General features: G+C 50.8%; 91 protein-coding genes and 1 non-coding gene across 92 annotated transcripts; 35 read left to right on the forward strand and 57 right to left on the reverse strand.

Moving 5' to 3' along the window:
• Positions 1-15,361: 15,361 nt before the first annotated feature.
• N0V89_005958 (uncharacterized protein) lies at positions 15,362-15,967 on the forward strand (the record flags this gene model as incomplete). Its single annotated transcript, XM_056214731.1, has 1 exon — positions 15,362-15,967. One exon carries the CDS (start codon positions 15,362-15,364, stop codon positions 15,965-15,967), a length of 606 nt encoding a protein of 201 aa, XP_056071998.1.
• A 1,595-nt stretch (positions 15,968-17,562) lies between these two features.
• On the reverse strand, positions 17,563-19,296 carry ELP3 (Elongator subunit; the record flags this gene model as incomplete). The annotated part of the gene is made up of 1 exon (XM_056214732.1): positions 17,563-19,296. One exon carries the CDS (start codon positions 19,294-19,296, stop codon positions 17,563-17,565), a length of 1,734 nt encoding a protein of 577 aa, XP_056071999.1.
• An 830-nt stretch (positions 19,297-20,126) lies between these two features.
• LSC1 (ligase of succinyl-coa) lies at positions 20,127-21,432 on the forward strand (the record flags this gene model as incomplete). The annotated part of the gene is made up of 7 exons (XM_056214733.1): positions 20,127-20,284; positions 20,337-20,365; positions 20,433-20,559; positions 20,611-20,673; positions 20,725-20,750; positions 20,800-20,882; positions 20,932-21,432. 7 exons carry the CDS (start codon positions 20,127-20,129, stop codon positions 21,430-21,432), a joined length of 987 nt encoding a protein of 328 aa, XP_056072000.1.
• A 296-nt stretch (positions 21,433-21,728) lies between these two features.
• Positions 21,729-22,553, forward strand: N0V89_005961 (uncharacterized protein; the record flags this gene model as incomplete). The annotated part of the gene is made up of 1 exon (XM_056214734.1): positions 21,729-22,553. The coding sequence occupies one exon, from the start codon at positions 21,729-21,731 to the stop codon at positions 22,551-22,553; it is 825 nt and encodes a 274-aa protein (XP_056072001.1).
• A 1,056-nt stretch (positions 22,554-23,609) lies between these two features.
• On the reverse strand, positions 23,610-24,626 carry FYV10 (GID complex subunit containing RING finger motif; the record flags this gene model as incomplete). The annotated part of the gene is made up of 3 exons (XM_056214735.1): positions 23,610-23,663; positions 23,714-24,523; positions 24,576-24,626. 3 exons carry the CDS (start codon positions 24,624-24,626, stop codon positions 23,610-23,612), a joined length of 915 nt encoding a protein of 304 aa, XP_056072002.1.
• A 539-nt stretch (positions 24,627-25,165) lies between these two features.
• ARB1 (ABC transporter ATP-binding protein arb1) lies at positions 25,166-27,128 on the reverse strand (the record flags this gene model as incomplete). Its single annotated transcript, XM_056214736.1, has 3 exons — positions 25,166-25,295; positions 25,349-26,490; positions 26,541-27,128. The coding sequence occupies 3 exons, from the start codon at positions 27,126-27,128 to the stop codon at positions 25,166-25,168; spliced, it is 1,860 nt and encodes a 619-aa protein (XP_056072003.1).
• Positions 27,129-27,824: 696 nt separating this feature from the next.
• On the reverse strand, positions 27,825-28,532 carry N0V89_005964 (uncharacterized protein; the record flags this gene model as incomplete). Its single annotated transcript, XM_056214737.1, has 1 exon — positions 27,825-28,532. One exon carries the CDS (start codon positions 28,530-28,532, stop codon positions 27,825-27,827), a length of 708 nt encoding a protein of 235 aa, XP_056072004.1.
• Positions 28,533-30,066: 1,534 nt separating this feature from the next.
• Positions 30,067-33,261, reverse strand: RAD16 (DNA repair protein rad16; the record flags this gene model as incomplete). The annotated part of the gene is made up of 3 exons (XM_056214738.1): positions 30,067-30,295; positions 30,345-33,105; positions 33,168-33,261. 3 exons carry the CDS (start codon positions 33,259-33,261, stop codon positions 30,067-30,069), a joined length of 3,084 nt encoding a protein of 1,027 aa, XP_056072005.1.
• Positions 33,262-34,184: 923 nt separating this feature from the next.
• PHO88 (phosphate transporter (Pho88)) lies at positions 34,185-34,890 on the forward strand (the record flags this gene model as incomplete). The annotated part of the gene is made up of 3 exons (XM_056214739.1): positions 34,185-34,204; positions 34,264-34,424; positions 34,496-34,890. The coding sequence occupies 3 exons, from the start codon at positions 34,185-34,187 to the stop codon at positions 34,888-34,890; spliced, it is 576 nt and encodes a 191-aa protein (XP_056072006.1).
• A 512-nt stretch (positions 34,891-35,402) lies between these two features.
• Positions 35,403-36,353, reverse strand: N0V89_005967 (uncharacterized protein; the record flags this gene model as incomplete). The annotated part of the gene is made up of 1 exon (XM_056214740.1): positions 35,403-36,353. The coding sequence occupies one exon, from the start codon at positions 36,351-36,353 to the stop codon at positions 35,403-35,405; it is 951 nt and encodes a 316-aa protein (XP_056072007.1).
• Positions 36,354-38,744: 2,391 nt separating this feature from the next.
• Positions 38,745-39,446, forward strand: N0V89_005968 (uncharacterized protein; the record flags this gene model as incomplete). Its single annotated transcript, XM_056214741.1, has 1 exon — positions 38,745-39,446. The coding sequence occupies one exon, from the start codon at positions 38,745-38,747 to the stop codon at positions 39,444-39,446; it is 702 nt and encodes a 233-aa protein (XP_056072008.1).
• A 505-nt stretch (positions 39,447-39,951) lies between these two features.
• On the reverse strand, positions 39,952-41,554 carry N0V89_005969 (uncharacterized protein; the record flags this gene model as incomplete). Its single annotated transcript, XM_056214742.1, has 2 exons — positions 39,952-40,227; positions 40,286-41,554. 2 exons carry the CDS (start codon positions 41,552-41,554, stop codon positions 39,952-39,954), a joined length of 1,545 nt encoding a protein of 514 aa, XP_056072009.1.
• Positions 41,555-43,644: 2,090 nt separating this feature from the next.
• Positions 43,645-44,574, forward strand: N0V89_005970 (uncharacterized protein; the record flags this gene model as incomplete). The annotated part of the gene is made up of 1 exon (XM_056214743.1): positions 43,645-44,574. One exon carries the CDS (start codon positions 43,645-43,647, stop codon positions 44,572-44,574), a length of 930 nt encoding a protein of 309 aa, XP_056072010.1.
• A 225-nt stretch (positions 44,575-44,799) lies between these two features.
• On the reverse strand, positions 44,800-45,655 carry N0V89_005971 (uncharacterized protein; the record flags this gene model as incomplete). The annotated part of the gene is made up of 3 exons (XM_056214744.1): positions 44,800-45,011; positions 45,075-45,362; positions 45,412-45,655. The coding sequence occupies 3 exons, from the start codon at positions 45,653-45,655 to the stop codon at positions 44,800-44,802; spliced, it is 744 nt and encodes a 247-aa protein (XP_056072011.1).
• A 1,083-nt stretch (positions 45,656-46,738) lies between these two features.
• N0V89_005972 (uncharacterized protein) lies at positions 46,739-47,224 on the forward strand (the record flags this gene model as incomplete). The annotated part of the gene is made up of 2 exons (XM_056214745.1): positions 46,739-46,746; positions 46,792-47,224. The coding sequence occupies 2 exons, from the start codon at positions 46,739-46,741 to the stop codon at positions 47,222-47,224; spliced, it is 441 nt and encodes a 146-aa protein (XP_056072012.1).
• Positions 47,225-47,613: 389 nt separating this feature from the next.
• On the reverse strand, positions 47,614-48,834 carry ERG6_1 (Delta(24)-sterol C-methyltransferase; the record flags this gene model as incomplete). Its single annotated transcript, XM_056214746.1, has 3 exons — positions 47,614-48,189; positions 48,279-48,603; positions 48,653-48,834. 3 exons carry the CDS (start codon positions 48,832-48,834, stop codon positions 47,614-47,616), a joined length of 1,083 nt encoding a protein of 360 aa, XP_056072013.1.
• A 399-nt stretch (positions 48,835-49,233) lies between these two features.
• On the reverse strand, positions 49,234-50,661 carry N0V89_005974 (uncharacterized protein; the record flags this gene model as incomplete). The annotated part of the gene is made up of 4 exons (XM_056214747.1): positions 49,234-49,880; positions 49,929-50,018; positions 50,068-50,521; positions 50,575-50,661. 4 exons carry the CDS (start codon positions 50,659-50,661, stop codon positions 49,234-49,236), a joined length of 1,278 nt encoding a protein of 425 aa, XP_056072014.1.
• Positions 50,662-52,138: 1,477 nt separating this feature from the next.
• Positions 52,139-52,750, reverse strand: N0V89_005975 (uncharacterized protein; the record flags this gene model as incomplete). The annotated part of the gene is made up of 1 exon (XM_056214748.1): positions 52,139-52,750. The coding sequence occupies one exon, from the start codon at positions 52,748-52,750 to the stop codon at positions 52,139-52,141; it is 612 nt and encodes a 203-aa protein (XP_056072015.1).
• Positions 52,751-54,979: 2,229 nt separating this feature from the next.
• On the forward strand, positions 54,980-55,876 carry N0V89_005976 (uncharacterized protein; the record flags this gene model as incomplete). Its single annotated transcript, XM_056214749.1, has 1 exon — positions 54,980-55,876. One exon carries the CDS (start codon positions 54,980-54,982, stop codon positions 55,874-55,876), a length of 897 nt encoding a protein of 298 aa, XP_056072016.1.
• A 1,619-nt stretch (positions 55,877-57,495) lies between these two features.
• N0V89_005977 (uncharacterized protein) lies at positions 57,496-58,047 on the forward strand (the record flags this gene model as incomplete). Its single annotated transcript, XM_056214750.1, has 2 exons — positions 57,496-57,785; positions 57,930-58,047. The coding sequence occupies 2 exons, from the start codon at positions 57,496-57,498 to the stop codon at positions 58,045-58,047; spliced, it is 408 nt and encodes a 135-aa protein (XP_056072017.1).
• A 457-nt stretch (positions 58,048-58,504) lies between these two features.
• On the reverse strand, positions 58,505-59,632 carry N0V89_005978 (uncharacterized protein; the record flags this gene model as incomplete). Its single annotated transcript, XM_056214751.1, has 1 exon — positions 58,505-59,632. The coding sequence occupies one exon, from the start codon at positions 59,630-59,632 to the stop codon at positions 58,505-58,507; it is 1,128 nt and encodes a 375-aa protein (XP_056072018.1).
• A 1,919-nt stretch (positions 59,633-61,551) lies between these two features.
• On the reverse strand, positions 61,552-63,357 carry N0V89_005979 (uncharacterized protein; the record flags this gene model as incomplete). Its single annotated transcript, XM_056214752.1, has 1 exon — positions 61,552-63,357. The coding sequence occupies one exon, from the start codon at positions 63,355-63,357 to the stop codon at positions 61,552-61,554; it is 1,806 nt and encodes a 601-aa protein (XP_056072019.1).
• Positions 63,358-64,022: 665 nt separating this feature from the next.
• On the reverse strand, positions 64,023-67,037 carry PEP3 (tethering complex subunit; the record flags this gene model as incomplete). Its single annotated transcript, XM_056214753.1, has 3 exons — positions 64,023-64,107; positions 64,158-66,765; positions 66,818-67,037. 3 exons carry the CDS (start codon positions 67,035-67,037, stop codon positions 64,023-64,025), a joined length of 2,913 nt encoding a protein of 970 aa, XP_056072020.1.
• A 1,408-nt stretch (positions 67,038-68,445) lies between these two features.
• N0V89_005981 (uncharacterized protein) lies at positions 68,446-72,689 on the reverse strand (the record flags this gene model as incomplete). The annotated part of the gene is made up of 4 exons (XM_056214754.1): positions 68,446-68,499; positions 68,550-71,268; positions 71,455-72,152; positions 72,315-72,689. 4 exons carry the CDS (start codon positions 72,687-72,689, stop codon positions 68,446-68,448), a joined length of 3,846 nt encoding a protein of 1,281 aa, XP_056072021.1.
• A 1,089-nt stretch (positions 72,690-73,778) lies between these two features.
• On the reverse strand, positions 73,779-75,036 carry DYS1 (Deoxyhypusine synthase; the record flags this gene model as incomplete). Its single annotated transcript, XM_056214755.1, has 2 exons — positions 73,779-74,642; positions 74,806-75,036. The coding sequence occupies 2 exons, from the start codon at positions 75,034-75,036 to the stop codon at positions 73,779-73,781; spliced, it is 1,095 nt and encodes a 364-aa protein (XP_056072022.1).
• Positions 75,037-78,288: 3,252 nt separating this feature from the next.
• On the forward strand, positions 78,289-83,100 carry N0V89_005983 (uncharacterized protein; the record flags this gene model as incomplete). The annotated part of the gene is made up of 1 exon (XM_056214756.1): positions 78,289-83,100. The coding sequence occupies one exon, from the start codon at positions 78,289-78,291 to the stop codon at positions 83,098-83,100; it is 4,812 nt and encodes a 1,603-aa protein (XP_056072023.1).
• A 1,085-nt stretch (positions 83,101-84,185) lies between these two features.
• On the reverse strand, positions 84,186-86,377 carry N0V89_005984 (uncharacterized protein; the record flags this gene model as incomplete). The annotated part of the gene is made up of 4 exons (XM_056214757.1): positions 84,186-85,213; positions 85,275-85,797; positions 85,844-86,275; positions 86,327-86,377. 4 exons carry the CDS (start codon positions 86,375-86,377, stop codon positions 84,186-84,188), a joined length of 2,034 nt encoding a protein of 677 aa, XP_056072024.1.
• A 1,550-nt stretch (positions 86,378-87,927) lies between these two features.
• On the reverse strand, positions 87,928-88,998 carry N0V89_005985 (uncharacterized protein; the record flags this gene model as incomplete). Its single annotated transcript, XM_056214758.1, has 4 exons — positions 87,928-88,202; positions 88,278-88,799; positions 88,850-88,901; positions 88,945-88,998. 4 exons carry the CDS (start codon positions 88,996-88,998, stop codon positions 87,928-87,930), a joined length of 903 nt encoding a protein of 300 aa, XP_056072025.1.
• Positions 88,999-89,285: 287 nt separating this feature from the next.
• On the reverse strand, positions 89,286-92,368 carry GPH1 (Non-essential glycogen phosphorylase; the record flags this gene model as incomplete). Its single annotated transcript, XM_056214759.1, has 8 exons — positions 89,286-89,705; positions 89,758-90,347; positions 90,406-90,645; positions 90,692-91,032; positions 91,080-91,245; positions 91,292-91,663; positions 91,712-91,991; positions 92,165-92,368. The coding sequence occupies 8 exons, from the start codon at positions 92,366-92,368 to the stop codon at positions 89,286-89,288; spliced, it is 2,613 nt and encodes an 870-aa protein (XP_056072026.1).
• A 1,255-nt stretch (positions 92,369-93,623) lies between these two features.
• Positions 93,624-94,674, reverse strand: N0V89_005987 (uncharacterized protein; the record flags this gene model as incomplete). Its single annotated transcript, XM_056214760.1, has 2 exons — positions 93,624-94,231; positions 94,461-94,674. 2 exons carry the CDS (start codon positions 94,672-94,674, stop codon positions 93,624-93,626), a joined length of 822 nt encoding a protein of 273 aa, XP_056072027.1.
• Positions 94,675-96,849: 2,175 nt separating this feature from the next.
• Positions 96,850-97,535, reverse strand: POM33 (Transmembrane nucleoporin; the record flags this gene model as incomplete). Its single annotated transcript, XM_056214761.1, has 2 exons — positions 96,850-97,322; positions 97,529-97,535. The coding sequence occupies 2 exons, from the start codon at positions 97,533-97,535 to the stop codon at positions 96,850-96,852; spliced, it is 480 nt and encodes a 159-aa protein (XP_056072028.1).
• Positions 97,536-98,914: 1,379 nt separating this feature from the next.
• CDC3 (Cell division control protein 3) lies at positions 98,915-100,602 on the reverse strand (the record flags this gene model as incomplete). The annotated part of the gene is made up of 4 exons (XM_056214762.1): positions 98,915-99,550; positions 99,597-100,060; positions 100,117-100,404; positions 100,599-100,602. 4 exons carry the CDS (start codon positions 100,600-100,602, stop codon positions 98,915-98,917), a joined length of 1,392 nt encoding a protein of 463 aa, XP_056072029.1.
• A 937-nt stretch (positions 100,603-101,539) lies between these two features.
• On the reverse strand, positions 101,540-103,575 carry EXO70 (exocyst complex component exo70; the record flags this gene model as incomplete). The annotated part of the gene is made up of 4 exons (XM_056214763.1): positions 101,540-102,927; positions 102,974-103,194; positions 103,243-103,327; positions 103,377-103,575. The coding sequence occupies 4 exons, from the start codon at positions 103,573-103,575 to the stop codon at positions 101,540-101,542; spliced, it is 1,893 nt and encodes a 630-aa protein (XP_056072030.1).
• Positions 103,576-104,777: 1,202 nt separating this feature from the next.
• On the reverse strand, positions 104,778-108,032 carry SEC5 (Exocyst complex component S5; the record flags this gene model as incomplete). Its single annotated transcript, XM_056214764.1, has 3 exons — positions 104,778-105,458; positions 105,526-107,636; positions 107,693-108,032. The coding sequence occupies 3 exons, from the start codon at positions 108,030-108,032 to the stop codon at positions 104,778-104,780; spliced, it is 3,132 nt and encodes a 1,043-aa protein (XP_056072031.1).
• Positions 108,033-108,743: 711 nt separating this feature from the next.
• Positions 108,744-109,724, reverse strand: N0V89_005992 (uncharacterized protein; the record flags this gene model as incomplete). The annotated part of the gene is made up of 1 exon (XM_056214765.1): positions 108,744-109,724. The coding sequence occupies one exon, from the start codon at positions 109,722-109,724 to the stop codon at positions 108,744-108,746; it is 981 nt and encodes a 326-aa protein (XP_056072032.1).
• A 640-nt stretch (positions 109,725-110,364) lies between these two features.
• N0V89_005993 (uncharacterized protein) lies at positions 110,365-112,921 on the reverse strand (the record flags this gene model as incomplete). Its single annotated transcript, XM_056214766.1, has 3 exons — positions 110,365-111,502; positions 111,550-112,812; positions 112,863-112,921. 3 exons carry the CDS (start codon positions 112,919-112,921, stop codon positions 110,365-110,367), a joined length of 2,460 nt encoding a protein of 819 aa, XP_056072033.1.
• A 1,043-nt stretch (positions 112,922-113,964) lies between these two features.
• On the forward strand, positions 113,965-114,534 carry N0V89_005994 (uncharacterized protein; the record flags this gene model as incomplete). The annotated part of the gene is made up of 1 exon (XM_056214767.1): positions 113,965-114,534. The coding sequence occupies one exon, from the start codon at positions 113,965-113,967 to the stop codon at positions 114,532-114,534; it is 570 nt and encodes a 189-aa protein (XP_056072034.1).
• Positions 114,535-116,400: 1,866 nt separating this feature from the next.
• N0V89_005995 (uncharacterized protein) lies at positions 116,401-117,072 on the forward strand (the record flags this gene model as incomplete). The annotated part of the gene is made up of 1 exon (XM_056214768.1): positions 116,401-117,072. The coding sequence occupies one exon, from the start codon at positions 116,401-116,403 to the stop codon at positions 117,070-117,072; it is 672 nt and encodes a 223-aa protein (XP_056072035.1).
• Positions 117,073-117,525: 453 nt separating this feature from the next.
• On the reverse strand, positions 117,526-117,888 carry N0V89_005996 (uncharacterized protein; the record flags this gene model as incomplete). Its single annotated transcript, XM_056214769.1, has 1 exon — positions 117,526-117,888. One exon carries the CDS (start codon positions 117,886-117,888, stop codon positions 117,526-117,528), a length of 363 nt encoding a protein of 120 aa, XP_056072036.1.
• Positions 117,889-118,564: 676 nt separating this feature from the next.
• On the forward strand, positions 118,565-119,482 carry N0V89_005997 (uncharacterized protein; the record flags this gene model as incomplete). The annotated part of the gene is made up of 3 exons (XM_056214770.1): positions 118,565-118,793; positions 118,847-118,966; positions 119,076-119,482. 3 exons carry the CDS (start codon positions 118,565-118,567, stop codon positions 119,480-119,482), a joined length of 756 nt encoding a protein of 251 aa, XP_056072037.1.
• Positions 119,483-120,137: 655 nt separating this feature from the next.
• Positions 120,138-123,827, reverse strand: NMD2 (mRNA decay protein; the record flags this gene model as incomplete). Its single annotated transcript, XM_056214771.1, has 4 exons — positions 120,138-120,815; positions 120,867-123,670; positions 123,717-123,761; positions 123,809-123,827. The coding sequence occupies 4 exons, from the start codon at positions 123,825-123,827 to the stop codon at positions 120,138-120,140; spliced, it is 3,546 nt and encodes a 1,181-aa protein (XP_056072038.1).
• A 3,094-nt stretch (positions 123,828-126,921) lies between these two features.
• Positions 126,922-129,591, forward strand: N0V89_005999 (uncharacterized protein; the record flags this gene model as incomplete). Its single annotated transcript, XM_056214772.1, has 3 exons — positions 126,922-127,005; positions 127,058-127,224; positions 127,272-129,591. The coding sequence occupies 3 exons, from the start codon at positions 126,922-126,924 to the stop codon at positions 129,589-129,591; spliced, it is 2,571 nt and encodes an 856-aa protein (XP_056072039.1).
• A 1,166-nt stretch (positions 129,592-130,757) lies between these two features.
• On the forward strand, positions 130,758-131,789 carry N0V89_006000 (uncharacterized protein; the record flags this gene model as incomplete). Its single annotated transcript, XM_056214773.1, has 1 exon — positions 130,758-131,789. One exon carries the CDS (start codon positions 130,758-130,760, stop codon positions 131,787-131,789), a length of 1,032 nt encoding a protein of 343 aa, XP_056072040.1.
• A 3,459-nt stretch (positions 131,790-135,248) lies between these two features.
• N0V89_006001 (uncharacterized protein) lies at positions 135,249-136,463 on the reverse strand (the record flags this gene model as incomplete). Its single annotated transcript, XM_056214774.1, has 1 exon — positions 135,249-136,463. One exon carries the CDS (start codon positions 136,461-136,463, stop codon positions 135,249-135,251), a length of 1,215 nt encoding a protein of 404 aa, XP_056072041.1.
• A 2,692-nt stretch (positions 136,464-139,155) lies between these two features.
• N0V89_006002 (uncharacterized protein) lies at positions 139,156-139,633 on the forward strand (the record flags this gene model as incomplete). The annotated part of the gene is made up of 2 exons (XM_056214775.1): positions 139,156-139,407; positions 139,496-139,633. 2 exons carry the CDS (start codon positions 139,156-139,158, stop codon positions 139,631-139,633), a joined length of 390 nt encoding a protein of 129 aa, XP_056072042.1.
• A 2,569-nt stretch (positions 139,634-142,202) lies between these two features.
• On the forward strand, positions 142,203-143,246 carry N0V89_006003 (uncharacterized protein; the record flags this gene model as incomplete). Its single annotated transcript, XM_056214776.1, has 3 exons — positions 142,203-142,464; positions 142,613-142,670; positions 142,721-143,246. The coding sequence occupies 3 exons, from the start codon at positions 142,203-142,205 to the stop codon at positions 143,244-143,246; spliced, it is 846 nt and encodes a 281-aa protein (XP_056072043.1).
• A 270-nt stretch (positions 143,247-143,516) lies between these two features.
• N0V89_006004 (uncharacterized protein) lies at positions 143,517-145,821 on the reverse strand (the record flags this gene model as incomplete). The annotated part of the gene is made up of 3 exons (XM_056214777.1): positions 143,517-144,362; positions 144,440-144,848; positions 145,799-145,821. 3 exons carry the CDS (start codon positions 145,819-145,821, stop codon positions 143,517-143,519), a joined length of 1,278 nt encoding a protein of 425 aa, XP_056072044.1.
• A 192-nt stretch (positions 145,822-146,013) lies between these two features.
• Positions 146,014-149,274, reverse strand: N0V89_006005 (uncharacterized protein; the record flags this gene model as incomplete). Its single annotated transcript, XM_056214778.1, has 5 exons — positions 146,014-146,172; positions 146,232-147,212; positions 147,278-147,765; positions 147,814-148,683; positions 148,761-149,274. The coding sequence occupies 5 exons, from the start codon at positions 149,272-149,274 to the stop codon at positions 146,014-146,016; spliced, it is 3,012 nt and encodes a 1,003-aa protein (XP_056072045.1).
• A 1,452-nt stretch (positions 149,275-150,726) lies between these two features.
• TEP1 (Telomerase protein component 1) lies at positions 150,727-152,604 on the reverse strand (the record flags this gene model as incomplete). The annotated part of the gene is made up of 3 exons (XM_056214779.1): positions 150,727-152,408; positions 152,462-152,546; positions 152,602-152,604. The coding sequence occupies 3 exons, from the start codon at positions 152,602-152,604 to the stop codon at positions 150,727-150,729; spliced, it is 1,770 nt and encodes a 589-aa protein (XP_056072046.1).
• Positions 152,605-154,469: 1,865 nt separating this feature from the next.
• Positions 154,470-156,193, forward strand: N0V89_006007 (uncharacterized protein; the record flags this gene model as incomplete). Its single annotated transcript, XM_056214780.1, has 2 exons — positions 154,470-154,513; positions 154,579-156,193. The coding sequence occupies 2 exons, from the start codon at positions 154,470-154,472 to the stop codon at positions 156,191-156,193; spliced, it is 1,659 nt and encodes a 552-aa protein (XP_056072047.1).
• Positions 156,194-158,719: 2,526 nt separating this feature from the next.
• N0V89_006008 (uncharacterized protein) lies at positions 158,720-160,919 on the forward strand (the record flags this gene model as incomplete). Its single annotated transcript, XM_056214781.1, has 5 exons — positions 158,720-158,845; positions 158,949-159,040; positions 159,092-159,182; positions 159,293-160,648; positions 160,710-160,919. 5 exons carry the CDS (start codon positions 158,720-158,722, stop codon positions 160,917-160,919), a joined length of 1,875 nt encoding a protein of 624 aa, XP_056072048.1.
• An 8,133-nt stretch (positions 160,920-169,052) lies between these two features.
• Positions 169,053-170,459, forward strand: N0V89_006009 (uncharacterized protein; the record flags this gene model as incomplete). Its single annotated transcript, XM_056214782.1, has 1 exon — positions 169,053-170,459. The coding sequence occupies one exon, from the start codon at positions 169,053-169,055 to the stop codon at positions 170,457-170,459; it is 1,407 nt and encodes a 468-aa protein (XP_056072049.1).
• A 222-nt stretch (positions 170,460-170,681) lies between these two features.
• N0V89_006010 (uncharacterized protein) lies at positions 170,682-172,269 on the reverse strand (the record flags this gene model as incomplete). The annotated part of the gene is made up of 4 exons (XM_056214783.1): positions 170,682-170,994; positions 171,063-171,403; positions 171,454-172,022; positions 172,131-172,269. The coding sequence occupies 4 exons, from the start codon at positions 172,267-172,269 to the stop codon at positions 170,682-170,684; spliced, it is 1,362 nt and encodes a 453-aa protein (XP_056072050.1).
• An 810-nt stretch (positions 172,270-173,079) lies between these two features.
• Positions 173,080-174,606, reverse strand: N0V89_006011 (uncharacterized protein; the record flags this gene model as incomplete). The annotated part of the gene is made up of 1 exon (XM_056214784.1): positions 173,080-174,606. The coding sequence occupies one exon, from the start codon at positions 174,604-174,606 to the stop codon at positions 173,080-173,082; it is 1,527 nt and encodes a 508-aa protein (XP_056072051.1).
• Positions 174,607-175,085: 479 nt separating this feature from the next.
• Positions 175,086-176,380, reverse strand: N0V89_006012 (uncharacterized protein; the record flags this gene model as incomplete). The annotated part of the gene is made up of 2 exons (XM_056214785.1): positions 175,086-175,727; positions 175,781-176,380. The coding sequence occupies 2 exons, from the start codon at positions 176,378-176,380 to the stop codon at positions 175,086-175,088; spliced, it is 1,242 nt and encodes a 413-aa protein (XP_056072052.1).
• A 3,447-nt stretch (positions 176,381-179,827) lies between these two features.
• On the reverse strand, positions 179,828-181,486 carry JEN1 (Carboxylic acid transporter; the record flags this gene model as incomplete). The annotated part of the gene is made up of 4 exons (XM_056214786.1): positions 179,828-180,676; positions 180,728-180,861; positions 180,927-181,144; positions 181,194-181,486. The coding sequence occupies 4 exons, from the start codon at positions 181,484-181,486 to the stop codon at positions 179,828-179,830; spliced, it is 1,494 nt and encodes a 497-aa protein (XP_056072053.1).
• Positions 181,487-182,823: 1,337 nt separating this feature from the next.
• Positions 182,824-184,695, reverse strand: N0V89_006014 (uncharacterized protein; the record flags this gene model as incomplete). Its single annotated transcript, XM_056214787.1, has 2 exons — positions 182,824-184,108; positions 184,157-184,695. The coding sequence occupies 2 exons, from the start codon at positions 184,693-184,695 to the stop codon at positions 182,824-182,826; spliced, it is 1,824 nt and encodes a 607-aa protein (XP_056072054.1).
• Positions 184,696-184,828: 133 nt separating this feature from the next.
• Positions 184,829-185,286, reverse strand: N0V89_006015 (uncharacterized protein; the record flags this gene model as incomplete). Its single annotated transcript, XM_056214788.1, is given in 2 exon segments — positions 184,829-185,261; positions 185,279-185,286. The coding sequence occupies 2 exon segments, from the start codon at positions 185,284-185,286 to the stop codon at positions 184,829-184,831; spliced, it is 441 nt and encodes a 146-aa protein (XP_056072055.1).
• A 690-nt stretch (positions 185,287-185,976) lies between these two features.
• LYS1 (Saccharopine dehydrogenase) lies at positions 185,977-187,187 on the forward strand (the record flags this gene model as incomplete). The annotated part of the gene is made up of 2 exons (XM_056214789.1): positions 185,977-186,435; positions 186,483-187,187. The coding sequence occupies 2 exons, from the start codon at positions 185,977-185,979 to the stop codon at positions 187,185-187,187; spliced, it is 1,164 nt and encodes a 387-aa protein (XP_056072056.1).
• Positions 187,188-187,906: 719 nt separating this feature from the next.
• Positions 187,907-189,190, forward strand: N0V89_006017 (uncharacterized protein; the record flags this gene model as incomplete). Its single annotated transcript, XM_056214790.1, has 1 exon — positions 187,907-189,190. One exon carries the CDS (start codon positions 187,907-187,909, stop codon positions 189,188-189,190), a length of 1,284 nt encoding a protein of 427 aa, XP_056072057.1.
• A 108-nt stretch (positions 189,191-189,298) lies between these two features.
• N0V89_006018 (uncharacterized protein) lies at positions 189,299-191,122 on the reverse strand (the record flags this gene model as incomplete). The annotated part of the gene is made up of 4 exons (XM_056214791.1): positions 189,299-189,628; positions 189,690-190,456; positions 190,531-190,779; positions 190,846-191,122. 4 exons carry the CDS (start codon positions 191,120-191,122, stop codon positions 189,299-189,301), a joined length of 1,623 nt encoding a protein of 540 aa, XP_056072058.1.
• Positions 191,123-191,751: 629 nt separating this feature from the next.
• Positions 191,752-193,026, reverse strand: N0V89_006019 (uncharacterized protein; the record flags this gene model as incomplete). Its single annotated transcript, XM_056214792.1, has 3 exons — positions 191,752-191,974; positions 192,046-192,737; positions 192,790-193,026. 3 exons carry the CDS (start codon positions 193,024-193,026, stop codon positions 191,752-191,754), a joined length of 1,152 nt encoding a protein of 383 aa, XP_056072059.1.
• A 314-nt stretch (positions 193,027-193,340) lies between these two features.
• On the reverse strand, positions 193,341-195,931 carry N0V89_006020 (uncharacterized protein; the record flags this gene model as incomplete). Its single annotated transcript, XM_056214793.1, has 2 exons — positions 193,341-195,504; positions 195,558-195,931. 2 exons carry the CDS (start codon positions 195,929-195,931, stop codon positions 193,341-193,343), a joined length of 2,538 nt encoding a protein of 845 aa, XP_056072060.1.
• A 2,384-nt stretch (positions 195,932-198,315) lies between these two features.
• Positions 198,316-198,693, forward strand: N0V89_006021 (uncharacterized protein; the record flags this gene model as incomplete). The annotated part of the gene is made up of 1 exon (XM_056214794.1): positions 198,316-198,693. One exon carries the CDS (start codon positions 198,316-198,318, stop codon positions 198,691-198,693), a length of 378 nt encoding a protein of 125 aa, XP_056072061.1.
• Positions 198,694-200,411: 1,718 nt separating this feature from the next.
• N0V89_006022 (uncharacterized protein) lies at positions 200,412-201,610 on the reverse strand (the record flags this gene model as incomplete). The annotated part of the gene is made up of 2 exons (XM_056214795.1): positions 200,412-201,042; positions 201,606-201,610. The coding sequence occupies 2 exons, from the start codon at positions 201,608-201,610 to the stop codon at positions 200,412-200,414; spliced, it is 636 nt and encodes a 211-aa protein (XP_056072062.1).
• Positions 201,611-206,634: 5,024 nt separating this feature from the next.
• Positions 206,635-207,954, reverse strand: GPA2_2 (Guanine nucleotide-binding protein alpha-2 subunit; the record flags this gene model as incomplete). The annotated part of the gene is made up of 6 exons (XM_056214796.1): positions 206,635-206,734; positions 206,781-207,019; positions 207,066-207,195; positions 207,251-207,379; positions 207,429-207,774; positions 207,828-207,954. 6 exons carry the CDS (start codon positions 207,952-207,954, stop codon positions 206,635-206,637), a joined length of 1,071 nt encoding a protein of 356 aa, XP_056072063.1.
• Positions 207,955-210,697: 2,743 nt separating this feature from the next.
• On the forward strand, positions 210,698-212,150 carry HOG1 (MAPK protein hog1; the record flags this gene model as incomplete). The annotated part of the gene is made up of 9 exons (XM_056214797.1): positions 210,698-210,753; positions 210,807-210,854; positions 210,903-211,032; positions 211,078-211,121; positions 211,167-211,266; positions 211,313-211,669; positions 211,718-211,796; positions 211,850-212,033; positions 212,084-212,150. 9 exons carry the CDS (start codon positions 210,698-210,700, stop codon positions 212,148-212,150), a joined length of 1,065 nt encoding a protein of 354 aa, XP_056072064.1.
• An 848-nt stretch (positions 212,151-212,998) lies between these two features.
• N0V89_006025 (uncharacterized protein) lies at positions 212,999-215,285 on the forward strand (the record flags this gene model as incomplete). Its single annotated transcript, XM_056214798.1, has 6 exons — positions 212,999-213,045; positions 213,101-213,211; positions 213,275-213,689; positions 213,736-213,907; positions 213,954-214,581; positions 214,712-215,285. The coding sequence occupies 6 exons, from the start codon at positions 212,999-213,001 to the stop codon at positions 215,283-215,285; spliced, it is 1,947 nt and encodes a 648-aa protein (XP_056072065.1).
• Positions 215,286-215,523: 238 nt separating this feature from the next.
• Positions 215,524-216,421, reverse strand: N0V89_006026 (uncharacterized protein; the record flags this gene model as incomplete). Its single annotated transcript, XM_056214799.1, has 3 exons — positions 215,524-215,791; positions 215,876-216,134; positions 216,208-216,421. The coding sequence occupies 3 exons, from the start codon at positions 216,419-216,421 to the stop codon at positions 215,524-215,526; spliced, it is 741 nt and encodes a 246-aa protein (XP_056072066.1).
• Positions 216,422-217,167: 746 nt separating this feature from the next.
• On the reverse strand, positions 217,168-218,807 carry N0V89_006027 (uncharacterized protein; the record flags this gene model as incomplete). Its single annotated transcript, XM_056214800.1, has 4 exons — positions 217,168-217,663; positions 217,733-218,129; positions 218,176-218,659; positions 218,709-218,807. 4 exons carry the CDS (start codon positions 218,805-218,807, stop codon positions 217,168-217,170), a joined length of 1,476 nt encoding a protein of 491 aa, XP_056072067.1.
• A 1,059-nt stretch (positions 218,808-219,866) lies between these two features.
• On the forward strand, positions 219,867-220,621 carry N0V89_006028 (uncharacterized protein; the record flags this gene model as incomplete). Its single annotated transcript, XM_056214801.1, has 2 exons — positions 219,867-220,280; positions 220,427-220,621. 2 exons carry the CDS (start codon positions 219,867-219,869, stop codon positions 220,619-220,621), a joined length of 609 nt encoding a protein of 202 aa, XP_056072068.1.
• A 187-nt stretch (positions 220,622-220,808) lies between these two features.
• On the reverse strand, positions 220,809-222,615 carry N0V89_006029 (uncharacterized protein; the record flags this gene model as incomplete). The annotated part of the gene is made up of 2 exons (XM_056214802.1): positions 220,809-222,460; positions 222,510-222,615. 2 exons carry the CDS (start codon positions 222,613-222,615, stop codon positions 220,809-220,811), a joined length of 1,758 nt encoding a protein of 585 aa, XP_056072069.1.
• Positions 222,616-223,194: 579 nt separating this feature from the next.
• On the reverse strand, positions 223,195-224,748 carry N0V89_006030 (uncharacterized protein; the record flags this gene model as incomplete). Its single annotated transcript, XM_056214803.1, has 1 exon — positions 223,195-224,748. One exon carries the CDS (start codon positions 224,746-224,748, stop codon positions 223,195-223,197), a length of 1,554 nt encoding a protein of 517 aa, XP_056072070.1.
• Positions 224,749-225,533: 785 nt separating this feature from the next.
• N0V89_006031 (uncharacterized protein) lies at positions 225,534-225,844 on the forward strand (the record flags this gene model as incomplete). The annotated part of the gene is made up of 2 exons (XM_056214804.1): positions 225,534-225,539; positions 225,572-225,844. 2 exons carry the CDS (start codon positions 225,534-225,536, stop codon positions 225,842-225,844), a joined length of 279 nt encoding a protein of 92 aa, XP_056072071.1.
• A 551-nt stretch (positions 225,845-226,395) lies between these two features.
• On the forward strand, positions 226,396-226,818 carry N0V89_006032 (uncharacterized protein; the record flags this gene model as incomplete). Its single annotated transcript, XM_056214805.1, has 1 exon — positions 226,396-226,818. The coding sequence occupies one exon, from the start codon at positions 226,396-226,398 to the stop codon at positions 226,816-226,818; it is 423 nt and encodes a 140-aa protein (XP_056072072.1).
• A 739-nt stretch (positions 226,819-227,557) lies between these two features.
• Positions 227,558-229,718, reverse strand: ACH1 (acetyl-CoA hydrolase; the record flags this gene model as incomplete). Its single annotated transcript, XM_056214806.1, has 5 exons — positions 227,558-228,310; positions 228,384-228,424; positions 228,473-228,915; positions 229,005-229,247; positions 229,576-229,718. 5 exons carry the CDS (start codon positions 229,716-229,718, stop codon positions 227,558-227,560), a joined length of 1,623 nt encoding a protein of 540 aa, XP_056072073.1.
• An 880-nt stretch (positions 229,719-230,598) lies between these two features.
• Positions 230,599-231,723, reverse strand: N0V89_006034 (uncharacterized protein; the record flags this gene model as incomplete). Its single annotated transcript, XM_056214807.1, has 2 exons — positions 230,599-231,567; positions 231,670-231,723. 2 exons carry the CDS (start codon positions 231,721-231,723, stop codon positions 230,599-230,601), a joined length of 1,023 nt encoding a protein of 340 aa, XP_056072074.1.
• Positions 231,724-232,606: 883 nt separating this feature from the next.
• On the forward strand, positions 232,607-233,716 carry N0V89_006035 (uncharacterized protein; the record flags this gene model as incomplete). Its single annotated transcript, XM_056214808.1, has 1 exon — positions 232,607-233,716. One exon carries the CDS (start codon positions 232,607-232,609, stop codon positions 233,714-233,716), a length of 1,110 nt encoding a protein of 369 aa, XP_056072075.1.
• A 92-nt stretch (positions 233,717-233,808) lies between these two features.
• Positions 233,809-235,897, reverse strand: VPS52 (Vacuolar protein sorting-associated protein 52; the record flags this gene model as incomplete). Its single annotated transcript, XM_056214809.1, has 2 exons — positions 233,809-235,364; positions 235,414-235,897. 2 exons carry the CDS (start codon positions 235,895-235,897, stop codon positions 233,809-233,811), a joined length of 2,040 nt encoding a protein of 679 aa, XP_056072076.1.
• A 312-nt stretch (positions 235,898-236,209) lies between these two features.
• ANB1 (translation initiation factor eIF5A) lies at positions 236,210-236,946 on the forward strand (the record flags this gene model as incomplete). The annotated part of the gene is made up of 4 exons (XM_056214810.1): positions 236,210-236,227; positions 236,375-236,641; positions 236,691-236,823; positions 236,876-236,946. The coding sequence occupies 4 exons, from the start codon at positions 236,210-236,212 to the stop codon at positions 236,944-236,946; spliced, it is 489 nt and encodes a 162-aa protein (XP_056072077.1).
• A 560-nt stretch (positions 236,947-237,506) lies between these two features.
• On the forward strand, positions 237,507-239,204 carry N0V89_006038 (uncharacterized protein; the record flags this gene model as incomplete). The annotated part of the gene is made up of 2 exons (XM_056214811.1): positions 237,507-237,627; positions 237,814-239,204. The coding sequence occupies 2 exons, from the start codon at positions 237,507-237,509 to the stop codon at positions 239,202-239,204; spliced, it is 1,512 nt and encodes a 503-aa protein (XP_056072078.1).
• Positions 239,205-241,381: 2,177 nt separating this feature from the next.
• TOS4 (target of SBF) lies at positions 241,382-242,994 on the reverse strand (the record flags this gene model as incomplete). The annotated part of the gene is made up of 2 exons (XM_056214812.1): positions 241,382-241,411; positions 241,459-242,994. The coding sequence occupies 2 exons, from the start codon at positions 242,992-242,994 to the stop codon at positions 241,382-241,384; spliced, it is 1,566 nt and encodes a 521-aa protein (XP_056072079.1).
• Positions 242,995-244,539: 1,545 nt separating this feature from the next.
• Positions 244,540-245,770, forward strand: CIC1 (proteasome-interacting protein cic1; the record flags this gene model as incomplete). The annotated part of the gene is made up of 2 exons (XM_056214813.1): positions 244,540-244,826; positions 244,876-245,770. The coding sequence occupies 2 exons, from the start codon at positions 244,540-244,542 to the stop codon at positions 245,768-245,770; spliced, it is 1,182 nt and encodes a 393-aa protein (XP_056072080.1).
• Positions 245,771-246,026: 256 nt separating this feature from the next.
• Positions 246,027-247,010, reverse strand: N0V89_006041 (uncharacterized protein; the record flags this gene model as incomplete). Its single annotated transcript, XM_056214814.1, has 1 exon — positions 246,027-247,010. One exon carries the CDS (start codon positions 247,008-247,010, stop codon positions 246,027-246,029), a length of 984 nt encoding a protein of 327 aa, XP_056072081.1.
• A 305-nt stretch (positions 247,011-247,315) lies between these two features.
• N0V89_006042 (uncharacterized protein) lies at positions 247,316-248,247 on the reverse strand (the record flags this gene model as incomplete). The annotated part of the gene is made up of 3 exons (XM_056214815.1): positions 247,316-247,639; positions 247,689-248,020; positions 248,052-248,247. 3 exons carry the CDS (start codon positions 248,245-248,247, stop codon positions 247,316-247,318), a joined length of 852 nt encoding a protein of 283 aa, XP_056072082.1.
• A 1,091-nt stretch (positions 248,248-249,338) lies between these two features.
• On the reverse strand, positions 249,339-251,000 carry N0V89_006043 (uncharacterized protein; the record flags this gene model as incomplete). Its single annotated transcript, XM_056214816.1, has 1 exon — positions 249,339-251,000. The coding sequence occupies one exon, from the start codon at positions 250,998-251,000 to the stop codon at positions 249,339-249,341; it is 1,662 nt and encodes a 553-aa protein (XP_056072083.1).
• A 906-nt stretch (positions 251,001-251,906) lies between these two features.
• On the reverse strand, positions 251,907-252,460 carry N0V89_006044 (uncharacterized protein; the record flags this gene model as incomplete). The annotated part of the gene is made up of 2 exons (XM_056214817.1): positions 251,907-252,239; positions 252,290-252,460. The coding sequence occupies 2 exons, from the start codon at positions 252,458-252,460 to the stop codon at positions 251,907-251,909; spliced, it is 504 nt and encodes a 167-aa protein (XP_056072084.1).
• Positions 252,461-253,243: 783 nt separating this feature from the next.
• Positions 253,244-255,007, reverse strand: ARH1 (NADPH-adrenodoxin reductase; the record flags this gene model as incomplete). The annotated part of the gene is made up of 2 exons (XM_056214818.1): positions 253,244-254,149; positions 254,198-255,007. 2 exons carry the CDS (start codon positions 255,005-255,007, stop codon positions 253,244-253,246), a joined length of 1,716 nt encoding a protein of 571 aa, XP_056072085.1.
• Positions 255,008-255,592: 585 nt separating this feature from the next.
• On the forward strand, positions 255,593-257,696 carry N0V89_006046 (uncharacterized protein; the record flags this gene model as incomplete). The annotated part of the gene is made up of 2 exons (XM_056214819.1): positions 255,593-255,940; positions 255,987-257,696. The coding sequence occupies 2 exons, from the start codon at positions 255,593-255,595 to the stop codon at positions 257,694-257,696; spliced, it is 2,058 nt and encodes a 685-aa protein (XP_056072086.1).
• Positions 257,697-259,581: 1,885 nt separating this feature from the next.
• N0V89_006047 (uncharacterized protein) lies at positions 259,582-261,000 on the forward strand (the record flags this gene model as incomplete). Its single annotated transcript, XM_056214820.1, has 3 exons — positions 259,582-260,037; positions 260,176-260,461; positions 260,516-261,000. The coding sequence occupies 3 exons, from the start codon at positions 259,582-259,584 to the stop codon at positions 260,998-261,000; spliced, it is 1,227 nt and encodes a 408-aa protein (XP_056072087.1).
• A 1,309-nt stretch (positions 261,001-262,309) lies between these two features.
• N0V89_006048 (uncharacterized protein) lies at positions 262,310-264,430 on the forward strand (the record flags this gene model as incomplete). The annotated part of the gene is made up of 4 exons (XM_056214821.1): positions 262,310-262,511; positions 262,613-263,062; positions 263,245-263,486; positions 263,633-264,430. The coding sequence occupies 4 exons, from the start codon at positions 262,310-262,312 to the stop codon at positions 264,428-264,430; spliced, it is 1,692 nt and encodes a 563-aa protein (XP_056072088.1).
• A 4,110-nt stretch (positions 264,431-268,540) lies between these two features.
• On the reverse strand, positions 268,541-268,627 carry N0V89_006049. The gene has a single exon. It is a non-coding gene; the product is annotated as a tRNA-Met (tRNA).
• Between the last annotated feature and the right edge of the window lie 790 nt (positions 268,628-269,417).

The following is a 269,417-nucleotide window of genomic DNA, read 5'->3' on the forward strand; positions in this document are numbered from 1 at the left end:
GCTTAACCTACTTACTAAGATCTAGTAGCTTTAATAGAGGAATACCTTTAGAGTAAAGTATATTATAGACTTAAAAAATAGAAAAAGTACCTAAAGCTATAGTAAAGTATAAGTTTAGTACTTAGATAAGAATAAAGTCCTAAGGTATAATAGGAAAGTCTATATTCTAGATAAACCTATACTTAGGTAAGAAATTCTAATATAGAATTATAATATATATATAGTAGGCTACTTTAGTATATATAGAATACTTAAGCTTACTATAAGAACCTATTACTAGCTTTATATAGATAAGGATATTTAGAATTATATAAAAATATATATAGTATACTAAAGGAGTAAAGCTCTAAGGTATATAATATATAGTAAACTTTTACTATTACCTATACTAGGGGATATCTTTAAAGAAGTCTTATTAGACTTTATTACTAAGTTACCCCCTACTAAAAATTACTTAGGCTATATCTTTAATATAATCTTTATAATCCTATACTACTTTTCTAAAATAGCTATCTATATCCTAGTACTAAAGACCTAGAATATAAAGTAATTTACTAAGGTATATTTTAATAATATAATTCTAAAATTTAGAATATAAAAGGGTATTATATTAGATAGAGGTTTAATTTTTACCTCTACCTTTTAGTCTAAAATTTATTATTAGCTAAAGATAAAGTATAGGTTAAGTACTACTTTTTATTTCTAAACTAATAGGTAAACTAAATACTAGAATTAGACCCTAGAATAATACCTTTAAATATTTATAATAACATTATAAAATAACTAGGTCTAACTTCTTCTCCTAGCCTAGTTTATATATAATAACTTAATCTATAACTTTATAAAGATAACTCTATTCTTTACTATCTTTAGAAAATATTTAATACTTACTAAACCTCCTATAGATATAAGGTAAGAAAGGGAGGTACTAGATATAGTTAATAAAATTTAATACCTATATAGTATATATAGCGCTTATTAAATACCTATAAAATATATATAAATACTAAACTAGGTATTATAATAAAAAGTATAAGCCTAAATTTTTTAATAAGAGAGATCTTATTCTTCTTAGTATAAAGAACTTAAACTTAACCTACTAACTAAGTAAGAAACTCTTTAGTAAGTTTATTAGGCCCTTTAGAGTATAAGATATAATAAAATTATAGGTATACTACCTAGTTTTATTAGCTAGCTATTATATTTATAATATATTCTATATCTCCCTTCTAGAGAGATAGAAGTCTAGGTTAGGTAGAGAAATAGGTAGGAAAGAGAATACTTAGCCCCTAAAAATTATACTTAAAAGAGAAAAGGTTTAGGAGGTTAAAAGAATTCTAAGTAAAAGAACTAGAAAAGAATAAGTCTAGTTTCTACTTTACTAAAAGGGTTATAATAAATCCTAGAATTCCTAGACTCTAGAATTAGACTTAGAAAAGATAGATAAATTAATTTAAAAGTTTAAATAAAGACTAAGCTCTAAGTATTAGAAAGGTAAGATAAAAGTATAGTAGGTATAGGTAAATTATATATAAGAAGTACTATAAAAAAAAGACTTTATTATTAGTAAACTCTACTAAGAGATTATAAGGGTATTACCTAACTAGGTTAGTAAACTAACTATATACTACCTACGCTATTACTACCTACCTCTACTAGATAGTAGTATTTTTATTATTATCCTTATTATTATCCTTATTATTATTATTATCCTTAGTAGTAAGGGTAGCTATAGTAGCCTAAGTAATAAAATAGTTAGCCTAATAGTAATTAATATACGCTAAATTTACATTTTAAATATAAATATACTATAACTTAAAGGAGAGGCACTATGCCCTTAAGGGTAGATATAATATAGTGCTACTTAGTAAGAATAAAACCTAAGTACTAAGGAGAAGTAGTAGGGACCTAAGTAGCTATACCTATTAGAGTACTATTATAAGCTACGCTATACCTATAGTTAAATAGCTCTAAGTTAAAGGCCTTTTATACTCTTATAAACTTTAAGCCTCTACGCTAGATATTAATATTAGCCTTATATATAATAGCTCCTATAGGTCTATTAGCTACTGCTATATTATGTAGAATATAATAGTAGTATAAGTAATTAAGGTATTTATTTAGTATAGTAGGCACCTATAACTATTAGCTAAAGTATACTTAATATATATAAATTAGGGAAACCTTACTAGGGTATATTAGTCTTAATTACTAGAGATATAGTAGCTATAGTAGTAATTAGTAGGGTAGTTATAGTTATTAAGAAGCTTAACTAGGCCTTATATATACTATAGGTAGATTATAACTAGAGCGTTATAGTCTATATACTTATTATTATTACTAAACATATATTTATTGGCCTAGTAAAGATAAGCCCTAGTAATATACTTTAGAACTAGGTAGTAAACTATTATAATAGAAAAAGAATATACGCTTAATAAGAGATATTATTATTATAGAGGTGTAATAAGAGGTTAAGGTATAGTAAGTAATAGGTTAAAAATAATTTAGTAACTATCTATTTACTACTAAGGCTATAGAAAAGGTAGGTATATATATATTATATATAAATACTATAATATATATAGCGTATACTACTATAGCGCCTATAATATATATTTAATAGTAAGTATACTATATAAACACTCTTTTCTTATCCCTTTAGGTAAGGTTTTTATTAAGGCTACTAGTGGCTAGTAGGAACTATAGCCTAGAGGGGGAGGTTCTATAATAAGTAGATTATAATTCTTAGTATAGTATTATATTCTTTCTAAGCTAGAGCCCTTTAGGTATTAGCCTAGTAGCTAAGTAAGCTATGTAAAACCTACGCTAAACGTAAGCTTTAGGGGCAATAAGTATTATTTAGTTAATATACCTAAGTTATCCTTTTACTATTATACCTAGTGTGAAGCAAATACTATTACCTAAAGCTAGACCTTACACTAAAATAACTAGTATAGTCTAATCTCTACTTAGTAATCTCTAAAGCTAGGTAGAAATTAGAATTACTAATAAACTTTCTAGAACTAATTATTACTACACTTATTAGCCTAGAGGGGTTTAAAAGAAGCTTAAGGGTATATAATACTTTCTAATTACTTTACTCCCTATTAGTAAGTATAATAATTAATAGTATAACTATAGTATACTTTATAAATAGTTATAAACTACTTATTCTAGGCTTCTTTAAGAAAGTAAGCCCTAATTAAATAGTGTAGGTAGGAATATAATTACTCCTAGTTTTAGAAATAGAAGATTATATAATTAAAAATACGCTTAATAGAGCCTCTAGAAAGAATACTATAAAGTTTACTCTTAAAGAGGTAAACGTAGTTAAGAGTTTCTATATAAATATTATTTTAGAAGCTTATTTATTAAATATAGAAATCTAGTATTTTAGTTTAGATTATACGCTAAGAATAGGGTTATTATTAAGGAAAATAAGCTTAGTAAATAAGCTAATTAATTAGAATTACTATATAGGAGATTATACTAGATTAGTAGTATATATAAGTACTTATAACCTAAAATAGTCTAGACCCAGATCTAGGCCTATAGGACTATATAGGACACTTATAATAAGAGAGAACCTTCTATTCCTTTTTATACCTTTTCTATACTAACGCAGTACTAACTAGTAGTAAATTAAATACTAATATACCTTCTTAATATCCTTATAGTATACCTAGCACTTTCTAATAGTAACTTAATCTCTCTAGGTAGACTAATAATATCTCCTATACTTTCTATTCTTACCTATTAATACCTTATAACCTAAGTAATATACTATAGTACTCTTAACTATATCTACTATATTATTATTAATAGCCACCTATATAGATTATTTATACTAATACCCTTAATAGGGCCTCTATATTAATAAGCCACTTTAGCTTTATAGCCTTATATACTATTACCTATACTATAAAGCTAGTATAGCCTCTTATCTAGTTCTTAAGAAATGCTATAATCTCCCTTTATTAGTTAGTAATAAATTCCTTATTCTTAGCTATTTACTATAGAGGCTTACCTATATAAGTAGTTAGTAATATATTATATAATAATAGTATACTTAACTTACTAATAAGCTTTATAAAAGCATTCTCTAAGACTATAAGCTTTAGTATTCTTTTACTAAGCATAAGGGGTTATTAGAGTTAGAGTTAAAAGCTATATATAATACTTATAAGCTATATATATAGGTAGGGCTTTATTAGATCTATATTATTAATAGAAATAAACTCTTTACTAGTATAGACTAGGTTAAAGCCTTTACCCTTAATTATTTATCTAATTACTATATTTAGAATATTTATAGATAGAATAAAATATCTATTACTACTTAAAGTATTATATACCTTTTCTACTTAGTTATCTTATAAGTTACTTTCTAATAACTAGATATTACTACTACTAAAGTACTTAATAGATATAGTAGGAGCCTCTCTATTATCTCCTTTTACTAATTTTAATATTATAACACCTCTATGCAAATATATACTTAGTATTAGCCTAACTAAAAAGTATATTATACTACTTATTATAGCTTTCTAGAGGTATAGAGCTATAACTTAGTTAGACCTTCTAGTAGTAGTAGAGAAACTATTAAGCTAGTAAGCCTTAGTATTTAGGTTAGTTAGCTTTAGTAATCTACCTTAGTAAGCTAGAACCTTATAAACTATACCTTTCTTATTTCTTATCTCTTTTCTTATCTTATTATGTATAGAATATAATAGAGAGCTGTTTATAGTTAATATATAGTACTAACTAGCTATTTCTTTACTATTAGGTAGTTATAATAGCAGCTTTACTCTAAAAAAAAAAAAAAAAAAAAGTATATAGAGGCTATTAATAATAATATAGTAGATATAGTTAAGAGTACTAGAGTATATTACTTAGGTTATAAGGTATTAGTAGGTAAGAATAAAAGGTATAGGAGATACTTTTAGTCTACCTAGAGAGATTAAGTTACTATTAGAAAGTGCTAGGTATACTATAAGGTATTAAGGAGGTATATTAGTATTTAATTTACTATTAGTTAGTGCTATATTAGTATAAAAAAGGTATAAAAGGGAATAAAAAATGTATAAAAAGGAATAGAAAAAGGTTTTCTCTTATTATAAGTGTCCTATGTAGTCCTATAGGCCTAGATCTAGGTCTAGACCTGTATAAGTAGTTACTTAATATATAGATATTTCTTTTATTATTACTAATTATATTACTACTTTAATTACTAAAGGAGTTTCCTATTAATAAAAATATCTTATAAATTAGTAAGCTAAGGTAAAGATCTCTACTAAGGTAGAAATAACTATTTTATACTTACCTAATAGCTATAAGCTCTCTATTACTAAGTACTTAGCTACTAAAAAGCTTTTTACTCTATTTTCTAAAGAAATTAAGGCTTTATTAGTTTACTTTATCCCTACTAATCTTACTTATTTTATTTAGAAAGTAACTATCTCTAAGGCCTCTATAAAATCTAAGTTATCTAAACTACTATATAATTAACCTAACTATTTTATTAATACTTATAAAGATTAAGAGCTCCTAAACTCTATTAAATAACTCTAGCTAAGAGTACTAATTATAGATCTTTTATTCTTTTAATAAAAACTATTTCTTTAAATACTTAAGCCCTTAGTATTACTATAATCTAGTAATCTAGTTATTTATTAATCTCTACCTAGGGTATATATACTCTTTTTCGCTATTTTCTTTTTAATTTCTATATACCTATCTTTAACTAACCTTTTAATAATATATACTTATCTATTACTTAAGCTCCTAGAGTAGTAACTTATAAAACTAATAGTAGGCTAATAGGCAGTTTTAGAAAGGTATTTCTAGAGTAAGTAAAAAAGGCTAAGATAAAAGCTAATTAATTTAATTTAGCTAGTAATTTTCTAATCTAGAAGTAAGCTCTAGTATATAATTAGTTTAAAAGTAAAATTAAGACTTATATAAAGTCTACTAGTACTTCTTTATTAGCTATAAAAATTCTTACTATTATTCCCCCTTAGCTCCTCTTATTAATATTAAAGTAAAGGTCTAATTAAGCTCTATATAGGGGTAGTATCTAAAATAGATAAGACTACTACTTTAAGAAGTACTTAAGCTCTAGTTAATATTTTTTTAGGCCTAATAAGTATTTCTTCTAAACTATTTTAGTTTACTTAAATCTTTTATACTAACCCTAATTACCCTTACTCTAGGATAGGTAAAAAGTAATATAAAACTAAATTTAAAGAAATATTTTAGTAGATTACTACTAGTTTTATAATTATACTTAATTTAGTTACTAACCTTATTTACTATAAGGTAGCTAATACTTATAATTAAGTATAATTTATTTATTAGGTAGATCTCCTTTAAAGCTATTAGTATTACTTAGCTATTACTATAGCTATTTTAGAGTAAGAAAAGTAGAGTAAAAAGAAAACTAAAGATAAAAAGCTTTATACTAATAATTAAAATATTAATAAGGGTAGAAATTAATTAAAATAGTAATTAAGTTACCTACTTAGATCTTTAAATAATTTCTTAGTATTATTAGTTTTCTTATATCTACTTTTAGGGCTTTAGTTTATATAAAATAGTTTAGTTAATTAAGTAGAGTAGCCTATTACTTCTTCCCTTAAGTTTAATTTACTTCTACTTCTTATTAGGAGCTTAGAAGACTATATAGGTCTATCTTCTTAATAATTCTTTCTTAATTTTTATTTTTAATCTATTTTTTTACCTCTATAAGATTAAGGAGCTCCTTAAACCTAGTAAACTATTACTAAGTAAGTATTTTTATAAGCCTATTAGTAGGTATTTTACTTATTAGAAGATATATAACTTTAAAAGATCTTTTCTATATTTTTACCTTAGCTATATATTTTATATATCTATATATCTAAGCCTTATTATAATTCTTTTATTCTTTCTAATTACTAGCCTTATTATTTACTAATTATTATAATAGATTCTCTAGAGCTCTCTAAGATTAAGAGTAAGCTCTATAAAGAATTTCTTTAGTACTATAGCTTCTTTACTTATATACTCTAAGGCTAGGAGTTTAGCTTTAGTTATAGAGGTAGTTATAATACTTTAATAAGTAGCTTTCTAGATAATTACTCTTCTATATAGTAAAATTATATATCTATATAATAATTTTCTTATCTCTTAGTTATCTATAAAAGAGGCGTCTCTATAGATTAATAAATTAGGGCTATTATAGCCTCTAAATTAGATTACTTACTAATAAGTTTTCTAAAGATATATAATTACTTATTTAATAGTAGCTATATATTTAGGGCCTAGATTTATTAGAAAATAGAAGAGCTTTAAAACTATATATATAATATTAGGTCTTAGTATAATTACTATATAAAGTACTAATTCTATATATTCTTAGTATTCTTTAATCTCTTATAAGGTTATTTCTTTCTTATTTTTTATAAGCTCTTCTAAAGGTAGAAGTATTTCTAGAAAACTTTCTAATTCTTTAAAATTAAATTTTTTTATAATCTTATTAATATATATATTATAGATAAGTATAATAGTTTAATTCTTTTAATTTCTAATTACTCTTACTCTAAGAAACTATTTAACTAGCCCTTAATACTTAATTTTATATTTCTATTTAATCTTTATCTAGAACTCTTAAACCTGTTATTTATACTCTCTATAGTAGAGTAGTAGAATATTATTAATATAAAAAAGAATAAAGATTTTTAATTCTTTATTAAAGAAGAGGTATAGCTCTTCTTCTAAAATAGTAAGCCCCTAAGCTCTTAGTAATTCTAAAAACTCTTTATATTTAAGTCTCTAAGTTTATATAAAACTTATTTTAGCTTTATATACTTCTAATTCTTCTTAAATCTATCTAGTATTTTATAGACTACTAGGTTATTTATTATAATTTTTATATTTAAAAATACTCTAACTATATTATATTAGATAATCTTTATATTAAATTCTACTATAATTACTATTACTAATATAAAAGATTAAGCTACTAATATTACTATATATATTAAATTTATTATATCTTTCTCTTAGATATTACCCCTTATAACTATTTAAGCTTTATAATTTTTAAATTACCTATTTTAATTAGATTTATATATAAATACCTATTTTAGTAGGAGTAGTTATTTTTAACTTTTAATTAATTAATCTTAGTCTAAGTTTTTTTCTTTTATAAAGTTTTAATCTCCTTATAAGTAGTAAGGATAAAGAGCTATCTATATAGATAAGTATAGAGCTATTTTTATAATATAGGCTCTAGTAGAAGGTTATTCCTATAGATTTAATTAGAAAGTTTTACTTTCTATTCTTTCTTAAGTATTACTACTATAAAAATAGTATTAACTATAATATATAGGTATTACTTATTCTATACTTTTCCTACTCTAGTAGGAAGGTATACTTAAAGTTTTTTTATAGATTATTCTTTTATATTAAATCTATAATTAGTATATATACCCTAGTATTTTACCCCCTAGCTAATTATCTAGATCTACGTTTCTCCTTAGTCTTTATTTAGGTAGGTATATACTAGTTAGAAGATCTCTTTCTAGCACTTCTCCTTATATCTATCTACTTATTCTTAATTATAGAGCTTACGCTTACTATTACTTTTAGTAAATTAGTAGTAGGCCTACTTTATTTAGCTTAGTTAAGTTAACGTAGTTAGTATAAAAGGTAGGGACTAAGCTCTAAGAGCTCTAGAATATTATATTTCTAGAATTTAACTAGCTAGCTTTTCTAGACTATAGCTCTTCCTAGTAGCTATTAAAATCCCTATAATCTCTTAATTAATTATACCCTAAAGTAACTAGCTAAGGTGTTATTTTAGGGGTTATAAGTCTAGTAATTTCTTCCTAATTTATATAACTTCTTAGCTACTTACTAGACTAGCTAGTAGCTTATATATTAGTAGAATTATTAGTTTCTTAAATACTTAGTAGTCTATCTAAGCTTTTAGGTTACCTTAATTTATTACCCTAAGATTTTTATTAGGGTTTAATTAGTAATTCTAGTTTACTTACTTATTAAGTTTAGGGAGAAGATTAAGAATACCTTTATATACTTCCCTAGATTATTAATTTCTTCTTTATAGAGTATTTTAATAATTTTTATAGCTTTTTCCTAAAAAATACCCTAATTAGCCTTTCCTTTATAGAAGTGTAACTTATTAAAAGTTATATTTTATATAGTAATTACTTAATTAAGTATTAGAACCTATATTCTATAGATATTAGAGGTAATATAGCCTACTAAATATCTAATATAACCTTTAGAATTTATTTTAAATTCTTATCTATTATATCTAGCTACTTAATCCCTATCTAATAGGTATACTTAATAGCTATATATAAATACTCTACTCTAATCTAGCCTAAGATCTACTATAGTTACCTAATCTTTACTAGTTAGTAGTACTTAAAGTACTATTAGAACTAGTTATTAAGGACTTTATTTAGTAATTAAAAACTATAAACTATACTTAGACTTATACTATAAAGCTATACTATAGTATTTATAATCTCTAGCTAGAGCTTATTTAGTAGATTTACTCCTATCCATATTTTTATAACTTTAGTAATTAGTTTCTAGCTAGCTTATTCTACTTCTCTATTTAGCTTATAAGTATAGAATAGAGGAGATATAAGCTTTATTTTATACTTTTCTACCTATTCTTAATATTTTAATCTTCTATACTATAGTAGTATTACTTAATTATTATCTTAGTAGATTACTAAGATTATAAGTTTATATTTATTATTTATAAATATTCTTAAGTTCTTAATAACTCTTATAATCTCTAACTATAATTTTATAAGAAGATTATAATTATAGAGCTTTCTACTAAATTCTTCTTTTATAATTAGTATCTATCTTTTAAGTATTTAGCTTATAGGTATATTAAATAGATTCTAGGTTATTTTAAAAAATAGTCTAAGTGCTTATTTTCTTAGGTATCTAGAAATAACTTAAAAGGTATATATAAGTAAGTAATACTTATAGTCTTTTTTTTCTAATTCTAGAGATCTATATATTTTTTATATATAGAACTAGTACTTTAAGGGCTCTCTTTTCTAGGTAACCTAATTACTAGTACTAGAGCTCTTTACTATCTTTCCTAAGGTAATTAAATCTTAAGAATTTTTAGTTTTTATTTATTATACTTATAATAATAGAATAAGAGTAAATAGGCTTAAATTTAAGAAAAGTAAGGTTATACTTAAGTATAAGTTCTATAAGTACTATATTTATAACGGGGCCCCTAGGACACTATTACTAGCCGTAGCCCTATTAGGGTTGTGGTAAGAGATAAGTAGCGTATAGGGTTATATAGATTACGTAGGGTGTAAATCTTAATTAATTACTACTATAAGAATATGTTACTAAAGACTTAATAGTAATCTTCTATAAGGAAACTAGATATAGAGGACTATATTATAGATTAATAATAAAGGCTTTACCTAGTAGTAATCTATTATCTCTATATACTACTATCTAATAATGGCTCTATAGGCTCTACTTATAGATTCTATAGATTTAGGCTCTATAGCTCTGTCTAATAGATCTATAGATCTAATTACATAACTTTCTTACGTATCTATATTATGTTTAGCATCTAACCTATAATTGTATTCTTCCCCCTACATAATCTAATTAGTCGCTGCTGTTATTAATGTAAGTCCCATAATTCTATTACAGCGTAGTAGCTATAATAATATTATTCTTTAAAGTTCTAATATATAATATATAATCTAAACTAAAATACTAAATTCTAGCTTTTACTAAATAAGCTTCTAAGATAATATTTATATAAAAACCTTTAATAACTTTAATATCTTTAAGTAATAGATTCTTAGTATTTTTCCCTTTATTACTATTAAGTACTCTCTTAATTAGTCTATCTCCTATTCTAGTAATTAGAAAAGCCTATATTTTAATATATACTAAGTTATTAGTAGTTAACTTTCTAAATAATTTAAGAATAAGCTAGTTTTAATTATTAATAAGATAAACTATAGTAGCATTATTAACTATAGTACTTTTAAAGAGAGGGTAAGAAGTATTATAAGTATAGTATACTAGGTAATTCTTATTAATTATACTTAGGAGATCTTCTAGGTTAATTAAGGTAGTAACTACTAATCTAGGAAACTAAGATTTCTTAAAAGTAGTAATTATTATAGCTAGTATTCCAGTTTTCTAGCCTATTAAATTATATTTGAGTATAGGCTATTCTATTTAGATAGCTTAAAATACTTAAGAATCTTAGTATACTTATTCTTAGTTAGTATAATTAGTAGAAATCCTTTAGAATATACTCTAGTAATTACTATTTAGAGCCTTTAGTAAGTAATTAGCTTCTAATAGTAATTCTAAGTTTTATAAGGGTAAGAATAGCCTTTCTTTAAATTATTTAGCTTCTTTTTTAAGGTATTTTTCTTCTTATTACTATTTAATTCCTAGCTACCTAGTATTATAAATACTCTAAAGCTCCTTCTATTAATAATAGTTATTTTATATACCTATAGGAGTATTAAAAATACCCTACTAATTTCTTCTAAGAAGTTAATTTTTTATCTAAGGGTTTTTTACTTAATTACTTCCTACTTTTTAGCTTTACCCTAGTTAGGAGTAATCTTTATAGTAATTATATTAAGAAAATTATATATTATAAGTATTCCTTTAATATTTTTAATTCTATAAGTAAGTACTTTATAATAAAGAATCTACTAAGTAGTAAACTACTTAGAAATATTACTATTTTACTAATAAGCTTTTTTAAGGTAGTTCTAATATTTAGATCTAATAAAAGTTATTATACTTATATTTATTAAAGCTAGGTCCTATTTAAGCTTTTAAATTAAGCTTTAAAGCATTAGTTACTCTATTTTAAGAAAGGTATTTATTACTACTTCTATAAAATTAAGTAAAATAGTCTTATTTACCTAGTTCTAGAGATTTATAATTTTTATACTTTTAGTCTACTAGTCTAAGAACACTACTTAATATTCTATAATCTTAATTCTATAGTTTTCTCTATACTTTTTATAGTTTTTATAGATTAATTATACTCCTCCTATTTCTAAATAGTTAATAGCTCTAGTTATATAAGTAACTTAGAATTAGGAAGAGGTATAGGTTACTTTAGTTTTATTTAATTAATTAATTTTATATTAGAAGTATTAGAATTAACTTTACCCTAGATTTCTTTAGTACTAGTAATAATTTTAAAATAGTTATACTAGTAAGGCTAGTTAAATAATCCCTTAAGTAGGTATTACTCTAGCTAGACTTCTACTATTATAATAGAGTAATTAATTTTTAAATTAATCTTTAGATAGGTAGAGTGGTTTTACTAAGTATTTTTAAAGAAAAGTATATAGGGAGAAGTATCTTATTTAACTTTTTAAAGTACTAGGCTTATAATTATTAAGGAAAATAAGCTTAGTAAATAAGCTAATTAATTAGAATTACTATATAGGGATTATACTAGATTAGTAGTATATATAAGCACTTATAACCTAAAATAGGCCCTTACTTATACTAAGGATTCTTATATAATTAATTTAATTAATTATATATATACTACCTTAGCTAGCCTTTATCCTATAATTACTTAAGTAAGGCTTAGTTATCTCTAAGGCTCTTACTTTAATAGTAGGAGCTTTAGGTAGGGTCTAAGGAGCTTTAGTAACTATAGTAGCCTTATACTTTACTTTAATCTAAGCTTAAGTAAATATCTTACTTACTAAAATTATATTTATAGTAGTAAAAGCCTAGGAGAAGGGAGAAGTTAATTATAAGGTAGCTTAAAGTATAGTAAGCTATTATAAGTCTTTAGCTTCTTATTAGTTATATTTAAAGAGCTTATTAAAGATACTAAAAGCTCCTATTAATAGAAAGATATTAAGAGATTAAGAAAAGAAAATAAGGTAACTAAAAAACTACCTTATTATAATAAGTTATAAGAGTATTTACGCTCCTACCTTTACTTTACTACTTATTACTAGGTAATAGAAGCTTACTTACTTTAGCTAATTAGAGCGTATACTTAAATTAGAGATAAATAATACTCTATTACCTAAGTAAGAATTATAATCTTAAGCTAAGTAAGGGAGTAATTAAGCTATAAAAGGGTATATAAAGCTAGAAATACAGAGTAAGGAGCTTCTTATAAAGGTATAAAAGATTAGTTTAATCTTAAAAAGTACTTACTATACTTCTATAAAGATTATTCTTTTAGGAAAAGAGTATCTTTTACTAAGATAGGTAATTAAAACTATATATAGGTAAATAATAATTATTACTTACCTAGAGGATATGTTAAAGAAGTAATAGCTATACTATTTAATTATATAAGATGTGCTATTTAATTATATAGTAATTATATATAGAAACTAGAAGATCTCCTTCTAAGATTATATATATATTTGGCTAAACTAGCCGTCCTTTCTTATATAGTAATTCTAATTAATTTGCTTATAAACTAAGCTCTTTTCTATAATACTAAGAATTCTAATAATAGAGAGTAGCCTAGAGACCTTAACTATAACTATAACTATAACCTTAGAAATAGTTATTAAGAGAAAGTATTAGAGGGGCTCTATTAGAAGAAAATAAGTATTTATAGATAAATTATAGCTATTTATAATACTTTCTCTTCTATTATTCTATAATACTTTTTCTTTTATTATTCTACCTTACTTTCTCTCTTATCCTTTAATCTATTACTTATTAAAGCCTTTAATTATAATATATTCTAACTAAAGTAAAGGTACTTAATATACCTAATTTTAGTATACTATAGTCTATTCTTTTAATAGTATTACTTATAGATCTAGGCTTACTAATATATTAGATCTATATTAAGATTAACCTAACTATTAGTAATAAGCTAACTATTAATAATAAGCTACTATAGGTAGTGTAGCCTACTATCTATAGCACTAGTAAAAGGGCTATATAGAATTAGAAGGAAGCTAAGTAGTAATTCTATAGAATCTAGTTAACTATAGTAGTATTTAGAAATAGTAGAGAGATTAAGTAAGTTAAGAACTAGTTAAAAATATAGTAAGAGATATATATAGGTATTATTAAGATACTCTAGTTATATAAGATAGAGTAAATAGTAGTAAAAGCTTTAAAAATAAATAGTAACTTTAAATACTTTTTAAAGTATAAGTTAAAACTCTAGAGTATTTATAGCTACTATATCTATAACTACTATAAGGTAAAAGAGCTAACTAAAAAGAATAAAAGGTTTATTATAGAAGTAATAGGTAGGCTAAGTATTCTCTAAATATAAGAAATTCTACTTAGTATAAAACTATAAATATAGCTATACCTAGAGTTATTTTAAGTATAGAGCCTATAGTAGGTAATATAAGAATATAAGAATATAAGGATAATAAAATAGAAGTTCTATAATATTAGATTATTTAGTAGTAGTAGGAGTTTATAGAAGTTTAGGTATATAAAAGGCTAAGTAAGTAATAGTAATAGTAATTATAATAGTAATAGTAAAAGTAATAATAATAATAAAGAAAACTTAGTATTATATTAGTAGTAAAGCTAAATATATTATAATATAAAATAAACTAGTATCTAGCTATATATTAGTAAGTTTTTAGTAGAGGTCTAGCTCTAATATAAATAAGGTTTAAGTAAACTTAGTAAATCTATATAAAAGAAAAAGGGTAACTAGTAAGTTATAAAGTAAATAAAACGCTAGCCTATATTATATTAGTAGTAGAGCTAGATATATTATAATATAAAATAAATTAGTATTTAGCTATATATTAATAAGCCTTTAGTAGAGGTCTAGCTCTAATATAAATAAAATTTAAGTAAACTTAGTAAATCTATATATATAAAAGGGTAAATAGTAAGTTATAAAGTAAATAAAACGCTAGCCCTAGGCCTATAGGTAGTAATATATCTAAAACTTCTATTAAGTAATATATACTTCTATATACCTCTAACTACTTCTAGACCCTATATAGATAGTTATTTTACCTAAGCTAATATAAAGATATATATTTAAACTACGTATAGTATAGAGTCTTATATTAATATTATATCTATCTTTAATAGCGTCTATTAGAAATCCTCTATAGTTGCTTTTCCAAGTCCTAGAGCACAGGCCGTAGCTGCACGTGACGTCAAAGCCCCGGGGCCGATTCAGGCAGGGTACACTGGCCTTATCGATAGCGCCCGGGCAGCTCTTCGGAAATGTTTCGTGTCCACAACCGACTGTACACTACAAAGCACAACCACATAACCACGCCTCTTTTTTCTGGAAAGCGTTGATCGAGGTTGCCTCACACCCACCTGGAGTTTCAAAATGGAATCAGCCGACACATTCACGCTTCTCCCGCTGGTGATGGACCCAGCCACCAAAGCTATCAGCGCGAACCCCGCCAATGCCGCGTTGAAGAACGAACTGGAGGCTCTCAACGCGCTGCACCGCGGTCTCCTCAGCGTGGGCACACCAACAGGCACACCACCTCCGCCTGTCCCCGTCAACCCCACCCGTAGCGCTCAAATCGGCAAGCTCCGCGAATCTGGCAATAACGAGTTCCGCAAAGGCAACCATGCACAAGCCGTCAAGCTGTACGGCCTCGCAATCGACATGGCGCTCGGCCGGCCGCACTGGGAGCCATCAGGCCTGGTGCGCGAAGAAGTCAGCGGTTTGCTGAGCAACCGTGCGCAGGCGAATATGGCGCAGCAGAACTGGGCCGAGGGCGCTGTGGATGCAGAGGCGAGCGTGGAGATGAAGAAGGCAGACAACGCAAAGGGATGGTGGAGGCGGGGCAAGTGCTTGGTGGAAATGGGTCGATTGGAGGAGGCGGAAACGTGGGTGAGGCAGGGGCTCGAGTTTGGCGCGAATGAGCCGGACTTGGTGCAGTTAAAGCAAGACATCGAGAAGAGGAAGGCTGGGAGCGTTTAGAGGAGTCGAACTAGGTTCGTGAGCTAGGGGTCTTATGCGAAGAGCTCTACACTTATGCATTGCGAGGCGTTCGGGCGCAGGGCGTCATTGATCTTTATGGCAACAAGTTCACTTATTCCAGAGGTTTTTGTCTATAACAGAGAGCGTAGTCTACATGGGATTGAGCAGGATCAAGAGACAATTGACCAATTTCCGGGTGTTCTTGTATTACTCAAGATCACATTATTGTACTGGAATACTCGCTGTGGAAGACGTGCAGAGATGTGTGTGCGGCCATTCGCCTACCTGAAGCCTTGCTACTGGATCTTATAAAGCAGATATACATGAACATGCTCATATTTCAAAGAATATCCAAATGATTTCTGTATTTTGGAAATGTACCCACGCGGGGTGGTGCATCTACTACTATCGAGTATGTAAAGATGCATGGTTCGGCCGCGACTCCCTGCACATGCACTGCGTGCGTCAGGGCGCGACCCACTTTTATCGCCAAGCTATCGTGAACCAGCCGCAGGCACCTCATAACCATACAGTCAACCTCCGCCATCACCGACATCTTCGCACGCCCTTTCACCGCCGTCCAGGACCTTGCACAGCACGTTTCAACTCAACTGTCACTCGCCCGTACCCCGTCGAAGCCTCAACCAGACGCCGAGGCAAGTCTCGTCACGAGCTCCGCGACCGCCGCGCACCCACCAACCTCACAGCCACCATGGTGAAGCCACTGGTTTCTGCCATGAATGCTTGGACATGGTATGCATGCCTCCGATCGTAGCAAGGAAGAGGAAATTAACTAACCAACCTGATCCAGCATCGTCGTGTCCATCTTCGCCATCGTCATTCTCTCCGTCATAGGCGCATTGTTTAAAGTACGTCGACTCCTCCCGGTGTCTAAGTCCCTAGAACCGCCATCGCAAACGATTGTCGGCACGGGCGGACATCATGGTTGTACATACTACGGAGTATAATGCTAATGTTGGATGCCGCAGACAAATAGCCACACAATGATGGGAGGCAAGGAAGACCCGTCCGATGGAGGTGCTGTAGCAGGCGCAGTATTCGGAGCTGTCTTCATATATATTGTATGCCCTAAAACACCATCACAAGAACCGGACGGTGGTAACTAATTGAATTCAGGGTTTCCTCGTTTTCTGCGGCTTCCAAGCCCTCCTCCACATGCGCGAAGCCCGTCGCGGCGCCATAGCGTTGTCGTAGTCTGTTTCTAGATACAAAGGCGGAGGCGATATGAACTCGAAGAATTTAATATGTATAGCGGAGTGGGGCAGGATAGGATACAGGAGACAGCTGTCTCAAGATTCTGCGTGGGGGCACATCTGACTGATGTTGGCCAGCTGCGTTTGGTGGCTTACGCCGTGGCGTTCGAGTGGCATCATGAAATGGGCTTGTAATATTCAGCATCGATCTCATGGTTATCTGTAGAAATTTGGATTCCAGCACAGCAATATGCGATCAATGCATCCATCTAGCATTGTCCCCCCGTGTCCCAGTCTGCAGTTGTCATGCACCCAATTCCAACGCCAGCAATGCAGTGTGTGCTCGTAACAAGACGCCAATCTCTCAAGATCTCGGCAACCCTACCATTCTCTCACCCACCCCGGCTCCAGTGTCTTACTCATATACGGCCCATCGAGGCAGTATCCCAACTTCGCATAGTAACTCCTCACCCCAACACCCGAAATAACACTGATCTTGCTGCTACCATGCTCCTCTCGCGCAATCCTCTCAGCCTCCTCCATCAACAACGTCCCGTAACCCTGGTGCTGGAACTTCTTCGGATCTCTCGCATGTACCGGCACCGCACTACCATAAACGTGCAACTCTCTCACAAGACTCGTAGGCTGTCCCGTAAGCTCTTCTCGGAAAGTGTGTTCCTTGGAGCACTGGCGAAGACGTAATAAAGCGATGAGAATGTCTTGCTTCGGGTCCTCGTACGCAAGGAAGGTCTCCCAGCCGCCGTTCGCTGTGTAATCGCGGCGCACGAGCTCCACTTGATCGGGGCGAATCTTGTGCTTGACTTCGTTGATCCCGACTTCACGAGTGCGCACGTCGCGACACGTAGTTCCGAAGTCTTTCATACGCGCAAGTGCTAGCTCCCTCAGATTCCCGTTCTCGACGCCAGAAGTGACGAGCGGCATCGGGATATCTCTCTGCACACGGTAGATTCTCGTCCATGGGGGCACCAATGCCAGAATCCGCGCAACAACATCGATGAGCGCGTTTGGCGTGTAGTTCTTATACCGTCCTGTCCTCCATAATTCGTAGAGCCCCGTGCCACGGATGACTAGGGTGGGATAGATCTTGAGGCCGTCCGTCCGGAAGTCGGGGTTGGAGAAGTACTCCACAAATTGATCGAGATCGCGCTCCATGCCTACGTTGGGCAGATCCGGCATCATGTGGGAAACAACCTTGAAGCCGGCATCTTTGGCTAGACAGAAGGTTTTTGCGACTGCGGCGACGGTGTGACCGCGGTTGGTGTCGCGGGCTACATCTTCGTAGAGAGATTGCACGCCGATCTCCAGTCTCGTACACCCATATCGCAACATAGATGAGAGATGCTGGTCTAAGCAGTAGTCTGGCCGGGTTTCGATGGTAATGCCAACGCACTTGATATTACTCATTTCACCTGCTGCAACGGCTTCATCAACGTTTTTTGTTTGGTATCCTGATAACGCATTGTGGAGTTGGGAGATGAACTCATCGCGGTAGGATTCCGGAAGCGACATGAATGTACCACCCATGATGATATACTCGACCTTGTCGACACTGTGACCGAGCGCCTTGATCTGATCCACGCGACCACGTGCCTGCTCGTAGGGGTCGTATCGTGCGCGAATGGCGCGCATGGAGGTTGGCTCATAGCCGGTGTAGGATTGGGTAGAGTACTCAAAGTCAGAGTCAGGACCACCAGGGCAGTAGACACATATGTTGCCAGTGTATGAAATGTGTGGGCATCGATGCGGTTTGCACATTACTGCGACTACCGCAATGCCAGAGGAAGTCCGAATGGGTTTCGCAATCAACTTAGGCAGAATGTACTTCTTGTAATGCTCGGGCACCGCCGCGATGATGGCCGTCAAGGGTGGCTGACTCTTCAGATAATGTTTCTTTGCGATCTGACCCCTCAAGTGATTCAGGTTTAGGTCCTTCTTAGGCTTTGATCCATCGGCTTGCGCTTCATAGTCCTGGATAAGGGCGGAGGCGATATCCGCGCATGCGCGCATATATCGTTCATTTTCTGGTGGCAATTTGATATTCTTGGGGAGGCGGTTGTGCCTGGGCTTGGCCTCTGTGAGAGTGACGGTCGCCATGGCGTGTCGCTTGAAGCGATACGGTAAAGTGTTGTCTGTAGCGCAGTAAGAGTTGCAGCTCTGCGGTGCTCGTGGAGTCAGTGGGGGGTTGTGATTTTTGGGCAAGATGGCGAGCTAAGCTAGCTTGGGCTAGTGAAAGACCCTCACACTGGTGCAGCGTTGGATCTTAAACATGACGTCCAACTTCGTGTGTCTCTACTTTTGGAGGTCCGCTGTGCCAGAAGACGTTGCTGAACGCCTACACTGCTCCGATGGTAAGACCAATCTGACGTCCTGTTACCATTGTCGCCTTGCGACAGCTGCATTCACAAAGGCAACATATAATACGCTATCAGGAAGCTCGAGGAACACTATGAACTCTGGAGAGACATGGCGCAAGAGAAGGTCTCGTCGAGCTTCAGCGGCGAGATTGTACATGTCCAATTCCTGCACCTTGGAGCAGACTCGTTGCTTTTTGCATCGTCGGACAGTGTGTGCGAGTTCCGGTTTTGCGCTCCCTGCATGTGATGCTCCTTCAATTTATAGAAGTCCCAACCATCAACGCGCTGAGAGGATGCGGATTGATTGCGCAGTCTAGGGCGGCTCCGTACAATGATTAGGTAGGGATGGAAATAGATGTGGTGACGGAGGTATCCGCGAGGCATTTTCGTGTGAAGCCGGGAGCTCAGACGCTTGCCGGCCGAATAGCAGCTGGAAAGTTTTGGCCAAGCTCCGAAAGGGCAACCGTGCAGATCGTGTCTCCTCCGCGACAACCCCCATCCAAACAGCTCTCCATCAATCCATTCCCCTTCTCCAGTACACGTCTGTTCTCGTGACTTCATACCGTCACGATGCAGGCCATACGACGACCTTTGAGCTCGGCGCTGCGGCACGCGGCCGCCAGGAACTATGCGACGAGCTCCACACCGTATGCGGACACGATCAAGAACTTGCGCATCAACGGCGACACCAAGGTGCTGTTCCAGGGCTTCACTGGCAAGCAGGGAACGTGAGTCGCATCCAGAGCGTGCCTGATGCGAACGGTGCTGACGGACGAATAGCTTCCACGCCCAGCAGGCCATCGAGTACGGTATGCGCTGCAATCCTAAACCTGTCTCGACAACCCCCTCACGAGCCCAATTGACGCGGAGATACAGGCACAAACGTCGTCGGCGGCACGAACCCTAAGAAGGCTGGCACCGAGCATCTCGGCAAGCCCGTCTTCGCGACGGTAGAGGAGGGTATTAAGCAGACTGGCGCGACCGCCTCCGCCATCTTCGTTCCGTATGCATGGTCTATCGCGTTTGGCTGGTCCACAAGCTGATCCTGCTACAGTCCACCGCTTGCGGCCAAGGGTATCGAGGAGGCGCTCACCGCTGAGATTCCTTTGGTAGTATGGTAGGTTCTTCCGATTGTTGCGCGCATTTCGAAGCTAACGAGTCGGCATAGCATTACTGAGGGTATCCCGCAACACGGTATGCTTCTTTCTGCTGCTACACCCTTGTACGGTGCTAATGAATACAGACATGGTTCGCATCACCGACATGCTCAAGACGCAGAACAAGACGCGCCTTGTCGGCCCCAATTGCCCCGGCATCATCGCTCCTGTACGCTGTACCAAACACTCTTTCGCCGCGCACTACTAACATATCCCAGGGACAATGCAAGATCGGTATCATGCCCGGCTTCATCCACAAGCGCGGCCGCGTCGGCATCGTTTCCCGCTCCGGAACCCTCACTTACGAAGCCGTCAACCAGACCACCCAAGCCGGCCTTGGCCAGTCGCTCGTCGTCGGAATTGGCGGTGACCCCTTCTCGGGCACCAACTTCATCGACTGCCTCAAGGTCTTCCTGCAGGACGAGGAGACTGATGGTATCATCATGATCGGCGAGATTGGTGGCAGCGCCGAAGAAGATGCTGCCGACTTCCTCAAGGCGAATAACACGGCCAACAAGCCCGTCGTCAGCTTCATCGCCGGTATCTCTGCGCCACCGGGCCGGAGAATGGGCCACGCCGGTGCCATCGTCAGCGGTGGAAAGGGTGACGCCAATTCCAAGATCACCGCCCTTGAGGCTGCTGGTGTCGTCGTTGAGCGCTCGCCTGCCGCCCTCGGCAAAACTCTGTACGACCAGTTTGTAAAGCGAGACTTGATATAATGGGCCGCCCAGCCTGTGTGATGATGTCTGTTCCTTTGGGTTGTAATCTGGTTAGAGCGCGTATCTAGGTTTTGGCAGACTGAGATGGCTGTACCCCATCACGTCCGGTGTATATTTAGTCCGTTTAGAGCAATGCTACCCGTCTGCATCGAACCACACATGCAGCACATTTCTCCGAGAAAAGAGGTTGAGCAACGTGTGCGAGCATGGTCATAGCTCAAGAAGACGGTTCCATTTCCAAAAATCTCCCCGCAACACCTCCGGACTCTGATAACCCAGCACCCCCCATCACAACCATGTCCAAAACAAAGACCAAACGTGCGCGTCGTGAGCTCAAACGTGACGCATCCCGCAAGATCGCCAACCACCAAAAAGCTGCCGTTGCCGCCGCGAAATCCCTCCAGAAGCCCTCCGCACCGCCCTCGAAGAAGCAGAAGCAGAAACAGACCAACGACCCAAGTCCTACCGCTGCAGCCACCGCAAAACCGCATGTTCAGGCTTCACAGAGGCATCAAGTTCCCTTCGGCACTTACGACCACATCCTCCTCGTTGGAGAAGGCGACTTCAGTTTCACCAAATCCCTCGTAACCGAGCACGCCTGCGCAAACGTTACCGCCACCTCCTTCGATACCGACGAACAAGTACGCACAAAATACCCTACTTTTGCGCAAATATATGACGAGCTAAGTGCACTGACACCGCCCGTGCCGTTCCACCACGGCATCGACGCCACGAAGCTCGGCTCCTTCAAGACACTCCGCTCAGCAGAGGAGAGAGAAGAGGGTTGGGACACCATAGCCTTCATGTTCCCGCACACAGGCGGTCTCTCCACAGACGTAAATCGGCAAGTGCGCGCCAACCAAGCTCTCCTCGTCGGCTTTTTCAACTCGTGTCTATGCTCCCATAAGAGCCGGTCGTTTCTCCGCGAAGGCGGGAAAGTTCTAGTCTGCCTGTTCGAGGGCGAGCCATACACGCTGTGGAATGTGCGGGATCTGGCGCGGCATGCTGGGCTGAAGGTTGTGGAAAGTTACAAGTTTGAGTGGGAGGATTATCCAGGGTACGCGCATGTGAGGACGTTGGGGGCTATTGAGGGGGGGTGGGGCATGGAAGGGCGAGGATAGGAGGGCGCGGATGTATGTATTTGAGAAAGCAGGGGAGAGGAAGGAGGAGGATGATAAGAAGAGGAAGGGAAAGAAGAGGGCGAGAGAGGAGAGCGACAGTGACTCAGAGGAAGGGTGAAGAACGTGCCGCAAGGTTGGACTATACAGCTGGTCCCCTCGGAACACTGCGCTTAATACTCTCAACAGGGTGTCGCGCTAGTTCGGCGTGGTATAATGTACGGGTTGAACATGTGACCAGCGACTGGAAGTTCACAACAGGTCAGAATTCACGCCTTCACACCGGCGAAACAGGAGAAAATTAAGGGGCTCTACCAGCGCATCTAGGCTATTCGGACAGACGTGGTGCGCTTCAGTGAACAGGAATGGCCTTCTAAAGACCCCAGAAGAGTATGTGTCGGCACGAATCATTGTCGTTAGGAACTACCAGACACGGCACCTGTCATAGCCGTAGGTGGTCAGACTGGGAGTGCAAGGGATACAGGTGGAAAAGTTACACCAGGGAGTCAAGAGGAAGGAGAAATGCGATATCGGTCGATGCATAAGAAGACTATCTCTCTCACGCCCAAGTTCATACACTGAACGCCACGCTATGCAAATGTGAAACCATAAACTCCCGCTAAGCCCTCACGAAGATATCGACGAGTACCAGTCACAAGATGAACACCTTCCTCACATCGGTCTCTCTCCACTTCATCCCGCCCAATCCCTCCACCGGGTCTCTCACGCACCCTGGTTCAACCCCAACCTTGGTGCAAAACACTCTTAAACGTCCCTTGCCGTACACTCTACCGTTAGGAAGAACCACCGGATCACTTTCTACCAAACTCTTGCTATGGTGCGCATAAGGCACGTTGCGTGCCAATTCGTTGAGCTCAGTACTGCAGATGGGGCATACAGATGTCGATGTGATGCCATGTGAAGACGCAGTGAGCGGCATAGTCGTAGGTGCGGCATAAGCAGAGTGGCAAGCAGGTGTTTTGAGTGCGGAGAGACCGGCTGACAGAGCTATATGAAGAAGAGGCCGAGGCGGCAGAGAGTAAAGTGTGTGGTGGGTTGTCAGGAAGAGGTGTGCAAGGTGGGTCCAGCGAGAGTCGGAATATAGCTCCTATACTGTATGTTAGCTCTTGTCATGTTGCGCTTGTAGAAGGAGTTGGACATACACTGTAAGGCTTGACGTCGTCCCAAGGTCGATAGGCCAACAAGCCTGCGGCTTTCCGCAGCAGCGCAAAGTCCCCACTCGCACTCAGATACTTCTTTGCGTGTGCCCGTGCTTCGACCAGTTTCTCCTCTCCGGCACCGTTAGTATCCCCATCAAGGCTGATACCGTTCAGGCCATCCATATCCGTGTCTGTGTCCCCGATGCCCGCGTGGTGACCTTGTCGTACCAGCTCAATGTATTGCTGCAGCCTGAGCTCAAACTCCAGCATGCTTCCTTGCTTCTTCAACTCCTTGCTGTTCTCCTTGCACCAATTCAGCGCTAGACTTGTATTCCTCTCTTCCCTCAGGCTCTTTTCGATCTTATGGCAGGCGACGAAAGCATCCACATCGACCAGCTCCTCGATGCCCTGGCTTGCCGCCAGATGCGCCGCGCTCTCCGAGTATCCTTCCCGCAACAGGTAATCGACTAGCAGCCGCGACAACCGTGTCCTGCTCCATTCATCGTACTTGAGGTCCACCAGGCTTTGTACTTCATATAGATCCTGCAGGTGCTGCAACCGCGCGCGATTCGACCTGTGTATGCGCATCTCCTCGTCGTGCAGAGTTTCCAGCTTTCTCTTCAGGCCCTGCATCTTGGAGATGATGCTGTCGAGCGAGGTGAGGGTGGCGTCGGGCGTGGCGGTTTGGGAAGCTGTTCTTGTGGCGGCGGTTAGGGACGAAAGGACGTCTCTGGTGCTGTTCTCGACATAGCGCTGGGCATTCTTCTGGTTCCTCCGCGATAATTCGTGGGGCATGCGGAGGAGGGGTTGGTCCTATGTGCGGTGCGATTAGCTTTGGGTGTGGCTGGGAAGCATGTTGGCGTACAAGCAGCAGGTGCGACTCGGCGTTGAGCTTCGTTGTAGTGAGCTCCGCCATGAGGGACAATACGGGTAGAAGCTGACTGTTCAAATGTAGGATCAGTCTTCAGCTCGGGTGTCAATATGCGTGTGAACGAGCACAGTAACCGTGGAGCGAATCGCGAGCGGTATGCAATAATGAAGGTGTGGGCATGGAGGAAGCTCCAAAGAAGCTCGCGGGGTTAACCGGCGACCGTCACAACCCACAGGTCACGCTGGGGCGCGTGCTCAAGCCCTGCACTTGCGTCACGTCGACACTCAGACGGCACGCCACAAGTTTCTAGCTTCATAAAGCACGGTGGACTGTGTCTTGTTCTACAAGATGTCATTCTGTCATCGAACGCACGTCTATAAACGCCTCTAAGTCCCAATGCATCGTGAAGCGCAGGATATCCAGGTGCTCTTGGCCCCTTCTGCGACAACTGGAGCGGGACCTGCGAGCTGCTTGTTCCTGCAAACGCACTTCATGCATCCAGCTCTTGGTAACTTTTATTCATGCCCGAATTGCAAACTCAAACACACATGCGATCGCTTCTACTGCCAATCAGAGATGGTCCCTCACTTGAGGATACCATCCTTGATCATCTTCTTCTGGAGGTGCTTCTTGTATTCGGCAATACTGCCGTCCCACTTGCGCACCGTCTTGTGTTCGCACACCATGATGTCCTTGGCGATCTTGTCAAGCAATCTAAAACTTGTCAGTAAAGGGTCTGGCGTTACCGTGTACATGGATGAACTTACCGGAAGTCGTGGGACACGACGACGACACCACCACTGAAAACGTTGATTGCGTCCGCCAGACTGTCAATCGTAGGGATGTCCAGTCCGTTGGTAGGCTCGTCAAGCAAGATCATGTTGGGACTTTCAATGGCCAGCAGCGCGAAAACGATACGGCTCTTTTGGCCTTCGGAAAGCGTGGCCATCTTGGCCGTTTGGCCTTCACCAGTCATGCCGTAGCGGCCAAGCTGTTGCCGCCAGTATTGGTAATCCTGGGAAATGTGGGAGAACTTGTCGCGGACGAAGTCAAGAGCCGACTTCGTGAGATCGAGCTGTTCAGCTGAGTGCTGGCTGTACACACCTAGCTTCAAGTGAGTGTGTCGGGAAACAACACCCCCAGTTGGTGACAGCGCTCCTGTGAAAATCTTGAGGAGAGTGGACTTTCCGACACCGTTGGGTCCGACAAGAGCTGTTCGGGAGTCCATGTCGACACCAAAGTCAAGGTGCTCGTACAGGTTATCTTCGGCCTTGCCAGAATACGAAAAGGTTACGTCGTCGAGCGAAAGCACAGGAGGAGGAAGCTTCTCAACTTCAGCGAAGCGGAAGGTGAAGACTCGGTCAGCAATGACAGGCTGGATGAAGCCGTCCGCCTCCATCTTATCGAGGATCTTCTGCCTAGACTTGGCTTGTCGGACCAAGTTGGCATAAGTACCCGCGGAAGCGATGAACTTCTTGATGTGCTTGATCTCATCCTGCTGCTTCTCATATGCCTTGGTCTGGTTGACTTCCTGCTCAGTACGCGTCTTGATGTATGTGTCGTAGTTACCGCCATAGTACAAGAGCTGCTTCTGACGCATATCGATCATATTGGTGCAGACACCGTTCAAGAAGTCCATGGAGTGCGAAACGAGGATGAGGGTACGGTCCCACTTCTTCATGTACTCCTCCAACCACACACAGGCCTCCAAGTCCAAATGGGCAGTCGGGTCATCGAGCAAGAGAAGCGAGGGCTTGACGAAAAGGGCCTTGGCGAGGGCAACTCTCATCTTCCAGCCACCGGACATGTCCTTGGTCTTCTTCTGGATAGTTTTCTTGTTGAAACCGAGACCAGTCAAGATGATACCAGCGCGGACGTGGAAAGTAGAGGGGTCCATCTCTTCTTGTTTCTGTCGTGAAATGTTAGCGGTGCAACGGCGGGCATACCGGCCATACCAACCTCGTAGATCTCCTCGAGCACAGGGCTGTCCGGGCCATCCTTCTCTAAGATCTCCTCGGCGAGCTTCTCTAGGCGGGCAAGCTCATTTTCGGCCTCGCGCACAACCCAGTCTAGCGCACCCAGCTCAGTAGCTGGCGCACCCTTGTCCAGCAAGTAGATGTCGATGTGCTCCGGGAAAGGGAACTCGCGGCAGTCGATAGCTTTGAGTAAGGTCGACTTTCCGCACCCGTTCTCACCTAGGAGACCGTAGCGGCGGCCGTAGTTGACCTCGAGGGTTGTGTCGTTGAAAAGGACGCGGCCGTGGAACACGAGCGAGGCGGAAGTGATCTTGACGTCTCGCGATGCCTCGAGGGACGCCAGCACACCGGTAGTAACACGGTCTGAGATACCGAGCTTGTCTGTCTGCGAAGTGAGATTCTGTACCTCCTCATTCAGCTCTAGGTCCTGAGCCTCGTCTCCGTCGACTGAGTTGGCCTTTGACGCATTCTTGGATGCGGCCTTAGAGGAGACCTTGGAGGCAGGAGTCTTCTTTTCCTTGCCGGCGGCGGCGCGCTTGGCGTCGCGGGCGGCTTTGGATGCGGAGACCATGTTGGGTTTGTGTGTCGAATGTAAAGGTGACGGAGGAGGGGCGATGAAATTTCGTGAGATTCAAATTGCCCCGCTAATGCTGCCTTATCGATAGGCTCGTGTCAGGTCGAAAACGACGTCTTGATAGGCGCCGTCGTATCCGAGAACAAACAAAGTGTGGAGGGTATGATGCAGTGAGGGAGAGCAGCCGTGTGAGGTAGAAAGAACATGTGCGTAGACACTCAGACAAACGATGCTTCGATTTTTCGTTGGGTGGCGCGGGGTGGTGTCCGCACGGGCCAACAAATGAGCCTCCGCCACCACCACGGCCTTCCGGGACCTCTACGAGAAGCCAGCGCATCATCGGGGTTGTTTCTACAGATTCCACAGAACACTCGGGAGGTGCTCCTCATAGGTTGGCGTCCGTGTCTAAACCGTGATGCCTCATTATTTTTATCATCTATCAAGAAGCGCATCCTAAGAGTACCTGACGTAGGTGTCACACAAAGCACTAACGCCTATTGGTGGTTGTACCCTGAAAACGCTCCAAGTAACGATGTCTCCACCAACGCTATGCAAATTGCAGACCTGGACTCCAAACGCAGCATGCAAACCACCACCAGATGCCGCGCAATGTAACTAAAGGCACCGCTCACGAACGCTCACGAACGCCACCACTGCTTCAATGATCCACAGCCCCATGACTCGGAACCATCGTCATGTTCGCAGTCCGCTCGATACCGAATACTGCGACGATCTAGAGGATCCCTTCGCAAGTCGATGTCGTAGACATTCGAGCAACTCCGACTCCTCGCTATTGAGTGCTAGAGTGTCTGGCAACGTGACTCCGCGCGCAGAGATGGTGATATATGATGACTTCTCTTCGTTGTCCTCATCCTCCAGATCTTCAATCCTTCCCTCGGATCCCCCCGTACCATTAGGCCCGACTTCCACGTCGTGCCTCCTCGTTACGTGGAGAGGTAGCGGAGTCCACCAGTACACCGGAAACTGGCGTTGAACATTATTGAGGACCAGGCCGACGATGAGCATCAAAGTCGTTCCCCACATGATTACACCCACAAAGTACCACCCCATCTCTGTGATCTCAGGCGATGTCGCAGCGAGGACAGCAGAGGCGCCACCTGGTGGATGGACTGTGCCGGTGATGAGCATGACAGCCGAGGCGGTGCCGCACGAGATTGCGCCTGCTATCCATTTTATCTTTTCGAAATCCGAGCGGAGACGGAAAAGCTTTGTAATCCCTACGCCGATGATGGCTGAGATAGTGTGTCCGAGGAGAGCATTACGCGGTTGCCCAAGTGGTGAACGGATAGCGTTGTATTCTAGCACAGCTGAAGCACCCTTCCCTAAGTGAGCTTGCAGATAGAGAAGTAGAATCGGAAACATGTCGTGATCCGCGTCCATCCAAGATCAATGAGACATCGCCTGGTCTTGTACATGGATTTGCGAATAAGGCCGTGGGAAGTATATGCGTTTCTGTATCGCGCAACTTTCCTGGCCGAACTAGTATATACAGGTAATAGAGTTTACTCACATAAGAGGCTATCAACGCAGGCGGATGATGCATCTGAATAATTCTCGTGTTGTTGAACACCGCAGCGACAACCGCCAATCCGCAAAAGGCTCCCAGTAACGACCAAAAGGCTCCCAAGACGTTTCCTACATCTGGTTTCGGCTCTTTCCTGTACCCAAGAAATCTTGAAACTGGCGTCGGTAACCAGTGAAGCGGTGAGGGAGGAACGATTCGGTTCACATAGCGATCGACGTCGATATTCCATGCCTCAGCTTTGAGGAAGAATGCCATTCTGGCCAAGTCAAGGTGCCTCACGTTCAACGGCTGGAGCCCCAAATGAGTAAACAAAGGAAGAGACGGCCAGCAAAGGTCCGACTGAAATCCACCGTCAAGTCAGGCCCTAGTGTCGTCGAGAGTGAAAGTACGACAGCAACAGTCTGTCAGGACGTGCTATGAGCTTTCGCCGTTCACGATCAACGACCGCCTGCACACACCCGTAATATCCGAAAGAGCGCAATACCACCAGCCCGGGCGTGGTCTGGGCTGCTATGATGTTTTGCATCACGAGTATGATGAAGGTCGATCTGGCGGCAGCGGAACGGGACCAACGCTGGGCGTCTGACCGTATATAGGTTTCTGTTACCAAATAGCGACCTAAAGGAGGAAATTTATGTCTAGGCAAAAACATCAATTTTGTCCATCTCCTCGGCTCCGCGGCGACTGGCGAAGCTCTTTTCATTTGTACCAAACGAACATTTGCGTCTTGTTGCACGCCCTATTGCGTTTCCTACGGTTCGAGTCATCGCGGATCAAGGTGCGTACGGCTTCAGGTCCTGGACGTGCGCACAAGTCATCGAGGCGCAAAGCACAACGAGCCTAGTCGAATGAGCACCACCGGAGTGCAATCCGAAACTCGTAAAATCGGTGCGCGCATGGGGAAGGTCATGCTAAACTTACTATGTACAAAGTGCTGGCGTTGACGTTGAAGCGAAGGCTGCACCAAAATCTGGGGAAGCGACGATCCACCCCCACGATGCTAGGCAGGTCCGATTATGCCGACGCCAGGACATGTGGTACACAGGCCAACAGCACCTTAAACAAACAAGTTGGTACCTTGTTGCAAAGCACCGCAAATCTGACAGCATAAAAACATAGATTCAGCGATTACCACAATCTTTATCGTACGCTATCCATGCGCCATATAACTGCTGTGAAGTGCCTTTTACGTATACCATGCACGACGCCGCTTCGAAGATACATACCCATTAAGCCTTTCAATATAAGAACAACGATCGCTCCTATCGCCGTCTGTAAACCATAAGCCTAAAGCTAATCCCTTGGGCCGGTGTGCATCATATCCGTCATAATTACATTGCTGGGTGGCCTTCATCTTGCTCTTGTGTCATGCACTTGCGCATGAATCGCCTAAGAACCGCGGAACAGGAACTGCAGGTCTTCCGGGCTCAGGCGGTCCATCGCGACTTTGTCGTTGTTGACCGTTCCAGCAATCATGGCTGCTTTCTTCTCTTGAAGCGCAACCATCCGCGACTCTACACTATCTTCAATGCAAAGCCGAGTAATAACACAAGGCCTCTTCTGTCCAATGCGATGGCAACGATCAGCAGACTGCCACTCGGCTGCAGGGTTCCACCATCTACGTGTGTTAGTGGTTGTACGTTAGCAAAACAAGAGGAATCACTTACGGATCCACGATGAATACCCTGGAAGCCTCCGTCAGGTTCAGAGCAACACCTCCGGCCTTGAGCGACACCAAGAACACCTCGACGTCCGGATTGGTCATGAAATGTTCAATGCTCTTCTGACGCTGAGCGGGTGTCATGGAACCATCAAGCATGACTGTGTTGAATCCAGCGCGCCGAAGACGCCATTCAATCAGCTGAAGCATCGATGTAAACTGACTGAACACGATGGACTTGAGTGTCTGCTTCTTGCTCCGCAGCTTGTAAAGATCATAAACAAGCATCTCAATCTTTGTAGACGACGTCCAGTTCTCCATCTTTATCCGATTGATGATGGAAGTTTTCTTGACTGACTCCTCGTCTTGCTCAAGCTCTGGCTGCTCGAAGTCGATTGAGAGAGCGATGTGGCAGCGGGGACAATCAGCATCGGTGCCGGAGGCTTCGCAAGTGTCCATGAAGTCTTTCACACATGCTCGGCAGAACTCATGGTGGCAGCGAGAGCGAACCGCGTCCTCGGCAGGCTCATCACAGATGTTGCACACGTAAACATTCTGACTGCCTTCAGCTGCCTTCTTCTTCAGAAGTAAATCCGGATGGTTGGCAACTTGACGCATTTGCATGATGAGACCGAAGATGTTGGCATAATTGTTGAGCATGACACCTTGCGCAACATAAGTGTCGAACTTACGAGCGGAGTTCGACATGATGGACGTTGAGAAGTCTCGCTCCACTTCACTGAAGAATTCGTTATGGATCACGATATCCTTCATAGGCAATTCCATCGAGTTCGTGTGATCACGCTTCATGCGACGCAACATGATGCGAGCAGTGATCATATGCAGCTTAGTCAAGGCGTCCTCCCGGAGCTCCGGATCATCGCCAGTGATCGGGTTAAGCAATTCCTGATTAAAGACGGAGATGTGCTCCGAAGCTCCGTGGTTACATGCTTTGCACATGTGGTCTTCATCGACAGTCCAATGTAGCTGCTCACAGTCGCAGCTTCGGCAAAAGTAATCTGCAAAAGGCCGAACCTCAAGGAATCGCAACAGAGAGAAGAATTCGCCTATTCGGTTTTGTACCGGAGTGCCCGACAAACACCATTTATAGGTGCCCTTGAGCGCGAAGCAGGCCTTAGCGACACCAGTGGTACGAGATTTGATGCTGTGAGCCTCGTCTAGAATGAGCCTATGGTACGTAATGGCGTGTAAAGGTGATGCTTCTTTAATAATATCCTCGCCACGTGTCCAGCCTTTGGTTTCCTTGCGGTGCAAAGACTCCAAGCTGTTGTACGACACCATGATAACGTCGTACTTCCGCAAATCTTTCACTGTCATCTTTTTGCACTTGGAATTGGTGCCATGATAGACGAGAACCTTAAGTTTGCCATCCGTGTATGCTCCGATTTCGTTGGACCATTGCATCAATGCCACAGGCGGAACGACGACAAGCGTGGGCTCCTTCTGCGGCCAGTCCGACATGATGAGCGAGACAGCCTGAATCGTCTTGCCCATACCCATCTCATCGCCAAGAAGACCACCTCTATAAGCGGTTTTCTCCTGCCGTGTCATCCAGCTAAGGCCCTCAAGCTGGAAAGGCTTCAGACGGCGGTTGATGGATGGCGGTTGTTCGGCTTGTTGCACTTCAAGCACCAGTACTTCTTCGAGCTCTTTCCACATGGTGAGCAGCTTTGGATGAGATTCCTCAGCACGTTCGCGGTTCATCGCACGCTTGCGTTCCCATTTGTCTGCAATATGAGCAAACCGCGCATTACGGCGGAGGCGTGCCATCTTCTCTTCCCGTGTCAGGCGTTTGTTCTTCTTGCCGCGTTGCTTCTTTGCTGCGGTTGGCTCAGTATTGAGGGCAGCCAGAGCACGTTTGCTGACTTTCGAAAGTGGTATATCGTCACTGTCGCTACCAGTGTCCATTTTACCTCCGATCGCGTCGTCCTCGTCGTCCAATGCGGAATCCGCAACATCATCGTCGTCGTCCAGCTTGAATTCGTCCTCGTCATCCACGTCCTCATCTAGATCAGAGTCTAGCACAAAGTTCTTCGCTGCCTTTGCACGAGCACGAGCTGAACGACTTCGTGAGCTGTTTCGGTGAGCGGCTGCGGGAGCTTTGCCCTTGCCTTTCCCGGTATATGTTGGTGTTGTAAGAGTCAGTGAGAGCGAATCGTCATCTGAACCTACTATGACTGCATCCTCCACGACAGCATCGCCCTTGCCCTTGCCTTTTGAAGTTGTCGCCCTCCGCTTCGCAAGTGGCTCTTCGTCTGACGATGAATCAAGCGAAATGTGATTATTGGGGTCCAACTCGTTCTCCTCCAATTGCAATTGCATCGCAAGCTGAGCATCAGCATTGATGTCGGTGTTCTCATCTTCTTCTAACTTTTCTATCATGAAGCGCGTTCGCTTACGAGAAGATGAAGCACCAAATCCGGCGGTTACAGCTGCGCTAAGACCACTCTTGCGAGTTATCTTCGCACCATGGCCGACGGAGAGAGCCGGCGTTGTGGAGATGCTGGTCCCTGGGGTCTCGTAGTCCGAATTCTCGAACGAAGGTGATCCAGTTGAGCTGTCTTGTTCGCGCTTCGGTTTCGCATCAGAGGACTTCATCGGTGGTATCGCAACTGCCTTGAGCAGTTGCCGGGTCGAGCTGTTCGATGCGCCAGCCTGTGCGGGCTCGACTATGTCGTCTTCAGCTTCGGAAGAATCAGGCACGAAGGAGCGGATGCGCTTTGTAGCAGGGCGAGAACTTTTCCGCACTTGAGTTTGCAGGTCAGTTGATGTACAATAGAATGGCCTTAGTGTGAAGGGATAAGCGTACCAGAAGAAGCGCTCAGAGTAGCGGTCGTAGTGTTTGCCATCTCTTCTACATTGGGGAGGTTCGACGACCTTCGGCTGGAACGTCGGGGCGCCATTTCCTGGACAGGACGACAAGGTTCAACCAGTTGACAACTACCAGCGGAGCGAAGGAGCGCTATGGAGTTGAAGTCACCACCGCAGCTGGGAACAGTGAGAGCTGCGAAAGTAAATCGCCCTGGGTGGTGAATCGTGGGCTGGAGGCCCCTAGCTTGCGCCACCGATTGGGTCGCGTTGAAAGTTGCGCGCGCTCACGCCGGTGGTGGCGAATACTGGAAACAAACTTAACAAGGGGAAACGAGGAAGCGGCAGGTGCACGGCTTTGTGAGAGGACCGCGACGATTATGTGCGCATCATCGCCTGCAGTGGCGCGTCCTGAAGCGCTCTTGAAAAGCGAGGGGGTACGGTCGCGTCGCAGCTGCCTGACCAGCCGCGCGAGCACGTGACCACTGTGACCACTTTAGATAACGTAGAGTGCCGATAAGGAGGAGGTCGCAGCTGATGGTCTGTACTTCAGTATCGCAAGCACCAAAACTACGTTCATGTTCCTCTCAATGGGTTCTTTGGCACAAGGGAACAAGTAAATCCTATGCCGCGAAGGGTCTATCGCGTAGCGAGGAACCATTAAGGGTTCAACAAGCAATTGCACGGTCCATGATGTTTCCCATACGCAAAGTGGTTCAAAGTGCTCTGATAGAACACGCAAGCACAATGTCCCCGTGTGTCTCAGTGAGAAAGGTATGGCAATCGAGCATGTGGTCAGAGAAGACTTTGGATGCGGCTAGAAGGGTGGAAGCCCAACAAGGGTTAGTGGCACTGACCCCAAGAACTGGCCTCTTTTGCGCAAGCTCTACGCGCATCCCGCACAAAAGTCGTCCCCAGCTCATCCTCTCCCACCACGCTCATACTGACAACACGAGACGAGGCCTCTTACGAACGCGTATCAATTTTTCAGGCACCGCGATCTCTACCAACAAACACCATGGCGCTCAACCCGCAGATGTACGTGGCTGTATTCGTCTCCAGTGTACAAGATCGCCTCTACTAACGATCGCGTGCAGTACCAACCTTCTCATCATTCTGGCGTTTATGCAGATCTCGAAGAAGGTTCCTTTTGATGATCCCAACGTCCTGAATGGCGTGCGAGCGCTGTACATCCTCTCCAACGTTATCATCGCCGGTATCTACCTCTACGTGCAGGCGCAGATCAAGAAGAAGAATGGTGCGTACATGTTGCGTGGCCACTGCAGGCCTCCCTGTGGTCTGCAGATCCCGCTAACAGGTCCCTAACAGACATGACCGTTGTCAAATACGTCGAGCCCGCTCCAATGGGATCCGGCGAGGAGCCCAAGTTCGTCGCGACCACCGTAAAGGCATACGATCTTCAGCAGCTCCAAGGCCTGTTCAAAGCCCAGCTCATGGGCGTCGGCATGATGGGCTTCATGCATCTTTACCTAAAGTACACCAATCCGCTGCTCATCCAGTCTGTCATTCCTCTCAAGGGCGCTTTCGAGGGCAACCTTGTCAAGGTCCATCTCTTCGGCCAGCCCGCGACAGGCGATCTTCAGAGGCCTTGGAAGCAGTCTGGTGGCCTCATGGGCGCTATGCAGGGCGGTGAAATCAAGACCGATAAGAAGAGCATCGAGGCCGCTGAGCGTGCTGGACGCGGCGGTGTCAAGGACGAGTAAACGTTCTGAGACCAGTACCTGGTGGCGAGGGACACTTGGACTAGCGATAGGACTAGCGATATCGCTATGTATACCGGATGTCCGACACAATTGTTTCTCGGAAGTGACGGCATCATTCTTCAGGCACACTCAGCTTAGACGACATAGAGTCGAAACCATTGCTATGTATGCCCTCTTTACGCATTGGAATCTTGGGGACCATGCGTTCGACTACATCAACTCCGCATTATGAAGTGATTGTCTTCCTGTAGCGGCATGAACGATCATCAACGTTATCTAGGGAGTCCTGTTAGTGCAGAATTCATCATAACATCAGAACCTATACAGGCCCTGAATAAGGACACCACTAGGATGGTGAGAGCATCCTCAGAAGTTCAAGGGAGAGAATCATGGATGCACAGGTGTCAGAATTCTAAACTTTGAGATGTTCACACGGGATAATCAACATCAATACAAGGATATAAGTACGAAGCCTGAATTTTAAGCCCTCATAGCTTCGAATTGATTGATTGTCATACAATGTTCTTGAGCTCCTGCCCCGCGAGGAATTTCCGCAGGTTGTACGCAATGAGCGTCTCTGGGTTCTGCGGTCTGCCGCCTGCTGCGTGTGGGCTTACAATCGTATTTGGTGTCTTCCAGAAGCGCGAATCCGTAGGGAGAGGTTCAGTCTCGAATACGTCGAGCGCTGCACCACCAATGGCTCCCTTGTCCAACGCATCGGCCAGGGCCGCCTCGTCAATTGAAGTTCCACGACCAACATTGACCACCCAGGCGTGGTTTGGGAGCAACTTCAACCTCTCTGCATTCAGAGCATGTTTCGTTGCATCAGATCCGGGCAGGATCATGACCAAGGCATCCGTCTTGGGTAGCAGTTGTTGAAGCTTGTCTTCTCCATATACTTCCACGCCATTGCGTACGCCGGCACTTCGAGCAAGGCCAGTCACGTTCGCACCCAGTGCTGTGAGCCATGGCGTCAAAGTCTTCGCGATGTTGCCGAATCCCCAGACCAGCACATTGGCACCTTCCAGTGATGTGAACTTTCCCTTTGGACGATCAGGTTGCGGTCCGCCCAGATGACCTGGCCACTTCCCTTCCAGTTGGTAATCCCGCATCTCGAAAAAGCGACGTGCCGCGTTCAACAGAAGCCCCAGTGCGTGCTCTGCAACAGTGTGGTCGTGCAATCCTGAACCGGTGCAAATGGTGATCTTGGAGGAATCGAAGCCCGCGCTAAGCACGTCATTGGGGCCTGCGGCGAGAGACTGAATCCATCGCAACTTGGTCAGGCGTTTGGCTTCCTCTTGGAGCCGAGGCACAGGGTTCGTCCAGGTTACGAGGATCTCGGCATCGACGAGGTTGTCTGGGATGGGCTCCTTTACATCGTAGGAATGTAGAGAAACGCCAAAGCCCTCAAGCAGGCCGACGTCAATTGCGAGGGAGGTTGGGTAGAGGAGTTTGGGAGCCATTGTATGAGGGAAGAGAAAATTTGGGTTTGTCTGGTTTAATGGTTTTGGAAAGACGTGCGCGTGGGAGGAGCTCCAACTCGTCGGCAATGGCGTCAGACGCCGATACCCCGCCATCGGCGTTTGAGCATGGCGGTACTTGACGGCGACTTTTTGGCCAGGCGGATTCTGTGGACATGGTCTTCAGACGGAAGAAACATTCACCGAATACTCGTATTTGGCGGGGTAATTTGCTGTCTCGATGTCCACGCCGGCTGCACCTTGCTGAGGAGTCGTGATGGCTGGATGCGCTTACCCGAAGCGGAGACATTTTACGAGACTCCTCAGAGGGTATGTAGGTACGAACATGAACTGTTCATATTGACGAACGATCCGCGCTGCAACATGATAAACGTTCCAGTTCACCTGCAATCTTCTTCGATAATAACATTTCTTTCACAACAATGCTACCGTTTCAACGCCGCGACATGATGTGGTAGCGCGCCTCGATTCGAGTACTCCAGTGTGAATGATTGACAATCTACTAATGTTATACGCTCTTTTACGGAACAACGGCGAGAGAAGACTTAGCATGAGAAGGCAATATTCTCCGTTCATGGTCTCGTGTCATTGACAGCTTCCTTCACGAAGACGGGCTCACACAGACGCCATGATGTCGTGTTGAGCACCAAGGATCACAGCGAAAACTTTGACGACGGAAATCTTGCATGTACATCAAGTGGGCGGTGGAGGAGACCCTGACACAATTCTTCAAAGAGCCAGGACTGGACATGCACTGCATGCAATAGCGGGTGCACCCTCAAAAGAGTCTAGACAAGAGTCTTTCGCGGCTGCGCAGTGCTTGGGAATCGACACCAGGGAGCAGTACAGCTCAAGCTCGGCATATCCTGGCCGCGATGTCCGCAATGACGAGCCCCAAAGACGTCCCGTTGGTTACACTCGGCAGTCACATGGTGGCTGTGGAGCATTGTTTCGATGACGAGTCTTGCAGACGGAGGAAAGCAGAAGAAGAGAGAACATCGCCGCCTTGATGCGGCTGAGCAACGGTCTTGGGCACTGCGATGGTTGTCAGGTCTGCAACTCCTGTCTTGTTGTTTCTGTACCATCACATCACAAGAAGGCCTCACTGTTTCTGACAGGCTGACCAGTAAGTCGACTCAACACAGACACGACGCCAACTACCGCCGTCTCAGCAGACTTGCCGGATACACATGTGCCTTGGCGCGTGGGGCGCGTAAAACGACGTGCTCAACACTTTGCGATGCTAGACGATAGCGGCTAAGCGCTCGGTTCTGCGCCCCGGCCGAAAGCGATGGCGCAATCCTGCTCCAACGACGATGCGGCGATGCAGCCGAAGATCCCCTGTGGCCCTGACGCCATTCCTCACGCTTGGCACTAAAGGCACCGCGGGTGAATGGAGGAAACTGCGGAGAACATGTTGCTCGACCGTCTAGGGCGTGGGGGAGCTCGTGCCCAGGTCCAGAGGGCTGTCGATTCTGTTGCTAACACACAACGTACAAGCGACGCCCTTGGACAAACTCTACCTAGCGCCGTCGAACCTCAACACCAAGCTGCAGGTGCCTTTGTGTACTAGGCCGATCGACCTGCCCCGTACGCCACCCGAGCGACTCCATCTCCGCTGTCTCGACCGTCACTACACCACCCTCTCCTACACTACACCGTTCCTCTCAGGCGGCTTCCTCTACGTTCCGTTTCTATTGGACTTGTGGCAGACCATGTCAGCTGCATACTGGGCCGCGGTACCAGGGTACATACACCATGTCGGATGTTTCCCTGGAGATACCGCTCCATCCGCACCCCACTCGTAGAAGCGGGGAACAAGCAGGGATGGCAGCGCGAAACTTACGCAGTTCGGTTGCCTGATATATCGCACGTCTGCTACAGCGCGACTGAAGTTGGCTCTTGTGGGGCACCACCGCGCAGCCAATCTCGGCCTTCAACGCCAGGGCTCGGGGCGTTCCTGAGCCTGTGAATGGTGAGCAGAACTGCAGTGAACTGCGCGAGTTCGGACTCTCCTACACCACTTTTCTCTTGCTTAGGTGGACACGATTGATCGCATCCTTGAACTGTTGCGCTATTTAAACCGCGCGTATTTCCCTCACTGAAGCACTTGCAGCCAGTATTCTCGCGTTTGTTTCCCACCACTCTCAAGAAGCAAAAGGTCCAACAAGTATTCGCCCCTGTCTCGCCAAGGCTGACTTCTGGTAGCAATTGGAAGTAGCAAACATACTCAATTACTCCCAGATCGTTTCCGTGACTCCCAAGGCCGAGCCCGAAAGCAACAATCGTGTCATTAAGCCCAAACGTAATCGCCCAGTCCCCCAAAGCAACCACCACCCACCACATTTGTCCAAACCAAGCAACATTATCGCCATGGCCACCGTTACCACCACCAACAACAACCCTGTCACCACCAACATGGACAAGAAACCTGTCACCACCAACATTGAGTGGCTCAACCGCGCTTACTCGGCCAAAGGTCTTACCGATTTGCGCTCCCTTTACGATGAATGGGCTACTTCGTATGACACAGACCTGGTACAACCCAACCAAGACTATGTCGCCCCTACCCTCGCTGCCGCTACATTAGCTAAGCATCTCGGCCCTGAGCAACCACTGGACAAGATGCAGATCCTCGACGCTGGCTGTGGCACAGGCCTAGTTGGTGCTGCTCTCGCAAAGCTTGGTGCCAAGCATATCAGTGGCATCGATCTTTCCCCTGGTATGTTGAAGGTCGCTGGTAACCTTCATGTCTACACAAACCTTGACACCACCGACCTGTCCAAGCCACTCGAAGAGGGCACCGATACTTTTGATGCCGTGACATGCGTCGGCACCCTTACACACGCCCATGTGGGCCCAGAGGTATTGTCGGAATTCGTTCGCATCGTTAAAAAAGGCGGTTGGATCGTGGCTACCATCCTGGATGACATCTGGGAGGAAGTTGGGTACCGTGCTGAGATCGACAAGTTGCTTGCGAACGGCAAGGTAAAGCTCGTCAGCGCTGACTCGGGTGACTATCGTCGTGGAGCCGGTGTTAGCGCGCGCATGGTGGTTCTCGAGGTCATCGGTTGAGTATAGATGAGGCTTGCTGTTTGTCATCAAAAGCTTTCTCATGCTGATCGCGGCACCGCTGTTTGGGGTGGGAAGAACCTCCGAGCAGAAAACTTCGCCTACGTCCTGTGTCAGCTACTCCGCCTCCAAATTGGTCCCCTGGTGGAAATAGTCTTTCCAAAGCATCATCCATAATCGAATGTCAAGAATCCACTTTCACTGTCATGTCTTGTTTAGTGTTGTTTTGTCACTAAACGTCTACTACCTAGCATAGGACTGGGGCATGGAAGACCAAGAGATCCTAAACCAGCTGCTAGGAGCAGTCGGAACTCCAGAGGCCAGGATTGCAGATATGCAGAAGAAGGGTTGGAACGAGTATAGGAAGCGATGGTCCCATCGTCGAGCGTAGGTTGAATTCTGCATGATACGGCGACTGTGTGCTTCTCCTGGAGCACAACCTCCGTATTCGGCTTCCTCTCACACTGTATTTTCATTTCGTAGTACTTCTAAGACACTGCAGGCTAGTCTATGCGTCCCATGCTCTCGCAGATTCTGCCTTTTTCCAACCTTGAATCTCGTCCAGCGTCAGCACATAGTCGCTGACATAGATCCGCTTGAGGAGGTCTAAGCTATTCCAAGAGCCACCAGAAATATAGTCCCCGCTCCAAACTGCAAAGTATACCCAGTCTGCTTGGTATGCCTGCAGCTGATCGGGCTCCATTACAGATCCGATCTCTGCGGCAGCAATGATCTTAGTGTCGTTTGTCAGGGCAAGAAGGCTATTGTACGTGGCGGAAATCGGCTAGTATACACACATTAGCTTTTGGTGTTCTCGACACCGTGCTGAGGTGAACACTTACCCCATGATCCCCTTGGTTGTAGGTGTCTGCGCTGACGATATCGACCTTGTTGTTTCCTGGGTACCATGCAGCAGCGACGGAGTTCCACTCCCAAATCAGGTTATTCAATTTGTGGTGGTTCGTCAGTCGGTCGTACAGAATGTTCCATAGCTTTTTCGCGGGTTCTGGTCCTTTCGCTCCCCACCAGAACCACGCGCCCTCAGCCTCGTGCAGTGGACGGAAGATGATCGGCACCGCTGCGGCCTGGAGTTCTTTCAGCTCTACGGCAATGGTGTCAATATCATTAATGAGAAGGGTGTAGTTGGCGTTGGTGGTATCCTGAAGGGCCGTCTCGATGTTGAAGTCGGTAGCATCAGTGTAGAAGCCACTGTACCATGGATGATCGGCTGTATTGTACAAACCTGCTGGTGCTCCCCAATGCCACTGGAAGGTGATTATCCCTCCTTTCTTCGCGAAAGCTATTGCCTTCTCAACGTCCGTCGATGAAGCGCCGTAAGCTTTCCGGCTTTCAGTGTAGTCCATGAAATCATAACCGCCGATGGCTGGAGTTTTGCCGACGTTCTGTGTAACCCAGTCAAGCGAGGCCTGATCATGTTGGCCAGACAGGATATTCTTTCCGTAGATGTTGCCGAGAAATTTGAGCAAGGCCTTCGCATCGCTGTTCGCATTCTTGTTGATAGGCGTAGTCGTGATTTTGTGAGCCCCACGCTTAGCGGCCGGCGCAATTTTAATCGAATCTACGAGATACCAACCCCAATTATTTTGTATCTGAATAGTGTTCGATCCAGCATGGAGCAACACTTGCCCAGCCGAGACGGTCGTCCAGTTTGTAGTCGCTGGGAGAGAAACTTGTGAGCCACCAACGCCATTGAGGATCACAGTAGTGAATTTGTCTCCGTACGGCCCGTTGTAGACGATGCTAAGGTCATAAAGTTTCGAAGCGGTACTCGAAACGTTGAAGGTGATGGTATCCGTTGTAGTGTCGAAGCCTTCTACATATCCGGTCCCTGTTCTTGTGAGCTTGAGAAACCTTGTAACCGGCCGCATGGAAATTTGGACGTTTTGTACGTATGAAGTGACATGTGCTCTACGAATGCTCCAGGATACGGACGCAGTGACAGATAAGAGACTCCACGAACCGGTAAAGCCTATGACAGAAGTGCCAACCGTGACGCCATTCAAAGCACCAGATTCAGCTTCGTATACGATTGTCTGTGCGAGAACGCTGCTCACAGTAGCGACAAGACCAAATGCTCGAGAGACCAACATTGTCGCAATGGGGGCAGCTTGATCCAGTAATGGCGACACTGCGACACAAACATTCTAATGCCTTAAATATATCACCAACACTATCGGATTTTGGTGCTTCAAGGATGCCATCACTTAGTAGAGCTAGCTCATGATGAAACATCGAGAGAAGGCATTCTTTTACCTTTCGAAGTCCATCAATGAGAATAAAAGCAAGACGGTGCCGAGAACAAATAAAGGAGCCCGCATGTCGTCGCATTTAATGAATTTAGATTGTGCTCATATCGACAACATAGGGATGCCGCCCGACGGTCCGATTAGCGAACACAAGCGCCAGGTCTCGGAATTGGGGACAGCCATGGCGACATCGAGATACCAAGAGTACGCAGCGGCGCTCCGAGATGCTCTTCTGTTGTATTCGTTGCTACGGATTGCATCGTCTGGTAGTATGCGACTGGCCTGCACCTGCTCGATGATGTAATCTACCGTTGCTTCCTGTTTGACGCTAGTACGAGCCTGCAACAACTGGATCCAGCACATACCTCGGTTGCAGTTGATAGCTCTCGCTGCTGATACCTTAAGGTAGAATTTCAAGCGCTTTCCGACCCACCACTCAAATTGTTCAATAGAGAAACCATTGTCAATTATTTCTTAAGATGGATCGCCTCAAAACTGCTTTTGCAAAGTTGTCAAGCAATTTCCAAGCACCAGTTGCGAGCAATGAGGGACAAGTTGATGTTTCCCCTCACGCTGGACTACGCTCGAATACCCGTTTAGCCTGGCCACCGAAATTTGCTTGTCCTCCTCGTGTACTTGGCGAGGTCAAAGACGTATCTGGCCGCCAGTATCCTCGCGACCTTGGCCGATCGGTCGAACTTGGAGGCCAAGTATATTACTTGTTTGGCGATACGTTCTGTTTCAACGACAATGGTGATTTTGTGGGCGTAACGAACAACAGTATTGCCCTTATCCCCAACCTGAGTAATCCCACGAAAAGCAAATATATTCATCCGGACCCTAAAGTCCCCGAGTTCGTGCCGTATACGGACGAGGAGAAGAAATTCTGTGAGCGACCAGAAAACATCAAAGACAACAGAAGATTGGTCAACTGGTCGTTTGGTGGCATTATCAAGGCCCCTGGCGGTGAAGGTCGAGAAGGGTGGTTGTTCTATGATCCAGTCGAAACGTGCGGCGGTAACGCAGTGAGACAAACGGGCGTTGGAGTTGCGAGAGCAAGAATAAGAGGAATTGATGGCAGCATTGAATGCGAACGAGTGGGGACGTTTCCACTCTTTCCTGAGGACGGGCCATTGTGGGGTAATATGTCCAATATATCCGCGCCAGATGGTTGGACATATCTATTATCAGGAAAAGGCCTTGACAATTACATGGCCAGGATCAGAACAGATATGGACTTCGCAGACAAAGCAAACTACCAATTTCTTAAGAAAAGTGGAAAGTGGGAATCGACATACACACAGCCGCATGGGCCTTTTGGGGAGCTGGCCCATGATGTACTCTGTGGGCAAGGCCAAGGAGCAATCGTCCACGTTCCTGACTTCGCACCACTCGGCAAAGAATACCTCTGGATTGGATGCGCGAAGTTCATGGTAAGTAAACTCTACGTGGGTGCTGCGCCAAGACCTGAAGGACCATGGGATGTTCACGAGCTCGGTGAAATGCCCAAGATCACTGAACACGCAAAGACAAGGTACTGCATCTATCCACACCTTTGGGGGAGTAATCTGGGCGAAGGGAGGATTCTGATCACTTGGAGTGATGATGGCACTCTAGGAGGGAAGGTCGCTGCTGGTATTTTCACATTTGCTCTACAGTAGTACTTGTGTGATTTTGGATGGAGGGGTGGAGATACTCATTGAATGTAGCATGGTATGTATGGACTGAGGCGTGTTGGTACATGTATCATTGGGAGATGATGTCATGTTTGATGTCTACCAACACGGACTAGTGCCCCGCCGCTCACCCTAGGCTTCATCCAGGCACTGAACTGCGTACTGTACATTCAGCCCTTTGTGACAAGCTGCGCCCTACAGCTGACTATAAACATGCTGTGACATCTTCACATCCCCATAACCACTCCATCTCAACCCATGGCGAATTCCAATCACTCTCCTGAGCTCCCCACGCTCCGCACCTTCCGTCCCGGTGGAACAACCGGTATCTACGCCTACTACGATGGGCGCACATGCCCCTGGCATTCCTCAAACTGGTACGATGAGACCTTGGCCTTGGGTGTAGCGTCATACAGTATCATCGGCGGGGATGCCGCCCTGCTCTTCGACGCAGGTTTAACGCCTGCGCACGCAGCCCACATGCTTGCGCACGTGCGGAGCTTAGGTGCCAATAGTGTGATAACGGTGTACAGTCATTTCCACGCCGATCATATAGCTGGAGCTTCGGCGTTGCGAGAGACGAGGATCCTCGCGCACAGGGGCACATACGAAAGATTGGAGAAGGACGCGGAGAAGTTGAGAGACCCCGACGAAGGTGAGGGACCCAGTATCGACGTTGTGCTCCCCACCGAGACCTATGAGAAGACATTGTCGCTTCAAATCGGCAGCATCAAAGTCGAACTGCACAATTTCCATATCCACACCGCAGATTCCACGCTTCTTTTCCTCCCAGAATCAGGTCTGGTATTCGCTGGCGATATGCTCGAGGACACCGCGACCTACCTCTCAGAACCCAAAGATCTCAAGAAACACCTACGGGAGCTGGAGCGGATGGCGCAATTGCCTATCAAGAAAATATTGCCTGCGCATGGCTGTCCAGACCGGATCAAGGCTGGAGGTTTTGATAAATCGTTGATCGATACTACAGTGCGGTATCTGGCGGCGCTGGACGAGCCTGTTGAGGAGCCCGTCGCGTGGGCAAAGAAATTGGAAGAGGTAGTGAAGGATGATTTGGTCGCAGGGAGATTGATTTACTGTCAGGCATACGAGGGCGTGCATCGTGAGAACATTGAATATATGAAGGAGATACGAGAAGAAAGCACTGCTATCAATACAACGAAAAATTGAGATAGAGTACCTGGCAACTGCAGTAGAAGTCCGGCTTAGTAAGTGCAAATGGTCAATGAACGACGAGAAAGCTAGAGATTCCAAGATTCATATGAAGCGTCAGGATCGGCTTCCTCATTAAAGTGCACCTCCAATGAGGAAATATCTCGAACTACGGATCAATTGTCATGACAATTCTACAATCTATTCGCAACTTCAGCACTACATATGCATCCAGGCCAACGATTACGGAGTCCTATCCCATGGCTCCATCAATTTGTTCCCCGCCACGGTCTCGGCAAACTTGGGAATCGCTGAGGAGTGCGCCCACGGTTTCAATGCTAACTCCTCCTTAATGGTGTGCGCGAAGCAACTGGACCATTGATTGCGCGGATAGGTAGCAACAACTGACTCGATGGTGTATTTGCTTATGAGAGTAGGGTTCTTGCCGGCGTTATCTAGGAGATTCTCGTTAATGCGAAACTTCTTCGGTGGCTTCAGTTGCTATACTTTGGACGTACCGAAAAGAGTGGCAAGTTGGATCAATTGCCCGACGGTCGTGATTGTACCGACATCACCCAGGTCCTGATGTCGAATTATTGCTTCGACTACACTCTCCGCTTGCTCGTTAGATGCGCCATACTCCTGTAGTATGTTTAGTGCGAGGTATCCTCCGTAGAACTCGAACGATAGAAGAGTCGCATGGAGGTTTTCTGGGGTAGTGCCGATGTCGTGGAGCAGACTTGTCAAGTAGTAGGTCTCTAGACTTGGTAAAAATGATGGTAGGTGCTTTTGAGCGATGGCGGCGCCTGTTCACGTCATCAGGGTTGGCTGCGATATGTCGTGGTTGGGGTGTACAGGAGTGCTGACCGTAAAGGTATACTCGCATAGAGTGATTGTATACGTGCTCCGGTAGTCGCTCTCTCGCATATTCTGTCACCTTCTTTGCAAGCTCGGTGTCAGGTAACCGAATCTCGGCTACATCATACGTCGCAGGATTCCACGGATTGATGTTTTTGAGAAGAAGCGATTGATCATGCGGAACGGAAGTCCATCCATAGGTCTCGAGGGTCTTGTTAGAGTGATCTGCGAGCTTAGACATGACCTTATATTACGTTATCAGAATTGGTAACGGTGAAGATATGCATTTCGTAAGACTGACGACTGTATGATTCTCGGTATTCGTGATAATTAAACCTGATGTTGTGGTTGCCGAAGTACTGTCGTTTCTCGATATTGGTCGATAGATGCCTGCTTCTTATGTATTGTTCAGCCTCCATTGCTCAGAATCTAGAGCAACTGTATCGCAAATCTATCTAGATGCAATCAAGTCTGCTGAGCAAATAGCCATAACAGAGCATCATTAGGGTTAGGGGTCCAGCCAATCAAAATGCTGACGAATGTATCATAGGGCGCGAGTCTGGAACGAGCGAGAAAGTTGGAGGGTTAACGATGCATTGCGTGCACAATAGGGCGCAATATGTCGCATGTGCCGACATACCGGGCCGACTCCGTATGTTTCGGCGCATCGGCAATCAAATCCTCAGCAATGATTTGAAGTCCGTATCATGTGTCCGTCCAGAATCTGGCTCAATGTCAACAACGCCTCCCATTTGCCTCTAGGCTTGACTAAAGCTATTGGTCACTACGGTGCGAAAGTGATATTATGATTTGCTTAGGTCGGACTGTGTCACCTCTCTTTTCGACATTCTCGAAAACATTGGATGTTTATCATTATCTGAAGGGCGGCTGCTAGCCTAAGTAAGAGTTGCGGCGGTGGAAAACTTCATGCATAACGTCAGTCATCCCCTCGATGAGCTAGAATAGGCTGCACCTCTCTGTGGATAGCTATGGCCGTTGCTCCGAAACAAAGACCTGCGCACCACAAGCTTTATGTTGCCTCATCTATGATAGTGGACTATCAAAACTGCTCTGACGCTGTGTGCGGCGGGCTGCTATCTCGGTATGAAAATCTTAGTGTACTGGTCCATAACAGCATTGATGCAGATTCAAAAGACTCTCTTCATGTTGCTAAGTTGTATCTACATGAACAGCTGCGCTTGGCCTCACTGGTAACCGAGACCCCCATAATACAATTTACCCAAGTTCACCCAGAATATCTTAAAAAGGCTTCGGCTTGTATATATCGGACCTTCGAAAAGATTACACCACAGCAACGCTCAAAATGACACGGTTCGCTGGAGATTGCGCGCGCGAAGGTCGTTTGCGCTACAACAGTGCCACCACAATGGCCGATAATCTGCTGTACCTGTTCATCAACCACATTCCCGACCTGTACCAGTCTAGTCACGATGTCCTGGATTCCTTCTACGAAGCCCGTGCTTCCATGTCTACGGCCGGCGTTACGGTTCCAGATCTGGAGGCTAAGGCAATGGAACTGCAAAGCCTCGTGAATTGCCTAGAAGTCAAAGGCAACCAGGTTGAGGCACTCCTCCGCCAGGTCGATCTTGACACTGTCGGTAAGCTGCTTAGTAGTCTCTCGATGTACCAGGATCTGACCGAGGCGCAAGCAAGGGGCATGGTGTTGGAATACTGTCAAGACGTTCGGTTGAAGTTCTACTGGTGTCGGCCACAAGCGTTGGAAGTAAAAAAAACCATGATAGCTGGCACGTTATCGCAGGTCAAGAGGGCGCGAATAGATATATTCTAAGTTTGGTGAGCTGATGTGTTGCCCCCCATCTTGACTCACGAACAGCTTGTCTTGGTTCCGACGGTGTTGTGGTTCAGCTAAGAGGTCCGTTGAAGAGTTATAAGCATAGTCCACAAAATCTCTCCATTGTTCCTTTGCATTTCTTGTCCGAAGTCTATATTCGTATCGAAAATATCGTTTGTACGTCAGTTTCATTGGCTTGCATTGTGCGCGTGCGCGGTTGTGTTGGTTTCGTGTTGATGTCACAATAATCATCAGCGCTTGTTGATAGCGACAACGGGATGATGTCGCCGCTTTCAAATACCTCTGTAGGATGTATATTGGAATCTAGGTGCAGGAAGCTCTTGCATCATGACCACCTCCGACCCAGAGCCGCCGATTGGTGAACATCACGCATCTGGCTTCCGGCCCACCATCAAGAACATAGGCGTGAAAATGCCTTTCTTTCCACCATCAATCAAAGCATCCGCGGCGGTGATAAATTCTTCAGTCATCTTCAGCGTCCCCTTCGGAGCAACCCTCACTGTCTCCAAGACTCTTACGATCAGCTTCACACCTACCCTACCCCATGGTGTGTTCCTGATGACCAATAGCCAGTCCTTGATACCTTTCGCATGCTTGACGTCTCCGGATATCGGATACCACCATGGTATTTCGTCTTGTTTCTCGGAAAGATCTTCGGTTACGAGCAGCTCGAACCCGACGCTTTGCATTGCTGCACGGGCTACTGCTTTTGTCTGAAGCGATGGAATGCCATTGCCGCGCTCAACACCAGATCGGGTCGCTTCGTGGGCAGGGTCCCCAGGGATGAAGTTGTCGGTGAGTACCCATTCAAAGACGCCAAAGATGGAGCCTGGTCGTAACACTCGATAGACTTGGGCGTATACATCTTCCAGAGACGGTGCGTGGACGGTCGCTTCTAATGCGAAGGCTGCGTCGAATTCACCGTTCGCAAAAGGAATATCCTGGGACGTGATGCGTCAGCAGTGTACGATGGACAGACATAGCAGTCGCCCAGAAGTCACTCTTAGAAGTCAGGATGCATGAGACTCACCATGAAATCGCCTTTCACAAATTCCACCATCTTCTCCATGCCTTCAGCCTTGGCCATATCAGCCGCTTTCCGTACTTGGTAGCCATTGTTATTCAGGCCGACGACGTGGCAGCCCGTAAAGGCAGCGAGCTCTTTGGCAGGACCTCCGACACCACAGCCGACATCAAGCACACGCATGCCAGAGCGCAGACTCATCATATGAGCGAGGTAATGCTCGTGCCTTGCAGTCGCCTTTTCTTTGTTCTCTGGACCTCGAGGATATCGACACATGTGGAACGATTGACCCCAGGACTCTAGATAGAGGTCTGTCGCGGCGTCATAATAGCTGTTGCCAGTCTGTCAACCAGGTACTCTGAACTGCATCAAGCACTCACTCGTTGACCAATTCGCCGTATTTTTGCTTTCGGGTGTTTCGAGCGTCCTCGTCATCAGGCAAAGCCTCCCCGTTCTGCTCCCAGTGTCGCGAATAACCCTCCGTCATCTTGCTGTGGGCTTTATCCCTGTGGATGGCCGTGCTCAGGGTAGCGGCAGACTGTGTGGTTCGCGCATCCACCATTGTTACGGCAACGAAGGAACGGAGTAGATGCGACTGCACAGAGAGGAACGGGCACAGGAGGTACAGGCGTGTACGACATGCAGGGGCAATGCAGTGAGGAGATGAAAGATTGCATTTGCCTGGCTCGAGTTTGCCTTATGAACGACGACGGCGAGGCGCAGGCGGCGCGTGGTGAAGGGAGGCGGGGGTTACATGCAGAGCACGGGCGCTTCAGGTATTGGAAAGCAAGGGCGTTTGCAGATGGGCACATGCAGGGTTCCCGCCGGCTCTCATATTTCCCTACAACGGGGGCGCGTGGCACAGCATCGCACCCGATATGCATCACAATGCATCTCTACTCTACCAACCCCAAAAGCGTTAGATCCTCCTGTAGCGTATTTGGCTCGTGCAGCCTGTCTTTCAGCCCCAAACCGGTCTCACCTCATCGCCCCTTGCAGTCGGCAGCCTTTCGAAGCCCGCATCGTTCGGCCTCGCCCTGCCCGTGTACATCCACCCGTCGTTCTCCACATCATCAACCGAGCTCAACGCCCCGCTCCTACTTTGGCTAGATGTCGACTTTGCACTCTGCGAGCGACTCCCGAGACTATTGATGAATGTCAAGACTCCGCTGAGCTTCGGTCCATCTAATTTTGCCCTCGGCAAATAACTTCTGGTTCCTGACATCGAAGCTTGCAGGTGGGCGTCCTCGTTGGCCTTCGCTCTCATCTGCTGGATGCGGCCACGTAGATTCTCAGGTCGCCGAGGACCTTCTCCGTTGCCAGCCAGATTGTGCAGACCGTGTTGCTCCTCCTGGCCCCGGCGTTTGTTCTCCACGAAAACACTCCGGAAAGCAGCAATGCATGCCATGAGCACAGCAATGCATGCCTCAAGGTACAAGATAAGGTATTCCGACGTGTAATCATCGTGGCCTCTGAAACGAGTCAGAGCCATGCGAGTTATCGTCGTGGCTATCATCACGACTGAGAGGCAAAGGAACACGGCGATGGCGAATTTTTGTTTCAGCTTCAGACGGACATTCCGGAGGATCCAGATGGGTATACTGACAACTGTATGCATGTCAGAAGCAGCCAATTCCAACCAGCACTGCCGCTTACTTATTAGGTCCGTGACAATGTCAAGGAAGGTGACCATTATGCTCAGTGCCAGCGTTTTCACAAATGGCGTCTCCGGGGAACAGTGCAGGACTACGCTGCTATCAGTCTACTGATACAACACAAAGAGGCATCGACGTACTCAATTCCGCGCCAACATAGGGACAGATAATCCAGGCTATCGTCCACGAGAGACACCATGTTACGATCGATAGCGCTACCGCAAACCAGTAAAATATCGTTACGCGTCTGGAAACGTTGGCGATAAGAGATTTCAGTGCAGCCAGAAAGCATAGTTTGACTGAGCAGATTGCGGTCCAGATGGCGGCTAGTAACGAGTAATTAATTGCCTGTGCCTGTCCGATGGCTTGGAGGTCCTGCAAAGTCGGAATCACGGTTCTCTCGTATTTGAAGGCATTTAGTACATAAATCAGGTGACAGAATCGATAGATGACTGCCGTCGCAGAGATCAATGCTGCATATCCGAATAAGAGGATATAGTCGTCCAGAAACAGTCGCCGGCGGATGACGAGGCGGACGCCGACCCGGCCGAGCAACGCGATCGTCGCAAGAGCGAAGAAAAATCCAATGATTGTCTGTCATTGCTGCATCAGCGAGAAGTATCACGTATCTTGGCGTTTACACGTACTTGGAAGATCTCACGGCTCACTCGTCCAGCGTGGTCAATCTTGTAAACTGTAGCATCGTCATACGAAGTAGGGAACAAGTTCTCCATTCTGTCTGAGAGTACTGCTACTTAGGTAGAGTGTGCGAAATCGCATGGGTCACTTGGCTGCATTATGTTATATCACGCCTCCATCCCAAGGGTCGTTACACGGGGCGAAGCTGTTGCAGACAGTGCATGGACAGCACTGCGCCCCATTGCATGGTTCTGCTGTAGTACACGGTACGGCCCCCAGATGCTTCAGACTGCTCATGCGGCATGTCAGACTATTCCATAGGCCGACGCTAATGTAGTGCGTCATACATATGTACCATAGGTAGCTAGCATCTGTGGTTGACGGGCCGTCGCGAGCTGACGAGGATGGGATACTTACCAGCCCTTGCGTGTACGATTTGGCATCCAATAGTTGTACAAGCCATGGGTGCATTTCAACATTCGGTCAGCACCAGATCTCGGCCTTGATCTCTGCTTACCTTCTCGCAAAAGTATCCCGGGTCAGATAGCGTATCTTCTTCCGCACTCGCCTTTGTCGTCTTGTTAGTCGCTTTTATTTCTTAGAAGGCGCGGAGAGCGTCTTCTACCCCAGGCAATCGAAATGCTTCACGTAAAGTTCCCTTGTACGAAGCTTCGGATGGTCCCCGATACGATGCGCTCTCTTCAATCTTTTTTTTTGTATCTCAAAACTGTGATGGCTAGATGTACTGTATATATTGCTCTTGAAAACGCAATGTCTGAAGCAGAGAGAACTAACAAGCTTCGTCAAGAGTGATGTACCTATACACGCCGTCTGACACTAAAAGGAACCTTGCCAATCGGCAGTACAGTACCCAATCCATGATTCGCGTGACTTGCACGCAGAGACCGCTCGTTTGCCGCAATTTCAATATCGAAAAGCATGACTATAGCCGCCACCATGACTAGCATATGATGTTTGGCCAGATGACGACCGGGGCATGCTCTTGGCCCCCCACCAAACGGAACCCATACACCCTCAAGTCCACGGAGAGAAAATGTCCACGAATCCTCGGGAAATAGCGTACTCGTGGCTGCAGGGGCCGGTTTGCAATCCGAGTCTGTTTTTGGCACCAGGAACCGGTAAGCCCAGAAGCGATCCAGGGGTTCTTTGCCGCCGTCCGTGTTCCATTCGTCGCCGTGCATATGCGCGACATGGGTTGATACGAGGCAGATCTGATCTCGCGGCACCCTCCACCCGTGCAGATCCACAGAATCATGAGGAAATCGTCTGACGATAAACGCGCAGACCCGAAGTCTCAGTATCTCAGTGTAGATTGATTGCAAAAGCGGGTCCGCACATATACGATCCCTGGTCTGCGCCTCACTGATGAGTGATTTGATATCGGCTACAGATCGAGCGCGTGGCAGTCTATTCCGAATCTGTCCCAGCAACGTGGAGTCCCGGAAGATCTCCAACACGGCCCAGAACGCTGCTGGCCCAAGGCTGACGTTGACGCTGTAAACATGTCAGTGAGATGCACAGTATTGGTTTACTCTCTTGAAACAGTGCCACTTACGCCCATGCAAATGTCAGATGGACTGAAGCTAATCCTGCGGCGTCAGCATCGTCCATTTCCAGGAAATCAGCCTGCCACTTCCTCAGTCTTTTCGAACCCCATTTTCCATCATCGTATTCGTTATCTTCCCAAGGTGCAACGTCGCCATCAACGCCAGTGGCAAACGATTGCCATCGATGCAAGTCAGATAGTAAGCGACCTCTTCGAGCGAAGGCTTTCGGTATCAGCCATTGGGGAAGTTGATAGGTAAACATTCGCGTATCCTTGAAGAATCCGGTCAGATCGCTACAAAAGTTCGACGTTGCTGTCAAGTGTGTTCCCCATAAAGCTTCAGTATTGGCCAGCGTCAAAGCGCCTTGTACAAAGGCCACGAGATCTGGCAGAGGTGTCCATTCCTCGCTGATATCGGACTCGGCCAATGTGTTATAGAGGCGTAGAGCGTAGCGTTGGCAGAGAGACGCAGTATCTGAGCCGCTAAGGACATCCTTGAAAACGGAGTGACTGAGCCTATCGGTACGGTTCTGTGCCTTCACACAGCTTAGAGAATGCGTTTTGGGGCCACTTCCGGAGTCGTCGGCCAGATATTTGTCAATGATCTTCTGCGGCATTGCAAACCAATGTTTGAACAAGTAAACATGCATTGCCAAGGCGCGAGAGCTGAAAGAGTGTCTCCATAGGCGGTTGATGTATTCTTTCCCTTGGACCAGATGCACTGTTTCGGTCAGCAAATCCATCCTCGAAGGATATGGTTTGCCATGCGAAGCTCTATATCGATTAGCTAAAATCTATAGACACAACAGTCAAAGTACACTGACGTGCAAGAAGTTAGGATGGCTTTTGGATTCAGGAGGAAGTAGATCGTGTTGACAAGCGATATTATGGGTCGGAGGAGGTAATAGACGTTCATGGATGATGTGGAAGGTTTGAGAGGTATCCGGTCATCCTGAATGGTTTGGCGTGTAGACATGAGCTTCGGGGCTACGCGAAATGCCAGGATGCAGAAGACCAGCACAGATAGAGCTCTATGGTTTATATGCTCAATTGCATAATCTCGAGATTGAAGTAGAACACGAATGAGGGCCATGTCGAAGCCCGGGGAAAATGGAAGGGTCTTGAAAGTGGAATTAGGAAAAAGCATATCGGAATGACTGGAAAGTCGATATTTAGCTTGAGTGAATAACATTGAGCTGTTAATGCACAACTTGACTCTTATAGTGATGGGTATGTATCTGCCAGACACCTCTATGTTCTGAGAGCCCTCCTATCAGACCCAAGTCTTCGCAAAACCTTGGGAGAACGGACCCGGGATACCGCGAGGTCTGACATGGGCCTGAGAGAATCTTGCTTTCACCTAGTCGCAGCTGGGATGGTATGGCAATCCAGATGAGCACTAGAGTAGATTGCAACTGGAGGTGGTACCCGAACAAAATGGGGCCAGAAGCTGCGCCACTGGTTCAGAAGCAGGCAGAATTCGGCGTTTTACCCTTGTTGCAGCTGCAAGAGCATCTCAACATGCACATGTGTTTCACCTCGTATCTTACCTCCATGTGGATACGTTGACCGAGGCGCAGCGAGTTCTGTACACCTTCCTCAAATTGATTTGCAGAAAGTGCGTCCCAAGCAGAATTCCAACTCCCTCTTGGAACTTCACTTTCTTGCTCTACATCGCAAAAGCCATGCCCGACAACTCGTCACTTTGTTTGTCTGGAGTCGCCCCAGTTTTTCTCGCAGAAACGTTCTTATGTAATGCTGGGTTCTACTGTACGTCAAGTTGCTGTAAAAATTCAAACTAATTGCTGACGTGGTTTCACCAGGCCCGAACAGCAAAGGAATAGAACCCCCACAGTATTGTGCCCCGACAAAGGAATGTCAAGCTGTTCGGCTTCAAACAGTGGAAAATACGTGCGATCGGCCACAGGGAACCTATGAACCAATGGTCTGCTACAAGGGATACTACTGTCCACGACTAGGAGACCGGATGTACTTATGTCCAGCCAAGCACTTTTGTCCCTCAGGGACAGAATTGCCCGTCAAATGTGGGCCGCTGTCAATATGCCCATCTGGATCCTCCCGCGAGTTTTATTTAGACGGTTTCGTTGTTGCTTTTGTTCTAGATATTATCCTATTGATCGTCATAATCGCCCCTGTGTATCTCGGGCTGCACAACTTTAACCTCAAGAAACATCGCAAAGGCAGTCGATACAGCAGTGAAGAGGTCTTAGAGGCACATCAGGCACCCATACTCTTCTCAATCACGGACGACCATCAGACTAAACATCCAAACATTTCTATCACATATGAAGACATTTCTTTTGAGCTCGATGAGCTCACTCGGCCCTTGGTATCTTCTGTGTCTGGAAGCATTCACACAGGAACGCTATGTGGAATTATCGGGCCCTCTGGCGCTGGGAAAAGTATGAGCCCCACTTGGTATAGAGAGTCTGCTAACAAATAGCAGCAACGCTTATGAGGTTATTGATGGGAAAGCTTGAGCCCACTAAAGGGATCGTGAAGGTCAACGGCCTGCAAACGACACTTTCTCGGTAGGTCAAGCTCACTGCTGCAGCGAAGGCAGAAGCTGACATGGTAAAAGGTTCAAGAAGCTCACCGGCTACGTGTCTTCTGATGATGTTCTCTCGTCGCATCTAACGGTGCGTGAGAATATACTGCATGCATGTCGGCTACGAGGACCTGGCAACTGGTCTGATAAGCAACGCTCCGCTGCGACGCAAAGCATCATGAAAAATCTTGGTATACTTCACATCCAACATCAACTGGTCGGGGATAACACTGTGTCATTGATCTCTACAGGCCAAAGAAGACGTGTCAGTATAGCTATGGAGCTCATCTCCGCTCCTACGATGCTCTTTCTAGACGAGCCTACCTCTGGGCTTGATTCAACAACGGCCATGGTGCTCATGGAGCTGCTAAAGAGTATTTCGGAAACGGGTGTGATTGTCGTGTGCATACTTCATCAGCCGCGGCATGAGATCTTTGACACGCTAGACCACGTTATGCTCATGGCGGAAGGCATGCAGCTATACGCAGGCTCACCAGGAGAAGCTGCAGAATACTTCTATAGCCATGGCTTTGTCATACCCAAGGATGCTAACCCCGCAGACTGTCTGCTGGATATCGCTGCCTCAAAAGCAAGAAGCGCATCGTCCCATATAGGAACTGTCGACACGGTGCAACAGCTTGCGCGGGTGTGGGAACAACAACATCGTGTCCAGCGCGAAGCCACGCAGCATACCAGGGTCAAGCTCGAAAATATTGAAGCATCACCAGACGCAGTAGCCGATCTAGAATATGCTGCTGCGCTACGGGGTGCGTCGTGGCTGCGGCAAGTCCAGTACTGTTATGTGCGGGCAATGAAGCAACAGTTGCGACAACCCATAAGCCTGCTCTTGGAGACCGCTGTTGGAGGAGTCGCAGGATTACTCATTGGTTTAGGGCTCTATTCGAACAAAGGCATGCATTTTCAAGGAGTGTATCTCACCCCGTTTGAGATGCTGTCAAGTGCGGTGGATTACACAACAGTACCGAAGATTGGAAACATGATAACACTTGCCATAGGTAGGTCGCCAGACATAGAGACATGTTTCGTCATTTCACTGACTATAGTGCGTCACATAGCTCTTGCAGCGTCAGCGCCCGGCGTAAGCACCTTTGGCGATGAAAGTACGTACAAGATGCCGACCCGCGCACAACAAGATCGAGTCAAGTCAGACTGATGCACTATTGCAGAACCACTGTACTGGAGAGAAACGGCCGCCGGGCAGCGTCGTTCGGCTTACTTCACCGGTAAAGTCTTGGCAACTATACCTCGAATGACGCTGTCATCCTTGCATTTCACCAGCTTCTACGCGATACTTGCGACTCCTTCGATAAGCTTTTGGAAGCTTTACGTATTGGTGCTGCTGTACTTTTACTGTAAGTAACATCCATCTCATACGCGTATTAATTCTATGACCATTACTTACGCGTACGAACAAAGGTGTGTATGGGCTAGCTTCAGCGGTATCGGTTGCAGTAAAGCGCGAGAATGGTGCGCTTCTCGCTATGATTCTGTGCCTAATCATTGGAGCATTTGGCGGTTATGCACCGATGTTGTCAAATGTTCAATCGTGGCATCTAGAATGGCTGTGGAGAATGTGTCCAGGGGTAAGTTGACAACGCAATGGAAATTATGAAGATCCCTTTGCTCACATGTTCTAGACATGGCTTACTGAGGCCTACTTCGATCTCATTCTGGAGAGAGTGGAGTATCTCTACGATGTCCATGCAGCAGCAGCCTGGACCGGGTTCTCTCTAGGAAGAACTTCGCTAGATGTGGTGTATGTTGCAGGGAAATCACTTACTGAAGGTGTGATACTAACACACTGCAGAATGATCTTAGTCATCGGAACCTTCTATCGGGCTTTGACGTTTGTTGGCCTAGTATGGTTTGATCGCGACAAGCAACGATAGGCAGCTTTCCAGCTGTGAATTGGTGGAAGGAGCCCGACTTGTGTGAATGCATTTTGGGAGCTTTCACAAACCCCACGCTCGTACCATGAGCAACAAGCATTCCAGGTGGGAAATTGCTACGTAGTTCTGATGTTACCAAAAATATTTCATCCTTTGAGAAAGAAATTTGCCACGCGTTCGTAATCCCAGAAATAGACTCCGAATCCAATTGTAGGAAGATATCGATTCACAGCTTGATTCACGTGGCCCTTGGGCGTGACCTTCCATTCCGTTGCTCCGTCAACGTTCGCACTGGTTCGAAGTAAGCAGCGGCCCCCAGATGTGTATTACGCGGCGTTGTATAGGCCCTTGCATCGGTCCTCGCATGGCTGCACGGCAGCAGACTGCATGCCAGCTGATGACAGGGATCAGGAGTGCTATTAGACTGGCGTGGGGCTGCATACTGGTTGAGAGGCGGGATTTCGTTCCACCCTTGGTCGGGTGCATGACGCTTCTCATCCTGATCGGTAGGGTAGTGTATGCTATCGAAGAGTTCCAATATTCTCGGTGTCCGAAGAAGAGTTACACAAGTCACACGCGAGATGAGGCTGATCCGCCCCCAATTCCTATACCTTGTGTAGCTACGCGACGTGCTGAAACGTCTAGGTCTCTCCACGCTCGATATAGTTCAACAAATCGACACCTTGTCCGCTTGCACCTAGCCGTCGCCTGTTCGAAAGCCCCATATTGCCCTACACACTACAGATCTCGTCAGCAGTCGACATCGATCATCATCATTCCTTTGATAACAGCCATTCAATAATTTCGTACTGTTACTACTTCTTTAGACTGTACTATCAAAGGTCTGCACAGTCGTTTTGCAAGCTTCAAAATCATCTCGTCAATGTCACGCACCTCTGGCGCCCAGTTCCGCCTTCCCACATACCTGGCCGATGCATCCTCGTCAACATTGTTTGACAACCAAGTTTGCCATGGACAATGGTATCTCCTCCGTACGTCCAACCAATACTGGAAAGACAAACTCAACATCCGCACCGAATGCCTTCCAACCGGTGCAGACTGCTTCTTCTACCAAGTAAAGTCGGGCGGTGCAGTCAAAACGATGAAGTGGAACACGAAAGCGATCGAGGAGGAAACGGCAACGTTTATTTCGCAGGGGACGGGCTTGCTAAGGTTAGTCGGAGCTAAGTGGGAGGTAATCGGGTGGTCTAGCCCCGATAGGCTCAACAGCGATCGCCAGCCAGGAAGGCCCGCATGGCAAGTTGGCTATCAACACGGTACGCTCCTAACGTCAGCTGCGATCAACGTGTCGTGCAGAGAACCAAACGGGATATCGGAAGAGGACTGGACGGAGATTGAAAGTTGGCTGGCTGGCATAGAAGACGAGGGGTTCAGGAAGGCGACGGAGGGGATGATCACTGTCACCCATGGGTAGATTGTATACAACACAATTTTGCACACTCCTCCCCGTATGGATGGCGTATGTTCGTGGTGCGCGCGGCATCGAAGAATAATCTGGTGTTTCTGCTAAACGAACGTTTAGTGTTTCGGAGAGTTGCCGAACCTCTGAAGGGCCCCCGGAGATCTTCCAGTTTTGGTACATGGAACTCAATTCCCACTGCAGAATTTCCGTCGAGACCATTATTTGTTTGTGTCGGGGCAAATCTACTAACATAAAGGCTGTGACATCATCATCTTTCAACAGTCCAGTAATGTAGTTTACGATCTTGAAATGATTTGAGCACTGAAAAATAGTTTAGTTAATGTATTGATGTTTACAGTAGGCCAAAGTGGGCGCAACCAAATTTGACTAAGTATGTATAAATCATGTGCCCTACTCGCAACCTCCCTTCCAGTTGCTAGCAGTACATCCGACTGTAACAGCTAGCTATCTAGCCACGTACCAGAGTGAGGCCGTAGGCGGACAGGATCTCGTTAACGGGCTGGAAGTAGGTCGTGCCACCACTGGTGCAGTCGCCGGAGCCTCCGGAGGTGACACCCTGGGCCTGGGAGCCAGAGTAGAAGGAACCGCCAGAGTCACCGGGCTCGGCGCAGACATTGGTCTGCGTAAGGCCAGTGACACGTCCCTGGGAGTAGGTGACGGTCGCGCCCAGGGCGCGGACGGTACCGCAGTGAACACCGGTGGTGGAGCCGGAGCGGCAGATGCTGGCTCCGACGGCGGAAGCAGTGCTGCCAGCCACAGCAATTGTACCACCGCTGTAGTTGTTTATGGTGCCAGAGAAGGTGTTGCCACTGCTACCGCGGATGTAGCTGTAGTCGCCGTTTCCTGGGAAGACTGAACCTGCGAAGGTTCCTAGACTAGCACCGCTGGTGGTGGTGGCAGCAGCACCGGAGCTGCCGCAGTGGCCAGCAGAGACGAAGCCAGTGGTGACTGAGAAGCCGACAGAGCATCGGGCGCTGTTGTTGATGTAGTAGGCGTCGCCTCCGCGGACCGTAGCGAAGGTGCTCGGCATCTCCTCAACGGTGTGGACCTCGAACTCGGACTCGACGAGGCCGACCTGCTTGGCCAGCTCCTCGGCCTGAGCGGTACTGCCGGCAAGTGCCTCCAAGACGAGCTTGTTGGCAGCGACGTCGACGTAGTACGCCGCGATGCCAGTCTCCTCCGAGCGCTTGTCAAGAGTTTGGGCAATGTCTATCTTGTCAAGTGCCGCCTTGGCTTCCTCAAGCTTGGAAAGGCTATTGGAAACAACCAAAGGCGTGGCGCCAGTAGCGGTCACATCGGAGGTCAAGGCCTCGTCGGTGACAGCGACATTGAGCTCGCCGTCGACGAGCCAAGCGCCACCGAAGGAGTTGCCAGCCAAGGTGCGCAGCTGCTCGATGACTTCGGTGGCCTTGATCTCACGGGCGACAAGAACATTGGCCTGCTCGGCGTCCAGTCCCAAGTCGCGCTTCATGGCAGCTAGGATCTCGGGATGGAGGTTGTTGGCGGCCTGGGTAGGGGCACCGTAGACGATGGGCAGGAAGACTGCCAGGGCAGCGAGGAATTTGGTGAGCTCCATGGCTAGTGTTCTAAAGACAACACGTGAGAGAAGGGGGGTTGATTTTGTCGAGGCGAGATCGTAGCAAGATGAGTCTGCGATGCTACTGAAAACTTCCACACTGGACAAGAACACACATGCATATTTATACTTATTCTAGTTCCGGTGCTGTATGCTCTGGTTGTCTCTGTCTAGAATAGAGCCCTACAGTGCTCCAGCCGCTGCCAAGTTTCTCTCCTCCAATCCGCCGCAAGGTGTTGCCGCATGTTTCAACAGTATCGGGAGGGTAATCCTCAAAGGGCACTTCACAAGACATTCACCCCACGATGTTACCTAGTATCGAGACAGCAGTTCTTGACGGGCCCCTTGGCAGACTGCACATACCCGTACGCGATACGATTCCATTAGCCTAATAGGAAGGAGGTAAAGATACGATAGGGATGCCATAGTATTAGATAACGAGGGTAGTCGGATCATGTGCCAGCCTTAGGCAATGACCCTGCACCGACATATCATAGATAGAGAACCCATACACACCTTTTTAACTACCTTCTCAATTAACATCTAATCCGCTGCTAATAGGCAGGACCTCTGTCGCTTGTAATATATACCACCCATTTAGAAGATAGGAGCTATTAACAGATAAGGAAGGCGCCAACCAGCATAGCTCGTTTAACAACTCCCTCTATTCGCGCCCCGGATTTTAGTAATCTACTACCAAGGATCACCCCGTAACGTCCAGATTAGGTTAACGCCCGGTTTAAAGATGACAGAAGCAACCTCTTACGGACTCGTGTCTTATACCACCTTTTACCTCTGCTGCGTCGCTCGGATGCAGGAATTATTCTAGGGGTGCAGTGATTCCTAAACATTCACTGCGAGCAAAGAAGCATGTCGCGTGACTGTTCGCAGTGCTCCAATATCAAGCAAGCGAGTCGTTCACTGCTATGCCCGCTATAGTTAGGGCCAGTCGCTCTATTCTATGTTCTCCTAACTCACATGATCCCTTCCTGGTGGGCTATTACCAGACATTATGTGACTGGTGTCGGTGTGCATCGGGCTTGATGGGCTCCGAAGCATGAGGACATAGTGGCTTGGGTAGGTTTTTCCTTCGGTCGGTGGAGAGGCTATCGGCGAGCGTCGACGCTCAAGGGCGGGGTGATCGTATCTCCTTGTTGCAGGGATAGCTGCGCGTTGGACCACATCTTGAGACTATTCAATGGCTGTGTCGAGGATGAATTCGATTCTGCGAACGTAATGGCATCACTCCGAGCCGGATTTAAGCATCTCTCGAGCGTTCTCGAGCGGTTACAGAGGTGCATTTCAAAGCTCTTGCCTCCCCCCTGCACCTTGGCGGCAGGGGCTATCTCAGCCCAACCCCAAGACTAAGCCTACTTCAGTATCACGGAAGAGGTCGTTTCACAAGTCCAATTCCTTTTTGAGCCTCGAGAGAGCTGCAGGATTGATGCGCTGTGTTCTTCCTGCCGTCAGAGATGACCCCGTTACTCGGTTTCCACATACTCAACAGGCTTTGCAGCTAGAACGTCAATGTGAACATGAATACCTTTTACGTGTTGAGCGGATGGTTTCTCGTCAATATTTTGGTGCGGGCTTTAGAATCCCGCTCACTCACTCTGAATTATGTGCCAGTTTCCATTTGGATTTCTGTTCTTCTTTTTCCTTGCATGCGTGTTGCTTGACTGAAAAGTGCACCATTACAGATAGCGCTGAGGGCTTATGTTAGTTTAGCAGCAAACAGCTATATAGTAAGTATTCCTCGCTTGATCAGATTCCTCGTTGTCGAGTGAGGGAGCGACGCGCTTCCAGTGACTATCAAACTCAACGTCTTTGGTTGACAATATCTCGTTCATCTACTAGGACACATTGATTTGTGGATATATTAAGTAGCAACGTTGACAGTAGAATGCCTCACTGTCTTTTTACACATCCAAATCGTCTATGTGTTCACCCGCGACAGGCCGCCTCCTGATCCTAAACACATCCCCCTTCCCGGACTCTGTGTCGCCCTCTCCGCTACCCTCTTCAAAGATGTCTTTGTGAACAAGCGCTTCTTTTCTCCCATTGCGCCGCCTCAATTCCCTCTTCAACATTGTTTTCTCCCGCAGCACCAAGCCCCCAACACCAACGCCTGTCCTTCGTCGCGCCGCCTCTGTCAAAACAAAAGCCGCTCTCAATGGCGACATGCGGTACCCATTCTTTACCAGCCTCGCCCTCAGCGCATCCTGCCACACAACCCACATCGTCAGACACCACACAAGGTTGATGATAAAAAGGACGCCCATCATTGCGGAGGAGAACCCCCACTGGTAGCTCGGATGCGCCGTATCAGGCAGACAGCGCGTAGAGTCTACCAGATCCAAGTACTCGTAGGTTTTGTTCTGGAAGCAGTAGCCGGCAGTAGTGAAGTTGAGATCATACATGGAGTAAGTGTTGCCATTGGGGAGGGTAACGGGAAACGAGTCGTTGCATTTGTATGTACCCCAGTCTTTTGCGGGCCCATAGAACGAATCCCGGCCCCAAGTAGACTGGTAGACGCCGCTTTGGCCGTCGTATCGGAAGTTGCAATCGTCGAGCTTGTAGGGATCCTCAGTCGGCGTGCCGTCATAAGAGAAGGAGTTGTATTTGTACTGAAACTCGCTGAAAGGTAGAATAGTCCCGTTGGGTAGTCTGCAGTCGCAGTACTTCTCCATATCCATCTTGTGATAGGCCCAATCGCGTAGCCCACCGGTCGTTATGTCGCATAGGGGTTGGTCAAACGATTGGTTCCACGTGCCGTATACAGCGTAACTCGACTGTACCTGAGAAGAAGGAATGATATTATCAGCATCGCCAATGCTGACCCATGCAATAGTCGTACCATCATAACCCGTCATGGCACCGAGCAGTGGAGGGATGCTCAAAACGTACAATGACGCTAGCAGGAGATAGAAGAACAAGAACCAAGTGCGTCTACTCCGGTTGCGAAACAGCTGCTTGAGTAGAATCCAAGAAGAGCCAAGACCGGGACCTTCAAGGCTGATACTCTTGAATGTCTCAAAGGATGCGGGATGTCGCTCAATCAGGCGGAGCAACGCGTCTGAGAAAACTCGGTACGATATGGCCCAGAAGATCATCTGAACGCCACGACCAACAAGAATGTCCCATGCCACATCAATTGTCTTGACGCGGGCGAAGGTGAATTGACCGAATTTCCAGTCCAGGACGAACAATGCCTCGACTCCCTCCACGGTGGCGTTCTGTGGTACACCCAGCGCGTCACCACATCCCAGAGTTTTTGCGGCAAAAGCACCATAGTAAAACGTTCCGTACCAGCCGCGATTCAGTGCCCCGTAGACTACGAACGGGATAATCCCTAAGCCGAGCAATAGCACTGCCCAACCTTGGGTTGCTTTGAGCGGGTATTCTCTGATGCGCGACCACATGCGGTCCTGCACAAAGTTCCAGGTGGTTCGTGAGGAAGAGGAAATAACTGGCGTTACGTGCGTCGTCGTTGTATCTCTAATGGCCGGCCATGTACGTTGTTGAAGGAAATCTGAGGTAGTGCGCGCAATCTTCTTGGGCGCTACGTGTGTTGTTGCTGTTCTCGTCCAGGTCCTTGCAATCCGCACCACGATCCCATCTTCCTTCTTCTCGCCCAGAAGTCCATCGCCACTCCCGCGTACGGGTGAATAAGGCGGCGGTTCTTCATACGCAAGTGAGGGTTCGTTTCCATATGATACGTCCATCGCTCTTCACTTCCCTCTCCATTGCAGAATGTTCAGTTTCGAGTGACAAGAGAAGGAAAAACAGGTACCTGCTACGTAGCGTTTCAACGTTTATTTTTGTACAATCGATTATCACCCCTGCTTGGGATTCTAGCGTGTTGTTCATCGATCCTTCGCGTGTGGAACGGATCAGCAAGCGGGACGTGCCAGCCCCGAATTCGATCGACATTGCTGCGCCTCCCCGCGGTAGTAGTTGGCGAACCTGTGGACGTTCAGGAACAGCGCAGCATTGGATGATAGAACTTGACGACGCGTGGTTTGGGTGCGCGACGACAAACATCGTGTGATCCTACGACCCCCGGAATGGCGGTGGGCGTCATATGCACTCATGCAGTACTGAATCGGGTACTACCAGCTTCCATATTATCCTTCGCGAAATAAACGCAGCATCTGTGTTCGACAACACTCGAAGGCGCGGTTTCAGTGTTCGTGTGTTTGGTTCACGTGTCCGCGGGGATGCCTGGGACCCGAGTACGCATTAACAAACAGGAAAGAGATCAACATCGTTGCTAGCTTCAATTAGCCGGCACTCCGGTCCCTCGGATACGGCAGCTTTCAGCAACCTATGCATCATATTGTTCATAGCTGTATGGAAGGATTGGTATCTTCTCGGTATATCTCCAATTCTACAAAGCCCATTCCTCTTTGTCATCCATGGCCGATATGAAGGGCTCATCGATAAGCTTGACAGCCAATTCACTACACAGCACACTGCAGCACGTTAGTGAATGGTTGTTAGACGCAAGGAAGCGCGAACTCACCAAGATGACCCAACCAGGGCATCCAACTCCCTGATCGCCTTCTCCCTCTTCGCACCCGTGCTCGTACCTTTGCTGACCTCCATCTGCAACTCGCCCAGACGTTTGCCCTTTGCCATGCCTGCGAGCTCAACAACCTTCTTAGCAAGGCAATCGCTATGGAAAGCGTGCTGGCACGGAAACACGAAGAATTGGCGAGCGAGTAGGGGCAGACCGCAGACGTAGCACCGTTCGCCCGGCTCTACGATGGCGTATCGTTGCTCCAGGGCTTTGATGTCCGTCTTGATGTGCACGGCTGTTTCTTCAGACTCGTCCATCTCAAGCTTCAACTCGTCGATCTTGCGCGAGTAGTCTTCCAGGGCAGAGCAGATTTCGTCTTTGAAGTCGTCGATTACGACGAAATCCGGGAAGAAAGGAATTAAATCCTCGATCCGTAGCAAATCTACCCTCCTTAGGAACTCAATGGCCGTCTTGATTCCTGACGATTGCGAAATCACTTTCTTCGCAATGGCCAGCCACAGTTTCTTGCGCAAAGCAGACTCGGTATTGGAGCGATCTGCTACGTTGCTTGCAAGATCAATTTCGTCGTATTTGAGAGCTAGGTCGACGGCCTGCACATACTGTCCCATGGAACTGTATATGTGGACGCAGGATTGCACACGGTTGTGTTGGATGCAAAGGCGCAGGGCGAAATCGGCGTCGTAGTTTTGCTCGTGAGCCATCGACTGTCCTTCAAGGTATGCAAGAAGCGCCGATTCATCGCTGGTGAAATGTGAAGCGTATATGGAGATCAGCGTATTGTGAATGGCTGCATCGGTTGATTGATGCTGGTTGATTTCAAACAGCAGGTATCGCACGGCCTGGTTCTGGTTCAACGGGACTTTAGTGATGTTGTTGTAATTGAGGAATGCAGGGATGAGCTTTTGAGCCTCCAGATTCGTCTGCCGCATCATGATTTCCACAAGATCCACAGGCACTTGTGCCATGAGTACGCTGCTATACTTGTAGAAGACCTCAGGATCAGTTTGCTTCTTGAGTACATCGAGCGTCTCCCGCCATCGCTCTCGTTGCACCCAATAGGCGAGGACGTAATTGTAGTCATTGATGACCGTAGCAAAGTAGAGCAGCTCTTCTTCTCTTCCGTGGCTGCTGATGATTTCGTAGACTGTCTTTCGATCTAAATCAGACTTGTACTTGGTAACGAACTCTTGATATTCTTTCCTAATGACTGACAACTGATCTCGAGTCTCAGCGGTGTTCATGCTTTCAGAAAGCTCCGCTTTCGTGGTAATTGTGTCGTCCAGTGTGTTGAGTTTGGCCATATAGATCTCAGTGAGCCATGTGGCGACCATGATTCGCTGCATGATGGAGGCCTTCTTCAGAGTTGTAAGCTTTGTAAGTAGATACTTGCGCAAAGCATCTTGCTCCCCCTTGTCGATGAACGTAAGCGCTACTTGCTCGAAAGGCTTGGTACTTCGGCCATACACAGCGGCGGCCTCTGAATATTGTCCTTTGGCGACCAAGTAATCGCCAGACGCTGTTGCTACAGCATCCTTTTGTGCTGCGGTCTTTGCATATTGAGATGCCGCTTCGAATTGCTGCGCCCTTAACATGATCTTCCACACGTCTCGGTTCTCATCTGTAATGACGACCTCGAAAATTTCCTGGTTTGTGAAGAGCCAATATGTGTTCTTCTTGATGTCTGCTACTAGGCCTACCGCAGTCTGGCCGGGCTCCAACACCACTTGATCTAGCACGATTGTGTCGTCCAGTCGATTAGTAGCTACTATTCTTCCGTCGATAAGTTGCAGAATGTGCCATTGACTGAGTATCATGGAAGTGACAGAGTCTTGCGTTCGCCTGGTGCGTCCGCTGGCGGTTTGTGAGGGTGGTATCTGCGATCTAGGCAGCATCTTGGACTCGTTGAGGACTCTGCCACCCAGCTCAGATGTGTCCGACGACAAAAGCAACTTCCCGTGGAGAACACCTTGGGAGGTAAGCCAACCAAATATTCTTTCCGCATATGTGTGGTCGGAGGACGGCGTTTCTTCGATTTCGGGTGATACGGCGAGGAGCGAAGTAGCGGTAGGCGCGACGTTTGCGATTTCGTGTACCGTGGCCGATTCGCTCTCGAAGAGTTTCGAGAAAATGGAGCCACCACCTTCATGCCCATTTCGCCCGACCTTGCCGGCGAAATGCAGAAATGTCGACGGTGTTGCGATGATGACGCGTCGCAGGTCGTTCCTCCCAGGCACAATGTCCGTCCACAGCCCTGTGATGGGCCCATCGTTGGTCTTGTAAACGCCTTTCAGATATCGCTCTTCTCGGCGGTAGAACTCGGATGACGGCTCGATGTAGACTTCGTAGACGTTCCCGTCGGCTGCGCCAACCAAGATCTCTCTGGTCGAGGCAGTCGGCTGGGAAGGATTCCATGATATGCTCTCGATAGCGACGCCTTTCAATCTGGATAACGCCTTGGGGTTCCGCGACTGGGTGTGGAGGTAGAAGTTCTCGGCGAGGGTAGTGGTGATGATGAGATGAGAGGCGGACGGGTCGAGGAATAATCGTTTGATGACGCCGATTTCAGACGTCTTCTTGGGCAGGTCGATATCTGCGCACCATCAGAGAAGGTCTAGAAGCATGTTTTCTAGGCTGTAGCGAACCATCGATATCGGCGGGACTGTCGAGGTCTATCCGCAGAATGCGCCCCGTGGACAGCGCAAGGATTAGGACATTGTTTGCGACTGCGGCGGCGACAAAGTCTGAAGCTACGGAGAATTGCAGCGACACGCGCTCAATGTTGAACATGGGAAGCGCCGCATCGCCATCCTGAAAGTTGCTCGTGCCGGGCGCGGCGTACCCCGACGACGTATCGTACGCCATGCCGGGCTGCTGTGTGGGAAGTTCGCTATCCTTACGGGGCGCTCATGACGTGGTGTGCGCGTGGCAGCTTCGGCGGTCTCGACGAGGCTGTCAACCCAGTGATGCAGGCGTAAATGCGTCAGGCTCACGATGCGGAGGAGTAGTGACGCCTGAGCTTGGGAAGCTCGGTGGGGAGATGGCCCGGAGATGGCCCGGCGATATTGATCTATAACACACGAGCGACACCTATCGTATTCTACGCCTACAAAAATCTCAGCCATCAATCGCACTATTACCACGCAGGTTTTCGCAACTGACTCCGTGAAAGCGCTGACGAGATCATATTTATACCTGAATTACGTTCGGTGACCTTCAACATCTTCTTGCAGTAGCTGTATACCCAAGGCTTGCAGGATGCCCTTTTACGTCACTCCCATCCCCAAAAGTTCGTCGAAAGGAAATGGAGGACTCCGCACTACCAGGTGGCTCTGAATCACCAACAGCAGGCTCGAGCGACCCACCATTATCGCCAAAGGATCTGCGAAGAGGGTTGTACTTGCGCTATCATCAAGTCTACTGCTGTGTTCTAGACATTCAGATCATCATTCATTCGACCTGCGTATGTTACCATCTCCCTTTCCATAGTGCCTGGGAACAAATAAGTCTATATAGATTATTTCAAACGACATGAGAGAGATGATTTTGCGCTCTTCCGTACTGGACTGCGCTTGTGCCTTTCTGTTGAACATAATCTCTGAAGAGTGTATAGCCAATTCAAAGTACATGATCTTCACAAAGTTCTGCAAGTTGGTTAAATTTTGAATAATCCGCCATTTAAACTGCATCGGGACTTGGAGAAGTGGTGCAACGCTTATGCGATACTGGGAAGCGCACAAATCCCTGTTTTACTCTTCTTTGTTTCGTGAAAAAGTCACTTAATCTGTGTATACCGAAATCTAGGATTTGATACTGGCAAATGTAATCAGCCGTTACTATCCATATCTCACTTAGAGCAATCCAAGGAGGCAAGAACATCATCACCATAATTCCCACCACCGCACGGCATAACGATTAAAATGCACATAGTCTTCAGTGCCAAAACTAACTCTGCAATCTGTTAATCCCCATGAGCCGCAGCTCGCAAAGCTATGGACTAATAGTCATACCCCAGCAGTCTCCAGGTCCCATACCAGGACATGGAGAGATGCAACGCCGTGTACACCCTGCACCTCGCTAAGGAACGACATTGTACTAATAACAAACTCAAAAGAAGGAAAGATGCCAAATCAGACCATCCGAAAAGATCGAAACGCCAATCACCCCCACGCTCAAATGCCGAGATTCATGTCGAACCTTCTCCACCCGTCTTACTCTGCTCACACGCAGCTTTCCGTGCAACATCTGCAGTGCGTCCAACCGTTGCCTTTGCCTACTGCTCCTTCATGCCACATAATAAAGCTTCATGGCGCTCAACACCCTCCTCCTACAGACTGGACAGTTCTCCACCTGCCTCGCACACCCCACACAAGCCACTACATGCCCACAATCATAGAATGCTGCCTCAGCTTCCTCTTCCCAGCAAATTCGACAAAGACGCTCCGTCTCCTGCGCGCTCTTCCAATGCGTCACGCCCTCGCCGAACTTCTTGTCGTTCTTCCAGCCACCGATGTATGTGTTGCCTGTCGTCGCTTCCACGAAAGTGCCAGTGCCGTGTTGCTGGTTTGCGACCCAGTCGCCGTCGTATGTATCACCGTTCTGGAAGGTGTAGAGGCCGTGGCCGTGGCGTTGCCCGAGACGGAAAGAGCCTTCGTAGATGGCGCCGGAGTGGTACATGCGGCTGCCGTGGCCGTGGCGGTGCCCGTTCACGTAGACGCCCTTGTAGTATTGCGCAGAAAAATAGTTGAAAGTGAAGTGACCGTTCATGCGAGAAGGGAAATTTCGCGCGTTAGCGCGGAATCGAAGATATTGCGGGAGGTCGGCAAACGTTGCGCGGTCCGCGAGGGTGTTCTTCTGCTCGTCTGTGCGAGGAACCGTATAGATGATTGTAGCGCCGTTGTGAAGGTCATTCGAAGCGAAGGATTTGTTCCGTCGCAGGGATCGGGCCTGGACGAGGTCTTCCTCCTCCCACCATTCGAACTTCACGTCTGACAGGTCTAGCAGTTTTTGCACTGTATTGTCGAGACGCGCGGATTTGTGAGCAATGAAGGAACCCTTGGGTTCCAGGGTCTGTTTCTCCGCATCAAAATATTTGATGAAGAAGTAAATTTCATCAGCTGGAGGCTCTGGAGTCCGCGGCCGCGCTGCTTCGACAGGAGGAGGGGTTTGTGAGCGCTCTTGGATATCAACTGGCGGAGGTATGGGCAAGTCAATCGGTGGTGGCGGAGGCGGCGCGATCTCTTCTTGGGTTCCTCCCATTTCCGTATCGTCACCTGTATTGTTTGGGATGATAACATCAACCACAGGAGGATCAGGCAGTGTGGATGCATCTATTTCTACCATAGCGGTGTCGTCACCGCCAGCTGCTGCATTAGTCGGAGAAGCCGGCGACTCGACATTCGTGGGAGGTGAGTTGGCCAGTGGCGGCTCCGATTCTGGCTCATCTGGCTCGCTCATTGGCGTGTCTTCTGATACTGGCTGTGGCACTGGCTGCGCATCGTCTGGTACCGGGCCAGGAGTGTCAGTGAGTGCAGGTGCGTTTAACGCAGGAGCTTGTTCAGATTGCTGGGTTGTCTCAGAAGGTGCTTCCGCAGGCAGCTCTGGAGCGGGAGCGGGTTCTTTTGGAGGTTCAGGCAGATCAGCAAAAGGCACAACGTGAACCCAAAGTCGACGACAACCCCAGTCTCCAGATGCATTCTCCAATTTCCAATCCTTCACATCTTCAGCAAAGCGATTATAGCTGCCACTTGAGTATTCAATCCTGCCGGTACCCACCAGACGAGGATGTGCAAAAGAACCTTGATGTGTGTCAAGGAACCAAAACTTCACCTGCCTCGAATCTTGAATACCCTTGACGTCTTTGAAAGCGGTGGCGATCTTCTGACGGATGTCCTGGCAACCGTCGGTATTCTTAAGTATTACCGAAGTCAATAAGCCGGAGCTGTCAGATTTCCACTTCTTATCGAAGGCATCGAAGAAACCTGGACCTTCATGCTGTAAGAAGGCCTGAGAATCTACTATCTGGAATTCGCGTTGCTCAATTTCTGCCGTTCCCGCATCAATCTTGACCCCTTGCGTACTCTGGGGTGCTTCGGGCTCGTCTGGCGGGATCGAGATCGGAGGAAGCTGCTCCGCAACCTTTTGCCGCTCTAGCTCTTGTGGTATCCATCTGGGAACCTCCCATTGCTCGGACTCAGATTGTGACTTGAAAGCGGACTGTGCTACGTTGTCGTGTACATACATCGCAATGTATGCGATGGCGTCGCTGCCTGTTACGCGAGCTGTAGCATCCTTGCCTTCGTGCAAGGTAACAGCTTGCCGATAAGTTAGACAAGTGACTTTATTACCCTCCCGGCTGTCAGAATAATTGTACCACCTCGAACCAGGCCCTTCAGGTCGAAGTATAGTCTGGTAAACGTACGACTGAAGGGTCTGCTTGTGCACTACGAAGCCGTAAAGCGTGTATGAAGAGCCCCGTACAGTGATGTGATCGTCCAAAGTTACTCTGTTGAGCAGTTTGACGTAAGAACGCGAGGCGGTATCGAAGACTTGCCGTTCCAGTTCGACAGCCAAGAGTTGAGGAAGACTGCTATCGGAGTCTATAAGCTCGGGAATCTGATGAACGGCTTCTTGCATGCTACCCACACCAACTACGGGTGCTCGATACCTAGAGACGCCCTTGGTGTAATCGCGCTTTGGGCCCAGAAGATCCTCGAGGACACTAGCAGAAGACGTGTTCCGTAGTTCGTCTTCGAGTTTAGTGCGGAGACACTCCCACACCTGCACCACATCGAACTTGTGCAGCGGCTCTGACAGACCATACCAGTCCAGCGCATCATCAATGTCACCCAGGTCGACTGAACCTGCACCAGGCTGGACTTGAGTTCTCAGCATGTATAATACCTTTTGAAAAGCTCCGATAAGCGGTTTCGGTTGAGCGAATGGCTCCATCTCACTGTCAGGGCCCTTGAAACTGTACAAGAACTGTCTGAAAGGCTTGAAAAGCAGCCACGAGATGACAGCGGAGACAACATTCCCGTCTGGAGAGCCGCCGTTGTCTCGTAGAGCAACTGATTGCAATCCTGTCATCGCAAAGCTGTCCCAGACGTTGTCTGAGCTTGGATGCTCCCATAGGCAATCGGTTTGGTCATCGATAATGCGTATATAACCGGTGCAAGCTTATCGTCCCTAAGAAGAGCCTGCCTATGGCCTCGAATCCGATGGGGGATGTCATAGTGTGGCCCATGAAATCGCGTCCAGCCCCAATCAGGTGAGGACGTACAGAATCGGTGCAGGCAGGTTCGTGAATAATTGACCCGAGGCTCGGTAGGATTGTAGAGGACAACGGAGACTTGTGCAGCAACACCCTTCCTTTTGGGTACTGCTTTTGAGTCCAGCAGGGGCAAGGGGGGCATGTTGCGTCTCCGTCGGTTCCCGAGCAGCGCTCTCAATGCTTGGCTCCGCATCGCCCTCCGGTTTCCGATCGGCTCCTTCTCCTCTGTCTTTCTTCTCCTCGTCCTCAACGCTGAGACACTCTACGTAAACGCTGAGGTAATCGGAGTCGTTGCCTTTGGGGTAAAACTTGATTTGCCATTGATGTCCACCAATGGTGACTGGTGTAGACTTCATTACCAGATCGCGATTTGGATTTTCACGTGTGCCATTGTAATTCTCGATGAGCCATTCTATGCGACCGCTTTCGCCCGGTGAGTATTCAGGATCATCTAATGGAGAAAAAGCCTTCTTTTCCCAATACTCATGATCCAATGCACTGTGTTCGGTGGTTCCTTCAATCTCTTTCAGCTCCTCCTCGTCGGGCGCTGACGTATCCTCGGCAATAGGGTGCCATGGCTGACCTCCATCTTCGTCAGATGAGTCGACATCAGTTTGGACTGGCTCAACGGGCGGGGGCGGAGGTGGTGGTTGCAGAGCGGGATCTGCAGGTGGGGCTGGAGGCTCGTCATGAGGAGTATCGTTTAGCTGCAGGTCTTCAGTCAGCTTGCATATGCGTTCAATGTGTATACCGCAAGGTATCCTCGTCAACCATTTGTACCACGGATGATTCAAGGCAAGACAATATCCTCAGTTTGTAACAGAGACCCTGAAGTAACTTGGGGGGAAGCTATTGGCTCCAATACATACAGTAGTGAGGGGAACATGTTCTGAGTTCTCGACTTCTGGCGGAGTGGGTGAGGATGGCGTGATGGCGGGCGGCTCAGCTGAACCGTTCGGCAGCACAAGGTCTTGCGCGTCGTCGGAGGTGGTATCCATAGCATCCTCGTCGGCTGCAACAGCTGCGACCTGTATAGCGACGCTGTTTGTCTGGTTGTGGTTTTGCGTGTTGCTTGCGTCCGGGTGGAGACCGTTTGTCAGGCTGTCTTGCATGACTCCGTCTTCCCGATCGTGGCGCTGGCCGGCGGGCGTTAATGTGGTGGAGGTGCTCATATCTATATCGCCGGAACTCTGCTGCTGCTGCGGCGGCGGCGGCGGCGGCGGCGGTGGTGGCGGCGAAGGCATGGCGGGTCGGGTGTGAGGTTGCGACTCGACGGGCGAATGCGGACTTGAGAAAGGCGGCGACGAAGGCGGTTGCTGCGTGAACGAGATGGGTGGGGGAGGTGGTTGAACGGCGGTCGAGCTCATGGTTGCAGGTGTGTTACTAGGCACGAAGTATAAGTGAAGGAAGGCGGGCGGGCACTCAAGCGGAGCAGCTGTACCTAGATCTACCACCAAGTCTACGTGAGAGGCACAGCGCCGGGCGACTCCAAAGACAAGGTACGCTGGATTAGCCCAGGATGGACAACACGATGGACAGCTGCACTCAGACTGTTGTCGAGCTCGGTTGCTGCGCAGCGACGTGGACGGAAGGTGGTGGTGATTAGCAGCTCTTATCGGCGAAGCTCTAATCGGAGCTCTACGAGCACGAGTACAAGGTTCTGCCCAGGTGGATTGGAACACGGCAAAGTACACAAGGTTATGTCAGGCTGCAAAAACAAAGTCACGGAACCGACGATGGCTCTGCGGCTGTGAGGCGTGGCTAGGCTTATACGTTGTTGTACGTGTAAGGCTGGAGCTTGTGCATGCGCTGCCTGGGGACCATTTATATGGGCCGGGCGGTGAGTGAGGCTGCAGCCAGTGAGCTTAGCGCTTCCCAGGTTCCCCACGCCGTCTCCCGCGGTTTCGTAGAACGCCCTCGACATCACGCATGCGGGCCCTTCTGCCCCCTATTCCTCCTTCTAGCTCGCCGCGAGTCCATAGATGGCACAGGCGTCAGCTTTTGAGTCACACAGCTGCGCATTCCGCTGCTCCGCCTGCGAGCACTCACGACCCCAAAGCTAGGCTGCAACTTGCGCTACTCTGCATCGAGCGTCGACTACAACTGTGGAGACACACCGGCCACGCATCCCTGTAGCACCTCCGACTCTACCTGCACCTCACCTCCACTCACGACTCATGCTGATGCTGTTGGTTGGCGTGGCAGACGCATCAGCGCAAAGCACAACGTCCAGACGGAGCACGCGACACATGGTCAACTGGGAGTGTTGTCCTTGGGCGGGACCCATCAACTGCATCATCATATTTATCCTCGGACCGCTGTGAAGTTGCTTCCTATGGTTCTGAACTGTCTGGTCTTCCCTTCGCGAAGGTAGCTGCAACGATCAGCGGGAACGCCACAGTCGCCTCGGCGTACACCTTGACGCTATCACCATCCGTCTTGATCTTTCCCCAACTGACTGCTTCGTCTGGTCGCGCTCCCGCATCGCTTCCGTCGAACTCCTGGGCTGTGTTAACGTACACGGCACTCTCAGCACCATTTCGCATTAGATTCGCATTGGCGATGTGATGTTTGACAATGCCTCCGCCCAGGATGATCATGCCGGTCCGCTTTGCGCGTACGGCGATGGTGTTTATCTTGCGGATATCCTCTACAATGTCTATGCGCAGCTGCTCGGGGGATGACTTGAAAGTGTGGAAGTACAGCATGTCTCCGAGGCTGCCATCGGTCAGTGCTGGACAGAAGACGGGGATGTCGTTCTTCCACGCCCAGTAATATACCGAGCGCTCGTCGTTGATCTCCTGCCCAAGACGACGGATCACCTTGCTTGGGGTCCAGTGCATCGGTTCGTCGGCCTTCTTGCTCTCCTCCTGCTCCACTAACATTTTGTCCAGGATTGGCAAGACCCAGTCCTCAAAGGCGCAGTAATTGTTGTTTGGCACTACCAGATTGCCTATCCGATTGAGACCCTTCGCGCGCAGGCTGGCGCCAGGTGTCGAGAATGCGCCCAGGTAGGTTGGTCCTAGACATTTGATGAAGTCCTCCTCGACGCCGCCAGCTGTTGTCACGATTGCAGAGACGTGCTTGTGCTGCACCAGGTAACGCAGCGTCTCTCGTAGGCCCGAGGATATCAGGTTGGACGTGTAGCCCAGAAAGACGGTGGTGCCCTCGCCTGTTTCAGCGTGCCTCCACGTGCGCTGTCACTGTTAGAGACAACCATTAGGCGCATCACCAAGGCTGGCTAGCCATGCCACTTCCGGCTAAATTGTTTCGCAGGGGCGCGCGCAGAGCCGGGAAGCGCCCGCAGCCCGAGCACCCACAGCTGCCAGGATCTCCATGCGCCGTCGGGAAAGCACTCACCATGTCATTGACAATCCGCACCGCCTCGCCGATCGCAGTTGCCTGGAAGCCCATGCGGGCATACCCCCCCATCAGCTCCTCGACCGTGATGCTGCGCTGCGCATAGTCGTCGAAGTCTATGCCCTGCACCTCGCGGGCGTCCGCGGGCACAGGCTCCGACGGCTTCAGGACTGCATCCGTCGCGTTCGATGGAGGGGCCTGCGATGCCGGCGCCTGATTGGCCGCACTCATGTTCGGAGAAATGTGCGTTGGAGATGGGACTCCGGTGGTGAATCGTGGTGTATGTGTGCTTGGGACCGACTGATCTCGCCGTGTCGTGCAGTTGAGAGTGCCGTTGTGTACAGAGCGCCTTCGCTGTCTGTTTTTTGGTGCGCGTGCAACCCGCAGAATTTGACACTGGGCTGAGATGGGTCAGAATTCCGTCCCCCCACACCGGCGCGTGAGTTAAGGTTGCTTATTGCGCCTTCCCCAGTTCGGGCTAGTCCGGGCAGGCGCGGCAGTCGATCCGCAAAAAGCGCCACAGTCCACTGAGTCCAGGCAGGCAGGCAGGCACGAACGCGGAGGACGAGCGAGGCCAAGGGCTCCCACAGCGTGCGTCCGAACGACTGCACAGTACTTCCCTGGCCTCCCATCAAGTCCCGTCGCCCGCCCGTCTATATGCACACCTCTGCCGAACCTGACACAGCACCTGAGGTTTCAGCGTTGGAAATATGCAGGGATCCTCTCTGGAGATCGCAGTTACGATCCCCTAGCCACTAAGAATGCGCGCAAGCAAGCCTGCACCCTCTGTCCCGGAAGCCATCCCTGCTTGGTTAGGAGAGGGGCGCGAAGTGAACATGACGGGGCTCTGGGCTGGAGCCATTGGAGCCACAGTGCGTCGTGTCAGTGCTGGCTCCCAATTGCGTTCTCGTGCCCTGGCTGCAGGTCTCCTTCTCCATCTTCCATCAAAGCCCTCCTTGCGGGCGCCCCAACAACGACAACAGCAATGCCGCACCCTGGAGCGGCGCCGCCCCGCTAACGTCTGTTTGCACTCCATCTGTTTTTTTCGTCTCGTCCGGCACCTCGTGCCCACACCCCTTCCCGAAGAGTAGCAGCGCCACGTCGCTCCCTGTGGCTCCTCGCCGCGTCTCCAGCCCAGCCGGTCTTCGAGACGATTGGGCGCACCCGTCGGTTATTTCTCACAGCCAGTATCGACACAGGAGAGCCTTTCCTGCCCCCGTCTGCGAAGTCTCCGTATCGTCACTTCTCGGCTCTGATCTGAGCACGGACATTGCACTTACCCTGTTCGGGACTTGGGGACAAGCGCGAACTCCAACAGCCACCGCGCGCGCCGCTCTTGGCTTGCCGTTAGCTGTCACCCCGACATCTAGATCTCTTTTCCAGAGGAACGTCCCACGGTCGTCTGGTCTCTACAACCCCGCCGACCTGTACACATCGCCACCTGGCGCCAATATTGCAGCTTCGCAACACGCAGTCGAATTGTCATCGCCGTCCGACCAGGCCGTCCGTTGCAGTGAAAGGCTATAATTTGACAGCTTACACTCTGGGAGACCAAGCCTAGAACTGCACAAACCCTCTGTCCAATACCCGAGTCCATGTTTAGCTCCGCGGGAACAGGTATCAACGTCCCAGCTCGTTCTCATGTCGTCCTCGAGATACCCAGACAGCCGATACGTTCGCGACAGGTCGCCGTTCCGCGACAGAAGACAGTCTACATATGGAAGCACATACCCCCCTAGAGCCAACGATGGTGGCCCGCGATCCAATGCAGATTCTAGCGCCTTCCCGCCGAGGGACACGCCTCGCGGTCCGAAGTCACTCGAAAATGCGCCCCGAGGGCCACCAGCAGGAGGACCTTCTGGGGCGCCCTCTGCACCGCGCGACGGTAGAGGAGGAGGGTTCGCAGGCCGTGGAGAGAGGCCATCATTACGCGATGCACCGCCGCTTTCGAGTGTTCCTCATCCACACCCACCACACAATTCCTGGCGGGCGGCAGATCGAGACCGCGACCGAGACTTTGACCGCGACCGACGAGACAGGCGACCATCTCCACCTAGACGCTCGCCAGTGAGAGATGTGCGAGACACCCGAGATCAACGAGACTTTCCCTCCCGCGACCTCGATATAAGTCGCGCCAGGCGAAATTCTCGAGATGGCCCACCTTCAGCAGGCTCAACGTATTCAGATCCTCCTCTCACTACAGGCTCATCTTATAGGGGCAGTGGATTTGCACGTGGAAGGGGCGGGCGAGACTTTCACGGCGAGGGTCGAGGACGAGGCAGGCCCATGTACCCAGATGACAGGGATCGACATCACGATGCACGTGATCGCATGCCGGACCGATCTTATCGACCGCGAAGCCGGTCGAGGGACCCTGTACGACGAGATCGCGACCCACGTGACGACCGCGATAGGGACTTCGACCGGAGAGAACGCGATGACCGAAGATTTGTACCGAGGGAATACGACTCTTATATTGGACCAGCCGGTGCAAAACCGGGACCGCGGGCGCTTGATACGCACCGTGGTAGCGCTACGCTTGATACAAGACATCTTCCTGGTACACCAACGAGTGCGGTTCCACATTCGGCGCATCATTCACCTGCGGATCGACATGGACCTTCCGTGGATTCCTACTCTAGACGTGCCTCAATCGCAACAGAGGCTCTAGGCAATAAAGACGCTAGGCGCGAACCTGGACGAGACGATCTCCTTCTTGCGAGTCGCGCAGAAGCTTCAAGAGAACGTTACGCGCCACGGGCATCATCTCCTCCCGCTGCAGTACCCGCGTTCGGCTCCAATGTTTGGAGGAATCCACTTCTCGACGTGAAGCCTCCCACCGCATCACAGCCACCGAAAAGTACACCAGCTGCACCTTCAGCGCCGGCGCCATCTGCCCCTACAACCACGGTTCCGGCTACCACCATAGCCCCGAAACTAAGCGTACCTGCTGGGTTATCGACTGCACCTCCAACCGGACCTAAAGCCGACCGTGCACCTGAGCGACAACTTCCTGATGCTCCTTCCCAAACTCAAGGATTGAGCCAGGCGCAAGAGAGTAGGACAGCCCCATCAGAGCAAACTCGCATTGAACCGCGAGCTTCTCTTATTCCACCGGCACCCAACAACAACAACAACAATGGCCCCTCATCCTCTATTACAGAATCGAAGCCATCTGCTCCTGCTAACAGTAATGCTTCGAGCTCGGCGATCTCGCCTCCTGCAGGCCCAGCATCAACGGCACGAGCACCTCCTACCGGGCCACAGGCAGCTTTGAGAGCCAACGTGTCGCCTTCTTTCCCCAGACCAGCTCGTCTGCCTTACATGAACAACCCACGTGACCCTTCCCCAAGCGCGATACAGCCAACCATGGGCGCTCGAAGCAGCAGCGGAACTGGTACGTCTATGATGCTGAACAACACGTCACCAAAGACTCTGCCTGCGAATATCCCAACTGGACCAAAAGCTGACAGAGGTAATCCAATGGCTGCACGACCGCCAATGTACCCACCTCCTGATCGCCCTGGCTTCCCGGCTCCGCGTATGCCTATGAATGGGCCACCTAAGAGTATGCAGTGGGTAAGGCCAGGGTTGAACTTGAACAATCGAACAATCACCCCTATGAAACGCGAATATCCTGCCGAAGATCGTGATCGAGCCTTTGGCTCGGCTCCCAAAGCTCCCAAGCTAGAAGCAAACGTTTCTGCACCAGAGTCCCAGCGTGCTGGGAAGGCCAAGTCAGTGTCACCTTCGATCACTCGACCTTCAATGGAGAACGGCATGGGCCGTGACCGAAGGGCATCTGGGGACTATCGTAGAGGTATCTCACCAAAACCCGCGCCAATCGAAGCCCGCCGCTTCTCCAACATATCTATGACAGAGGCGCCTTTGGTCCCAGAAAAGCCACCAATATCGGCGACGTCCTCCGCACCTGAAGCTTTACAGGATTCGGACGATGATCTCGACCTCGACGAAGATGACTTTGCCGAATCAGAAGCCAAATACAACCGCGAAAAGGCTTTGCTAGAATCAAAACGGATAGATCTGAGTGCACCACACTTGCGGGCTACAACCCCGTTACACGAAATTATCCTGTTAGCAAGCCTGACTGCGGAACATCTGCCGCAAGAACAGCCAAAGCTCGTAGACGAAGGGTTGACGTTTGCACCTTCGCCTAAGACGTCTCCGATCGTCCCCCCAGGAAGCAACGTGAACGAGCTTCCAACGCCAAAAGCCGAAGAGTCCGAAGATGTGAATATGGATTATAAGCATGAGGAGGAAGAAAAGCAGCTGGCTCCAGCAACACGGGCCCTTCGTTTACGTCACGGTACAAGCGATGAACATGAGGATGTCCCTGATCTTAGTTCTCTTCCATTCCTTGGTTCTGGGCCCCCAACGCCGATCTCTGAACTAGAAGGCCCCCGTATGTCAGAGTCCGTCATGCTCGCCATCCGCAACAAGTTGAGAGAAAACATCGAGCCAGAACTCGATACCGATGAGCAATCGGAAAGATATGCCACAATGTATCGACAATGGCGTATTCGTGTTCGCAGTCTTGATCGATCAAAAGACACGGACAGCCACGAGCGACCAGCATCCGCTGAGCCGAGTGCACAGGCTACAACACCGGGAGCCGAGACTTCTACAGTGGGTCCACTTCTAGATAATTCAGCACCCACCACTGGTCGTCGAGGCCACGCCAGTCGATGGGCAACTGAATTTGACCTCGAGCTTGCAATGCAAGAATCTTTGAGGACAGCTGAACTCGAACGGGAGCAACACGAGAAGGAGCCAAAGAGATCCATGGCTGATCCGGAGAAAGAAGCAGACGTTCCACCCGAACTGACCACATACGAAGTGCAGCGCCGGAGATTCATTGACACCAACTTCCAGCGAGAGCCAGGTCAAGGTATATTCGCGTTCCACTATGAACCACCTGAGGACGACTTCACTGAAGAAGAGCATCGAATCATGGTGCAACAATACAGGGATCAATACGCGAAGAAATGGGGGAAATTAGCAGAGATTCTGTACAAGGAGGCTGGCACCAGCAGGACATATAAAGATTGCATCAACCATTACTATGCCACGAAATGGCAAAGAGAATACAAAGGTAAAGTTAGAAGAGGACGCGGTGGACCGAGGAGAAGAGGTGGGGCTGGTCGTGGTCGTGGAGCTATTGCTAACATGGAACGGCCTGATCCGTCAGGAGAAGATGGGCTTCCTCCGGCCTTAACGGAGACTGGACGGCCACGGCGTTCAGCAGCACCTACCTTTGGAGCGGAGACGGATATGGACACAACGGCATCTACCCCAACTCCGGGACGTCTTCGAAGGCAAACAGATGCGGATGGAACACAGGAAAAGGCCGGGCGTCGTGGCAAGAGTGCTAGAGAAAAGGGTGCGCGGAAAACCAAAGCACAGGCGCAGGCGCAGGCGCAGGCGCAGGCGCAGGCTCAGGCTCAGGCACAGGCACAGGCACAGGCACAGGCACAGGCACAGACGCAACCTCTTGCTGCTGCGCCAGCCGGGTCGCCTATCAAAATTGACCGCAAGTTGCTGGGTGTCAAGATGGAAGATGACTTCGGCAAATTAAGTGACATGGGTTTGCCTATGCAGCCTGGCCTGCAGGATGAGCAGATGCTTCTCCAGGCAGAACCACAGTATTATTCAATGCCCGGTATGACGGAAAGATCTCGATTACAACCACCAAGCGCCAGACCTGGACCGTCGAGTTACTGGTCCGTTACTGAACAGACGGATTTCCAGAAGAACGTTGCGCATTTCGGCACTGATTGGGCGGCGATAGCTACACATATGGGCACTAAGACGCAGACCATGGTGAAGAATCAATATCTCCGGCTCGTAGAGGGCGGGGCGAAAGATCTCGAAAGAGCGGCAGAGGAAGCTGATGAGAGACGCAACAGAGGCGTCGACATAGGACTACCCCCGATACCTACTCCCGCACCGAAAAGACGTTACGAAAGCACCCAGGTCACTGTCCCAAGAACTCTTGCCCCGACCCCGGAAGCAACAGCAGGCTTCGGTATGGTAGTCTCAAAGGCTTCACCTCCTAGCATGTCTTCCGCCGCTAGGTTTTCCAATATCGCACAAGCCCCCCAGTCAAAGTCACTGGTACCTGGGACAGCCTATTCGATGCCCGATTCTTCACTTGTGTCAATTCCCCAGCAGCAGTCTCCACCAACACATGCAGTGCGCCAACCGATCCCCCACCTGTCCCAATTGGACTCCCGTCGTCCTGGTCCTATTGCAGGTTTCTTCTCTGATGAGCTTCCCAGGGGCATGGAGCATCGTCCACCGTCACAACCGTCTAACATGCCGCCAAGTTCGCGAGGTTTGCAATCTCATGCCCAACCACAAATGCAAGCGCAGCCATCGTTATTCCGCCCGTCGTTCCAAGAACGCGAACCATCAAGAGCTGAGCCACAGCAGGATCGATTCCAGCCCCAGCATGCTCGTCATATCTCGGGGGAAGTGCACCAAGGGAGACCTTTCGGGTCTGTTTCAGTCCAAGGCCGTCCTGGCCTAGGTGTCGGATCCCCTGAGAACCACCCTCTCTCCTACCAGCATCGTCATCAGCAATCACTGATGGAAGCTGCGGTGCCACCGCCAAATTCGTTGCCACCTGCGCGCACTGCTCTTGCGACTCCGCCCGTCAAAGAGGAGCCTAGGGTTTACCCAATACCCCACCAACGGGCACAGTCCCAGCAGCCCATGCATGTGCCTACGCAGCCGCAGGGATACGGACCCTCATCGCTACCTCCCACTCAAGTGCCGCCGCCTGCTTCGAGTGTCCCAAAGCCTGCCGCGGAACCTAGGAAGTCAAACCTGATGTCGCTCCTCAATGACGATCAGCCTGAGGAGCCGAAGAGAAAGAAGCCTGAGCAAAACGTTCCATCGCACACACCAACTCCGCAACAACAGACCCCAATTGCACCGCCTCCTCCAGTGTCACAATCAATGCCTCCGAGACGGGACCCATACGTTGAAGCAACCACACAACCCTCTTATGGCCGCCTACCATACGCACAACAACCCGGAGTGGCTCAAATGTCAGGCCGGCAGGTTGTCGATCTGACAAGGGAACAAGCATCTGCAGGGCGACCTCTACGTGAAGAGTGGCCTCGACAGTTTCCTGGCCACAACCAAGTCTCGCAGGGTCCGACCATCAGCTCGCCTCATCAACAACCTGCTTATAACGAGAGAGCAGCCTTCCTGGGCAATCATCGGTCTTTGTTGGCGCAACACAACCAACCACGCCATAATCCCTCTCCGCCACCGCTATCTGCGTTCCATAATTCCCCACACCTGCATTCGCGTACTCCTAGCATAAGCGGACCACCTGGACAACAGCCTCGTCACGGTATGACTGTGACAACTGCTTCACAACATGCCCAAGCATCTGGTGTTACTTCGCAGATTCTTCAACCCAATCCATATGCACAGGTTGATCCGCCTGGCGGCAACTCGCAGCCTTCTGCACCCGTTGGCATGCGGCCTAGTCCGCATCTCCATACCAACCACCTCGGTGGGCAAAGGGACGTGCACGGTCGCAATGAACATTCACAGGTACACAACGGAGGTCTAGCGTACCCTAATCCTCAGACGCCCGGCGAACAGCATCCTGGTGGTCAGCATGCGCGCGGTCCCAGCATGGCGGACCAGTTCCGACGAGACCCACGCGACATGCATCATGACTTCGACCCCCGCACCGGCGATCGGGACATGAGTCGGGAAATACAGCATCGTGCCGATGCATTGCTGCTCCGCGAACGCGAACCTATAATGTCGCGCTCCGCAGGTCCACCTCCTGCTCACCAGGATCCCCGCTACCAACCTCCACCACAAGACAGAGTATATGGCGGGCAGCAGCGCTCCCACACTCCAGTCTCGCGATCAGATCACGGCCCACCACCTTTGCAGCATCCTCCTCGCTCGTCCTTGGGCGACAGCCATCCTCTCTTCGGCGGTCCTCCTCGACCAGATGAGCGCTTCAGGGACCCATTCGCTCGTGAGAACAACCGCCTGCGCGAGGAGCAAACCCAACGAGAAGAATTCTTTGCCGGACATCGGGACCGAGAGCGTCGAGAACGAGAATTCCACGAGCTGAGAGAGCGCGATGCGCAGATGCAACGGGAGAGGATGATGGGAAGGGGTCCGCCGCAGGGCCCGCCCGCACCGGATCAGAGAGGTACTCCGGGACCCCAACAAGGCCCTGGTGGAATGGATTGGGCGAATGCGGTGCCGAGGCAACATGGTGAATGGCGCCGGTAACGTTAAGATTCATCTCAATTGTACGACTTTTCGCAATCTCTTCGGAGCATATTTTGGAGAGCTTTTGCTAAGTGGATTCGTACGCAACCTTGACATTGTATTTTCCTTTGTCTGGCGGCAGTATACCCGTATTTCTAGGGCGCGGAAGGTAGGAGTTTCGCATTGACAAACACATGTACATGGCCAAGTTTTCGGAAGCTGGAGTTTTGTTACGCTATCGGGCGACATGATTGAGGTTTTTGGGCCATTTGGCAACGTTTTTTCTTTCTTTTCGGCGGCATGTGCAGCGTTCAAGAGAGGTATTGCATTGTTGAACCTGGCTCACCGGTTGTGGCGCTCTTCTCGATGTGTATTATATACGTGAGAAATGTATCGTTCGAAATGTATGAATGCGTCTGATGTATGCGTGTTTCGTCCGTAGCTAAGCGCTACAGAGTTTTCCTGCGCACGTACGTTTTTTTCATTGGCAAATGTTCGAGATCAAAGGCGAAAAGGGGGAGCCTTTTCACTGAGGGAGCGAAGCGGCGTACGATTCGATAGGTATCAATTAAGGCTGCAAAGGGGGGCGTCATGCGGGTCGTCCCAGGCACAGTGGATTTTGTGGTAACTTGGAATATGTGGAAGATGGAGAACGCGTGAATTTGACGGAGCTTTTACTTGGGAAGCACCTCTAGGTTAGCTTTTATATACCTTTTCTATTAGATGTCTGTACATAGAGAGAAGCTGTTAGCAATACCTAATCCGCAACCAACCTCTCTATCTTTAGTCTATGTTTGCATGTCTCGTATTTGGATTGGGCTAGGTGCTCATCATGCTCATCAGGCCACCATGCTAGCTCATAATCTGGGTCGTTGCTCGTAGAGATTGGAGCCGGCTTTGCAACAACTGGGTGTAAATTAGGGCTAGTCTTGCGGTAAGTAAGGTGTAGGCAGAATCAAATCCCAGTGTTGAGAGAGATTTGGACGAATTACAGCGACAGTTTCTAATGTACCAATATCACGGGACTCAGGACATCCAGTCTCTACGTTTTCTTGAATGATATTTCACCCTTTAGCAAACCCAAAGCCTCATCCTAGATAAAATGTCTACAACCTAGAAGCGCAACAAGTAGGACTAGTGTCGTCCTCCGTATACAGTACACTCTTATTCTTCTCCTGCGTTGAGGGAGCAACATCCAACCCTGGATTCCCAAGGAAGAAATTGACAGGCTTCAATCCAACCACCATCTTCTCGTTGGGCATCACAGGCCAGTCTTCGATGCGGGGGTTGTGCGTAGACCCGAACGTGTGCCACACAACCACATCGCTGTTCCTGACACAATCCTGATCACCAGAAGCAGCTCGTTTCTGAATGGCAGATGCGATGCCTTCTCCGCCCATCGACTGCATCGTGTACCGCCCTGAAGGGAAGAGCTCGTCGTCCCTATATCTGGTCACCCAGACAGCGTGCTGCCCATACTCTGAGCGCTTCGCATGGAAGGAACCCTTGTCCGCTAGAAGCATCTGGCTGTAGAAAGGCATGAGCTTGAATCCAACCGGCGTATTTGTAATCGGATTGGTCTTTGCTTCGTTGACGAATTTGAAAGCTCGGGCTTTCGTGAAGTCCAGGTCGAAGCCATCCTCCTTCTCGACGTAATGACTCTTGGTGACGTACCCAACGCCGAAAGGATTGCTCTCGTCGAGCGGCATGGATTGCGACTCCTCGATCGATACTGAATTCTTCTGGCCATCGATAGCGGGGTCGATGCGGAGACAGAACAGGTGTTGATGGTAGGGCGCAAGTACTCCAGGCGCAACGATAGTACCATATGGAATCTTGGTGTCCTCGCCGTATTTGGTAGGAACGGTAGACAGTATTCCAGTAGCACGAACTTCGTAGGAGATGGATGCGTCCTGGTAGAAATGGAAGGCAAAGATGTACTCATAGTTGCTGACCGTGATGATGGTCTGCAGTACCAGAATTCGAGATCGTGCTACCACTGCGTGTCCGGTGCGGAAATTAGTGTGCTTCCATAGGATACCGTCGTCTTGCTCGTGACAGCAGACGACATTAGGGAGCTTCATGGGCTCTCCCGATCGTGTGTTGTGCCATGCATCGAAGTATTTGATTGTGCCTACATGAAATCTTTCGTTAGTATCAAGTCCAGTGCTCAAAGTAAGGAGGAACGGGCGTACCAAGACAATCGCACCCAAGCTTTAAGTTGTTCGCGTTGATGCCAGCACCATCGTTGCCCAGATCAAAAGCTGCCTTCCTCGGGTATGGCGCGCGTGGGTCGCCGTAAGGCACGAACATCTCAGCAAGTGACAGACGATAGAAGAGGCTGCGACCATCATAATAAATATCATGAAGCGTCAATCCCTCTCGGTAGTTGAAGCCCACCCGAAATGACCACTTTTCCCAACTTAACTGATTGCCGCGAACCTTGAAGGACGGACCATCCGGCTGAACCACTTGATACGGTGTGGTAGAAGTGCGCGGGCTCGGGCGTAGATCGGGGTGGTATTCGCTTGCGGTAGTTGAATGAATCTTTCGACGATCGAAAGGACGATCTTCGTTGTGAACTTTCTCGTCTGGAGACGACGGAAGACGATAGACTTTGGTGATCTCTAGCTCCTCTGAGATCTCCGCACAAATGTCGAGTGGGTATGCATAGTAGTTGGCATCTTGGTGCTCCAAGAGGCGGAGGTAGAACCAACACTGGTATAGACGTTAGCTGCAATGAGCAAGAGTTGCGATTTCTTACCATAGTAACACGCTTCGACATGTCATTCTCACCATCGGTCGCATACGCCCACGGTTCAACAACGACTGATGCCCCAGGAGGTAAATCCAACTTCTGTATCTCATCTTGCACCCTTTGGTCAGCCATGCATGCGTTTTCCACTTCTTTCATGTATCCAGAATCGATGTAGGAGTGCTTCCCCCTCAAGATCTCTTGCTTCAGAATAGAGCTCTTATCAAGATCCACATGCATTTCTTGCAGCTCATTCTCTCCGGCAGCGGTCTTGAGCGTCACCTCGACACGCGCGCAACGGATTGGGACCCACTGCGTAGGCACCTGGCGATGCTCTTGGTCAAGGAAGGCAATCATCTCGTTTTTAGGAGGCTCTTTCAAGGTGATCACCCTGAAGTTCACATCTTGTTTCGCAAACCGTGCACGTACGATTGCGGCCGCCTTTGGAATTTCGTTAGCATGCGAAGTTCCAAGTGACAATGTCAGGCTTGCCTTGGAAATTTCCGAAGGGGAGAGAGGGTCAAAAGGGTGTGTAGCAGCCATTTAGAAGAATTTGGCTGGTCGAATATGTTGTTGCAAGGAAGAGGGAGAAAGGGTGCTTGCCGTATTATATCTTCGCTCAGTGACACAACCGCCGGTTCGCCGATACAAATTCGATTGCTCGGGTTACCTTTGGAGGTTTGGGTTGTGGCAATATCAGTCGACCCCGGCGGGGCTGGCCAGCGCATCAAAGCGGCTTAAAATTGTCTGGCAGCTACACGTATGCACAAGCCTTTGGAGGTATAGATCCTCGTGTTGGACGTCAACACTCGGAGTTACGCACCTCCAAAGGTAACGCTCGCTTGGGTTAGCGCTTGTCTCGATTTCCCGGGAGTGCGCTAATGGTAGCGGATGCTCCTCTACCGACTAGCACGAACGTGGTAGAACTAACGATCGCGAGTGGGGAGTTTGATCAAGATTCCCTACTGAATTAGGGTTCCCGGGGGATGAACATATCTCACTCCTCCTCGCAAACAACTTTGGATACCATAGGTAGATGGAGGAAATACGCTCTTGTGTATGATTACCAAATAAACCGCACAATCTCACGAACGAAGAAAGCTTCCTTGAATGACTTCATAGGCAAGCAGGGTCGTGTCAAAGCAAAGTCTACCCAAGCTGGGCCAAATGAAAGGACCGAATGCATCAACTTGCTAATATCTGGGAAGCTTGACGATTGATCAGATCTCTCGAATACAAGAAGTCACTATTGGAAAGCTAATAGGTCCTATGCCAAATCGAAAAGTGGTTTGACGTTAAAGGTAAGCAAGACAAGACAATCCTTTGCAAAGATTCATTGTTGAGCATCGTAGAGATTTAAAATCCTATATAGATCCTGCTAAAGTATTCGCCAGCCTCCTCGTCCACGCTAAGAAAGCAATGAAAAGCCATGCCCGTGGGCTCAAGCTTTCTTACGAGCAAGGCGAGACCAACACAAGAAGCGCGCCAATCAAGACACCCGTCATGTAGCTGCTCTACGGCGCTATTAAGCAGTGCATTTGAGGGCTGCGGCAGACGCTCAGTCCTCTCAGCCTTGCCAACCTCCTCTGCCGAGCTAGAGAAAGCAGTGCAGTCGCCTTTCAGCCCCACGTCTGCATTATCCGAAAAACGCACCAATCGAAGCGGTTGTCGTTCAGCCTCGTTGCGTCCTCTCGCTCATGCTAAGCTCGCTAGCGTCTCCGGCTTCCATGGCGTGAAGCATGCAATAAGCGGCCCTAATCGAGCATACGTCGGTCAACGTCGTAGCTGGGAAATCCAATGTATGGGAAAGTCGTTGGCAATTAGGCCGCTGACGAGGAAGAGGCCAAAATGGTGATATGGCCAGGCTGTTGTTGGTAGAATGTATCTGCTTTGGGTAACGCGACGTACTGAAGGCGATGAAGGATAGTAGGTGAAGACCGGGCTGGTCGAGGTTTCGAAACATAGTTGGTATTCGCTCAATGCTGTGCCTAGGTAATCATGCTCTTTGTACACATACCTATCCCAAATCATACTCATATAGTATTTCACGCTCCAAACGTCAACGCAGATATCTCTCCTCCACCGTCTCTTCTTCAGATCCTTAGCAGCATTCTCAGCAAATCCCCTTTCTGCTCGCCCTCGCCACTCGCATCGCCGGCTTCCTTCCCATCCTTTGGTCCCACCGGACTCGTCGCCGCAAAGAAAAGCACTTTAATCGCGATTGCGAACCCCGCGTGCAGGACGAGCACGACAATAAGCAGTATTTTGCTCGTCTTAGCCTCCGTCGAGCTCAGCACAGGATACAGGTTCCTCAGCAGAAAGAACACGCTCGCCGCGAACCCGAGCGCAACGAATACGAAATTGAGAACTGCCAGCACACATTAGCACCATCCCCCCATCCCCACCACCCTTCTCAAAACCACTCCAAGGGTAAATGACTTACTGTTGATGGTGGATATGCTGGCAACAGCCACAGGAATCCACACCAAATTTGCATACCCATACAAGCAGATACACTCCATCAGATTCGCACTCTCACTCCCATACCACTTGAGCACCGCCCAAAGCCCACTCGGGACAACCCCCGTATACCCATACACCAATCCCGCTGCCCCACTCAGCAATTTGAAATCATATGCAAAGTGCTGTTTCCCCTCGCTCGCGAGATACTGATTGATCGTGCCTGTCAAGAAAAGTATGACAACGACGGTAGTGGCTACCCAGACCGGGCCATAAAGGTCAGGGTTGCCTTCCAACACATCGAGGAAATTTGCGCGCGGGTATAACGTGGCGGTGCAGCGGCGCAGGACTTCAGCGGTGTCGACGTCGAAGGCTTGCGCGTAGAAGGAGAGAGTCCAGAGGTAGTGTTTGCGGGAGGAGGAGGACGAAGCGGGTGCGGGGAGGAAGCCGCCAGTGGTGGCGTCGGGCTGGATTTTGTTGCGAGCCGAGGGTGTGTTTTCGAAGTCTGGGGACGCGTGAGTTAGGGAGAGCTGGGAAGAGGGGAGGAGAGCTTACTGGAGCTGTGGAACTCGAGATCCTCTTGCAGGTCGGTGTGGCCTAGGTCGCCCTATTGACAGTCAGTAAAGACGATCGTGAGGCTGATTATGGACTGTATGTGCCTCTTGGTCGACATCGACAACAACGTCATAACCTCTGTTGGCCATGTTGAGGTAGAGCGTAGGTTCGCAATGTAATGAGCTTGCTGGAGCTTGAGCTCTGCGGCCAGATTGCGTCGGCGGTCGGAGGTCGCGTTGATACGGAGCAGCAGAACACGCTAGCATGCTTAGTCACTGCGTCCATTCTCAAAGAGAGGCCCAAGCAAGACTTCAAACCTATACAGTATAAAGAAAATATCTCAACGCGCCTGTCATCATTCTATATTGATTGTTAACGCGAATACTGCAAAGAGAGTTCCTGAACCATCCCATCTAGTTCCATAGATCTATCCGATCTACGCCTCATCATCCTTCTTCTGCACCAACGGCTCAATGTTCCAAATGCTTTCCGCATACTCATCAATACACCTGTCACTAGAGAAGAAGCCCATACGCGCCACCGTCAGAATGGCCTTAGTCGTCCACGCCTCTGTGTCTTTGTATGCCTCGTCGATCAATTCTTGGGTCTGCGCGTATGATGCAAAATCGTCAGAAACGAGGTAGTAGTCGCCATGCTCGACAATGCCATTGAGCAACGCGCTGAAGGCACCGGCATCGCCGAAGCGTCCTTTGTGGATCTCGTCGAAGACCTTGGCGAGCTTGGGTTCGAGCTCGTAGTGGTTGTAGAGATGCCCGTGGCGCAGATCCTCGACATCCTCAGCTAGGTTGCCGAAGAGGAAGATATTCTCCTCGCCGATCTCGCGTGTGATCTCGATCTAGAGACGTTAGAATGGTGAGATCAAGTACTTGGTGGTATCAGGTACTTACGTTAGCACCATCGCAGGTACCGATGATCAAGCCGCCGTTCAAGCAGAACTTCATGTTGCTCGTGCCCGAGGCTTCGGTACCGGCCGTAGAGATGTGCTCGGAGATGTCGCTGGCGGGAGTGATGATCTCAGCCTTGCTGACGTTATAGTCCTCCAAGAAGATGACCTTCAGCAGGTCGCCAACATCAGGGTCGTTGTTGACGACATCGCCAACCTTGTTGATGAGATGAATGACGGTCTTGGCCATCCAGTATCCGGGCGCGGCCTTGCCACCAAAGATGGACACACGAGGAGCGAGCTTCTTCCTATCTTCCGCAGACAAGCTCTTGATCTGCAGGTACCTGTGGATGACACCGAAGATGTTGAGCTGCTGGCGCTTGTACTCGTGAATACGCTTGACTTGAACGTCGAAGAGTGCAGCCGGGTTTACAGTGACGCCGTTGTGCTCTTTGATGTGCTTCGCGAGCCTAACCTTGTTCGCATATTTTATCTCACGGAACTCTTTTCGAAACTCCTTGTCATCAACGAAAGCCTCGAGCTTGCTCAGCAAAGTGAGGTCCTTCAAGAAGTCGTGTCCACCAAGCTTCGAGGCTATCAGCGCAGAAAGCCGGGGGGTTGGCCTGGTGCAGCCACCTTCGCGGCGTGATACCGTTTGTTACATTGGTAAACTTGTCAGGTCCGTAAATCTTCACGAAGTCCTTGAAAATTGTTGTCTTGATCAGGTCGGAGTGAAGTTCAGCTACACCGTTGACCTTGTGCGAACCGATCAGCGCAAGGTAGGCCATGCGAACCATCTTAGGATTGGACTCTTCGATAATCGACACCCGTCCCAGCATTTCGCGGTCCTTGGGAAAGTTGCGCTCCACGTACTGCAGGAAATTCAAATTGACTTGGGAACATTAGCCTACATCATCTCGTGACACAGGGAAACTTACTGTCGTAGATGATCTGAAGGTGTCTAGGAAGAAGATGCTGCATGAGCGGTACCGACCACTTCTCCAAAGCCTCCGGTAGCACAGTGTGGTTAGTGTAGCCGAATGTCTTGCTAACGATGTTCCAAGCATCATCCCACTCAAGACCCTCTAGGTCCACAAGTATACGCTGCAGTTCGGGGATAGCGAGCGTTGGGTGGGTGTCGTTCAGCTGGATGGCGACCTGGTTCGGGAACTCTTTCCACGAGCGCTTCGTCTTCTTGAATCGACGGACAATGTCGTACAAGGATGCAGCGCACCAGAAGTACTGCTGCTTAAGACGGAGCTCCTTACCACGCTCTAAGCTGCGGGATGTCAGTCAAGGCGGGAATTGAAAAGCCTGAAAACATACTTATCGTTCGGGTACAGGACAGCTGAGATGGTTTCTGCGCGCTGCTGATCCGCAACTGAAGCCTCGTACTCGCCGGAGTTGAACTTTTGGAAGTCAAACTCTCCACTAGCGGCCTTGCTGCCCCAAAGACGGAGGTTGTTGCATGTCGGGGTCTCGTAGCCCGGCACTATACAGTCAGCTTCATTCAATGCTTGATAAAGCGTCTATCTTACCTGGCACATCAAAAGCGACAGCTAGAACAGTCTCGCCGCCCTCCCACGAGGTGTGCTGCTTGCCCTCATCATCCTGCCAACGGTTCACGTGTCCATAGAACTGCACATCCACGGTGATATCGTGACGCGCAAACTCCCATGGATTGAAGTCGAGCCAGTAGTCAGGTACCTCTACCTGGTATCCATCAATAATCTCCTGCTTGAAAATACCATATCTGTAGCGGAGACCGTAGCCCCAGGCTGGATAGTTGAGCGAGGCCATCGAGTCAAGGAAGCATGCAGCGAGACGCCCAAGGCCACCGTTTCCGAGCGCAGCATCGTGCTCTTGGGAGATAATGTCCTCCATGCGGAAACCAAGGTCGTCGAGACCCTCTGCAAATCATCAATATATGATCATTGATATTCACATCTCAAACTTACTAGTAGCGGAGTCCTTCTGACCAACATTAAGCATAGCATTGTCCAGCGCGCGGCCCATCAAAAATTCAAGCGAGAGATAGTAGACGCGCTTCTGGTCGGTAAATGTCTGAGTCTGCTGCGTCTTGTTCCAGTCGAGGATCAATCGGTCTCTGAACGCCAGCGCGGTGCCCCCATACGCGGCGACTTCATCGCAGTTGTATAGCGACCGCGCAAGCGTTGTCTCGATGTGTCTCACAGCCTCCTTTTCGAAGTCCTCGGACGTCGTAAACCCCTTGGGCGTCTATACCACAGGGTCAGCAATTGCATTGCATTGGTCAATCAACACGCGCTGATCTCCATAATTTCCGTCCCGCACATCCCACACCAACCCCACCACCCCGCCCTCCGGACCCATCCGGCCCCAGCATCGGAGACAGCGAACAACAAAATCACAATTGGGATGGGTGCACATACGAATTTCCTCCACGCAGCTCTCTGCGGCTCCGGAATGCTCGCCTCAACGCTCTTGATCTCACCGGGCCCAAACCCAGTGACGGTTCTCTTGTGCTTGGGGCGCGTGAAGCCCTCGGGGCCAACAGGGCCTTTGAAATCCGACAGCGGTGCGCTGGTCGAGGGGCGGCGCTCGCGCGGCTGCGCTGAGTTCGTAGTGGTAGCCATCCGGAGGATGTCGATTGCAGCGAAGCGCGAGTTGCTGAGGGAGAGGCGGTGGGCAAGGGGTGAGGGCGGGGTTGAGGGACGAATTGTAGGATCGGCACCAAGGAGAGGGGAAGACGGTGCAATTGCTCTTCCCTCTCTGACAGGAGAAGCACAGGGAGAGGATGTAGGTGAGAGGCAGAAGGGAGAGCAGTGGATGGGACGGGGTGTTTACGGAGCTTGTAAACAGTGGGGTACAGCGGGTGCTCAGGCAGGACAAAGGCTAGCGCTTGCTGCTCCGATCAGACGAGTATGACGAGCGGACGGATGAGAGAGCGTGGGGAACGGGCAGGCGCGTGAGAAGTGGATTCCCCATGCTCAATGGCAGCGCGTCGCGCCAACATCTGTTGAGCTTGTGTGCATACAACGCCGACGAAGTGGGGTAAGCGCGCCTGTCACCCGCGAACGACATCCAGACCTGTCTGGTTCCTCCTCAATGCCTCCCCGGTGCACTTGAGACGTGGTAGCAGAGCTAGCAGATACTCTCGCACGCAGCGGAAGTTGCGGTGAGCATCTGATGAACAGCTGCCATGCGTAGACGGATTTGGATGCCAGTACGTCGGTGGTGTCAAAGGCACTGGAAGATCGCGCCACCAACCTGCAGCCCCACCATCGCAAGACGTTCCTGTACACAATCGTCCGATGCCCATGCTGAGACACGTCCAAGACGTGCCGGCATCGCTAATGACTCGCCTGCATATATTAACATGCTGACTGACCGACGCATACAACATTGAACCATTTGCACAAGTAGAAAACATCAATAGGTAGAGAATAATACAGGAATTCATTACGAGCAAGTGCTTATTGCACAGCTGCTGTGCCAATGCGGTGCTGAAATATAGAACGCCAGAGCTATACAAGGGTATCATGCAATCAAGCAGACGCACGCAATAGTATCAGGCCACCAAGCCCGAATGCGCAAAAATGCTCAAACCCAGCATAACGGAAATATCTCCCACGATACAAATGTATGAGGCTCACGGGCACCCACGCCGAAAAGCCATCAAATGGTACATGTTGTGTTCATAGCCCGTGAAACTCCTGTAAAGGCGCCATATGTACTCCCAGAAAATGCGTGAAGATAGAGTGAATCGTAACGAGATGAGAGACGGGGTATCATCATCAAGGAGAAATTCGAAATCGGAGACAACAGAGAGTGGTGTCGTGTACACCACTTCGCTTGTTCCGAACGTGATTGTATGCCGGTCGGAGTGCTTCATGGGCTCGGCTCGGGCGTTTGTGCACCGTACGCCCAAATGGCGGACCCAGACCCCGTGCTCAGCGACAACCGTGGCCGGCGTCCTTCTTTGTCGCCTTCGTCCCAAGAAATCGAGTGTCTCGGCGTAGTAAAGTAGGTGGCCTGCTGCATCTCCCTCGACATGCGCTGGACCATGTCTTCGCTGATCCGGAAAAGGCCATAGTCGATATCCTCTAGGATGCACATCTTCGTCTTGCCCACCTCTTTCGGAACGAATCGCCCTGCTCCCTCAATCTTGGCCCAATGCCCATTGGAGCGGCCTCGGTCGTCGATGAAGCCGTGAGCCAGAGCCAGCGCGGCAAGCACAATCAAGTCGGGGCTGATGCTGGGCTGCTGCCAGCAGTCGGTGCCCAGGTAGAAATCCAGCTTAGACGTGTCCATGGGGAGGAGCGCATTGCACCACCTGCTCGCAAACCCATCCGACAACGCATCCAGCACACAGGCCGCAAACGCAACCATGTCCACCGGCAAGCAAGCCCGCTCAAGGAACCCCTCGACAGCCGCCACGGATGACTTTTGCCCAGCGACGTTCCTTGGAACAAGGCTCACAAGATGTAACGCATAAACTATCGACGTCGTTAGCGCGGCTCCGCAGCAATGCAAGCGATGTATTGAGTGGCAACGCAGCATCTACAAAAGAGGCTGGTGTTGCCGGACCCGCTCAGCGATGGTCAGGGGAAATTTCCTCAGAGGCCGGTGCATATGACGTCGGCCAGGACCGTCTCCGCAAAATGCAGGGATCAACGAAGGGAAGTGAACCTTGGAATAGAACAGGGCACGTGAAAGGGAACTAACCTTCTAGCTCAGGAGATCGCCTGTGGCGCTCCACGTCGAATTCTGAGGACATAGTTGTTGATGGTGTGGGAAGTGGTTGTTCCTTTGCGGGCGGCGGCGTCGGCAGGTTGGAGAGCGGCACACACGAAGCCAGATACTGTTCCAACTCTTCATCGTCCATGTCGGAGAAGTTGCTGCGGATGGACAGGGCAGGCGAGGCCATGTTCATGTTCATGTTCCCGCAAGTGTTCATGGCTGGCAACGTACACGGCTCCAGGTCCCTTCAGTGCGGTTTTGTCGAAGGCTCATTCCAGGTCAACAATCTGAAACAGAATCTATGCCGGAGTCGTGAAAGCAAGAAACACAAGTTTATGGGTGCTGGAAGGATACGCCAAGCGGAGAGAAGAGCAAAGCAGAGGGACGACGCCGCAGTCTATATAGCAGCTGGACTGGCAGCGCGCAGGCTCTCGCGTGGCCGTGGCCCAGCCGCTCGCCAAAACGGGGGGTGGAACGGTGAAGCGGCTGACGTGCTTCGCATGCGCGCCTGCGCTAACAGGAAGTAGCACCGCCCTTGGCCCACGTACCTGTCCCATGCACGCCTGAGCGCAACAAACGCACAATCGGTGCACCACAATAATGTCCGGCTCCGCGCCACGGCACTGGTGTCTCAGTCTCCAACAGACAAGTCCACATCAAATTCCCGGCTCTGACGGTTCCTGATCTTGAATCCCCATCTCAGATCTGCGATGCGCCGGGCAGAAGGGACCGCGCAAGCACCCCATACTCTCCACGCGGACTACTATATGCGTGCGAGTTGCTGTTTATGACACCTCATATGGCCCTACATTGACGCTGCATCTGGCCAGCCACCACGCTGCCTATACCGCTAATACGGTGCACCTGCATGTACAGTACAGTGCAGTACATACAGTATCTCACCCTCTTTTCCTCCGAACGCGCTCGCGCTCCGCCCCGTCCTGCAACTTCGGCGTTCCGAACGCCAGGCGAGTCCCGCAATCCACCCCAATCCCCTCTCCAATCCTTCCGCACATGTCTCCTCGCACGCAGGTTTCACTCCCACAAAGCACATCCGGTTCCGCTGGTGGCCTGACACTTCACCGCCATTGTCATGTTATGCTCCCCAAGCCCAAATCTAGCGTGCAGATTGGCGAGGAAACGGATATCTAGCCCTCGCGAGAGTGGAGTCGCCGCGACGCCGACAAGCCGCGTTATCCTCGTTCGAGGGCCTGCAATATTGACTGCACCCATTGTGCGGGCGCGCGCGGAAGCGAATCCTCGCAGGAGGGAAGAACGCCTCCACTCGATGCGCTGTACACTATAGACCCCGAGTCAACCGGAGCTCGAGCACCTCACTACACGTGCTCGTTCCACTCGTACACGGTACCCTCCACCTTGAGAATAGCCTTTGTGTAGCGCGCATACCTAGGTAGAAGGCTCTTCACATGGCGCACCCACCCCAAACAATACATTTTGACACGGTAGTGCAAAGAATGGATGCGACGCCAGAGCTGAATCCCACTTCTTCGAGAACAGAGCCCTGCATAGATTCGAACCCAGTGGAGGCGGTCAAGCCCGCGATATCTGCTGCTGTGCCGGTTCGGGAACGTAGCGAGAACGTTGCACGGTATGCAGGTGACAGCCGCACGTACCGGCACAACTGTTACACCGTCATGACGGTCGAGAGTCGAGGGGAGCTGTAGCTGTTTCTCAGACGGGTTTGGTGAGGCATTGTGCAAGCTGTGTTGGCGCTGGGGAGCTGAACAACATGTGCCTCAGGTAGCGAGGGCGTAGGTCATAAAAACAATTCCACGCTTCAGCTAGACAAAACCTTACAGCTTGCCTGCATAGGAGCAATAATGAGAGCTTGTATAGTCTGTACAGAAGCCATCATAATCTGTGCTTCACAGCACTGAACAGGGGATATAAGAAAAGCTCTCATCGATTCATAAATGCAAACAACGCCATACTACCCATGCGGAGTAGCATAATAAGCATGGCCATACAGGAGACTAGTTGGACTACCGTGGCTATGCACGCCTGCCCCTTGTTTTTCAAACAAGACCATCCCTTCCTATCGTCGCCTGCCTCTATCCAGGTAAAGCGCTCATGACACATATCCATACCGACGTTTTAACAATCATCCATCCATGCATGGTGGGGCATCAACTCTGCGCCACCACTCCTAAAGGTCCGCGCTCGCCGTCATCTTTCCGAGTCGAACCACCCACTTCGGCGTCGCCTGTCCCGGCCCGAGATTCGCCCTGCACCGCACATTGACTTTTCAGGGTGCAGAGATAGACCGTCGCTCTGCTTAGCAACGCGTATCTAGTGCGTCTTCTTGGGGCCGGCTGCCTGCTGTCCACCAACATACTTGCGGATGTCAGTCGCGTCACCCGCCTGCCTGATGATGTTCTTGAAGGTGCCCCAGCCCTGGCGAGCAACCGGGGGGAGTGCTCTGATTGGCGAGCTGAGCATCAATGCGGGCAGTGAGTTGGGTGATGGCGCCCTGGACGAAGGTGCTCTGTGCGTAGCGGGCGCGGAAGAAGACGGTGTACACAACGATCAGAATCCATGAGCCTTTCTGGAAGAGGAGAGCAGAGCCGAAGACGCGGAACCAGAGGGCAATTTCGAGGATAGCAACAAGGGTCATGCTGCCGTCATAGTACTCCTTCACGAACTTGCCAATGGCATCGGACAGGCCAGATGAGGACTTGGTGCCGGGCTGAGCTCCGGCAGGTGGGGGCTGGATGGTGGGCAGCAAGTTTGAGCGCACGTAAGTAGCGACGTGGAACACTGAGTAGACTGCGAAAGGCAGAACGGCCATCGGGATCTGGCGGGAGAAGAGCCAGATGAGAGCCATGACTGGGCATTGTTAGTCTGCCGGTTCATGATATTGACCACAGTGGGTGACGGAGTACACAAGACGCCCCTGCACACATTCGCTGTGCTATATCAGGCTGTGCAGTGCAAAACCCGACAGCAAGCAAACTGGGAATGCGTTTGCGAAGGGTATTTTTGTTGTCTCCTGCCACCACTGCGAAGATATGTTGGAAGACTCACTCAAGTACTGCACATTCTCATCGGTTGCCAGGGAAAGTAGCCCGCCTTGCTTTCCTTGCCTCACGCGAGCGCGATATGCCTTGTAGACAACGATACCGTAAGTGACGCACGCGGAAAGGAAGGCGGTGCGGTAGGAGAACGACGCCCAGCGCGAAGCCGAGTTGAAGGTGATGTACGACAAGCTGTAGCGGAATGTCGACAGCAGCAGCGTAACATGGCCGGCGAACCATGCAAACTGCAGTGTCTGCGCAAGAGCGGCAAGACGCTGGCCTATAGGCAACGTAGCAGGCGGTGGGGGGAGCCATGGTTTGGTGTTGCTTGTATCAAGCGATTTCGGTGTCGTGTGTGTGGGGTCTGGAGCGAACAGTTTGTGCGTCAGCGGAGCTCTCTTTATCTGGTAGAGGTGGCAGTTCCCGAGGCCAATGCGCGGGGTCAACAGTGGACTTGAAGCTCGCAGGAGCTGCGTAGCAATCACTGGTGCCCGAGAAGGAGAGGTGAGAAGGTGCAAAGTGCAATGTGTCCAGAGCCCGAAGCTGTTTGCTTGGTGGCTGGGCTGGTCGTTTGACACACGGCACCCGATCCGTTATGACGCGGTCGGTGCGTGACTGCGGTGGGCACTTACCGGCGGGGCACGTTTGTTGGAGCTTAAAGGAAGCTGCAGCAAACTCAACTGATGTAAGTAGCAGAGTGGGATGCGATGCGATAGAGTGCTCGTGCAGAGGAGGAGGGGTAGGGCTATATGTGGCTGTACGTAGCGCCGGCAAGGCAAGGCAGGAAACCAGAAATTCCGCCCTCTGCTGGTGACGAAATGCTTCACGCCCGCTCGCTCTCGCTAAAGCACGGGCCACGCACCCTGGCGATCACCCTCAGCCGCGCCAGCGTCCCATGTGCTGGTTGCGTGCTCTTCCGGCACATCATCTAGTTGCTCACGCGAACCTTGGAACCATGCTCACTTGTCACTCGTCACTCGTCGTCATTGGCATCACATGTGTGTACAAAAGAAACCAATTCACTACTAGGATGATGTGTAAAATACACGAAAAGAAGCTCCTGTCCACGCCACCCAAAACTACATCTGCCCGTCTTCTAAAAAATAAAACAAGTACCGCAAAGGAGAAAGGGGAAGCGGAAGGAGTGCAATGCTGCTGGTATCAATCAACAACCGAAGCAACTAAACCAATGAGATGACACCGCTCGGCCCTTCGGTCCTCCTCCAAGGCCCGCTCCGCCAGGTATTATCTGTCGCCGGCAGCACCTGTGGTGTCGGCAACCGAGAGCAAATTACAAGGTTTGATAAATAGGATATGAGAAGGGAGAAGAGGCTTTTCCGAGTTTTCTGCCGCAAGAGTCGAGGCTGGGGAGCGCAAGCCCCCATCGTCATGAGAACCCAACCCTTAACGGAGCGAGAAACCCTTCCTCTTGCCCTTCTCCTCGAGGGGCCGTCCTTGCTCGATGCGTGTCTTCTTCTCCTCCAGCTCCTGTCGTTGCCGTTCCAGCTGCTCCTTCATCTCCCTGTGTCGGGCGTACAGCTCTTCTTCGCTCTGTCGTAGCTTGCTCTCCTTCTCTGCGACCTTCTGCTGGAAGACCATCTTCATTTCCATCTCCATCTTGGCGAGCTTGGCCTCGTGCAGCGAGCGCTCCTCCTCCTGCTTGACCGCCGGGTTGATCTCCTTGAACACGCTGGAGTCTTGCTGGACACCCATTGCAGTGAGCTTGTCGGAACGATAGTTCTCGTACAGCTGGTTGTTGGTGTGCTCCTTGAGCTCCTCCATGTGTGTTCTGATTAGCATCTGGCGCAGCTTGACGAAGTCGCAATGTTCCTCGTTATCGACCTCGATAACACCCCATGGGTACCGACGCCCACGAACCTTGCGGCCATCGGCGGTGCTGACTTCAGCGTTGGCACCAACGACAGCGAAAGGGACCTTGGACATGATCTCGGCGTTCTCTGCGATCGTCTCTTCGTCGTCGAGCTCGTAGCGAGGGCCCTCAAAGATCTGAATCTTGTTGTGTTCAATGTCCGCGAGAATCTACACCCTGTTAGCGCGGCTTTCACAGCGTGTTGTAGTTACATACCCTAGCCTTGAACGCTGCGATCTCCTCGTCGGTCAGAGTATCTGCCTTGGCAATGACGGGAATCAAGTTGACCTTAGTGTGCAGCTTCTTCATGACCTCAACATCGAGAGGCTTCAATGAGTGGCCAGTGGGCTGAATGAAGAATACGACAGCGTGGATACGATTGTCCACGATGTTCATGCGGTTCACCTTGTTCTCCTGGTCAAGGTAGGCATCAAAACGTTGCTCAATGTTCTTAACAATGGGATCCCAAGACTCGTCGTTGTTGATATAGTCACCAAAACCGGGCGTGTCAACGACAGTCAACCTCAGGCGGACGCCGTTCTCCTCGATGTCGGCGCTGATCGACTGGATGGCTACAGTCTTGGAGATATCGAGACTTGGGGGCTTACGCTCCTTGGGCGGGTAGAGGGACGTGTTGAAAAGAGTGTTCACCAGCGTGGACTTTCCAAGGCCAGATTCACCTATGGGAAGATGTTAGAGACATAACTTCCACCCGTTGGAGCTTGCATGTACGCACCAACTACCATGACATTGAAGTTGAACCCCTTGCGCACACTCTTGCGATGCCACTGGTTGGGCAAGTTCGCAAAACCAACATATCCGGTAAGTTTTCTACGGACGATGTTCATATCGCTTGCGGCCGCAGCAGCCGCCTTGGGATCCTTTGACGAGATTGTTGTAGGAGCTGGGGCCGAGGCCTGCTGGCTGTGTACCGCATTCATTTGCTCGACGAGGTTCGATCCAGCCGAGGTAGGCGGCGACGGAGACGCACGCGTAGGGGCCGTCGGGGACGCGCCGTTGGATGCTGTGTGCATGTTAGCGGGTGTCGACATCTAAAGGCGAGGCATGTTTGCGAGGACAGCGGCATCAGCGCAGCCACATCCGTTTCGAGGCGACTGCAGGTTGTAATAGTTGCGCCGCCATGCGAAGAAACGTTTGGGTATGGTGCTGCGTAGGACAATGGCTGGCACAGATGCTCGATCGGGAGGGACTCCTTACCCATGGTGGACGGTAGATGGCGAACGCAGAGATAGTGTCGTCAAAGAGGGACTCCTGCAGGGCGAAACTCAAGGTCAGCACAAGCTTCAATGAACGATGGGGCGACTTGTTGATAGAACTAAACAAGACGAAGGTGCGACACGAGCACCAGGCCGAAACCTGGAGAAAAATGTCGGGACGGAGGTCGGAGCGGCGACGTACCAGTGAGAGGTAGGGATGCTTGCTGAGCGATGGATGCACGCAAAGCAATCGAGTGGAGCAGTCGACGTCGGGGCGCGGACGGCGATGGCGTGGTGCGGTAGAGTCTGCTGTTGTGCTGGAGAAGGCGTGGTGCGCTCCTGGAGCTTGAGGAAAGGGGTCCGCGCAGGGATTGGGAGCAGCGTTGGAGCACCTAGCACTGGGCGCTAGCTTAAATTCCCCGCAAGCCTCGCAGCACCGGTCTCAGTGTAAAGAGTGGGTATAAATCTTGCAGAACAGGTGGCAGAACGGAGAGACGTGTGCAGGCAGCAATTGACAGCTTTCTGTTGTGTGCGCCTGGTTCTGTGCGCCGTTATGCAGCTGCAGCACGAAGCTGTCGCGTAGCGCCCCTGCCCGAACAGGAGATATCACGTGCGGAAGCGAGGGCTTGCGAAATTTGGGTGAATAGTGCCCGAGCCTGGCGTTGCGCCGGCTGACTATTAGTCTATGTGTGATGTACGACCGCGAGGCCGGTGTTGCTATTCTGCAGGCCTCCATTCGCCACGCTCACTGAAGCCGCAGACCTCAACCACTCAACGACCATCGTGGCACCACTGCTGGCTCAACGCCAAGTAAAACAGTAGTCGTTGCTGCCGCACCTGCCTTCCATGTTCCAATTACCCTGCGCATTATCCAACCACCAGCCTGAAGACTGAAACCACGGGTATTCTGCGAAAAGCACGCCCAACGCCTCAAGCACCACTTCACGACAGTCCAGACAGAGCCTGTCCCAGCTCGACCTTGCTGTACTTGACATACTTGCCCTTGCCCTTGTCGATCTCGTGGTATCTGTCCCAGAAGCGGCTGTATAAAGGCTCCATGATGTTCTGCACCTCCTTGCCCAGATGCATCCGCACCTCGCGCTCCATCTTGTACGACTTGTGTCGTTGAGATAGCTCCTCGAAGCTTGTGTTGAAGCTCTTGAACTTTTCTTTGATCGCGTCCTTGTCTTTCGAACCAAGAGCCTTGACGATGGCCACCGAGTCGGCAGACCCTGCGGTGCTCGACTGAGGTCGTTCTTTCCGGTTAGTGTATTGGACATCGAGCAGATAACCCGAGGGTTCTCGCCAAGCTTCCAGGTACCATGACGACGCCTTCTTCTTCCAAGGCTCCAGCTTCTTCTGCATGTAATCTTCCATCAAGGGTGCCAGTTCTGACGACCGTATCATGCGCTCCACGATCGCTGCGTTGTTGCTCAGGAACACTCCTTGCAAGCTCTTGTTCTTCATCAAAACTCGGGACTTGCCGTCTAGGTTCTGTAACAGAGTTTCGATCGTATCGGATGCGTAATGCTCAAAAAGACGCTGACCGTCTGGTCCCACGTCCAATGGAAGCGACGATGACGATCCTGTGTTCGCACTCGATTTCCACCCTCCGTCGCCCAGCGATGCAAGTATAGAGCTAATGGGGCTGAGATAGTTGGTCATCTCCTGCAGCCGAGTCATGGTCGATGTCGTTACAGGCACGGCTGCACCGTCCATTGGAAGAGCAACAAGTGTTTGGATCCGTGCCCTTGTATCCTCTAGTAGTTTGTTCATTGACGCCTTCGAAGTCTCACGTATAGGCTTGATGCTGTCTTGGATTGGCCGCCTGAGTGCAGACATTCTCTGCTCTAACCGCATCGATAATCTGGATGCGATGTCGACGATTTCATATCCCAAGAAGCAATCCGTCATCAAGTTCCTCTGGATGTGACCATTGAGCTCGCGCAACGTCTTGGTGAAATCTGCAAGTGGCGCAGCACAAGTTGCTCCGCAGACTGTTGTCCACTCATCGCGAGGAAAGATGTTGGTGATGTTGTCGTATTCGGCGACGAACAAGCCCTCCATCCCCTGGGCGTAGATTCCGATACCATTGGTACCTTTCCTGTAAATGGCATCTGCCGTCACCTTCTTTGCCGTGTTGATTGACGCTGCGGATAAGTCCTGTAATGACCTAGTCACATATTCGCCTCTGACCTCTGCGTATATCTTCTGGGTGGGTGTTTCGCGCACGTCCGATTGTGATATCTGCGCGAAGGTGTTGGAGATATGGGTATTGATAAGGCGTAATGTTGAGAGCTGTTCTTGAGGTATAGTAGGAAATGGATTATCTGCAGACATCAGCACAAGAGTCTACCAAGAAGGGAAAATGCGTACTCTTCATGACGTACTCCAGAGGTACGACAGTCTGTCTGCAGCTTTCTCGCAGGATGTCTCTGAATGCGTCCTCCAATTCTCTTAATCCGCGCTTTAGAAGAGCGCTCATTTCGGCAACGGCTTGTTGGTTTGCGCGCATGTTCGTTCGCCTGAGCTCTGCGAGAGACTGACTGGTGCGGCCAAGTGAGGCTATATAGTCTTGCAGGTCGACATTTCGGAGGCTGCCTATGTTAGCATCTTGTGAAAAAACATGTCTAAGCACAACGTACCCCTGGTTTATAATGCGATCCTCCCGATTTGACTGGTCTAGAGGTGCTCGCAGCTTGTCGATTGCATCCAGTATCCTGTCGATATCTACAAGCCATGTCAGCCTTGGGGGGTCGTCTGCTTTCGACCCACATACTGCGGTTCGTAGTTTGTAGCTTCGCCGTGTTACCGTAGATCGGTGCCATGGCTTCGTTCATCGCCTTCCCGCTCGTCTCCAACCGATTCCGCGAGGCTTGGATTTTCTTTGTCAAGGTCTTCATCTTCTCAATGTTTGCTTCGAGCACTTCGACTTCGGCGGCCTCCTCGGCGAAGGCGCCTTTACGCGGGCCGACCATGGTGCCTGCTGTAGGAAGCTCTCGGGGAGCTCCTGACAACGCGCGGGAGGACGGAAGTAGGAATGAAGAATCGTATTAATAGTGCAAGTAAGTGCGTATTGGAATCAGAGGCATTTCGGAGTGTTGCGCATGGCTGGGTGTCCCTGGTAGTCGACAGCTAACAATGCGTGGGGGAGCTTGCGGAGGGTTGCTATGCGCGCCGCTGCGGATCTGATTGTGGAGATGGGGCTATGACGGAACGGGGTGCGCTAGAGATCCGTCAAAGCCTCAAAGTGTCTCTTCGTTTGGCATCAGCCATATCAAATAATCTCGAGTTTCCTCTCAAGCATTGGATTTGTCAGCGTTCTCTGCTTCACGTCTGCTTCATTTCAACCTGCGGCTCGGAAGATCATTCAACCGTTCCGAACTACAGCGCGGAGACATAGTTCGCTCTTTTACGCTAAAGGAAATCAATGTCGCATCTGAACCAGGCCAGAGTTGACGTTTCTGTTGGCTTAAAGACGTGATCTTGGATCTTTAAACTTACGAGCGAAATCCTACTCCACGGTGTTCCAGTGGAGGCTCCCTATGGTAGGCGGACTCATGGACACAGCACCACTCATGTCATCTGATTGACACCCTTCTCAAGCCTTGCTCAAGATTTATATTAGGGTACGATAATTTTTGATATACACGCATACGTCTACCTACAATAATTGATCCCTTGAAGTGCTTCTGAAGTAGGCAGTGATATCCCCGAAAAGGGATTTGCCGTCAGCGGGGGTTGCACTTCACAAGCACACGTATAGCAATGGGAAACACAATATGTAGATGGCATATCATGTCGAGATGCTCAATTCTTCAAGGGAACCAAGCTACGTTGGGTGACGTACATCGAAGGCAGGTCTCCCTAATGGCCGCGATGACCTTCTCGTCGATGCTAGAGATTGCAGTGTTGAACTGTCAGCCAACCGTGCCCTGTCGACCAAGTCTTCCAGCTGTGCGAACGATGGAAACGTGTGGTTGGACAGCGTCAAGCGGTTTGCATGTAAGGCTGGAGTTGGAAACCCACCCTTGGCTTAGTTCTTGACATCCTGATAAGCGATCGCCTAGCGACGCATCGAAATGTGCATTCACATGTAGCACATATGGTCCAGATACTTCATAGTAAGAATCGCTCTACGCAGCACCCTCTCTACCAAACTATCTCCTATACCACACCTCTACCGCGCCCTCTTCTCCCTTCTAAAACAACTAAACTCAACCCTTGTTCCCTCCCTCAATCCCTTCAGCGTGCCCCTCAAATTCCCCAATTCCCCTTGGAGCCTAACCCTCGCCTCATTGTCCGTCTTCCCATCCAACACCTGGTAAATCTCCGTCTGGGTCGCGCTCGCCGCCTCGGTGGTGTAGCTCGCCAGCGTCTGCGCCATGAATTCCACGTCCAGGGTCGCTTGCATGAGCGCTTGGAGGTTGATGTTGGAGAGGCGCGGGTCATTGAAGGTCTTGATGAGGGAGGTGGTGGTGGCTTCGAAGAGGGCGCGGAGGATGCGGGGGTCAGGGGGAGAAGTGGTGCTGACTTCGGTATGGACGAGGACGAGGCCGAGGAGGATGGTGAAGACGTAGGGGGAGGGCTGACGGTCTGCAACCGATTTTCCGGGTTCGGACGGCGGGGCCCATTGTGGAGAGAAGATGCCAGCCTCGATGGTGCCGGCGATGCGGGCGGCATGGGGCTGGTTGTAGGATTTGAAGAGCTGGGCGTCGAGCTGGGAGAGGACACCGTCGACTTTCTTGGATTCGTCAGTCAGCGAGACGGAGAAGAGGGTCTCGAAGAGGGTGATGAGTTGCGGAGTGATCTCAGTTTGGAAGGAAGTCATGTTGGAGAGGGTGAGGAGGAGGCGGATGGACTGCAGATGTGTTAGCATGTGTCAGAGCAGTGTAGTCGAGGTAGAGATGTGGAATGGGAAAGCTCACCCTCTTGCTTGCGTCGACTTTTCCCCATCCTCCGTAACGACTTTCCTCATCGTCTATGGTCAGTTCGTCACTCTTGACTTCGAATTCTTTACCTAAAGCCGCTCGTCCCTTCTCTGCACATTCGACCATGCCACTCAGTGTTCTATACAAGCTCGTCACGAACTGGCTCCTAACCATCTGTAGCAGCTTACTGCTCGGCGAAACCAGAACATCCACTGTCGTCTTGCTCGACGCCTCAACGTACATGATCTTCTGAAGGTTGTTGAGCAAGAAGCTCTGCACGGCTAGAAAGCGTGTAGGCATTGTAGTAATGTCTTTGCGATCAGCATCTCGCGTCCAGTCCTCAAGCACTTTCAGGCTTTCGGCATCCGTGTTCCATGCTGCACACACGGCCTGCACACAGCGCTCACGCACACCTCCAACGAGGACACGGAGAGCTTCGTCGAGGCGGACAGTCGCACCGGTCTCGTTGAGACGCAACGAAGCGAGCTCGTTTGCAGCCGTGCCAATGAGGACCAGCGACTTCGCTAGGTAGTGAGAACCGGAGAGTGCGTTCGAGTGCGGCGGCCAGAATGCATATTTCTCCCAGGCATCACCCCTCTTTGGTGAAGGCGGTGGGGCGCTATTGGGGTCGAAGCGGAACTTCGAGCCCATTGTTGGACTCAGCGCTGCACTCATGGGCGTCCGTGGTGTAGTAGGGGTAGGGCTCGTAGGCAACGGCGAGTATAGCGAAGTGATATCCTCGATAGGCGGTTCCGCAAAGAAGGAAAAAAGATGTTCCCGAATGATATTCACCAGCTCTGTAATGCCCTTCTCAAGTTCGGTTACGTTGCTAGAAGAGAGGTTGTGGTGGACCGATGACTGGTTGTTGAAGCCCATGGGTAGCGATTTCTGCGCTTTGCCATCAATGAACGACTGCGCAATATCCCAGTACTCCACGATCTCGCCCAGTATGCCGCCATTTGCGGCGAGCAGTCCCGTCATCGAGGCATGCACATGCTCCCAGAACTCGATCGTCTTTAATGTGTCCAGTTTCGCAGGTTCGGCAGTGATCTTGCTGTTGGTTGGGACTGCCCTCAAATGCTTCAGCAGTGTCTTCAAACCCGGTTTCGGCTGGTTTCCTAACAGGCGCCTCAAGAACTCGATCTCCATCCGTGCACGATCACAGCTTTCAAGGAGTCGCTTTCGTAGATGCTCGTATCGCGAGAGGAGCCATACCCAGATTGGACTGTCCTCTACGCCCAACTCCAGCATTATAGAAATAAGCTCCATATACTGCTCCTTCGACTGTTCAATGCCAGTCACATGCCTCGAGAAGTGCGTGGACGTGAGCCGCTTCCACGCATCCCGCTTGAACGACTCAACCTGGTGCTCGACATCGGCCCACATCCGCGCTGTGACAATAATCTGATGGATTTGCGAATCCGTAAGCGGGGTCTTCGAATATGTGGCTTGTTCCACGATATAGCGTGTATCTTCGGCGAACTTTCGCGCTCGCGTGTACTCGTCCACTATCGTCTCGTGGTCTTTCCGGCGGATCGCGTCTTGGATCGCAGACCCCACCTCGAACAGTCCGCGATTCTTCTCCACGGAGGATAGGATCTCTTTCAACGTGTCTTCCTTGTCTTTGCCTCCCAGAGCGGGACCCCATACTTCCTCCGCTTTGACTGCCACCTCAGTGAGCGGTACTTTGATCCCGTGCACGCCGTATTCGCTCTCCTTAACCAGGGCGTTCTTCTTCTTTTCTCCATTTGCTTGAGCAACAGCTTGCGGTGTCAGAGTTGCGCTGGCTCCCCTCGGCCGTGCTGAGAAGCTGCTGCGACTGGGCCCACGTGAATGGCCCGGTCGTCCGCTAGGACTTGGAGGGGGTTCTGGCGCCTCCTGTCCGTCCGCGCGCATCTCGCTGTATACCCTGTCGATCGTCGCCTTCGCACCTACGAACCGCTCAAAGTTCGCTTCTACGAGGACTTTAAGGGATGCAGATTTCTTCTCGATGCTACGGGAAAGGAAGTCGAGACCGGATAACAGGGAATCGGTGGATGCAGAGCTATGAACATTGGAGAGGAACAGCGAGGGCGAGAACGTCGTCGAGCTGAGGAGGAACCGATTTCCTATACAGCCAGATTAGTGTCCTTCCAGGTTGTAGGTGCCTCTAGCGCAAGCATACTCAGCTTAACATCATCCTCCACCGCCAGACCCCGCTGCCGCAGCACCTGCACAACACTCGGATACGTTCCTAGCGGATCCTGCTCGTCCTTCTGCACCAGATTCTCCACGCCCTCCTTCGTCTTCTCCACGCCATCTCTCTTCCGCGTGAAGCTCCCGCTTGTCTCTAGCACGCTGAACCGGCTCTTGCTGCGGCGGATGGGCTGTAGCGTCGGCGGGCGCTGCGGTGCGGGCGCATCGTCCTCCGAATCGGAGCTGTTGTCTTTCTCTTCAGGCCATTGCGCGGGGAAGAGCGTGGGTATGTTGTATTTGTTGAGGAGCTGCGTTTCTATCGACTCCATTTTCGCGACGTTACGAGCTGTGAGCGTGACAGCGCGCGCGTTCGGGGGTCCGATGAGGGTTGACGTTGCGTTTGAGACGTAGGGCTGAGACATGCAAAAGCTAGCCAATCAAGAGCATTCACTGTCTCTCGTTCACACCCTGCAGAACCGTACAACATCCAATAGTGAGTGTGCCTACAAGTCAGTGACTAGAAGAAAAACTTACATATTAATCAACTTTCCACGGTCCAGAACATCCACGCAGATTCAATTCGTGCCATGAAAGAACGAATCACAAGGGGAAGGAGAGCTGTGCAGCTACGATACGTCAGACTGACAGAACCAATGGTTCACGAATAATGTATCTGTGATCTATATACACGTATTGAATTGACTTGCAATCAGACCTATGGCAAGAGAATAACAAACTGGAACGTGCTTGTTTCCTATCATGTGCGAGCGGGCTCCCACTCGACAGCAGACGCATCCGGAGCCCACTCTTACCAAACGAAATGAATCCTATGGTGATAATTTTGTTATCCCGTAGAGTTATACCCTCTGTAAAGATTGCGCTGCCTTGAACAACCTTCTGCAGGCGTCGATATGTGGCAAGGGTGAAGATGATGATTCATGGCACAATGGGCAGTGACGCCGAACAACGCCAGATTGAAATAAGCAAGGGTATCATGTAATGGAGCTGAACGCCAACCCGGATGAAAAAGATCTAAAAGTTCACGAATCCATGAAGGGTGTAACGTCCCTACCGGTGAACCGAAGCACGTCTGAAGAATCCGCACCATCGCTCATGTCCATATCATCGTCCATCTCCTCGACAGAACGCTTCACTTTGAGCGAAGAATTCGGAGGAGCCTGTAGTTGCTGCTGCTGTTGTTGCTGATGTGTAATCTGCTGCAAACCATTGGCGAGGGCGGTAGAGTTTAGCAGCTCTGTCCTCGAGCTCGCAACGGAGCGGCGAGCAACAAGAATGTCCCAATGATTCTGAAGAATGTTCTTGATGTTGTCGTCAAAGTTGACGCAGAAGCGCTGGGCCTGGCAGACCTGCATACTTTTGATGAAGTCGAAGTCGTCGAGGATCTCCATCAGATATGCCGCCACGACCGCCGCAGACTTCTCGTTACCACTCTCACAAAAGACGAGGACTTTTCCAAGTTGCGGGCTTCCCGTCGCTTCTGTCATCCGCCTGACCTTAGCGACGTGCTGGTTTATCATCCTCGTAGTACGCGACAGTTGGCCGATCAAGGTAGAATAATTGGCGGCCTCCACGGACTCGACTTGGCCGCAAACCTCCTTCGCAATCTGCATGGCGCCCATCATACTATTGTTCCGCGATCGTATAGCCAGCACCATGGTAATGCCCGCGCTCCTTAGCCATTCGCGATCCTTTGCGGCTGTGAGTGGGCCTAGGTACAGCCACGGTAGGATCATCTGCGCATGTCGCCGCCGTTCGTATGACCAATCCAGCAGCGTATTCTTCGCTATTATGCTCTCCAAGTTCATCTCCTTTAGAAAGTTGGTATCGTTCCCTTCTGCGGGGTCGACCCCACTAACGTGTAGCTCAGGCACCTCGGTGGTGAGGGTTGGCGGAGGCACCACGATTCGTGGAGGGGTCGGAAGCCTGTACGTATACTCGTGGTGCGGTATATGCGTATTTGCGATATCGGACATGGCCATATCCTCGTGGTTGGAAGCCATCGCGGGCAAGAGCCGCCGTAGTTGGTCGCGAGCGGGCTGGGATGTTGACCAGTTTGTGTCACGGGGAGAGGTTATAGCGAGGATCGAGATGGTTCAATAGTTTCGGGCAGTCTGAGGCTTGGGCCTGCAATGCGCGGGTTGCTGGTCGAAATGCTATGTCGCAAAGCAGAGCGTGGGTCGGCTGCGAGGCGTGAGCGGTATTGTGGAAATTGATGAGGTCGCTCACGGCGACATGGCCGCCGAATGTGCAATAGTAGTAAGCGGGAAACTTGAGTTCAGAGGTGAAAGCTTCATAGTGAGCAAAGGCAGCGCTAGCGGAGGTATCTAGTGTACGCGAAGTTGAGGTGAGTTGGTTCGCCTGACCGGGCAGGTGCGCGACTGACGTCACGTGTCGCTCCTGCCTAAAACCGCAGGGTCAAGCGGTCTCATAGAAGTTGAGTCGACGTCTTGAAGCAGATATGAAGTCTTGAAGGAGGCGATCGTGAATGCAAAGTTTGAATTGGGTATAATGCTCAACTTTCAGCCTGAAAACGCCGCGTCAAGTGTTCCATACCTTGCGACGACCCAGGCTAGGTCCTGCACAAGTATACAACACTTAAACCAGCGGCTCGATGCTCTTGCGAGCGCCTCAACCACGAGCTCAACTAAACTGATCTCCGTGGTCGCTTTCACCATGTCTTCTACCACCAGCCCGGCCCTCTCTCAACTTCCACCTCCTCCGCCTCTCGCGCTCCTCCGCCTCCCTCTCTTCCCGCATCTTTTTCTTGCGCTCATATACTGCACGCACTGTCCTCTTCGTTCGCTCCGCTCCCGCTTGGAAGTTTGCTCTGGCTAGGTCCACTACAGAATCGACCTGCTCAGGCGTGTATATGAAATTCCACGTGCTCATGAAGTCGGATGTTTTTGGGTCAATCCCAGGAACTTCGGGGTTCTTCAAAAACGGGAAGTAGACGACCGTGATGCCAGCGTCAGGTCTTGTGACCTCCCAGTATTCTTCGGCTTGCTTGACGCTGGGTGCTTCCCTATCTGTGGTGCGCTCTTCCGTCGTGCCAACCCAGACATTGCAAAAGCTCAAGTCTTTGCTTCTCCCTCCTGTTCGCTTGGGTTTGTCATGTTCTTTCGCTTCTTGTATCTTCTCTTGCGCCTGCTCTTCCGTACGAGCTTGTGCACTGTCGAGATCCTTCTGCATTTCTTCCGCCGTCTCGTCTCCTGGAGGCCAACCTGCCCCAACAGGCCAGCCCTTGATGCCGCGTTGTTTTGCGTAGCCTTCAGTCACTTTCAACCAATTGTCCGTACGAACATCTGAGCTCGCATCGAACGCTATCAAAACGTCCACGTCTCTACCAGGCCGTAGTAAGGGATATATCGGCAGGTTGTTGCTCATACCAGCATCCATGAGCTGGAAGTTGTCAATATGATGTATGCTTTCGGGGCAAGACGGAGGCAGATAATCTCGCATCCCTAGGGCAAAGTTGGGAATTGCTGCCGGATCAATAGGGTGGACTTTAACGAGGTCTCTGTCTCTTTCTGCGATCATTGCGTCTAGACCGGTAAACCCGGCAATTCCCATCAACGCTGGCCGGATTTCCTTGTAATAGTGTGACAGCGTTGCGCAGAAAGCACTGCCCCATACGCCCATTAGCATTGGTATGCGAACTTCAGGCAGAGCAAGACCGTTGTCTCGCCACACTGTTCGTCCATTTTCGAATTTGCGACCGACCGCCCAAGTGGGAATGCCAGCTTCAAGTTCTTCGCACCAAAACTCGTAGGGTGTGAATCTGTGTTTGTCAGTCAATAGTACACGCAGGACGCATAACCAACGTACTCAAACCACTGGAACCAAGCTTCCCTTCGCGCCTTTGCTTCAGCAGCTATTGGGTCCTTGGTATCTTGCTGTTCGGCTAGGGGTATTTCGTGTCGAACGGCTGTATAGATCGGGAGTGGTTGAGAACCATCATCTGTGTATCTGCGCTGGTAGGAGAGCTTGAAGTCGTATTCGTCCACCGACAATTCACCCTTTGGCACAAGCAATCTTGCAGCTAACAGCACGCCATAGATATCGACGATGCCAAACTCGGCAGTCGGTGTGCCTTTTGCTTTCTCGACAAGCCCACCGAGTAGATACTTGTTCGTGGGCGCACTCGCAACAAGATCGAGCGCGTCTGGAGGATAAGCAATGTGTACCCCGAGTCGGTTCTTGAGATGGCGGATCAATCGTGCGTGGCTTCTTTGGGAGATGTTCGAGTAGTAAAGTGTCTGCAGCCAGCAGCTCCCACTCACTCCGGCAGTGTACGTGACGCAGTCGAAGAGCCCTTCCTCGTGCGCCGAGAGGTAGGAAGCTGTTCCTGCCACGAGTGCACGAAGGCCGCCACCGGAGCCGCACACAGCGATGATGGGAACATCATCAGGATGTATCTTGTCTTCCGGAATGTTTAGGTAGCGCGCTAGAGCCTTCTTTGTGAATTGCCCTCGTTTTTCCAAGAACCTCTTCTCTTCTGCGCATAGCTCGGTCGAAACGCGAACGGACGCATCCCAGATGATCTCGGGGTGGATTTCGGGGTCGTTTGCCTGGTACCAAATCTCTTCTGCGAGAGAGCCAGGTGCCATAGACAGCTCATTTTGCAGCTTCTTCACAAAGCCTGGCAGCACTTTGGCCCAGTCGGGCACCACGTAGTCCACAATCGCGTCACCCAGCGAGCTCATCGACTTTGGCGCCTCAGACATCTTCCTCGTAATAGCCTGCCATGCCGATAGCTTGTCTTCGCCAACGTTATTGCCTTCCCCTTCCCCTGGTCTGACAACGCGGGTCTGCGGTGGAGGATCCTGTTCACCACTGCCACGCTCGCTAGATTCCGCGCCATCGTTGTCGTTGGGTGTTTCCTTCGCGTTAGTTGAGGCTTCACGGCGCCCGAGGAAGGACCAAGAAGCTTGCGGCGCGTCGAGCAGGGTTGGACGAAGGAATGCGCATGGCGACGAGGAAGAGGACGCAAAACCGGCGGTCAAGGCGGCGACGAAAAGCGGAGGGCCATATCGCGAGCCAAGATGCAGAGCAGTGGCTCTAGATGGCAGCATGCGCCGCGTGTGCAAGCTGCTGAGTGTCAATTGTTTGAACAAGACTTGAGGTGGCATGAAGCTTACCCTCGGCGAGCTCCCCACCAAAGCTGTCCAAGCTTTTGTTGCTTGCTTGGACGGACCATGGTAGCGTAATCGAGGTTAAAGAGTGACTGGAGTGAATCGAAAGTGTGTATGTACGTCAAGAAGAGAAATCCGCGCGAGCCGAGGGCCCTCAGGGTGTGCTCAGCATGACGGAGCGCGTAAATTCGGGTGTTCGTAACTTTCCCATCATGCTATCCGGTTTTGCTGGGAACCCGATCGGCCAGATCGCGTTTGCCAAGACGCGTGTAAGAATCAAAAGACCCGCGCGATGCAATGGTTACGATCCCCATGAATTGATATTGAGCAATGTAGGATCGAAGTGCTCTACTCGTGTTCTACACGGCTAATACGACGACGCCGTATTCTAGAATAAATGTTGTCTTGGTCGACCGGTACGACGCGCATGGATCGTCATCCCGTTTCCCGCTAACTCCAAGAGCACAGGCTAAAACTAGCGAGACGCTGTGTAACTATGGAAATTTTCTGCGATCGACGAGTTTCAGCACCTACTCGAATAGGAATATTGAAAGTCCGTGTATGCAATCGATAGTAACTACAGCTTCGAACCTGAGACCGACTTCATCATTGCTCTGATGGCACGCACACAACACCACATCAAAGCTTCGGGCAGCCACAAGATGTAGAGCTAAATTTGCTCCACTTTTACATCGCGCAGGTGTCCAAATCTTGGCCATCTGCTGTTTTCACAGCGAACGTTGTTCCCGTCTGTAAGGATTCCTTAAATGACAGCGCCGACTTCTGCTCTCTGAGCGGCAAGGCGCCTGCCCTGTCCGTTCAGGCACGTAGTTCAGCGAAATCAGCTTCCATGGCTCACGAAAGCGTCTAAGGCGGAGTGCCGGGCCCTTACCAGCCGACATTCACTCGAGAATTGTGTAACTCCATACCGGACGGACCACCCCCTCGTCTGCTTAGCCAATGTAATATTTGCACTTGGCCCTGATAGATCACTGTCGCTACCAACCCCCACTACCCCTCAACGCCGACCTTTCTACCATCACGATCCGTGCCCAGAGAAGCTTATCAAAGAATTGCATACCAAAAAGGTCTCCAGCTACCGCCCAGCATGCGACCACTTACCTTCTTCACTTTCCTGCTACATCTCCTCCTCTTCGTTTCCGCCTCTACGGTTACAAATGAGCCCTTCACCTCTCCCACCGACACAGACGCCAGCACCGCCGACCTCGCCGGTGGTGTCTACGCCTGCGAAGGCGATAATTTCACGGGCGACTGCTTCTATAACCCTCCCGAACGAATGCGCGCATGTGCACTTCTTCTCATCGGAAGGCCTGACAGTGGAGTCGGATACCACCCTCGTTCCATCGGCCCAGACCGTGGAGGACATTGCGACGTATTCAAGGGGAGGATCTGCAACGACCACACCTTCGTCAGGCGAATTGACTATCCTGGTGTGAAAAGCTACGCCGAGCTCAATCCAAATGCCTGGGAGGCAATCCGATGCTACGCTGTCGCGGCTCAAGCCTCTGCACACGAGGAGATAGCGGTGGAGCTCATAGGTCGATCCGAAATCCCTCCCAAACCAGCTGTCTATCCGAGTACCGACGATGAAGCCGCATCCTCCATCGGACCTGCCGTACCCGCCGGCGACTCCCAGACCGGCGGCCTCCACTATTAGACAATTCCCGACGAGGGCGGCCATTGCGATCCCAACAAGGATGATGGGAAGGAGCACTTCCGAAATCGCCATACTTGGGTTGTTTCAGTGAGCTCTACGGGCGAGGCAGAAGGTCATTTGCTGTCCTGGAGACTAGTCAGGATGGTTAGTGAGGTCTCCTTGTCTCGAGTAGATAGATCGCCGAGAAGCTCGTGGCATGAGCTTCACTGAGCTTACTGTCAACACAGGCCAGGCCGACCTTTCATGAAAATAGCTAGCGACCGAACATGGTTGTACTGGACCATGATACACTTCATTTGCAAAGGCCTTCAAGAAGTGACATGCAGGAACCTCGCTCCATCTATCATATGTCTTCCATCGTATTACCTTATCCAATTACCCTTCAACAGCAGTGGGTCAAGTATGAAGTCCGAACCGAGATGTTTTCCATGTGAGCTCACCAACAACCAGCCGCCCTCGCTTCGAGTCTATGATATTCTTCTCCTGTTCTCCACGTCCCCTATCCTTGCTAACGAAGGAAACCTGATGCAGAGTTTCCAAAGTGCTCAACTAGTCTAACTTGGCAAAGAGTTCTGTGAAATAAGCACAACTTGGCCCGTACCGAGTACAGATACGTGAAACGCGGAAATAAGCGATATGGAGCGCGTATGTGCGAATCAATTATTTGTAGGACTGACTGCAAGGCTGAGCACATACGTCTCTTTGATAGAGCTAAAGGAATACCGTGCAAGTGCTCTCGCACACCGTGCATGCATATGTACGATCCGACAGGGTTCCATCTTACAGCCTTGCATGCAAGCTGCAAGAACCCTTGTATCTTCTTCACTGCCATCTTTAGCCCGATGAGGAGCTTTACCACAGCGTCGCAAGCTGACGTCCATTTGGCAAGGCCGTGTAGAGCGCACCCAGCTCAATTAATAAGACTTAACGTGAAAGACATATGGAATTTCATCCGCACTGAGAGATTATCTGTAGGATCTTTGCACAGAAAAGATTCGTGACCATGTGAAATCCTGCACAGGGTGTACTGTTGTGTTATTGAGATGCGGTACTATATACGAATTGCTGACGTTGCCTGTTGAGAGACAGTGAAAGCCGCCCATCAAAAGACGACCGACCGACCTCTACGGGAACTTCTCCCACGCCGTTACGACTTTTGCCCACTCCACCCTACGTGTATTCGGCATAATCCCAGAATCTCTGATAGCTCAAGTTCAGCAGGGTGTAAGACGTCTAGACTCTTACAGATAGAATCAGCAATGCTGTCCCTAAGAATATATAGTCCCAGATCATCGGCTTGCTGGTCTTGCTCGAGCATTCCATTCTCGAGCTGTTCCATGTTGCCTTCGTAAATTCCACAATCAATACGAGGATTGCCCATTCATCGCAAGCCATAGCCAACAGTGATATAGATAGATCTTCTTCGATGTCCGTAATTTCCAACTGAGGATTATCATGACAATGTGTCAATGCCGAACGTAAAATAACTGAAGACGACCAGGATTCTTCAATAGCTTGGCATTAAAATGGTGTCATTTGACATTCTGGATTCGAATTCATATCGTTGTGGCGTATTATGTAAATGATGTAGCATTTTAGTTCTAAGGGTCTTTACGTCATGCATGTGGTACTATACCTAGTTGTGCACCTAACAACATCTTCGCCAGCAACAAAGCACGAACTCACGCTTTCATCTCCTAAATATGTCGTACCCAAAGCTCATCATCGTAACAGGGCGCGAACCGAGGCATCGGTCGCGCGATCTGCACAACCCTTCTCTCGCACCCATCCTTGACGTCCCACCCCTTAATCCTCTACGCAACCTCGCGTCAAGGCGAAAACCTTAATCTTCCGGCCACCTCTTCCATGCAGAAGATACAATATCCCTCCCTCGACATAAATTCCTCATCCAGCATCGCAGACCTCATCTCCTCGTTGAAATCCCTCAACCAGAAAGTCGACATCTTGATCAACAACGCCGGCATAAACCTAGACGACCATTTCTCGCCCTCCAACGCTAAGAAAACACTCGACACAAACTACCGCGGCACTCTTAATGTTTGCAAAGCCGTTCTCCCGCTGCTCGCACCGAAGACCGGCCGCATAGTGAATCTCTCCTCAGTCGGCTCGAGTCTAGACCCCTTCAGTCCAGCCCTCGCACAACGCTACAGAACTATCTCCACGCTTGAGGATCTGGAAACGTTCATGAGCGAGTACGAAAATGCGGTGGCTAACAGCACAGACACTGAGCTCGGCTTTCCGTCCCAGTGCTCGTATAGCGTTTCCAAGGCGGCGGTGAACGCTTTCACCGCGATCTTGGCGCGCGAGAACGAGGGACGTGTTATTGTGAATTGCTGTTGTCCCGGATGGGTCAACACTGACATGGGGAACCAGGTTGGAAAGCCTCCGAAGACACCGGAGGAAGGGGCTAGGATCCCAGTTAGACTTGCGATTGGGGATGTAGGGGGAGTGAGTGGGAGGTATTGGGCTAATGATAGTATTCGGGGTTCTGGAGAGGGCAAGGTGCAGGAGTGGTAGGGTGGATGATAGAGTGATTGAAATGGAGTGGTTGATTGGTTGATGGGAAGGAGATGATTGTACTAGAGTCGGATATTGAGACACAATACACCTGCACGCAAACACATATGGCCTAATCCTGATTTGATATCTTCAGAACATGCACTCATGATTGTAAAAAGCACCTGGCCTGGGGCACAATCTCCAATTGCGATGGATGCTAGGGCGCAATTACTCGTACAAATATTGGCAGCTTCGATGAATGCTCAATCATATCAAGTGGCTGTAAAATAGCGTGGAATAATGTTTCCAAACTACATAATAGAATGTGCAAGTACCCTCGTCAAATCTGTCTTTATCAATCTTTCAAGTGCGACCTTCGTCATAAGACTTCATCTGCAGCGATTGCAATATCTGACCGAGCCTCCTTTTCTGTCCTAGATCATTCGTGTCGAAATCACAATTTTCCCCAGCTTAGACATGTGCAGCTTCGACTATCTTCCAGTTGTTCGCCGTATAAGTAGCGTCCACATCGGCGTCGTCTCGCGACACTTTTTTCCAGTTATTAGACGTGTAGGTGGCATCAACGTCCGCACTATTGCGGGAAACCTTCTTCCAGTTGTTGGACGTGTACGTAGCATCCACATCCCCATAATCCCATGCTTTCCTCTTCACGTTCTTTGCTGTGGACGTAGCATCCACATCCCCGTAATCCCATGCTTTCCTCTTCACGTTGTTTGCTGTGTACGTAGCGCCCACGCTCACAGAGTCGGGCTGGGGTGCCGGAAGAGCGGCGACGACGGCTGAGAGCGCCATGAGAGATAGTGTGACGCGCATGATTCTTGAAGGGGACTTGTCTTGGAAGACGGGTAGAATTGGCAGGTAGACGGAATGATGAATGTGCGAAGTCAAGAGAGGACTTGAATCTTCGGCACGCTACTCTTGTAGCAGACAGGCTTTAAATCATGGGCTTGCCAAGGTGAATAGAAAGACGTCTGACATAAGAGTGGATATGAAGATGCCTTGTCTGAGGTTTAGTCAATGTTTGTCCGTACAGCGAGGGAAGTAATATGCGAATTGGTCCCACTCCAAGTCTACCTAGCATCTACGCAGTAATATATTACCACCCGATCGGACCTAGTCTGTGAAACGTATCGTGGGCGAATGAGGTTGCTGCCCGAGACACTGAATTCCGGTCTTACACCTTCCCGATGGGGCTAGATGTGAAGGATCTGACTACAACAAGTTGGATGATAAGCGATCAGTCGTAAAGTTTGATAGGTCTATGGACTCCAAAATGACGTGAAAGCTTATTCATTCTGTAGTGCCTAGGGTGCGGGGACCATTGAGCTTGAATCCAACGTCTGTTGTTACCTACCTTAGGTACAGAGCCGCAAGCTCTGGCATCATTCCAGACACATTCTGAACCCGACACACGACGACTATCCAATTTCCGATTGCAAACCCAAGCGCGTTACCATTCCTGGTTCACTTGATTCCGCACTTTCATACCATGGGTGGCACCATGGAAGAGCACTCCGAGCCACTTCTCGAATCGGCTAGGGACGGCTCCTCAGATATCGAGGAAGGCACCATGCGAGGGTCTAATGCACCTACCAAGTTCTACGAGAATAAGTCATTCTTATTTGCATCGGTATTTTGGTTCGCGGGCTCGCTTTTGGTCTTCGCATCTGCGCTTTTGTTGCAAAGCAGATCACGTGGCGGCCACTCAGAGATATATTGTAAGCTTTGTAGACAATTAGTGTAATGGTAGCGGATACTGACCGATGTGCAGCACCTGTTCAAGATCACGTTCGCTACAAAACAGTCGTGTTCGATGCATCGCTCGGGAAGAAGACGATTTACATGGAAGATCCTTCGCCTCGGGTGGACAAAGCATGGGAGGACTTATATGGTAAGCCTACTACATCTTATCGCCCCCACACCTCGATTGAATTTTCCCGCGTTGTCCGCGAGACTCGATAACTATTACTTATGAGCCCGTATACTAACAGCCCCCTCAGACTTCGGCATATCCTGGATTACCCCCTCTGAAGCATCCCAGCTCCCCAACGCCACATCTCGACTCGTCGAAAACCCCTCCCACTTCGTCACCGGACTCGACGTCTTCCACCAACTCCACTGCCTGAATCTCATCCGCAAGAGACTAAATCCGGAGTACTACGTCAACGACACCCATGTCCATATCGAGCATTGTTTGGACCAGTTGAGGCAGGCTTTGATGTGTAGTGCCGATACGGCAACGATCCCTTGGTTGTGGAGTAAGAGCCAGGGAAGGACGATTGCTGATGCGCGGACAACGCATACGTGTAGGGATTATGATGCTATTAGGGAATGGGCGAGAGAAAGGAAGGTGGAGGGCGGGTTTGCCAAGGATACGTATGTGGAGGGCAGTGCGGTGAGCGACTAGAGGTTAAAGACTCTTTCCAACTTCCAAGTCGCGCAGCGATCGAGTTGTCATTTCTTTCCTAGATAGTAGCTACAGAGCCACACAGGATTGCAGGTGCACAAGAGAATTGTACCTGTGATGAGTTACAACGATAATGACAGTGATCAATTTGCTAAAACTCGATAAAGTAGTTCTGTACCGTCGCTCACCTCCGCAGCTGAGCTGCACGTGCGGTATCGCTTGACGGTGAGGCTAGTAGTCAGCTCCCTGCACATGACTCCCCTTCACACGTCCTCGCAAGCAGCTCGCTTGGCCTGCGTCTCCGTGCGTATCGAGCAACTTGGCTTTGTAAGCGAGCTCAAGGCCGGAGCTGTGAAAAGGGCAGTCGTAAGCTTGGCTGATTGATGGCTGCTGTCCCAGAGGTGACAGGTACCTTCAAGGCTGAGTGGGCGGGTCGTCGCATTCTAGTGGTGAAAAACCAGTCAGGTGGATGATGTTGCGAATTGTAATACAGATCATGTCCTAGATGACAACGCGCCCGTATGGGCCTTGTGGTCAGCTTCGTATTGGTGAAGATGATGTACGACTAAGCATGTCTATGAAGACATCGGCATTCTGAGGCCACCCAGCGCACAGACGTCGTGGTAGGTTTGGCCAGCGATGCATCGTGAGCTTCTTAGGGTGTCTTGAGATGATGTGGAGGTGGACGAGAAGGTGGTGCATACCAATTGACGTCGCTCAGCTGAAGCTTCCGCGATCGCTGATTACTGCGGTTCGTGCCGGCCTTGTCAAGGCGGGGCTGTGCGTAGGGGTTGTGCGTCTTGTCTAGACCTTGTTGAGTTTCAGTACGAGTCTTGTTGGTATTGGGTCGAAGGGGGTCATAAAGAAAAGGCGATTCACCCTCTGCATCGTCGTCACGCAAATCGTAGTTGAGGACGAGACTCTTGATGCGTTGCTGCTCCTCTCGTTCAGCTTGTTGCTTGTTGCGCATAGCAACAGCGAACGTCGAATCTGATGGGAGATCAATAGAGCGGGTCTGATTCTTGTTGCCACGCTTGCTGAGGAGAGAGAACTTCACTGTGTTGCCGGGGATAGGTTGGGCAGGTGCCTCCACGCCACTGTCTTCTGCGGCAACAGCGGTCTCACGTGCGCGACGCATAGGCAGTGGAACGTCGAAAACGGGCTTGCGCTCGAATTTGCGAGACTCCACGCTCTCGGACATGAGCTTCGCGAGCTCGCGATCAAACTCGGCATCGGCTTCAGGGTCCCGTTCGTCTTCCGGTCGCGTCACGATGATCTGCTCCTCCTCCTCATCAGAGGAGCTATGCTTCACAGGTTCGTCGTCATCGGTTTCCTGAAGCCTGTTAGCATGGTTTATGGTTACAAAGTTCCCTTCTGCACTGACCTCTCCCTCCTCCCCAGAAGACTTCTCGTCATCTCCTTCTGGCACGACAAGGTCATCATCATCCGGGCCATCTTCATCATCGGAAGCAGAGCCTTCATCCTCTTCAGGCTCGGCGACCTTTCCGCCCGAAGAAGCCTGGTAATTTTGCTGGACGGCCTCGCCGAACGCTTTCGCCGCATCGTCCAGGTTCATGATAACCTTCCATTGGGGTCGTGTTAGACTGTATGCATCCTGCACAATGAATTCAACGTCCATTGGCAGAGTCTCCTTAATGTTGACGTAGTACTGGAAGTAGGACAAGAAGAAATCGAGTTTCTTCTTGGCCGCGCCTTTGTCGTAGTACATGCCGCAGGTCTCCAGTAGGTTGCATACCAAGCGGATGCGAAAGTAATCGTCTGGAAGATCCAAGGGGTTGTAGATGCCAGGACGGGCATATCCACCCTCCCATCCGTAATTTACGAGCTTATACAGCACATCGAAGATAAGGGGAGAATCCACCAAACGGTAGATATACATCTCTCCTAAATACTTGACTTCCGCTATTCTGCGCTGATTGAACTTGAAATCATTCAATTCGAGGCCAAACGTAATAGATTCTAAGAGATCATCAATAACGGAAATGGTGAAATCTTGGTGATAACGATGGATGGTCCCAAGTATTATAGCCAGAAGGTGGACATTGCTGTACTTGATCTTGCCTGGTTTCACGAAGATCTTGTGCAGAATGTTGACGACCTCGTCCTCTTCCCAATGCATTTTGCGAATCGTCCTAACAGTCTTATCCACCGATCGGCGGGTCAGATCCTGGTACATGATCTTTCGAAGGAAGAGCTCAATCGGAGTCCTGTCCTTTTGCTCGATAGCTGCGCGCTCCGGAGGGTTGACGTAGTACATTGCGTTTTCAATCAGCATCCGCTCCTGTTGACCAAGAACCTGTGCACCCTTTTTGCGTTGCAGAGTCTCCAAGAACGATGCCATACGGGGCGAGGTATCGGGATTGCGAAGAAGGTAACGACCGCAGTTTTCCAACAAATTGCAGATGATCTCGATATTCATGCGAGAGAAATCGTCTAGGCTGACTTTAAGACAGTGGAAAATGACATGCTCAGGGACGACCCCGAATTTGGTCAACTCTGCCAGGTAGCGAACGTTCTGTGTTCGGACCTGACCGAGAAAATCTTTCGACTTGCGCCGCTGAAGGCTACGAAATTCGTCGTCTAGGTAGGTGACAAGACCTTGTGATACGTCCGGCATGTATTTGCCCAAGGTTGCAATGAGCCTAGAGTATAAAGGTAGTAGATCGCTTCGTCCTTTGGGAATCTCTTGCACAGCTTTAATCAATCGGTTGCGGGAAGCTTTGGAGTTCAAGAAGCAGAAATCGATTGCTGTCCCATCAACAGCATCTTTAGTATTGAGTTCAGGCAGTTTGGCCAAAACAGCATCCACTTGAGCTCCCACAGACTTGTTCGCAATTGCCGTCGATGCATCATCTGCTTCTGTAGGTTTTGCTTCCGGGTTGGCCTCCGGCTTTTCCTTGTCATCAGCCTCTGTCTTGTTCTCGGTCTTTTTGCCGACTTGTTCATCGTCCGCCTTCTTCTTCTTCGGCTCTTCCAAGAGGATGCCAGGCACGCGATCCTTCAGGTCGATGAGGTTCTCGTAGAATCGGCGCTCGTCTTCGTCTTCCCAGATACCGGCGCCATCGCCTTGACCACGCAAATACTCTCCCGTCTTTACAAGACCGATCAAGCCATCACCAGTAACCGCAGACGTGTCCTTCTCTTTCAAATCGGGCATCTCGAGCCCCAAGGCATCGGCCAACACTTGGGCATTTGCAATGAGCTTTTCCTGGGCCTTCATCTGCTTCTCATAGTTCGCCTGGCGATCTTCGAAGACCTCTCCCGATTTGACGTATGCTTCAGCATTTCTACGTCCTTGATTGGTCAATTGTTTTTGATCACGCAACAGATGCGCCTTTACGTCCTCGAAATAGCGCGCAAGAATGTTCTTAAATCGCTGCTGCAGTTCGGATCCGATGATTGGAGGGTCCTTGGTCTCAGCATCATCATCTTCTGTCGCCGAAGTATCGTCTTTCTTGTCGGTCGTGGTGCTGCCGTCCTCGTTGACATGCTTGCGGCCTTCCGCGGCGGACGTTTTGGCTCCAAGTATGTCCCACGAGAAGGCCTTGGCGAAGATTACGAGCAGAGGTAGGTTGACATGTTCGCGGTCGTGCCCTAGCATGTCCTTCAGGACCTCGAGTGGAAACGGTTCGGCGTCAGCATTCGAGGCTGCAGCTGCCCTAGCTTTGCTGGTCTCCACTAATTTTACAGTCTCCTTGGTCTTGCCCGCTTCTTCTGGCCTCGAGACGTCCTCCAAGCTGCGCAATACACCGACAAGCCATAGCTCGGTGGCGACGCGTAGCAGGACCCTTTGGCGAGCGAGGCGCTCCTTCTCTTCCTTCTCGCGGACTTCTGGTGCCAGCGTTTTCAGCTGCGACTTATCCGGAGTGCTGAGTCCGCGCCCAATATACCACCCAAGATATGCAGTGAATTCGGTCGGCCCGAAGCGCTGGTGTAGCGCACTAACAACTTCGACGCCGGTTGCGATTTCCGCAGGGGTCTTGAGCTTGCAGAGACCTTCGTAGCACGCAGAGATAATCTCGGAAAGGTACTTGTGGAGGGACAGCGTTTGTACGTCTTGAAGGAACTGTGACTGGGCGGATGCTTGGATACCGGTTCGTAGACGCTTGATATAGGCCGTATTCTTCTTCATCGACGAATCGAGTGAGGCTTGTACAGGGAACACATCTGCGCGGTGTGAGCACAACCGAAATTGAGGAGGAGGGTGTCATACCCTGTTCTCCATTCCAAGCCCTAATGTTGAGCTCGCGCAGCTCTCCTGTGTTCTGTCAGTACCTTGCGTAGGCATGCGCAGCTGTAACGCACGTTTCCTTTGCCGCTCCATGGTTGGGGTGGCGGTCCCGCAGTGGTGGAGGGGCGGGAATTGATGGCAGGGCGGGATCGCTAGAACAGGCGCACATAGGGTTTCGAGGCTATATCCGGTGCGTCGTTTGCGTACATTTGACTGTTGCTCGTGCCCAAGCTCGAAATGAGCAAATCGTTCTGTTTGTGAGGCAAGCGCGCGGTTTGTTTCGGTAGTGACGTGCTGTTGAGCGGTGGTCCGGTCGCGAAGTTCTCTCGTACCTGCGTTATCAGGAATGGCCCGTGCGTCGCGGGGGTTAAATCCTGGGTGCCTTTACTCGTACACCGTTCAAAGAAATCACGCCGATAGTGACGACGATGCGTATTATTGATAATGCGCAGGGCTAACTTGGAGGCTTCGGAATTGCCTTCGAATATTCTCTTATGTCTCGACGTTGATTTTGGGTATCATTTGGTACAAGTAGCACTATACTAAGCGTTCAAACGTTCATTAGTAGGCATGGAGAAGAGTGTAACATTGGCAACTACTGTACAGCCTCGGGAGGTAGGCCCATTGAAGAGTTGCTTTAAGAGTATGTGCTTCATGGAATGATCCAGTGTACGTGTTGCTGCTAATCATGTATCCTAAGATCCAATTGAAGCATTTGGTGGAGAACAATAGGGAATTGCCGGTGTCATTTTATCATTTGGTCGCTCTCGCCTGACTTCAATATGGTAGTGTTCTTTTGCATTGCATTGCTTGAATTACAAAAGTCTGCCAACACTTTGAAGTACTCCGGTAATAAGCGTCACCCTACCAGTTGCGATGTAAGAGCCCTTAACTCTATGCTTTAGCGTCAAGGGTGCCAGATCGCGACAGGCTGTGTGGTAAGAATAGCGAATTAATAGCGCTGTATCGTTCGTCTCAAGTTATGGTTGCAGACATTCGCAATAAGTTGTCCTAGCATTCTGCCCCTTCTCTGAGCTATAGTCAGTAACCCGCGGAGGAAGGCGCAAACAGTGAAGACTATGCCAGAAGAATCAACGCTGCCTCCGCGGACTGACCGCTGGTTCTGCCTCCAAGCGGTATCTTGAAGCGAAAATATGGTCATGAGTTTGTAGGCGCTCATGAAGGATTGATTCGTGTTAGCATATTCACTAGCTACTGGTCCAGGGGTGACTGAAACCTAACCCATTTTCGACGCCAAGTGATAATGGGTACAGAAGCAAGCCACATGTTAACATCCCATCTCAAGCGAAATGAATACGATAAGCCTCAACAACTTGGTTGAACGAGCACACGTAGAGGCACCTCAGCGTACGCGGTTGCGCACTTCTCTCGCTGACCAGAGAGCTGCACGACATGATTCGTCAGCTCGGGTCGGGCTGCCCGTTGATCGTCGCGTATCGCCACCGCATCAAGGAATAGACGAGATCAGGATCCGATAGACGACAGACGATAGACGATAGACGATAGACGATAGACGATAGACGATAGACGATAGACGATAGACGGTGGAAGGTACTCCCGACCACATGGGAATCCGGCGGAGGTAGCCAGCCCCGCTCAGCCTCGAGCTTATGTATAGCAACAGCAACATCTGGGTGACGTTCTGGAAGGAAAGCTGCTGCAATGGAACATTGTAGCATGCTGTAGCACCCGCGCTGCTGCACGTTGTCGCTGGAAGCCGATGCTGTGTTCACTGACGGCGCAGCCAAGTCGTCAGCGCGTTCCGAGAATGCCATTGTCAATGTCTGCCACACAATGCCATGCGAAATGCGAGGGGGGTAATCACGATTGACTGCCAGCCTACAAGCAAATGCGAATAGGGGAGGGGTTGACATCGATACGCTCTCGAATTCGGGCGCCCAGAGACGGCCCCGCCCACGAACCGAAGATTGACTGAAAGCTCGCAGCGAGTCAAGCAGCGTACGGCGGTCCAAGATGCTCTGGTCAAGACTTGGTGCGCTGTCGCGAAGCGATCCGCTTGGCAATAGAAACCCCAGCGCGAGGTTGCGGAGACGCTTGAAGCAGCGCGAAATTCTTTGGCGCCGTGTTTCCGCTACCACTGCAGCATGATGCTGTGGAAACGCGGGTCCTCAACCACGGCTCGCCGGCGGCTAGGGGTCAACGGCCAGCTTTCGCACGTACATGCTCGACAGGTACCGTGTAGACTGAGGTTAAGGGGGTGTGATGTCTTCTGCATAGAGTGCGAAGAAGGTACAATATTGAAACCGGGGTGGTCGTCTACTCTGGGCAGTGGTGCCCTCATCGAGCAGCACAAGCGAGCATTCGAGACAACCCACCGCGGCCCAGCGTCCAGAAATAACCAGCGCAGCAGGCGAGGTTTCACGCCGCGTCAAACGGCGCGACGGCTACGCAAGGCTGTTCCTTGCGAGCGGCGCGGGACTGGCTTGGTGTGGCCGCGCAGCCGTCCACAAGCTGCAGCGCTGTTGATGGCCCTGTGACGATCGCACCGCACCAGCACCCTTTGGGCGAAGCATTCGTCCCAGCGTTCCGCACCACTCGTGCCTACAAACATCCCCGGCCTCTCCCCAGCATCGTTCTTCTGCAGGTATTTTGTTTCCTCCCTCGCATACCGACCCCTCACTCGCGTCCACCGTCCACGAGAGCGTGCGGTGCCTCTGCTGTTCGTTTGCTGTTTCCATTCCTACACTCGTTTGCCTTCCTGATCTGGAACCACCACCGCTTCTCGTGTATAGCCGCCGCAACACCACGACCCTGCGCCAACCCCGGTTCAAGATCCAGCTGTCTCTATTTCCACATCGCACTTCGCCTCCCAAGCTCGGTGCGCCCTCGATTATCTAGCGTCGTGCGACTCTTTCTGCTGGCAAGCGTGCTTGTATCACTTGGCCAACGCTCCACCGCCCTGGGACACTCTTCCGCTTCCTCACCTTTCCCGACGTCACCCAGCGCGCTGCCTTTATCATCGCAGCTACCCCGCCAGTTTAGCTTCAATTCAGCAAACCCTGGCCGCTGCTACGTCTATGATATAAGTGCCAGCTGTCTCGCTATCGTGCGCCCCGCTTGTCGAACCGCCTGTTCGTCTACGGTGCCCCGCCTTGGTCAACAATTCTTGGATAGCTACACCTGACAGCGGCGACTTTTCTTTGCTATGTGGGAACACGTGGGCATCTTTGCCCGTGCTGCCGACGCAAATGGCACCCCCTCCATCTCAGACCCCTGGCCGGCCAAGGATGTAAGTGGTTCGAGCAACAAACACCGCAGAATGCGAATCTGACCATGTGTAGATTGTCTATGTGGCCATTGTTGGCGGCTGTATGCTTGCGGCTCTTCTCGAGTGGTTTCTCTGGGTCGCCGCATTCCTCTACTGCTTGGTCAAGTGTTTCCAGAAAGCCGAAACCATTAGCATCCGAATTCTTTCCGTGATAATGATGGTTCTCTTCACTGCTCTTCGGTACGTCACACTTGTGCCCCCACAAAACTAATTGCTGACTATCACAGTGCTATCTTCTTGCCAATCATGGTCGTCACTCTACCTCTACCTAGCCAGGTAACCAAGTACTTCCCAAACGAAATGGTTCAGATCCTACAGTGGTTCGCTTTCTGGTCGTTCGCCGGTCTCCTCACTATTCCGTGGCTGTTCTGCGTTTACCAGCTTGTTACTCATTCCGTCGGCCGGACAAAGAGAATCAAGTCCGTGTTGGATGAGGCATCAGCGCCCAAGGTCGTCATTGTCATGCCTTGCTACAAGGAAATTCCCGAGATTCTCCTGCGAACCGTAGACTCCCTCGTGGACTGCGACTACCCTCCCTCGTGCTTGCACATCTTCCTTTCATTCGACGGGGACCAGGAGGACGAATTGTACCTCAACACCATCGAGAAGCTCGGTGTGCCGTTGACCCTCGACTCGTACCCCAAATCCATCGATGTGACATACCGTCAGTGCCGTATTACTGTCTCTCGTTTCCCACACGGTGGAAAGCGTCATTGCCAGAAGAGGACCTTCAAGCTCATCGACAAGATCTACACCGAGTACCTCAAGCGCAACGACAATCTGTTCATGCTGTTCATCGATTCTGACTGCATTCTCGACAAGGTCTGCATCCAGAACTTCATGTACGAGATGGAACTCAAGCCTGGAAGCAAGAAGAACATGTTGGCCATGACTGGTGTCATTACCTCGACTACGGAAAAGAACTCCCTCATCACCCTTCTTCAGGACATGGAATACATACACGGTCAGCTTTTTGAGCGATCTGTCGAATCCGGTTGTGGTGCTGTCACCTGTTTGCCCGGTGCCCTCACTATCCTTCGTTTCTCCGCTTTCCGCAAAATGTCAAAGTACTACTTCGCCGACAAGGCCGAGCAGTGCGACGATCTGTTCGACTACGGCAAGTGCCATCTCGGCGAAGATCGTTGGCTCACTCACTTGTTCATGATTGGCGCTCAGGAACGTTACCAGATCCAGATGAATACTGGTGCTTTCTGCAAAACCGAAGCTGTACAAACCTACCGATCTCTTCTGAAGCAGCGCCGCCGTTGGTTCCTGGGTTTTATCACCAACGAAGTATGCATGTTGACAGATATCCGCCTCTGGAGGCGGTACCCAATTCTCTGTGTTGTCCGCTTCATGCAGAACACCATCCGAACCACAGCCCTTCTTTTCTTCATCATGGTTATCTCTCTTATCACCACATCACAAAAGGTCAAGAACCTGCCAGTCGGTTTCATCGCCATCTCGCTCGGACTTAACTGGCTTCTTATGCTCTACTTCGGTGCCAAGCTTGGCCGTTACAAGATTATGCTTTACCCCATCATGTTCATCATCAACCCCTTCTTCAACTGGGTGTACATGGTCTACGGTATCTTCACGGCTGGTCAGCGTACCTGGGGTGGTCCTCGTGCGGATGCTGGAACGGCCGACTCAACCACGACACCTGCTCAAGCCATCGAACAAGCCGAAGCCACTGGTGATGATCTCAACGTTGTGCCCGAAACTTTCAAGGCGGCCGCAGAGGTACAAAAGGGCCGCCCGGCCCCCGTCCCACTCCAGCCCTCCGATCACCTGGAAGGTCGCTTTGCCCCAGCCGAACGCCTGCCCAACGGATGGTACCAGCAAGGCTCCAACGACTCTGGCCTCACTCTGCCCAACATGCTTCCCAGGAATCCCAATGTTCCCAACGTTCCACTCCATCCCCGTTCGTCCATGGACTCGATTGTTTCTGGGACCTCAGCTGGAAACTCCGTCTATCTACCTCGCCGTGTCGAATCGTTTATGGATCCCGCCGACGCATCCATCTACCATAAGGCTCAAGCAACGCAGAAACCCGCCGGAGGTGCCTACTTCGAAGCCGACAATCGCTACAACTCTCCGTATGAGGTTGGTACCGGGTCCGGCAAGAACAATTACCACGAGTCCGTTGAGTCACTCTCCGATGAATCGATTTACATGTCCCAATCCAAGGGATCGCAAAGACCACCCCACACTAGAGGAGCCAGTGATCTCAGCCCTTACGCGCCTGCTACAAATTCTCCCCTCGCCCGGGAGGCTTCTGGACTGGAGGCTCCTCAGCCGACTTACAGCAACCAGCAGCGCGACCAGCGGCAGGGTCGTAGCCCACTCACCCGTTCGGCTTATACGGCCCCTCCCCAGCAGCTCGGCATTGAGCTGCAGCAACAGCAGCAACGTGGTTTGATGCGCGATGTTTCGCCTACACCGCTTGCTTCGCCGCCTGCTGAGTTAGAATCCAGTCACCAACGCAGCGGATCTAACGACTCGGAGAGGAAACGGAAGAGATTGAGCAAGAAGCCTCCAAAATGAGCTGGCCTATGAACGAACAAACCACTTCTCATAGCCATTCGAGTGGCATTGTGTGGGGCTTCCAGCCCGCGCAAGCATCTATTTCCTTGTAATTGCATGCAAAAGTCGGACTTTTACTGGCGTATGAGCATATTTCTATCGGAGCATTCTCCGAAACTTCTTTCCTGCATAGTGTGCTGCCAAGCACATTCGTTCCCTTATTGTAAATACATATGGCTGGGATACAGCGACGAGATCAGAACGCGGCCATGACTGGATCATCATCTGCTTTCTTTACATCGGCGGCGATAGAGAGGATGCTTCACATGAGGATTGTATATAGTGCGCAGAAGCAAGCAAGTATACACAGGATTAATGTTAATCTATGACGCCAATTGCTGTGCCAACCGTCGTTCTAGTGAAGTGTTGCTACGGTCCAAGTAATGTTTTCAGGGGTAACGACGATGAGCGGTACGCTATTCTGTACCTGCAGCAACGTCGTTATTGATGTGCGTGAAAACGTGGCGGGGCGGAGTGTGCTCCGTCGGATAGGGGGCGTTGATCTATGATAGAGCGGCGGCAGGGTCCTCCAGGATACCCGACTGTTCGAAATGGTCTTTTTTCGGACGTACTGTGTACATGGGGTATTGAGAAGGTAGCGGTCCCATTTGGAGTCATACAAGTTCTCATGAGTTGGTGTGCAGTAACGCCACGCGCTATCCCACTCTTACCATGACGTCACGTGCCTCGGTAAGAGTGAACATCATCCCGCGGCGCGAAAAGCAACTCGCCGACCGATAGGAACCTTCATCTGTGTCTCATCAGCACGAACGGCGCGTATCTAAGATGCTGTTGTCCCAATGAAGCTGACTGCCCTCTGCATTCCGCGTTTTTCGTTTCTCTTGGTCCCAATTGCTGCCACAAACTTTCATCAGCGTGTCAATATTCTCTGAGGGCAATCAACGACACGATCGCAGAGGTGGCCAACCGCCAGAGTTGCGCAATGATGTTGCAAAGAGCTATACACAGGACTTGTGTTCGTCGATTGATACAGAGGGGATTCAGCACGAGCGCGCGGAGAGATGCAGACTTCACGCACGCGGTCATCGGTGGCGGCGTAGTAGGCCTAGCTATAGCGCGCCAACTACAAAGTCGGAAAGGCGCATCAACAGTTCTCATCGAGAGGCATGGTAGCGTGGGCACGGAAACATCCTCGCGGAATTCAGAGGTCATACATGCGGGCTTATACTATGGTCCCAATTCCCAAAAAACATGGCTCTGCATCAAGGGAAAATCAATGCTGTACGAGCTCTGCAAAAAAACACTCGGTCCCGCACAGGAATACAGGGAAATGGATCGTCGCGCAGGATGATACGCAGCTTAAAGCGCTCGAGGGTATTCATGACTTTGCGAAGCAAATTGGTGTGCCAACGCGGTTCCTGAGCAAAGAGGAGGCGACGCGGCGGGAGCCCGACGTGCGCGCCGAAGCAGGCGTCCTCGAGAGCTCCAGCACAGGCATAATAGACAGCCACTCCCTCATGCAATTCCTCGAAGGCGACTTCGAAGACCGCGGCGGCATCTGCGCCTTCAAATCGCCCGTCGTGCGCGTCTCGCCCATCGACTCCGGCCGCGGCGGCTGGGAGGTCACCACCAAAACCGAAGACGGCGAGGAAGCTACCATCTCGACTGAGACGCTGATCAATTCTGCTGGACTGGCGGCGATTGATATTTCGAATATGATATTGCCGAAGGAGCGCCATAGAAAGCCCTTCTACGCAAAAGGCACGTATTATAGTTACTCACTGAGTAAACCTAAACCCTCCACCCTCGTCTACCCCGCTCCCGTCCCCGGCCATGGCGGCTTAGGCACACATCTCACCCTCGATATGGGCGGCCGCATCCGCTTTGGCCCCGACGTCGAGTGGACGGATGATCCCTCGGACTACACACCCAACCGAGCGAATCTCGGCGCTGCGCTCGACGATATTCAAAGTTATCTTCCGGGCGTTGAGAGGGAGGCTGTAGACCTGGACTATGTGGGGATTAGGCCGAAATTGGGGAGAGCGAGCGCGACCAGTGGAGGAAAGGGGTTTGTGGATTTCCACATCGAGAAAGAGGAAGGATTGGAAGGGTTTGTGAATTTGTTGGGGATTGAGAGTCCTGGGCTGACGAGTTGTTTGGCTATTGCGGAGAAAGTGGAGGGGTTGTTGTATAGGTAGGGTGGACAGGTGAGGAGCACAACAGAAAGAAGGTATATAGAGGATGTCGAGAAGTTTCTAAGGCTTGAGATGGTGTGATGTCATTCCATTCCTCACTCTTACTAGACCTTAGCTAACACCTCGAAGACATTAGGGAATGAAACCGATATTCCTCATTGGTCTCATGTTGGACTCAAGCTCGCCTTGCTACTCCTCCCCACACATGAAGTATCCTCGTCGACAGGAGATGGGTCTAAGGCTCTATATCCCCGGATTACACAGTTTCAGAATGCTTGCAACCCATTGTCAATCCGAGCGTGCAGTCCAAACCTGTGCGCGAACCTTCAATTAGGCCCTTCCGTAACGCGTCATGCATCGTCCAACATACCTCAGGAAGCTGTGCCTCCAGTTCAAAGGATCTCTGGTCCCGCCGTCGGCGGTAATAGTGTGCACGGAATTTGCCTTGGAACTTCCACAGCGCAAAGGCAAAAGCAAGACCGGCGATTATCGCGGCGAGGCCTTCGAAGATAGTTTGCAGGAGTTCAGGTACAGAAGTCAAAATTGGCGGCTCAGTGCTAGCGCGGAGGCGGAGGCGTGAGACTGGCATGGTTTTCTTTGGTTATGTGGTATCAAATGCAAGAACAAGGTGGCCGACTTTGGCTTTTAGACCAGCATATCGAAGGGATGGAGTTATTTATGCTCTGCGACATGGCGGAATATGAGGTTGCGGCAGGGTAAGCATAAGGCTGGTCACGGCTGCGGTGTGTAGCAGCATTGTCCTGCGGCTCCAGTGCGTTCAGTGCGTTCCTGAGTGCGGGTGTTTGGCAAGCGCGTCCAGTGCGTGCAGGTTACCATTGGTCCAGATATTGAGTGGGTAAGTGCATTACTCCGTGTTCTTGGTTGACCGGTCAGATATTTGCGAAGTTAGCGAAGAGATGGTAGTGTTGCCGGTTGGAAATGCAGTGCGAACACGGTGCGTATGAACTCCCATTGGTGACACTTACGAGAGCTGGTGAGCGTTGCCCAGTGATTTCATATCCAAGGTGATCGCTGCGCAAGACCCCTGCTAATCAACCTGATGGTCGGGCTGCGCGGTTTCAAGGCCGGCGCGCGCCGCAGTGCAGTGCGATATGATCCTGATTGGTTTTGGGAAACTTGTCGGCTGTCTGCAGGTTGCCTGGCCCAGCCCACGCGACCGCACTGTGCGTTAAACATCTGATTGGTTGCCGAGCAGCATATCATGCGCAACACAAGTATAGACGCCGAAGCCCCGTCTTCAAGCTGACAATAGAACGCTACCGGAGCTTTCTTCTCCAAATTATCCATACTTACAGTCATGAGTTTGAGCAACCCAGCTGTAACGAGACCGGAACTACCACCTCGAAGACGGGAAAGGCGACCACGAGTGTTGAGCTACAATAAATGCCGCTTCTGCCGAGACCCAAAGGTCAAAAGCAAGGTATGTCTTGTGCAAGCCAAGATACCTTTACGCAGTAATTGACTGGTTCGGCATGATTAGTGTATCTGGAACAAAGGAAATTGGCCGGTCAAATGTAAAAGATGTTCTGAAAAGGACCTTTCTTGTTCTCAGCCTCTACACAAGGCTGAAGAGCATCACGAGAAGATACAAGGCAAGCCATTTGCCGTCCACACTTCACACGTTGCAAATAGCCGGATGACCAATGGATCTCACAACATTTCAAGCACTACTACCGAAACCACCGCTTCACATCTCAGCTCAGTGGAAGAGCTAAGAGATCGTCTTACGTATGTTGAAATTGCATCAACATGCATCTACTAATTTATTGAAGCCTACAGCTATTGTCCCTGCGTTGCGTCGTATTAATGGCCTTGAGAGAACTTACCGCCATCTGCGAAATGATTCTGGATCCCTTGGTGGACAATAAGCTCCGATCGGGCGATCCAGCTCGGGAAATGCATGCATCTTCTCTGTACAAGATTTGTTCAGTATATGAGGATTTTGCCTGGCGCTTGCAAAAGCACGTCAGCGAATTGGAGCCGCACAGCAAGCTCGCGATGAGTGCGATTCTAGACCTCGACCATTTCTCTCACGCTCCAAGCCATCTTCTCTCTTCCGGCGATGAAGCTCGAAAGAGGTATCACCCATACACGGATCAAATAATCGACGATTATCACAAAGAAGGTCATTTCGGCATGGTCACCATACTTCTGATGCAACAGTTTCTCAGGTTTGGTGTAGTGGCAGCTCGGGTAGCAGTATTCGCCCAATGTCGTCGATTCTTCATCAACAACGTTGCTTATCTATTTTCAGCGGAGCCTATCCTAGACGACTTCGTGCCAGAAGAGATGAAAGAACTTTTTGGTGAATCTCAACTTTTCATTCCTGGAAAGTTGTTGCACGACCCTTTGATCAGACAGGACGTTCGTTTGCTTGGTGTGAGAGACTGTCTAGGTCGATCCATCGCACTCCAAGAATACGATGCAGGACTTGATGGAGTGGCAACAACTATAACCAAGGATCCGTATGATCATGTTGGTCGCACTCTCCTACATGCAGCATGCTTGCGGTGCGATGAAGACCTGGTCGACGTTTTGGTAGCGAAGAGATTGATCTGTGCCACGAAAACGGACTCGGGGCTTTCGCCACTCCACATCGCCGCCATTCAAGGTCATCCAAGGATATTTCGCCAATTACATGCCTACTATACAAAACTGGATGACTTCAGTGTCATATTGTCAAAAATTGATCAAACCGGACGGACATTCTTCGAATGGGCGGCGAGTTGCGGACATCACCTCATTATCCATCTTAGTCTAGAGGCTAACATCGAGCGTATGGGCATCGTGGGTACGGCGTGGCTTTCTGAGGACAGCATCATGACAGCGATCAAACTGGCTCTGCAATACGACCACAGTAATGTCTTGCGAACTTTGATCAGCCCGCTCGGGGACAACTTCATGGACGAACAAGGCCGCACACCGATGTGGTATGCCGTTCATTACAAGCGCCTCGAAGCAATGCATTTTCTCACCTATCATGCCACTGCACATGATGCTGATAAGCAAGGACGAACTCCGTTGATGGAGGCAGCTCGGATAAGGTTCTTGGAAGGATTGGATCGCCTGATTCGATCCAATCTCTACTCAGCAAAGCAAGTGAGTGCGTGGTTAAGAGATAGTGATGGAAAAACTGCTAAGGACCTTGCTAAAGAGAATGGACACCAGGAATGTGTACAAGTCCTGTTAGAGTGGGAAGCGAAGCAAGTTATCTGACCAATATGGTTATGTCACTTCTTGTTTTGTTCTTCTTTGCAATGTCATGACCTATCGTCTTCAACCAAACTCAAAGATGGCTATATAAAGCACAGAAGAGCTCTGCATTGAGCTCTTTAAAGGGCACAAGATGATCCTCGAGCCCTTTTACGGAGCATCTGTTCATCTTCTTGTTGGCGATTAACACGAAAGACCCTTGCAATCTGGACAACATCGACGTGAGCTTTAGGAAGAGCCTGACCATATGCTTCTTGCCAAGTCACGAACGAGCACCAGCTTGTCCCACATCCGCTCCTCGGACCCAACATTCTTCCCATGGTGAGCACTCGCAAAACCGCATTGAGGACTGACCGCCAATGAGTCTTCAAGAACTTCTCCCGTCGTTCTCTTTTGCCCAGAGGCGATAACAGTAGCCGCATCTTGAACACGCCTCCTCAACTCATCCAAGTCTTCTAGTTCTGGTGTCTTAGTGGAGATCAAACCGAGAGTGACAGTTTTCCCCTGAGGCAAAAATCTCAACGGTTCGAAAGAGCCAGATCTAGCATCATCGAACTCGAGGTAGAAAGTATCATAATCGAGCTCTCGAAATAGCTTCTCCGCGATACTTTCGTATGAACCTTCCAAGACACCAGTATTCGAGCCAGGGATATTGCCCCTGCAAATGTGAACGCCAACATACAGATCCTCGGGACGGTCCCTCACGACCTCATTAAGAGCCCATATGTAGGTATCGAGCAGCTCAGACGGATCAACTGCCTCGCTTCGAAGGCCGTCCGTAAAGCTCTCCAAGATGAAGTACAGCAATTGCGGATCATCAACCTGCAAGTTTCGCAGACCTGCATCGTAGAGTATCCTGATCTCGGCTCGATAAGCAGCAGTTAGGTCGGCGAAGTATTCTTGATCTGAGGAATAAACGTCTGAAGAATATGTCCGGCCCTTCGAGAGCCAAACATGCTGCCATGTAGGTGATGGCAACGCGATCTTGCAGTCTTTCCAGTGTTCTTGCGGCACACCCTTCTTCAACATCTCCCAAACATGCAAATACGCGGGCTCCACGTGCTCAATCTTTCCCGTAGTAATACTTGCCGGCGTTTCCTGTATTCCAGCCTTCACTAAGCTCTCGGAGATCGGTAAATTAGGACGAAAGTCTTCCGGTACACGAACATTACGAAGCTCGTTTCCACGAAGCTTCTCGAAGAACCCCTCGTAGAACACCGATCGCTCATACTCTCCGCTGGTGATGGGACGGATGCATAAGTCCAACTGCTTCTGCACAACATCTGCTATGGCCTTCGCTGTCGCTGATTGAAGGTTCATCTTAGTTTCTTCGCTGGAAGTAGTTGCAAGAGGTATGCCTTCGGAGGCGGTCTTGTGCAAAGCTAGCAAGGCTTGCGGCCGGATGAGAGATCCCACCTGGTCGGCACGGAATCTTGGCGCCATGACTATCTGCGGCTGGCAACAGGACGCTTCCAGTCTTTTAAAGATGTGTTAGAACTACGACGGTTCTTTTGCAAGAAAAGTGAATAATTCTCTGCCCCGCCTACAGCAGGGCTCAGACCGAGCTAATCTATCCTCGTGCCCACGACTCATGTAGGGTTGTACGACATCGGACATCCAGCATCCCGGGTCCGTACATCGTCAATCAAGTCGAATATTAATATGCCCTTGGCCAATGAATTTGCTCGATCAGTAGGAGTGGGGATAGATCGGCGCATATGTAGATCTATGGTAATACAATTACGCGAACGTGGCTTTGTTTGGCCAGCCTCGTGAGTAACGCTCCTGTTGAAGCATGAGCATAGGTCTCTGAGATGACTAAACTTAGCTTGAGTGATCGCGGGACGAATGCTGGTTGACGAAGTGCGTGTGTGATCAGTCAAATCGATCACGTGAGAATGCTTGGTATGAGCATGGGCCTGTTTCAGGTTATGAGCGATTATATATTCTGCCAATCCGGCACGATCTCTTATGTAGCAATTCTGATCTATTCGCTCACTTACCAAGTTCATTTTTCTCAACAGCTCCTTCGTTACTCGAAATGATACAAAAGAGAACGAAGTTCAGCGCGTGATGCTTCCGCTCTTCGAGAATTCTTCAATTTATAGACCTGGGACGTGAACTGTTTCGGTGTTCATGAGGTGCGCGTAGAATACTGAACAACTCTGCAACAGCTGCAAGAAGTCTCGGCCGGAAGAAAAAGATGAATCGGAAAATAATCTGGGGAAGCCATCTAGACGCTTTGATTGGAGTCCCAGATTATACCTGGACAAGCATGATTGAGATTCTTATATGACTGGGGAGTGTAGCTAACCCGGTAGGAACCAGCACGTTGAGAACGTATAACAGGTCAAATTGTTCTTGTTCTCGACTTCCAAGCTTGTCTCTCCACCTTCAGACCAGCTACCTACCGAATCGAATCCCTTCCCTTGACAGCCTCTTCATGTCCTTATATAGAATCGATCGGCGCCGTTCTCACACTATATGGTAGATGTGGATAGATGAGCGCAGTACATGCTACCACGTTATGGTAGATCACCGTTACCAAGGGATCGATCATAAAGACATACTCGCTTCTGAACTCTTCGGCAGCGAGTACACTAAAAATAGCCTTGCGATTCGATTCGTGCATTGAGTTTGAACCACAATGACCTATTCCTTGGGAATAGAAGGCCATGAGGGAGCGACTTCGCCCACCCGTGATCTCAAGCGTCTCAAAGTCGAGGTGTCAGTACGTCCAGAATTCGGCTAGCTTGGGAAGCCACATGGTAGGATGCATACGAAGGCTCCTACCGTAAACGGCGGACTCGTTGTACAGAGCTTCGGTATTCGAAGTAGGCAACTTCGCAAAAAACGTTCGGGGACAACGATCAGTGACACGAAAAGCGTTGCTGCAGTCCACTTCTACCGCTCCGGATCGTCGTGTGATGTATCTCACCCTCAACTTCAGCATGAGCAGTGCGATTGATTGAGAAGATAGCTTATTGTTCTTCGGTCGTGCCAAGCACAATGGCATCAAGAAAACGTGTTGTAGCCTAGAGGCGATTGGTAATGCGATAGACGAAGTTTGATTGTTTGTAGGATCCTTCTGTCAACGCAGGACGAGCGAACTGGCACAAGATGGTAAACAGATAAGGTAACAAGCAACAAGCATCTTCCTACATCACCTGCAATGCTCCTGTCCTCATCATCTAAAAGTCTAATGGACTTAGTCGTGCTTATCATGGTGTCATGTTTGATGCCCGAGCCAGGGACGTCACAACCCAGCTTGCTCGTGTTTTTGTTTTTGTTTCGGTCTGGCTAAGTTGGATTCTCTTTATATATTGGAGTTCGGCAATTATCTTCACACTCCACTAATACATACGTCTAAATGCTGATAACTAGATGGCGTCAAACTTACGTGAACTAATGTTTGAGCATGCGCAGCTGGTGGCTAGACCTATCAATCGTTCTGGGGCCAATCCCAAGTAGCCTAGGCGTTTAGGGTTAGTTTCTCGCTAAGTTAATGCGAATCGGGAAGCAACTGAACGCGCTTTGCACTATCCACATTGGGATGTAACCGAACGCTCTTTGCACCATTTTACATTAGGACTCCGTAACAGTTGGTTAGCGCCTTGTGTCTTCCTGCTACGCCTGCCGCTGTGGAGGAACGAGAGAGCTTAGGGGTCACCAAATAGGGAAAGTGGTTTCTCGCTAAGCCAATACAAATCGGGAAACATTCAAACGCACTTTGCACTATCCACATTGGGGTACATCCTCTGGTGCCATTCGTGACTATAAAGGCCCACCAATGTACCTCTTCTTGAGTAGCAGATAGAGTTCATCACCGCGAACTTTGCTCTAGTCCCTCAAACATGCACCCTCTCCAACTTTGTCTTGCTGTAGCTGCTGTCACGACGTCCGCCGAGGCGTCGAAGTGTCACAGCTTTTCGTCTTCTACTACGCCATTCTCATCTGGTTTCATTCAACCTGATCCACCACTGGTAAAGCCTGAGTTTGAAGCCAGCTTTATCCAACACAAATGGTACCCTATGACGCTCTTCCTTCTTTAGTCTACAAATTAACATGGAACCCCAGGGACTCGAATGTAACGAATATCGCAGCCGGATACATCTTGAATTCGCCCTCCAAAAGAATGGTTCACGCCTATGTGACCTCCAAGACCGGATTGCAGTCCTCCAACTTCAATTACGCAAACGTCACCGACGAGGGCCTCGTGGAGAACATCGTCACCACGTACTCTGACGATTCCGGCAATACTACAACTATCTGGAGGGACTACGTCAACTCCAACTTCCCCATCTTCGAAGAAACGTTTCTTGTGGATTCTGGTGCCGTGTACGCCGGGCTAGTCAAGCGTCGGATCGTCGAGGGTCTTGTAGCAGCTGTAAGAGCCCCTTCCCCCAACCCCCCTATCGGAACACCCACACAATTTATTTGTCCTGGATATCAAATCCACTGATAGCGTGTACTAGTGGGACATCATGTATCAAGGAGTGATTCCTGTAACGATATACGTTGACAACTGCAATGTTATCGTGGGCTACGACTACTTTTCTCCTGGGCGTCGCACCAGGGTGATCACTGAGTACTTCAACATTCAGATCAAGTGAAGTATCATACATTCATAGTTACATAGTCACTTGTGTTACTGTCCTTACATTTGGAAGACGTCATCGCGCCTTTGGAATAGACTTTGTCCATAATTCGTTTGCTTCCTCAAGTCTTGTGCCGATGTAAGCTGTCGCAGCCCACATTTCAGTGTACATATTTACACATATTGAAGGGCACGCAGCCCCCTTATACTCAGAGCTTTGCCTTCCCACATATTATCAGTAGACTTATTGAAGACAATTTAGTCTTCGCTGATATTCCCATAATTCTTGAAGATCTAACTTGATCCTCTCCGAGACCACGAAACCTTCCCAGTAGATAGACTCCAGTCGTTGAATAACCATTCGCATCGCCGTGGTATCTGTTGCGTGCGCACCCGCCATACGTAAGGCGAATAACAATAACACTCCAGGGACATGAGGAGCCGCTTGGATATTTCCAGCCAAGTCTATGATGGCTTTGACATGGAACTCGATGCAATCCTTTGTCAACGAAGGGACCGTCAGACCGTCCCAGCATTCGTAGTAGCTGTAGCTTTGGCAATGAAATAGAACTAAGGCATGGAAATCAACAAGGGCCAGCTGGGTATATGCAGTCTCAGATAACAAGCTCTGCAAGTAGTGTTGGTGCCACTGGTAGAGTTTTTGGAGTATGTCTATCCCTTCATACGCAAGGGCTTGTATAGTGGGATGGAATGGTCTCATTGCATGAGGGATACTCTCGATCTGATCAAAAAACCTACTATATTTCAGTCGCTGGCGATCGTACTTTGTGTACACCAAATGCTTACCGTTTACTGAAAGTGGCAACTTGCAGTTTCAGGGTGAAGATGGTGTCCATTGGGTTCCGAAGAATGTGCTCCTGGGACAATAGACTGTGCCTGTTGGATTGATGCAAGACCCAAGCAGGCTGTGAGAGGAATGTATAGTCGCCAAAGAGGATAGCTCTGTTTGCCTCGAGTACTCGAAAGGCATCAAACAATCTCTGATGCAGGGAGGTCGATAACCCGGTGGGGCCAGCAAGTGCTAATATCTTCGATGTACCGTGGAACATGTGCTTAGCCCAACGCTCTCCAGATGTTTCGGATGCTAGCTACATCGGGGCATTAGCCATCGGAAACTTCTACTGTAGTACGAAGGCACTTACTTCGAACAAGCCGAAAAGGAAAGTACTCCACAGTATATCCTCACAGTAAACCGCCCCTACCTTGGGTAATTGTTGTCGAAGCGCATTTAATGCATTGCCGTAACGCGTGAATGCCACAACCCGGGCTTTTTTAGGTGTGTGTAACTGCCTGCAAGAGGCTCTCCTGCTGGCTTCTAACGCTCCAATCGAAAGAGCAAGGTCATATAACAGGTGAGACGAGTGAACAAGATGAGACAAGTCTTTGTCAACGGAGACGAACCCACTTGTGAACTGGCATCGTTGGATGAAGGCTGCAAACAGGTCCATGTAAACCGCGCTGGGTTTTGTCCTGAAATTGGAATTGTGCTTGGTTACTGTGCGGGCATAGGCGGCTTCTGTCACGGCGATGAACTTGTACTCGTCATGTGCCGGAATTGCTGGTAAACATACTTGTTGAGCTCGGGAGCAGTATTTGCATGGAGGCCCCCCCTCGCACTAAAGCCTCTGAATTAGCTCGACTATAAGTGATAGTTGAAAGGGCTTGAACCTTGATTCGCCTTGCAGAACAAGCTTGACACCGAGTCAGTCTCTTTCGCTTGTCTAAAGGGCCCAGTACTCGCTTCATTTCCCCCACGTTTGCGATCAAGAGCTTGCACAGAAACCGAAGGTTTGAGTGAACATTCCACGCGAAATTCACTTGTCCGAGGAAGAATCGTGAAAATGTTGCCCGCTGGATTGCATGAATGTTTCGCGCGATGAAGCGCGAAATCTCATTGATACGATTGAATCTGAAGTAGAGAAAGTGACACGGCCGCCACTTTGATGGATACTGCAAAAGCACAATAATAATTACGCTGACTTGGGTAAGATTCTCGAAACAGTGACTGGCGCAAGAGGGCACCGTGTGGCAGACGGAGGAGCTCGCGTGTCGGGGGTGGGCAAAAGCACCCACTGAAAAGGCGCTTGCGGAGCCGCGAAGCCCAAATGCTGCTAGTCGCAGAGCTCCATCCGTACCTCGTAGACGCGCGTTTCAGTGGCTTGGACTCCTTTTCTGCGCAGTCCCCTCTTTATCCTTAGAACCCACTGATGAGTAGCTTGCGCCTCGGCTCATTCGAACATCACGTTCAATACGCGTAGTATTACGCTTGACCCGTATAGGCAGGTCTGCTACCACCGTCACTTAAAGGTCGTCCAAGCAAGCTGACACGCTGAACAGCAGACTCGTGCCTCCGCCCACCATCTGCTTAGTTAGGTGGAATACGCCGCCGACGTGAATACGATAGAATGTCCCGTTTGGTAGAAGAGATTTGCTCTACTCACTCGTGTCCGCCATGCACGCCCTACCGTAGAAGTAGCGTCTTGGCATGAGTCATGTCAGATGACATTCAGTAACACCACCAGTCTTGTGGTCTGCTCATCTATCTCATCACCTTGCATGTAAACATGGCTTCTGATTCCAACAAGCTCGATTTTACTGTCGTCGATGTCTTCACCGACAAGCGATACGAGGGCAATCCTCTGGCAATTGTTCGCCTCCCCGCATCAAGCAAGTTGACGCAGGAACAGAAACAAAACATTGCTAGAGAATTCAATTTATCCGAAACAACATTCCTGCACGAGTCGGTGGGGGATGAACCCGGTGTTTGGACAGTGGATATCTTCACCACTCACGAGGAATTGCCATTTGCAGGCCATCCTACCATCGGTATGCTATTTCTGGATTTTGGACACCCTTAGACAATGATTAACTTCTTATCGAAAGGCACCGCTTGCCTTGCACTATCGGAAGCTGCGCAAAAATCCAACGCTCAAGGCATCGTCCGGGGGGAGATTCAATATCAAAGCTGGTCCAGTACAACTTCAATACGACACCGCGAAGAGGACGGCTAAGGCTGCTATCCCTCATGAAGTGTATGTATATCGAGAAAAGTTCTTCCGGCATAAGCTTACGATATGCAAAGTCACGTCCATGATAGGGTATGGTCTCGAGACGAGTTGCTCGCCGTGCAACCTGCATTGGCAGAGTTCGTTGGAAATGACCAGAAAATACCGATTGTGTCTATTGTCAAAGGCATGACGTTCGTACTCATTGAGCTCGAGAGCCTGGAAGCCCTCCAGAAAGTGAAGACAACAACATCAATAACAGTTGATGCATTGGACCAAGGCTGGGACGATACATTCGTGGGAACATACTTCTATGTCAAGACTTCCGCTGTTGCCGGGGTGCAACACGTGAGAACGAGGATGATAGAAGGGTCACTTGAAGACCCAGCTACAGGGAGTGCAGCAAGTGACCTGGCAGCATATCTTTCTCTTCTGCAAGGGAAGCCTGGCCAGACACTAGACTACGTTATAACACAGGGCGTTGAAATGGGTAGAAAGAGCGAGATTTATGTGCAAGTGATCATGGGAGGAGACAAGGGCATCGAGACGATCACACTGGGCGGAGGCGCTGTTCCAGTGATGGAAGGTAGATTGCTGATTTAAAAGAGTGGGGGCCGGTATGGCTAGAAAGATTCCTACGTCAATACCTCAATCCTGCAGCTCCAGTGCATCAATAACATAGTTTGCGCTCAGCCACGTCGCATCTCCACTTCCATAAACACCCACCGTGAGCGTATTCGAACCAACTTTAAACGCGCTTGAAGGCACGCTCCAAGCATACATATCGCCCCATCCGCGGTACGCGCCTCGAGTTACACCACGGCTGTCGATAAGTACCTGCAACTTGTCAGTATAATGCGAACTGTACTTATTTTAAAGACTGACCGGCGCGCCAGGGTCCGCTCCTGTCCAGCTATTGATTTTGACAGATGGCCTACCGCTTTTGAACGAAAGCGTAGTACCGATGCGAAGTACATGTCCTTTTACTTGGTCTTGAGTCAAGGTGAACGTGACTGTTGCAGGACTTCCTTGCTTTGCCCACAATGCCATTGGGAAGTCGGACGCTTTAGATTGGCCGACGGTGAACGAACCGCTCCAGCTGCTCATGCGAGTATCAGAAGGATGCATCCTCTCGATCTTATCGCCGTTCTTTAACTCGGATGGCTTGCCATCGAATTCGCCAATCCGCCATATAACAGGTACGCTGGTCTCTTTGGACGCGATGTCCTTGGTGGCGGTCTGGCCAACCGTGACAGTGACAGTCTCATTTGCGACTGCAAACTCTCCCTTGTACAGCCTCATACTATAAGATCCAGGTTTCATCAGCGGTGATGTGAATTTCCCACCACTCGCTTTGGTCCAGTACTGCGCGTTGGTATTGAACCAGTGCACGACCGTCTCGAATCCACTTGGTACTCCTGTGGCAGCTCCGGTTACCGTTCCACGCCCACTGGCCGCAACATATCCTTGGATACTGAGAGTGCCGAAGAAGCTCGTATCAAGGTTCTCGGAAGGCTTCGTGTTGGGCGAGGTAAAGGTCATCGCATACGGGCCTTGAAGGCCAAAGCGCCATTTTTCTGTGCGGACATGTCCCGAGTTCATGTACCAATAAAGCTCTTGATCGCTGGACGTGGTTTGGCTGTTGATGTCACGCATGAATGGACCGCTTGCAGAAGTCTCGTACGCAGTGCCTGGCATGACCATGCATACCTGAGTTTTCTGTTATGCGTCAACGGAAATGTCTCGCTCGAAAAGAGAAGGGTGAAACATCTTACTGATCCTGACACACAGTGTACCTTGTCATCAATGAATCTGTCCGAAGTGTACATCTTGCATCGCGTCGTGCCATCAGGGCAATTGAAAGTGTCTTTGCCTTCGAATGCAGTGCAACCTCGGGTGTCACCCACATTGCCATGTACACCAGTGGGAAGCTCTGAGGTCTTCAATCGTGCCAACCATCGTAGCTCTCCAGGGTCGACCTCCCCAGTAATGTACGTAGCCATGTAGATCGTTGGCTCCTTCGGTTTCGCGACATAGTATTGTGTTACTGGAAGCCCAGAGGCCTTGACCGTGATCTTGACATAGCCATTCACTGTCTCGCCAGTGACAGTGGAGGTGCCGAGGCCGGAATTGATCGCTGAGGCTTTACTAGTACCTTGGTACTCCACGCCATTGTATTTCAGGCTGGTTATATCACCATTGGACCTTCTCAATAATTAGCACATATGGCAAGAAGCATACAAACGGGTACAAATCGACATGCCTGCTGACTTCGAACACCAACCCACCATCTGTATCCACAGTATACTTCGAGCTCGTCGACGTTAACCCAAAGGCTGCATTCGCACCTCCACAGAGCGCAAGAGCTGTCACTACGCGATCGATGAAATGCATCTTCAAGTTCTGCAGGGACTCTTCACACCGTGATACCTTTCTTTAAATGATTTTGGATCCGACTTTTTAGAAGTAGTAAGAGCCCTTTTCTCATTGCGGCTCTCGTACCGAATAAAGACATATTAGCGGCGATTATTGTTCCAGCTATCGGCGCGTGCGCCTAAGCGATCTATGCAATTATCCAAATCGCACCCGTTAGTTATAGTGCAGCAGTTCGATGTATATTAGCATAAAGCATGTTCTCCGGGGCAAAACGTACCGATGCTGGGACAACGCTGCACCGAAACAGGGAAGGCCCTGTCGACGGACTTGTATGTCATAGGCCAGCGCTTAGTACAAGAGCACACTCGTTCTTCGATGTGTCCATACACCTGATTAGATACGAGACTTCCCAATCTTGGTAAAGGCCAACAGCATTCCGCACTGAAAAGGGAAGACTACCTGTGAACGTAGCATCGGCGAAGCAATGTGTAAACTTAATTTCGAAAAGAGTTTCACTAAACCCCGAGATTCTAGTTCCTCATTCGTCTTCTTCGTATCGAACGCCGATCTTGATTTAGAAAGCTAAACCAGACACGCAGCGGACCGGAGACCTACGGTCATCATATTTCTCACGACCTCGCTGTCCGCGCCGAATTACCGCCCAGACGCGAAACTGCCAATTGATCAACACTCGTTCATTCCAAGACTGCTTTGTTCACCTAAGGTATCACGATTTTGATCATTATTGTTGAGAGCTGTCTCAGTCGCACGGAGAGCACAAATTTTTGGATATACGTTTCATTGTGACTGTTGTTGCCAGACATTGAGTGACGTATTCATCTAATAGTTATACATACGGCCGTAACATATCCGATTGCCCCAATGCCTCTACACCTGCCTTCCCGAATCCAACCCAGCAAAACGTATTTCCCTGTAAACAATTTGTACATCTCTCTCTAATGCGATTGTACCCTGTACTCGTATCTTTTCAGTCTTAGGTATAATGCCTCATCGCATCCCTGTAACCCCTCCCGCCCTTCATGTCCTCCTCGAAAGTCTCATGGCTTTCCATGACGCGCTTGACGTAGTCCATACCAAACACTCCCTTCTCGGAAATTGCGATCGATTGGCTCGTCTTCACCGCATTTTTAATCTATTCCCCATTAGCCTTGGCTTTTCCAACTCAAGTAACACTGTCCTGAATGTACGTACCTGTCGACCATTCATGATCTTCCTCGCCAACTCATCGAAGTCCGTGTCTGCAAAGGATCTCGACTTGGCCTCTCCTTCCTCCATAGCAAGAACTTTGCCAACATAATGCATCCAAATCTTCTTCCGCGCCTGGACTGTCAACTGTTCGTACCTTATTCCCATGTGGATTCTGCTTTGGAACGCCTCATCGAACGTCGCCACGCGGTTCGTTGTCAGGAACAAGATGCCCTGGTAATACTCCGTCAGGCGCAGGAAAACGGAGACGAGCGCATTACGGTGGATATCGTGTGGCTGGCGGGCCTCAAGGAAGACATCTGCTTCGTCGAGGAGCAATATCGCGCCCCACGCGTGTGTAATCTCCATGATGCGGTTGAGGTCGCGCTCGAGTTGGGCGGCGTTAGTGCCGAGTTCGCCGGATGACACCATGTACAGCGGGCAGCGTAAAAACTCTGCGATGGATTCACCCGTGAGCGTCTTGCCTACGCCTGGCGGACCATGCAGCACGACGTTGAGGCCCTTGCCTTTGCCGACGATGACGTCGTCGATAGTCTTCGCGGCATTGAAGCGGTGCGAGGAGACGAGACCTTTCAGGTTCTGCTTTATCTGCGAGGGGAGCACGAGCGATTCGAAGGCTTCGGTTTGCCACTTGATGTCGCTGATGCCGGAGAGGGAGAACTCAAGCCAGAGTTTCTCGGAGAAGGAGAACCCCAGAACGACGGGCGAGGAGATGAGTAGTTCTTCTTCGGAGAAGATGTGCTTGATCTCGTCTTCTTCGTTTGCGACGACATCGAGCTTCTGTGAAGTGATGTCCTCGGTGTCGTCGGTCTTTTCGATTCGAATGAGGCGGCGCTTGCCAGACTTGTCGCGCCACATGACGGTGCGCATCTTGGGTAGCTTCTCTGTCTCTGAGTCGGAACCGCATTCTGAGCCACAGCAGTCAGATTCTCCTTCGTCCTCGTCTTCGTCTGGGCCAAGCTCGTCCTACAGCAATCATCGTCAGCACACGTTCTCATGAGCAATATAACAGAACAAAGGCATCTACTTACCGCCTTGATGTAGGACAGCAGATAGTTCGGATGTAGTCTCCTGAATATGGCCGGGTCGATCATCACCCTGCCGTTGATGTTGTGCTTCAGCACTGTATTCTTATGCTTCAGATACCCCAATCCGCAATGGAACATATAGTTCATGCCCTGAAGCGTGACGAACTTCTTGCCGCGCTCGATAAGCTGCTCCCTGAGCGTGTCTGGGTCCTTGTGGAACTCTAGCGGGTAGGTGCCTAGGTTAGAGATCTTCTTAGAACCGCGGAATTGGCGAATTGGCACAAAGTGGTCTCCAAAACCGAAAACCTTGCCGTCGTACTCGAGATAGCGGCCTTCGATCATCCAGTTCTTTTCGAGGGTCATCCAGTTTTCTTGCTCGTAGCAGTAGTCGACTTTGAAGCAGCGCGGGTCGTCTTTGTTGCCGTACGTCGTGGTGTAAGCGACGGTGTTGGGCTTAAAGAGAGCCCAGACAAGGTCGTATGTGATGGTGCCTGGAAACATTATTAATACTGAGCACTAATGCCCCAAGTAATGCGTACTACCGAGAACGTAGTGGTACTCACCTGCTTTAAGCATCGGTTTCAGGGCCTTCCTCGTCTCCTCATAGTCCTCATCAACATACTTTAACAGAAGCCGACCCTGTCTAATCTGCTGCTGAATCGCCTTCTGCACCTTGCGCTTCTTCGCCTTATTCAGCTGCTTTTTGAGTGTCTTTTTGACATACGTCTTGATCTCATCGTAGTAATGAAAGAGCAAGTGTGGGTGCATGCTCGGCTTGTCCTCCACTAGACTAACACTCTTGCAGTCCTTGAAGATGACCTGTAAGACACTACGAAGTACCTTAGACTTGATATCGATCATGGTCTCCAGGTATTTATTGTCCCAGCCGAATCTCCGGCGAACAGTGAACACACAATCGAACTCATCCTTCACGTCTTCTACGCTCTCCGTGTACTTGTAGTCGCGGATCTTAGAATCCCACACCTGATCCACCCGCTTGAACTCGAGAACGTTCTTCTTCGGCTGCGTTGCCGCAGTCGCCGTACTCGTTGCGTCAGTGAGCGCTAGTGCCTTACTCAAGCTCGCCAGGTCAAGTTGTGTTTTGCTCTGTGCAGCTTGTGCCTGCATGGCTGCGGTTATTGCGGCTTTCTGAGCGGCTAGCTTCATAGCAACGTCGTCTGTCGATGTCGTACTGGTTGCTTCAGTGGCGGCGGTGCTGTTCGCCTCGTTGTCTGTACACGAGGCTGAGGAGTCGCTGACGGAAATTTTCGACTTTTTGCTCTTCAACTTCGCGAGCTTGGCCTTGGCCTTGGCCTTCTTGCGCTTCTTCTTCTCGATTCCCGAGTCGCTCTCTGAAGAGGATGAAGACGAAGACGAGCTCTCTTCACTTGAGCTCTCGTACTTCTTGCCTATGAGAAAGTAAGTCAGCGATTCAGGTGCATGCGAAAATTTCGATGAGAGACATGCAGGAAGACGGCATACTTACTCTTCTTCCTGGCCTTAGCTTTGGCCTTCCTCTTGCGCTTCGCCTTCTCGTCCTCCGACTCAGATTCGCTATCGCTGCTGCTCTCACTCTCAGAGGACTCAGAAGAATCACTGTCCACATGCTTCCGGCTCTTCCTCTTCTTTGACTTCTCCTTTGCCTTCAACTGCGCTTTCTTCTTCTCGGCCGCTTTTCGCGCAGTGACTCTGGCCTTCTTCTTTCTCTTTACGCGCTCATTCTCGCTGCTCTCATCGTCGCTCTCATTATCTTCACTGATGTCCGATCCTGATGAGCTCTTCTCTTTTGGCTTCTTCATCTTCTCTGTTCGCTTGCCCTTCTTGTCCGACTTGTTCTCACTCTTCTTTGTTACTTTAGCTTTGGACTTCGACTTTGTGTCCGCAAGGCTGAGCTTGGCATCCTTGTCCTCAGCCAATTCGGGTGGTGGGATGGGTGCTTGTGCTTCCTGTGCTCCGGAGTTGGCGGCCTCCGCCGCAGCCTTGCTGGACTCAACTTCCATGACTGCGGAGTCGTCAGGGTCTGGTTCTTCGATGCTTGTGGGCGTGGGTATCAGGACTGGTGATGATGATCCTGTAGAAGAAAGCTTGTTTGTGATTAAAACTTTCGTTCCGGAACTGCTAGACGTGTTTGTATTGTTCATGTGGTGGTGATGTATCTATGTTGGTGGTTCCACGTTGGGCTGTTGCCTTGGGCAATCGCTGACCTCGATAAGCTCGTGGAGCGTGCTGAACGGCGGGTTATATAGACAGTAACGTAAACGCTGCACACGAGGCCGGTGAGGATATTCTGCTAAGCAATGATGCCCGAGCTAGTAACGTCGGTAGGGTAAGAGAGTGAGGGGGCTAATCCAAGTAAACCACGTTGCTCAGCCTGATAACCCTAAGATATAGAGACCGGGCGGATGTAAGGTGGCGAGCGGCTCAAAATGAAGGCAATGGTCACTAGAGTACGTCTGCCTGATGCACTCTCAATTGCGACAACGAGGCTGAAGTCTGGGTGTGCAGCAACCGGTGAAGTCCTCGCCAATGGCTGAGCACAGCCTCTCCACCCTTTCCGCAAGGAAAAGTGCGCCACTCGCTCAAGCCGACAGCAATACAGATTGCAATCGCTGGATAATATCTCTTCTAAAGCTTCTCGTCCTGCCTGACTAGCCCCAGGCTTCGGTACGCGTCGCGCTGGCTGAGGGCATGGTCCATTTATATGGACGGATGAAGGCGCGGCGGCCCTGCCTGCAGCTGTGCGTGGACGCCATGGATCATTCCGCGACTTGGAAGGTTAAACGATACCAATGCGCAGACTTGTCACCTTGTGCATGAATGGGAAGGTTGTAGGTCTCTCCAAAGGCTGGTCCCATTCGCTGGGACCGCGAGCATAAGCGGTCGAGCTCGGAAAGCCGATCACGGGAACAAGCGCCTAGACGCACCACAAGTCGATGCCATTGGACTCGCCCGGTTCGTGGGAGCACAAACGAGCGTGTGTTCAGTGATTCGATAGTCGTGTGCATGGGCTAGCTAATCTCGGCCGTGCTCCCTCACCGCCTTGACGTTCAAACGATTGTTCGCCTCACTTTCGACGCTGACAATGCGTAGAATGAAGGAGCAGCATTGGAACCACGATATCTTAGCAATATTGGGATAGGCGCGATGGAAATGAAATGCGGATAGCCGGAAACCCCGCTGGGATAGGTGGTATAATTCAAAGAAATGTCCCGTAGTCGTGTTGTACAAAGCAACCGCTCTTCTGTTCTGCCAACCCGTCCTTCCAACGCCTTTGCCTCGCTCATGCGTCCACGCCACGCTCATGCAAGTGGTGTGAGAGAAACATACCGATGAACCCCTGATACGCCGCACCAGCGCTCCCCAACCGCGTCGCAATAGCGTATATGGATTCGAAAGCTGCATATAACTGGCTGTCTAAACGCTCGTCTCTATCTCTGACGGACTTCGCCAGGTCACGAGCTGGTAGCTTTCTTCTTGCCCAAATGGAACAGATTGTGCTCTTTGGCATTCTTCATTTCCTCTTCTGGTCGGCCATCAGGGAGGTCATCCGTGGAGATGTGCTGCACCCCACTAACGATACCTTCTGCTCCACTCGTGTGCGACTCGGGAGACTGTATCCGCTTGTCGACAGCTTCATTCGACTTGTGCAACGTACCATCTAGGTGGCTTGGCGCTGCGGGGGCAACAGATTCCGGGCCGCTTCCGCTCCCGCTACTTTCTTCGCTAACAACATCCTCCCCGTTTGGGCCATGCGACCTCACGTCCTTGGTGTCGCTGTCGTCACTTGTCCGGCCAGGCTTTGTGAGCACGTGAGGAATATAGTCTGTAGTTTGGCTCTTGACGCTGCTTGCCCTGCTAACGTCGGTGTTCGAATCGGTTGGGCTGGAGATGCGCATGCCGATATCCTTGCCTTCGCTCGGGGTCACATGGAGCTGACCTTTCCAGTTTGCAGGTGAAGACTGTTTCACTTCTTCGCCCTCTTTCGGCTCGGTAATAACGATTCCCGGTTTTCCTTCCTCCGATGGGAGAGCTTTCCACACGACGGCAACTTTCTCGAATGCTTGGGTACCTTTCCTAGAAGATCCCTTGATACCATCCATAGCCTCCCACCCAATCTCAAACACGCCCGAATCGTCAGGGATGCCATTCTGCTCAGGACCGTTGCCTTCGAAGAAGGTATTGAACCACACGTGGGCGACGGCAGTCACCATGGTCACATCAAAGGCGGCTTTGTTGCGACGCTCAATGTCGAGGTTGATGTCGTTGGTGGGGAGCACTACACGCTTCTTAGGGCGGAACACAACGTCACCGTCGGTGACTTCTTCCTCTTTGCTTGCCGTCGCACCGTCGAGAGAGGCCTGGTTGGCGCGATCGAAAGCATCCCGATGACTTTCTGTCTTCGCTTCGGTCTTGTCTTTCGCGCTTGATGCCTTGCTTGCAGGAAGTCCCAGGCCGTTCTTGTACATGACTTCCTGCACGGCCTGGGCCATTGTCGTCGTCTTGACCTCGCCTCTGACGATCTCCCGCTCCTCCCGCGTGAATGTATGAAACCTTTTGATGAGCTTTCCATCCTCGACAAAGCCTTCAATCTGTATTTTGACTCCATCTCTTAGGCCCCAACAATGGACTTCGAGAATCTCGATCTGCCGCTCGACGTAGATCTTTCCGTGTTTCGCCCATCGATCCACGTAGCCGATCCATCTTAGTTGGCTCGGGATGCTGACGCCCTTGCCCATGTTAGGCCTCATTCTGCGCTCTGTGAACCTCTGCAGCGCCTTCTCTACTGTCCAACCTTCCTCACTGATCAAATAGCTGCAACTGGCTGTGCCGCTCCTTCCTTTCCCAGCTTTGCAGTGTACCACAACAACTCTACCCTCCTTTTCGTGGAGCCAATTGCGCATAGATGCCATGATATTGGGTATGAGCGCGAACGGCGGGGGATGGTGGTCAGGAAACGGGTAGTGGTAGACGCGGTCGTAGACCTCCGAGTCGGGATATCCCGTTCCTTCGGCGCGAAACTCCCATATTGCCCAGTCGTCCCCATGTTTGGAGTCGAGGAATTTGACGAGCGAGTCGAGCGGGTTGCGGTAGGCGCGTTGGGGATATGTGCCACTGGGGCCAGATGTTGCGATGACTGGTTTTCATATTGGAGGTTGCTCTCTTGCATGACTGTAGTAATATACTCACTGTTCGCTGTGACGTAACAAAGGTCAAGGCCGGCCTCTGGGTGCCTCGCTCGAGGACCAGCTACGATTTGGCGGAGAAGCGACGCCTAGGGAAGAGAGTCAGCCGTATGGTGGGGCGTTGTTGAGCACGCGCATACTGACCATTTATCTCACTGTGACTGAAAGGTTAGGCAAGCTAAGTTGTTACCGGCGGCTGGGCGACATGGCGTTGGGACGTAGATATGGGCAGACTGAATGTGTTCCTGCTTCGCGTGGCGTCAACAGCCGCGACCTGGCTAGTGATGTCATCCTTGTAGCGCGGTCCGAGCGCCTGGGTCAGCCCTCACAAGCTGGTGTCGCTCCTCCGTTACCAGCATTTGCATTTCAACTTCCATCGATCAACACATAGCAAACGAATATCGGACTGAATTCTGAACACTATGTGCAATACGCGACCACAAGTCTCCGCCAGTACACCTACTTAGCCTCTGAGCTTGCAGCCTGCATCAGCTACCGCACTCAATAACATGTCTCGTCAAGTCTGTTTCTCTAGAGTAAACCCCACGTTATCTGGTGCATCCAGCCTGGAGGTAACCTGCATTAGTAGGCTGCGTTGGACATGCAGGATTCCGAAGGCAGTCTCCATCTGACCTGCCGTAAGAAGAAATTTGGACTTGTGAAGGAAAAGCTTTCGACCCACCTATGGCTCCTAAGCTTCACGCTCGTACACCTCCCTCGTGCCTTTCAGTCGCTCTCGGAGATTCCTCCAGTGCAATACCGCGATGCCAACGCCGACCATCGTAAAATAGGCTGATATTACTGAAGCCACTGTGTTGACGACCTCAAGCCCAGAATGCTGACCTGAAGACATGGTGCGGGCTCGAGTTTTTATCTTTCTAGCTGGTTAGCATACAAGTTGTCATGTTGGTATTGGGAAGTTTTACGCAAGAATGGTACTAGAACCCCTTGGGCTCGGTTTCGATCCCTGAGTTGCTTGAAATCTCACGCCAATTCTCAGCGAAAACGAAACGGAGATGTTGCGCCAGTGCTCATCTTATGTTCTTTTTTTCCCGAGAGAATCTTTGCAGGGTCGCCGCTTTCCGGTCAAGACCTCAAATGCTCTGAACCTTATCATGATTTCATGCTCGCACATAGGGGCCCGGGCATGGCGCGTTCGGTGCGCTATTCGACACCTGAGTTCGGATTTTAGGCTCCCCATGTGGTGGCACGCTCCGGGGACGCAGGTACACATGCCGCGTTTGCGATCAAACGATGATTGGGCATTCATCGCGAGTGGGGGACTCTCACTGTGTTGCATATTTAGATCTCCGAAGGCTGTGCTGCAAGATCTCTATCTGGGAGGATCGCGCATCTCTACAGGTACGGCGAACGACTTGCGCGATTGGTCGAAAATGCGACGCAACGAGCTCTCATCTTGAGATTTCCGCGAGTACACGATCTCGCCGACTCCCAAGGGACATGCATGCTGCATCTGCGGCTTCTGCCCCTATTGGACGCCACACACGCAGCTTTGCGCGATTGGTCGGCACGCTGTACAACACAGCGAGGTAGTATTTCATGATGTTCTGGAACGGTTCTCCGTATATTCAGGATTGGTGTCTGGTCTGTGCATGCGTTCATATTCTACTGGTCCCCTCCCCTACCCCGATCTCCACCACAGTTTCAACCCTTTGATCTACCAGCCTAATTCCATGGCAGGTACTTTGAAATGCCAAGCTTGTCGCCAGGACAAGCAGAAGGTACATTTTCTCGTAAACTGCTTGAATCAACTGATGATTCCTAGTGTTTACCAGCAAGTTACGAGTGGCCTCTCCAGAAATGCCAACGTTGTGAAACAGACAGACGCCCCTGTTCAAAGCCTGAGCTACCGCGAAAGACACAGAAAATCTCCCACACAGGTAATCAATCGTCCGGACGTATCGATTCGCAATATAGAGTTCTTGCTGCGCGTCCGTATAAGGACCTCGGAGCCGATGTTGGGATTCCCGTTCTGATCGGCGCCACTTCAAATGGCTGTTCCCTCAACATACCGCAAGCTCTCGGTCGTGAGCAAGTACAGGAGATGTAATATATATAGAACATTATCTCTCTCGTCAAGAAATAAGCTAACGGTAGTAGTGATTTGCTTGTCTCTATGAAACGACTCACTTTGACGACACTTGACCAACTTCCCCCGTTGGCGCGAGACCTTGCAAAAATCGCTATATACGCCGCTCCTTTAGAATCCGGCTACTCGGAAAGCCTTGACAGCATCTCTGATCGATTTTGTGACTTCTATACTTCCATTGAAGGGCAACTCCAGGCTTGGGCCCAAGGCGGCTTCGTTCTTTCCGAACCCAACGCCAACACCGTATACGGACAGCCGGTCTCTGGGACACTGAACGATTCAAAACTGTACAAAATCCGACAGCAGATTTACCTACTTCAACATGACGGTCGGCACGGTAGCGCTTACTTTTTGAAGTACCACCACATGCGGCACTTTCCGCAGCAATTCACCCCTCAGGATCGCGAGCACCTTGATAGGATCGCAAAAGACTTTATGGATCTTTTAAACAGCAACATTTCGCGGCAGATTCTGAGCACTGGTGCGCCAGAGTCGTTTTGGTCTTTTATCCGATCTCCACTACTGCCGCATTTGTTCCTACGCAACAGCTACAACAAAGTCGCCCGTGGTACTGATTGTCTGGGCCGCAGTATCTCGCATGTCCTACACGACCACTCGATTGATGGTTCTAAGCCCATATGGAGAGACGAAGACCTCCATCATGTTGATATTCTAGGACGAACAGCTATGTTCTACGCGTGTCGACGGGGCAATATAGAGTTTGTAGAGAGACTCAATGATGCTGGAGTGGACACCTGCATACAGCTCGCTACCGGAATGTACCCCTTACACGTTGCCGCAACGTTGGGCTTCACTTCGATCTGCAAGCGCATTTGTGAGAATGACGCTCAGCTGAGACAAGGCGTCGAGAACCTCTTGGACGGTATGGGCCGCACACCAGTCATGTGTGCAGCAAATACAGACAAACACGAAACAGTGGACTTTTTCCTTGGGAGAGGCTTAATTCTCAAGAGTCCAAAGCAGTTCAATTCGATACTCGTCGATATGGCAAGCAAGGGCCATTCGAAGACTATGAAGGTACTGCTCCGTTACATGAGACGAATGCTCGGTCGTGGCTCAGCCTTTGACATCGAAGTGTTGAAGAGTGCTTACTGGCACGCCGAATCGCGAATGCATCATGATATTATGGCGGCGCTTTCCAGCATTATGAAGTTCGACCACAACAAGAAAGACGACATAGGGCACACATCCTTAAGTAAAGCAGTTGTACGTGGAAACACGAGGCATGTTAAGTTTTTACTTAGTCTTTGCGAAGACGATCTTCTTCTGGTCAACAACAGCAAAACGGACACGTCGAAATGGGCCGTGGATCCGAATGCGAAGGGCAACGATAACAAATCTCCATTGATACTGGCAACAGAGATCGGTATGAAGGAGTGCATAAGATTGCTTCTTACACCGCGCTTTCTTCCGGTGATATGCCGTGAGGACTTGATGAGCGCTCAAAATATTGCTCAAGCATCAGGCGACCAAGAACTGTGTGATATCATTGACCGAGCTATCCTCGATCGTCTTATCGAAAGAAGACCAGACGCAGGACCAATATGGCCGGACGCACATCTCGAAAGGCCCCAGTTCCGAAAACGACCCGAATTTCTGAAATGATCACTACTGTATCCATTTTCCTGGAATAAAGCACACAACCGAAAAACTTCCACTCGACCTTGTCACAACGCCCGATATCTCTACACAAGGATCGTTAGCCAGGGCAATGCTGCAAGTCTCATCGCGAGCTTTCTATCATCACTTCAAGCGTATGATGGTACATGTTGATACTAGCTTCGAGCTTCGAGAACGGACCATTGCCGCTCATCTTGAGGTTCGAAATACTGATGGAATCTCCAGTGGATGGCAAACCTAGACGGATAGTGAAGCATCCGAAATCGACATGGTGGTGAAGGTGATCGCACTCGCAGACGCGTCCACTATAATGCGCGATAAGTTCATCGGCCGAGAGCTTATACCATAGTCCTCTGATGCTATGAGTCTTAGGGCACTTGAACGCTACCACGATGCCAAAGTTTCACTCGAGCTCCAGGCGCCAGACCACGCTTTTCTAGGCCTTCCCCTGGCGGCGAAATTTCCAGAAGCGCGTTTGCAGGTGAAGACGGCTCCCAGATCAACAACTTGGGCCGGCCAACGAGCGCGTTGGTCCGTGCTAGCTTCCCGCTGCCTATATAAGCAGGCGCGCCCCCGCCCTCCGCCAGTCCCTTCTCTCCACTCGACACCAACCTCTCTCTTGGCAGTCGCACCTTCTGTAAAGTCATCTGACTGCAGCTGGTCTTGTCCCATCATGGCTGCTTCCCTCGCTCAATGTCAGTAACCCCTCGCGTTACCTTGAGCGTTGGACAACGCGGACTCACGCTCGGCTTGCTCGAAGCTCCCATTGGTACGTCATGCATGCCACTCACTTGCATCCTTGGTTGATTCGAACAGAACTCTGACTCCATGTCATCACATCACCTTGCTGACCTCATCATACCTCAAGATCATCTTGAGCTTGGGTTACAACATGCCAACAATATGTCGTCGACCATCTCACTTGGTATGGCCACGAAGACCCGGCATCATGTCGATTAATCAACATGTCTTCATCACCTTGACTTGGCATCACCACTTCATTATGCCACCTCATATCATGCCAATACCCCTTCGACATGCCATCACCTCGACATGGCATTGTCACTTTCAACTTGGCCATCACACAGGTACAAGTCATTGTACATCATGACAGCATCTCTCCACCGTGAATACCGCTCCTGGTCCTGAGCTTCGAGCATTCCCTTTTGGCATCGGACAGAAGCGCCCCACGGGGTGTCTTCTGGGCACCAGCCAGAGCTGGTGCTTCAGGCCCGCGTCGACAAAGTCAATTGGAACACGGCTACCAGCGTGCAGCTTGGTGGGAGGCCGCGATCGAATGAACCTGCACCGGGCGAACATGGTGGTGGAAGCTGCACTCTGTCCGGCGCTCTTAGAGTCTGGTCAACGACAGAACAGCCCCTTGGTCAAAGAGGAGGAACGCATGCAGTACCTGCTGCCTCACCACGACAGGTCGCTCTTCTTCCTTCAGGCCCGGCATCGGAGCCAGGGTAGCCTTGGGTTAAGGAGGGTTGCCGCCGAGTTGGTCCGACTGCCAGCTCAGTAATGTCTGCCCGAACGGCCGTGTGCTTAGTACGGGGGCACAGAACGGCTGCGCGACTGCGACGTCCTCGGTAGTGTGTTTCTAGCACCTGCGTTGCGATGGAGGTTCAATGTTAGCTGGACGAAGGCGTAATCAGTTGAAGTGCGGGCCGTGTGGAACCTGAGGGCTGCGTGCCTGCCCCACCTGCACTGCACTGAGAACACCGGGGTTTGGGGTCCTCTTGAAGCCTGTTTGTGGTGGTGGGATTAGTTGGCCTGGTGGTTGGGTTATGGGACTCGGTGAGGATTTGGTTACCTGACATTGCTCATGAGAGGAGATGTATGGAGGCTGACTTGCAAAGACGCACTGTTTGGGAGATGGATCTGGTTACATGAAATTGCTTTTGACAGGATATGAAGGAAGGCCGATTTGCAAAGACACGCTGTTTGGGGAATGGGTCTGATTACATGACATTGCTCATGACAGGAGATGGGTGAAGAATGACTTGCAAAGACGCACTGTTTGGGGGATGGATGAATTGAGGTGTACACTTCAATGGGATTATTCATCCGCTATATGCTGTGCTTCTATGCCGTGAAGTCCTTGCTTACCGTGATGGCGTTGGTGATGAAGGTGGCCCATAGCCTTCTCGCATCCTGCTGGTGAGCTGTCGCCCCGCTCCTGCACCACCAGTTGCTCGTACCACGGCGCTTAAGCACCTGCCATGGCAGCAGGCTTTACAGCAGCCATGGCCGTCGTCGTGTACTGACCTGACCTGGCTATGTCGTCGAGACGTGACGTCTCGCGTCGAGCTATACTAGGGCGCACCCCCGCCAGCTGAGCTAGCCCCGCCATCCGGGGTGTTCAAATCTACGCGGTGGGAACAACCTCGTCCGCTGCCCATCCCTCCTTATTCCCGACCGTGCAACACCCGCCGCTCGTTTCGCCAATGCCATGATGCACAAGCCCTGACAAGCAATTCAAACGCCGCACGACGGCGCATACAGTACATGGATCCGGAGGCGCGGTTCAAGCTGGAGCCGCGCGACGATGCGTCGCCGGCGCCGCCCAGGAAGAAGCAGAAGCGCAACAAGCCCACGCTGAGCTGCGAGGAATGCGTCGAGCGCAAGACCAAGGTGAGTCGCCAGCATGCGACGATGCGACGCGCGCTCTTTATCAATTGATGAGACGGGAGCCGCGACGGTGGATGATGGCAGACCGCTAACGATGCGTCCCCAGTGCGACCGCGGGAGGCCTGTCTGTCTCGCGTGCATGAAGCGCCAGTCGCCCTGCAAGTACTCCGAGGTCGCGAATCTCATCGCATCTACAGAGTGAGCCGAGAGCCGGTGGTCAGGCGGGTCGCGATGCTAACTGATCCATAGCGGCCCCACGCGCAATGCCGTGCGCGCGAAGAGGGCAACGAGCAACAAGCCGCCTGCCCTCGGCATCGACACGCAAGCGCTGCCCATCCAGGTAGGTCGTGGTAATCCTCTCTTATTTCCGCCCTTGCCATCTCACTGCATCACACCACGAGCGCCGCGCCGCGCCGGATCCTTCTTTGACATGCCTGACCCGGCCCACAGGTTCCTGCGCATACCCATACCCCCGGACCCCACACCGTCCCTCCCACGCCCACGCCAAGAGGTCAGTATCGCAGTGGATCGCTGTCTTCCACCGGCTCGTCACCCTTTCTGCTCTCCAACATCCCCTTCTCCAACCACACCGCCTCGCCCTTTTTCGGCCTCGGCTCTGACCATCCCTTTGCCAACTACTGGACCAGCCGGGGCGGGCTCGGTGAAGTCATAGGCGTCTTGCCAGCCAAAGACCAGGCCGACATCCTGGTCGCAAAGTACTTCGATGCCGTCGACCCTGTCTATCCCATGGTCCACCGTCGGAACTTCTATGCCGACTATGACCGCTTCTGGTCGCTGCCTCACGCCGAGAAGCAGACCGCTGATCCTGTGCTTGTCGCTCTACACTTCGTCGTATATGCCATGGCTACCCAGTTCATAGGCCCACAGACAGACCACAAGCGCTCAGAGATCGCAGAGTTCTACGTCTCTGCCTCTCAACAAGCACTGCGGCTGTCCTCCTACCTGAGTAGGACTTCGATGCGCACACTGCAAGCAATGGTGCTGATATGCTACTTCCTGATGAATGATAACCACGCTTCAGATGCGTGGGCCTTTGGCGGCGTTCTCATGCGGCAATCCTACGCAATGGGTTTGCACCGCGACCCGGATATCATCGCCCCGCGATGTTCACTGAGCGATAAACAGCAACGAAGAAAACTGTGGCAAGCCGTCAAGTTTCAAGACACCTTCTTAACCGTTCTGCTCAAGCTACCGCCCACAGCCACCTTCTCCGATGTTCGTGTTGAGTCTCTCACAGATGAGCTAGGCGACTTCTTACCCACGATCAACGGCTCTTCCACCAACGGCACGTCCGTAAACCCCATGAGCATCAGCAACATCGCCCAAGTAACCGACATCTTCCCCACCTACGAGCTGCAAGACCGCCAGTACATCCGTTCCATGTGGCACATGGCAAACCTCGTCCAACGCACCGTTTGCACGCCGCGCTCCCTCGGAAGCCCCATCATCAAATCCCCTATCGAAAAGTTCGACCTTGTCAACGAGTACCACGATCTACTCAACTCCTTTCCTCCACTACTGACCACCTCTAAAGAAAGCGCAATTCAGGGTCTCGCCAGCAACCTGCGCCTACTACGGCAGAACCTGTTCCTAAGAAGTAACTACTGGCACTGCGTCATGATCATTCAAGCAGATGAGTACGAAGACGGCGGCGTGTCGTGCGATATCCGTGGCGCTCTCGAAGCTGCACGGAATGCACTCCTCGCCTTCTTCCATTTCTGGGAATACCTCAGGATCGACGCCGGCGTCTGGTGGGTTTTTCAGCATCGCGCTTTCGAAGAAGCTGTAAGCATACCCTCTCACTTTTCCTTATTGCACCCCCTTTTTGCAAGGCTAATTATAACAGCTTCTGATGGCACGGATCCTTGGCACCCAAGAAAAACCCCTCTCAGCAGAAGATACCGGTATGAGTCCTGCGAGCGATCCACTGCTCACCGCGGCACGAGAAGACGCGAAGCAGTGTTTGGCTATCCTAGACATGGTTAGTGCACCTGAGGTGCAGAAGACCAGGACGGACGTGCTGAGGACAGCGTTGGCGGATATTAATTGGGGGTAAAAGGCCTCCTTCCTTTGGATCATCATCCAGTGTGCACGACTTTTACTTCGAATGTTTGCAATGTTCAGCGTGGAGTTGGAAAGAGTGGTGTTCAACAGGGTACATGTACGTTACATCAGATGTTGTTACTAATATGATTACAGAGTAGTCTCGTTCGCACAGGGTAAATATTTTGAACAAGATTTTTGAATTCGATTCCAACACGATCATCCCACGTGGAGCGTGCTCACCTGTACGACGAAGCTCTCCGTGAATTTTCCAGCAAATACAAATAATCACCTTCTGACTGTTCTTCTTCACAGTAACGAAACTTGTTCATAAGAATATATACTTGCTAGGCATGCCGGTGCGGCTGAAGAATCCCATATATCTACCTGCGTAAGTGTAAGATCGTAGACCACGCTATATTTGACGCGATCGAGCTAGTTCCAACCTCGCAACCACTTTATGAGAGAACAATCGGGCACAGACACGCACATGAAGGCATAGCTACGAAGTTAAATCTATCACTGTTCAGCCCAACTCTGCCACTTTTCGTCTCAGCGTTCAACTGTCCTCCCTCTGCCGTTGAGTCTTCCGTTCACTCGCCAAGAAAGGGCTATTATACATGTTACAACCCACGCGTCATCTCATAGCCCTCCGTGCTTTCAATCGTTCTGACCCGGCGTGTATTGCGCAACTGCAGGTAGGCGAGATACATGGCACCAATGCCAATAAAGGTAGCTAGAACGCCGAAAATGTATGTCGGGATACCTTCAGCTTTAGAAGACCGTTGACCTAGGAAGCGAAGCTCTCCAGATGGCAGAGGTGATGTGGATACGTGATCTATGCTTATATCAGGGAGAAGGATGGTATGGTGAATGAGTGGACCTACGCAACACTGGTGCCATTTTTTGGATTTAATTAGATTGTATCTGGTAGCTGGCTGCAGAGATTGGAAGCGAAGATGTTCAGCTTTGAGAGTTTTCGGAAGGGCACGGACAATGAAGAAGCAGAGAAGTGATAAACCATTTTCACGTACATAAAAAGAAGGAATCTCTTGAAGGTACCTCTGGAGGAATGTGATGAGCGCAACCTATCACGTATCTCCGACCTGTGTAACCATATAAACTATTTCGAGCGGGTAACACTTTCGATTCGCCTGTCAAGCGAGAACGGCGCCTGTAAGCTTTGCCTCTTCTGCTTATCGCGGCTCTTCTGCGACGAATCCTCGTGCGCATCGGCCGACCTGTAAGAGAAGATATTGTTCGCAATTTGCTGTTTAAGCGAGGACCTGCATACACACATTACCTGTTCTGCTTTGTACTGCTCTATGGCCAATGATAGTATGATTCAGCCTTGCAGTCAGGGCTATGACTTCTTTCATTTTCCACAGCGTATGACGCAAAGGGACCGGGGTCCCGCACAACCTGCTTATAGCCAATGATCTCGGTGTTGGTTTCGGTCGGCACGGAGAGAGCTGCGCCTGGCAGTTGACCGCCGAGGGCACTGCTGAGGCTTGAGCTAACACCGACCGAGGGCACTAAATTTTACCGGTCAAAATTTAGTGTCCTTGTTTGGGACTAGCATGTAATTAGTATTCACCCACCGTGAGGTCCTGTCGATCCCACAATCATGTGTATCAAGTGAAAAGCTCTTGGATTTGCATTTCGTCACGAAAGAATCTCGTAACGTATCACGTTAGGATAATCGACGTCAAGATTTCCGCCTTGACTTCGAAATAGGAGATGAAATTTCTTGTTGTCCAGCCTACGCTCCTTCACTGCTAGACAGTTCTTTTAGATAACTTCACGCAAGAGTACATCTTACGCTCCATTCTAAATGGAAAACACACCGTCCAACTCTTAAACTGTCACCCAGCCATCTCATATACTGCTACTCGTCTTGTTCGCCTCAATTGAAGGAATGTGAGGCCGAGGGCTGCCAGCCCGATCACCGTGGCAAGGACACCGAAGATATAGTTTGGGGTTGCTTCGCTCGATGGAGAAGTCTGTCGATCCGAGATACGAAGATCGAAAAGAGATCCGGCAAAGAGTCCTGTGTCTTGGTCAGGAAGGAGCAAGCAAGTAGAGTGAGATGACTTACTTGATGAGGACAAAGATGGTGCCATACTAGATTAGGTGAATAGAGCCGTGGAATAAGAGTAGATATATTTGCTGGTGTTTGGCCACTATGCATCGATGCAATGATGTTTGGAAGTGGAAGATAGAAATCTTGTATATCTAGGATACGGATGTGAGCTTTTTGGTCACAGTCGTGCTCCCCGCTTCCAGATAGTTCTTGGCAAAATCTTTCGATATCTTACTGAGGCTGATTTGGATGGGAAGGCCCTTGGACAGGGGTGCCGAATATTGCTGCAAGCCACGCCAGGAATAGCTAGGTTCGCTTGTCAGTGTACAGGACAACGGCGCCCGTCCGCACATGGTGTGGATGCGGGGCGGTCTCACCCCACCTGCGCCGATCATAGTGGTCGCATTGAATACACGGACGGTGTGGCTCGCGCAACGAGGCGTGCGAGCCCCGGGCCATGTCAATTATATTGTATGGTCGTAGGCTTGTGGCTCTGTTGCGTGGAGGAAAATTCAACAGACGACTTAACACAAATTTACTTCATTCGAGGTCTTACAAAGGTTGTCTTTGTATCGCTCCCGCATGGATTTGCCCTGTTTACTGTTGCTGAAATTGCGCGGACCAAGACTTTTTTCACCTCCACAGCCTATGACGCATTGAGACCGGGATCACTCACTATTGGAGGGATCATCGGCGGTCGGCAGCTACACTTGTCTTGTTCTACAAGGTCTCGTGGGGGCCAAATCCACCGTTCGCTCCTGGCTCCGGGCTCCGGGCTCTGGGCTCTGGGCTCTGGGCTCTGGCTGTTAATGCTTGCTTCGACTCTGAAGATGAATCGAGTCAGTAATACTAGACCAGGATTTTCGCAACAGTCCTTTTCGCTAATGCTGAAATATGATCCCAGTGTGATGATAGAGCCTATAGCGCGCGTGTTGCAGGGTCTTCAATCGTCGTTGTGGCGACGAAGATTACAACAATACAATCCATCACAAAGCCCTGCGAACTCTTCTCTTGGAATCGTCTGCTCTTGCATAAACCTGTAGATCTACCTTGAAATTATATGGTAAACTATCTTGTACGTCAATGGTTTCTTCACTGGGAAGACTCTGTAATGACCTACACTGTGCTCGGCATGCACGTAAAGGATTTGCTGATTCTATCAGCACGGTTCTACATACGTTTTGCCGATTGTCATCAACTGAGACAGGCACACTATGCAGAGTATCAATCGTGTTTGCCCTATGGTACCATCCGCATCACAAGAGTCTTTCTCTCACTGCCTTATTTGCGTGCACTGGGTCGATGACGTGGTGAGGGTAGTTCTATATGAGTTTAAAGTTCGTCGCAAAAAGATGCACAAACGGTGTGCTTCGAGACCAACCTTGGAACCTTGTCGACTTAGCTTGAGCAAAGCACGGCTCGGAGGTAGCACACATGCGAGATACCGTTTGATTAAAATCGACCTGCTACGATACCTGAAGGTTCTTTCTTTTGCGACTTGAATATGGAGTTGAAGTAGAAAGTATGCACTGAAAGGACATCGACGCTAATCCCATTTCGCTACCATAGGTAACGATCAGCCGTCAGCAAAAAGGGGATAACGCTGTTCGATACAAGGCTATGCTGTAGATGGAACATTCCCATTATAGCTACTGTGTTAGCACTTCTACTCTTTTGGCACTAGGAAGGTGCCTGAGCATCACGCTTGCAAGATTCAGCACGCTTGTATATATCTTCGCTTCTCAACTGACATAGCTACCTCTCCTCGCCTCGTTCGTCGATCGTAAAAAGCGGCTCACGTATTTCTCAGAATCCGTCAGACTGAGCAGGCAATCGCTGACGCGTCATCTCGCCAGCTCGAGATTATGGCTCGCTTCGTTCTTGGCAGCTGAAAGGGTTCGAGGCACAGGGTTCCAATGCCCATTACTGGCGCTAAGGTGTTGAAGATAGTCCAGAGGCTGTGCTGGTCGACCCGATCGTGTGGTGGATGCACTGAAAGTTTTTTTTTTTTTTGGATGGATCTATGAGCTATGTCAGTAGGTGGAGACAAGATAGATAGATGGAGCAACTTGCGTGGTCAGGCTGGAGCCATGTCGATTGCGGTGTGGGACTGTATGACAGCTCCTTTCATGGCAAGCCTGAATGAACAGGTCCTTCTAATCGACACGACTGTCTAAGAGACAAGGTAACATCTGACGTATCTACCAGCTGACAAGCGCGCCCACCACCGGTTTTTGGACGTCCATTAATGCCCAAAAAAGTGTCCCCGAACTATCTTCGCCTTTTTCTTGGTTGTAAGACTGCTAATTTAACGCTGTTAAGCCGCTAAAGCTGTTAGATAACCGAAGTTAGACTCCAATTTGACCGCATCGTTCGGGGTAGGTTGGCCTTGGTCTGCACCCGATCGCACGCATGGAACCTTATATGCTTGTTGGACTTAACAATTGACAGTGGTAGAAGTTGAGTTCTAATAGTACTGGAAGTTACTCGATAATGCTGGCATCCAATATCAATAAGTGCCGAAGGGTAAGGCGTTCAGCTCGTTGGGACGGTCAGCAATTGTAGGGTATCAAGATAGTCCTAAATCTGCTCACAATCCTGCAATGCATTCTGTCGATTTCTCAAGAATGATCATGCGCAGTCGTTGTTCTGAGTGGATAATCAAGGATTGAAATACTCACAGGCCTGACTTCACGAATGTCCTCGATCAGGGGGCCACCAACGGCTGCACAGCGTAGGATCCAGGTCGGGTATAAGCCGATGGTGGCTTCGTATTACTCTCGATAGTAGTGGCGCATGCGCGAAAGCCGTCCGGTGAAGCTGAGGTATAGCGAATGAACGCGTGGCGCCGAAAATTAGAAGAACTGTGTGCCGGCGGTCAGCTCGCAGGACGAGCCCGTGCAGCTCGACATTGAACTGAAACAGGCAAAGTACTATTGTGGTCAATTGCCCCTTTAGCTCTCTACACTGCGGATCCCCACAACTCTGGACAGTGGTCTCTCATGGCTGGCGAAGAGGAGAACATTGTAGGCGAAATACTCTAATAAGACGTGAGCTTGGGCAGTTTACTTTGGTTGTTATACAGACAGAGTATGACCCGTGAGGGTGGTATTAGATCTAATCTATGATTGGTTCACTAAGCAGGCATTGTTCGCGAGGCAACGAGGCTATTGGCACATGCGGCTCCGGCTTACACCCAGATTGGAATCTCCCATAGGTTTCCAGATGTTCGTATCTTGGGTGCACGTTTGACGAACAATGATTAGTGACGAGGATAACGCCATCCAACTCGTATTTTTGTACAGAATCTGATGATGTAGTAGTACAAGCAATCCAGCCACTGTGTATATCGCTTGGCAATATCATACTGAGGTCCTGCCAAGTCGTGGGGTCGGAACGAAAACTTTGTGAATCAGAATCAGCCTACACCTTTCAGCCTTCTGTATTCCCTTTGCACAGCTCTTCGACCTTTGCACGCCTCCAGCATCGAAATATGGCCACCCGCTATATTCGTCACGCAATGGTCTCATCGTTGGCCGCCGTTGTGTTATTATCTATGCGCTTCCCGATCTGTAGAGGTGTGAACGTATCTACTTCTGGACGGCCTCTTGTTGTCCCACCTAGTGGAGAATGGTCAGTGCATGGGAGGAACTTCTAATTCGAGGATTTGTCAAAGCAATTGACTAACGTGGCAGTAGGGATGGTCCTGACGGGCCATGGTCCTCATTCGATCTAGGTGCAGGCCTTGGGATACAAACGTTTCGAGGCTTCCCCACGATCTCACAGCCGGTTCACTTTCTCCCAACAAATGTTAGCTGGTGCGCTTTTATGAAGACAAAACCATCAATCTGTGAAAGAAGAGGGTTGTTCCAGCCCACGAGTTCGAAAAGTTGGGTCTCAGCAGGTCTCTGTGACTGGGGTGTGCCTTTCCCCCTTGCTCCGTATACTCGCAATGGTGAAGATGTGACTGGGGCCACCGGCATCGACACGATAACTTGGGGAAGGACAGACCGCGACATTCAGTTCTTCAAGCAAGGCATCGTTTTCACTGCATCTGAGGACTTTCCCATGGCTCTGTTTGGTTTGGGCAGCTCCAAATCTCAACCTGGCAATAATTCCACGAAGCCTTTCACCACGCCATTGGACACACTATTCGATATGGGAGCGATACAAACTCAATCATATGGTTATAATGCAGGAAGTCGTCATCGTAAGCTGAAAGAATCTCCATCATGCGCTTCTGGGTCTGACTCTATTTCACCGTAGGCAACCAGTCGGCAAGCTTGATACTGGGAGGGTATGATCAAGCACGCATAGAAAACAGAAGCACAAGCATACATTATTCGATGAACAGCGAAGTTCGTCTGGAAAACACGCCTAGCGTGCGCGTATCATCTGTGAGCTTCACTTCTGGTTCACTGGTCGTTGCGGCAGTAGAAGCCAAGGAACCGAGTATAGCTATCATCGACTCGGCGATCCCTTATATATGGTATGTGACCTTTCGAAATCAAGCTCAGTACGAGTCAACGCTGTGTTCACCGCTACTTTAGTCTTCCCTTAGAGATCTGCGACGCTTTCGAAAAGGCTTTCAACATTGAGTGGAACGAAACGCTGGCATACTACACCATAAGCGATGTTTCTCACGACAACAACTTACAGCAAGACGCGTCCGTGATCATTTCACTCCTGTCAGACGATAATCAGACTACCACAAATTTTACCTTCCCATACCAAGCTTTAGTACAGCAGCTAAGCTATCCACTCATCAACAAAACCAATATAGGAGTACGATATTTCCCACTGAGGCGACCTTTGCACGGCAATTATGGGTACGCTCTAGGTCGCGCATTCCTCCAGGAAACCTACATTGTAGTAAATTACGAGGCTCGAGGATTCGACATCTATCAAGCTGCTTTTCAAGGTGATACCGACATCTCAGTCATCGCGAAGGCTCCTGTCGCAACAATTTCTGTTGCGGCAACTGGCCCCGCAAGTACACCTACAGACGCGACATCAAGCAACGGAAATCTTCCTCCTACCGAATCGAAGAGACCTCGCCTAACAGTTAGAGCATATGCGGGCATCGGAATTGGTTCTGCAGCCTCATTGATAATTCTCGGAATTGCAGCTTTGCTATGGCACAGACGAACAGAGAAAGTTTGTCCACTACAAGGACAAGAGAAATTCGACAAGTCAGAACTAGCTGGACAAGGGAAGCCCCGGCTGGAGGCTATGAGCGCTTTAAGAGGAGAGCTCGATACCATGGAGCCTAAGCACGAGGTTGCAGGCTCACAGCTTATCCCATGGGAGCTTGAAGGCAGTAAAGTGCCAATACACGAATTAGGAGATAGCGATGATAGAGAGGCATAGAAATATATGCAGAGGCATATCTGTTGGTGATTTGCAGGATCCCGTAGTGTTGCTCGAGGGGGTTATCTTCTGCTGTCAAAGGACCAATCTTCTGCTGTCAAATGACCAATCGCAGTCATTACAGTCAAAGGTCAGTCAAACTCCACTCCTTCCGCGTACTGCCTCATCGCGTTCGCCCGCCATGCCAGCTCACAAAACGTTTAGCTTTGCATCTTTGTATGTTGTGAGTTACACGATGTGCGGCAAACCAATCATAGGACTGAAGGATGCGACAGTGATCGTGCCGTGGATCAACCCTAGTGCGCTCTGCTAGAGTCTAGATTTCGTCTACCGTCCGACTAGCTGATGCCTCATGAATAGACTTTGCTAATAAATGTCAACACAGATTGCCATGGAAAACAGGTCATAGTCGCACGACGTCAAATTCGCGCGAGGTTGGACGATCGCAAACCCGCGTAGTCGACGATTTGGGTCAAAGGAGCCACATGAACAGGCTGAACCTTGATAGTGACTAATGGAATATGAAAGGAGTTAACTCAGTCCTCCGAAAAAGATGCATGAGCTGTTTACCTTTCCAAGGTTATTATGGTCGCCTGAATTGCCCCACTGCTGCCTAGCTTTGCAGATTGCTTCCCATTGGTCCGATCATCCTCCAATACCTCGTATGGAGCTACATTCCAGCAGCACAACGTCATGTTAGCGTTTGCCTATATTACTCGTACGGCAGCTGCGGCCTTCAAACCTACTTTGCAACCGACCTCCATCTGTGCGGATAACACCAGTAGGGCCACATTCCGCCTTGTTATCGACATTCTACTCCACAAGATGCCTGTTACCGTCAAGATAGCCAAGCACGACGCGAACCCATGGCAAAGCCAAAAGGCGAATACGAATGAAGATCTTCTGCCTCACACCGAATCGCTAAAAAGCAAAGGCGTCATACAATGCTCGGTTCTACCGGAAGATTACCTTCAGAGTCACATCACGCCCTCAAGGAATGGGCTAGTTTGGGCAGCGCATCACGCGTACAGCCACCACCACCACCTAACGCTACGACCAGAGGATATCTGGTTCGCTATCATCTCTCAGCTAAGCTTTTACATCAACGCGAATGCAGAAGAGCTGCGCTCCATGTTCGTCTCTCACAAGGGACGCAAAGAGCTTGTGGTACACACAACCGGCTCAGTACATACCGTTGACTTCGCGAAGATTGCGAAATGTCTGGCAAATATGATCCAGGAGAATGTCACAAGACCTGACCTGCAGAAATGGATTGTACCGTCCTTCAGCACCACCACTGAATCTGACCGCGCTGTCGCTTCCGTATTGTTCATGGGCGCTATGCAGAAGTACTTCTCCTACGGTTGTTGTATTACTTGCGGCATTCCATCAGTCACTCTTCTTGGCGAGCGAGGGGATTGGGAGGATATTCTACAGAGACTGGATGTGCTCCCCGAGTTTGGAAAAGAGCCCAGTAGGTTTGCAGATCTTCTGCGACCTATCCTTAAGCATCTGATCGCCACTTTCGACGCAGGACCTACATCGCCTGTTCAAGACTTTTGGGGCAGGATTGCCAACAGGATTTCCGGAGGAAGTGGGCCGGACTATCTTTCGGGTTGGATCACAGCATTCTGCTTCTGGGATGCAGATGGGAAGCTCATCCATCGAAGTTCGTCTCACAAGCATATCAGTCTTCCGATACTTGACGTCGAAGCCAGACTCGGCGAGGATGACGATATCTACCATGAGATCGACTTTGAAGACATCCCTAACGGCTATGCCACTGTGCCACTCACCATCAATGACAATGGCAGAGAGTATCTTACCCAGATGGTCGCAGGGTCGTTCGGCATCGAAGCGTTCAGTCAGCGGAGGGTGGCAGGCAGCCTAAACGTAAACCTCACGGAAGATGACAAGAGCAGGACAGGAACCTCTGATCGTGCAGACGCAGTCACTAAAGGAGAGGACATATGTCTGGATTCCATCAAGCCTTTGACAGGGTGGATGATGTATCATACGAACACTTTCGAGTATGGTCATATCACAGAGCTCCAACCTGTTTCGGATGGTTTGTCGGATCGAGTCGATCGTTACTTGTAGCATTTAGCGTCAGCAATCGAGTAGGGCGTTAGTAGGTGGTGAACTCATGCCAAAATTTGCTCGAAGTCGTTACGCTACTCGCAAAATTTCTATAGATAAGCTGCCTTCCACATTGCGTACGCAAGTTCCAAAATTTCAATCTTCGAGTTCGTCGCTCACATTCTAAAGCCATACACTCCGTTCGCATTCTTCATCGTCATGGATAACTGTGCTTGTTTGGTCCTATAGCCACTGACCTTCATCTTCGTCCGGTAAGCCTAGCTCTGAGGCGCGCAAAAGCTCTTTTACCGTCCATGGCTTGTATGTGTAGCCAGGTGGAATGTTCGTATTCTTGAATGGTGTCCCATGCTGTAAGTGTTCCACACAACTAGCATAATTGTCGTATGCATATTTCTCTGCATTGTGCGTCGTCGTCCAGTTTTTGGACATGCTCTCTAGAAGCTCCGGATGATCCTTGACATAATCAGGGTCCAGCTTGTGAACGACTTCACGGAATTTAAATCCCTGTTTCTGCGCGCATGATACGCGCTCGAACCTGGGACGGGATTCGTTAGCGATGCTTATGTCACACTCTTGGAAGATGGTGAACAAATCATTGCTTACCTGAGGTGATTGAACACCTTAGTCGCTTGCGGGATATTACCGCTTCCTCCGAGCTGTAGACAGGCCGCCAAAGTGTAGCCGTCCTCCATTGCCATGGATGCTCCATTGGCTGAAGTTGGCAAGAATGGATGTGCAGCATCTCCGATCTGCACTATGCGACCGCGTGGTGAGACCGATTGCGGTTGGGGATCCCGCCACATTAGCTTCCACTCCAACATCTGTCGATCGGGCGATTTCTCGATAAGCTTCACGAGGCCAGGCGACCATCCCTTAACAATGTTAAGGGCACGCTCAACCGGTACGTACTTTTGCCAATCTTCAGTATTGCCGGAATCTTTGTCCTATGGGGATATTAGCTAGCTCATGGTGATCGAGCACTTGAAAGACTTACGGAACAAGTCAGCAAATAGCTGAATTTACCCTGAGCGTGTGCAACGACACAATGTGCATCCGGACCGAAAGTCATCCATCCGCCAATATTGGTATCACCAAACTCCCTCGCGATGTCTGGATCTTGCATGCCCACCTCTTCAGGATAAGATCTTCTGTAAAGAACAAACCCTGAGCTTACGGGAGTCTCTTTGTTGCCCACGACTACTTCCCAAGACTTCGTCCCAACCCCATCAGCAGCGACAACGACATCTGCAGTAAAATTGCGACCATCAACGAGAGTGATGCTGCCCTTGCCATTCGTCTCGTCAAACTTAGAAACTGAGGCGGAGAACTCGATCGGAATACCTAGTTCCTGGCTGTACATATAGAGCAAATTGTGCAGAGCGCCGCGATAGATGCCCAGAATATGTCCCTGGTTCGCCTCAAAGTGGGTGTCCAAAACAACGGTTCCATCGTGTTTCCGGTAGACGGACCGGGTAGGGAGCGCTTCCCTGTTGGCCCGCTCCATGAAGCCTGGCCATTGGCTAGGAGTACGCAGTGCGTGAGGAAGGATCAGTATCATTTCGCCTACGTGGTCTAATCAGCAATCTGGCTTGCACACATGAAATGACCAAAATAAAACAAGAAACATAGCTATCGAGGAATTGCTAGAATTTTTGCCTGCTTCATGCTCACCTTCGGTTTCTGCGGTAGGTCGCCTCTCGAACAAACGGACATCGTGTCCTTTGCGATATGCCTCGATGGCGAACGTGAGTCCAGCAATCCCAGCTCCAACAACGAGGATAGAGATGTTAGTAGCTTGAGCTCGCTCCATGATAAGTACTCAGCAGGATATCCAGAGATCGTTGAGAGTAAGGTTGGTGTTGATGTCACAAGAAGGCTGGCGGAACGTCTGTTATGTATCTTTTCCCGTACCGAGCACCTTCACTATCACATAGGTAACCCATCGCTGACCCACTGATCCTAAACAATTTACCCTTTGCAAAGGCAAGGTCAACTGGGTTAACGTGAGCACGTTAACAAGAATGTTTGTCAGCGACACGGTTGTTTTGAGGCAGATCCGCAATTTTCTTTGTAGATCAACTCAAAATCTGTTGACTTTTTTCGGATCTCAGAGCTTTCATCGGAAAGCAGGTGGAAGGCGGAATCTTTGGATACCGTCATAATTTGTGGGACTCGGCGATACTTCATACGGTATCTTGGCTTGCCTCGCTCGCATAGTTCCACCGTTTCAGTAGGACAGTTATCGGGCTATCCAAGAGTGTAGTGGACCGTTAGGTAAGTACGCTGGACAAGTTGGGTCGGATGCGGGTGTGGCTGCATCCGATTTAGCGGTCTTTGAAGGCGCCAAGCGGGAATTCGGGTAGATCCGCTCCGGATGCACCCCTAAAGCCTACAGGGGTACACGTTTCAAGCACCGTGACCATCACACCGAATGTGCGTGATGTTTAACATTGTCCTCAGCAACTTGTTGGCCCTCGATAGTAAAGCTTGTAGCGGCAGCCTTCAACCGCCTCCTGAACTAGCTTACAGAACAGTATGAAGTTGGTGATGATGTGTAAACCGGGTATTTGGACATACGACTTATCATACTGCAATTATTTGCTGGAGTAGACCTATAAGCTTACACCAAGTCTGGCATATCCGAATAATCGTCGTCCGTTTCATCCTGTCTCATTAAAGCCGGCATATCATCGAACTCATCATCGTCTTCCCAATCGTCATCCTCATCTTCATCCTCATCTTCGTCCTCATCTTCATCCTCGTCGTCAAAATCAATGTCAGAAATGACCCCGCTCACCTCTAACTCTTCCTGCGTCATAGACGCTATCATCCTGTCGTACTCAAGTTCTACCTTTTGCGCCTCTCTCTCAATGGCGGCATCATCTGGGACGAGATGCTTGGCCATTTCTAATGTCCTCAACGCATCCAACATAGCTCGCGGCTGGTCTCTGAGCAAAGAACCCGCTTTCATACACATCGCCCATCTGAACATAAATTTGGCGAGCTGCACTTCCGAGGGCTCCCAAACGTAATCTCTCCTCCACCAATCAGACTGGCGCGCGTTCATGACCCGATCAATCTGCTGTTCTGCAAGAGAAAGATAGACGTAGGCGTCGTGCGTGCGGGGGTATCCGCGAATCGGTTTTTCAATCCCGGTGAGCTGGACGTGGATGATGTTCAGGCAAATCAGAAAGTAGAGCTCAACCACAGCGTCGATGAACGCCGTGTCTCCCAAGACACAGAGACGCTTCCAGGAACTGCTCTGGTGGATGCGTTCGATGTCGTTCACTGCTTCTTCCCATGTTTGTGAGGCTTTACGCAGCTCCTTGGCCTTGAAGAAGTCGTTTCCGCGTTGTTTGGCGATTTGAAGATCCATAAGGACGGCCTGCGGATCAGTCCACTCATCTTTGGCTATATCTTCCTTCACTGCGCTTGCAAGGCTTGGTTCCACCCCTGTGATCTTGACGTTCTCCACACCGCGTAGCTTCTCTCGAAACGGGGCTAGAAGACTTTCTTGAGTTCCCTCTTCATTGAAGAACGGCTGGAGCGACTCCTTCTCGATGATAGATCTGTCATTGAGATAAGGCGCCACAGCCAGACTGATATCCAGTGTCTTTCCCAGGTTCGGCATGTGCACATTACCCAGCGTTCTAACCAAGCCCGCGCAGTCTTCCCCCAGGATCATGCAGTGCGTAGCGACCTTATTGGCCTTGGCAACAAGAAAGTGATCTTCGGGATCGAACCAGGCTACGCCCTCAGGCGTAACTGACACAGCCATGGTGAAACCCTTGAAAGCTTCCACCGCGCCTTTGTGATGACAGATGACGCGCCGAGTAGAGGTCTCGAGCATGTGATCGAGGGGCAGTCCACCAAAGAACTTGACGTGGATGAAGCGGTTGATTTTGACCATGATAGGGTAAGCCTCGTGATAAATCTGCCTGTTGACTTGCAGGATGTTTGTGTGAATGTTGCGGACGTAGTAGTCACAAGGCTTGTGCTGGACAACATCATTGACGCCATAAGACGGTGCTGCCTTGAATTTGCAGAGGAGCTCTTCGTATATCTTATCGCGTAGTTCGAGTGGCAAGTCCATGAAGCGGAAGCGCGGAGATCCGGTCCCCTCATCGCAGGTGGTGCTGTTCAGCATCTTGAGTATCTGGTGGTGATAGCTCTGTCTGGATGTTTGCTGTTTTACGTGATCTCTTGCGCTATCACATCCCTCGCGACGTTGAAGAAGGCGCGGGAGCTTGGAACAACACCAAACCTGTGACGAGTGGGGTTACACGCGAAAGCCAAGGCGGTGTGCCCCACAAATTTAACCCGCGACAATGCTACTTTCGTTGCATAGTATGCTGTTGGACGATAACACCAAATCAAAGAAGAATGATGAGATTGAGATGGGTGCGGGCATTTCCTTCAGAGCATTAGGACGACAGTCCGGGGCTCCGAAACGCGCAATCACGTGACCTTTAACATCCCTTGGCGTACACGCGTTCATGAGGATCAACCGTACAGTTCAGTACCAGGCAACCTAGCTTAGTAGATGGAAAACGGTACCTAAAGTAGCAAGGATTTATTTACGTTGTCTCTTTAGAAACCGTCTATATACATATTTTAGGCTTCGTTCTATTCCCTGTCCCACCTGTTGTGCTGCTTTGCGGAGAAGGTAGATCCGATGTCACCCCACTTGATCTGGCTGAAAATAACACTTGGTGCCTTCTCAATCGTCTGGATGATCTTTGGGTCGCCTTCGGTCGCATTGCAAGGTCCCGCGTTGCCGCTGTCAAGCCAATTCATGAAACCGCCCTCATCCCACCAGATGCTCATGGCAAGCACCATACCTCTGCTCATCGCACCACCCATACCCTTCATTCCACCCAAGCGCATAAAGTCGCTTGCGCCGTTCTTGGTGCAGTACGCATCGTCCATGGGCACAGTGGAAGCGACGTCCTCAACGACCGTGCCGTTCTGGACGTACTTGCGAACGACGGACTGGAGGGTACCATTGGAGGCAGGGAACTGCGTGACAACGGTGAAAGGCTTGGAGGTATCGACCTTTCCACCTGGCTTGTAGTAGGTCTTGTCGGTCGTGTAGGGGTTCTTTCCGCAGCCGTTCTTGTCGCAAACGCCGGCTTTGGTGCACTCGTCGCCCGTGCATCCATAGACACCATCCTTGTTGCAGACATGAGGCGCTACTTGAGTGGCGACCTTGTTTGCCTCCCAGATGTCGAGCTCGTTACAGCATACGCCCTTGGCGGCAACGTTACCCTGAGACATGTCAGAACAGCTTTGTCTTCAAACGATCATCAAATAGGACTTACAACACCGTTCAACCAAGGAGTAACGTAGCATTGCGCATCGCAGTAGCCCGTTCCGTAGGTAGCGCCTCCTGGGTTCAAGCTGGATCGGCCACCCGAGGCTTCCATCTCAGACATGTAGAGAGCACCGTTCATACCGCAAGGCAGCTTTGACACGTCAACGTCGAAGGAAAACTCTTGGCCGGTCAATTTGATCATCTCATAGTTCTTTTCGTCGGCATTGAGAAGATAAATTCTAGGGCTGGCCACACCATTCTTGCCGTACATATTCATGGTTACCGCACCGCCCCTGGTGGACAAGCCGTAGTCAGTATAGTTGGTGACAGCCTCCATAACGCAGTTTTTCGCGCATGTCGCCTCATCCGGACACGCAGCCGCGTCGGGCCCGCTGCCCCAGTCTCCGCATCCTTTCGTCGTGTCGTTCTTCTGGTGGATCCAGTGGGATGCTGAATCAAGCACAATGGCTGTTTGCTGCGACTTGCAGCCGCCCGCCTTGGTGCACTTCCAGGTCGTGAGCTTGGGGTGAACCTCGCCTGTAGTACCCAGAGACTGAGCGGCAGCGAGACCAAGCAGGGTCGTAGCGGCAAGGACGTAAGGCGCCATTATATCTTTAGGAAAGAGTGACGAACGAAGACGGTCGTATTGCGTGATGGCTGTAGTGGGAGAGGAAGCATGAGTGAACTTATAGGCATGCGTTTGTCCACTAGTCGGACCGGTTCAAAGGTAGTTATTGAAAGGTACTTTACTTGCCTCTGTGCCAACCCTGTATAGCCTCAGCACCCGGCTCCGACCCCAGTCCCCGAGATTTGAGATCGTGTGTTCGTGATGTCCTTCCGCGTTGTCGAATTGCCATTGTCCAATCACGTAAGGTCAGCAATTGATCGGCAGGACCGGTTGACCTCGGAGATAGAGCCCTGCGTCCCGCATACATAGCGTGGGTTTCGACTAGGCTCAGTCGGGTGCGGAAAGAAGGCTTCTCGAAGGGATGGAAGAATCATGTGAGGTGCGGAGCCAATCTACAATGCTGGGCTCAAGTGCGTTTATATTGCGGCTAATTACCAGCAGCTTGGCGAGCAGGTGGTAACCGGGTTGTGGTGGTGTGGCAGAAGCCAAGATGGCGGGTGGTCCTGGACTAGTGGGAGATCCCGTCCGGCAGTGCTGTCTTGCTGCCATCGATGATGAAGTCTCGTCGTGAATGGTCGTGATTGTTACAACGCTCGTTATAGACACGTTCTTTAGTACGCTCACACATTCCACCTTCCTAAACAGGTGACAAGGGCCACCCTGTATAAACGTGAACACCCGTGCTTCAGCATCGAGCCCTGTGCATTATATTACTGCGCGCTTAATCTTGAGGCGGACACTTGTATAGGGAGATCTTTGTGGAGGCGGGTGGGGTTGCAGGAACGTCGGCGCGGAACGCCCGTCGCTAAGAGTTACGGGACCGCACAGTACATTTACGTTGAGCAGTGTACAACGCTGCACGACGTCGGCATCGAGAAAGAAGGATGGCGTTGAAGCCACAGTGGAAGGCGATGACATCTTGCAGAAACACGAGTGGACGCGTTCACGCTACCGCCCCTAAAGGCTAGCGCGACACGCTTTTCGGACACGAGGAGGTCTTCCCTCCTTCAAGACCACGTCATGCTCTCGAACGTCGTCTCTGACAATAGAACCAGATCGCTCATCACTGGGATTTTTTTACGTTACATTTCATCGTCTGCCTGCGATTGTCCCACCCTTCTTTCTGGCGGTGTCTTCAGTCCACAAGCGGATGCGGCTCGCTTTCGAGGTCCGATTGCTCTTCACTTGTTATGTCGAACCGAAGTATGAAGTTGGAGCTGCCGCATGGCATCAAGACATTGCCCACTAAGTTCGAGCAAAGACCACTGAAAGATGTCGTGCGCCGCAGTCCACTGATGTGATGTCCATTGTTCCTAAGATCTAGATCTTGCAATCAGCCGGACGGAATAGTTACTAACCAAATGAAACCGAGGTGTGCGGGCAAACTTGTAAGTCTCTAGGCCAGAAGCCCTAAGTCTACACATCCCCAGCGCTTTATGCCTTTTAAGCGTTTTATGCCTTTCAAGCACCTTTGCCTTTCAAGCGCTTTATGCCCTTGAAGCGCTTTGCGCCTACTAAGAAAGTGACTGAGCTGATGCTATAAGATTAGCATTGCTCCGATGTTAGTTCCTCCAGAAAGGCTAGTATTAGTCAGAGATGGACACGCGTAGATCATTCCATTGGATGCGTAACGACCGATACTCGCACCCCTCATGAGGATCTGGCACTGAAGCCACATTAAACAAATCTCGTCATGCTAACACGCATCTGTAACATGTAAAGAACATCTCGACACCTTTACTAGTAACGGTGCGGTAACGCCTGGCGTATACGCCTTCTCCAACAACGCTGGCTGGCCTAGCTCATCATAGCGTCAATAATTAGACTAGGAGTATTCAGAAATTTACTCGCATAAGTCAAACAAAACACACCAACTTGGTTCTAACCCCGTACTTGAACCTAAGACATGCGTCGTTCTCTCCACGCTGCAATTCACTACCGAGTCGATCTTGCATCGCTCTAGGTATAGGGCGACCTAGTCACAAGGTGTGGGGCAAGCAGCTGCATCTATTCTTATCCACGGATAATCATACGAATACGACCGCGAAATGCTTTTCTTAGCGGTTCAAATCGCTTTTCGCCGCCACCGTATATTACCTTCCCATGGCTCGATCTGGGCCACTCCAGACAGCGCCACCAAGATTCCACTCAGCGGGAGGGGATGTCGGCGAGTGTGCATGCAGCCGGTAGCTGCAGGTGCCCGTGATTGATTCAAGGTATCGCCGTGAGCGTCGAAATGATGAGAAGGGGTTGTTTTGCAAATTGATTGGCCATCATACCTTCGAAGTGGCTAACTGGCTACTTTAACGTAGACACTCGCCTCAAATTGGCCTACATCCTGTATATGCTGGCATGCACTAGCATTCGAGACAAGGCGCCATCACTACCAAGGCGCAAAGTTTAGGCCGATATGCACAAACATTTTCTAGAATCCGCAGCAAACGATGAAGAGCTTCGGAAAAACTGCAGTAAGCCGTGGAAAAGTATACATTGAAGCCAAGTGTTAACATTGTGGAAGACTAGGAGATTTCTTTGTACGCTCTTGAAGATAGTTTCCCCACATTCCTCATTCTTTTCCTCATTAGGTATTCAGGAGCTCATTCACTACAGTAAGAACCACAATAGTCTGACTCAACATTCAGGAACTATTACTCTTCACCATCCTCGTAGTACGTTCCTTGTTCATATGTCACAATGACATGTATCGAAAGCTGATATGGCTCCCATGAAGTGGTTCTTCATCCGACCATTGTAGCAGCGTCTGTCAGTCTTAGTACGGAAACTATGGCTCCGCCACAACCATTCCTTCATCGGGTTCTGTCTCGAAAAAATGGACTCTGAATCTGATCAGTCTTTCCTCTAGATCCTAGTTACTACACACTTTTACAAGGGAGTCTTCCTTCCCACATTGCAAGCATAGCGAATATTGTATGAAGCGATGCATGTCTAGTTATAATGCCCACGAGCTACCTAGATGCAGACAAGTTCCCACGGGAGTTTGTCGACTATAGCTCCTTCAGCAGTGACTATATTACCAGCAAAGATCTCAGACATACAACGTTTACATCTCACAAGTTGCAAGATGCCGCCGAGCGTTTCTCTGAAGCCTTTACAACTCGATGTAACGCCAGACAGCAACTGTCGAATTTTGTCGACGTATAACAGTCATTGTAATCGACACTTCAGACACATAGGACTAAGCTATATCACAAAAGGCGATGATGCTCAAGCGAGAGGGCGAACAAGTGCGCATTGAAAGATCAGCGAAGGGGCTCTGTGAAGTGCGAGACACATGCTTAGTCCTTTCACATTATATAAACTAGCAGTGGACAGCGCTTATTGCCTCACATCCGGACTATGTTCATTGCCCTTCTGTATCCACCACATCTTCCCAAAGACAATTTCCTGCTGTGGACTTTATCATCCTCATACCCTCTCAATTTCCTCGCCTCTCCCCATATCCACACGCTTCTCCTCTTGGTACCCATGTGCCGCCGCCTCCGCCATATCTTCATCCGCATGCACATCCATGCTTCTCCCCCTAAACTCAGGTCCAATCAACGTCAAAATAATGACGTACACGTACACGCATCCCATGAAGATGCATATGACCTTGCCATACTGATACCTCTTGACCGACCCCTTCGCCGGAAGCGGGAAGCGCTCTCCGATCGTCGACTCGATCGTGGACGAAGCCGAGGATACCAGGTTACCTAATTGGTAACTGGTGCCGACGACGAAGGTCCTGAACGACCCGGGCGACAACTCCATGAGATGGATCGGGATGACGCCCCAGGCGCCCTGCACGCAGAACTGCTCGAAGAAGGCCGCAGCCATAACTTTCGTGCTGCTCGTGTAGGTGTATGGGTAGAGCAAGGCGCCGCCGATGATGCTGATGAAGATGATGCTGAACCTCCTTCCGAAGATCGAGGAGCAGTATCCGATGATGGTACCGCCGCAAATAGCGCCCAGGTTTGCGACAACCTGCGTAACTGTGACTGCGTCGGCGGAGAAGTTGTATTGGTTGGTCAACATGGTGGGATACAGATCTTGAGAGCCGTGCGACATGAAGTTGAACCCGGCCATCAGGAGCACCATGTAGATGAGGAGAAGCCAGTGTTTCTTCAAAGCCACCTTGCCCTCGTTAAGGAACACCTTAGCGGCGTTGGGGGTTTCCTCGCGGATACGCTTGCGCTCGAGGTAGGCTTGGGTCTCCGGGAGACACAGGCGGAAGAGGATGATGAGGACTGGGGGTCCGGCGCCGAACCAGAAGAGCTGGGAAGGGTGTTAGTTTGAAGATAGGAATGAGAGTGAAAGAGGACGTACGGGGCGCCAGCCGTGGCCAACGGTGTTGACGAATGCGCGGGCGAAGACAGTTGCGAGAAGGTAGCCGAAGGCGTAGCCCTGCTGGAGCATGCCAGAGATGAGACCTCGTGCTTCTTCGGGGCAGTCTTCGAGCGCTGTAGGAAAAAGTCAGTTCTGATTCTTTCTCCATGCAAATAGTGCTGAAAAGAGCCAATCTCACCAGTAGCAGCTGCGTTTCCGTACAAGCCTCCCATCGCAATTCCGAACAACGCTCTCACACCCAAGAAGCTATTGTAGGTAGAGCAGAATCCAGTCCCGAGCTCCAGAACAATGAAGAGCACGTTGTTGATGATAAACGGCCACTTCCTCCCATAACGATCCGCCGCAAGTCCAAAAATAATACTACCCACAGAACGCAACATCAGCACCAGGGTAATTCTGTTGGTTGTTAGAGACAGCAATCAGGGTACATCCAACAAGCACTGACCCCCATGTAATATCAGTCTTGGTCTTGCCGAACGACTCAGCGAGGTCCTCGACAGTCAGCGAAACAGTGAAGAAATCGAAGGCGTCCCAAGTCCAGGCGCAGAAGGCGACGAGGAAGAACATCCATTGCTGGAAGTTCAGGAGGCGTAGGAGGCGGATTGGATTGGAGACTTTGGCCATGGGAGGTTTGAGAGTGGAGATGCGCGTCGCGATGTAGCGACCGGCGGACATGTGGCCCGCTGGCTGGCCGGAGCCCAGCTCAGGGCGGGCGTAGTTGTCTTTCTCGGGGTCCATGGCTTTCTGTTTGGAGTTATGATGGACGAGAAGGCGAAGTCAGCGCAAGATTGTGACCGAAAGGTAGCACAGCGTGCGTAGACGAAGTGTTGGCAATGGAACCAATGTACTTCGTACCGCGTCGTTGTCGCCTCGTCAGCACCTTAAGCCTCGTCCTACTGGAGACAAGACCCAAAAGAAAAGCGTACGAGATGCGAGAGAAGCGTCCATCTCCACAGCGCACTCCATCTTTAAACCACTCCCCACAGCTCTAGCTTACCCCAGCCACTATGACCCAAACCAACCGCGATCGGCAGCATGTCCTTCCTCATCGGCATCATTTCTGCCTCCATTCACCTCTCCCGTGACAGCGGCCCAGCTCGATTCCCCACTCGTGCTCAACCCCGCGGGCTCTCCCCGCCAATCACCCCGGGGATTGGGGCGTTGTTGCAGGGATGGCACGCGCCGATTCGCAAGCCGAGCTGCTAAGCATGCTTGGCCGAGCAAACAAGCCGGTCAAACGTGCTGCCCAGACGGGGTTAAGGCGCCGTGGCACATGAGCACAAAGGCTTGTCGCGAGGGCCGTCGACGTCACGCAACGGGCGCTCTGATGAGGCGACGTTGATTTTGTCGTGGACAAGTTTCGTTCTGAGGGACAACAAAGAATTGAAAGTGATTCTGCTGTTTTGCGATTCGTCTCGATGCGAGGACCTTTTGCCCTTATCCGATGGATCGGCAGGCATCACGATGATTGCGTCTTAGTTCCGGCATCGTCTCAGCGCGGGCAGCCTGATACGCTCACTCGCAGATGCAGCACCGGTGTGGTGTGTTGGACCCGCGCTATCGTAGCGTTGCAACCCGATGATAGCTCGGCCAGAATCCGAATTGGCATAGTTGTGTATGCATGTCGTAATCGCAGGATGCGAGCATGAAGACGACTAAGGATTGCGGACCGCGAAATGTGAGGTTGTGGCCAGGCGTTGATAGCTCGTGGTTCCGTGGGAGGGGATCTGGTCCGTCTCCATGGCTGCGGACGGCGCGTTTCTCCGAGGGGACAGCAGCCGAGGAAGGTGCGGCGAACGCTCCGATGCGCGCCCACAGGGTGCTCCCGTCAACGCTGCAATTCGGAAGGGAGCATCAAATCTCGGCCGTGGACATGCATGGCCGAAGACAAGGAGGGCGGATTGGGGAAGACGATTTCATGAGGTGGTCTGGAAGAAAAGGAAAGCACAGAGGCCGACGCACGCAGAAAGGGGCAAGAGCAATCAACCAAAATCTATAACGTCTCATCGCTACACGCTACATGCTATGCCACGCTCCAACGCCAATCTGATGCTAATCCGGATACAAACTCCATCCTACCAAATTGTCGCCCTTCTCCCGGTATCTGTGCCTGCCCTCGAGCTGCTCGCCTCACTCCCATACTCCTCAGTCAACCGTTCCAACTCCGTCATCCTCAACGCCTGCGCTACACTACTAACGAAGTGTCTTTTTCCACCGCATAGCTCCACGATGCCCGTCGACTCAAACAGCTCCCACACCGCAGACCTCTCGTGCGGAACCCTGCAGAAGAACACCTTCACCTCTCGCTTTCGGTACGACTCCACAATCTCCACTAAGATTTGGGCTGCTGCTGCGTCGAGAGAAGTAACGCCGTGAACGTCGAAGATGACGTTCTTGTTGTGTTCTTCGCGGCGCACTCGGGGTAGCGCAGGGTGAGCAGATGCCGTGCCGTGATCTTCGAGACGTTTGAGGCGGTTTTTAAGGTTACCCGTGTTGAAGAACGTGAGCGGCTCAGGGATCTTAACGATGAGGCAGCCTTCGATGAACTCCAAGCTTTCGGGGTCGATCTCCGCATTGGCGAACCTGTCCGTGGTTCCTGGCACGCGGCCGAGAATCTGGATGCGCGGACGCGTTGAGTGGCGGACGAGGCGTAGGATGGAGAGGCCGATCCCTACGCCGATGCCGCGCTTGAGGTCCCAGAAAATGGTGACGACGAAGATGAGACCCATAAGGATGAGCTCCGAGTATCCACGTACGCGGACGAAGAATTTGATGTCGTGCGGCGCTTCCTCGACAAGGGAGTAGGCGACTACGGAAACCATGGCGCAGAGGACGCCTTTGGGGAGGTAGTAGAAGGTTGGGAGGAGGAAGAAGGTGGCGAGGATGGTAATCAATGATAGAAAAATGGAGCTCATTGGTGTCAGTCCACCAGTCGAGGCATTGACTTTCGACCGTCCATAACCACCAAAGGCTGGAAGAGCCATGAAGAGGCCACCAGTGATGTTCGCTGTGCCGAGGGCGATGAGCTCGCGGTTTGCGGAGAGGGGCATGGAGACACCGTCTTTGTTGCGTTCGCCGCTACCCAGTGATTTGGCCGCCACGGAAGATTCGAAGAAGCCGAGGAGAGCGATAATAAGCGAGGTGTTGATGGCATCCGAAGCATACTTCAGATGGGAGGTCTCGAATGGGAAATGCACGGAGAAGACGCTTCCGCTTGATTTGACGTCTCCGAGGATACTGACGCCCTTGAGGTCCAGGCGAAACTTCCAGACTATGATGGCTGATAGAACAACCACGACGAAGCGGTCCGGGATATAAGCCACAGATGCGTAACGCGATTGTAGTCGTTTCTTTAACTCTCTGAGAACTTGTCAGTCGATGCTCATCGTGCGTATATTACCAGCGTACCTGAAGAACATGATGACACCAAACGCAGTAAAGGACAGTGCCGCGGTGGGTCCATGAGCGTTCCCGACGTTCCTGATCAAAAAGACGAGTTTGTCTACTGTACTTCCATGCGACACCTCATCGGCTGCAAGCCTAGCCAGTCCCATCTCGGGTATCAGCTGGTCTATGAAAATGACTATGCCGATGGCGCTGATGAATCCTCTCAGAAACGGTCTGCTGAGGATGTTATCGAGAAAGCCAAGTCGGAATACACCCGCTGTCAAAATAAACGCGCCCGCTAATGATGTGACGATACCCGCAATCTCAGCATTTCGTCTTCCATCGTCGTCCCCTGTGAACTTCTTCTTGATATTTTCCCGCACAACCTCACCCGTCAAGAGCGAGCCTGGCGCCTCTGGGCCGACCACCATCTGAGGGCATGTGCCCAGTATGCCGTAGATCAGTGGGTTGATGGCGAAGCTGTACAAACCATGCACCGGAGGGACATGGGCAAGGTTGGAGGCGTATGAAAGGGCCATGGGTATGTAGAAAGAGGCCATGGTAAGAGCTGCTATAAAGTCACCTTTGAGATAGCGCAACTCATATTGCTGTACCCAGTTGATGATGGGTATATAGTATGCAAGGTACCTTCTCCTATTAGCTTGAATCTCAAGGCAAACGTAACCCCTCGACTCACATCAGCTTCCTATTCTTGACACCGTGCCTTTCGGCCAGATACTGTGTTGTGCTCTTCTGCCCACGGCCACGGCCCAATACGCCATCGGCGAATGCATCGCCCAAGAGCGCATGTGTCGCATCCGCCTCTTCTCCTGTATGAGGGTCTATTGAGCCTGGAAAGCGTCCGCCGAAGCCGTTGTCGGTGTTGAAGCTCCCATAGCTCCGACCCGATGCTGGTCGCGGCGACATGGCGCCAGGGCTGCCGTTCTCTTCCCCACCGCTAGACGCTGTGTGATTCAACAGCCGTGTTCGCACGGTCGGCTCGAGATCGACCTCTATTATTCCGCCCCCGGGTTCTTGGACGTTTTCGTCTGTAGAGTGTACAGATGCGCGGTCGGTGCTCATGTGGATGCCGTCGGTACTGAACTCGAGGTCATGCGGCGCAGAGCTGCTCGAAGCTTGCACGGGCTCATCGTCGTGGTACGGCGCGGCGTGCATCGTGTCTTCTGGCGAGGAGGAGCGCTCCGAGGGGACATGGGAGTTCCGCAGTTGGCTGGGGGTGGCGGGCGCATGAGCGTTGTACCTCGCGCTTGCGTTGGACGATGTACGCGAGTGCGACGACGGGGAAGTCGGTGTAGGCATTTTTCGATCTTCTACTCTTCACTTGCAATCAAGGCATGCAGGCTCGTCAATCGCCGTATTCCGCCAACGGCAGGTGGTCAAGCTTGAGACGAAATGATGCAAGGACCGGCGTCGCAGCAGTCATAGCGCAGCTACGGTGCTTGTGAAAAAGAGCGTTTCAGTTCTTCTTGAATTTCTTCGCGTGGATCCCTGGACGAAGAAATACCTAGGCTAACCACGGGCGCTGCACGCTTGATGCCATTCCGCATGGCACGTGCCCCACCGCTGCTCGGACTCGACCATTCGGAGTGACTTCATATGTGAGCGCGACCTCGGAGGGTTCAATGGCGGTGGCCGTCGGCAGAAAAGCGGCGCATGGAGTCATCGCTCACTTTACCCACAGCGCAATAAACACTACACTGCTCCGTCCATTCCGAGCGCGCATCGCAGAAGGCTCATTAATACCAGACCTTGTTCGCATACCCTCGCTCCTTCCAATTGACTTCTTTCGACCACGCAAACCGCCGGCCGTCACCACCGCAATGTCCTTCCCCACACTGCACGCCCGCGCAGAGGGCAAGCCGTTCGAGCATCGCTCCTGCCTTACGCCCACCACCGCAAAAAAGCTTCTCGACGCCGGCTACCCTGTGCTAGTCGAGCGCAGCCCCAAGGACCCCAACTACTCGCGCATCTTCAAGGATGAGGAATTCGAACAGGCTGGAGCTACCCTGGTCGATACCAACTCCTGGGAGACGGCGCCTGAAGACCGCATCATTATTGGCCTCAAGGAGCTGCCCGAGGAGGAGTCGCCGCTCAAGCACACTTTCGTACACTTTGCGCACTGCTACAAGCAGCAGGGCGGCTGGGAACAGGTCCTCGCCCGCTTCCCCCGCGGTGGGGGCACGCTCTACGACCTCGAATTTCTCCAGGACTCCACCGGCCGAAGAGTCGCTGCGTTTGGTTACCATGCCGGCTTCGTTGGTGCTGCTCTAGCTATCAAGGTACCCTCTCATGTATCGCTCTAAAGAGTCGAGGCTAACTCCCACAGACCTGGTCATGGCAGCTCACTCACCCCAACGGCGAGCCCCTTCCCGGCATCGAGACCTTCACCGATGGCCGCGGCTACTACAACAACGAGACTGAGCTCATCACCCAGCTCAAAGAAGACGTCGCAGCAGGCGAGAAGGTCGCCGGTCGCAAGCCCAGCTCGCTCGTCCTCGGCGCCCTTGGCCGCTGCGGTAGCGGCGCTGTCGACCTCCTCGAAAAGGTCGGCTGCCCTGAGATTAAGAAGTGGGATCTCCCTGAGACCAAGGACCGCGACGGCCCATACCCCGAAATTATTGAGAGCGACCTCTTCGTCAACTGCATCTACCTGTCCAAGCCCATCCCGCCCTTCGTCAACCTCGAATCGCTCAAGTCGCCCAACCGCAAGCTGAGCGTCGTGTGCGACGTCAGCTGCGACACCACGAATCCGCACAACCCAATCCCCATCTACAGCATCAACACTACGTTTGATAAGCCCACCGTGGAGGTGCCAGTGGAGGGCAACGGACCTAGGTTATCGGTCATCTCGATCGATCACCTTCCGTCTGCGCTGCCACGAGAGTCATCCGAGGCTTTCAGCGATGCACTGTTGCCCAGCTTGTTGGCGCTCAAGGACAGGGCAACGGCGCCCGTGTGGCAGGGTGCGGAGAAGCTGTTCAAGGAGAAGGCTCAGACGCTACCAGGTGGTGTCCCGGCCAAGGAGGTGTAAAATGAACACACCGTGTAAGATACTAACTAAAAAATACGAACAGGCAAATAGAAAAATCACGCTTCAAGATTGTGTCGCTAGCTAGTACGCAACGAACTCACGATTCACCATGGTTTAGCCTTCTTTTAGTCCACCTGTGACTGACTGTCCACTAACTAAATACAAAACATGATGGCAAGTTTGATCATCATCATCCTCTTGCTTCCTTGTCTGGCTCGCGACATTCGCGCCTCGGCCTTTGTTTTGGCCGACGACACCGGCGGCGCCAACTGAAGATGCTACGTGCACCATGCATGCAAAGCAAATCAAGAAGAATAGAGTAACTCGAATCAGAAAATGTTTCGAGATGGGCAGTCCCTACCAGGTTAGCGCGGACTGAACACCGTAGTGGCACCTGCACCTCGAAACTTCCGAGCGTCATTTCCCCAGACGCCTCTCTCTGGGCGCTCACGAATACATCTCAATTTTCTGCACATGACCAATCGTCCGGACTTCGCGTTCTGCATCACGAAGTGGCGATGGAGTCTATCTGCGTAAGCAACAGCAGTGAGGCACACCTCACCGCTTCACGTCACACAATGCAACTCCTTCTGTATCTATACTGTCATTGTGCGTTCACCTTTGTCGAAATAACATAAGCAGAACATCTCTATTGTAGCCGACCAATTAATTCAACATCCATCTCTTGATAACTCACTCCTTCTATTTACGAGACAGCAATGGAGGACCATTTACGTTTCCTTGACCTCCCAATAGAAATCAGGGAGATCATTTACCAAGACTTGCTGTGCACTTGGGAGCTCAAGCATAACCGAGAACGCGCATTTCTTAGCACTCGCTTCAATAACCCCACCGCAATCCTACGAGTCAATCGACAAGTTTATTACGAAGCATATGACTACCTTGTGAAACATAACCAGTTCATCCGTGTGGACTGCGATGGCATCAGTATTCGCTCTGATCCCCTTGGGCGTCAAATCTTGCCAGTAACAGAGGACCCCGAGGAAGTTAGCCAATTCAACGGTTATGTAGCTCGCATCAAGTGGACCACGAACAGCGATCCGCTACAGAAGAGATCAAGAAAACAGTACATTGTGCTAGGTCGGCAATTCCCTGACATCCTCAAAGCCACAGACTACCACATCATGACCCAGTGGCCAGCCATCACAATGACCATCACCATGGACCCAATCTCCACCGACAGGGCAGAAGTTACCACCACCTCTCTCCGCCCCTTCCAGACAGCCCTCCTCCGCACCATCCCCACGTTCCTCCATGCCTTCCCAGGTCTGAGCATCCAAGGCTCTTCGGTTTCCAGAAACCTCGCCGCCCGCATTATCCGCGAGACCGCAGAACCCCGCTGGACGACACCCACAGCTGCGCTCTCCGACATCCTCTGGTTCAAACACAACAACGACCGCCTTGGCAAGGAAGCATACTACCTCTCCACTAACACCGCCACCGAATGCGGCCTCAAGACCATCGACTACATGCGTTCATCGCCCGCCTGGCCGAAATTAATGCTTGCTGGCGGTGTAGACTTCGCTAATACTGTCGCCGAGCTGGCATTCGACTTACGTGTCAACCGCGCGCAGCGCGCGCTCGATGCCATGGAGCGCTCGCAATGCCGCAGGAACCTGGTGGAAGAATTCGCCACACATGTCGATGCTGATATAGGCAAATGTCTTCTGTCCGTGCCTTCTCACAACCACCAGGACACTTGGAGCCCGTCTGTGGAACAGGTTGCTATTGCGATGTGCATGTCCGCGAGGAAGTACCGTTTGCTTCTGGATGCGGAGAACCGCGATTCTGCGGTGGCGGCCGTGGAGCATGCGTTCCAGACGTTTCCGGAGAACGAGATGGTGATGCGGGAGAAGGAGGCGATTGCAACGTGGTCGAGCAACGTGGACCGGTATTTCAATGAGGTTTGGGTGTCTAATAGTGGGGCGGTGCTGGAGATGTGGCAGTGGTGGGAACAGGAAGAGAAGTCTTGCGATTGTTGAGATGCTCTTCCGTGCTCGAAGCAGAGCTTGCGGATACACAAGGGACAGCCTCGTCTTTCAATATCTAATTGGAAGCGCCCATGCTACTACGTCAAGCTTCACGTCAAGCTAGTAGTCCCCAGCCAAGATGTCCTGCCAAAACGCACACCTCGCGTCCACCTCGCTCTGCGTCATCATCTTCACCTTCTGTGGTTGCTCCGCCGTAAACACAGCCACATTAGCAGCTCCTTTCTTCTTCGCATCAATCGCCCTCCACCCCGGTCCCGCCTCAGGTTCCTTTGCAAAACTCGCCCATGTACCACGCATGAAGCTGGAAAGCTCGCGCTGTGCAGCCGTCGAATTGGCAGCCGGATACGTGCTGAAGACAGAATAAATCTCCGACGAGTGATAGGCGCGCGAGTCGGGGAAGCCTTCGGTGTTGGGGAACGAAGCGTTGTACTGCCATCACATCAGCAACTAAACATACGTAGGGAATACCAAGAAATTGTGAACAACATACCAGATACCTCCAACTCGGCGTCCCAATCTCCGCTGTATCATTCGCCACAAGTGCCGCCCCACACTGAAACGATATATCCGTATCGATGGCCGCCAGCGCATCGTACTGGGTGGGATACTCCTCGCTTCCAACCGGATACTGCTTCTCCACAGCCTCTACGATCTCTTCTGTCAGACCCTCTCCGAGAGCCTGCTGCAAGTATGCAGTAAGATTGTTCTGGCTGTACACAATAAAGCGTCCCTCGTCCGCGTTTGTACCGCTCAAAATCGGGATCCTCGCGATAGAGCCGGACTTACGGCGCTCGGCGATGTTGGAGAAGAGCGTCTTGTTATCCTGCTTCGGGAAGAAATAGAGAAAGTCGCTCTCGAGGATAGCTTTGATGGAAGAAGCGGGCGCGGCACGCACGCAGTCTAATTCGCTTTCATTCGAACTTTGCTCGGCTGTGCAGTTTAACGCCGTGACGAGCGCGTTCCACGATGGTGTCGAGTCTGGATACGGCTTTCCCACGTTTGGGCTCCCGCGATAACTCAGCTGTCCGCTCTCCATGATAGCCGCGCGGAACGGCGGTGTGGAGTTAGCAGAGAAGCTGGTCAGAAGCGCGTCGACAGAGAAAGACCCCGCGCTCTCGCCGAAGATGGTAACCTTGCTCGTATCACCCCCAAAGGCGTGGATATTGCGCTGCACCCATTCAAGCGCTTTTCTTTGATCCAGAAAACCTAGATTGTTCTCGTTCAAGGGGAGCGAAGGCGCAGAGGGAAAGCCGAAGACTGTCCTTTGTCAGCATTCATCTCACCTCTTTCCTTCTAGTCGGCCTGTAGATTGGAAGCGAATAAGGACATACCGTTCGTCCGATAATTCGCTGCCACCACTATAACATCTTCGTACGCAGCGAAGTGGCTTCCATCGTACGGCGCAATCGAACTATCCCCGAAATACAAGCCGCCACCGTAGATCCAGAACATGACCGCTCTTCCGCCCTTGGGAGCAGGAGTGGACGGCGCGAAGACATTCAGGTACAAGCAATCCTCGCTCTCTTCGGGAGCTGGCGTGTTGAACAAAGATAGGGTGAGGTTTAAGACAGGTTGGGTGACTGGAACATGCCATATTATATCAGTTCCCTATCTTGAAAGCTTTTGAAGAGGACGGTAGAGCTTACAAGCGAATTCCTGGATACACGCTGGTTTCCTGGACGATGTGTTTCGCGGGTGCGTCCACTTCTCATAGTCTTCTGGCGGAGAGAAACGCGTCGGAGGCGCCGCGAAGGGTACACCCAGAAACTTATTCACAACTGCGGATGCGGAGGGGAGGGAGGTGGTGGTGCCGATTACGACACCTCCGTGGATCGTAGCAGTTGGTTTCGTCTCGTGCGCTGTGTAGGCATTGCTGAGGCTAGCGAGACAGGCGGACAGGAGCACGCTGGAGTGGAACCGCATTTTCAAGATCTGTGTCCTTTGGAAGGCGAAACGAGCGTGCTGTTGTTATCTCTCCTACCCTTCCACGCCCCTTTATATGCCATCCATTCATCCTACCATTCTCCTAATAAGCTCTTGGATCCACCACGGACGAATTCGTGAACTACTACCTGTCTCTCGTACGTTAGTAATGTTACAAATGCTGTTTTTTGGGGGTCATCGATTTTACTGGCTGAGGCTGAAGAAGGATTGATGGGTCCGCGACAGACGTGTTTGTATTGGTTGGTGATGTCGTCGTAGTTAAGCCGATGCCTAATCTGGGAATAGTTCGCGCGTAGGATTCGGACGTCAGAAGAAGTCAGAAATCGCACCGTCGGCGGATTTGGAGCGAGGAACACCGATGAGATCACGAGGTGGTCCGCGTATAGGAGTAGAAAGTATGAAATGTCAGGACTTGCTGCAACGATTGAATGCGAATTGCTAAATCATGCGTCAGTCATCTCGGATATCGAATGTAGATATTCACATCCCAAACACAGGAATGGTTTCGGTAGGAGAGGATGCTTCCCATATGTTTATCTATACTTTCCTCTCATCCACCGTCTTCAGCAATCGAAACGCTTGAATTGCCGCCTTTGCCCCTTAATTCGTCAATTGGCCTCTTGACTCTCCACCAGTGCTTTAAACAAACTCCCCTCGGTCTCCAATAGCGCTCCCGGCACGCCAACCTCCACAATGCTCCCCGCATCCATAACCACCACGCGGTCAAAATCCAAAATGGTATCCAGCCGATGCGCGATCGCAATGATTGTCCGATCCGCAAACGCAGTGCGTAGTATACGCTGCATGAGCGCGTCGGTATGCGCATCGACACTATGGATCAATTAGCTTCTTCTAGAAAGAGACAAGAACAAGGGTAGAGGGGAGTGCAGAGTGAGCCTTACCTGCTCGTAGCTTCGTCTAGAACGACAATCTTCCCATCCATCAGAACCGCCCTTGCAAGACAAAAAAGCTGCCTCTCCCCCTGACTCAGCAAACTATCCACATTGTCCAGGCTCAATTCTAGTGCGGACTGCCCCGTCTCAGCCGCGCCGCTGAGTTTATCCCACAGCTGTACTTCCTGCAGCGCAAGCTTCATCTGCGCATCAGAGACGGCAGGGCGTTTGTCTTCGGGGATCCAGGGCATGAGATTGTACCGTACGGTGCCTTTGAGGAAGAAGGGTTCTTGTGGGAGTGCGATGATTTTGGAGCCGAGAGCCGAGAGAGATACTTCTGTGGTGTTCACATCGTCGATCATTACTTGGCCTTCGCGCTGATGAAGTAGACCAAAGAGCGTGGCGACGAGGCTAGATTTGCCGCTTCCCGTGCGGCCGCAGAGGCCGATCTTCTCGCCGGGTTGGACGTCGAGGGTGATGTTGTTGAGGACTGTTTTCCCGTCTTCGCTGTAGCTTGCTGCGAATTTGGAGAAGGATATAGCGCCGTGCTTGGGCCATGAGTTTGGTGGGGTTACAGTAGTAAGATCTTGTTGTTCAGAAGGGGTGGCAGAGAATTGGAGGATGCGGACAACGGCCGAGAGTGAGGTTTCCAGCTCGGTCCAGTAGACGATAATAATGCGGAAGTTGAAGCCTAGGTCCATCTGGGGGTCGTCAGTATCTTTTGAATAAGCGGTCGGGATTGTTTAGACTTACAGCAGAGATCAGCGCTAGACCAAGATATCCGGGATCGATCTTATTCCTCAGCCCTACCGCCAGGCCCACGATAACAGTAATCATACCCGCAACCACCAGCTCCAGCACCAGAACCAGCCAGTTCTGAATCGCAGCAAGCAGATAGTACGGAACCTGGGATTGGTCGAGAAGTCTCCCGTTTCTCTGGCGGTATGCCTCCGCCCATCCAAATGCACGGACAGTGACTATGCCAGCCATGGTTTCGAGAAAGTGAGTGCACAACGGAGCTTTGGCCTCTAGATCCATTAGACGCACCTGCCTACTTGTGCGAAGGTAAATGCTCTTTATACAGTAGCCTACAACGCCGAGGATGGGGACAGTAGCTGCGACGGGAGGTGTGGCTAGAACCATGATTATGATTGAGCAGATGGTGATAAGGACTTCGAATGTGACGTTGAGCCATGCCATCGGTAGTTGGAGATCGACGAGCATAATATCTTGCGAAAATCGATTCGTGATTGAGCCAATATCCTATGCCAGAAGCGTTGTCAGCCCAACAGATATCAGGAACCTCAGAAGAACAGGGAGACTTGGTCACTATATGGACTATGAGCCTTGTTTAGACTTACCGTCGACACCAAATACGAAAATTTCGCGCGCATCAGAGCGACAAGCTGGCTGGCATGCATATTCAAGCTCAACCGAGGTTGAAGCCATAGCGCATAATGGGCGAAATAAGCCAAGTACGCCAAGATGTTGATAGCGGTAATAATGATGAAGAGGTAGAGTTGGCGGATGGTTCCGGATCTAGTCTGATCATCCGCTTCTGCCCACCACTTCAGCCAGAAGTACTGAATCTGCGTCATCACGATACCCCCGACAAGCGTAACGCAGCTAATGGTCAAATGTAGCGGACCAATAGATTTCAGAAAAAAAATGAAACTGCGTCTGTCTCCGGATTGTCGCGCAGCATCTTCCTCCTCCTCTTCGGTGATGGCTTTGCTTGGCACCAAAAGAGTTTTGTCTGCAGAGACGGAGTCAGACTCTTCGTCACTGTCGGTTACATTAGGGATCTCGCCATCGTTGAATTTGCGGAAGTCGATGTTCCTCTTGACCAATTCTAGGTATGTTCCTTGTTCACTGATTCGTCCATCAGCGATAACAATGATCTGATCTGCGTGCCGAGCATAGTGCGTAGCATGGGTAGCCAAAATCACCGTAGCTCCTGACTTGCGCAAGATACCGCTACGACTGAAGACACGGTTGAACACGAGCTTCTCAGTTGTGTTGTCTAGTCCTGCAAGCATGTCATCGAGGACAAGTACCGGCTTCCTCGCATAAAGAGCGCGTGCTAAGGACAACCGGTTCTTCTGACCACCGGATAGAGATATGCCTTTCGAACCAATCGCGGTACTGTCCCCTCGCTTCATTCCTTGTAGGTCTTGGAGAAGGCCGCAGCTCCAGAGAACTTTCTGGTACCATGATTCATCGAACATATCTTCCCCAACTATGTTGTCTCGTACAGTGGCATTGCGGAGCCAGACTTGCTGGTCGCAGAATGCACTGCCTGACGACGAGTGCTTGAAGTGGCCGCTTGTCAGATCTGTCTCACCCACAAGCGAGCGTAACAAAATCGATTTCCCTGAACCAACTTTGCCGATGATCATGGTGAACGTGTTTGCGGCAAAGTTGGTGCTTATTTCAAATAGCAGGGACTGGCTGTCGATTGCGAAAGTTGCGTTTTCCAACGAAATCACGCGGTGTCTGTTACGGCTGGCTTCGATTGGAAGTAGTTCAATACCTTCACTACTTGGGCTTCGAACAGACTCACACGATTGTTCTATTGAAACAGCTTTGCCCAAGAGGAATTTCTCGATGCGCTGAAGAGAGGCGTATGCGATTTGCATACTTGGAAGCAACTGAAGTACCATCGTGAACGGCGTCGTGAACAATTTCAGGGCAGATAGGGATCCGTATAGTTTGTTCAGATCTAGATTCGCTCCATCACCTTTCGTTAGCGTGATGACCGCGAATGTAACGTATGTCGAAACGGTGGTAAGTTGAAACAAAACATTGGAGAGTAGTGTGACCCAAATGATGAGTTTTCGGACGAAGACGTTTGCATCGACTTCGACATGACGCAGTTTAGTCAGCATCTGAAAGACAGTCTCGGACAGTCCGAGCATGCGCACGCCTTTCATGTTGCCTACGACGTACGCGATAGCTGTGATGCGCCGCTCCGTTGCAGCTGCGTACACCCTGTGGCGGGCTTTCATTGCGGCGCAAAGCCAAGTGGTAACGGCAGAGCAAACCAGGACCGCGACGAAAGGAGCGACGAACGCGGCACCCAGATGAGTGTACATGATGTACAGAGCTACACCAGTCACAACAGATGCAGCCCAGACTTCGTTCATGTACTTGCAACCCTGGAGTAACTTGTCCACGTCGACATTCATCAGTACCGTTGCTGTGCCTAAATCCACGTCTTTAGAGCAGGTATGTAGCGTCTGCTCGTAGAGTGTGGAGATAAGGCAGGCTCGAAGCTTGGTAAGGAACCGTGCCATACCCTGGGCAGACCAGCCCAATGCGATGGCTAGAAGAGCATAGTTCAGAGCAAAAGCCGCTATAAGTCCGTAGCCTTTGTTGAGAGATGCAGGGTCTTTGCGATCTCCAACGAAAGCGATCATGGCTGTGATCAGATATGGTTGACTCAGCGTGGTCGCCAGTTGGATGATACTGAAGTCTACCGATTAGTATCTTGTCCTTGGCTACCCTAATTATCAACGTACCGTGGGAGGACAGGAAGAAGCAACTCCGGCCAGAGAACCTTGATGATGGTCCGCAGCAAAGGTCTGCCTTTCGACTTATCCTGGGCTGCCCAAGTTTGCTGGAAGGTCACGACTCGTTCCTTAGAAGCAAGGTCTGCATCCATGCTGTACAAGTCTGTTGGTTTGAGGATCTTGCGATAACCCTCCTTGAATAAGCCATTAAGATGCCAAAGTAGCCGTTTACCGAAGAGGCCGACAGTCTCCTCCGGAGGTAGTTTACGGTCTCCATCGGAACGGAATAGCTCCCGCTTGTCAAGAGACTCCAACAACAACAGCAGTCCGGTCAAGAACGTATGGATTGATGCTGGTGTCACAAGCGACGTTGGGTAGTCCATCAAGAACAGAGTGCGCAGGCGGACGGCATCGCATAGTAGCAGGACTAGCAGAAAGAATTGTAGCAAATGACTGGGTCGTACGGCTCTGCTATGCTCCAGGCGAGATAGTGTCACGATGAATAGCGAGCTCAGAAACTCCAGAGCAGCCGACGCGACAGACAGTTTCGTCTTGAAAGAGTCGATCTCGCTCCATATTGCTACCAACACAATTGATGACACAACGTAGCAAATTCCAGTGACCTGTGACCGTCGTCAGTCGTACTCAGGTTGATAAGAAGGAAGCATGTCTACCGTTTTCAAGAAACCCAAGTGGGAGTGTCTCGCCACCCTATTGCGCCGTCGTCGCAAGGTAGCCAATCGGACAGGTGCCAGAAGTAGGAGTGCAGCCTGAGGCAGCAGTCCAAGAATACTATCCTCAAAGCCGAGCGTGAGGTCGAAGCCCCCACGGCACGAGCCGACTCCCGGGCCAAAGGACCCATCAGTCGGACAGGCTGCCGACATGACGACTAATTTTGTGGGGTGAGATTGACGATGCAGTACCTGAATGGCGGTGGACCCGGCGACGCAGCGATTCGACGTTCAGTTAAACAGTCCTCTCGATGGTCGAGAAGACGTTGCACATCGTTCACCACGTAGTGCTTGACTCACACTGTGGTGAGGAGGCTTATCTTGGTGTGCGAGAGCGTAGGAGAGGCGTCGCAAGAACAAGATTCGTCATTGTAGGCTTCCCTTTGCGATGCTGACAAGTTCGATAACGCTCGAGACGACCAATCAAACGTCTACATGGTGAAGATGGCTGCCTAGTCCGCTTTTTGTGTTGTGATAGCCTCGCATGTTGTTGCGCGTTCGATAGCGAATCCATCGTACCTGCCTTCTCAAATCGGCCAAGGCGCGTCACGTGCGTACCGTTGAGCCCTGGAGTATGCAGCGTTTCCTTTAGACCGCGAGAAATCACATGCAGCGTCACCAGCGTCAGATCCCACATCCTTCATCGGATATCAAACATCACACCATGGCATCACCCAGAAATTCCTGAGAGGTCGTCACCTCCACACTTTTTGCATGCAGGGCAGGGCAGGCTATCTTCGGCTTACACGCTCGCGAGGTAGCCGCCGGCGCAATCCAACCCCCGCAACGGCTTCACCGCCAACTAGATCCCCAGAATTCTCCATGCGCGTATGGACAAAAGCAAAGCTCCCTTGCGCCCACGGGCTGTACAGAGGACTGGACTGGGCGCCAGCCTGCCCTGATCCTGCCGCCGACGCAATGTCAGACCTTGTGTCTCCCTGACGTTGCCATGGCCAAACAACACAAAGTCCGCCCCAACGTGGGCTGTTCACCCCAATGTTGACCTCCGCAAGCGCACGCTGAGGCAGAGGCAAATCTCGCATAAGCCAGTCTAGTGCTAAGTCCGGCCCTTTTTGTCCACTCTTCTGCAGTCTCTTGCATAACAAGCTCCGCATCTTTCGTCCTTTGCTCGGCCCTAACAATCTAGAGCCTCGGATTTACCTTCCCTTTGCCCTAACCGCCTGTTGCATTATCACGCAAGCCGACCACATTTCCTTGTGAAAAGATCAAAACCCCCCTTCATTGCCTGACTCTCCGTCTTCCGTCTCAACTCTTCTCCACTACGCCGCGTCAAACGCCCCAGTCTTCAACCCCGCCAAGCGAGCGATCACCACCCAAGCATTCCCAAAAACGTCCAGAACTGCACCCTTATCTACTGGCCCCAGCATCTGGAAACCCATCTGGTACTCATAAACATATACAGGACGTTACGCCTGTCAAACACCAAGCTTGCACATTCCTCGGCGCGTCCCGCTGCCAAGTGAGATCCAGCCAACAGTTGAAGCCGCTCTACAGCACATCGCACAACCAAGCTTCTTGGTCCGTATATCTCACACTAGCCGATTCATAAACAATCGAACACGTCCGGTGAGGGCTTCCGCGTCGATCCCCCATACGCCGCACAACACTGTGTTGGACAGTCTACTGCGACATCCCGCGCTTCCGCATAAGGCTCCACCTCGTCTTCACCATCTGGGCACTCGCGTTCACAAGTGTTCTTGGCTGCGTCCAGCCATTACACACCTGTCTTAGCAAGGGAATATAAGCTGAGAGCAAATATCCGAAATTCCTCTCTTCAGCACGCCTTCAGCTTCCAATAGCCAAACCGGTCATCTGACACCCCACACTTTCCCTCTTTCAACTCAAACATACCACGGGACCACTGGAGCATTCGGCTGTGACGCCTTCGCAACTACTCGCCTCACGGATATAATCTTGTTTTGTAAACACAAGTAAACAACACTTCTTATACGAACACCGTCGCCCTCGGGACCTTTTTCTCCACCCACATCAACATCAACCACCACGCTGGCACAATGTCTTCCGGCGGCCGCCTCCACATCCCCTTCCCGCGCACCTTCCTCTCTCTCAACACTCCCATCAAGCAGTCCACCGTCGGTGGTCCCTCAGAGCCTACCGCGGCCCCCGAGCCCCAGCAGTCTGGTCACCCATTTCTTTCCAACCTCACCAACCGACCTGCCGGTCACCGCCACGCCTCAGTCTCGTCCGTCAGCAGCGTGGATAGCATTACCAGTCCGGCACCTGCTCCCGCCAGCGAGCCTTCCGCTTCACCAGTCCTTAAGCCGACGCTTCCAGCTTTTCTGTCGCTTAACGCAAAGTATGCGGCTCCCCCGAAGACTGTTGCGGCCCTGAACGACGTCGAGCCCCACGGCTTCCTTTCCAACAAGCACTAGGCATCTCGCTGTGTGCGTGCTTGGAACTTGACTTCGCAATGTCCGGCCACGAAGCTGGACACGAAGGGCGTTTTGATTTGACTTGACTTGACTAAAAGCTTCGATACCGGATACCTATCCATACTTGTGCGGCATTTGACCAGCGTTAACGACTGATGACACCTTTCCTACTTCGCTTCGGGACGATATATAACTACAAAACCATATTCTGGGGCGCCAGGCAGGCTACAAATTGGGTGAGCTCATCCTGCCCTCTCGGTTCAGTGTAGTAGCCGTTTGCGCGGCTGCGGTATCGAATCGAGCGGGCAAATGGTATGGATGGCGGCGCTGGCACGGTTGACTTTTCCGCAAAACGAAAAAAACACCTACCTTCAAACTTTCTCCATAGCTCCCCTATCTATAATAATACAATCCGATAGACCACCATCCGCCACAATTGCCCTGTTTCCCGTGTTTGTGATGGTGATGTAGATACACCTTCCTGTCCTGGCCCCTTATCGCTCGGTTATGCCTGTTCAAACTCAATGATCTGCACATGCCCCAGGCTTCGGAAGTTAATGGAGGCGTGGTCGCCCACGTGCTGCATTTGAAACGCGGGAGGTCGCAGAAGGTTCGTTATGCGAGAGTGCGCATGTGACTGGTCGACGTTCATTGCCCAGCCCGATCTGCTCGTTGGCAATACGCCGTATTCGGGACCGACGCAGTCGAGCGTTGATGATGTCGTGCTTGTTGTCGAGCGTGGAACCGTAGACGGTCCGAGTCGGTTTCTTCTTTACTTTTTCGATGTTATTAATCTTGCTACAAGGCTCACGTATCTATCGATACATCCCACGCAGGTAGCCGTGCGTGCCGTCTCCCGCCATCTTGCACACGCCCTTCTCGTGCGTACATGCACTCCCCTATTCGCACACACATTTTTACCCACGCCTTCTAGATCGACCCCACGCGCCTTCGCGCACCACGGAATCTGCCGTGAACCATATCCTTCGGACACCGACCCGCCATTATAGAGTGTTTGCAGTTCAAATCAATAGCACGATTTTACCTTCACATCCTTCGTGGGCGCACGGATCACGTGCCGCTTACATCGGGGATGCACCGTCAGGAAACGTTTGCGAATCCTTGGAACGGGGGGCATGCAGTATGCTGCAGGGCAAGCAACGTGAAGGCTGGCTAGCTGCGAAAACCGCACATAGAGATCTACACCGCGTACACCAACTCCTGAAGATGCAGCCGGGAACTCGACCTCCCGTTCGTAGGAGGTAGCAAAGGGGAGGTGTTAAATCATACTCGACTTACTGTTAAATCATACTCGACCTGTAAGCACTAGGCCTAGTCATACTGGCGGCCCACATAGTGACCTTGGCTCCGTAATTTGCGTGTAAAATACATTCTGATGGCTGTATACAATACAGTATCGTCGCCCTGTTGTTGTCGGAGGTTCGGAGGCTTGGTGCGCGGAGTTTGCTGTATTTCCAGGACCACTTCTTGTGCGCGCAGGTGTGTGTATTTCCAGGACCTCAAGCCTCACTGCCGCCCAACTCGACGCGCGCAAATCCAATTGATTCAAGGTCCTTGGAGGTGTATATTCTTAATATGGCCAATTATTCTAGAGGAGATAAATCAGTATTATACATTGTTGTTGTTGTTGTTCAGGTCACTGTAGAATCAAGTGTTGAGGCCATAGGTTACATATAATACATGTTTGATTGATACAACTACTTGCGGGCCTCCTTCTTCTTCGCCCGGCGCTCACGCCGCAGGGCATTACGCCGCTTAAGAGCGGCAGCAGCCTGCTCCTCGGTGTTGGCCTTGCGGCCGCAGCGTGTGCCCTTCTTCTTCTCCTTCTCCTTCCTCGACTCCGCACGGGCATCACTGGAACGCGTGCACTGCTTGCCACTCAGCCGACACGCCGCGCACTGAAAACCCACCTTGCGACCTCGGGGAATTGCTTCCCGTCGGTATACGCGACAGGTCGTAATAACCTGTCGCGAGCGCCCGGTGGTGGCAGCGGCAGAGGTGCTACTCTTGCGGCAAGCATCACACGGATCCTCAGCCTCCATGCCATACTTGTCCCCAGCAATGAGCTCGGCGTGGGTACGGCGCAGACGAGTGCTCTTAGAGAGCTGACTCCAGTCTACTGTGTACCGGACCTCACCCATATCCGGGGGGTTCGTACGGAGAGACAAGCTCTCGAAGTCATCCTCCCACTCCTCCTCCAGGGGCGCGCAGGCGCCTTCTTCTTCTTGCCCTTCTTCTTGGGCGGCGGGCGGGCGGGACGGAGGGCGGGCGGGGGCGAGCGCGGGCGAGGGCGCGGGCGCCGGCGCGGCGTGACCGCCACCGCCAGAGCTGTAAATATATTAGCAGATATCCATATAATGTACGCAGATAGCTGTATTTCCAGGACTTGGTCTGGAGTAACAAGCGCAGATGACTGTATTTCCAGGACCAAATCTAGGATAACATGCGCAGATGACTGTATTTCCAGGACCAAATCTAGAATAACATGCGCAGATAGCTGTATTTCTAGGACCAAATACAGAATAACATGCGCAGATAGCTGTATTTCTAGGACCAAATACAGAATAACATGCGCAGATCGCAATATTGCTAGGCCTAGAGTCTAGAGTCGCATACGCAGACTGACCTATTTCTAGGACCAGAGCAGGACAGGGAACTTACAATTGGTGAGGGCGGAGAGCTCCTCGTCATCGAGCTCAGAGAGCTCACTCTCTGGCTCAGGCTCAGGCTCAGGCTCTGGCTCTGGTTCTGGTTCTGGCTCTGGCTCTGGCGCAGGCGCAGGCTCTGGCGTGGGCGTGGGCGTAGGCGTGGGAGAGCGCGAGGGCGCTGCGAGGGCGAGGAGCTCGTCGTCGAATGAGTGGGCGCTTGCCCAGGAAGCAACTGACGACGACGACATGGTGCGCGAGACTTGCGACATGGCTGTGGGTTGTCGACTACAGAGTGTGTTTTACTGCGCGCGCGCGACAACTATGAGCAGGTTACTATAGTAACCTCACATAAGGCAGGAGCGCCAAGTCAAAACAAATAAGGTCCTAGAAATACACCTATCTGCGCATGTTATACTTTGTGATGACGTGCGCAGATAGGTGTATTTCTAGGACCTTAATAAGAAAGTAGGAGTGGTCCTGGAAATAGAGTGATCTGCGCACAGTTCCCTTACTGTGCGCAGATCACTCTATTTCCAGGACCATGCGTGCGCAGATAGAGGTATTTCCAGGACCAATTCCACTTATTCATTATGATGTGAGTAGGCAGCGTGACCCCAGGACCTTGGGAGTCGATGAGGATGGAAGTCCTCGGGTTGTTCACCACGGACATACTCCTGTTGAACTCTTGGGGGCTGAAACGACGTCGGCGGAGTGGCGTATCCTACCGACGGGTGAAATTGGTTCATAGGTGTATAAGGAGCCATATTGTATACGTTGTTGAAAACCTGGACATGTGGCGCACCGGCAAAATGGATATTGCTAGCAGTGCCAGGCTGCCCTGGCACTATAGGATAGGCGCTGTGTGTATAGCTTAATGGTGGCGGGACGGCCAGAGGTTGCAGCGGAGGCTCCATGACTTGCTCATAGGTCATTCGAGAGTTCTTCCTGCGAGAGGTCTGTGTATTTGATAATGCTCGTTTTACTCCAATCACTGGCGGTGCTGTTGACGCTGGCGTTCTGATAGGCAATTGAGAAGCTATTGTCCTTGCGTCAGATGCCACTGACTGGGCCTCCAGGCGCTCATGTGTCGAGGCCTGTCGTTGAGTGCCAGTAATAGAGTCCTTTGCCTTCCGCCTATCATACTTTTGAAGCTTCGTTGTAGGCTCAATATAGCGCCTCATCATCTGGCGTCCAGCCTTTGTATGATCACACATCCAATGTCGGTGAAACTCTGAGGCCAGCACAAAGGCGCTATCGCCCCCCTCAAGCAGTTCAATACACCGGTGATAGCATGGCCAGCCGTACTCTTGTGTATATCGCTTCTTACAGGGTGGAATTGTTTTTCGTGGGTCTCGCTCAGCAAGTAGTTTCTGTGCCTTAGAAACGTTCCGACTAAACTCTTGTAGGGCGTATAAATGGACGACGCCAGTAACCTGTTGGTATAATGGATTGTCGTAGGCGTAACTGGCAACCCTGTGTAAGCTCTCTGCGTCGCGCAGCTCAACTTTATTGACGTGGTGCTTCCAGAATTGATCCATGCGAGTAAATAGAGTATGGATATCTGACTTGCTGTGACCCAGCCAGCGCTTGATTGTTACATGGGCGCCTTCAACGATAGACGTAGCAAGTACGCCAAAGGAGGTAAATTGCGACGTCCAGCAGGAGACAATCTTCTCTTTGTATGGCCACCATACGCGCTCGAGATAGCTTGCCATTTTGGGTGACATAGAACGGATCTGGTCACATGCACGCTCAAAGTCTTCCTCCGTCTCCGACGTCAATAGCCGTTGCCAGCGGTGCCAGAAGAGCTTTGTATCCTCAGTGTCCTCCACCTCTTTATCCTTATTCAATTGTCTGCCAAGTTCTGGGCACTTTGTGCGGGCGTAGGCCATTACATCCTTGTTCAGGTGCCATCTACAGATGAGAACATTCACACCTCTGAACTCTGACCCGAGGGCGTCGAATACGGCGGCGTCGTTAATATCATCCTGGAATGATACATCGTCCGGGTCGAGTGGGAGGTCGCCAGGGCGATCAGGTCGGAATAACCTTGATATGGCGTTTAGGCATGCTTGCTCTCGATCGACAACAATTACCTAATAATGTTAGAAAGTACTGGAAATACACCCATCTGCGCATATGATGATAGGTTTGGTCCTGGAAATACACCTATCTACGCACACCCACCCGGTATGCGCAGATAGGTGTATTTCCAGGACCATGGGGGGCGTTTACGTCCGCAGATGCGTGTATTTCGGGGACCATACCTCGAGTTCCCTCAACACTAGCTCCTCCTTAAGGACTTTCTTGATAGCAGCGAAGCACCACTCAAAGGCCTCCTGGTCCTGCGTATCAAGGAGGACCTGCCCTAGTATAAGCGTCGTATTATTGCCGGTTGGGGCCACGATTTGCAGAAGAGGTCGGTTGTAGCGATTTGTTTTAAACGTACAGTCAAGTACTAAAACCTGAGGTGCCTTCTTAAAGACAGTCAGCGCCGCTGGGTTAATCCACATAATACGCTCAATCTCATTGCGTGTAGACAGCTCAACCTTTGTATAATACCTACCAGCTGCTAGTGAACGTACAAGCGCGTTCGCCTTACCCTCAGGCCCAATTTCCAATCGTAACAATCGGTTCCGTCGATTGCGTATATCCTGTGAGGATATAAGAGAGTGTGGAAACTGATTACGCAGCGACCTTGCGGAAGCGTCAGGGGAGCATGCTGTCATTCCAGTTTGACATGAAGTGCTCATGGAAACCTGGCTCCTTCCACTGTGCCCTACGCGCTGCCGTGAACAGAGCAGCGTCCTCTTTTAGGACGTGATTGTGCTTGTTGAATTTATCCATCTGCCTGTGACGAATCTCCCATCTGCCATTAGGGTTACGCGGGTCGCAGGCGCAGGCGTAGAAGCTATGCTCGCAGCCTATCTTCTTTGACTTCGTCTCTCGCTTTATCCCTCGCTTTTTCCATACGCCGAACTGCTCACACTGTACAAGAAGCTTGTACGTTTCTGCGCCAGCGTTTTTCCATGTCTTTGTTGTTATATATGAGCAGTGATGGGCCAGTCCCCAGGCGACCCAGGCCTGAGTAGCAGCATGTCTCGATTCGTATGACTGTGCAGGCGGCGGCGGCGCGCTCGAGTACGTAGGATTCGGGTTGCCGGGGATGACAGGGTTGCTGTCATTATCGTGTGATGAGTATGAGCTCTGTGATGACGGCTCTGATTCTTTAGAAGTTAGCATTTTATGCGCAGATGAGTGTATTTCCAGGACCATTGGCAGGGTTACGTGCGCAGATGAGTGTATATCCGGGCCCATTTATAGGTATACGTGCGCAGGTGCGTGTATTTCCAGGACCTCGTATAATCTGCACGTACCGTCTGATCTGTATATATGTACATATTCGGTAAAACGTCTGCGGGGAGGCGTCGGCGATGGTACCGGTGACGACAATAGGGTTTCTGGCTTCGGTGAATCCATTGGTGATGATGGCAACTTGATTGGAGATGAATTGATATTGTTACTGTACGTCGGCGTTGAGGTGTAGGATGGAGAAGGATAAACAGTGCCACGCGTCAGAATCAAAACAATGCATGCCAAGCAAAACACATATGATTGGTCAACTCAACGCGCCGATAAAACAACGTGACAACAACGTTATTATCTATTAAGCTATTAATAAAATGACTACGTACAGTATACGCGTGAGGATCCAGTTCTCTAAGTTTAAAAATATAACGTCGTCGTCGAGCTGTAAACACAGCCTTGCGCCTACTTACATGGCTCGCGTGGCATAGGAACACAGCAACACCAAGTCATGCACGCGGCGATAGTCTTACTAATATTCTGTAAGACGATTGGCCATATCAACAATATGTACCTCCAAGGACCTTGAATCAATTGGATCTGCGCGCGTCGAGTTGGGCGGCAGTGAGGCTTGAGGTCCTGGAAATACACGCACCTGCGCACGTAAATCGCCTCATGGTCCTAGAAATACAGCGACCTCCGCACACAGAACTAACCTCCGAACCCCCCGAGAGGTGCAGGGCGACGATATTGTATTGTATACAGCTAACAGAATGTATATTACACGCAAATTACGCAGCCAAGGCCACTACACCGGCTGCTAGAAGTATTTGGTTAGTGCTTACAGGTCGAGTATGATTTAACAGTAAGTCGAGTATGATTTAACATCTCCCGTAGCAAAGCTGTATACCTCGGCGACGCCCGCCAGTCAACGGCGAAAGGATTCGCCTAACCTTGCCGTTGCGGCGGCCTGGGCGATCAGGAACGTGGGCGCCTGAACCAAGAGGGTATCTGTGCTGTGCAGCCTGTCCTGTGCTGGGGAACCATGTGGCGTTTGGAGGGGGCGGGCGGCGTGAGATTTGCCAATTTGGAATGTGGAACGAGGTTCGCTCAAATGCGCAAACGGTGCAAGGCGGACGGAAGGGGTTTGATGATTAGGGTGGTGTGGTGATGACTGAGCTACCGTATGATTAATTAGAACAGGGTGCTTGATGACTAGACAAGATTTGAAGTAGAAGGTGCTCGTGATAGCTAGTCTAAGTGGAATTCTGCCGTGAACGGCAAAGTTTGGACAGACGGTCGTCGTTGTAGTTGTAGTTGTATTTGGTTTTAGGAGATCTCGTCGTACGTATATAGTATAGTATAGCAGCCGTTCATCTCCACCAGGTTCGACAGCATGACCGGTAATCGTGCAATGAGAGACTATAACATACAATTGGGGGCTTCAGCAAGCACCTTACAAGAACATAATAGGGTTAGGTTCGGATCAGAACATGTAGCCACTGGCCGCTCTCCAACAGAAACACGAATTTCCAGTACATGTAAGATTGCTCGCCCCTCTCCAAACCATTTGAAACTTTTCTCAGACCAGTGGGAAAGTGGACCAGGGTAACGCGACAGCGCAAGGAGATTGGTATGGGGGCAACTCATGAAAAACACCAACGCCCAGGGGTAATATGGTTCAAAAACAAAGATTCCATCACGGCTGCTCGAATGCAGCCAAGCCTTGAGGAAAACGCCTTTTAACTCCAATGCTGCGCTCTGCAAGATGACAAGAGGCGATGATATGTCCCAAATCCGTAATCGTGACTCAAAAGTGCATGAGATGAGGTCCGATCGACTGTAGTGCGATCGTGGTGTGGTGTATTATATGATCTGTCGTGGACGGTAGAGGAAGAGATGAACGATTATGCACAGCGGTCGACGTGTGGCCTCGTCTAGGAATGGGTGATGCAGTTTAGTAACCTTACAGAATGCCCGAGTCTTTTAGGGCATTTTGCAATATGGTCTCTTTCACAGCAGCGAAGACGAGCCGGATATTCGATGTATCGGTGGCCTGTGTGAGGCTGCCAAAGTTAGTCATGCACTTGCCGATGCGGGAAGAGTACGTACTGTGGGTACAAGTTGAGGTGCGCTCGGTTCACTTGGTTGAATCTCCAGAGCAAATACTTCGCCGCGCGGTTCACATCATTACCTCCGGAGTAGTCGGGAAAATAGTTCCCTAGTGGTGAGCGCGCGAGCTTGGCCTTAAATAGATCCACTTTGTTCAAGAAGAGGATGATGCTTGTCCTCATGAACCACCGACTGTTGACGACTGAATCGAACAGCACCAGACTTTCCATCATTCGATTCTAGAAGCTGTCAGCCGAGCCGCGGACTGTGACCGTAGTGCCGTACCTGAGAGCTTTCTTCCAGCAAAACCTGGTCATACTCGCTCAATGCCACGCAGAAGATGATAGATGTGACGTTTTCGAAACAGTGTATCCATTTCTTGCGCTCGCTCCGTTGGCCACCCACGTCAAACATGCTGCAGTTTCATATTAGCCTGAGAATCTGAGATTCACCCGAGCGCGCCCACGTACTGTATTGACAACTGGCCCATGGTGAACCGTGTCTCGTAGATACCCGTCGTTTTGGTACGCGCGCGCAGGACGTCGGACTCGATCGGGATGTAATTGGGGTCGGCTATGCGATTCACTTCGTCGAAGAAACTGCAGGAGTTAGCAAAAGCGCATGCACGTGGGCTGCAACATGGCGTACTATGGCGCAGAGTCCATCAGGTAGAACTCGCTTGAATGTTCCAGGACTTTTGACACGCATGGATCTCGCCAGACTGAGGTTATCGCCTGTCCCACCCGTATATCGAGGGGCTTCTCTGGATCAGGGTCGACAGTATAATCGAGCAGATATCGGCAGTATTCCTCATTGCTGGAGTCGCTTGGTGAGATTTCGAACTGATGCATGGCACCGATGAGAGCTTTTGCACAGTCGATTACGTTCTTATATATGGTCAAACGGTACATTGCGAGCTCTTCTTGGGTGTAACCGTTCTGGTGTATAATCTTCATCTGCTTGACGATGGTAGACTTGCCGCTCTCGCCAGAGCCTAGAGGCGCGTGTTAGCCAGCATGCACAGGGGAGAGTCGTTCAGCTGCTTACCCAGCAGGAGGATCTTGCATTCTCGCCGTAATCGGCGCGAGTCCTCCTCGAGCTTCCGGTCGATGGCCTGGCTGCGCTTCTTCTGCTCGGCATCCTGGTTGTCTGCGCTCGACATGCAAATGCCCATCTTGACGGCTGCTCGTGGCGGGTGGTCGGCCGTAAACCGTGGGCAGGAGGGTCGATAGGCGCGGCCGCCTCACTCGACAGAGACAATGGCAGAACCCAGGCTCGCGAACGAAGACGTCCAGAGACAGAGTGAATGGCGAAGCGCTGTTTCACCGGATGGGGACGCGATCCGAGTGCGGGAGGAACGACCCGAGAAGAGCGTGGACGGAAGGCGCACGAAAGCAACGTGCTGCAGCTTGGAATTCGGGGCGAGTGCGTGTCGACGCTTGCGCGCGGGGCGCTACCGGGGCGGTTGGAGTGTGGAGGGTCGAGGTGTGCGATGGTCGAGGTCGCGGTAGCAGTCCAGGTCGGGGTGACGGGGCCAGTGCGCAGGTAGGTAGCCCCCTCTAGCAGTGCAGTGCAGCTGAGCAGCAGCAAGGCACACTCACGTCGGGGCACGGGCGCGCAAACGGCTGTCGACGCCGCAGGCTCCAGGAGGGCACGGGAGGGCGGGTAGCAGCTGGTGGTTCGGCTGCACAGGTTGTTGTGGAGTGGTAGTGGTGGTCGAAGGGGGTGGGCTCGACGGCTGCTGTGGACAACCGCCGCGCTGGGAAGGAGCGACCTTGTGTTAAAGCTAAGCCCCCAAGTTTGTAGTGCTTCGTTCAGCAAGCCAGCTCCGAGACGGCGTATCGATTGCCAGGCCAGCAAACGCAGCAATGGCAGCAGATAGCCCGTCGGTACCAGAAAGCAGGGTAGGCAGGGCAACGAGGAGATGTGCTGTCGGGACACGGCGGGGAGACGCTCGCAGCAGTGGTAGGTAGATTTGGGCGCTCCCAGGGCCCGCGCGCTATTGGACAGCAGCAGTTCCCCAATGGCTTCATTCACAGTGCTTCTGACTTGAGCCATTTCACCGCGGCCAAGCACACGGTAAGCGTCTGCTTTCGCGGCGACACCTTCCGGCCCCTGTGATACTGACACTGCGGCCCCTTCACCGCGAGGGGAGCAGCGCGTCCATGATTCATCATGGTCGAGATGCGCCACAGAAGTGAACCCCCATCCGCAGGCTCACCGTCGCTCTGGTCGCAGCAGCCCTGAAGCAGTAACTGACGTGCAGGCTAAGCCAAGAGCTCGACCCTCTTGCCGTCTAAATTAGGCACCATGGCACACAAGCCGCTGTACATAATTTAGATATCTGCGATCCCCACGAGCTCTCGTCACTGCGGCCAGGCACAGATTAAAAGCCCCGTCATCTCTCATCTCCGAGAGACAGCCATCGTCGCAATGACGACAAGCTGGCAATGGGCGCCAGCACCACCAGCCGCCGCGACGAGTGCATCCGCAGAAACTCCACCTACCGGAGCCTCGCTGGCTGTTGCGCGGATTCCTCTCCCCTCTTCCTCTAACTTGATGCAGCCCAGCCATCCCTTAGCCCGATACTTTCTGATACTGCCATACATATCTATCAGGTGCCTGCCCAAGCAACCGTCAGCTGTCACCTTGTCCGAACCCAATTGAAGAAGCGCAGCCGCAGGGTTCGCCGTAGCCGAGCCCGTTGCGGGCGTGCCGAGGAGATGCCTCGTGGTCATCCTCCCGAGTTACACCTTGGACCGAAGCAGTCGCCCAGCAAAGGCATTGCCGCCCCCGCAGAATCCGCGACATCGGCACGTTTGCAGCACGCTGTCTGAGTAAGGAGGGCATGTCCCGTATTGGATGACCACGAGTGACTGAATTCCCCTTTCATCAGATGTGAAGCTCCTACACGCCGTGCTGGTATCTAGACCTCGCGAAGAACGACATTAGCTGCAGCTGGACGGCGCTCCGCCAGCAAATCGGGGAGTCTCGTATGGCAGCAGCGCAGCCAGGCAGCCTTGAAACAGGCGTTGACCTGCCATGGCAAGATGCGATTTTCGACTGCATGAATTCATTGATGCTGGCCAGAAACACAATCTCGGCGAATCCCGCCATGATCCCGACATGGGAATTTTCGACATTTCGATCTGTGTCGTTGTCCGGGAAATTTCCAGTTGTTGCTCGCAGCGCGATCGAGCCCTTCGGGGCGGTCAGTATATGGTAACAATGCCGGCGCAAAGCAGCGAGACGAAGATAGGAGGGAATCAGCCATGTAAGCTACGGAAGGTGGGATGGAGGTTTGTTAGTGTTGTGTAGGATTACATGGGGAAAGTACGGCGCAGGACAGCAAACGGCAGGCATGGGAAACCATCGAGGCCCACTCTAAGTACATCGTCGATGACGTCGCGGTAAATCGAATCTAGCCAGCTTCTGTGCGAAACCTGCTAACCTGGCACGGGCACTGGCCGTCTATGCTTGTGTTGCCCCTCGATTCCATTCTTCTTACCTTTCCTTCACCCTCCGCATCTCCATTACCTTTGCGTGTGTGTCCCCGCTCCCGGCAGTGATCGCCCTCCCGTCCCGCCACAGCGAACCCGTGCCTCACCCCTCCATCCCTTCACTCGGCGCACGCTTTTACCTTCTTCCGTGCGCTCCGTCCCCGCCACAGGAACCTCAGCAAGACGAACGCTCGGCCAGCCCGACTGCACATTCTCTGTTGGCTCTCCTGAATAGCCTGGTGTTGCCTCCTTGAACTGCCCTAGGTCCGCGGCACAAAACCCCGATCCAATTACCCGCGCCGCTCAGTTCACCTAGCCCGGTGTATCGCAAATCGGCGACCCCACCACAACAACACCCTCACACCGCACTCTGCACACTCAAGCCACCACCGCTTCGACAATCCACTACCGCCCACCATGGCCGAATTCGTACGCGCGCAGATCTTTGGCACGACGTTTGAGATAACAAGCAGGTACGCGCGAGAACCCCGCTTTGCGCCCGCGCTGAACAAACTGACGTGTGAAGGTACACCGACCTGCAGCCTGTGGGCATGGGCGCGTTCGGTCTTGTCTGGTATGTACATCAATACGTGCGACTGGAGACAAGCTAATTGGTTGCCAGTTCGGCAAAGGACCAGCTCACCAGCCAGGCCGTCGCCATCAAGAAGATCATGAAGCCCTTCAGCACCCCGGTTTTGTCGAAACGCACATACCGAGAACTGAAGCTTCTCAAGCATCTCAGGCACGAGAACGTGTGTATTTTCACCGTAGCATGCGGCATACCCTAACAAAAGCAGGTCATCAGCCTGAGTGATATTTTCATCTCCCCGCTCGAGGACATGTAGGTGTATTGCACCCCTTCTCAAACTCAGACTGACACATTCAGCTACTTTGTCACCGAACTCCTCGGCACTGATCTCCACCGCCTGCTAACCTCGAGACCGCTCGAGAAGCAGTTTATTCAATACTTCCTTTACCAGATTCTGGTAGGTGGCGGACTTCATGTGAACAGATTTTCACTGACCTCGATAGCGTGGACTGAAATATGTCCACTCCGCCGGCGTCGTTCACCGAGACTTGAAGCCTAGCAATATCCTCGTCAATGAGAACTGCGATCTTAAAATTTGCGATTTTGGATTGGCCCGTATACAAGATCCCCAGATGACGGGTTATGTCTCGACCCGCTACTACCGAGCACCGGAGATCATGCTCACATGGCAAAAGTACGATGTGGAGGTTGACATCTGGAGCGCGGGCTGCATCTTTGCGGAAATGCTGGAGGGCAAGCCCCTCTTCCCCGGCAAGGACCACGTGAACCAATTTTCTATCATCACGGAGCTTTTGGGAACCCCCCCAGATGATGTTATCCAGACGATTTGCAGCGAAAACGTAAGATTGCCGTGACCAGTCAGTATGTCCGTCATTAACGCTGTTTAGACATTACGTTTCGTCCAATCCCTGCCCAAGCGCGAACGCCAGCCTCTGGCGAACAAGTTCAAGAACGCTGAGCCAGCAGGTGTGTTACATCAAGTCTGACCATCGAATTCTGATATATCTAATAATTTGTAGCCATCGACCTACTCGAGAACATGCTGGTCTTCGACCCGAAGAAGCGCGTCCGAGCCGAACAGGCTCTCGCTCACCCATACCTTGCTCCTTACCACGACCCCACCGATGAGCCGGTCGCCGAAGAGAAATTCGACTGGTCGTTCAACGATGCGGACCTCCCTGTTGACACATGGAAGATCATGATGTAAGCATTCGCTTTATCAATCTTGAGGCTAGCTACTAACAGTGGTCCAGGTACTCGGAAATCCTCGACTACCACAACGTTGACGCCGCTGCGCAAGGCGAGGAGAACGGTAGTTAACCTCCGTAACCTACATTTTGTGCGCGGGATACGGTAGCTCTGCATTTGGGAACCCGGCTATGATCTTTCTTCTTCCTCCCAGGCGTAGGCTGGACATATTTCCTTAGGCTTAATTCTTGAACATACCACTGGCAGTGGGATAGAGGGGCGGAGTGTGGGAGTGAACAAGCAGTCTCCATGGGATTGGATTTGCACGAGCGCGGGTACAGGAGGAATGGCATGTTGGGATAGGGTTCCAGTGTCAGGTTGGTTTGGTCAGTGAGATGGCTCGAAGCAAGGTCATCGTAGCTTGCGTCCGAGTTGTGTTGCTTCCTTGAACTCCTCCGTTTTCGCCTATAGAAAGACCATGATATAAAACAAAAGTACACAAGCGCTCTATTACCAGAGTTCAAAAATGGCGTCATCGGCTGGAAATAGAAATCTCCGGCCGTGGGTATCCTTGCCGGTTCTGAGATGCGTTCCCGAAGCGGTGTGATTTTGCAGACCATGTGCGCGATCAACCGTAGCGCAGCCGTGAATGCCCAAAACCTGGTCACCTGGTCTGGGGTCATCGTAGTTCAATGCGAGGCATGGAGCCACAAGGGACATAGGCGAAGTAAAAATCATAATGGTGCGTTCACATCAAGGAACCTCTACACCTATACCTATGCATTCATCGTCACACGTAGCCGCATCGATGGACCGTGCGTGAAAGCCTAGCGGATCCCTGTCACGCATCCGCCCATTATCGATAAGCGCCCTATCCACTCGTACCAAGGTCCAAGATCCCGTCTTATGTCTTATGGCCGCCCTTCGACTCGACACCAAATACGCACGTCGTTAGCGAGCAGCTGGGACAATCGAAGAGGATGGCATTCGCGCCTCTAATTTGCATTGTTGATTTCCATCACGCGAGGTGGGTATCGCTAAGAGGGGCAACGTCAGGGCGCGCTTTGCTGATGATGATGTAGGGGACCAGAAGTGGAGAGATGGTTTGGCGTCGAAGAAGGCGGCGCAGACCCGGCTGTCGAGAACGACTGGTCGAATTTGTCGTTTATGGCGCTGAGTGATGGTGCGCATGCGTAAATGCTCCCTCCAACATGGTTCTTTCGAGCGGCTGCAGTATTATCACTAACACCTTACAGCTCCACCGAAGACTACTCCTACTTCACACTGCGACGCGCCGAGACCCCAGAACACCCCGCTTCAAGCCTCTTTGGCATATCGTGTACGCGACAGCTGGATGCCAGCAAGCTGATTGATCGACCGGCTGAGGTGACAAGGAGTACGGTGCAGAAGGCGGTTGTGGTTATCAGCGATAGCCCGCAGTACTTTGGAGCTATCAAGGCACAATTGGGGGTCGTCACTGCAGCATGGTTCGCGCAGAGGGACTTCACCGATGTCGACATCCTGCAACGGTTCTCGGAGAGCCTGCCCACATTGCTTAAAAACCAGGAGGGAGAGGCGGACCACTACTTTGGCATTTCTCTGCGAGAGATGATCCACGATTTCAAATGGCAGACGCTCGTCCTTTTCAAGTGCGCTTTACTTCAACCAAAGGTACGGTTTCGCATGCAAACAGGAGCAATTAGCTGACTCCCCGCAGATGCTTTTTTTCGGCTCGCATTGTGAGCGATTATGCATGATGCAGTTTGCTTTGATTTCTCTGATACCCGGCCTTATTCGCCACCTCCAAGATTCTGCTGATCCCAAGTTCAATTCGTGCGAGACGAAGCTCGTCATGCCTACGTCCCTCAGGACATCACAGCGTTCCTCACGTCAGTTACCCCATTGTCGAGTCTAGTGCTCGCTGACTCCTGCTAGTACTCACATACATGGGTCTCCCTCTTCAGCTGTTTGGCAAAGGCTCGCTTTTCGGTCCGTACACACCACTACAGCAGCTCGACGTATTGGCCGATCAAGACACAAAGTCATACATCGTAGGCTCGACAAATTCACTACTACTCCAGCAAAGAGATCGATATAGCGACATATTGATCAATCTGGATGAACAATCCGTCAATATCACATCCACCTCTCTGCAACACGCGCTCGCACTGTCAACGCCAGACCGCCGCTGGATAGACTTTTTGACACAAACGGTCCATGACACCTGGGACGAGTCCAACCCCAGCCGGCCTAAGGACCATGGTTATGCCGGTAGCGAAGAATTTATTCGGATGCAATTCGAAGAGTACCTGCTCGCGATGCTGAGCGCGGTAAAATTCAAATCCTACCAAGAGAAAAATAAGGATAAAGAAAGAATCATCACGGAACACGAGGGCGACCCAGCAGGAGAATTCTCAAACAACTATATTCACGCATGGATGCAGACGGAAAACTTCCGTATATGGAACAAATTTACCGACTCGCACCTCTTCGACATCGTCGAACCAAAACATCCCTGCTCAGGCGGTCTCAGCATCGAAGACGTCCAACGGCGTCTTGCGCAGTAAGTTCCTCTTTCTCTCGTAAGCATCCAGGAGACGCTAAGCCGATTCACCCCGTCAGGCTGTTCTCCAACTCCACCTTCCAAATAGCTAGCGTCACTGTCTGCGTGCTAATCCTTGCGTACCGCATAGGCAAATAGAGCACCTGCAACTGGACGAGCGGCTCCAAAACTCCCGTGAAGCAATTGGCAAACAGCTCGCCGTCGGTCAGAAAAAAGTGTCCTCCGCCTTCGACAGCCTCTGGGCGCAAATGGAAGCTGTCCGTGAAGCACAGCGGAAAAGACAAGAAGAGAACCGCCTAGCGAAAGAAATCGAGCCTAGCAGTCCCGTCGTCTCAGAATCAAATCCGAAGTTAGTCCACGCGCAAGCAAATATTCAAGCCGCGTCTACACGAGCAGGCGCGTATCTTTCTTCGTGGGGTGCGTGGGCGAGTGAGAAGAAAAAGGGCTGGCAGGCGAGTAGAAGCGCTTCTAGCACGCCGATACAGAGCCCGGGACTGCCAAGTGAACCGTCGCCGGGGGACTTTAAACGTGCAGAAGAGTTCAAGAGGGAAAAGGATGGGTTTGTAGACCTGGGGTCGAAGCCATTGAGCAGTGCGCGGACGGCGCCCGCGGAGGTGCCGGTTGAGGGGAGGAAAGAGCGGTTGTTTGATTATGATGTAGAGAAGGACGGGGAGAAGAGCATGGAGGCGGAAAGTGTGAAGTGATGATGGCGAGAAGGGCTTATGATGAACGCAGGCCAAGATTCACGACGTACGAAGGTCTGATGATGGTGTGGATGTTGCATATAGGGCTGATGGATGATATTTGTTTGCGTTGTTTTGCATTGGGTGGAAATGGCAATCACGTCTGCGTGCACATGCGTACACACGGCATTACCAACTTCATTTCATCGTCTCATGTTATTAGAAATTGGGCTTCGGTCCACTCCTTCAGCTTGTCCCGTTAAATCGTCTTCTTCGTGTACGCCTCTCCAATTCCCCTCTGAACTGCGGGTCTCTCCGCAATCCGATCGACCCACTTCAGCAGATGCGGGAACGCGCTAACCTCCTCCTTCGTGAACCCGCTTCTCTCCCAGTTCTTGACCCACGGCCACGTCTTCACGTCCGCGACACTGTACTTGCCCTTTCCATTGCCAGCAAGGTACTCACGCGGCTCGCCGCTGTACTTTCCAGAAAGATGAATCTCGAGCACACCAAAGACGCGCAGTGTCCTATTCACTCATCAGCACCTTGCCTTCCCACCTAACCTAAACTCCAAAAACGTAAGATAGGGGAAAGTTCAAGGAGATACGCACTCATTTCTAAACCTGTTAATCGCATATGGAATCTTCTCTGGCGCCGCGCGAGAGAAATGATTGACCTGCCCTTGATACGGGGCGCCGCTGCCGTGCCAGAAGAAGGTCCACTGCAGCGCCTGATTGCGCTCGAGATCATCCGCGAAGCCGAATTTGTCCTGTTTGTCGGCGAATTTGAGGAGGTAGAAGAGCTCGGCTGAGGTCTCGTGCACGGCGAAGGGGGGCGATTGCGTGTTGTCTACCAAAACGGGAATGCGGCCTTACACACACGGCTATGTTAGGAAATCTGGTGCAAAAAAGGGAAAGGGATTGGAAAGGGAGGGGAGGGGTACCGTTCGGATCGAGGCGGAGGAACCAGTCTGATTTCTGGACGTTGGTGGATATGTCGATGACGCTGGTTGTCCATTCTGTGCCGTACACGTCTTTAAGCTCCTCGAGAAAGATCTGGACGGCTTGGCCGTTGGGCGTGTTTTGCGTGATCAGATGCAAACCCTTCGCATCTTTTACTTCTGCGGGGGTTTCCGAGGTGTAGTGGTAGGACGACATGTTTGCTTGTGCTTTCTTGCTTTTGCTATGTAATGTGTATTGACTAGATGAGTGTGAATGTGATGTACGATGTCTTGCTGTACGAGCCTTTGACGTGCGATTTATACGATGGTTGGGAAAGGCAATGATATGTAAGCTGCTGCTTGTAAATTCAAACGTGATATCCCTCATCATCATTAACCCCACTAATGCCCCGCCAATGACCGTTGCACTCGATGACGTGATGTAGCGCAAGGCTACAACATCACGAAACGGCGCGACGTGTGTCCTACCTCAACGTGCTGTAGTTTTAATGCGGAAAAGTAACCCGGAAGAACGGTCGTGATAAAAAAGTTGCAATTGATCTTCAAGTGAAGACTAGCACGCTAGCGGTGTGAGAACGACCACTTCAAAATGGTTAAATTCCTTCGACTCGATACTCGCTAAGCCCGCGCCGAGATGCTGCCCTCCATGAGATGCACCAGATACGGTGTAAAAGGGCCGAAACCATTATGCTCACATCCAGGTGTTCATCGAGTTCACGGATGGCTTTGTGCCGAGTTTCATAACAAAACTCGGGGTTTTTAGCATCAGTGTGTAAATCTTCAACACAACAGGTAGTCTACGACGAACCTAGGGGTCCCTTACGAGTTGGTCTATTACAGCATTATGCTACTATAAATCCAGTCCGCACGAAATGAATAAACTCCGCCCCCTACGACCCATCCTCCTCAGACCCACCTTCTCGTCACCTTATCATCGTCTGTCTACCCAGTCCTACTCAGCTTGAAACCTCCCGGCACCCTCCCCTGCCAGAAACCCCCGGGATCAACCTCTTCAGCCACTTTCTTCATAAACTCTAACTTACTCTCCCCATAGCTGCCTAACGGATCCTGCCCCGGATGCGCATAATTCATATACCGCAACTCCAAAAGCACGCCGTCATCTTTTGCAGCTCTCTCCAGCTCCGCGGTCATAGCCAAAAATTCCGTTTCTGCGATCGCAAGTTGCGCGTCAGAGCCGCTCACGCCGACGCCGCCCGTCCACATGACAGCGTTGGAGGGGAACGGGGGTAGCATGGAGCCGCCCTTGGAGGCGGAGATGTCGGAGTATAGAGTCGGCATGGGTTGCAGAATTATGCTGGAGAGGAAGTTGTCGGCGCCGAGAAGGGTGGTGAGGCGGTTTACTAGGTTGGTGTGGAGGTCCGCAGCGTGGCGGAGGATCGATGGGGATGAGAGGAAGGTGAGGGTTGAGCCGGCGGAACTATTTCATTTCGTTAACGATGCTTGACTGGAAGGGCCAAGGGGTGGGGGGAATGGGGTATAGGCTTACCTGTAACCAGAAGATACCTGTGAGGCATTTGCCGCAACGGCGAGAGACATCTTATCCCAGGACGACGAGAGCGCGGGAATTTCTCGCACGCCATCGAAGGACGTGGTGTTCATGTCTCCCTGCGTATTCGTGGTGACGCTTAGGATGATGGTACCGTTCATCTCGGGAGAGTGCTCGTATAGCACGAACATGTGATCGTGCGGTCGCTCTGCGACATTTTCTGTGAAGTCCAGTACGTTATCCACAATCTCATCAGAATGGTCTAACGAGACCACATTATGTCCGTACGCCAAGTCAACAGCCGGCATCGCTTCTACATCGAAGCGTGTGACGATGCCGAAGTTGGGACCGCCGCCCTTGAGCGCTTTGAAGAGGTCTGGGTACTCTTGGGCGTTTGCTTGGACGATCGTACCATTGGCCAGAACGAGTTCATAGTTGAGAACGGTGTCGCACCCAAATCCGTTCGTACCAGAGTAGTAGGAGATCCCGCCCCCCGAGCAAGAAGCCGCCTACACCAACATCGCCATCTCGGCCGCCAGTCACCGTGACATTGTACTTGTCAAGCAGATTGAAGTAGATATCTCTCCAGTATGCCCCGGGCTCGATGCTGGCAAGTTTGTGCTCGGTATCATACCAAGAATTGTTCATGTTTCCAAGATCGATAGTGACGCCTTTGAGAACATTGTTGGATCCAGGCCAGCCATGACCACCGCTTCGGATAGCGATGTGCCAATCCCCGGCTCCGCCTCCGGCTTTCTCTAAGGTGCTGATTGCGGTGGAGACCTCTTGAGTTGTTCGAGGCTGAAAGAGACACCAAGGGTGTTGTCGCGTGTTGGTGGACCACCATGATTGGATGCGTGGCTCATACTCCTCTGATGAGGCGGTCAAGATACGATTACTGAGGCCGGCGGATACAAGGGCATCGCACTGATAAGATTGTCAGTCGTTGCCGTAGTGGCTTCAAGCGGATGCTTACAGGAGGAAACCCTGTGGGATTCTCGAGATCCTGCGTATAATTCTGTGCGGATGATACCATGGACATGGAGAGAAGGGAAATCAGATGGCCCAATGCCATGGTGGGTTTAATCATGGTAGTCGACTTGGGGCGCGTTCGTCTGAAGAGGAGTTTTCCGAGAGATGGTTCTCAGACCTGATGTTCTAAACGAAAGTGGCTGTCAAAGATTATTTCTTATACCTTCCTCCTTCGCAAGTTCCTCTCCCTTTTGGGGCTTTACGGACTGCCATCGTGCTATCAACTTCAATCTCCTGACAATGCTCGATCTTCTCGAAGAGTAAGCACTGGGCAGGATGCTGTAGCTGGGATGACTGCAGATACGCGTATTGAGACAAGCGAGAGAAGCAGTGTAATTGCATCGCTATGAAGTGCGAAATCATTCGCTAAGATTTGCAATATCGGCCAGCGGAGGCTCAGCAGCATGATGGTCAGAGCTAGGCGAATACGCGTATTGCGCAAGGGGCACACCGCTAAGACGAAAAGATGAAGGATCAGTGACGCACTGTACAAGGCTAGCAGACAGACATTTGCATATCCGAAGAAGAACTCTGTTGATCCTTCATTAGTCACGGATTGGATAATCTTGAGCAACATAGTGAATTTGAGACATTAGCTTCATTGGGAGAGGTAAGACCTGGCTATGACACAGAACAACAGTGAAATGTTGCTCAAGAATCAGGAAACAATATAGAAACATCAGAATCTGGAAAGTAGGGAATGAGTGGTGAAATATGTCTGGTGAGACAGTTGTCCTATCGTATACAGTTAGTCTTTCAGCGGTAGTCCCGTTAGTACACCTGACGGCTTCGCGTAGGGACGGCGGAGGGGAACTACCTTGGTCGTAGACTTATCCCGCTGAGAGCTCCAAATACAGGACAAAATGCTATGGCCCAGAAATCTCGTAGTCCAAAATTGTGACGGGATTTCTTTACCTATAATCATGTTTGTCTACTAATCTGTTGTTGTAAAAGGGATCGTAAACTTAGTATACTGGCTGACCTACGGCTGTTATGATGCGACTTCACAAGGTGGGGTAAGATGTAGGTACCCCTCAGGCCCGTTATCTGATATTTCGACATCGGTTTTGACGAAACGATACAAACCTTCTACCTCTGCACCATGACAGCTCTCCCCACACGCATGCTCGCAGGCGTGACTGTGCCGGACACGCCGTTAATCAGCAAGGCCATTAATTTCGCACGCAAGCACGGCAGCGAAAGCACTTACAACCATGTGCTTCGCTCTCTCCTGCTTGGCTTCATCATCGCTGATAAGATTCTTCCATCCCGTGATCGCGAAGTGCACGCTATCGCAGCCCTGTTACATGATCTAGGTTTCCCCATTGGCCATCCACCAGAGAGCACAATCATCAGCGAAGACAAGCGGTTCGAAATTGATGGTGCTCATGCTGCTAGGGCATTCTTACGGAAAGAGGGGTTAAGCGAAGACTGGGATGAACATAGACTACAGCTCGTCTGGGATGCCATCGCTCTCCACACGATTGGGAGTATTGTTTTTGAAAAGGAGCCAGAGGTACAAGCCTGCAGCTACGGCATCTGGGCGGACTTTCAGGGCCCAGACAGAGTGCAAGGAGGGCTGTTATCTTGGGACGAATACAATGCTGTTGTCAGGGCAAGTCAAGGAATCCCAATTGAGTAAACACTAACTTACCAGTTTAGGAATTTCCAAGACTTGGATTAATGAAAGAGCTCAAGGCGAATATGTGCTCACTGTGTGTCAGTAAGCCACAGACGACATACGACAACACTGTTGGCGAATGGGGAGACAAGTTCGTGAAGGGCTATGATCGGAAAGGCAAATTAACGCAGGACTTGTTGGAGACCTGCAATCTGGATGAAATTGAGCCGAGGTGAAACATGCCGTCGGACAACCGAGGAGAGGCAGACAGATGGACTTTGAGCGGTCAGTAGTATGTCGTTTTCGCGTCGAGCAAGTTGTGAAGGGACGTTTTGTTATACACGGTTGGCATCTCGACTGGGGGCCTGTGGATACACCTCATGATATTGAATCAAGAAGACAAAGTTGTCGAGGTAGCAATCATCAAATCCGTCCCCTGGCCAAAAATCTAGTGGGGACGTTCACTACCCTCGCCCTCAAGAACTCCGCACAGTTCTTCCCCAAGAAGTCTACACTCGTCGTACAGCTCACACCTCTATCGAGATGATCCTTCAATACGAAGTGAACTGCTTTAAGGCCGGGAAATTCACATCTCTCGATTCTTTTGCCGTTGTACTCCTCAGCCAGCAGCTGCTTCAGGAAATCGGTTGATAGGAGATTCTGTAGCCATGCATACTCGTCCTGATGACGGACCCAGAAACCCACATTGCAGTCTGAGCCCTTATCGCCCGAACGCGCGTGTACGATGGTGCCTAAAGGCGCTCGAACGCTGACGCCGAACTTGCGCAGATCTTCTGATGTCATTGTAATGTCTTGTGTGGGTTGCGTCTTGGGCCAGGTCTTGCTGTCAGGAGGCGGTGGGATCTCGATTACCTCCCCAGAAGCTAGATGCACTCTATGTTTGATAGCGGACTGTGGCAATAGTGTAACGTAATATTCAAACACTTGCTTTGGAAACGCCTGCCGAAGATCAAGGTCCGGTGTCGCTCCTGGATATGCACACATGACAGGATCTATGCACGGCCGCACGAACTTCGCTGGAGCAAGATCTTCAGCCATGCGTGCTTGCGCAACTACACGTAAAACCGTCGTAGCCTCGTTTTGGGTTGTAGGATTCTCTGCGCAGGAGCCGATGATTTGAAATACAAGACGTGTGAAGTTCCGCACATGGGCGCCCAACTGCGTGCGAATGAGCTGCTCCATCATGCGCGCTTTGGCAGATATGTCCAGGCCTGTCATGAACCAGTGCATTTCGGCTTGGTAGATGGGTGTCGCCGTGATACCAACTTTTGTTGTTGGAGGTGGAAGTGCACCATGGACACCACATAAAGCGATCCGGTCCTTCGATATATACTCAAATGAGACGTTATCCAGCACAGCAGTCACGTCCGAATTGAAGTACCACGGACCCTGGATCTCGTACAGGAATTGCGATGTGAGTGTATTGATTGACACCTCGCCTCCAGAACCTTTGTTCTTCGTGATCACAACTTCGCCTGATTCTGCGATCTCAACAATAGGATAGCCAATGGTTTCCCAGCCAAGGCTCTCAAGGTCCTTGAATCCAGTGTAATTCCCGCCAGTGCTGTACGAGGAGCATTCGGATAAATGTCCTGCAACGAACGCGTTCGCAAGCTTGTCAAGGTCTGACTGCTGCCACTTGTGCCACCAGCACGCGGCGCCAATAAGCGGGCTTGCATCAGAGACTCGCCCGCACAAGACGATGTCTGCGCCCTTTGCAAGAGCTTTTGCAATTCCCAACCCTCCTAGGTATGCCTGTGCGTATATTGGCTCGAACTGCCAGTCGTCAAGCCGCTGCCCGGTGCAAATGTTCTCGAAGGACGATTCGCCTCTCCCCTGTGCAGCCAGGAGCTGCGGGAGCACTTCATCGCCAGAAATCCATGCAACACTGAGTTTCAGTCCTTTAAGAGCAATCATTTCCTTTACCATATTGTGAAGTTTCTCCGTGCCCGACGCGCCTGCGTTGACGGCCACTTTGATGCCGTGTTTGGCGATGTGCGGAAGGGCGGGCTCGAGAGCCTCGAGGAAGGTTGGCTCGTATGCTTCCATCTGCCCTGCTACGTATCAGTAAACATACATAGTATACAACATATGGCTTCGCACCACTCAATTTAACATTGGCGCGTGCTGTCATGTTTGCTTCACTCATCCAGTCGCCTACAAGCACATCGATAGGATCGTTCCCATGATTCGAGGCAAGCAATTCCATAGCATTGCGCCGGTCTGTGGTAGAGCCCGAGCATCCTGTGGCCTTTGTGAATATAAGATGAACTCGTGAGCACACTGAAGCATACCTGCAACACGTATCGGACGCTGTGAGGTCATGTTGCTGTTCAGGGAGATCGAGTTTGTGCGTAAGCTGTTGTTCTCTTGCTCCCGTGAAGCATGACAACTTCGACGTAGTCAATGAAGAGCATAGTGAGACCTCGGGAGCAACCGTAAGACATGTTGTTGTGCAAGTGCTGAGTCGCGTTGGAGATGTCGGCGCGTAACCGAGGTGTGGGGAAAGAGCTAGCGTTGATGTGGACTAGAGACAAATGGCCAAATTTCAGGCGAGATTCTATTGTGTATAGACAATTAAGATAGAACGAATTGTTTGTATAGTGAAAAAGAACCCCCTACGCGCCCAACGACTTGAACTTTCAACCTAGTCCCAGAAGCCGCAGCACATTACCGTCATACACGCTTAGTGCTTGGAAAACTCCGAGCAACGAGGATTTCCGTTGGGTTCGTATGTGTTATCCCACAGTAAGCAGTGCCGATCCTTTGACCCAGCACTGTATGCGGATTACGAAGTTCGGTGGTCCAGAAGTTTGGGAATCCATTCCTCCAAGATCTTGCGGTCCTCCAGCGAACCATTCCCAAGATTTCCGAGAAACTCTTCAAGAGCTTCCCCTTCAATATCGCGCAGTTCTGGAATCTTTTTGAATAGTGACTTGACAAGCTTGGCGGCCTTGTCGTGGAAATTTGGGCCAAAGTTGCTAAAGAACATATATACGACTGCACCATATAAGCCCGATTGCATCGTGTATTTGGCGTCTGATTCCGGACCACCGCACGCTTCAACCATTGCATTCGTGTAGATCTCGCGGTACTTGCTGAGGTGTTCCAGTCGACCTGCAGAAAGAGTATCTGCAATGGGCGTCCAATCGGATTTGAGGAATGATGGTAGGGAGATGGGGCCAACGCAGCGAGGAGCGAAGAAGGCGCCTTCCCAATCAAGAATTCCGACCACTTCTCCGTCATCTGCCGCGAGGATGTTCTGTAGGTTGAGATCCGGGTGATAAAGTGTAAATGACTCATCCTCATCCTGAGGTGACGCTTTCGAACATGAGAAGGGAGGAGAATTGACGATTACTTCTAGCACAACACGCAAGCCCTTGGAATAGGGGTTGGTAGGATTGTAACGGGCTAGACGTTCTTTCCAGAATGCTGAAGCAGTACGGAATACTGGAAAACTCCAATATGGGTGGTCGATCAAAAAGCCTGCTCCCATGTAACCAACGAGCGGACATATAGTTGCCTCGTCAAAATCGTCGCCCTCCAGTTGTAGCATGCCTGTAGCACTCATGGAGACATGACGCAACTCAGCCATGGTTCGTGCCAAAGATTGAAGAAATAGATGGCGACGCTGCTCGCATTCCTCGGAAGGATCGTCCGTCCATTCGGTGGTAGTATTAGTCTCGACATCTTCGCCTTCGGCTTCTTCTTCTTCTTCATCGCTGTCGTACCAGATGTCGATCGCAGACTTGCCTTCAATGAAAGAGTGGCAGCTGTATGGCGCGGCAATATCGTTGTCAAAGCCGGTATCAAATTCTAATACATCGGCCACTGGAAAGTGAGGGACCTGGTCCTTAATCCAGTCCATGGTGTCTGCCTCAGAGCTCAGGATTGGCTCGTGTTGCTTGTTCCATCGATCTTTCGTGCCCACTACCGGGATTTTGACAATCAGTTTGCTGGTACCGTTGCTGAGGACGACCACGAAGCTGTGATGGCCATGTACGCGGCGTTCGACTACGAACGGCGCACCACGCTCGTCCGAATAAAACGCGTTCGCGGCGAGCGTTGCGAAAGACGTGTCCGGAATGTTTTGAAAGGGGCCCCAGCGATAGAGCTCTTCGTCCCAGGATGAGCCGTCCGAATCGATTGACAGAGTACCATTTGGTGTCGAGGTATGATTGTCAACTAGTTCATCCGACAGGTCGATTGTGGAATGAGTCACATGAAGGTCGCGCGAAGCTTGCGATCCTTGGAACTGACCTTGGGGAATGTCCGCATCGATGAGAGTTGAATGTGCATCTCTACGACCTGCACAGCAGGCTAGCAGCTTCAGTATCTCCATATAGATAAGCCTCTAGAGAATCGCTGGTGGTGAGTTGATGTTTGAGAAAGTTGACGGGTTGTGTTTCCAGAAATGTGTGGAACTTCCCATCAAATTGAGCGACCGTCATATGAGCAGTGCGCCGCCGACCGGTGCTAGAGCCCGCTCCGTAGCTTTCACTAAGTTTCAGTACAGGTCGACGTCTTTAGGCATCCCAGTTCATCTTTCACTGGCTTTTCACTGTGGACTGGCGCTGAAAACAAGAATATATTGTGAAAGTAATTGCACATCAGACATAATAAACACACGGATCCAGGTTCCACAAGATGAATTCGTGCTATAGCCTTGCATGGGGCCTGTATTGATGAACTACATGGGAGGTTGTTAGACTCGAGGAACGGTCGGATCTTTCAACTCCAAAAATGCCAAGTACCTAATCGAGGACGATAAGCTCGCTTTCACTATGAGATTGGCCCCTGTAGTAGTTTCCTCTCTACAAGATATGCGTACTCATTCGAGTTACCAAAGCTCGTATCGAGCCACACCCCCCCAACTTCTAGAGCAGAAGATCAACCTCAACTCCGAATCTCGAGACCAAGTTACATAAGTCGAAAATCCGAAAGTCGCAGTAAGTAGATCTTGAACATAAAGCAAAATGCTCTTCAGAGGCACGAAAAGACTCGAACTAACTGAAAGTTAGGACAGAATGACTGGATTCACTCGTACCGAAGACTCGGTCAAGAACTATGGCCACCACTGTAGAACATGCGACGGTTCCATCCACGCGAGGTGCTTCAAGCAGTACCATGTCTGTCGGTGCGAGGTGTGCGGCAACATCTTTCAGTCTTTCAGCAAGACTGGCTGCAACGACCACACGTACGCCAACGGCTACAACCTCTCCGCCAAGAAGGTGAAGAGCGGTCTGCCTGCGGACCATCGCACTGAGTTCGAGCGCCAGCAAGAAGCCAACATCATTGCTGAGCGCGTGCGAGAGGCCGAAGATGCTGCAGAGGCTATACGAGCCGCTCAGGAGCAAGCGGCTAAGAAGAACAAGGGCCAGAAAGGGGAGAAGGATACGAGGAAGGAGAAGGGAAAGCGTCGCGGCAATCAGCACTAGCTTCGGGATGACGAGCTAGCCCCCTATTCTGGACGATCATGGCGAGTGGCTGAACGCAGTGTCTCGGATGGACATTGTTCAGGTTGAACAGGCATTATTCACGTACGGCGGCTTTTCCGATTGCTCACCCTTTTCGGGCTTTTTGTCTCATATGATCTTCTAATCACGGAGAAGCACCATTGGGCGGAACGGTACCTTGGGCTTGTCAATGGAACGGATATATTATGCGTGTTGCGTACTCAGTGATTGGCTCTAGCCCTGTGACTGAAACCAGGTGAAATCGACCATTAAGAATCATCCGTCCCAGTCCACATGATCACTCGTGATGTGTCACCACTTGCAGTGAACGTAGGCTCACATGCAGCCTTAGAGCCCCAGGTGCGATAAGATGCCACAGGTTTACTCTTTCCTAAGTATCCACTCAACATATACCTGACATCAACAGCAACCCTTTACGGTTGAACACAAATTGGAACCGCAAGCAGATTAGGACTTCGTACCAAGCCTGGCATCTTTCACGAAAAAGCCAGGCACAACGCATACTATCCGAAATGGCCCCCATTCCCCGCAACAAACAGGATGGGGACAGCAACAACTACAAGCACCACTGTGGGCTATGTGGTGGAGCTCCCAGTTGGCGGTGCTTCAAGCAGAACCACGTTGCTTACTGTGAGGCCTGTGGAGATGTCTTCACGGTGAAGAGCAGTAAGAGTGGTGGCGGTTGTCACTCTCATCCCTACGCCAAAGGCTACAACATGTCCTACAAGAAGATCAAGCAGAACTTACCAGCGGATTATAGGAGCAAGAATGATCTCCAATTAGAAGCAGAGGCGCAGGAGCAGATGGCAAATGAGGCCGTTCAACGCCAGGAGATTGCAACCGAGCATGCCGCCGCCAAGCAGCAGCAAGCGCAGACGAAAAAGGATAAGAAAAAGATTCGTCTGCTGAAAAGGGCCAGTAAATACCAGAACTAGCTTCGCTCTGGCGCCCTAGCTTCACGTATCAGGTTTCTGGCTAACCGCAGTGTAGATGACGAACACTGTCGGCGTCTAGTAGTTGGACTCGATTTTCAACTACTTCCCGATGCTTCGAAGGTTTCCTCATTGATACCCAACTCATTATGCCTTCACTCCTGATCTTTAAAGACCGGATCTGCGGAATCAATGAAAGAGGTTCCCCGCTTTCTACATTCTCCCCTTAAAACTCAACTTTCATGCGGAAGCACCACTATATCTTGAGTATCGCTATGTACAGCAGCATACCCAGATGATGGGTGAGACTTTCAATTGTTGACAGTTATATTCCCTTTCCTTTCTTTTACCGACTTTCCCATTCGCCAACTGTTGTTATGTCCATAGAGATAGACACAATTACACTCCTTCGTTATTGATAAAACTCATTTGTGTGAAGGTGGGATGGTGAGGGGCCGATACATGTGACAGCAACGACTAGCCTGATGTACTGTGAGAGATCAGGTGCTGCCCAAGTTTAGCTGATGCCCGGTGTTGCAGGCTATCTAATATTCGTCTCGACTGTATTGGATGCATCAACTACTCCCACAGTGTCTCGGTAGGAAAAGAGCAGACTATTACTATCCGCGCATGGTTTACTCGAGACTTGAGCATATATAGAGTATTTCCATTGATGTATCCTACAATACGCTACCGAAACGCCGTCCATATCTCTGCAAAAATTGATCTACTGCGTTACTCTTTATAGCTTGCTCTTCGCACTGTTCATACCCTCCTCACTGCTCCTCCAGTCCCAGCTCGGTAACTTCATCGTACCTTTCTCATTCAAGTGCTTGTGCATGTCGAAGCTGTTCCACAGCAAATGCGGCTCATGGCCCCAGCCCTTCCTCAAGCATTCGAACTCCGCCTTGTTGAAGTAGTCTTCCAAGATAGGCTGGTAATCGGGATGCGCGCATTTCTTGATGATGACGCGGGCGCGTTCGCGCGGTGAAAGACCGCGTACATCAGCGAGACCCTGCTCCGTTACAATAACGTCGAGGTCGTGCTCTGTTTGGTCGATGTGCGTGCACATGGGCACAATGCAGGAGACGCCGGTGGGATCGGTCTTGGAGGGGCGTGTAGAGGGCGTGTGCATGATAGAGTACTTGGCAGAACGGAGGAAGTCTGCAGATCCGCCAAGGCCGTTGAGCATACGGGATCCCATGACGCAGGTACTGTTTGCGTGCGCATACATGTCCACTTCGACAGGGGTGTTCATACCAATGACACCGAGGCGGCGGATGATCTCGGGTGAATTCGAAACCTGCTGGGAGCGGAGGAGTAGCTTGGGTGCGTAGCGGTCCCAATTCTTGTAGAAGCGCTGGAAGCCGTCGGGGGAGAAGCGGATGGAGGTTGCGGTGGCGAAGTCTAGGTTGCCAGAATCGAAAAGATCAAGGAAGGAGTCCTGTAGCACCTCTGTCCAAACCTTGAGGTTCTTGAAGTTTGCACCTCCAGACTACGTTTCGTTAGTGTTAATTCTTAAGAAGGGCATCTCGCCGTATGCATCAAAAACATGATGCGTGACTTACAGCCAGACCTCCGATGACAGCATTCGCAATGTTACCAATACCTTTAGCCAATCAATATACTAGCCTAATTTTAGGGCTTAATTACCTACCAGACTGGAGAGGGAGCAAGTTCTCTGGGAGTCTGCCGTGGTTCACCTCATGCTTCAAGAACTCAATCAAGTTCGAAGCAATTGCCCGGCTCGTGTCGTCCTCAGGCGCGTTCGGTTGAGTTTGATCGGGGTAGTCACTCTCGACAATCGCCACGACACGCTCAGGATCGATCGGGATATGAGGGGTACCAATGCGGTCCTCAGGGGCCATGATAAGATACGGCTTCCGGCGAGGAGGCAGATCAGTCATGGTGATATCGTGTAGGCCTTCGAAAGAGGGAGCTGCCGTGTTGACTTCGATTATAATCTTGTCAGCCATCTGGATGAGCTCAGGTGATGCGCCAACGGAAGCACCAGGAATGATGCCACCATCTTCGGTAATGGCAGAAGCTTCCACGATGGTTACATCGAGGCGGTTTGAGGGTTTGTTAAGTGTGTAGTATCTACTCAATGTTAGCGTTCTATTTTCTTTGCAATCGATGCATTGTTCGTGCATGTTTTTTATAGCGAATTGATCGGAAATTGTACATACCCATACATCAAGTCCACCGGGAACATGCTCAGATGTTTATCGAAGAACTTGATGTTTCCATTGTTGATACCCTTTGCAATTTCCTTTCCAACCTGATGAGGCGACCGCCGCTCGATCATGTTCAAACGCGCCCATCGGTTTTCAGTCTCGGCACCAGAAGACGCGCCAACAAAGAGGTTGTATTTCATCTGACCCTGCAGATTGTTCTTTTCGACATGGTCGGCCAAAGCAGTAGGTATCTTCCTGAAGTGGGGCTGTTAGTCGTTCGTCGATCTGGGCATATAGGTCGAAGAGGCCAAGTGAAATTGGTGGGCCAATTTCCCTTGCCTTCATCTCTTGCCCATCAAACGCACATAATCTGCATAAACAGGCATCGCTAGCGCTGAAAGTTCCAAACATTTGCTTTGCCTCGATTGACCCACAAAAATATTCATCCGTGCTCTCATCTCTCGCTCGGAGATGGCTCGGCCCCTCAAACTTCCGTTCCGCCTCGGGACAAACACAACACCCATTCTCAATATTTCACAACCAGCTTGACCGAGATCGGAGGAAAGCGAAATGAGATACTCACTTTGGATACCCTACACCTGTGAATCCACTCCAACCGACATATGCACCGTTTGGAAAATGATGAAGCAGGTCCTCAGCCTTGGCGATCTTCTTCAAATAGCTCGGTCTCCTGACCCTACTCTTCAATGCTGCGGATACGGACATCTTGACGGTTGATTCTTTTCAATTGCTCTTTAGTCTGGGTGTGACTATGATCCTCTAGTGAACAATCGCCGATTCGAAAAGCTGCAAGCGCCCGGCGTGAGCTATGCAGGCCAACAAGGAGTGGAGAGGGAGGAAAGAAAGAGAGGAGATTAGGAGGGAGGGATAGATGGTACACAGGATCCCAGGGACTATTTAAACGTTTCGGGGTCCTGACTAAGAAGCTTGCATCTCCTTGGTGGTGAGAGCTGCGACCCACAACACAAGCATGACGTTGTCGCAAGTGCAGCGCTCAACAGGGTTTAGCCCGCCGCATCGAGCCGAGGCGGGGCGAAGGGAAATCCTAGGAACATCAGGCCACTACAAGACGCATTCAAAGATCCTTAGGATTTCAAACGGCGGATTAACTGAGCTGCATTGAACGAACTTGAGGAAATACCAAATAGTGAGTGCACTTTTGCATCCCACATCCCAGCAGCAGCAGAATGACAACGTATGTCTGCCTCCAACCACAATCAACCGTAAGTCCTTTCTACCTGTGGTGTTCCGGATCAACAAGTTGTGCAGTACAACTCAAGTTGTTCAGAATACACCTAGTATCCAAAGCTAAGTGACCTCTATACTGCTTGACCCCTCCATACCCGCGTCCCAGTTGCGTACCGTAGGTAGCCTGCACTCCTCTCGTTCCGTCGAAACCGACCTATTTTAAAAAGTCCTTTTCTTAACATACAACAGTATCCGCCTTAGGCCTGCTCCTGTATCTTCACACAGTCTTGACGTACAGCGCTTGTCTTGTTCTTGAAATCCGACCGTCTACATCGACCACGATCCTACCTGTGCTAGTCCCCAAAATTTTGGCCGCACAGCGCTGGGGTCTCTTGTCTTATATGGTCTCACTAAGGCGCTGCATTTCCGTCACAAACTTGCGGTGCAACTCTTCGACATCCTTACTATAATCCGAGGCCAGAGCGAGAGTGCCACCACGGTCGTTCTCTACGATGCTGAAAATTGCAAAGTATTTGTCCCTTGGATCTGTCGAACGTCGATGTCGGAAGTCGAAAGCAAGGTCAAGTTGGGTCCGTTCAATCATGGCGCCTTCCCTTCTCGCCGCTTGCCTCATTTGTGCCTCGAGTGTCTGGAGAAATGGCGTCCAGTTCAAATGGCTGGGATTACCGTCTGGACCAAAGTGAGGGGCTATAGCGGCAGCTTTGAAACGAAAAACGATCGATTTCAGGGTCTGGAAATCTCCACGCCACGATACTTGGTGCTTTCCACAGACGAGTGTAGTATACCGAGCTAGGACGGACTCCTGGACAGTCCAAATGCGTGTGAACCACGGCCGCATCAAGATATCTGCGAGGCATTTTTCCGTCTGAGGTGGCGGTACGTATAGCCAAGGCGGTTGTGCTAACGTGACGTCCAGATCAATGAACGATCGCAAAGCTTCTATGCCTTGTTGGCTATGCTCTGTCACCTGTCCGAGGTATATGACGACATTATCCGCGGTGGCGTAAATCTGATCCATGATCTGGATTTGGTGGGACTTTTCCTCGTTGTCCCTTTGGTTAATGCAAATTGCATCCGCCCAGATCAATCTCTCAAAGTTCTCGTACCTTAGCGCATGGATCGCGTTGAACAGACCTGCATGTATATCTACGGTCTGCCCATCGATGACAAGGGTGCCACGATCATTCCATGCGCCCCAGGTATAGGAGAGAGCTTCATAGGGCAGGGAATCTGATAAAGGGACAGTGACTAATCGCGTCACAACCTTGTCTTCCGAACGGCCAGGACGGATCGCAAGAAGCCGGATTTGCCCATGCTCTAGGGGCGTATACCTGAGGTCTTGCCCCTACAATGTTGTCAGCTTCGTGTCCCTACAGTTCGAAGGTTTCACGCAAGGTTCCCTACCGCGAATGTGGACGCGACGGGTTGAGCATCATCCTTGACATACCTCACCCAGAAACCAAAGGAGACGTTTACTCCTTTGAAGACCCGAGAAATCCATTTGAAAGGACTGGTTTGCCACTGCCAGGACCGTCCAGCAGAGTAAACCATTGTACTCGTCTCTCTGAACAAGGCAAGACGAAAAGTGAGCTGGAAGAAGCAATAAAGAGGTGGCTATCTTCAATAAGATACAAAAGGGAATACAGATCTCTTGACGACCGTGGGTTGAGTATGTTGTTCTGCTTTGTAGCTCAGCCACAGTTTCGGCTGGTATACGAGCACTGCTATCTACGAAGCACAGCCACAACATCTTCACGAACCCCACCTGCCACGACCGCGCCATCGTTAGTCTCCAATATTTCGGTATTCACTCCTGTCGATGTGATGATAGGCACTATTTCAAAGTCTACCAGATCTTTCCAGTCAGTGATTCACACGTCTACCACTTTTCTCCTCTTCGCTTCCATGACCTGATAGCAGTGCGTTGGATCTTGGCTAACACAACTAGAAATGCAAGTGAGACCATCGGGTGCGAGACGGCCCTGGGTACGAAATCGATCGTAGACAGTCGTCGGACCGTTTGAATGAAAACGTTCGATGATTATGAAAAGTATTCTGCAATCGCTTCGAACTTCGTTTTGGTTTAGAGGAAGAGAGCGCAAATTATCTAAGTTCAAGTGACACGAACATTTCAGCAGTACCGACCACCAGTCAGGCAACCACGAACTGCACGATTTTATCTGGTTGTGGTTAGCCTGTGACCGATCGGTGGTGGCTTCGCGGCCTTTGCGACCCAATCATCGACTGCGGGCTTCTGCATGCTAGTTGACTAATCTCAGCAGCTCGTATAATTCGCATCGCCAGACTTTAAGCACCTCAGGATCATTTGACCTGAGGCAGCGACTCGGCTCTCCCTCATGCGTACAATAGGCTTAGAGAAACCAATGGACGAGCATCAGACCACACCAGTATCACCCACGCCCACATATGTCACCTCAGTTCCATCATCCACAATCACACCAAGCAACCAAGCTTTGCCCGGCTTTCCTCCATTCGAACAATCACAGCAACTCTGCAAGGAACTTGAATATATCCATGGAACAGATGAACCATCATATCTTCACAGCCACACAAAGGCTCAACGGCTGCCAGACGCCCCCAGCGTCTCTCTTGATTCCCGTAGCATGATTGCATACAGCCTCCAAGACCTGGACACGCCAGGACTCAACAAGCTCAACCACAAGCTCTGGTGGTGCGGCGCAAACCCCATTGTCAAGACACTAAGCCACCAGCTCACCTTCGAGCGACGAATCGTCGTCACTGAAGACCCCTCCCTGCACCTCGTACTATCCGAAAACCGCATCATATACATCAAACCACTCCCCGCATACCTCTGCTCCCACGCCTTCTGGGAGTACCTCCTCGACCCTAGAAATCACTCCATTTCTCCAGAAGAAAGAGCTCGCCTCACATCAACGTCCCTTGGCTTCTTACGCACCTACGCCCAGCTAATAACGCATCGCTCTGACCATACCATCGCGCTTTGTCACGGCCTACTTCCACAAGGTGATACCGTGACCTTCGAATCCCTCGTCGCCTTCACGTCCGCCTTCACTGCGCTTCCGTTTACAGCGGTCTCCCCACGCTGGCGCTACGGCGAACTCCTCCTCGAAGCTTTAAATTTCCACTCTGGCCTTTTCCTCCACCGCTATCATTTCAACCGCTTCGAGTCCAATTACGGGGTGTACTTCCAGCGCTTCTTCCCCGTCACTTTATTCCTCTTCGCCTCATTCAGCGTGATCTTGAGCGCAATGCAGGTTATTCTGACTGGGCGGCAGATGCGATTAGGGTCCGAGGGCCCGAGTCAAAGGATGAAGAAGTTGATTTCGATTTTTGAGTGGTTTGGAACGGAGGCCATTGGGTGGGCACTGGCGCTTGGTTTGATGTTCTTGGTGTGGTGGATCGTTATGGCGACGTTGGAGGGGTGGAAGATGAGGGGGGTGAAGGAGCAGCATAAGAAGATATGGAAGGGGGATGAGCGTTCATCAGCCTAATTTCAACAATCAAGATGTCGACAGGTAGACAAATGCATGCTCAAATGCTTGGAACGCTAAATACATGATCTTTCCAACGCCAATGCGGCTGCTCATTTATCATGCGCATCCCTCAACTTCTCAAAATGCGCCAGCGCCTCCTCACCCAACCGCCCCTCCACATCGGTCAATATTGTACACACGAGACTGTAATTATTACACAGAAACCTCTCCCTCTTCCTCGCATCCCCAATCCCCTTGCCCATCCGCACCAGATACGCCTCGTACTCGCTCCTCAGCCTGCCCACGCTCACAGAAACCGGCTCGTCGTCTCCGGCCTCGCTGCTCAGCGACAGAATTCCGTGCAGTAAGTTCGCAAACTTTTGCGTTAGCAGCGTCGGCGCGGTAGAATTTGCGGTGTTTTGAGAGCCGAGGAGGGCTGCGCCGGTTGAAGGTCGGTTCGGGAGGGAATTCGTGAGTTTTTGGAGGGATGTACAGTGCAGGTCGAGGATCTTCTGGAAGCGCGGCCAGAGAAGCATGTTCGTGGCGTTAATGTAGCCCTCTACAGCGGGAACTTTGCGGCGCTGCAGCTCGAAGGCGAAGTGCTGGTTCAGACGGACGCAGAGGAGCATGCCGAGCGTGTCTGTTGACGTTTCGACGAGTTGCTTCGTGAGAGCCTGCCCAAGGGCAAATGTGGGTTCGAAGATCGCTGCGAAAGTGCGACCGATAGCGTGGTACGTTTGGCTGGGCGAAAAATATGTTGTTAGGAAGGTGTATTCGAAGCACGCGTTATCAATGAGGGCGAGATTGAAACTCCGGAAGGGTGTTTCCAGGTAGTGTGCGGCTTTTTCTTCTTCGGCAAGGTGCGCCGGTAAGGCGTTTACTGAGGTGGTTTTGAGGGTGTCAACGCGGCGGCCGAGGGAGAAGGCATCGTATGAGGCTGGTGGACCGCCCCTAGCTGGCCCTAAGAGTGCGCCGCTTCTCTTCGATGTGGGATCTTCACCGAGCACATCGTACTTGTCTAATGCGTGTATCTTCAGTTTTTCCAGGCTTATCCTGTATCGCGTGAAGTGATTCAGATAGTACCATCGCATAGTGTAAATGTACGCTTGGCATATTTGCGAGGCAAGTTCCGGTTGGTGCCTCGCTAGGAAGGCATACAAGTCTTTGTACTTCAAAAATGCTTGCTGTTGGATGATTTGGGCGTTCATAGAAGGCGAGCGTATCGCCTTGATCTGAGCAACAATGTAGTCGCGTATCCGTTCGGTAGCGCGGTTGGTAAGGTCGGTAAGCAGCGGCTTTATGTCTTCTAAAGCCTTGAGGTCCGTCTGCGAAGTGGACTTGGAGGCGATCGTTTTCGACCGTTTTTCGAGATCCGATAGCGCGCGTAGGAAGCCTTCGTCCACCGGCCCCTCTGCAATCTTCCGCACAACAGCCGGTGATATGCTTATGTCCTCCACCGCCGGACCTAGTATCTTCTCCACCACTTTTCGATTCTCGAGTTTGGTATTCAACGCGACCGAGCGGTTTTGCAGAGACTCTATCTCCGCGGAAACGGCGCCAAGATCGGCCTGGAAATTGGTGAGGTAGGTTTCAACGGACTTGAGCACCTCGTCGCACGCAATGATAGACCTGTGCAGGTCCTCGAACTTGTCCTTCTCCTTGTCAACTGCACTCACAATAAGCAAGGTCACTTGGAGAAAGAGTGAAGCACGTACATTCTTCAACTGACTGAGCGCTATATGTATGTACAGGAGATGCCACTGGCTCGGGTGTGTCCTCCGCTGCGAAGTCCTGCAGACTTAGCCCCCCGAAGTCGATGCTCGTCTCCAACTCTTCAGGCTTGTCTGGTATTACGCCTATTCCGTTGACTTTTAACGGAGGCGGCTTGCGCGGCGGTCCTCCCATAATCGATTCCAACACCTGCACTGGATCTGGCACGTTGGGAGGCACACCGCCCGGCGGTCGTCTGCGCCCTGAGCCATTGGGTATATTAGCTGTGGAGGGTAGACTCGTAGTCGAAGAGAGCGGTGATATGAGCGACAATGAGGACGAGCGTGGGTTCAGGCCAGGTCGCAACGGCAAGGGCGCGGGTCTATCCGTGGGGTGCAGCCGGCGAGGAGCTGGGGAGTAAGAGTCGCGGCGCGGTGGAGGCGTGCCCGAGGGCGTCGAGTGCCCGGAAAGCCTGTCCAGACCCCACATACTGCGTGCCAACTACAGTCCACGGTTCGTCAAGGGCGCATTGTTCGAGTCGATGGTTCGTGTTCCGTCGTACCTATCCACAGCTCCCAGCTCAACCTCGGGCCGTCGTTAATCCGACGACGGGTTGCCCTTGCCGCCTTTACGAAAACGCACGGGCCATCCGCCCCTCAGTGCCCCAACCCTCAATTTTGATCCAGACTGCAGACTTCTTCCTCTACCGTTTAAAAGGAGCTTCTGCCCACCCCACCTCGCACGATCACCATCCCGACAGCCTCTTCCTCACCTTCCGCCGCATTCCACTCATTAATCACCATGGCCGACGACGCGCAGGTACGTACTTCTTCTCCAGGGCTTGCATGTGCACTCGTGCGCACAGTACCCCGCCTCTGCCATTGCCGCCGCCTGAGTGCGCGCAGCCCTCATGCCAGCTTTCCGCATACAATCATCAAGATCGCAAGCTAATCGCATCGTTTACAGCATGAGCACACCTTCGAGAGCGCCGATGCCGGTGCCTCCACCACCTACCCCATGCAGTGCTCTGCGCTGAGGAAGAACGGTTTCGTCGTCATCAAGAACCGTCCCTGCAAGATCGTCGAAATGTCCACCTCCAAGACTGGCAAGCACGGTCACGCCAAGGTCCACTTGGTCGCCATCGACATCTTCACCGCGAAGAAGCTCGAAGAGCTGTGCCCGTCCACCCACAACATGGATGTCCCCAACGTCCGCCGCCAGGAATACCAGCTCGTGAGTGCGCCAAGACCTCCACTATTGGATCAGCACTAACTCCACTCAGCTCGACGTTACTGACGACGGTTTCCTCTCCCTCATGTCTGACGACGGCTCCACCAAGGACGATGTCAAGCTTCCCGATGGCGAGGTTGGTGACAAGATCAGCAAGCTCTTCACTGAGGATGGCAAGGACACCAGTAAGTGAAGGCAATTGAAAAGTCAATTTGGACAGAGCTGATCGAAACTCAGACGTTATCGTTCTCACTGCTATGGGTGAGGAGGCTGCCATTGATGCCAAGGAGGCTCCCAAGACTGGTTAGATAACTCAGTGTTGAACGGCCTGGGTTAGAAAAAGTTGTGTAGCGGTCAATTAAAAAGCGGGGGACTTCATGTGGATAGCGTGGAGCTGCAACCTGTACGGTGACTTTCGGCTTGAAAGTCATCGTTCGCCATCCTGAGGGCGACGAACGTTTGTGGATCTTCGGACGGATTTGGGCTTCTTGCATTGCCTTCATGTACTGGAGAAACGTGTCACGAATCTCCTGAGATTAGATATACCTAACGGCAATGATAAAGATGATGATACTACGTAAGCTCCTTCACGGTCGCTGCTATTCGTGAAATTCAAGTGAATGTGTGCTTGCCGCTTCGGGCTAGCGCAAGCGAAGACCCGTTGCGACTGCCTCAACTGGTGGAAAAGTGCTTTGCAGACTGACACCACAACTTGAAAAGGCAACACAATTGACTGGCCTATCATGGCGCCTCGCTGTGGCGTGGAAAACTGTCGTTCGCGCAAATATGAAGAGGGCGAGGATGGTTACCTCTACTGCGAAAATGGCCATCGGAAGGGCGTACGTAGGGCGCTGGTAGTTCAACAAACATGTGGCTTACCACGCCGCAGGAACAAATCGCAGGAGAAGATGAGGACCAATTTGAGACGGCCATACGAACGACGACCCGAAAGAAGATCGACAAGGAAGCGGAAGAAAGACCTGAGAACAGTGCGTTAATCTTGAAACTCAACCTAGTCAAGTCGTTGATTTGGCTTCAACTCTTTGTTTTGTTTTCATGAGACCGTATTGGAGTTATGCCCGTGGCGAGTAATCACTTGAGCGTTGGCTGATATCTGTGCGCAGTCTACACTGGAGCCAGGGGAATCGACCTTTACGTCAAATGTCTTCAACTAGTCCTCCGTCACCAGTTGGCATTCATGATCCAGAAGAAGGGTCTACCAGCAGAGCTCGAAACGGTCGTCCAGGACTTGTGGACACTTCGCATCCTTCAACTCGCAAATAAGATTAGGGACGAAACCCAAGAGTCGGGGTCATCTCAGGTTTTCAGCACGCAAGAAAGCGAAACAGAGGCTGATGAAGATCCTTTAATCCTACAGTCCCGTAGGAAGAAGCTCCAAGAGAATCCGACCCTGATCGACTGCCTCGCATTATGCTACTTGGGCACTCTCACACTTCGATTGCCTGTAACGCCAGGAGACGTCTACACTTGGACTACGGAGGAGGACATGCCATATCTGAACGCAATACGCCTCATCCCCCCTGCGATGAGGAATCGACTGCCTGCCACTTACCACAGCGCCTTCAGCCCATATTCACTACTTAACCTCAGACGCTTCTACACCGCATATACCAATATGCTAGCCGGACTCGAGCTGAAGTACTCAATAGCCTGGCCTTCACTCAACGTGCCGGTCGTTCTATTCCGCTATCTGAAGGATCTCGCGCTCCCACTTGAGCTATACGATGCCACTATGCGTTTGGGTGAGAAACTCGGATACGACTTCGCGCTCTATATTGCTCCCAGACAAAAGTTCAATATTACAAGCCTACCCGAGGCACGACTGATATCATGTCTGGTGATATGCGTCAAACTTATCTTTCCCTTCGACGATTCTAAACGTCATCCAAGGTCTGCAGCCGAACCTGCAGCGACGGCGATGGATTGGCCTGCTTGGTCCGGACTGATAAAAGAAGCGAGAGCCGCAGAACGGGGTGGTCGGCACCGATATACGACAGAGGAGCTGACGAAGGTCCAAGAGAAAGACGTGTTCTCCATGTCAGGCGCCGAACTAGACCAGTACCTCGACTTTTATCTTGCCAACTTCGTGGATGAAACACATATCCAAACAAAAACCTCGGACGATGCCTTCCAGGCTGCAATGTACAATTTATTTCCTGTGGCAGCAGACCCAGATACTCAGCCTCAGGCGATATCGGCTGACCAAAGACATGAGAAGAAGCTCGAGCTTGTGAGGGCGGTGCATAATACGATCAAGGAGGTCAATGCAGTCGCAGATGATGAGGATGTGAACGTTCTGAGGCCTGGGGCACGTTATCCGGAATACACGAACGAACATAACCTGCCGCCGCATGCTGCGAGGTTCTATGAGGAGGCGGCTAGGATTTCTGGGCTTACGATGGATATGCTTGTGAGATGTGTACGGCACATTGAGAGGAAGATTGCGCGTGAGCAGGGTAGACGGAAACGACCGGAGCCACAAGGGGTGAATGAGGAGCGAGTGGAAGGCGTAGAAGCGGAGAGGATGGATGCAGATAATGATTGAACCAAGTCATCAGTGTCACATACGACAGATGGAGTGTGCAGTGATGAGGTCGGTAGACTTGTCGCACGGGCGGAAGGGCCTTCAACTGAGATATAGTCCGCGATAACTAGCATATGAGATACCCTTGGCTTTTTAAGACAAAGCTGCAATTCTCGTTAGCAAGCCGTTTGGTAGTTGCTATTTCGATGGTCGTGTTCGGGTGTCGCCCGGGCGGAAGTCACGCCACGTGATCGGGTTTAGCTCATTGGCCCGTGCCATGCTAAGCGAGCAGCGCACTGGAAGTCTCCAAATCGCTCGCCTCATCACATCGTGAACCTCAGACAAGATCCAGCAGCACCGACACCATGCAGATCTTCGTGAAGACCCGTACGTCGCGCCGGATACATACTGTTGCCCTTCCATCCTGCTAACAATTCCTGCAGTGACGGGCAAGACCATCACCCTCGAGGTGGAGTCGTCGGACACCATTGGTACGCACACCCTCCATCCCACGCCTCCTGCTCCTGCAGCCCGCTGCACACGAATGCGCATCGCCTTTTCAAATTCATCGTCGGGAGAATAGAGGAACATTGTGTTAACAGTAGGGTAGACAACGTCAAGTCCAAGATCCAGGACAAGGAAGGCATTCCCCCGGACCAGCAGCGCCTTATCTTCGCCGGCAAGCAACTCGAGGATGGCCGCACCCTCTCCGACTACAACATCCAGAAGGAGTCGACTCTGCACTTGGTCCTCCGTCTGCGCGGTGGTATCATCGAGCCCTCGCTCAAGGCCCTCGCCTCCAAGTACAACTGCGATAAGATGTGCGTTTGACCCATACACCACCCCACCCGTGGTAATGACGTAAAAGACACGATGTATTAATGTGTGTGCAGGATCTGCCGCAAGTGCTACGCCCGCCTGCCTCCGCGTGCCGTCAACTGCCGCAAGAAGAAGTGCGGCCACACCAACCAGCTCCGGCCCAAGAAGAAGCTCAAATGAGCGGCTCACCTCCTTGGCGTATTGGTGCGATGGATGGGACAAGGGAAACGAGTGCGACGATTGCTATGCTATGGCTACGGAAAATATTCCAACAAAGATGGCGCGGAATTATGGCACATGCATGGATGCATTTTCTGACACGACCTCGGTTCCAGCATTGAGAGGATCGTTCATGTAGATTGAATCGATCACTCAGCAATTCAAGGCTTTTTCTCTTTGTCAAATCGCGATGTCGTTTTTGCATGTTATTGAAGACTGCGGGTGGCGCCCGCGCTACTCTGATCACGTGAACTGGCGCCACATTCGCATCCGTGATGACGTCATGATGTGTTTACTCTGGGAGGTGAGGGGCACGAGAGTAAACACCACGGAGTACGAAAATGACTTGAATGCTAATGCATCAGAAACAAAAGATTCGCACTCGTAATTAACACTCAATGCACGATTTCATGATCTAGCCATATTACGCATTAGAAGTTGTATTGAAGCACATGACCGCATTGACTAAAACACATTCATCCAACATGCCACAGACCTCGTTGTTGTCGACCTTCCAAAGAGAAGAGGTCAACAAACGTAGAGACGTAAGCAAAACTTTTCCACCACATCTACATTCCCCAGGCGCCGTCGCGTATCGACCCCTACACTGAGGACAAAGCCCGTTCCTTAGCCCTCCTTTCAAACGCGACACACCACGAAAGCTCCATGCCATGATTCATGACCTCCATCAAAAAAGAAACACCGTCCTCCCATATGTGCAACCATCCTTCCATCCGAGCTCCACCAATGCAGATGCTAGAAAGGAAAAGATAATGTTACATGTGCAACCAGGTACACAAACTTCGGGGGATATACGACATCTTAAAGCAGAAAAGGAAACAGGTAGCCAAAAGGAAATCCGAAAACTCTGAACTCTGGTATCGACAACGCCTGGCTATGCAATCACGCACGAAAAGGAAAGTTGAGTGTTGGGTGCTGAACGTCTTGGAGACAGCTACAGGCAATCAGTTGCCATGCATCTGATGTTGGCCGCAGTACGGAAATTGACGAAGACGACGTTTGCAACAACGGTGTGAATCATCCAAATATACTATCGGAACGACAACGAACTGCGAGCGAGAAGTTGGGCGAAGATACAAATGGTTGCGTGGTCTCGAGAGAGACAATTGCAGTATCCCGGAACAATTGGCGAACGTTGGTCAAACGCGGGGCTTCTTCCAGTAGTATTGCTGCAATAGGTGAGCAAAAAAAGGTGCAAGTCTAACGTTGAACATACCTTGTGCTGTTTCCTCACAGACCGTAGACCAGTACCACGCACGCCGACGGTTTCGCGCCTCAGCATGTTTGCGTCCATCTCGGGAACGTAGTAGAACTCGTTCTCCAGAGGCTGGCCGGCAGCGTCCTTTCCAGAGCGAGGGATCTCTCCGATGCAGGGGATACGATCCATCAAGCTCTTGAGATCTTGCTTGCTGAACTGCGGTACCGGAGTGGATGCGCCGCTACCCTCTTCGTCTTCAGACTTCTTGGACTGGCAAGCTTTTAACTCAGCGGGGAGGTTGCTGTGGATGGCCGATAAAGGCTGCGAGTGGATCCGGGAATACGCGAGTTGATTGATGATATGGTTTTTGATCGGAGATTCTTTGAAACGTGCTGCTTCTGAAGATAATGACTTGCGGGGCGAGGCTGAGTGCAAGATCGAGCGTCGGCGATGAGCAGACAAAGGCTGAATAGGCGTAGCGGTGGAGAACGACGCAAGGCGAGAGTTCAGATCTTGGCCGAAGGGACCAAAGGAGTGGACGATAGGATCATTCTCCTCATCGCCATCCGAGAAACCATCTTCGTCGAACGAGGGGCCAATGCTGGCTTTGGCGTCCAAGGCTCCCGCTCCTGGGCCAGAGCTGGAGCGAGACTGCGAAGGGCGGACAAAGGTCTCGTCTGCAGCTAAGGGGCTAGTCTGTGTGGGAGTTGCATCGCCGTTCTCCTCACGAGCATCGTCATCTTCGAAGATCTGCACGGGCCCCGCTGGGGGTGGCAGGGAAGGAGCGGCGGCGAACACAGGCTGGCGAATGGGACTCTGCGACACGGGCGAACGCGGGATAATTGGGGGACTCGACGCGAAGTGGTCTTGGGCAGATCGTCGAGTAGGGGAGAGATCATCTTCCGATTCCCAAGAAGGCTTCGCCGGAACGAGAGGCCACGCGATCAAGACGCGAGTATCTTGAACATCCAGCATGATTTCCTGCCCTGGATTCTCTGACACGTACGTGTCGTTCTTGTTCAATTCGAAAACATTGCCTCCGCAGTGAACCTTTGCACCGTTCCATCCTATGCACTCCAGCTCAATATACCCATTCGGGTAAGACGCGGTCGGAGCGTAATACGCGGCTTGGACGTGAACACGCGAAATCAGGCGATTTGCGGACAACTGATAGTCAGACGAGTTGGAAGACCTGCCCATTCGAACGATATCACCATTCGCGGGTAGGTCGACTGTCGGCACAGCCCCGAGCGGCTGCCGCTCCGAGAGGGCGGAGATGGTACGATCGAAAGCGAGCCTCTTCTGAGGCGACGAGGATGCCAAAATGCCAGTCGACGAAGTAGGCACAGGCGTAGGATAGTACTTCAGGTGGTGCCTGGCGTGAGTGGGAGAGTCCGCGTCGAGCTTGCGCTTCGACGAGCTGGGACGCGGGAAGGGTGATGACGAGAGCGGTTCAAAGGCGGGGAGCAGCGAGGGCTTCCGCGTCTGCTCGGAGCGCTGCTGCTCGGGCTCCAGGGGCAATTGCGGTGCCCTGGTGGAAGGAGAAGAGTCCATGTCCAGTTGAGGGCAAGACGCGCTGGTGGGCGACGTGTATCCGGCGTGGACGTGCAGAGGGAGGGTCAGCCGGCAGACGGGCGGCTGTAGTGAGGTAGGGTGCACAAGAGGAAAGAAAGGACGGTCAAGGGTGGTCACAGAATTTTGGCCATGAGGTCAGTTTGTGAAGAGAAAGTAGGTCGTCACGTCGGCCGCGTCTGCCAGGTGTGCGTGAGAAGGCGCGTCCAGGGTGGGTGGAGTAATCGCGGTTCACGGTCCACAGTCGCGCTACAGAGCTTGGACGGGAAGCACGACCAGCAGGAATTCCCATTTCTCCGCCCACAGAACAAATTACTCCTTGCAATCACAAGTCGTCGTACGTGACGCTGCGTGCTCCACGTCGTCGATATCTTAAGTTCATGTCTACTGCAAGACGCTGTCTTGAAGCTGCATTCTCGCGCTGTCTCTGCTCTACCAGGGCTATCCTCGGCAAAGACCGTAGATTCGTTCATAAATCCGTGCACGAGCGCAGCACAGCTGTTCCCTCGTTCGGCTGCTGCTGTGCCTATATGTCTGGCTCGTCCCAGCCCCTCTGCCGGCCGGCCTTGGCCTGCCAGCATCAATTGGCAGACGGCCTTTACGCGCCATGCTGTGATTCTACTAAACCCTGGTTCGTATATGCACTCTGCACGAAGAACGAGCTGTTTATTTCCGATTCAGCCTGTCCGAGAGATTGGAGATCCTCCGATGCTCTACCAGACAATGTTTACCGACGCGATTACAGCCTTGAGCAATAGCACTTAGTCAAGATTCTGGGTCTAGCTGCAACCAATGCTGTAAACATCCATACTACAGGCACAGTCATGCAGTAGTGTCGCATTGTGGGACGAGGGACGTCAATCAGGACGTCACGTAGCGTAAGAAAAAAAATCATCCTGTGCAGCAGCCCACTTTGCTTACCGGGCTGGGACGTTGCGCGTTGAGCAGCGCGGTGGTCATAACGTCTCCGACGCGTTGAAACCTGAGTGAAGGCCCCGGGGGACCGAGCGTCGCGATTGATCGCGTGGCTAGATTGCTCAAATGTAAAGGACTTCCGGACGAATTGCAGCGAGACAATCTATTCCGGTGCCATTGCGCGTCTGCCTTGAAGCTTCGCGGTAGGACCACTGCAGTCAGCTTGAAACTACGACCGATGCTATGCCTGGTGGTATGAGAGCTGTTTCGAAGGATGACTGCATTGCAGCTTTGCAGAATTTGACAACGGCTCGGGTGACGGCAGAACAATTGCAGGGTGAAGTCGCGTGCCGGTACGCGCTGCATAGGATTCGCGTTGATTCGTCCTGGATTCCAGGGCTTCTGGAAGATCACGTGTTGTGACCCCGCTTCACTCGGAAAAGCGTTTCTCCTAGCCCTTGGTTGCAAAAAAGAGTGGGTCGCTGCTTCCAAAAATTCTAAGCGCCAAGATTTCCCTACGGCAGCAGCGGGCGGTGAACTTTGCGACAACATTTTCTTGAACCTTTGCAACACACACCCGGAGTGATTCGCTACCCGTTTACAATTCACACCATGGCAAAGTCAAAGGCCGTCGCGAAATCCGCGCCGAAAAAAGAGAATGCGCTCGCTACGAAGAAGTCCGCTTCGCCGTACCAGCTGGATCCCGCGCAGGTTGAACGAGCAGCGAAGGGGCTCATTACGCATATGAAGAAGCACGCACAGGAGAAGGAAGACAAGGCCGACAAGAAAAACCTCGCTGCCGACGACGACGACGCAGCAGACCAGGATCAGGCCATCTTCCTCACTGTCACCACCAAGGAGCATGTCCACGATACCAGCCGATTGAAGCCCACAAAACTGTATGTATCCACGCATTTAGCCCAACAGAATACTACTGACACAACACAGCCCTCTACCACACTCCATAATCGCCAGCGACGTCCGGATATGCATCTTCACCAAAGACCCCCAGCGCGCCTACAAGGACCTCATCTACGAATCCTCTGCCTTTCCCGCGGAGCTCCGCAAAAAGGTCGCCCGCGTCATTGGTGTCGACAAGCTCAAGAAAAAGTGGAAGTCCTTTGAGACCAAGCGCCAACTCCTCGCCGAATACGACATCTTCATGGTCGATGACCGCGTAACTAAGATTGTCGCCGAGGCGCTGGGCAAGACCTTCTACGGCACCAAGTCAAAGCGGCCGATCCCAATCAAGCTCACCGCTGGCGCATACATCGACAAGAGCAAAAAGGAAGACAAGAAGAAGCAGGAGAATGTTGTGGGCACGCCCGCGGGTGTGGCAAAGGAGATCGAGGCGGCGCTTAGCGCGACGTATGTCAGTATGAGCGCTTCGACGAACACCTCGATCAAGGTCGGAAAGCAGTCTATGACAGCGCAGCAGCTCAAGGAGAATGTCGAGGCTGTGGTTGAGAAGCTGGTCGAGAAGCACATCGAGCACAAGTGGCGAAATGTGCGCGGCCTGTACATCAAAGGCCCCACGACGAAGGCTCTTCCCATATGGTCAGCAGACGAAATGTGGGTAGACGAGGAGAAGGTTTTGGACGAGGCTCCTACACGCGCGATCACGGAGGACAGCAAGAAGGGCGAGAAGCGGAAGAAGTGGGAAGAGTGGGAAGAGGAGATGCTCGACGACGAAGATCTCGAGGAGAAGAGGGAACGCAGGAAAGCGAAGAAGTCGAAGAAGGACCCCGAGCAGACGAAGTCCCGCTCAATAAGCAAGGATAAGAGGAATAAGTTGAAGCAGGAGGCGTTGTCTTCGGTGCAGACGCCGTTGATCACTGGGTAGATTGTTGCGTTCTGATAGCATCATCTCATTCGCGGCGTTTGGGTGCATAAAAGATGGGTCTGATTATGTACGAATGAATACCAAAGTTCTTTCTCCGTTCGCTGTTGTACAATGCCGCTCAATCTGTTGCAAATACCGCTGCAATCAGCAATACAACACCGATGCAATTATTACGGCGAAGCGGCGACGCCGCCAGAATCGAAAGAATGAGCCTTTCCCAAGAGAATGTGAACCCGCAACAATCCATGGACTCGGCCTACAACTCCACCTGCTCCTGTACCTTGTCCGTAGGTCCAGCCCAGCTAGCTTTCTCGGGCGAAAAGTACGTCTTGAACACATCCATAAGCATCTCGTCGTCCAGCTGCATGTGCCCACCCTCCGTCGTCTTAAACTCCAGCCCACCCTTCTCGTCCAACTTCTTCAACCCAATCCAGTCCTCCTTATAAATATCTCGGTCCTTCAAGTCCGTAACCTCTCCACTACTCCCATTGACATGCGCGAACCATCCACTTTCCTTAGGTATTACCGTCGTATCCTCGTCAAACAGATACATGACGAACTTATCCAGACTCGCGAGGTTCTTCGCGTAGGTAGTATTCTTCAGTTTGCGCTCGTTATTGATATCGGCTAAAAAGTTCGAGCTTTCCAGATACTCCTCCGTAGGTTCGCCCGTCGTATCATTCGTAGATCGGAAATATTGCGCAGGCACAAGATGCGACTGCACCCATGCGCCCCAGGTGTTCGCTTTCAACAACCCGATATACGCCTTACACAACCAGTCGGTCGCCCCGCAAATCTGATACCTCGCAATCCCATTATGCTGGCTTCCAAATGTGATTAGATTCTTCACTGGCGGGAAGTTACACCTCTCCACAAAGCCCCTCAGGAACTGTCCGCCCTGCGAGAAGCCCAGCGCATTGACACCCGGTGCGGTGGATAGGATCGGGTGGTTTGCAAGATCGTCGCAGACTTGAGCAACTTGTTCAGTCAAGTTGCCGAAGAAAGTCGCGGTCTTGTCGGAGTCGGGCGACTCGTCGAGCCGGATGTAGTACACGAAGGTGCCGGGGTTGGTGGCGTTTGCGAGGTCGCCGACGGTGTGGAGGCCTTCGGCTGCGTAGTTGTCGCCTAGGCCGTGCCAGATGAGGAGGGGGAGGGGTTGTGATTGTGGGGTGGATATGGGGTTTGCGACGATCGTGCGGAGGAGGAGAAGGATCGTCGAAAGCGGTAGGAGGTGCAGCATTATGGGTGGACCGGTGTGGTGTTTGGGGTTTGGAGGCGGATGCTGCTGATCGATGATGCAAGTACACGGGTTAGGTAAGGCGTGAACCTGGTCATAGCTTTCCGTGTAGGCGCGGCGCGATTCTCGCGTGGACATTACCGTGAACTCCGACTATACTCTATCAGGTCTCAACCTTGGACATTGTTTCACAAGGCAGTTCACTTCACGGTACACAATGTATGATCGACTTGGTAACGCTTTTGTAGCTGGCAAGCTCACACCCACCTTGCTCGCATCCGAGCTCCATCCGCTGTATCGATATGATCTCAACTAAAGCAGGAGTATTGCAGTATTCTTGAAGCCGAGACCCGTTTCCCCGGCTCGAATCTCATTAGCGACTTGATCACGTCTGCCCACATCCCTAATTGCTCTCGCGTAAGCTCTGCCTCTTTCCCTTTGTCCAAATACAATTCCAACAACCATTCTTCGAGCGAATAATTTTCATCATCTCCATCTGAGTCTTTCGCTTGCCATCTATCTGTCCATCGGTCTGGTAGTGGCCCAACCTCTTCAACCATCTGACCGATAAGTATGTCTTTCGTAGTCATGATCGTATCGAATGGGGGTTGTCCAGTAAGGAGCTCGAATATCTGGTGTCAATTAGCACAGAATCCGGTAAGCACATTGATCTGAACTTACAGTACATCCCGCGCTCCACAAGTCAACTCGGTGGTCCCATTCATCCTCAAAGAGGACTTCCGGAGCACGCAGCGCTAGTGGTGTATGGAGTGTCTGAGGCTTGTTGGCTTTTGTGAACGCTTCACCGAAGTCGATAAGTCGTATGTCTGGAGCCTTGTTATTCGTCACCCGAAAAGTGCTTGGCCGGACTAAGTATCTTGGAAGGTTAGGGTCTGAGGATTCTTCCGATACGATTTCAGCCGTCTCTGGCTTGCCAAGGTTGGACAGCAGCTCCGCTTCGGATATGCGGTCCCATCTATCATCTTTAATGACAATATTGCGGGTATGTACGTCTATACCAAGTCAGACAAACTCTGTAAATACGTTCAGTCCATCTGTTCATTCTCACCTCCATGTCCGATACCTCGTTGGTGAAGACAATTGAGAGCTGCGAGGAGCTGCTTCGCAGTATTCTTAGCCCATGGAGCTGAGAGTCTGCCGTTTCTGGAATTTTGCGTCTCGAGAAAGTCTGCAATGCTTGGTCCCAGGAGTTCAGCGACGATGCAGACGTGCTTTCCATTTGGTCCGTTGACTTCGAAATCATCTATCCATTGTATGAGGTTGGAACAATTCTGGCTGAGGAAACGATCCGTGGTGAGACTTCGTAGTAGCTGTCGCTCACGGCAAGCCATTTCACTTGAAGAGACGTTGACTTTGACGGCTACATTGAGACTAGATCTGGTGTAAAGTGAGCTTGTGTACTTGGTAGTAGAATCCAATAAACCACATACCTGCGATCTCTCGCAGCCCAGACCGTAGAGTATCCACCCCAGCCTAACTTGTGAATCACCTCATACCTCCCCTCGCCTAGAACATCTCCTAAGTGTATGGGGTGGTAACCGCCGGCGCTGTATCGGTGCAAAGGCTCAGCGTCAATTTGGCAATTGAAAGACCTTTGACCATTGAGCCTTGAGATAACAAGCGGCGATGATACTGTGAAAGCTCGTATCCCGCGTGGCCTGATGGAATGCATGAGGCATTATGATTGATGAAGCGGGGGTTATTGGTCACGAAGGTACCTAGTGTTTGGGCGCGCTTTCCTAAACCAGTTACGCGGCTAGCTGGCTCTGCCGTTACACTGTTCGCGCCGCCCCTCTTATCCGCAAGCTCCCTTTCTACTTTTACCTCTGAACTGGGGGGTTTTCGGACTAGTTGTGTCTCATCGAGAAGCTTGAAGCTGGGCCAGACCGATATCTGGCCGAGAAAACGAGTGTGGGCAATGTGCGTTCTTGTAGGCTGGCCTCGGAGACTTGCTAGTCTTACAAGTGTCGCCATCGACAACGTTGCATGTTAACGCGAATGAGCCCGAGTCTTCTGTCACAGAAGCCGAAGGAAAATCTCGGACACTCTATCTTAGATATGAAGGTCAGTTAGTCACCGAAGAAAGGTCAGTAAGTGCCATATGGGGATGACCCTAGGGTAACTCAGTCTACAGTGAGGGTATAAAATTCTAATGTAATATTTTGTCGTCGGTCTTCACTGGCAGGAGGCGCTACCGCCAGAAGTCCGGCTTATAATTTTGGCCACTGTGTGTACTAAGCCAAAATGACAGATTATGATATTATTGCCATCGCAATACTACAAGGGTAGGCTCATCCTCCTCCTATACTCTCATTTATCTATCGGGGTTACAGGCAAGACCAGCCTAGACACCATACTAGACCCATGGTGTACAGTATGCTCGACTTTTTGCATTTCCACTCCGGTAACCGCATTCTCCTCAGTGCCCAAATTCCGCAGATACTTCGGATGCGACCCGCCAGCTACAATCACCTGGATCCTGCTTCCCTTACGAAACCGGTGTGCACAATCCGTTAGAATAACCTCTATAGCTCCAGAGTCGCGCGGAATAGGGAGCCGCATGTACTTCTCGCTGATACCACGTGAGAATCCTTTGGCATCGACCTCATTCATCAGCACGAGGAGATCGGCGTGCGGAGATGAGGTTGAGTGGTGAATCTCGAGGAGGGGTTGCCCGCAGACTTCTAGGTCGGAATCTAAAGGCTCGGTGGTGAACGTCAGGACATCTTTGCGTGTTGCAAGAGCGGTGTTGCCGCCGGCTCTACCTGGTCCGTCATCGAACAGTAGGGGATGTCCAACAGACGGCGTCGGGTCCGCGGGGTCGAATGTAAAGCTGGTGGATGTAGTGTCACTTGGGGATGGTGGCTCGACGGTAAACTTCCCTCCTACTCGTAGGAACAATTCATAGGACTGCGAGGGTGGCGGCCATCTTGCAAGATCCCGCCACTCACTCGCGCCAGTGACATAGACCTGCACGGGCGCCCGTCGAGTGTTGCCCTCTAGACCTGCGATATGCTGGTCTAACCATGCGAGCGTGTCTGAAAGCTTGCTCTGGCGCTGCGCACCTAGATGCGTCCATGGTCCGATGGTGAGCGCAACTGGGCAGTTCCGGCCAGTCAACGCGGAATACTGCTGCATTACTTGGGGTAAGATTAGATCGTCCCAGCCTGCCGTGAGAAAAATCGGGATATTGGCTTTGCGCAGCGCATCCGCTACGTTATCCTCTTTCCACACCTCGCTCGTTGCTTCAGGATTCGTAATAAAGTTCCGTAGCCAAGTCGGTGGATCACCCTCAAAATGTTGCTCGATGGCACCTAGTAGCGGCACAGTATCATACACCGGTTTCAATCGCTTGTTCTGGCTTTTGAAGTGAAGAATCGTTCGGATGAAACCTACTCCTCGGTTCATGAAAGAAGCCAGGTCCGCCCACGCAATGATGAAGGAACCCAATGCGCCTGTTCCCCATATCAAGTCATGAAAGCTATGCACTCCGGTGTGGATGACGGCGGCTTTGAAGTCAGATGGTGGATCGCGGAGGATTGCCCACTGAGTGTACCCCAGATAAGATCCTCCCAGCATAGCAAAAGATCCACTGTACCAATGTTGGTCCCTCATCCATGTGACGACTGCTGCTCCATCATTTGCCTCGTTTACGCCAGGCACTAGTTCGTCGTCTGATCCGGCCGTGCCACGGCAGCTGCTGAGGAGGACTTGGTATCCTCGCGCGGCCCACATTCGTGCCAGAGGGAGACTGGATAGTAGATCGATACCATATGGTGTTCGGATAAGGATCGTGCCACAGGGTTTGTAGTCGAGCGGAAGGTAGAGTTTTGCCGTGACTTTATTCTTAGTATCGATTGGGATCTTCAGATCCTGCATGGAGTAATTGCAGCGCTCTGCTGGGAGCCCTCTTGTCCAGGCGAACCATCTGTCGAGGCACCTGCCAAGTATTGTGCGGTTTATAGCAGCCATGGGGATTGCCGTGGTGAGAGCCAGACGTGTGGCTATCACTGGTGTTGCGAGACTAGTTTGAGGCAGCAGGAGGCTTCCAAACTCCTGATACGAACTTGTATGCTCAATTCGGTCAAGTATCACGACTTGAAATTCATCAGGGATTTCGAAGATGAAAGAAAATGAAAGGTAGGAGTCAATCTTGCATGCGGGTCTTTGCTATTTAATTCGAGGTTCGCTCATAGGCGAGGCCAGGCGTAAGCACCAATAATCGCCGAATTGTCGATCAGCCCTGCCCGTCGTATGTCAGCTTACTTAACGGATACGAGCAAGGGTTAGCCACCATGGCTACGCGGTGTACAACAAGCTCTCCCCTGCGCCAAGCCCTAGATCAAATTACCATTCAAGGAATGGCGTACGACTTTAGTACATGCCTTCCCTAATCTGGACTATTACGTCGCCATCAATCGCAAATATCTCACCTCGAATACCGAACCCTGCATATGCCCAAACGGGATTCAGAAGTCTCTTGACTCTTCCATACTAACAATAGGTGCAAACAGATGATCGTGTAGCTTCTACCTTCAAGCTCAAAAGACACTGGTGATCTTCTAGCTGAGTCGACGTATGAAACCTCGTAACTCGCACACGTCGCCATTGGGTCCCTATCGACCAGCTTGGGCCACCGATTCAGTACGATGTTCTTAGCTCACGGGCTTTTACAGTATGGCAGAATACGTCGAACCCAAAACATTTCTCACAACATGCATAGTCATTAGTCTGCATTCATATTGCACGCTTCGCTTGGTTACTATTTGCTTCATTGGGTATGACATCTATGCGAGCTTCCACAACATTAATTCTTCCCCTCTGCTTTCCTCACTTCGTACATCTTTCTCCTCGTCACTTCAGGCTCGCTGTCGTTGTTTAACCAGTGAATGGCACGCTCTGACTCGCCTGTCCCGCATTCTTCTTATCCGTCGCAATGTTCGTATCCAACTTCTTCTGCTCCTCCGCAATCTTAGCGCTGTTGTCGTCTCCACTCTGCGCCGCCGAGATCTGCAGATCCAATACCTCAAGCTGCAGCTTCAGCACCTTGTTCTTTATCTTGCCGTTTGTAAGTGCGGTCGCGGCGTCACCCGATGCGGCTTCGATGGCAGGGTTGAAGGCGTCGGTCTCGGCGGACTCGGCTGTTTCCCGGGCGTCCGAGATGATTTTGGCGTCGGCGGCGTCGACGTTGGCGAGGTCGGATGTGTCGATCTATGGGAAATTAGAGAGACGGAATGGGGAGGAGAGGGGGAGAGACGTACGGGGAACTTTGCCTGAACTTCAGCTAGCGCGTTTCCAGCGACGCCATCAGAGACCTGGAAATCGGCGTAGGACTGGGCGGTCAGGACGCCGCGCTTCCTCAACCCAGCGGGAGCAGCAATAGCACCGGTAGCCAGAAGGCCGGAGAGGATGACGGAGGCGGAGAAACGCATATTGTTTGTTTATTCGAAAGATCAAGAGTAATCCACCTGGGCTGGTTGGGTATATGGTACGAAAAGTCGTTAAGATAAAGAATGATATAGAAAGTAAGATCAACGAATGAACAGCCCAGCTGTGGAAGACAAGAATCAAACAATAGAATAGCCTGAAGTGAATGAGGATGATAGAATGAATGCTATAGCCCGCGGTGTGTATGCATCTTATATGCGTTTCCTGAGGATCGCAACGGTACCGTATCTTGGCCTGCATGCCTCATATTTTCGCATCTCTTGACCAAAGCTTGACACCGTCACCGCTGCTTGGCGTCGGTAGCGAGTCTCACACCTGGAGATGTCATTTGACACGATCATGTCCAAACCCCTGCTGAGGCATGTTGTGTTTGAGCTTGGCGCGAAGTCAAGCTTCGAGCCCCCACGCAGGGATCTAAGCGAGGTCGATCGAACGGTTCACGCCGCCTCCGTGGTTGTTCGCGGGCGCTAGAGGAGCGTGGAACGTACCTGAGGCTGGGATGGCAGGTGTGCCCTGGGAAGAAGGCGTCAAGATTGGTCCTGAGGTGTTTATGCTTAAAGGTAGCGTGATCCTCGGGCTGCGAGAGAGGTGGAATTTTGTGGCAGTGAGATTGAAGGGGACGGAGACTTGATTGTACCTGTGTTTTGAGACGGCGCTGGTACGATCGACGATTTTCCGTCTCGTTGTTTGCGAGCAAAAGAGGTGCTAAAATACTTATCGGTGGAAAATTTGAGTTGGATTTGTGTATCGAGCGCAGAGCGTGTACCTCACGCCAATCCCGCTGTCGCCTTCATCTTCTGGGGATTCCACGAACTCGCCAGTCCAGCGGCTGCTTTCATCTGCTCCGTGTCCGCGAACTTCCACCTCACTTTCCCAACCTGCTTTCCTCTCTCCCGCTCCGCTTTATCGATCCTCTTCCAAGCCTCCCAGTCAACCGGAATGACACCCTGTGCCAGTACTGTGTCTTTTACGCCGTCCCAACCCAACCCCGTGCTCGCATCGCTGCCCTTCTCGGTGTTGAGGAACGGTACATTGGTACTCCAGTCCTGGGCTATGATATCGGCAGTTGTAAAAGCGTCCATCATTGTGTTGACAATGACGCCGGTGGGTCCGCGCTTGACCCACCCAACCGCGTATAGGCCAGGAAGATGTCCAGCTGATAGATTTCCAGGGCCTGCTGAAGGTGATATGATCCGACCGTGGACATCATTCGGGATGATGCCGAGCTTCTCGTCGAACGGAACACCCAGGTCGGACAGGCCTGGCAGTGGGGTAGACTTGTAACCGATGGATCTGAATACCATCGATGCTTCCGTTGTAACCATCTCTCCAGTGGGATGCACTTTGGCGTCCTCGGAAAATGGATTGGCGTCGGGTACGAAATTGGTCTTCTGAAACTCTATGGAGTCGACGCGGTTACCAATCACCTGGTTGAGCCTATTTTTCTTGGCGTGTATAGCGTGGGGCGATCTCAAGAAGGACAGCTCCCACCTTTTCTTATGGTCATGTTTGTCTATCGGAGCACCTTGTTGAAGGACCATTGCAAGGCGTTTCTGCACGCGAGGCAGTGTGTGTATGCCTTCGGGTGGGTAGAACGATCGGAGACCTGTGCTCTTGAACCCGACTTTTGGGAACTGCATGAGCTCACGAACTTCCTTTACAGTGAATGAAGCCTATAAAACGTTATTTATATAACGCTCGGATGACTCAGCAGTACCTACCTGCAAAGGTCCACGGCGTCCAACGACCTCAACCCTCTTGATCTTGCTGCGGGACAAGGCTGCGACGGCGTGCTCAGCAATATCTGTCTTGCGCAATTGATTAAGAGGCGCAACCAGTATGCGCGCAACATCCAGGGCCACATTGCCTTGCCCGACGATAACGGCTCGCTCGCCCTTGTCCAGCTCAGGCTTCAAGTGCGAGAACTGAGGATGGCCGTTGTACCATCCTACAAACTCTCTTGCAGAATAGACACCCGGCAAGTCTTCTCCTGGTATGCTCAGCTTCCGGTCTTCGGACGCTCCATAGGCGAACAATATGGCATCGTAATGAGGCTTCATGTCCGCCAGCGCAAGTGTCTTTCCAACCTCGACGTTGCCAATGTAATTGAAGCGGGTGCTCGCGGCGACCTCTTCGAAGCTGTCCTGGCAGTTCTTGACCTCGGGATGGTCGGGCGCAACGCCAAAGCGGACGAGACCGTACGGGACGGGCAGCTTCTCGTACATGTCGACGACGGCATCCTTGACTTGCCTCATCAGACGTTGCGCTGTGTAGAAGCCTGCCGGGCCAGAGCCGATGATGGCCAGCCGCAGTGGCTTCCTGGTGGACGTGCTGTATTCATTGCGCCGAAGGTGCACTGCGCGAGCGGGTGCTCTCAGGGAAGGGCGTGGCGAGCGTTCGGCGGCGGCAGAGATGGCAGTTTTCGGTCCACTGGTTGCGTATGTACGTGTTATTCTCGGAGCAACATGATGGAGCCTGCGGATGCAGCTAGCGCAAACGTATGGCGCGCGCCGGGCGTGATGAACGGGCATGTTGCGGCGTTCCTGGGTTGCTGATTTTTGCTACGTCGAAGCTTCGTCGATGACTATCGATAAGGCGCATGCACTATTGAAACTACGGTCGGACTGCTTTATGGTTGGGTTCAAAGTTCAAACTACACATTGCATCCCAAGTATACCCGAGCTCTGGATAGACACTTCAGATTTGTCACGTTGCGGTCGAGATCGGAGTCTGTCGGCGAAGTCCAGCGCGCCCCGGATGTGCAGCAGCGCCGCGTGCACGACACCGCTGCATCCCCGGCCGCACGGCAGAACCATCGCCAAACCTTCGCAACTCCAATAAAACCATTCCCGAAGAGACCATGAACATGCTCCACACCATGCAGCCACATGCACGGCCTATGTCGGACCATCGCGTCATGGCCGGTTTGGGGCACATATCGATTGCCCCAGGGGTTGCCATGGCGACGCGTAAACAACATACCTCCACATTGATCATCCCGTCCCCTGCTCGTTCACCAGCATTCCTCTGCTAAGCTAAGCGACCCCTCAAGCTCATTCCTCGCTGCTGAGCGTTCGAAGGCGTGCACTCCTTTGCCTTCCTGCGGGTCGTTCACCATGGGTCAGCAGTGGCAGCCCTACCTCTACGATGCGCCTTCCGAGCGGGATTCGTTCAATCCCAAGGCCGTCACCATTGCGAGCCGCCTACCGCCCCAACCACCCAAGAAGAAGACCGAGGGCCCGCTCATCAACTTCAACAGGCACCCCGACAGCTATGTGGTGCTTCCCTACGGCAACACCGATGCGAAGCCTATGAATCCGAAGGTCAAGGTCATCGTCAGCGTTGTGAGATGGATCCAATTTGCCTTCCGCATACTGACCCTACTGGGCGCAATTGGCGCGCTGCTCTGCGGCATCTTCATCAAGGGAGCGCAGGACACTGAAGGCTGGATCATGAGAATACCAGTACGTGTACCTTCAGCTCTATATGATCAATGACTGAGAACCATAGCCCGGTGTGGACATTGTCATATGTCTCTATGCCATCTACCATCTTTTGCGCAATGCAAAGTCGCGACCAGCCGGGAGCTCCGCAAGCTACCACTTCTTCGCCCTCGTCATGGACTGTGGTCTCATACCCTTATATGTCTTCACCGCATTGCTATCGAAGCGAAACTTGAACGAGGAAGCAGGGACGGAAGGACGCTGGCGAACTTTCTTCCCAACTGACGAAGAAACGGACAAGGTCCTGCTTACCGTTTGGCTTACTACCACGACAGTAGCGGCGCTGCATCTTGCAGCCATTGTCCTGGACCTGTACCTGGTCTACATCTTCCGTAAGATCGCGCGTCTCCCTCCGGACATGAACCCGTTGGAAGAGAACTTAACCTCTCGCCGCAAGACTAAACACAAGCATAAGAACTCTTCGATTTCAGCCATCATGCCATTGACGCAAGAAGACAAGCGTTTCAGCGCGCAAACGACTACTACATTGAATACGGACCATAGGAATTCCCAGGTTGCGCCTCTTATCAGCGAGAAAGAAATACCGAGCCCCGATCGCAACCAAATGTCTTTCATGCACACTCGCAGGGACTCGGAGATGACGTACTCACCACATACACCCAACTCAGCCAGGCAGTCACGCGATAGATTCACCATGTATGCACAAGCCAACTCGGCTCGACAGTCACGCGCAGATATCAACCATCGGGATGACCTTCTTCGCAGGGACGAGAACGACAGTGAGAGCCTAGCGGAGCGGAAGGCATACCTCGCCCAACAAGCCATCAAGAGGAGCTCTCGCCCCAACTCTTTCATCACTTCGTCGTCAAAGCAAGACTTTTACACGCCGCCGTCAACTGCTAAGTCTGCCAAGCAGCAGGAAGCGTCAGGCGACATCGCTATGCAGGACTCTCGTGAAACATTACAGTCTGACAATTGGTTCGTTCATGATGAGCAGGACCTAAATGAGAAAGAGCAGTATCCAGAGCCCAAAGCATCTTTGTTCAAGCCCAAAAATCACGGCTATGGTGTGGTATCGCCATATGATGACCTCTCCGACGACGAAGATTATCGATCTCCCATGGTGCCCCAGCCACTTCGCATGAATCCGCCCACACCACCGCCAGCCAAGAACTTCCAAGACGCCGTGCCCAAAAGCACACCTCCCCCGTCTCCCTTGAAGCGCACTATGACAGTGACCTCCGTCTCAACAGAGGCCACCTTCAACCGCTCTGGCACGGTCAAATCGGCAAAGTCGAGGTATTACGGTGATCTCAAGGCGGCAACCCAGGGCATTCGAGGAGACTCCCCAGCCAACTCGCCGCAACCTTCCCCAACGAAAAGCACCCATGGAACATATGCCCTGCCAAGCGCTGCAAAACAATACACCACTAACTCCCCGAGCGCCCCTAAGATGGATAACGTACCCTTTACCTTAGACAAGAAGTCCTTTGCAAGCCTCAGGAAGACAGGCGAGGCCAACTACACGCCAGTCACGGCCCAGTCGCCGCGGGTGGTGAGCAGGTCCGGCGTGGACTACATGAGCCCATACGATACGGATCTATCGGACCTAGGCACGGCGGGGCGGCGACGTGAAGTGTCTGGTAAGCTGGCGGAGGAAGGGCGCGGGGGAGTTGCAGACCTCGCGGCGCGTTGGGGGGGCATGGGAATGAAAGACCATGGACTTACATACCGTAAGGTTAGCGGTGTCGCGTGAGAGCATGTATGTAACCGCGGCATTGATGTTGGGCTTTTCTGGTTTGAATTGGCGTTTATGGCGCACGGGAACCGTGGGAGACACACGATCGGGAAGTTCTATGATATCAGTACGTTATGTTCGCGAATCGAACGAGTTCCAAGTGCACCAATCCGGTCGTATTCCCTCAAAATATGTGTGATGCCATATCTCTCGTCGTTTTGTTCCGGGGGGTGATGGGTGGTGCCTGCCGTCTGAACGCGACCGAGACGTGCTGGACAGTACCTTGGCCTGCAACCTTGAACTGACCACTTCTACAATTTTCAATTGACGTCCTCTACAGCGTTACAGTTACATAATGTGACCACTAATCCCTCGCCGCTCACCCTCTCACTTTCCTTCTCACCTTCACGGCCCTATACCCTCAAATGACCGCCCGCTTCCCCAGCGAGCAACAGCATTACATCGTCACTGGACCCCTCCACTGAGTTCTACTCCTAAGACCTCCGCCGTTCTTGTACGCTTGTCACCACATATCAGGGGTGTCCACAATAACGAAGACGATGCGCACAAAGAGGCGCAACAGCAAGCTTCAAGACTTGCGAGAGCAGTCGAATCCTGTTATGCACCAAGCATGGCGCGGTTGTCGGCACATTGGCCCTCTTAACGCCTTGCCCACGCTCAGTTCCACGCAGCTTTGGCTCTGCTGAACTCATGCTCTTCGGCCCAAAATCCAGCATCGCCACCTTATACAACTCTTGTCTGCCTGACACTGAAAGGATAGCTCGATCTACCTAGATCCTAACGCGAGCTAAAAGTCCGAAAGTCGTTCAGTTCATCCCAAGCTTTGGAGCGAGGACCTATCTGGGTATGCCTGGGTGAACGTTAAGCAGTTTTCCGTACTATTTTCATCCGGTCACAATGGTTCCCTACCATGCGACAGGATGATCAGGCTGGAGTCTGCCCAACCGAGAACGCGCTCTCGGGCTCCGCTCATGGAGATGAACCTGCAACCCCTGCAGCTTTTGTTGCAACAGCCACGCCCACTCAGCGGCAACGACGGCGCAGACGAAGTATCCTGGAGCTGGCAATGACGGACTTCAGAATTCCAACACGGAATATCAGCTGAAGACATTGTTGCAATACGAAGCACTTCTGACGCTGGCGAGGCCAAGTGCACCAAGCTGGCCAGCGACCGAAGGCCGTGACGTGACGTGGTGCTCCTTCCGTGTTTGCGCCTGGGAGCCAGCGTGAACCAAAGCAGGCAACCGCGAGTGACCTTTTTATTGCAAGGCAACCTTTCGGAAAGGACTTCACAGCATCGTTTGATGATTCCTATCCGCAGTCGCGCGTGCTCTTTGTTGGGCGATTGCCACTTACGTTGGCGCGCCATTTGACGCGTGCCGGGCAAAGTGGGTTTCCGCGTGCACATGATTACGCTTCTGAACCGCATCCTACCACCCGTCCGTTAGGTCGCCCCGAGGCTCTTTCGTGCTCCATTGCTTCCCACGACGCGACGTTCGTCTGCTCGAGCACGTTGCGCGTATCTGCTCTGCTTGTCCTTTGAATTCCGGCTTGTCAGACAGTGGTCATCCGCCTGCCGCTCGCGTCACGACGCGACTGCAACAAGTCGTGTATTGCCTTCATAACCCGCCGGCTAACATCGTCCACCCGCAACCAACAGCTTGCCTATTTCTACTACAACGATCACCCATTCCTATATCTCTAGTATTGCAACTGATTTTTGCGCACCCATTGGAACACGGATACCTTCATGGTCGACTGCGGGGCCATGGTCGACAGCTACCCCGCCACTTACAGTCGCATCCGTAAGTTCACGTCTCCATCGCTGAGAATATTGCGTAAAGGGACTCACGGTGTGTTGCCAGCAGACTTCAACGCCGCGATGCCGGCGCCCATGCCCTCGTTGTATCAGCGTGAGCTACCTGACTCGCAGGAGTCGTACATCTCTGCCGCGTCAAGCACGTTCTCCGAGCCTCAATTGCCTTTCACATCGAGCAACCTCTCCACATCAACGGCTGGAGACACTGAGATCACATCTCCGCCCCTGTCCAAAGCTTCGTCAGTTCAGAAGACGCCTACAGCGCAGACGATCCCGCCATCACCGACTCGACCTCGCGTCCCAGACACGCTGCGGATCGATGCCGCAAACGCGCCGCGAGCTGGTGACACAGCAGCAAGCCCCATGTCACTGGATTCTCCCGCGATGCAGGGTCTAAAGAGGGCAGCCGATGGATCAGTGAAAGGCGCCGACGCAATAAGCGAATCTCCCTTAGTGCCTACCGTGGGTCATAAACGCAACAAGAGCACGGAGACTGGGTCAAATGGTCGGATCGGTCAGGTACGCGACAAAGATCCACAATCAGGGCAAAAACTGGAGCGACAGTTACTTTATCTACGCACGTAGATCGTCTCCGGGTTTCTGTCCTGCTACGAGCAACTCTCAATGGAGGAACATTCTGACTAACTGTTATTGTAGTTATCAGCACAACTAAAGACGCGTCTTTCGTATGCCATGGTCAAGGTGCAGAACAACTGGGAGAAACAGTCCATTGAAGAGCTTGAAGAGCGGATCTCACAACAAGGGTCGCCCATTTCCGTGTCCAATAGGACGCCCGGATCACGACCAGTCTTTGAAACACCCACAACGGCAGAACGCCGCAGAAGGCCCAGCGGAGTGTCTGAAAATTCCGACCACATGATGCTATCTCCGGGTCAGAGGACATCGCCAGATCCTTCCAGATCGCATGCATCAACGCCTAATTGTATGTGTCGTCACAATAACACAAGTCTTGATTGAATACTAATACTCAATGTAGCTCTTTGGCGACCAGGGACCAAGCCTACCTTGAACGCTGCGGTGAACCTTATCTCAGTTACTGGCTCCAACTCTGGTCCAATGCTTGGTCCTGCTCCAGAATTCGAATCTCGGAGAAAGCGTCGCTCGAGTGCTGCATCTCATCCTCCACCGCTGCTTGGTTCAAACCAGCGCAAACACTTCAGCGACCTCGGTGCCGGTTCTCGAACACCCGCCACACCCCGAGCAGGCATCTTGCGTATGCCCAGTCAACAGGCAGAGAAAGACGCTGTGGATACTCTTCTCTTTATGAGCAGTCCCAATAACTCTGGTCGCTTACCAGATACAAGGGCGGACGCTCGAGCCCAAAGGCAGGACTTTGCTCTTCCGCAGCGACGCGTCATGTTCGAAAATTATCCGCCAAGCGAGAGGGCCGCTGGTCGTTTACATGCGCCGCCACCGAGCAGTCAGTCCGCAGCTTACTATCGCGCCGAGCCTTCGCGGTAAGACCTTACAGGCTGTGGAGGACACGGTAGGAAGTCTTCGCATGCGGCTCGATACAATCGTCTTTGAGAGATTTATTGCTTTGGCTTGCCAGTCTAAGAACGAATGCATTGCATGGTCGGCGTTGAGTTGATACCCACATCATCTGATTCGGAACAGGATGGAAATCACGGAAGAAATGGAGGCATGTTCTCTTGGTGGAATAAACCGCGGCTTTGTATAGCGCAACTAGGGGGTCACCTGATATTGTTATGGTGGCTCGCCACGATTTAACGACTGTTGTTTTGGATTTGGCGTGTTTTGATTTTGGGGGTCCAAGTATATGTGGAGAGTATGTAGATGCCTCAGGCAGCACAAACTGGTTGATTAAAACAGGCTTGGTCCAGCTGCTTGGTGTGTATCATTATCATGCCGCGTCTCGGAGATGAAGCTCCTGGAAGGAAGAAAGCCCAAGTTGTGATCGCCCGGAGCGGGACTCCGCACCGTAAGTAAGAAAAGGTGAGCAGAACCTTGAACGCTCCTCTGGGAATGCTGCTTCCTTATCAACACGCGTTCGCCAACGGTAAATGTTCGCTCTAGGCGGAGGGTACAATGCAGGTTCGATGCATCCTATTGGTGAATGTGCTAGCGCATTGGCTTAACTGGCGGGCGTAACTCAACGACGTACACCTCAATTCCCCTACTACGGAGCGCATGCAGTATCCATGCTCGTATTCGTCACATCTGTGGTACTCCCGGTACTCATGACATCTGACCGCTGCCCCGCCAAGACTGTATTGGTGGGTGTAGAGCTAAGGCATACATTGTCACAACTACGCGTCATGCAACGACCAGGATGCACTGTGACTTGCTAAGAAAGAAAGATCCATGACCAGGATAGAGCGAACTCGAACGCTCTGCACATGAATTCAATCGGACAGCAGCTCCTATGCAGCAAATCAAGAAAGAAGTGCACAAGCTTAGCATCCGTGACATGCACGGATAAATCTTGCCTGATGGTCGTCATTGCCTGCCTTACGCTAACCACGAAGCATACTAAAGGGTTTGATGAAGCGTCACTAGCCAACTATCTGTCCACTACAGTGTCTATTCTGCATATGTCAGTATAGTGCGTGACGCGCAATTATGCAAGAGCACAGGGCTGTTGCTTACTGCACCACAAGCGCTTGCCCGCTCGTCCTGTCGTAAGCTTAGAATACAAGTTTTGGAGCATATAATATGTCGTGGTCCATCCTATAAAATATCCTGAGGATTCGGTACCTCTCCCTTTTGCCTCTTCTCGATTATCAGCCCTTTTCCTAACTTCTCCAGCATGGGATTTGCCGCTACACTCGCTCTTGGAGCGTTAGCTATACTTGTCGCGTATGCAATTCGTCGTTTAGTGAAAAGAGACAGCAATGCACGGCCTCTACCTCCAGGACCCAAAGGCCTTCCCATCGTCGGCAATGTCAATGACTTGCCCAAACCCGGTGTTTTGGAGGCCCACCACTGGCTAGAGCACAAGGATCGCTACGGTACATATACATGCAGCCTTACAGGCCTACCGTTTTATGGTAACACAAACGCTAAGCACGTGGCAGTGTTACAGGGCCAATCAGCTCTGTCACAGTGTTAGGCCAGACTATGGTCATCCTCAACGACCCCAAGCTCGCATTCGAGCTCCTACGCGATCGGTCAAATATATACTCTGGACGTCCCCACCAAAACTTCAGCTGCGACCTAGTCGGATGGAAGAACGCGACGGCAATGAGCCCATATAACGACTACTGGAAGATCCACCGCAAGAGCATCACCAAGGTTGCCTCATCAAACATATCAGTGACGGCCTTTGATCGCGTGCAGGAAGAGGAGGCCGCTCATTTTCTGATGAACCTACTCGCGGAGCCAGATAAATTATTCGATCATATACGGACGGAGGCTGGGACAGTGATTCTGAAGATTACCTATGGGTATACGGCGAAGAACAGGGGCAAGGATCCGCTGGTTGAGCTGGCGGGTAAAGCCATGTGGGCTTTTACAGAGAGTACGGTGCCGGGGAAGTGGGCTGTGGATACTTTCCCGTTTTGTAAGTCTTACGAGCCAGTCTCCCAACCTTCTTAGCCCGCGATTTGGGCTACATTGGAGGACTATGATCGAATGTCTCCGAGTTGCGTCATCATGCATTCGAGATATCGCAGCGGATGAACGTTTCGGAGCATCAATAATGGTACTTTGAGTATCAAACGACGGATATCTGACCGCTAGCAGTGAAATATCTCCCCGACGGCTTTCCAGGCACCGCATACCGGAAACCTGGTCGCGAAATGCGAAAGGCTTTGTTCGACTGTGCGGAAAAGCCGTATGCTTTCGTGAAACGGCAAATGCGCGAAAAGCGAGCCAAAACATCGTTTTTGTCTCAAGCCATCGAAACCATCGGAGCTGATGATGACTACATGGACTTCGTTCACAAGTGGACGGCCTTGTCTTTGTTCACTGGCGGCGCTGATACAGTGAGTGAAGTTTCTGATTTTTGTCTTGCATCAAAGGTACCATGTTTGAAGATGTTCAATCTGGAAAAAACGCTTTCCGGTATCTTATAATCGTCCATTATCTCATTACATCTTCATTCACCGAATTCCCACTGACCACAATCCAGACTGTCTCCTCCTTGATGACCTTCTTCCTTGCTATGACTCTATATCCGAATGTGCAGAAGAAAGCGCAAGAGGAACTCGACCGTGTCATCGGCGCCGGTCGTCTCCCTGTCGCCGCAGATAAAGACAGTTTGCCTTATACATACGCCATCATGCTCGAGACGCACCGTTGGCATCCTATCTTACCAATGGGACTACCTCACACGAGCGATGCGGAAGACGTGTGCAAGGGGTACAGGATCCCAAAGGGCTCGATACTCCTTCCTAATACTTGGTATGTGTTCTCAATATTTATTGCGCTCCACTGCGGCTTCCCGTGTACTCTACCGTGCTGGTTTCCTGCTCGTTACATTGAATCAAGACGCAACCCCTCCTTAACAACTGATTTTCTACAAATTTCCGCTCACTTCCTCCTTCCCAGGTGGTACACACACGACCCCGCCGTCTATCCTGACCCCATGACCTTCAATCCCGATCGCTTCATTCAAATGGGCACGCACAACCCTGAGCCCGACCCCCGAAACTTCATTTTCGGCTACGGCCGCCGCATCTGTCCGGGTCGCTATGTAGCGGACAACGCTCTGTTCATCACCATCGCACAATCGCTCGCTGTATTCGATATCAAGCCTACAGACGCCGTACCTAAAGCTGAATTTGAGCCAGGGGTCCTCAGCCATCCTGTGCCGTATAAGTGTAGAATTGAGCCGAGGAGTGCGAAGCACAGAGAGCTGATTGAGAGGAGTGAGGAGAAGTATCCGTGGGGGGAGAGCGATGCGAAGGAGTTGGAGGGGATCATGTAATAGGGGAGTGGTTTCGGGTTAGAGAGCTGATGTGATTCGTTGTGAGGTTGATCGCGACATCGCACCGAAATTTATGGCCGCCACTTTGCATGTAAGCTTCCAGCAGCGTTCGATACACGGTTTGACGGTTTGTTGGTCTCCTTCTCCGTTGTAAATGAGGCGTCCTTCGAACGGTGCACCACAGGCTGAACCCCTGTGTGCGGATCGTAACGAATCATTCGAAATTTGGCTCATAGATCATTTTCGTCTTCGTTGTTGTGCGAGAACTAGCAAGAAGCCTTCTCTAGTCTATTATACTACTTGATAACTTTCTCTGGAAGGTGCAGTCGTGGCTCGTATCTACGCACCAGGGGGCTGAACTTCCGACCGTTGCCTACGTGCACCAGCGTCAACATTATCGGTCAGAAACCGAACTCTAATGCCAGGGGCTTTCTTAACTGTGACTCCAAGCTCTTCGCGAATTTTTGAGTATCAACTCCACACCGCCACCATACTTCCCATTGCTGCGGATGAGCGGTCGACGCCGCCACACATGTCTACCATAACCTCACCAGCACAATCTACTCTGGAGACATACGCAGATACCTCTTCGCGAGGATGGCACATTACCTCCACGGATTCAGATATGAGATACTACTGGGGCCCCTGCTCGTGCCAATCATCCTTAGGCCCCGAATGTTTTGACACTGGGATCTACCAGCCAGGTGCACACAGCATAGTCATTGCTGGAGAGCCTACGACCGCCAAACTGAGATAGCTCTGGTGAAAGATCGTTCAGCGGTATTAATCCTTTGGCTCTTCAGTTAAGAGGTGGGTACGATACCTGATTCACCTGTTGCAATACCCAGATGAGTAGCTTGTGCCGGATATAAGCACGCAATTACGTGGCTGAGACTTTCAATAAGACCGTCGATCAAGGCATAGGATGTCTGTTTTGATTTCAGAAAGTACACTGTCCACCAGCATCATTGGCTGCTTCGAAAGCGATCAGTGTCGTGAAAGGCGCATCCGAACTCCAACTTGAGTCCACGGTTCAGCAAAGTCAGCCTTACCTACTTACTACCTTGCCTCAGTAAACTTCACCGATCAATGCAATGTTTTTGGCAAGCGTGCCAACGCACACAGCGCGCTTATCCTGGGTATTTCTAGCGAGGCGAAATGAAAGCAACTGTGCCGCTCTCCCACATGTCAACGGTCACCCGATCACGAGCTGATAACGAGGGAACCCAGTCGAAGAGCAAGAGGTGCATACTGTGTTGATCGAAAGACGATTTCGTGGGGTGTCATTTGGGTAGCTACATGAGCAGTTCATGTACGATATCACTCGATCTTCGCAATGGCACGATCGGTGCCATTGACGTTCAATCTCATGTCTTCGCAGCAAGATGAAACGCGAACTGGAAACATCATCGAATCCGCACGGTCCTGGACGAACAGTTCACGCTCTCCACGGATCTACCTAGGTCCGATCGAAACATGGCGGAAAAACAAACATGTTCATGCCGTTGTTGATGACAATACGTCAGACTGTTCTCGTGCTCTTGGTGTTGGACATGGCCACGGCTGCTGGCTGTGCCGCAATGACATGCGCCTCCACAATCCCTTGCCGACGGGCTGTACGGCGGCGCGAGCCACCGCGCATGAAGATTAAGAGCGTTATTGGCGATCGGCAGCGTCGTTTGCGTCAAACTTCCATTCATTGCGCCCCCACTACACCACCCTTCTACACGAAGCAGACGGCATGAACGCTGCACACGTGCTAGACCAGTTTTGTAGGCCAAAGTCAAGTTCACGAGAGGCACGGCGGTGCTTTCTTACTTTCGAGTCCGTGTGTTATAGCAGGCATTCGTATCGGTTGCTACCTCGATTCGTGTGCTTTCGCAACGGACGAGAAGGAGTCATTGATGAGTATCTGCAGGCTGTTTCTTGGTTTGAAGTCGTGCATGCGATATCCCTTGCAGCGTCCAAACAGCGCTGCGAGCGCCACAGAATTTGATGCATTATAGTTGACACGGGTCGCTGTTAAACAGAGACGGCGAACTGCTGTGGCTGGCAACGGTATCCGCAGTGGAAATGGATGGGGTTCTCACAGTTATGCGACGGGTGGAGTGTTTCAAGGGGAAACGAATCGACCGAGGCCCAATCACCGACACTGCGCTTGTGTGTTTTCGCACCCGCGTTGCTAGCGCCTTTTCCGCGCACACACCATAGCGGAGTCCGTGATGGACACTGACGTCCCCGAACTGAGGCCACAGTGTTTGACCGCATGAACTGCACGGCGTCGAAACTGCAGAACCTGCTGTTTGTATAAACAAGGTACCCTTGCTGCGACTCGGACATGTTCCTAAGGCCAACATCCAGACGCAATCTATTGGCGGAAGGCGGCGTGTGTTTGTCCCAGACGCGGTTGTCGAACGCCTCGCGGCGATGATGGTCGGCAGGGGGCCGGGAGGCCTCAACCCCGGCATAAGTATGGGGGCATGAAGTGCGCAGGCCCCTGCTCATATTACGGCGTAGATACGCAGACCAGTGCCTCCTATATATTCGGCCTCCGCATGAGGTCGCAGATCGGTATATCTCTGTGCAACCCCGAGGTCACTCTGCCAACTCTGTTTTGAACCTTCCATCAACTGCTGTGCGACCACGCCTAACGACGCCTATATACTCTATCAACACAAAAGCCGTCCGGCACTACTCGATTCGATTCGACAACTTGCACTCTCACAATGTCTCTGTCGCCCAACTCGCCTTACGGCCTACCCAAGTCACCAAGAGCAACCCGTCCAGGACTCTCACCTATCAACACATCGTTTCCATCTAGACCCGCTCGTTACATGGATACAACGCCCACGCCAAACGAAAAGTCAGCACACAGTTACGTGGATAACCGCCCACGACGCCGCGACTCCCTCATCTTCGCAAACGCAACCATCCCACTCAGCCCTTCGCCTTCCTCACCACCATACAAAGAGAGCCCCTTCGAGGGCGTGACACCACGCCGACGAAACCCTTTCGCGCGACTATTCTGCTGTCTCGGTCGCGAAGAGCGTGCCCGCAGACGCGCAGCATGGGCCGATGAGTTCGAGCAGGTCGGCGAGAAGCGTCATTGGACAGAGGTGTGATGCGTTTCGACATCACGCGTCGGGATCGTCAAACCCCCGGGCACGACTCAGACCGACTTCAGATGGTGTCTTGGCTAGAACGATCATCGCGACACTTATTACCTATGGTATCCTTTCTTTCTTTTGTTCATATTATTGTCGCAGAGGACACTCGACTTGCGCTCGGAAGCTCCCTTGCCGATGCCTTCGACTTCTTTCTTTTGTCAACCTTTTTCTCTTTTTTGCATAGCGTCGGCGTTAGTGTGGATCATCACGTCTGCAGAGATCAGTGTTGGCGGATTGTTTCCATTCAGGGAACGAGCAGGGTAGACCTAGTCACGAGCTGCAAGTGCTGCACCTTTTGTTATATACCCAAAGCGAAGACTGTTTACTGTACATGCGTGCCCTAAGTGCTGTGACCGTGATACGATTGAAAGTGGGTGGAGAAGAGCAAATGAGGATTGAGCGCAAGGGTGCAGCTGCAGCTGCGGCCATGCAAGCATGAGGCGTGGTCTACACAATGTTGCCCACACACCACTTTCATACATGGATGACGGATCAGGCTCGGAGGGGCTGTCAGAACCTAATCAGCTTGTTCTGATCGACTGTTTTCTCCTTGTCTTTATTCTAAAAAGCGTGAGTGTGTGTGGACTCTTCACTGCAACCTGCCCAATTGCACTACCATGTGCGTAGACTTTTTAAGTGTAGCCACCTGCGTTGAATCCGCACTGTGCATCGAAATCAGCCGCCAAGTCAATTCGATCGATGTGTCGCCCACACTCGTTTGCTTCTGTTACACAACTTCATGGACCTCTTGTGTCGCGCACGCCGCTATCTTTACGTTAAGACATGGAATACCTCAACAGCCACACGTACACTTTAAACAGAAAGGAAAGCATTCGACAATTCTATGATTACGAACACAACTAAAAGAAGACGGTTTTGCGTTACACCAGAGACTACACGCACACAAAAACTTCAATCACCCAAAGCAAACGAGAAGAAGGCGTAGTTAGAAAAGGCCTCGATCCTTCGTCCTCCGGGTTTACAGGAATTTCCATATGAGCCCGGCGCGCTTACACTGTGCCATCTAGCTATGCTCAATAATTTGATACATTCTTGCTGACCCAAAAAGCCCACATACAAGGCAGTGACAGCTTGAGCTTTGAGTAGACGATCAGGTTACGGAAATTCTTTCAACTGCTTAACGAGGCATTCGCGAGTCACTTCTTCTCAACATCACCCGCACGCCAATACATGGTGCTTCGTTGAAGTGCGACTGTCCATTTGCACAAATGTGATATTTGACCTCGTGTATAGTGCCTTCCGCTTTGCAAGCTGTCAGCTCCCCCGCGCCATCGAGTGCATGTGCGACATACGTGACGTGTTGCCATGCAAACAGATGTGTACACGCTATCATTAACCAGAATCCAGATTGTACGCTATGACAGCAACGGACAACCTCCTCCATATCTTCCAAGTCCTGTGCATACATTGCCCACCTCTCACTTCATTATCTCCAAGATAACACCTCTCAATCGCCCAAGTCAAGTCCCAATCATGAATCCCCCTCTCCCATCCTGGACCACCATCAACGCTACCTGCGCCCACCCGCCTCCCAACTGGCAGGTCAGCCTCGCACACATCACCATCCCAGAGCCCTACATCTACGTCACCAACAACACCGGTAATCATGCCATCCTCGAACGCTGCGCCGGCTCGCCTCCGACGTTCTACGTCGATAACACTATGCCGGCTGATGCAATCGGTTGTGTGCTGGTTGCACACGTGGTGAAGGGAAGTGCCTCTGACGCATGGCAGTGCTTCTTGGACGCAAGGTTGGAAGGTCAATGGGGTGTGATGGGCAAGACTAGCGGAGGTGGGGT

The sequence above is a fragment of the Didymosphaeria variabile genome (genome assembly GCF_027946475.1).
Source record: "Didymosphaeria variabile strain IMI 356815 chromosome Unknown scaffold_4, whole genome shotgun sequence".
Lineage (NCBI taxonomy): Eukaryota > Fungi > Ascomycota > Dothideomycetes > Pleosporales > Didymosphaeriaceae > Didymosphaeria > Didymosphaeria variabile.